Below are 258379 nucleotides of genomic sequence, written 5' to 3'. Positions count from 1 at the left end.
ATTTCTTGGAGTTAGGACACCTAATCTGAGAGGTAAGCTACATAACAATTTAACTGTTCATTAACAGAGTAAATCTCTCTTGCTTTGAGATATGAGAGTAGTATTCTACTAGTTGGGGAAAGGTTTAGTGTTATTTAAGTTAGAAGTGTTTTCTAACTAGTACAAAGAGCCTAGCTACTTTGTTCTTAAGGAGATCATAGATCTTAAGCTAAGCATAAGATAGCATGACTACCCAGTGTTTGTGTTAGTTTATACTATATTAGATATACTCTCCAACCTTTGCTGTTCTTATAATAACCTAACCTGGTTGTTCAGTATGGATCGGGTCTGTGATGAACGATAAAATTCACTAAAAATAGGTATATGCAGTGGTAATCTAGTCCACTTGACCAAATGTCCAGGAATCAGTGTGGATCAAAATCTTCTCTTGCTCATTCTTGAAGGCTATGGGGGGAGCCATCAGTAAACTAGGCAAAATGGCATCCCTTAGAATTGTAAAATTTAGAATTTAATCTCAAATAATAAAAATATTATATTTTATGAAGTTTATTAAAGATCATTAGAAATCAAGGATTAAAGAGGATACAAATTAAAAACCACATGCCCATGGCTGTTTAGTCATTTTTAAAATTCCCACTCACTACCATCACTGCTGATTGCTGAATCATCCCCAAAGAGGGCGTGGGAGGAGTTACCACCAGTTAAATACCAATAACGTGATCCTGCCAATGTGGAGATGCAGGAGAGATTATAGGGAATTTTGGGAAATACTAAGGACTTCTGGAGAATGAAGTCAAAAGTTCAAAATGTCCTTTTATACAGGAGTCAGGTTCATATAAGTGGATGGGAGGCTGGAGGATTGGGCCAGCCAAGGAGGCAATCTTCCAGAGTCTGGGACGGAAGCTTCAGTCACTGATGTAGTCACTAATTATTTAGGGTACTAATACCAGACACCCTAGGAAAAATGATTTTTAATGTACCAATTCTATTTAGTAATAGAAATTTCCTGTGTACTACCTATCATGTTCAAAGGACTGTCTTGCATCATCCAACCCATAATTGGCAACTTTGGACGAAGAGTAATTCTATGACACTGTTCAGCAAATAGAGTCCAGTAAGAGGTAAGCAACAGCTTTTTCAAAAATGATATAGTGAGTGGCTACTTTAGAGAATTTAGAACTTCAGACACTTAACAGATGCTTGGTGTACTGGTGTACATTGGTGTAGGGTATATTTCTTGGTGCCTGTCAGAGGTTCCATTTAGCTCTACTTTTTAGGGACAGCAATCTCCAGAAACATTGGCTGTGCAGAATCACAAGGGGCCCAAGGGGAAAGAGTTCTGATCATCATACTTTAGATTTTCTAAGTCTGTAACCTGTTCCGGTCCCCTTGAAAGAAAAATTCAGGCAATTTGCAAGTTGAGGGCCATTAGTATACCCATGTATGAGTCCAATGAGTCTCTGGGCTTCCTTGTTAGATTGAGGGGCAAGTGAATCCCAAAGCTCACTAAGTCATAGGGGTTCTTATCTTCTCCTAGATGAGACTCTTTATGCCACTGGGTGATCAAGTTGTGTTAAGGGAGTCAGGGGTCAATCAAGCAATAAGTAAGCTTTGTTGTCTTTTAGGAAAAACTAATTTCTGTTGTGAGGAAATGAGAAGGGTGGGGAAACTCCATTTCCATTATCCTAGGGGGGAAAGGAAATAAGGCTAAAACTTCTAAGGATCACAAGAGGATCGAAATTCATTTAACAACTAGAGCAAAAGCAGATGAGTGAATAAAGATAAACACATTAGAAGGGAAGGTGACTACTAAAACATCCAGAAGATTACAAAGTTAAGTAAAAAATGTGAGGTGGGGAAATTAATCAAGCATTTGATAGAAGGCAGAAGCTTATGGATTAGTAAGATATCATGGATCTGCAGCTGGATGTTCCAGAATGGTTCCAAGAGAAATCAGAATTATAAGCAAACAAATTAGAACAATACAAATGAAAGAATTTATAGCCTGTACAGCAGAAATAATTAGCAGAATTTTTACATTTTGAATTTACAATGGGGAGACTCCAAAATATAAGGGGAAAACAACAGATTTGGATCATAAATATCTTGAAAAAGACACAATGGAATAAGGGAAGCAAAAAGCAATAATAATGAAAGAATGTATGATCTATATACAAATAAACAAAAGAAAATGCCATCCAATTCCATTTATAAGAAAATTAACCAGAAATTAATAAGGAATTATCCAATAAAAGAAATAAAAATTCTATGTATAGACTATTTTATATGAAAAAAATAAGAAAAGGAATGATCACTTCTTGGACTCAGCAAAAGCAGATCTCAGAGGAAAAGTTGCATTTCAATGAATACATAGAAAATAATTTAAAAGTGAAAATTAATAAATATCATATGCAATTAAAATCTCCAAATAAAGCAATCCAATAAAAAGACAAAGGAGGAAAATTTGAAAATTAGGGGTGAAATAGATAAATTAGAAACCAAAATGCAAAATTAAAATCTGATTCTTTGAAAAGATTAACAAAATCAACAAACCCTTAGTTAACCTGATTAAAGAAAAGAGAAAATAAAATAAAATTATGAACTTGAAAAATGAAAGAAACAATCATGAGAGAAGAAACAAAAGTGACAGTCAACCAAATACAACTAAAGTTCAGCAAAACTTACTTAAAAGAAATAGAGGGATATTTATGGAAATATAATGCACTCAAAATAGTAGACTGAAATACAAATTTCAACAAAAAGGATGAAACTATCAAAGATGGAGAAATAAAAAGTGATCCAAATGAATTACAAGTAAATTCCATCAATATTTAAAGAACAATCAATACCTATGCTACATAAGTTAATATCAAAAGTTGAGATGGAAAACACTACCAAATTTCATAACTATAATATTAATACCTAATTGAAAGAAGAGGAAAACACATATAGAAAACAACATAATGATATAATCAATGAATTTAGATTAAAACACTTTTAAAAGTAGTTAAAAGACAGTGTAAATATATCAAAACATTAGCTATAATTAACTTGGACTTATTAATATTACAAAAATAATTCGTATAAACATAGTGATACCCAAAACATTTGTTTCTTTCTTTGCTACCATGAGAAATGAAAGGCAGAAATGTAGGAAAAGAGGAGAAAAGCATTGTAAGTTGCCAATGACACAATAATCAAAGAAAATCAAAGAAGAAACTAATTGAGAAAATTATTACTCTAGCAAATTACCAGGGTACAAAATAAACACACAAAATCACCAAATTTCTAAGGAGAAATGAACAAAAATAAGGAAAGAATAATAGAATGGGAAGTAGTATTTAAAATAACTACAAAATTCTAAAAAAATTCAGGAAACAATGTATACTCAATACTTTTAAGGCTATAACCCCAAAATACCTTTTAAAGAAACAAAGTATGATTTCAATACCTGAATAAATATTCAGTGCTCATTCTAGGGAAGAATCAATATAATTTTAAAAGATAATACTACCTAAATTCTTTCATAGAATAAAACTATCAGTAAAAACACTAAATAATCACATGATAATTTTCTAGACAAAAATGACTTCAAAATTCACCTCTAGAATCTCAAGGGAAATAACTTTTTTAAAAGACATAAAGGAGGGGAGGCCAACCTCTAGACATAAAACTATGTTGTAATAATTAACAAAATTATTTGGTACTGACTTCTGTGTAAGAATGGCTACAGAGTAGATGTGGCTGGCTTCCTCTCCTCAGACCCAAAGAAACAGACTACCTCAAAAGACCCCCCCCCCAAACAAAAACAACCATCCTCATAAGAACGGAGAGACCCCACACTAAGGCATAGCACTGAAGATAGGTGGGACTCCAGCATTTCCACAATATAAGGGAACAAAAAGCTGACCCACCCTCCCCCACCCACCATGCCGACAGAGCCAGAGTTTAAGTTGGCACTGGCCAGAATCAATAAGTGAGGGAGAGGCACCCCAGGACTAAACAACAGGCAGCCCCACCATGCTATTCCACTGAACGTCCTTTCTGTCTCTTAGCCAGTACCAAATTGTTTTGATGACCACTGCTTTATAATAGAGTTTAAGATCTGGGACTGCAAGGCCACCTTCCTTTGTATTTTTTTTTTCATTATTTCCCTAGATACCCTTGGTCCTTTGTCTTTACAAATGAACTTTTTATGTTTTTTTCTAATTCAGTAAAAAAGTTTTTTGGAAGTTCAATGGGTATGGCATTAAATATATAGATAAGTTTGGGTATGATGGTCATTTTGATTATATTAGCTCTTCCTACCCATGAGCAGTTAATGTTTTTCCAATTGCTCAAGTCTAGTTTTAGTTGTGTGGACAGTGTTTTGTAATTGTGTTCATTTAGTTCCTTTTTGTCTCGGCAGATAGATTCCTAAGCATTTCATTTTGTCTAAGGTTATTTTGAATGGGATTTCTCTTTCTAAATCTTGCTGCTGAGATGTGTTGGAAATATATAGATAAGCTGATGACTTACGCGGGTTTATTTTGTATCCTGCAACTTTGCTAAAGTTGTTGATTATTTCCGCTAGCTTTTTTGTTGATTCTCTAGGATTTTTTAAGTAGACCCTCATAACATCTGCAAAGAGTGACAGCTTGGTCTCCTCATTGCCTATTTTAATGCCTTCAATTTCTTTTTCTTCTCTAATTGCTACTGCTAGTGTTTCTAATACAATGTTAAATAATAGAGGTGATAATGGGCATCCTTGTTTCACTCCTGATCTTATTGGGAATGCATCTATTTTATCCCCATTGCAGATGATGTTTGCTGATGGTTTTAGATATATACTGTTTATTATTTTTAGGAAAGACCCTTCTATTCCTATGCTTCCTTGTGTTTTTAATAGGAATGGATGTTGTATTTTATCAAAGGCTTTTTCTGCGTCTATTGAGATAATCCTGTGATTTTTGTTGGTTTGCTTGTTGATATGGTCAATTATGTGGATGGTTTTCCTAATATTGAACCAGCCCTGCGATCCTGGTATAAATCCTAATTGATCATAGTGAATGACCCTCCTGATCACTTCCTGGAGTCTTTTTGCTAGTATCCTGTTTAAGATTTTTGCATCTATGTTCATTAGGGAGATTGGTCTGTAGTTTTCTTTCTCCGTTTTTGACTTGCCTGGCTTTGGAATCAGTACCATATTTGTGTCATAAAAGGAATTTGGTAGCGTTCCCTCTTTGCTTATTATGTCAAATAGTTTGTATAGTATTTGGATTAGCTGTTCTTTGAATGTTTGATAGAATTCACTTGTGATTCCATCAGGCCCTGGGGATTTTTTCTTAGGGAGTTCTTTGATGGCCTGTTGGATTTCTTTTTCTGATATGGGATTATTTAAGAATTCTATTTATTGGGGGCAGCTGGGTAACTCAGTGGATTGAGAGTCAGGCCTAGAGATGGGAGGTGCTAGGTTCAAATCTGGCCTCAGACACTTCCCAGCTGTGTGACCCTGGGAAAGTCACTTGATCCCCATTGCCTAGCCCTTTCCACTCTTCTGCCTTGGAGCCAATACACAGTATTGACTCCAAGATGGAAGGTAAGGTTTTTTTAAAAAAAAAAAGAATTCTATTTCTTCTTCTGTTAGTCTAGGCAATTTATATTTTTGTAAATATTCGTCCATATCACCTAGACTGGCATATTTATTGCCATATAATTGGGCAAAGAAGTTTTTAATGATTGCCTTAATTTCCTCTTCATTGGAAGTAAGGTCCCCCTTTTCATCTTTGATGCTGTTAATTTGCTTTTCTCCTTTCCTTTTTCAATTAGTTTGACCAGTATTTTGTCTGTTTTGTTTGTTTTTTCAAAGTACCAGCTTCTAGTCTTATTTATTAGTTCAATAGTTCTATCACTTTCAATTTTATTAATATCTCCCTTAATTTTTAGGATTTCTAATTTGGTTTTCTTCTGGGAGGTTTTATTTTGTTTGCTTTCAAGTTTTTTGATTTGCACGTCCAATTCGTTGACCTCTGCCCTCCCTAATTTGTTAATATATGCACTGAGGGATATGAATTTTCCTCTGAGTACTGCTTTGGCTGCATCCCATAAGGTTTGAAAGGATGTCCCACCATTGTCATTTTCTTCAATGAAATTATTAATTGTTTCTATGATTTGTTCTCTAATTAATAGATTTTGGAGCATCATATTATTTAATTTCCAATTGATTTTTTATTTTGTTCTCCATGTACCCATACTGATCATTATTTTTATTGCCTTATGATCTGAAAAGGTTGCATTTATTATTTCTGCTTTTCTGCATTTGTATGCCATGTTTTTATGACTTAGTGTATGGTCAATATTTGTGAATGTGCTATGTGCTGCTAAAAAGAAGGTGTATTCCTTTTTTGTCCCTATTTATTTTTCTCCATATATCTATTATCTCTCATTTTTCTAAGATTTCATTCATCTCTTTTACCTCTTTCTTATTTATTTTTTGGTTTGATTTATCTTGAAGAAACATACCGATATCATGGGAACTTGCACCCCAGATGATACCCTAATTGGCCCCTTGTCTCAAGTACTAATGTTGACATGTCCTTAGTTATGTGGTTTCACAAGGCTATGTTATCCTAGGTTTTCACAAGGATATATTATCCCAAGTTTTCACAAGGATATTTTATCCCAGGTTTCACAAAGATATATTATCTTTCAGTGACCTAACCTAGGTCACCATGACCCTATGTTAAATATCTGGGTACCAAAGACTAAGACTTATGTGTCTTCCCTTTTGGTGTCTGGGTTTCAGGACCCTAGCCCCAGGAGTTCTTATTCACTCCCCTACCCCAATAATTCCTTTGGACTCCCTCTACCCTAAAAGTATATAAAAAGTCTGCAAACCCTAGAGTCAGGGTTAGAATTTTTAGTGCTGAGCCCCAAGCTATAGTTTGGTTAATAAATGTACCTTTTGTGGATTGCATTACCCTGTGTGTGTGTGTCCTCCATGGAATCAGAACCAGAACTGGACATTACATTTGGGGGCTCGTCTGTAGAAGAGGTCCCGGGATTCCAAAGGTTTGGACCACATAGTGGTAAAGGTACTTGAATCTCTGAAAGGAAATATGAGTGTGTCTGGGTGTGCTTGTCTGTGTGACTGTGTATGGGGAAGGTAGAGTCTGTATCAGGACATATGGCTAAGTGGCTGCAGAGTCCATGCTTCCCAGATTATAGGAGACAGCCTAATGCTAAATTCAATCTATTAAGACCCTCTTTCACTTGTTTCTAAGTGAGGACCTGCCAAGTACATGGTTCCCAAGTCCTGAGAGGGGCTGGGCCGGAAAGGCTGGGAAAGGCAAGTGTTGTTTTGAGAGATCAAGAGATTTCCCTTCTAGACAGTTTGTTAAGAGTGTTCAATAGGAACTTTGGGATGGTTAGAGGCTCCCCTGCCCAAGTTGAACTTGGGATAGGAACTTCAGGGTGGTTGGAGGTCCCCCACCCAAGTTGTACTTGGGAAAACAGAGGTTTGAGTCCTCTGAGGTCCCCATGCATCCTAAGGAACACTGTTGGACAGTGAGTGTGTAAAATTTCCATGCTAGCTGACTTGCTGAGGAATAAGATTACTAAAATAAGCCCATAGGGTCAGGGGAGTGTACTCTTGCCTGCCCCAAAACCTAGTGAAAGTCTGTGTCTCTGTTGTTTGTCTTCTGACTTTTACTGTTTGCCTCGTGTGTCTTTCTATATTTGGACAAAGTTGTATGAATGTGTAAGAGAGTGTGTCCTATAGGTTCTGTTTAGTCTTTGTGGTGGCTGGATTAAACAAAGAAGCAAAAAAGGATTTAGGATACAGTGTAACAAAGGGGAATTAATTTTGCAGTGGCTCTTCCTTGCTCTCTCCACCTTCATTCCAGCCAGGCAGGCTATGAAGGAGAAACACTGTGCCTGTTCCTACAGCAGGGAGAGGGAGTCTGAATGGGAGGGGATTTAGAAATTTCTTCCTTGAGAACATGAACAGCTCACCTCCAACTCCAGTTGGGAGCAGATAGTGATTTTCTAATAGATTTTTTCCCTGCAAATATTTCTTCTTAAGAATGGATCCTTAAACACTGATTTTTTTCCTTTCAAAGCATGCTTGCCACAAAGTTATACATTTCTGTCACAGTCTCGTCTCTATGTAAAAATGGGGGAGATTTAAGATTAAACTTCTAAAAATCCTCAACAGAGGACAAAAGCAATTACCTGTTCAATGATTTTTTCCCTCTTTCTTCCTTTGGATGGGCCCCCAAGGGAATGAAAAAGAGAAAAATCCAGAACATAAAGGAGATTTTTACTCCACAGTTAGCAATTTTCACTTAAAATTAATTCTAAGGGTTGATGCAGGCAACTTTGGAGGATTGCTAATGATTTTGATATGGTACAATTGTAATGTCTTATGGTATCTGTTTGTCAGTTAAATGTGAAATGTTAGCCAGATTTTTAGTGAGCACAAAAACTCATGGTTAGAGGTTTGTTTTGTTATATCTTGCAATGTATAATGGTTTCAGTGAATTTGAGAATTGTCTAAATGTGATTGATAGCCAGCCTGACCGAGAGAGGAAATGTTTATTCTATAAGGACAGAAATTGTGCTGGCTACTTTATAGATGTAAATGTCATCCAGAAAAAGTTGTTATGTTGTTGGTTCTAGAATTTAAAGTTTGAGATTTTTCACACCAGATGTTATTTTAATATGTGCTGTCAGAACTAGAAATGATATGACACACAAGAAGTTTTTTAAGTGGTTAATCTGTGCATGGGATTTAATGATATAAGTGCTAAGAATTTGATATATTGCAAAGGAGGGTATTTTTAAATGGTGTTGTCTTTGATCAAGGTTATATGAATTGTTTTTTTTTAATGTGCAAAAGGCATAGAAAGGAATTTGTGATGTAGAGATGAACATGTATTCAGATACAAATTCCTGGAGAGTAATGGAGTGAATACAAATTATGTGTGCATTTGTACTATAGAGAGAATTACGTTTTCCACCTAAATAGGTTAAGGGTTTATGATATGCAAACTGTATGTCCTTAACAAGACAAATTTAACCAGCCCTGAAATCAAGAAGGGCTTGTCATGAAGATTGAATACAATTCCATATAGTGCCTTTCCTCTACTTACAATAATGGTAAAGAGGGGAAGCCAGAAGAAATAATGAAGTAGTCCCAATAAGAGAAAATAATTAAATTGAAGTAGATAAAGCAGATCTATCCCTTCCTACATTTTTTTAGGAAACAGACCCAGCCCCCTCCCATTCAGGAGGTCAAGCAGTTTAGGCAGGCTGCATAATAGACTCTAATTAGCCAAAGGATGAAAATTAGGAAGGTTGGGAAACAAAAAGAGCGTCAGATATATCAAAGAGGTCAGGCTGGAATGTCAGGTAACATGTAGCTAACTAGGAATAAGTGATTAAAGTACATGTGAAAGTAACCAATCCCTGAATAGCCTGAGGACTGTCCACTCATCACTGACCTCACATAACTATGCTTGTGATAAGGTTTGTTTGATTGCCAAATAAGAACCTGTATGTGAAAGGAAATGACTTTATATCTTATCACCTATCTATATAAGTTAATAATTGAATTTTGGGGTGTCTGGATTTGTTTTATGAAGTGCTCCACTTTAATAAGAGTAATGAATAGAGATACTATCTGATACTATGAATTCTAGTATGAGATAGATATAATTGGAATATTGGTGGAATTTAATTAGGAATGGAGCAATGTTTTGAGCTAAAAGAAAACTAAATTGGAGGTTCTATTCTACTTTAGACAGGTTTGAGGAGTACAGGTAAATGCTTTGCACTTCAGTTTGGTTACACTGAAACATTACTAAAGGACTTAGTCAAACTTATTTGGAAGTGTGGAGTTCAATCTGAAATCCACTGAGAGTAAATTATTATGAAAAGGGTTTGATGCATTCAAACTTTTAAATTATAGTAAGCTCACTGGTTAAAGAAGGATGGGACATAAATAAATAAAACCCAGAAGCCTTAGGATCAATTGCTCAGAAGTTATTAACCCCTTCCTTGCACACAGGAAGGAGAAAGATGTGTTTATAATTGTTTCACACTGATACTTAGGGACTGAAATAGGGACATCACACATTTGACAACCATTGTGTGATAGAACTTAAAGATGAGTATATTTTAATTGCATATTTCGGGGGTTTAAAGATGCTCAAGTTTGGAGCTGTGGAATTTTAATGTAAACATTCCATGCCTAGAATGATAAAAATGAGTTGAGTGATATGTAATTGATAAGTTACCTCACATGAACTTTGGGAATATGTTGGTTGATATTTTCATTACATTTTTGATCTGTATAAAGATATTTGTAGCACATAGTAGCCAAAGAGTGGCTAGGATGTTAAAAATGGCATATATGTGAAATATGCTTGCTCAGAATTTTATGTGAGGTGCTGCTAAAATATGTGTTTAAGTATTGTTTGGATGTAAACATAAGCTCATTGTAAACCTGTACCATAGATTTTGTTCAAAACTCAGTGGTTACCTCAGTTTACCAATTTGTACTATGAGCTGAAATTTTTAACTGATGTAATCCTTTAAATCTGAATTAATTTGGGTTATTGATTAGCAATTGAAGTGATACCAACAGTATGTTTCTTTGAATTAAGCAAGTCAGAGAAGGTGGGAAGGTGTGTTGGATTTGAATTTGGAAGAAAGGGACTTTGATCTAAAGTCCATAAAGCTTGAGTATGCAGGTTTGTAAAGGAAGAATGAAGTTGTGTTCTACTTTTTAAGCAGAGGGGTTTTGAAGGGAGAGAAACAGAGAGATAGACACACACACACACACACACACACAGAGAGAGAGAGAGAGAGAGAGAGAGAGAGAGAGAGAGAGAGAGAGAGAGAGAGAGAGAGAGAGAGAGATGGAGAAGGAGACACATAGGGAGGTAAAAGAAAACAGATAGATGTTCTACTCTTATAATTGGAACCCTGACCTAGGGATAATCTCTAGAATTGATGTATGTGTTGAGGGAAAATCACATAATGATTCTTTAATTTCTCTGGACAATTACCCTGAAGTAATTCCTCTATGGCCTTGTCTTAGTCTTTCAGATGGCCTAGGTCCAAGAGATGATACAGCCCTGATTTATATTACTATGGAGCTACTCAATTCAGCAATCATGTTCTTTATTCCAGGTTTTGTGACTAAAGTGTGATGTGTAAATTATTTCCAAAATACATAAGAATAATTAAATAATCAGCCTTGTAGGGGAAAAAAGGCTTGTTTGAGGGTATGGAGATTTGTTTCTGAACTGCTGATAAGCAGAATTTCTCTCAGCTGAAATGGGTGAGAATTGTCTTTTAAAGCAAAAGAAGGCTTCTGGGATTTAATGGTGACAAAGTACACCAAGGACAGAGAATGTCCTGGAATGGTTATAGAGGCATGTTCTGGGCTCACCTAGGAATGGACCTTTTCTGACCATCTAGGCTATTAATTACCTGCATGTGAAGCCACTCACTGTGTCCTTTGGACCTGAGGAAATATTTTCCTTGGTGACAAATTCCCATAATCAGCATATAATGCAAATTGTAAAATTAAAGTTTCCATTTCCCCAAATAACCTTAATAATTGAAAATTCCTAAATTGTTAGGAACATACTTTGAAAAGCAGGTGAAGTTTATTCATAGATGGCTTCTATTTGTAGCCTTAATTTACCACAGTCAAAGTTTGAATCTTGAGCTTGGAAATATAACTCAAAGCTTTCTTGAATTTTCCCCAGAACCTGGGGTAAAAGAAATTCATCATCAAGATATTGTTACTCAAATGTTTATAGATGTTTATAGTTAATGTGTACTTTGCAAAAGGATATTCTTTAACAGAGACATCACATACCAGCTCTGCAAACAACTCAGGAATCCGATTTCCTAAAGGGATCTATTCCTGTCAGAAGATGATTTCTGAAGATGAAGTCTATTGGCTAAGATACCCAAATGCAAATGTGTAATGCCAATTTCTGTTGTTCTAATTTTCTGTTTCTATCTGGTGTTCTAGTGTTTGCCCCAGTTCTGGTTTCTACACTTCTATATTAGGGGCTGACTCTCCCCCTTGTGACCTGTCTGCCGATCAGGGGAAGCAGTTGCTGGACATCCTTCAGATCTCCAAGCAGGTCCCCACTTACCTAGGACCCAGGCATTCACTGAGGAAATGCCCCTGAAGCCCTGGACATTGCCTATAGTCAATACCTCCCTCTCCTAACAGTAAGCAGGGACAACTCTACACCCATTCTCAGCTCTGAAGAAGCTACAGAAGACTAAGACCATCACCCCTTTCCCTTAGATATTTGGAGAGAGGGGAGATGACATGGGCATTGTACCCCCAGAGACTCAGGGAAACTGTTATCAGTGAAATTCTTCTGCTCCCTTACATCCTCATAACACCTAGCAACAGTAAATACCTTCTCCCACCCAAAGGTGCCCAATGGTTGTGTGCTTCCTCAGGTTTGACCCCCTGTGTAGCTAAAGGCTCCGTAGACTCCAAACAAGCTATAGCAGTAAAGGTCTTAATTGGAGAGGGCTAGATCTTCTATTCCTCCAGCAGGGTGGACTCTGGGCTGCTCTAGGAGAAGGTTGCTGTTCTTATGCAGACCACACAGGTCTAGTTAGGGATTCAGCTCTTTCACAAAGCCCCTTGGACTTGTGGCTTTATAAAGGAGCACACTAAAACAGTCCAACTCATGGTCCTAAGGTAGCAATACCTGCCCCTAAATGACATCCATGCCCCTAGAGAACAATGTACCCATGAGTAAGATTACTCATTGTCCTAAAAGAAGTGGGGAATGAAGAAACATAATGATATCATGGGAATTTTCCCCCTAGATGATACCCTAACGGGCCCCTTGTCCCAAGAACTAAGGTTGACATATCCTTAGTTATGTGGTTCCACAAGGATATGTTATCCCAAGTTTTCACAAGGATATGTTATCCCAGATTTCACAAAGATATATCTTTCACTGACCTAACTTAGGTCATCATGACAATATGTTAAACATCTGGGTACCAAAGACTAAGACTGATGTGTCTTCCCTTTTGGTGCCTGGGTTTCAGGACCCCAGGCCCAGGAGTTCTTGTTCATTCCCCCCCCCCCCGAATTCCTTTGGACTCCCCCTACCCTAAAGGTGTATAAAAAGTCTGCAAACCTTAGACTCAGGGCCAGCACTTTTGATACTGAGCCCCAAGCTATAGTTTGGTTAATAAATGTACCTTTTGTGGATTGCATTACCGTGTGTGTGTGTGTGTCCTTCATGGAATCAGAGCCAGAACCAGATTTACAATCTAAATTTGATAGTGGTTGTTTCAGATCTCCCACTAGTATAGTTTTACTATCTATTTCCTCCTTCAATTCTCCTAGTTTCTCCATTAGAAATTTGGGTGCTATACCATTTGGTGCATACATGTTGATTAGTGACATTTCCTCATTGTCTATCCTCCCTTTTATCAAGATGTATTTACCTTCCCTATCCCTTTTAATCAGGTCTATTTTTACCTTGGCTTTGTCAAATATCATGATTGCTACTCCTGCCTTCTTTCTGTCAGTTGAGGCCCAATAGGTCTTACTCCAATCTTTAATTCTGACCTTGTGAGTATCTATCCACCTCATGTGTGTTTCTTCAAGACAACATATGGTAGGGTTTGGGATTCTAATCCATTCTGCTATTCATCTACATTTTATAGGTGAGTTCATCCCATTCACATTCAAAGTTATGATTGTCGTTTGTGAATTCCCCAGCATTTTGATATCCTCCCCTAATTCTGACCTTTCTTCTTTTGCTATAACTTTTTTAACCAGTGGTTTACTTTAAATCAGTCCCCCTAGTCCCCTTTCTGGTCCCTCCCTTTTGGCTCCCTTCTTTTGGGGGGTGGGGAGTCTGCTATTTTCCCTTCCCCCTCTCCTTCCCTCCCTTTTTGAACTTCCTTTCCCCTGCCCCCCCTTAGTTTTCCCCTCTCCCTTACCCTGTTGGATAAGATATAATTCAAGATCCCAATGCATCTAGATGCTCTTCCCTCTCAGAGTTGATTTCAATGAGAGTAAGGTTTAAGTAGTACCAATTAGCATTCTTTTCCTCTCCTTCTTTAAGAGAATTCTGCCCCTCCCCTACCCGTGTGTATCTTTGTGTGACAGAGATTATTCTATTTAATTTATTTCTATTTCTTTAAGTATATCTTGGTACCATCATTGATCCCCTCCTCCCCTTTTCTTTCTTTTTGTTTTTTTTCCTCCAAATCATGTTAATGCCCCAATCATTTCCAATGAGTGATTCTTATGATTACTCTATTAATGCATACAATTTTTGAGAGTTTTATATATAACATTTCCCCCATATATATATATGTATATATATATATATATATAATTTGATCTAATTGTAGCCCTTATAGAAGAGAATTTGAATAAAAGGAAAAAACATTTTTCTCCTTTTCCCTTTCTTTCATATTTACCTTTTCATGTTTCTCTTGCTCTTTGTGTTTGGATGTCAAACTTTCCACTGAGTTCTGGTCTTTTCTTTACAAATACTTGGAAATCAATTTTGTTGAATACCCATACTTTTCCCTGGAAGTATATAGTCAGTTTTGATGGGCAACTGATTCTTGGTTGAAGACCCAGTTCTCTTGCCTTTCTGAATATCATGTTCCAGGCTTTGTGGTCTTTTAGCATGTTTGCTGCTAGGTCTTGTGTGATTCTTATTGACGAGCCTTTGTATCTGAAGTTTATCTTCCTAGCTTCTTGTAATATTTTCTCCTTAACTTGGAAGCTCTTGAATTTGGTGATTACATTCCTGGGGGTTGCCTTTTGGAGATTTAGAATAGAGGGTGTTCTATGAAGTCTTTCAATTTCTATTTTGCCACCTTGTTTGAGAACATCAGGGCAATTCTCTTTGATTATTTCTTTTAATATGACATAGAGATTTTTGTTTATCTCTGGTTTTTCAGGTAGACCAATGATTCTCAAATTGTCTCTCCTTCCTCTGTTTTCCTGGTCTGTCACCTTGTCAGTGAGATATTTTATGTTTTCTTCTAATTCATTAATTTTTTTTACTTTACTTTATTAATTCTTGCTGTTTTGCAAGATCATTGTCTTCCAGTTGCTTAATCCTGGTTTTTAAGGGCTGGTTTTGCTTTTCAGTTTGGTCTGCCCTGCTGTTTGAGGCTTCCAGATGTTTCTCCAATCAGGAGTTCTTGTCTATCAGACTGTTGCCCTCTCTCTGAATTTTTCCCATTTTTCTTGTCAGAAGGTTTCCATCTTTTGGATAAGTTCCAATTTGAGTTATTCCAGAGCTTGTGGATAATTTTCCTTTTTTTTTTGGTAAGGTTTTGATTTTGTTTGAATTTCATTCTCTTTTTTGCTCTGAAGCCTGAGTTTTCCCTCCATAAAAGTTTTCAGTAGTCACTTTTTCCACTTTCTTCTTGGAGGGTTGATCTTGGGCACTATGAGCCATCCCTTGGGTGGTTTTCCCTTTCCTTTTTAGTCAGAAGTCTGAGTGAGATGGGCGGGTTTTCTGTGGAGTTACCTTCTGGTGCCTTTGCCTCAGGCAGGTTCTTCACAGCCTCTGCAGTTTGTTAGTGTGCCCAGTGGTCTGTGGTCTGTGCTCTCCCGTGCACAGGAGCCTCCTGTGAAACTGCTTTGATGGGTAGTTCCCTGGTAGACCTTGTCAGTTCCCAAGGATCCTGGTGTTCCCCCCCCCCCCCACTACAGTGAGGAGTGGAGCTTTTGCCTCGGGCAATCTCTAGAGTCTCTGCAGCATTCGCAGTTTGCAAGAGCTTCCACGGTCTGTGCGCTCTCCAGTGCACAGGGGTCTCCTGTGAAACTGCTCTGTGGGGTAGTTCCCTGGCAGTCCTAGTTAGATCCCAAGGACCCTGGTATGCCTCTCAGTCACTACAGAGATGCTCCTCACTCACTCGCTGTCTCCAGTGAGCTTACTGGTCCCTACTCTGGTTCCATAGGTGAGATGGGGGAAGGTAGTTCAGATCACATTTGTGTGCAAACTTTTTCTCCTTCTTATAGTGTGGAAATGCTCAAACCCCATGTACCTTCGTTGCTGTGCCCTACTGTAGAGTCCCTCCATTCTTCCAAAGATGATTTTTATGCTTTTTTGAGGTAGTCTATTCTGTTGGGTGTTGGGGAAGGGAAGCAATTTGTATCTAGATTGCAGTCATGTTTACCCAGAAGTCCTCAAGTACATTTATTGCAGATAGCCTGTTGGTTTATCTTCTAATCCATCTGTTATCCTCTCTGTTTCATAGGTGAATTTGTGTAATTTATTTTATTTTTACTTGTCTATTTGTCAATTCTATGTAATAACAAATTTCCACATAAGTTTTCTGAAGTTATATCATCCAAATTGTCTCCTTCCCTCTTTTCTTCCCCCTTGCTGGAGCTGACAAGCAATTTGATCTGGGTTATACATTTATTAAGTGTGATTTACTTTAGTTAATTTTGTATTTCCTTAGTAACATGTGCTCATGTGTTTTTTTTTTCCTTCTTTGTGGTTACCTGCCTGCTATAAAAGAGAGGGTAGAAGAGAGAAAATGTGCCTGATATTTGTGACTTTTAAGTAAAATACTTATTAAAGCCCTTCCCCTTTCCTTACCTTAACCCTGATGCCACAATTTTATTCTTTCTTTCCTTTGATACTTCTTTAATTAGGCTTTGTTTTGTATTTTCTCATATCATCCAACATGGAGGCACCCACATGGGAGATTTGCTTCTGAAGGAGAACATTCTGACTATACTGCATGGTTGAGACCAGCCTCTCTTCATTCACTAAATATCTAGAACAGTTTATGACTTTCAAATGAACTAAGCAGGGTAGTCTTCCCTTTGACTTGCAATTTAAGTCCTATTCATACACAATTGAGTTTGGTGAAAAGGAAAATTACTTTCCCTTGTGACTTTCTTAGGGTGCTGAGAAATAGACTTGGGTTTTTGGACATTTTAAGACAGTTTTAGGCAGTTAATAAATGCTTATTGAATGATAAACTTTAGTAGATGCAAGTAGTAGAATCCCCCACACCCAGAATTAAACCATGGTCATCTTGGATCCATGATGCCTAACTAATTGCAAAGATAGGCAGATGGGGGAGGGAGACAGAGAGAGAGAGAGAGAGAGAGAGAGAGAGAGAGAGAGAGAGAGAGAGAGAGAGAGAGAGAGAGAGAGAGAGAGAGAGAGAGAGAGAGAGATGAGTATTCCAGATCTCTCACAATTCCCCAGTCCCTGGAGGTATAATAAATTAGCTGAAGATAAGGACATGATTGAACTGCTAGGTGCTCTACATATCAAGTTCTTCCCGGAGTCTTTCTCTCCCTTCAAAGACCTGAAGAGAATTGGAAACATGTCTTTTTTTTCTCAAAGCTATAATTCAGGAGATCATATCAATTTTTAAAAATGATTATTTCAATATATTAAGAAAAAGATTTTGACGAAATATAAATCTCATCCCTATTTTTTAAAAACCACTAGAAAGAATAGGAATAAATGGAGCTTTCATCCAGAGAAAGAATTGTGGGATTATAAACACAGAAGAAAAACAACTTTTTTGGTCACATGGGTCAATGGGGATATGATTGGGGATGTAGACTTTAAGTGATCACTCTAGTGAAGATTATCAATAATATGGAAATAGGTCTTGATCAATGACACATGTAAAACCCAGTGGAATTGTGTGTTGGCTATGGGAGGGGTGGGAAAGAACATGAATCATGTAACCATGGAAAATTTTTCTAAATCAATAAAATTAAATTTAAAAAATAAAAAAATAAATGGAGCTTTCCTTTAAATTATGAATATTATCTATCTAAAACCATTATCAAGCATTATCTATAATAAGAATAAACTAGAAGCCTTTAGAATAAGAACAAGGGTGAAGTAAGGACACCTGTTATCAACATAATTATTCTATATTATTTCAGAAATGCTAGGTATAGCAATAAAATAAAAAGAAATTGAAGGAATCAGAATAGGCAATGAAGAAACAAAAGTATCACTCTTTGTAGATAATATGATGATTTACTTAGAGATAAAAATAAACCCATATAAATCATCAGCTTTTCTATATATTATCAACAAAGTCATCAGCAAAAGATAAAAGGAGAAATTCCATTTAAAATACCTGTAGACAATATAAAATCTTAGGAGACTACCTATCAAAACAAACTCAGGAATTTTTGTTCAGTTGTGTCCAACTCTTCATGGGTCCACTTGGGGTTTTCTTGGCAATGACACTAGAGTGGTTTGCCAGTTCCTTCTCCAGTTCATTTTACAGATGAGGAAACTGAGGCAGATTTAAGTGACTTGTATAAGTTCATAGCTAATAAGTGTCTGAACTCAAGAATATGTCTTCTTGATTTCTGGCCCAGAATTCTATCTACTGTGCCACTTAGTTGCCCCTAAACCCAGGAACTATATAAAGACCATTACAAAACATTCCACACAAATAAAGTTAGATCTAAACAATCAGAGAAATATTAATTGATCATGCATAGGCCAAGCCAATATAATAAAATGACATTTCTACCTAAATTAATTTACCAATTCAGCACCATACCAATCAAATTACCCAAAACATTTTATTGAACAAGAAAAAGAATAACAAAAGTTATCTAGAGAACAAAGGGTCAGGTGTAGGGGCAATCAAGTTAGCAGGTCCCAAGAGAGCCTGAACTGTTCAATGCAGGAGTAAGATTAGCATGATGTTATATAGGAAACTGGAGAAATTGTTATGCTTGTTTTCAAACATATTACATGATTGACCATGTACCTATATTGCATATATTCGTTCATAGTTTGAGTATGCTTCTATTTTATTATTTCATTTTTCACGTTTATTCATTTCTGTGTTAGTATCATGCATACAGTACAGATAAATTTGTTAACTATAATTTTGCTGTTTATTTGCATAGATGCTGGTGTTTATGCTTGCTTTGTTATGTAGATCTTTTGACATTTTTATCATTTTGCCATTATGCTTCTTTGCTAATGATCTACATGTACTATTCTCACATTTTGGCCTGTAGTCACTGAAGCAGTCTTTCAAATGATGTTTTCCATTGTGCTGTAGGTTGTATACAACAGATTTCTGTGAGTGGTCCCCAAAATGATTTCAAGGAATGCTGGGCTCGTCATCCTTTTCCTAAGTGATGATGTTTGTTTTGATACTTGTGATATATATTTTCAGATCTTGTGCATAGTTTAGGAAATTTTTCAAGAGGCTAAAATATTCTGATGCCTGGGGGAAAAATGTAGCATTGACTTGACTCCTACTGAAGGCATCTACAAAGAAATCAAGATGCAAGATAAATAGAAACTTACTTTTCAGACAGGAGTTTTACAGGGTTTTCTTCCTCACCCACCCTCAATGGGGTTTTCCTTTACATTGGGATTAGTGAAAAATCTGACTTACTCTCATAAATTCACCTTGCTGCTCTTCTAGAGAAAGGAAGAAGCTATGGAAAGAGGGAATTGACATAAAGGATGCCACAATAAAATCATTGAGCTTGATGTCATTGAGTGGGGTGACTAAAACTTTTGGTAGGGGATGTGGAGACACAGGGGGGTATTTCTCTCTGGGAGCTTAGAGTTATTAACAGAAAAAAAATTAGCTAATGTTTACAACTATCCCAGGCAAGAGACTATAGTTACTGAGTTTCTATGGATGAATGAGTTAGAAGAAGGAACTGAGCAGTGAAATGCCTGGGCTTACATAGAAGAAAGAATGTGCCAGTAGTTCACCCGAGTTAGAAAGGAAAGCAACTCTCTCAGAGGGAAAGGTATTGAGGCTAAAAAGAGAAAAGTAATCTGGTCCACAAAGAATTGTGTGTGGGAAGTAGAGGAGTGTCTGAAACTGAAAGCTCTTACTGCTCATTGATAAAGTGTTTATTCATTTATCCCTGATACTGAAATTTGAAAATTCTCTACTGGGAAAATTCCATCCTTGTTTGGTATCACCATAAAACCAAAGATAGAGAATGACTTTCAAATTCATGATTTCAATATAAAGGTTTAAAAAATGTACAGAAGGAAAACTTGTTCCAACTGCCTAGTAAATAACATTTTTTAAAGGTGGCTGTCAAAGTAATAGATAACAAGTACATAGTTCTATTATGCATGTTAAATTCATCATGTTGCAAGCTTAAAAGCAGAATAATACAAAGAGATTAAAAGTCATAAAGACAAAAAGCAGCACCAACATTATTTGACAAGAAATTGTTTTAGCCTGATGAATGATTTTTCTGAAGATTATGGAATAATCATTTATTGAATTAAATTATAGGGTAATTGGAATTTCCTGTTTCTAAAATTTCTGCCTTTAGTAGATTATTTCAATATACTGTTGTGAAACTTAGGTTTCATCAGATTCCTGGAATGAACACACACAAAGGTCCCACAGTCATTTATGGGGATTTATTTATTCACTTTCAAAAGAAAAATAAAAAAGACAGGAAATGTTACTTTGTTTCTTTCAGCATCTCTCTCTCTCTCTCTCTCTCTCTCTCTCTCTCTCTCTCTGTCTCTCTCTGTCTGTCTGTCTGTCTCTCTCTCTCCCTCCCATCTCTCTCCTGCAAAATCTTTTATTGCATGACTTTTTTTAAGGAATTCATTATTTCAGAATTATCATCTGTTTTCCAATTTTCACAAACAGGAGCTATGTTTACACTAGGTTTTACAGATGTGGTGCCCTGTACAACTGAATCTTTTTCCCTTGGCACCACAGAATTACACTTAAGTGATGAGACTATACCAAGTAGCAATTTATCTTTCATTATCAAAGACAAAATTAGGTATTATCATCTAATTATGATGAATCAATGAATGAATGGAGAAAGTCATATTCTCATAAGAATTGACCTATATTGGATTAATTTTTTATTGTTTTTTATATCCATGTTTTGTTTGGCAGTCTGCCAATAAAAATTGAAATCAACATGCCTCTCTGAAGTTCAAATATCAAAGCTACCTACTGTGTAAAGTAGGCAACAAAGATATCCAATGAAACAATATTACCCCAGAAACTATTATTGTGGCATTGACTATATTAGTTTCCCGAATAGATCTCCAATGTTAGCCAAAACAATTTAATTAAAGAAAAAATAGAACTGATCTATACTTCATTGGATATCCCAAATTAAATGTCCCACCCACATTTAAAATGTAATATATCCAAAAATGAATTCAGTGTAGTCTTCCTCTGCTTCTCTCCTCTTCACAACTTTCCTACTATAGCAGAGACCACCATCATCCTCTCATCCCTCAGGCTCAAAATTTAGATATGATCTTGACTCTTCATTCATTTCTACTTCTCATATCTGATCTGTTACCAAGTAATATCAATTAATTCTACCTTCACCACATCTCTCAAATACACCCCTTCCTTCTTTCTAATGAACACTACTCTGCCTTGAATTTTCTCCCCACTCCAGTCCATTCCTCCACCTAGCTATCAAACTGATCTTTCTAAAGAACGTGCGACCATATCACTCCCAGTCAACAAACTCCAATGGAACCTTTTTGACTCCAAGGTCAAGAATAAAATTCTCTATTTGGCATTCAAAACCAAATCTAGCTCCCTTTCTTTTCTATTTCTTGTACAGAACCTTCAGTTTCACCTGGATCCAAGCATTTTCACTGGCTATTCCCCATCCCTGGAATTATCTCCCTCACTTCTATCTCCTGACATTTCTGGTTTCCTTCAAGTCCCAGCTAATATTCTGCCTTTGTCAAGGAGCCTTTCTTGACCCCTTTTAATCCTTTGTTCATCATTTTATTTATCCTGTATAATTGTACATAGTTGTTTGCATGTTGTCTCCCACATTAAACTGTGAGTTCCTTGAAAGCAAGACGGTTTTTCCCTTTTCTTTGCATCTCTAGTGCTTAGCCCAGTGCCTGGAACATAGTAGGCACTTAATGTATGCTTGTTGACTTACTGACAGTTAGAAACAGTTTGATGTCTCAAGGCACCACTATGGTAGAACGTTATACCTTTGAATAATCATCTAGTAGTTCACTACTCTGTAAAGTCAACATGGCAATAATTAGCTTGTGCAATTGTGAGAAGCAATCTCTAGAGGACTGTTGGATACACAGGAGGCACATGTATCATAATACAAATAGAAAATAATGAGTTCTAGAAAGAGCATGTTGAGCACCGTTGTGGCCTACATTATATTTTTCCATCTAATGCTACATAAAACTTATGTACAAAAAGACATAAGTATACCTTAAAGGTATACTCTTGTGTGCATTTCTTTGTCTTTGGGGGAAGAGGGCATCACATTATTGGATGGAATTTATGGGTGTCATCACAGGTGCTGGGTCTGGTTCTGTTGTGCCACAGGCTTCACTCAAGTGCAAGTTCAAGTTTTCTGAGGTCACGTGGGAAGAATTGTAGACAATTTCATTGAAATCTGACTTAATGTAGACTAAAGGAGAATTATTCAAGGGATCCTCAACTGAGACTTGGGTGTTTTCTCGAGTCATTCCCATATCTTTGCTGTGTTCTGAAGGTGATTTCCTTTTCATTCGTGTGTAACTTTTATCTTGGTTCTCCATGCCTTGTTCATTTTTCAAAAATCTTCCAAAGAACCAGATGAAAAAGCCAAACCATACAAAAGCTATCAAGCTTGGAACAAAAGCCAGACATTTGACATCAAGACTCGCTCCTATGTATCTGCTATGCAAGAACATATCTCCCTCTGCATAGGTTCTGTTAGTCTGGGGGTTAGTGTTATTAGATCTCCATTCCCAGGACAGTTTGGTTCTGTTCAAATCCTTTAAGCTTTCTGCATCCTCCACAGTATAAATCTTTTGTCCTGGACCAATATATTGCCCATATTCATGTGGTTTATAAAATATTTGGTTCTTCCACATATTAAGATCCAAAATCAGGACGAGGAAGATGATGCCATAGTTAAACCATTTACCTATTTGGAAGAAAAATATGAATTAATAAAAGAATCATAAAATATATTTTAGAATCACAGAGTTAAAAGGAAATTCAGAGGTCACCTAATTCATATTGTACCAGAAAAGATAGTCATTCAAAGTCTGCTTAATGATATCCAGTGATGTAAAACTAACTTTATCTCCTATCACACCCCACTCCATTCTGCTGAGAAATGTTGAGCATCATGGGATGAACAAGTTAGAAGAATGAGAGAAGTCACTTCATACTCAATAATGGAAAAATCTAGGCATCATTCCTCTAAATCAAATAGTTCCAAAGCATAGTGGAACTGTTACAAAGGCAATCTACTATAATCATTTTGAGAGTGAGTGAATTATCCAGACTTTCTAGTGAATAAGCTATTAGGCAGCAGTTGACACAATGATTATATTTCTGAACCTGGACCCTGAAAGACTCAAATTCTAATTTAGCCTCAGACATTTACTAGCTATACCACACTATGCAAGTCACTTAAACCCTGCTCACCTCAGCTCCCTCAACTATAAAATTGGGATAATAAAAGCATCTTTTTTGTAGAGTTGCTATGAGGATCAGATAAGATATTTTTGTTTTCTCAGCTGTAAAATAGGGATAATAAAAGCACCTATCTCGCAGAATTGTTATAAGGAAGAAATGAGATAATATTTGTAAAAGCACACTGCATGGCACATAATAGGTATCATGTAAACCTGTATTTCCTTCTCTTATGCTCTCAACCTTCTACTAGTCAGTACCACAAGGTCTGCTTGTTTCAAGCAACCATTTCAAAAGAAGACTTTGTATGCTTTAACTTAATGACAAATCACATTACATTGGACCCTTTACAAATTCAAGTTTAGAAAGGCAGGACTATAATTCTGATCAGGATTATAATCCACTGATATCATCAACTAGAAATGGCATGGGGAACTAAGGAGTCTTTTTCTTCTCTCTTGTTGATAAAAGTGTTTAGATATACATTTTCCACTTAGAATTTCTGTCTGCTTTGAAGTTTTTCTAGTTCCTAAGTGGTATAATTTTCTAATTAATTATCTTTTCTTTTTATGACTTGTTCTTCAATGCACTCATTCTTTAGGATGTAAGGCTCTTTAGGATCATTTTTAGGATGATAATTTACACTTAAATTTCAATCTAGAATTCTTTAAAATTCTATTTACTAATTATAATTTTTATTATATTGCAGGCAATAAGGGTATTTTAAAATATCTCTTTTCTATAATTATTTATCAAGTTTTAAATGAACTAATACAGGATCAATTTTCATAAAAGTTCCATGCAACAGTAAGAAATACATATACTTATGGTTCCATTCAACAAATGGAAGAAGTTCAAGAAGTTTATCCTAATAAGGAAAAAGACTTGTACAAGAATATTCATAGCAGCGCTCTTTGTGGTGACAAAAAATTGGAAAATGAGGGGATGCCCTTCAATTGGGGAATGGCTGAACAAATTGTGGTATATGCTGGTGATGGAATACTATTGTGCTCAAAGGAATAATAAAGTGGAGGAATTCCATGGGGACTGGAATGATCTCCAGGAATTGATGAAGAGCAAAAGGAGCAGAACCAGGAGAACATTGTACACAGAGACCAATACACTGTGGTACAATGAAATGTAATGGACTTCTCCTTTAGTGGCAATGCAGTGATCCTGAACAACTTGGAGGGATCTATGAGAAAAACCACTATCCACATTCAGAGGAAAAACTGTGGGAGTAGAAACACAGAAGAAAAACAACTGCTTGAATACATGGGTTGAGGGGTTATGGCTGGGGATATAGACTCTAAATCCTAATGTAAACACTAACAACATGGAAATAGGTTCTGATCAATGACACATGTAATACCCAATGAAATTATAATTCAGCTGTGGGAAAGATGGGAGGAAGGGAGGAAGGGAAATAATGATTCTTGTAATCAAGGAATAATGTTCTAAATTGACTAAATAAATTAATTTTAAAAAATAAAATAAAAGAGTGAACAAAAAAAAAGTTTATCCCTATGGTTTCTAAAATTCTATTCATCTTCTTAACTTTTTTTTTGTTTATATGTGTTAAAATTTCCTAGGACTTAAAGAGGCATATTGAGGTCTCCCAAAATTATTCTTTTGCTATCTATTTTTCACACTCCAGTTATCTTTTTCTTATTTACTAATGCAATCCATTCAGTGCATGATTATATATGTATATGTCTATATAAATATGTGTATATACACACATATATATATACTTTCTTTACATAATGTATATATATATATATATATAACTAGTGATTTTATTATACCTTTTGTATTGTTATTATCAAGGATGTCTTTAAGCATAATGTAGTTTTCCCACTTATCTCTTTTAACCAAGTCTATTTTTATCATAGCTTTATTTGATTACTAATCCTGCATTTAAAAAAAACACATCTCAAGCATAATAGATTCTACTCTCATTCTTCTATAATACTTTATGTGTATCTTTTATGTTTTTTGTGTTTATTGTACACAATATTTTTGCATTCTATTTTCTAATACCCAGCTACTCTTCTCCATTTTATGGGTGAGTTCATGTCATACACATTTAAAGTTATGTTTATTAATTGTATTTTTATTTTTTCCTATTGTAATGAATAAAACAAAGCCTCTTTACTACTACACATATGCAAAATGCACACACACACATGACCTATTCCCTGGGGAATGAAAGAGAATGCAACAATATTAATAATATAAAATTTCAATATTTTGATCTGATTCAAATTACCCTTTATAATCAACCCTCTATAATGAAAGTGTGTTTTGCTTGTCACTACTTCCTCCCTACCCTACTGTATTCTTTCCCTTAAATCATGTTTTCCATTATTTTTCTAGTCTTATTTCCATGCTAAAATTAATTTATGTCTACACCAAACTCTTTATCTGTGGCTGTGGCTGTGACAGTGTGTAAATCACCTTTCATTTTCCTACTTCACATAAGTGAGATTTTTGGAATGTATAATCTTACCACCCCACCATCACATAAGGCATGGTGACTAATATCCTTGAGTACTTTGGAGGAAACCCCTAATAATGTTCCCTGAGGAAGAAGAACCAAAAGAAATGTTCTTCCCAGAATGTATAAGAAAAAAAAAGAAAAAGAAAACATATCCATGAACTGCATTATTTCCTAGAAGAATAAAACATGAAAAAAAACTTAACATCATAATGTAGGAAATAAAATAAGCTCAAAATCTGTAAATATAAAAAATGAAATACCAAATGAAAGAATTCATACTTTGCTTCCAGAAGAAACCAAAGTTGAAAACTCCAAGATCTGCAGTAATTAAATTAACCTAAAAAATATTCTACAAGTGATCAAGAGAAAGAAAATATAAAGGAAAGAAAATTTTCATAATTTAAGACTATTTTGTACCCATTAGAAAATGTAGAAGAGAATGAAAAAATATGTTTCAAAGAACAATGGATCTCAGGATTAAGCACAGGATGATTTGCCCTGCAAACATGAACTGAACCATAAATGAAAAGAGATGAATGTACAAAAATAAAGAGGTGTTTGAAACATTTTTAGAAGGAAAAACAGAGCTGAAGAAAGTATTTTCTTCTTGAATGTCCCAAACAACCAGAGACAACAAATCAATTTCTGTAATAAATACTCCAAAAGCTTAGACTTTCACTTCTAAGAGCTAATATGGTGTATAAAGGAAGGCTCCAAACTCATCCAAACCCACCTCTAAACAACTACATTCAAAAAAAAATCTCCAAGAAAATTCTAGAGTGGCAGAACCAACAAAAGAAAAAGTGAAGCAGTATTTCAGCCCAAGAAAACATAGAGGGATAGCAGAAAGGAACCATCTAGCAAAGATAAAAGATTAATGCAGCAGAACCAGCAGGGTAAGGATTAGCCCAATGCACACTGAGAAGCAACCCAAAGCATGTAGAAAAGTAGACAAGAGCATGCTGAGGATAAGCCCAAAGTCCCTCAGCACCAGGGGAACCCTTGAGGAAACCCAGGGACTCCCTTCATTCAGGAGTGGAGCTGAACTTCAATATATAGGTACAGAAATATTTTTTTAAAGCCTTCCAAAATGAGCAAAAGAAAAAGAAAAAAGCCTGATCCTGGAAAACTATTTTAGCAACAGGGAAAACAAAAATACATGCTCAGAAGAGGACAGCAATGCCAAGACAGAAATTTGTGAAGCCTCAAAGGAAAATTTGAAAGGATGTCAGGCCCAAAATGAACTCCTGAAAGAGATCCAAAAGATGATAAAAATAAGTAATAAGAGAGACTGTAGAAAAATTGGGAAGGGAAAAAAGAGAAATCACTAACAGCATGGAACAAAAATTCACTAAAGAAAATAGCACTCTAAAATAGAAAGCAAAAAACCTTAAGGAAGAAAATAACTTCCTAAAAATGAAGTAAAATGCTCAAGGAAGAAAAAGATTCCCTAAAAATTAAGACTGGACAAATAGAAGCCAAGAACTCCACAAAACATCAGGAAACAAAAAACAAATTCAAAAAAATGAAAAACAATGAAATAGCCATTATATAGAAACCTATTTTTCACTATAGGAAAGTAAGAAAAAAAGGGAAATTAGAGAAGGGTAGGAACAGATAAAAAGGAGGATGAACTGGAGTTGACAGTAGTCCAAAGCAAAACATTTGTGAATAGAGAATGGCTGAGAGAAAGAAAAGGTTAAATGGGGGGAAAATAAGATGGAGGAAAACACACAGTAATCATAATTGTGAATATGAATGGGATGAACTCACCCATGAAATGAAAGAGGATAGCAGAGTGAATTAAAAGTCAGAATTCTACAGTATGTTAAAGTAGGGAGACATACACAGGCATGCTTTTTTTAAACTTTAACCAAAGCATAATAGTTTCTGCTCCAGCCCTTTATCTTGACTCTGTTTATGTCATGAAAAGTACCTAATATATAATTTAAAAGGATTTTTATCATAACAGACAGGAAATGCCTGGTTACTTATATGGGAGTTATTTATGAATCAAGTGAGAATAGTCACATTACCAATATCTTGTAAAGACTTCATTTCAAGTCCCATTCCTAAGTATAAACTGGCTAGGTAAACCTGGATGAGTCACTTCTCTGGTTCTGAGTTTCTTCACATGAAAATGAAAGCATTAAACTGGAAGGCTTCTGAGGTATGGCTTCTATGATCCATGCTTTCTTCTTTTCCTTTTCCCTAAAGGTTTCATGCTAAGGACTTTCATCTCTTAGTTCCTTCCTTTCTTCTATGAAAACAGCATGCATCTTTTTCCTTTATTATCTTTTACTGAGGACTCTCCTTGGGGCTATTGGTAGGAGAAAAGAGGACTGAAAACTTTTCAGCAGTTCTGTTCTCTCCTAGCCTGCTGTTTATTGCTGCAATGTACTGCAAATCCAGGAAGGGCTATATTTTTAAATCTTTTTCTTTTCTTGTTTCTGCACTCCTCTATTTTTGAAGTAATTTACTTCAGAGCATGATTTCTCTTTTGATTTTCTCTTAATTTTTATTAATTTATAGCTGGAGGTTTGGAGCTCTTAGTTTGGAGGCTTCCTGCTAAAGTAATTCACCAGGGCGAGCAAAGATTAAAACTCTACTTGGATTCTTCTTGTAGAAATTTGTGTCTTCATTTATGACATTAAAGTTAACCATAAAACCTGTGGTATGTATCAAATTTTAGAAGCTATATAGCATAAAGCAGTGTGTCATGGTGGAAAGAATAATGATCAATTATCAGAAAGGCTGGGGTTTGAATTCTAGCTCTGCCACTTAACTATATGACGTGGCACAAGATACTTTACCTTTCTGAGACTCAATTTGTTCCCATGTAAAACAAAGGCAATAGATAAGATGTTCCCTAGGGTTTTTTCTAGCTCTAAATATTATCATTTTTTTGGACCCAATATAAGGTAGGATTTAAACCCCAGTCAGAGCAAATCTGAATACTGATAGAATCCTTGCTTCCCAAAGAAGCTGGGTTTTTTTTTAATTTTGTGTAAGGCAATATTTCTAAAATGGAGAATAAGCACATGGATACATATGATGCATCTGGTTTCTATTTAAAACCAAAGTTAATAAAGCCCATCATTACATATACACATAAATTTTTGTATATATTATATTATATACACAATGCATATTACAAGAAATATATACACATTAGGAAAAAGCAACCAGTTTCATATAGGTCATAGTTTATGAGTACCCATTTGATTATTATAATGATTAAGTGAATCTTTCTAATAACTATAATACATATGGGTGTAAGTACCTCCCCTTGGGTGACTTTTGCACAGGCTATCTGTTCTTGCCAATCAGCTTCTTTGGGAAGCAAAAATTCTATCAGTATTCAGATTTTCTCTGTTTTGGTTATTTTAAGCCACAGAACATATGGTTAAGCATAAGCACAGATTGCTTAAGTTCCCTTGATTAAAGGATGGGAGAGGATACTGAGTAGTCACTGTCTTTAAAACATATACATACACACATGCATCATATACACACAAAGCTTATATGTGAAAAGGAACAAACATGGCTTGTTCTTTATTTTTGATAATTAATCTCTGTGTTAAAAACTGATATAAAACTTAATTTCAGGCAGTCTTTTAAAGGCTAGAATGACTTGGGTGTTGTGGAAGTCTATTATCATAAATTATTCAAAACCACACTAAATAGAACAATATGAACCGAAAAATGATACAACTCATGAATCTATAAAAGAATCTTTTAAACAAAGGTGATTTTTTCTCTTTAGCAACAACAAATATGACTTAAGGTAATTATGTGAAAGGGAATTCTTTTTTCTTTTTTCTGAGTTTATACTTGTAAAAGGGAATTCTTGGTTAAACAATAACTTGTTAAACAATAACTACTTCACTAGATTGTGAAGACAGGATTAATTCTCCTTTGTCCACTTTTGTATTGAACCAACAAAAGCTTGAACTAGATGGGAGTTTGCAGGTCGCTTACTACAATGTGTGACAACCCCAGAAACTTGTGAATCCTTTGCTAAGAGCTTACACTTTCAAAGGGTGAGATGTATGGATTCCAAACTTGTGAATCTTATGATAAGAGTTGACACCTTCAGAGGCTTTCAATAAGAGTTCTCCCCTCCAGAGGATGAGAACTGGTTCCCACAAACACTGCCTGCTGGGCAGTGCTAGCACCATAAAAGCCATGAATCATTCAGTTTGAGATGGTCTTTGAGAAAATAGTCTGAAGAGCATCTTCTAGAAATAGTCTTCAAAGGAGCTTTGCTGGAGACTTTGGCTTGGATCAGGGGCTTGGAGTTCGGCTTCAACTTGGACTCTGACTCTTGGACTACTTTGTGGTATGAGTGAAAGGGTGACTCCTTTCCTAGTTTCTGGAGAGACTAGCTTTCATCTTGGAGGAGGCCAAGTGGTTACTCACTACCAGCCTTTCTGGTTGAGAGCTAATTAATCTCTGCCTGGAATAAAATAGATAACTTCTCTAAACTCTTCACATTTCTCTATTGTTTCTTCTCCATTTTATAAATATTTATAAATAAATTTCTGACTCAAGATATAATAAATATTGGTGACCATATAATTTCATAAAATTATTGTCCAACCATTAAATTTAACCCTTACAATTAGGAATTGTTAATTGTTTCAGGCAAGTAGATTTCCTTAAACATTAGTACCTTCTTTTAATCTCATCAATAATCAAAGAAGGGACATGAAGAGAATGTTAAAATCTTTTTAAAAGGGTATGCTGAACTATACATTAGGAAATAATTCATCTCTTCAAAATAAACAGGGCAATATATTCTAATAGGTAACCAAAAGTGTTTACTAAGGCTATATACCTGTTATATGTATTCTGTATTCCTCTTTAAAGATCATCTGGAAGAAAGGAATCTGGAACTGCATATGAGGTGTATGTAATCCAGGAAGATTTACATCAACATCCCCCATGAAATGTGGGAATTCCCAATCCTGTTAGAGAGAAATGACAAAAAAAAATGTGACTTTCACAAGAATACAAAAATGCCTAGTTTGAAGAACCTACTTTTAAATCATTTAAAGATAGGAAAATTTATGAAGAAAAAGTTATTTGCAAATTAAGTAACTGATCATCCATTAGAGATTTTTTTGCCCCAAAATAGATTTCCTCCAAAATAATCATATTACTGCCAGTGCAGAAGTTATTTTTGGACAATTGATGTTTACTCCTTACATACTGAAGAAAAATATCTAGGAAAATTAAGTCATCTTGTTTTTAAACTATAGGAGGGAAAGCTGATAATTAGAAAGTTCAAGTGCCTTGTACTAAGTATATCCCTTCACTCTTTCTTCTCTTCTCTTGAAGATAGCATCTCCTACTCTTCTCCTTTCTCTCTTTCCTACCATCTTTTATTCAGAACTCATGAAGGTCTTAGTTGCTAAGGGCACACAGTTGTTCTTTTATGAGTAAGAGAACAGGGAATTTGAAGTTTCTCTGCTCTTTTGTTTTTTCCTTTAAAACTCAGAACTGTGTTGTACTGCTAATCCTGAAAAAGCTAGGGATTTTTTATCTTTTTCTTTTCTTATTTATACTCTTCTTTATATGTGAAATCACTGACTTAAGAATATAGGTGATTTAGTGGTTCAGAGGATAGAGTGCTGGTTCTGAAGTCAGGAATATTTATCTTTCTGAACTCAAATCTGGCCTCAGATACTTACTAGCTGTGTGACCCTGGGCAAGTCACTTAACACTGTGAACTGTAGAAGGAAATGGCCAGCTACTCCAGACACTTTGCCAAAAACACCCCAAATGGGATCACATAGAGTAAAAAGCAACACCAGAGCATAATTTCTCTTTCTGTTTTCTTACTCTTTTTTTAACTGCTCCTTTAAAAAAATACACTTCATAGTTGGGGGTTTGGGTTATTAGTTTGGAGGCCCCCTGCTAACACATTTATTTTTATATCTGACAAAGTAAGCATAGGTATACTAGTGTCTTCTTTGTTATCTTCATTTTTTTATGTAACAAAAATCTGCTTTCTCTCTCTCTCTCACTTACACACACATATATTGAGAAAGAAAAACTAAGCCTCTGTTTCAAAATGTGTACAATCAAACAAAATTAATTCTTCTATTGGTCAGGTCAAAAAAAAAGGAAAAAAAATCTCAGTTTGAAATCTGAGCCCATCATTTCAACACTGTCAGGAGGTAGATGACAGGTTTTCTCATAAATCTTTAGAAATATGGTTGATCAGATAGCTAAAGTCTTTCAGAATTTTTTTGTCTTTACACTAGTGTTATCACTCTTTCCTCTTTTTTGTCATCGTTCCTCTATTCTTTGACATCTTGCAAAATGTATCTCTAAAGAATTTTAAACTTGTGTTACTTTCAAACATGAATTTCCTATCTATGTATTTTGTCAAGTGTGTCTCTCTACCCAATTTCAACTTCAAGTATCACTGCTGCTCTTTCATATAGTATACACGGGGGGGGGGGGGAAGAAGGGGGGAAAGGGAAGAGATTTTCTGTTAATTTAGAAATTCCACAAATTCTCCTGTTCCTAAGTGACATTGTAATGATTGCTTCAGAACTCAGAACAATGATTGATATATATACATGGCTTCTCAAAAAGGTTGGTCAAGCTATCCACAATCGAAAGTCAAAATGGAAGAACACACAATGCTCAGATTATGATGTGAACTGAATTAATAATTGAATCAGTCTATCATTCTTTTTACATTTTGAACAGATTTGTGAGCTGGATAATGAGGTAGTTTTGGGATTAACAAAGAGGATACTAGATCATGTCTGGGAAACTGCACAGAAATTTCAATGTTCTCAAGCTACAAAAACTCATTTTAAAAAACACTAATATTTTCCTATTAATGTTCATGGAACAAGAGGGGGAAATTAAAACCAGAGAAGAGAAACCACTTGCCTAAGAGTGGATGAAAACCTTTTGAGGATGACATTTGTACCTTGAAACTAACTCAGAGAAAAACTGACTCAGTTATAAAATAAACACACCATAGAATCAGTTAAACTAAAACAGTACAAGCAAGGTATTATCATTTTTGAAAGTTTCACCTTTTTATTGACATCATCAGAATTTTGCACAAAGTAATCACTTAATATTTTTCTTCATTCATCTATCCATCCATCCACTCAAAAAGCTATATATATGCAGACTCACTAGTAGGGGCTAAAGTTTGTCAGGCAAGGACAACTGAAGTTGGCTGATATCCTCTTTGAGCTGAAAGTCGGATACTAATGATGCTTTGTTGTGCAGAATGTCACGGTAGCAAATATTAGAGAGAAAATAAAAGAATTTTAAAGTCAAATATTACTATGTAAAAATAAGGTCCATCTTTGGATATTTATGTCATTTTACATTTACAGAATCTGTGAATAATAACTATAAAATAATGAGGTTCATTCATAAATAATGTTGTAGTATAGCTAGCATTTGACAATGAATTTTTACTGGAATGGAGAAGAGTTTCTGTGTGCCTATTCCACCATCCCTTCTTCCTTTCTACTTTCTACAAACACACACACACACACACACACACACACACACACACACACACACACACACACCCTGGAAATATAATACAATATATTCCTTAGTTCCACTCTCTTTACAACTAAGGAACAGGCAGTAAATACCATAGTTTCTTCTAGATAGCCTCCTCAGGTACTGTTAATCTCCACCAGGATAAAATGGAGGAAATGAATGATCTTAATATTTCAGAATGCTAGACAGAGAGCACAATACACCTTTCTGTTTTCGCAGGATAACAAAGACTAGAAGCCCTTTTTTGTGACTGAATCATTTTGGAAATATTTTGAGTTAGCAGTTGAAATATTTATATTTAAGAGCATGAAAAAAGTGGTGGGAAAGGGAAGGATTATATCCTTATCAGGAAGCTTAAGAAAAATACTTTTATTTCCCATTATTCTTTTGAAGAGTATAAGGTTGTATTATAGCTTGCCAGTGACACTACTTCCAATATAGCAATTAAAAAACAACTTCTTTAAACCATTTACATTACACACACAAACACACACATATGTACATGCCTCTATGTTTGCACATATAGGATATATAAATAAAAATCACAGATACACATTATGTGTCTATTCCCATCTAGTCAAATCCCAATGGCTTTCATTTATTTGAACATGATATAGTTTTATTACTTTGTTCTATCCTGTAAAAGGCCTGGCATTTTTTTTTAACAACTATCACCTTTGAATAAACAACCTTACTAAATCATGTTAAATGTCTGTTGTTTTTTTAAAATTGTAAAGCATAAAATAGTCTTAAAACTATAATGGACCTTTAACTTTAGATCTGCACTTTACGTTTAGGTTCTTAAATTTTATATCCACTTCACTTTACTGATGACAAAACTGAAACCCAAAGAGAAAGGTTGTAACTTATCAATGTATACAGAGGTTATAAGCAACTCTGGCTCCAAATCTAGCAATTTTTTTCTCCTCTACCATATTGTAACAAACTTTGATTCTTTTTCTAAGTACCTTACAGTAGAAATCAGTGTAAAAATAAGTTAAAACACAAATTTCATATTTGCTTCATACTTGGAGGAGACAATTTTCATGATAACTTTTTAAACAATTTCAATTAAGCATTTATTTTCTCTTTCTTTAACCTCCTCTTCCCCAAGGAGGAGAACGAAGAAAAACAAATCCCTAGAGACAAATTACAAAGTCAAGCAAAACAAATTCCCACAACGACTGCCATGATTACTTTACAATGCTTTAGAACCACTTTTTACAAATACCACCTCTCTGAATGTCTTTCAATAATACCAGACTGCCTTCCATTGAACCAGGAATTCACTCAGATTTTCATTTTTGTATTCAATTACTGCTAAATCATACTATATTAAATGACCTAAAATAACTCATTCTTTCTCCAGGTCTTAGTAAAGTTTTTTTCACAAATCTTTTCCCTTCTTAGTTCCAGTGACGTAAACACTTTGTTTCTTCTCTTACATATTCAACAATTTGCTTGTTATCTGTGTTTTTTGAAAGCTTCTCTTCCTCTCCCTTTCATCTAATTGTATATTCCCTTAGGATCAATTTTATTATTAAAGCTGTTTTTCCTTCTCTCTGTTCTCTCTCATGTTGATGGGAATTCTTTCTCATGGCTTCAAATACTACCTCAATGAAAATGACTCAATCTTACATATCCTGTTCTGATTTCTTACCCAACTTAGTTTCTCCAAACTGGATACCTCATATTTCCCGAATCCAACTTCTCCAAATTCCCTGTCTAACACTGTCTTATAAGGCATAATAATCCCATAATTCATAAAACCAGATGTTTTGATTATGTTTTATGTAAGTGATTAGAATTGGTTCCTGGAATATTCTGAGAAGAGGGAGGCAGAAAACAGCTAGGTGATGCATAGTGACCCAAGTGCTGGACTTAGAGTCTGAAAGACTTAAGTTCAAAATCCATATCAGGATTCCTGCTGGGATTTGGTGGCAATATAAAAAAATGCTCATGACTTTTGTAGTTTGGTTTATATCTCACATACTTGGTAAAGTGTTTTTTTTAATTAATTTTAATTGACACTCTAGGGTTCTCTAAATAAGGGATTATATCACCTAAAAAGTCATTCTGTTTCTTCTTTGCCTATGTTTATTCCTTTAATTTCTGTTTTATTGCTAGAGCTAATATTTCTAGCCCTATGTCAAACAAAAGTGGTGTTATTGAACAACTTTGCTTTACCCAATATCTTATTATATACATGCCTCTAGTTTTGTTCTCATGACATAGTTCTGGTCATTAGTTTTCAATTTTATTGAATAAAGGGTTATTGGGGAATTCGCATTATGATGCAGAGACATGTAAACAACTATATGTATGCAAGATAAATACAGAATAGATGGAAAGTATTCCCTAGGGGAAGGAAACAGCAGGAGAGAAGCCTCCTGCGAAAGAGAGAAGGTGATTCATGTCGGAAACCAGAGGAAGGTAAGAGGTGAAGGTGAGGAAGGAAGACGATGCAGTGAAAAGTACAGAGTCAGGAAGTTTTGGATCATAAAAACATAAGAAGTATAAAAAAGAAGAGAAAGGACAAGGGGGGCAGGTTGTTATGGGCTTTACATGTCTAGGAGAGAATTTTATAGTTTATCCTTGAAGTAACAGAAAGGGACTAGTCTACTGAATAGGGAGATGACATAGTCAAACTTGTACTTTAGGAAAAATAGCTTTGTGGAGAATGGATCCGTGTGTAGAGAAACACAAAGCTAATTTGGGAACAACCATAATAGAGATGGTGATGGGTGATTCAGTCTCAAACTAGGTTGGGAGTCATGAGATTGAAGAGAATGAGACAGCATGGTAGTAGATAAAGATTTGGAAACTGGTTAAATTTGTGTGATGAGGAAAGTGAAGAATTGTGAAACTGAATAACTGGAAGGATAGTGGTATTGCTTTGCTTAGTTTACATTATGTTCCCTTCTGCATCATATTTGCTAAATAGTTGGGTTCCCCCCTCCAACTGTAGTTCTGACAGAAAAAAAAAACAAAAGAGACAATTTTGAGATGCCTATTTGCAATGAAAATAAAATTAGTGGACATTATTTTCAAAAGAAAAAGCCAAGTGACTTTCATTTTAACCTCCAGCCCTACTTCAAGAAATATGGTCAGAAAAGTCCCCTGCCAATAGGAATAGGGTCTTTAATCTAACATTTCAAGACTACAAGATTTTCTTGTACAGAGATGCTTAGAGAATTGAGAGATTAAATGACTTGCCCACATTCACAAAATCATTATATATCAAAAGCATGATTTGAACTAGGTAGTATTGGTTTTAAGGCAGGATCTCTAACCACTATGTCACACTGTCTTATTCTTCAGCTAATAATCATTGCATATGAAGCATTTGATATCTCTTGTGAAATCTATATTGGAAAAGAAAAATGTATGATTGCTTAAATGAGTGGAGTGAAAGATCAGAGAATCCAATGTACCTGCATGACAATAAGAAGATCAAAGACGAGGATGAAGGAAGCCAAGAAAGCTCTAGAGACTTCATCACTGGGCAGAAATCCACGATTCAACTTGTCCCAGCTGATCCAATCCGTAGTGATGACAAGCACAACAACAGAGGTTAAAGTAAAAAGAACTGACCTATAAAAAACAAAACACTTCTTTAAGAATACTGTAAAATTTATTGTGAGAGATATGATTCGGTCTATGATTTGTTATTAAGTTCCTCATTAATCATATCTTCTATCCAAAATATGGCCAACTTAGAAAATACAAAATTAAATGTAATAATTTCTTTTAAAAGTCAACATTTAAAAATGTTTGCTATTCCCACAGAAGACTATCTTTGACAAGATTTTCTCTTACAAAGATGAAAATATTTAAATAAATATTTAAAAACTATAAAGAAATTATTATGCACAAATATTATGAATGAGCTTAGCTTTCAACATGAGTTCAAAAAGTGTCAGCTTAATATCTTCCATCACACATTATATATTTTTCAGTTATTACAGTGATTGTAGTTGCACCTGTGGGCACATAAAGTAGATGGCAACAGTATGGAGGAGTCATTTGCTTTCCTTATCCATTCTCTGCTAAGGGTTTCATTAAACATAAGTCCCATTGCTTTCACCGAGACTTACTTTCAATGAGCTATTCTCTATCTGGTTGCCTCTTCATCCAATTACTATCACATTATCTCACCTTTAATCATCTATTTCTGCAAAAAAAAGTTGTACTTTAAAACTTCAAGGATCGAGGATTTTATAGGTATATCACAAATACAGACTGCAGAGTCTCTGTCTTAGGAGATAGTTTGTACAACAAAATAATTGATAATAATAATTTTATTAATAATATATTATCCTCTTGCCACACCAGTGATGAACATCTTTCAATTTAGACAAAAGGCAGTTTATTTCTTACCCCATTATGAACCCTTTCAAATATGGAAGAAATTGACAGAGTTTGCACCAAAGGGGCATCATCTTTAGGAATCTAAGATTACCTACACATCAATCAACAATAATTTTTTAAGTATCTAATATGTTAAAAAAAATGGGCTAGGTACAGAGATTGAAGTAATCTTAACTTAAAAGGAGTTTGCATTCAAATGAGGTAGATATCAAGTTATACATAAATAAATATAATAAATATAAGTGAATAAATATAAATGTAAACATTAATTTCCAAGGGAGTGGACAAAGAGCTGAGGAAATCAGAAAAATCATGCGGAAGATGGTACTCAAGCTGCATATTAAAAGAAGAGAGCATTTCTATGAGGGAGAGGTAGGAGAGTGTTGCAGGAATGGGGCTGGGGATAGCCAATGCAGAATAGACAGGAGAGGTAGTGTCATGAGTGAGGAATAGAGAGAAAGCCAGTTTGGCTTATTCCAGAAAGCTGGAATAAAGCTGAAGAGTCAGGGTGGGGGCAGGTTGTACAGGGTTTTTAAATCTAGACGGAGTTCAGATTTTATCCTAGAGCATAAAAGAAACCTCTGAGGTTTACCTAGTAAAGGGTCAGTTTTATTCTTTTTTTTAACATAATTTTTATTGATGTATATTCTGTATCTTACTTTGCTATAGTATTTCATGTATCCCCTTTCCCTCGCTGAGCGCAATTACATGAGTGTTGTTATTGTTGTTTTGAGAGATTGATACATTGAGAAAGTCTGAAAACATATGCAATATGTAACAACTGTGGACTTCCCCATTCCATCAAGGGGTAGTTTGGGTGTGCCTTCTCATCTCTCTTAATTTAAGTCCCATTTGATATTTTATTATTTTATTACTTTTTCTTTTGATTTTTTTTTGTCATTCTTTCCATTTGTGGTAGTCACTGTGTAGTTTTTTTGGCTCTGCTTAATTCACTATGCATTAGCTCATATAGATCTTTTCATGCTTCTGTATTCATCTATGATCATTTTTTATAGTAGTACATTCATGTGCCACTGTTTGTTGAGCAAATCCCCAATTGATGGGCATATACTTTGTTTCCAATTCTCAAGTATAACAAAAAGTACTTCTATATATATTTTGGAGTATATAGAGATTTATTTTTCTTACTAATGGCTTACTTAAGATAAAGAGTCTGGTTCAAAGCATATGGACATTTTAGTGATTTCATTTGCATCATTCCAAATTACTAGCCAAAATGGTTGTTCAATTTCACAGATCCACCAGAAATATATTAGTGTGCTTATCTTCCCATAACTCCTCCAATATTGACCGTTTTTCAATTTACAGGGTGTGAAGGGAAGCCTCTGAGTTATTTTGATTTCTATCTCTATCATTATTAGTGACTTGGATCATTCTGTAATGTGATTGAATATTTTGCAATGCTTTTGAGAACTTTTCACATCATTTGACCATTTATCTATTGGGAAATGGCTATTAGTCACAAATATAAATACACATATATTTGTTTTATATATATATATCTTTTAATATCAAATTTCTATCAGAGAAAAATTAATGCAAAATGTGTTTTTTCCCCCATTCAACCACTTCCCCTCATACTAGATGTCTTAATGTTGTCTGTGCAGAAGTTATTCAGTCTCAAGTAATCAGCTATCTATTTATCTTTTGTAATTGTCTCCATGTCTTGATTGTATAAGAAATATATTTCTTACTCATAGCTATGAAGATCTATTTCTCATCTAAATTTTTTATAGTATGATTTGTTGTTGTTTAGCTATTCAGTCGTTTTCAACTTCTTGCGACAATATTAAATTTGTCTTGGCAGAATCATTGGCGTGGTTTTGCTATTCTCCTCTCCAGCTGATTTTATAGATGCAAACTGAGGTAAATAGGGTTAAATGATTTCAGCCCTGGATCTCCCAGCTATTAAGTTCATAAGGCTAGTTATAAACTCAGAAAACATGTATCTTCCTGACTTTAGACCCCAAACTATATCTATTGCAACATCTAAATCCTCTTTAAACTATGATAACATGTTATGGCATATGGTGGAAGATATTGGTTTAAGCTTATTCTTTACCAGAATGCTTTCCAGTTTCTTAACAATTTTTATCAAATAGGGAATTTCTCTATAGGTAATATGTTTTCTTTTGAGTTCTATTATTTCTGAATCTCCTTGTCTACTGTGCTTCATTGATTTATTTCACGATTTTTTTAACCCAGATCAGAAAGGTATGATGACTGTTGCTTATAATATAATATAATACAATATAATAAAATATGATATGATATGATATAATATATAAATAATATAATAACAAAATAAAATATACTATAATATGATATTATATATGATGTGATGTGATATATTGTATAATATATGTTATGACATGACATAATATAATATGATGTGATATGATATGACATGAGACAATATATGATATAATATAACATAATATAACAATATAATATATAATATCTGAAGGTGCTATTCCCATATCATCTTTATTTATACTTATATTTTCCCTTGATATTCTAGATTTTGTTTTTCCAAATGCATTTTTCAAACTCTATAAAGTATCATCTTAGTAATTTGATTAGCATAGCATAAAATGTGAATTAATTTTGGTAGTACTGTAATTTTTATTATATTAGCAAGGCCTGATTATGAGCACTGATCACTTTTTTAAACCCTTAACTTCCATCTTAGAATTAATACTAAGCATTAATTTCAAGGCAGAACACTGGTAAGGGCTAGGCAATGAGGGTTAAGTGGGTCACACCCAGGGTCACACCCTAAGAAGTGTCTGAGGCTAAATTTGAACCTAGGATCCCCCATCTCTAGACCTCACACTCTATCCACTGAGCCACCAGGCTGCCTCCATGTACTAATTATTCCTACATCTATTTAGGTTGTCCTTTAATTCATTAAGAAGTGTTTTATATTTATATTTATTATATTTATATTTATGGGTGCTTTGAGAGGTTGATCTCTAAATATCTTATGCATTTTATAGTTATTTGGAATAGGATTTCACTATTATTGCTTCTCATATTTTGTCATTAATACATAATCAACATTTATTAGGTACATATTCTGTTAAGCACTGTGATAAGATATGAATAGAAATAGTATTGATTTTTTTAAATTTTATTTTATGGCATGCAACTTTGCTGAAATTACCAATTTTCTAAATTGATATCATTAATGATTGCCTAAAGTTTCCCATGTAAATCATTGCACCATCAGCAAACAGGAATAGATTTATCTTCTCTTTACTGATTTTTATTCCTTTAATTCCTTTATCTCATCTTATTGCAATTGATAATATTTTCAAAACTAATCAAATAATAGTGGAGAGCTGTGGGTATCCTTACTCCACTTTTATATTTATTAGAAAAGATTCTAGTGTATCTCCATTATATAGAATGCCTTCTTTTGGTTTTAGATAGATGCTTTTTATGATATTAAAAATAGGTCCCACCATTATTATATTTTGTAAGGTTTTTAGCCTGAATGTTGTATTTGGCCAAAGGCTTTTTCTATATCTATTGATAGGTTTGATTAAATATGTTGATTATTTTCCTAATGTTTAATCATCCTTGCATCTCTGGTATAAATTCCATGTAATTGTAATAAATTGTTTTTTCCTAATTCAATTAATTTTTAAAAATTTACATGTTTTTATTTTATTTCATTGTTATTCCAAATTACATGTAAAATTTTTTCAATAATTATTGAAAAAGTTTTGAGTTCCAAACTTTTTTCCTACCAACATTTCCCCCTCCTTCAGGAGACAAGCAATTTAATATCAGAAATATATGTGCATCCAAAACATTTCCATAATAATCATTTTAGATGTTGTTACTTCCCAGGATTCTCTCTATCTCTTGTTTGGTTCCCTTATCTACAGATCTGACAGGTATATCTTCCCATGTTCTCCAAATTTGTTTACAATATCACCTTTTAAGTCCAAATCATTTTTCCATTTTGATCTTATCTTGGTATATCGTATAAAATGTTAGTTTATCTAGTTCCTGTCAAACTGCTATCCAGTTTTCCTAGCAAATTTTTTCAAATGGTGAATTCTTACCCCCAAAGCTTGCATCTTTGGATTTATCAAACACTAGAATATCATGATCATTTAGACTGTGTTTAGAGAACATCATCACATCTTTTGCCAAAAGTGATATATTTGTTTCCTTGTGGCCTATTTTTATTACATTAACTTCTTTTTCTTGTCTTAGTTCTAGAATATAATACAGAATAATAGTGATGATGATGGACATTCTTGCTTTATTCCTAATATTACTGGAAAGGCTTCAAATTATCCCTATTGCAGGTATTGCTTGTTCTTGGTTTTAAATATATAATACCTATCATTTTAAGATACACTCCATTGATTCCTATGTTCCTCAGTGGGTTGTTTTTGTTGTTGTTATTTTGTTTTGTTTTATTTTTACCCTAACTTTCTGTCTTAGAATCAGTACAAGGGTCACATAGCTAGGAAATGTCTGAGGCCAGATTTAAACCCAGGACCTCCTATCTCTAGCCTGGTTCTCAGAATATTAACCCACCTAGTTACTCCTTCTAGTGTTTTGTTTTTTTTAATAGGAATAGGTGTTGTATTTTTTCAAAAGATTTTTCTGCATTTATTGACACAATCCTGTGTTTTTTGTTGTTTTTGTTATTGATATGGTCATGGTCAATTATTTTGATAATTTTCCTAATATTGAATGAATCCTGCATTTTTGCTACAAATCCTCTCTGGTCATAGTTCATAATCTTTGTGACATATTCTTACAACCTCTTGGCTAGTATTTTACTTAAAATGTTTGGATTGATATTCATTAAGGAAATTGTTCTCTACTTTCTTTTGTTATTGCTCTTCCTGGTTTAGGTATCAAAATCAAATTTGTGCCATTAAAGGAATTTGGTGGGACTCCTACTTTACATACTTTTTTCAAATAGTTTACATAGATTTGGGATTAATTGTTCCTTAAATGTTTGGTATTGCAAATACATTTGGTCATGGGGATTTTCATAGTTCAATTTACTTTTCTAAGATGGGGTTATTTAAGCATTCTATTTCCTCTTCTGTTAAATCTGGGCAGTTTATAGTTTTGTAAATATTCACCCTTTTCAATTATATTGTGAGTTTTACTGGCATATCTTTAGGCAATATGGGTTATCCTCACTAGTGATTCATTCAGTGTTTTCATTTTTGATACTAATAATTTAATTTTCTAGTTTCATATTTTAATCACAATAACCAATCATTTCTGTTGTATTGTTTTTTTTTAAATAAATAAACTCCTAACTGTAGTTTTATAGTTTATTATTTTACTTTTAACTTTGTTAGTCTCTTTTGATTTTCAGGATTTCCATTCTGATATTTAATTGGGGATTTTTAATTTGTTCACTTTCTAGGTTTTTTTAAATTGCATGTCCAATTCATTGATCTGCTCTTTTTCTATTTTATCAATGTATGCATTCAGAAATATAATTTTCCCCCTAAACTTTGCTGTGGTTACATCATATAAATTCTGAAATATGTCCCATTGTCATCTTTCTCTTTAATGAAATTATTGACTGTTTCTATGTCCAGCCTTTCACTTTCAAAGTAGGCAAATAAAAATTAAAATACTATTTTTTCTAGTTGTATGTCCAATTCATTGATCTGCTCTTTCTCTCTTTTATTGGTGTTAGTATTTAGAGATACAAATTTTCCCTTAAGTATTATTGCTTTGGCTGTATCCCCAAATTTTTTATATATTATCTAATTATCATTATCTTTACTGAAATTGTCACGTCTAACTTTTCAAAAATTCCATTCCTCCCTTTATTTCTTATTTATTTTATGGTTAAATTTATCTATGTACAAAAGTTATAAATGCAGGTCCCCCACTAGTATTGTTTCACTGTTTATTTACTCCTATAATTGATTTAATCTTTCCTTCAGGAATTTGGATCTATGTCATTTAGCGCATATATGTTCTGGATTGACATTAATTGTCTATAGCATTTTTTATCAAAATGTAGTTTCTCTGATAGTCTCTATTAATTCAGTCTATTTATAGTGGCTACTAGTAACTTTTTTTACTTCAGCTAACACATAATAGGTTCTATTCAAGTCCCTTATTTTTACTCTCTGTGTTATGTCTTTCTGTTTCAAGTGTGTCTCTCATAAACAACAAATTGCTGATTTCTGGTTTCTAATCAATTCTGCTCTCTTCTTGAATTTTATAGGTGAATTCATCTTATTCACAAGCATAGTATATCTCCCTCAATCCTATTCTCTTTTGTCCTTCTCTTTTTTTACTCTGCCCCCTCCTCAAAAGTCTTTTTAGTTCTGACCATTGCCTTTCTCTCCCTTATCACTCCCTCCTTTCTCGTAGCCCCTAATTTTCCTACTTCCTTTTTGGGAAAGATCACTTTTATACAGAACTGTATGTGTATGTATATATGTATATGCACACATACCCATACATATATATTCTTCCCTCTTTGAACCAGTTTAAATGAGAATGAGGTTCAAACATTGCTCAGTCCTCCCTCTTTTTTTCACCCTTTAAATACTTCCCAACAATAAAGTATAAATCATCTAAACCTGCACACCTAACAAAATGTATAGGCAGAATAAATAATTTCCTACCAGAATAAAATTATTCTGATATTTCCTTTTTTCCAAAAAGCTCTAGCTGCTTTCCCCCAATCAGGATATGGTTTGTCTTGAAGCATCATATCAGTGACCTAAAGAAACAAAATAAAATTATTCTGCTAAAAAATGTTAAAAATCAGGTTGCATACAATTTACAATACTGTGGATCAAATATATTTTAAACATCTAGCACATTTTCAAGGATATAATTACTATGACACATCATTTCAACTAAAATTTATATTTATTTACATATGGATATATGTATAGAATTATAGTATAAAATATTATCCTGGCCTAATATGTCTCCAGTGTATGGAAATGATTATTTTTATCATTAATCAACTTCTCCTTTGAAACAATTTTCCTATTTCCCATAAAATACACATAACTTATACAAGAGATGAGATCAACAGATATAGCTGCTGTGCCAGCAAACTACGCATAGCTAAATAATTAAATGATTATTAGATTCTAGAATAACAACAATACCTAATATTTGTATATCATTTAAAAGTTATAGGATCTTGAGAAAACAGATTCAAAATTTGATGGGGAATTAGAGGTAATCTAGTTCAAGTATCTCATTTTACAGATGAGGAACTAAGGCCAAGAGGGATTAAGTGACTTGCCCAAAGTCACATGGGTACTAGTGGTAGAGCCGGAATTTCTTGTAATGTGTCTTCCCTGACCCCATTCTCTCAGGGCTATAACATAGGCACTTGGGGTTCCAGAGAGGTCCTAACATAATTAATTATTTTCTCTGCTACAACTGGATTAAAACTGAAGTGGGTTTCTGTGGGTTTTCTTTTTGTCTAAAACTTATTTTATTTAAAGATGAAGAAATTCCTAGTTTTTTAAAAGTTTTTTTTAACTTTTCTTTCCAAATGTATACATACATACATACATATATATATGTGTATATATATATATATATATATATATACACACACACACACACACACAGAGAATAAACCCACCTTCAGTCTATTAGTCAAAACAGGAAATTCTTTTGTTTTCTAAATTTGCATAGTAATTATCCATTGGAATTCTTGATTTTTTTGGCAATTCAAGATGTATAGGATTCAAGATGTATAGGATTGCTTCTTTTATTAATGGCCTTTTCAGTCAATGTGTATGAAATCACTTTCTTTTGTCAAATGCAAAATGTGTTAATACTTTATTTTAAAAACTTTTAGTTTATTGAGAAATAAAGATACATTAAAAAAAAAAAACAAATGTACTGACTTTGTTTGTTTCCCTCACTGTTGAGGGTCAGTAGCCCAGTTCCATTTAACCATTTTATGTGATAGAATTTACAAAAGGATATTTAGTTCAAAGATGTAATAGCAAATGTGAATTTTCTCCAATACCTCTGAGTTATATTCTCCTCTATACCACCTTGATCTCTAAGGGAATAAATTCAAAACTTAGCTAAGTTCCTCCTTAGCATTGTTCCCATAAAGTTACTGTACAAATGCAGTATGATTGTCAGATAATTTTGGCTGGGATACTCAAAGTCACTTTTAATGATCCCTCTTTGTTTCTTAGGACATTAATGCTGGGCTGGCAGCAATATTCAGTCCAGATTCCAATTCCCAGATTCCTATAGCTTGCTTTCTGACCAAATTAGAGACCCTGCACCAAGAATGAAAAAGAACAAACTTCAAAGAGGGAAAAGATTCTAAGGCTCTTCCCATTAATCCATGGTCTCTCACTGGATCCCATGAGAAAAAAGTATTGCCAAACTTCCCAAGACACAAATGTAGAAAAGAGAAAACTAGAGCTGAATTAAGTCCATTAAAAAAGAGGTAGCTAACAACCATGTAATAAGTCAACTTAAACCAATTCCAGAAGTCTTTGTCTTTCAGTTTTTTCCAGGTACTTTCCTCTTATGTCATCAAGATTCTCTCAGAAGCCATCCTCTATGTAGAAAGGTTGCATCTGCCAGGTAAACTGAAGGGGATTGTGCATGCACCAGACCCCCATTACATTTGTAAAGGAACTTTAGAACCTTTACTCCTTAGATGAAAAGAACCAGACTTCTATTGTTGATTCATTAAAGGTAATGTTAAACTCTCCCTGAACTCCCTTGATACTGGAGATGGTTAAGGTAAGGGGAGAGAGGAAGAAAGGCAGAAGGAGGGGTGATTAGAGAGGAAGTTCTGTCTGTGAGCCCATCCAGCAGGCATAGTCTGTACAATTTCAACTCAAGCCCTTTCTGGTTGGGAGAAGAAAGTGAGGATAGTACAGACATTAAGGTTCCACAGCTGTATCTAGCCACTTGGTAGTTTTAAGTTGGAATCTCATTTAGAGACTTTAAAAAAATCATATATTTATGTTACATCTGTATACATATTCACATATAAATATACATACATACTTTCCTCTGAATTATAAACATATAATTGTATACCATTCCTCTGTTTACCATTATAATTCTTTTTTCTATTTTAAAATTATTTTTATTTTTAAAAATATTTTTTCTCGTTTACATGATTCATTTTCTTTTCCTTCCCCTTCCCAAGCCAACAAGCAATTCCATTGGGTTGTACAAATGTACAAAAGCACTTGATACCTATTTTCCACATTATTCATTTTTACCACAGAGCAATCTTTTAAAGCCAAAACTCTCAATAATATGCCCATATAAATAAGTGATAAATAACACGTTTTTCTTTTGCATTTCTACTCCCATAGTTCATTCTTTCAATGTGGACAGCATTCTTTCTCATAAGTCCCTCAGGAATGTCTTGGATTATTATATTACTACCATTATAATTCTTGAGAGTGTTTTTTGCTATATGGCTCAGGCATTATTTTAATAATACTAAAGGTTTTTTATTTTAAATTTGAATATTTTTCTTCTTAAATTTTTCTTTTAAAATTTTCTTCATATGCTTTGAGTTAAATTTACTCCAATGTTTGTTAATATGAGAAATATTATGTATATAAAAGTTGTAATAAAAGTTGTTCATTTTATTTCATTTTTCTTTTCAAGTGTAATTTCCTTTTTTTGTACAATTTTATTTCAAGGTATATTTTATTTTCTTCTCTTTCAGTGAAATTCTAATTTAAGTTTTCTTTCATTATTAATGTAAGGATAATTTGGCTTTCCTGTTTCTTGTATTGTGATTTTGGGTGCTTATTTTTGGTATTAATTTGTTTTCAAATGTTATCTGAGCTAATTCTATTAAACTGATACCAAAATGGTAATAGCATATGAATATCAATACTTGTCATATGATGCCAATGTGAATATTATCTGTAACATAATATTTGCATTGTCATGCAATGCTAAATTGTTTGGTCAGTATACTGACTTGGAAGAGTCAGATATTGTCAATGACAAATAATAAGATACCTGCAGAGTAGTACATAGAAATTATTGCCACCTTCTGATACTTAAGGAAGAAAAAGTGTGTAAGAATAAAGATGTTATAAAAGTTTTGAGGAAAATATAACAGAATTGGGAGATTGAGGCAGTCTTTTAAAGAATTGAGTCAGAATAACCCAAGAAGGAAAGGCCTTTGATTCCAAAGGAATCAAATGTATGTATATAAAATATATAAAATGTATGTTAAAAACTTGACTTCAAACAAACAAAAAGAACCAAAATATCCTAATTCCCCATTTTAAGGGGTTGAGATGCCCTTGTTGATTGATTAAGCAGGCAGTTTTCTGTACTGAACTTGAACCATGACTTTTACCAAACTCTTATAATGGAGAAAGATTTTTTTAATGGCTTTTACCTTCTGTCTTAGAATTGATACATAGAAAGGATCATTTCTAAGGCAGAAAAGTGATGAGCTAGACAATTGGGGTAAGTGATTTGCCTAGGGGAGAAGAGCTAGGAAGTGTCTCAGAATCAATTCAAACCTGGGACCTCTCATCTCCAGACCTAGTTCTTTATCCACTAAGTCACCTAGCTGCCCTAGGAAGATTTTTTTAAAAGACCACTTTCATTGATCCAGTAGGATTTTACCTAATTGAGCATATGTCCTAATAAATGTCAAGATCATCTGCCACCTACCAAATGGCTAAAAAAGTAATTGGAAATTTTATCTTCTAGCGTTGATATGTACATTGATGGTATTATTGCATTTGGAAATGTAGGAATCTGAAGAAAAACTGATGAGAATTTTAGATGCTAGAAGAAAATAGCATAAAACTTTCCATTAAGAAGGGCCAATTTGAAAAGAGCCTCTGTCAATTATATTGATCACATTAAAACATAAGGTATGGGAGCACCAGCCCAGGGAAGACAAAAGAATTCCTGATTTGGCTACATTCAAAAAACCTAAAGGATTCTAAGAACTAAGATTTTGTTATTATCAAAAATTTGTAGTTTTTAAAAAAAACTGTTATTGCTAAGCCACTGACTCATTTGACTAAAGCAAATGTAATTGAAGAAGCAAAAAAAAAAAGAAAAAAAGAAACAGTTGTTTTGATACCAAAAATAAAAAAAACAACGTTTTGGGAGGCCACTGAATAGACAGATGTAAACAAACTTTCTCTCTCTGTCTCCATCAGACAATATGCCAGCACTTCACCTCCTTGAACTAATAATCAACCTTGGATGTCTGTATGTTACTGAAAAAGGGAGCAGATGATTGAGAAATGACTGCATGAAATGATACAAGCAAAGGAATGAGGAGGCTATAAAATAGAGTATTCTACTATGCTATCATGCATACAGGGCAACAGGAAGCAGTTATTGCTACCCAGTGCGCTTTACTGTCAGGAAAGCTTTTTGAACATAGAATTCAAGCAAGGAACCAAAAGCTAATCAAAAATAGATTTTCCAGGTGCAGTAAAGAAAAGTACCATGAAGTAGTACTATATATTTAGATCATATAAATGATAGCAAAACTTTGGAATTTGTTTGCTCTGAGATAAGAATAACATAAGACATGAAGACAACTGAAAATGCTCTGATGAATGAATGAAGACAACTGATAAATGGTAAGAGAATATGAACAAGCAATTTTCAGATTAAGAAAATAAAGCTATCAATAATTCTATGAAAAAATGTCCTACATTACTCGTTATTAGAAAAATGCAAATTAAAACATGCTGAGATGCCATTTCAAACCTATCAGATTGGCCAATATGGCAGTAAAGGAAAGTGATAAATGTTGGAGGGGATATGGCAAAATTGGGGCACTAATGCATTGTTGGTGGAGTTGTAAACTGATCTAATCATTCTAGAAGGCAATTTGAAACTATGAGGACTACAAAACTGAGTATATATACTCTTTGATCCTATAATACCACTACTGGGTCTATATCCCAAAGAGATAGTAAAAAAGGGGGAAAGACCTATTCATACAAAAATATTTGTAGCAGCTCTTGTGGTGGCAAAGAATTGGAAATCATAGGGATTCCCATCAGTTGGAGAATGGCTGAACAAATTGTAGTATATATTGGTGATGGTATACTATTATGCTATAAGGAATGATAAGACAATTTCAGAAAAAATCAGAAATATCTACATAAACTGATGCAGAGAGAAATAAGCAGAACCAGAAGAACATTATACACAGTAACACAGTAACAACAACGTCCTATGATAATCAACTGTGAAATTTTGTCTATTTTCTCAGCAATGCAATGATTGGGACAATTCTGAAGGGCTCATAATGGAGAATGCTATCCACCCCCATATAAAGAACTGCTGGAGTCTGATGGATGTGGATCAAAGTATACTATCATTTACATCAGTATACTTATGGTTTTATTTTAAGGTTTTAATTTTGCATGAATATTCTCTTTCAACATGGAAGTATATTTTGTATGATAGTACATATATGGCCCAGAATAGATTGCCTACCATCTCTGTGTGGAGGGAGGGAAGAATAAAAAGGTTTAGATCTTATAATTTTGGGAAACATATGTTAAGAATTATTTCTACATGCAATTGGGAAAATAAAATAACTGAATTAATTTTTAATTTGTATTTTATATTTGCATTTATTCTAAATATATTCATATTGTTGAATCAATTATGATAGACTTAGTACTATCAGAAATACAATGATCCAGGACAGTTCTGAGGGATTTAAGACAAAGAATGCTATCTACCTCCAGAGAAAGAACTGTTGGAGTCAGAATGCAGATCAAAGCATTCCATTTTTCACTTGTTTATTTGGGTTTATATTTTGGGGGTTTGATTTCATATGATTACTCACTTTAAAAAATGAACAACATGGATGGAAATATATTTTGCATGATAATACATGTATAACACAGATCAAATCACTTGCCAGCTTCAGGAGGGGAAAGGGAAGGGAGGGAGGGAGACAAGTTCAATCATAAAATTTCAGAAACATTATGTGGAAATTTGTTATTACATGTAATTGATTAAAAATTTTTTAAATATATATATGTATATATATATATATGTATATATATATATATATACATATATATATATATGTGTGTGTGTATATCCTTGATGTCTCCACCATTAGAATGGAAGTCCTTAGCTTTCGAAGCATGAGTAATAAGATGACAGACTAGACATTTCTTCAAATTGCCACAATGTTTCAAATCTCCTCAAAACAGATTCAAAACAGCTTCTGCTAATTCCACAGTCTAGGAAGATCAAGAATCCAAAACAATTTCTTTTTAATCAAGGAACTGGCATTCACTGACCCTGAGTTCATTCAGCAACCATACTCTACCTCTCACACTTCCAGGCATGAGACTATACTACTAGACCCAAGAACAATGCAAAGACTTACCATTAAAACATCCCCCCTACATCCTGATCTCCTCTCCCTCTTTCTAGTGCCATAGAGACTCTAAGTTCAGGCAGAGGTAGTTTCCTCAGGGCTAAATGGCCAGGTAGGCCATAGTCCTTCAGGAACAAAAGCTTGCTAGAGTTTGCAACCCAGAAGCACCCAGTGCTGCAAAGCTCTGAATTGCCAGTAGCTTTGAACTACTGGTGCCAGGAAAAGCAGACTCTGGACTGTCAGTTTCAGGAGGTTCTGAATTGCTGGTGCTAAAGCAAAGAACTAAGGAGTAAAAAAGTGGGATGAGTCACCTAGACAGAACACTATGCTTGTGGGGACCTGTGTAGAACTCTACCAAGTTTGAGGAAAGAGCACACTATCCAAATGGGGACTACCCAAAAGTTAATTAGGACAGAGACCTAGGATGCTGAACTATAAAGTGTGGGAAAAGGCTGAGCTGCATGGATATCCAAAGGAAATCACAATCAGAAGTGAAAGGAGTTAGAAGTAAACTATAAGGAAGAGATGAGGGAGTAAAAATATAGAAAATACCAAAGATTCCAAGGAGAAGAAATCTCTAAGAAATCAACATGAAAAACAGCAACAACAGAAGGCAATATGGATTCCAAATCTAATAAACAAATTTGGGCATTTATGAATAAATCCTGCAAAAAAAAAAACCCAGTGACACCATAAACAAATTAGTGGAACATGGAAAGTTTCTTTGTGAGACTAATGGATAAGGAAAGAATTATGACCAAACAAAACATAAAGAACATTACAAAAAACAAAATAGATTATTTTGATTGCATTATAAAAGAACTGTACAAATAAAACCAATACAACAAAGATTAGACGGGAAACAATAAATTTGGAGGAGGAAGAAATTTATAACAAGTGTCTCAGACAAAAGCCTCATTTCTCAAATACATAGAAAACTGAGTAAAATTTGTAAGAATATAAGGCATTCTCCAATTGAAAAATGGTCAAAGGATGTGAATGGGCAGTTCTCAGAGGAAAAAATTAAAACTATCCATGGTCATTAGAAAAAAAATGTTCTAAATCACTGTTGATTAGAGAAATGCAAATTAAAACAACACTGAGATGCCACCTCACACCTACAAGAGTGGCTAACATGACCAAAAAGGAACATAAATGTTGGAAGGGATATGGGAAAATTGGGACACTATACACTGTTGGTGGAACTGTGAACTGGTACAATTATTCTGGAGGGCAATGTAGAACAATATGTTTAAAGGGACATAAAACAAAAATATCCTTTGACTCAGTAATACCACTACTGTGCCTGCCAAAGGAAAAGGACCTAACTTCCCCACCTTCAAAAATATCAGCTCTTTTTGTAGTGGCAAGAATGGATGAATATGGTTATTATAATGGAGAATACTATCTCACCATAGAAAATAATATATCTATATATAAGGAACAGGATGAATTCAGAAAAACCTTAAAGGATTTATATGAAATGATGCAAAGTAAAGTGAGCAGAACCAGGAGAATAATGTTTATGGTAATAGAAATATATGATAATGACCAACTTGAAGGACTAAACCCTCATCAACAAAGAAAGTTTACCAGATAATTACAAAGGAAGTGTTGGAATCTGAGTGCAGATAGAAGCATGTCATCTTCCACTGTATTACCTCCATGAGTTTCTATCATGATATAAGCAATATGGAAATATGTAGTACATGAAATATGGATATAATCTATATCAGACTATTCACCCCCTTGGGGAGGTAGAGAGGGGAGAGAGGGAGAAAAATGTAAAAAAAAAAATGTTTCTACATCTAATTGAAGAAAAAAGTTGGGGGAAAAAGGGATACTCGTACCCTGACCAAATGTTGGCTGATGTCCCTTGAGAGAAAAAAATTATTAAGTTAATTAATTTTCTATTGACCCTTCAAACAGATATTTGTTTATAAGTAATTGCCTTGTTTCAAGACAAGATAATAACTATCAATATTTAAATAAAAATAAAAATTTAAAATAAATTTAAATAAGTTAAATCAAAGTTAATGTTATCCATAGTTCAAAGCCTATTTGCATAAGACTCTCTTCATTGGTAGATATTGATTATTCAAATGATTCATGCCTATGTGAGTGGCAGGGGTAAGATCTTGAGAGAGATCCTTGACTTTGGGCATCTAGCTTTGCAAGAGAAGGCATCCACTTTAGATTTTCTACAAGATAAGGTCTTTGAAGGGGGAAAAAGACTAGGAAGAAACCAACATGTAGAAAAGTTAGCATATCAATCATGTCAGCTTCTTCCCAATGTTTCTCTCTCCTCTAAGGGATTTTTATCCTGAAAAGTTCTGGAACTATATGACCTCTCTCAAAGCTGGTGCCCAAACAGCAAAATCTTTCTTCTCTCTCCAGATCTTACTAACTCCACCCCTCATGGAGCATATATTTCCACCAGTTAAGAGAGTCCTATACAAATTTTTTAAAAAATCAATTTAAAATAAATAAAATAATTAAAATTAAACTTTTCATTTTCTTGACTACGTTTGAATTTTATAACTTATATAGTTCAGACCAGGGAATATAGACAATTTAATATTTTCACATGAAAAACTGATCAAGGCAGGAAATATGATTTAATGTAATATTTAGCATTTTTTCTCCTCAAAGGACAATAGCCAATATATGTTTTGTCCATAAACTCATCCTGCCTCATTTTTGTAGCGTTATGGAATACCACCAAACACTACACCTTAAATATCTTTACTTCTCTACCTCATTCCTTTGCCTATGTTGGTCTCCATGCTTGAACCCTCTCTTTTCACTTGTGAAATGTTTTTAATTCCTTATAAATCCCAAATGCTCAAAAATATCAACTGCTACCTCTTTTACACATACACTCCAGTCAGTAATGATTTTCCTTCCTCCTACCTGGACCTCACATAATTATTTAAATCATTCTTACTCTCCATTGTTTCTCTCTGCTTTATTAAGACAATGCTTTGTAAGTCAGATATTTTTTGACTAAGTTGCTTTCTGAGCTTTTTGGTCTCCTTTTTGTAAAGCAGGCAAAACAAGGATGCTATCTCTTTTCACCAGGTGAATGGTTCCCAAGAGGACAAACTTGTGACCATGGCGAATTGCAATGTTTGTAAGACAATTCTGAGACAGAACTCTTACACTGTGTATCTGCATAAGAAAGGAAGGAATTTCTTCAGATGGTTATAAACCTTCAAGACAGTTGTAAAAAGCAAGCATCAACTTTTGAATGGCTGTTCAGAGCCTTCCGAGATACAGCATGGAGTGCTACCCCCCAGCATCTTCCCCCACTTTCAGTGCTTACATCAAAGACTTTTGAGAGCAGTCTTTTCTTCAGTGAGATTATCCTCTACCTGGATTGAGACAAGATCTCTCACTTCCAGCCAAAAATTTCCTTTGCCCTCCTGTATATACTAATTATTGATGACAGTCTTTTGTGTAAACAGCTTTTCATGTGAGCTAAGTTCACCACAGTAACCTCCTTTCTGAGAGAGATGAGTGAAAATATAATGGATACTCAACCTTCCAAAAAAGCATACCTCTAAAGTAACAATTATAAAGGTGTGGCGAATAAATATAATTCTAGTGAAAGATGACACTTGGGGAAAGGTGAGGAAAGGAGTAAACATTTAGCCATGAACTTTCTCTCTACAAAGGTATTATGCTAAAAGGCAGAAATCTATCTCCTTGGGTAAGAGATCCCAGAGAACAAATGCTTATCCATGCCCTCTGAGAGCCAGCTACCCTTAAATCCATGAGGTTTTCATCCTAACATATAATCAATTCTTTATGATGTACCATACATAGTTGAGAAAGGTATATTCCTCTTTATCCCCATTCAATATTCTCAAGAGGCTTATCATATCTTACTTTTCTCTATCAAGTCCTTCATTTCTTTTTTGTTTCTTTTGTTGTTGTTGCATTTATCTATATCTAAAAGGGCAAACTGTGGTCCCCTATTATTATAGTTTTATTTTATATTTCTCTCTGTAACTCATTTAATATTTTAAGAATTTAGATGTCACTTAATACATATAAATCTAGTATTGATACTATTTTAAATTCAATTTTATTTTTCTTTCAGTTCTGAATTCTCTCTTTCTCCTCTCCCTCCTCCACTCATTGAGAAAGCAAGAAAATAAAGTCCATCTTAAATACAAATAGTCATGAAAAACAAATTCCTGCATTATATATGTCAAACAAAAAGGGAAAGAAAGAAAGGAAGAAAAACATGCTTTAAGCTGAATTTATCAGTTCTTTCTGGAGATGGAAAATATGTTTTATCATGATTCCTTTGGATGTATCTTTTTTGCTATGTTGATCAGATTTACTAAGTTCTTCAAAGTTGTTTATCTTTATATTATTATCATTATTATTATTGTATAAATTGTTCTCCTGCTTCTGTTCATTTAACTTTGATTCAGTTCATATGTATTCCCAGATTTTTCTGAAACAATTCCCTTTAATATTTCTTTTAGAACATTAGTATTCTATCACATTCATATGCCAGATTTGTTCAGCCATTCTGTAATTCATAAGCATCCTATCAGTTTCCAATTTCCTCTAGAAAAAGCCTGTTCAGATCCTTTAAATATTTAGGAATCTATAACTATCTAATTAGACTATAACTATCTAATTAGACTTACTCCATAAATGTTGATGATAATAGAATTTCAAGGAACTACATGTATTATCTTCCCATACACAGTTTAATCTTTTTAGTCCCATGTGATTGCTTGTTCATATTTACCTTTTTAAAGTTCTCTTAAATTCTGTGTCTGTATGTCATGTTTCAGCTCTGGTATTCTCATTGGGACTACTTGAAAGTCCTATATTTCACTGAAACTCCATTTTCCCTTCTATATCATCATACTTAGTGTTTCTTGGTGTTCCTTTGCTTCCATAGGATGACATATCCCAAGATTTCTAATAAAACTTGTGTGACATTAACTATGGCTATTTGGTCTTTCTTTCTGGTTGCTTTCAATATTTTTGTCATTTGCTCTGAATTCTGGCTATCATATTATGGGAAGTTTTCACTTTACAAAGGTTTCAAGACAAGTCTGCTGCATGTCAAGTGTATATGACTTTAAATTCCTGAAGAGAATGTTGATCATAAAGATATGAAATTGATATTTGGAAAGTTTAGAGTCAGGAGACAATCTTCTTTTTCTTTGTTTGACAATGGACATATATGGTGCCATACTCCCTTGGGGATTGACTCCAAACACAAAGAAAGAAACTTTGTAAACTGTAGAAATATAGGGGAAGCCAATTATTTAATATGTTCTTTATTTTTTTTTGTGCCTTAAAAAGAAATTTGGAGTATTTTTGCTTGTGTGGGAATAAGGACTCTTACTTTACTTTTAAGCTGAAATTTCTCACTCCCAGTAAGACAGTGCATTCATTCTGTGTGTTTTCTGATGTATGCTAATCTGTATAATTTCTATAATTTCTATTCACTAAATGCCTGAATAAATGAGTTTGCAAGCTATCCCCTTTTTTATGATGGCTTTTTATATAACAGGCATCTAGCAGGAAAAGACTAAGCCTGTGGGTGTAAGCTTAGGGTAACCTTAACCAAGTATAATCTAGGAAGTAGTATTTTTAATCCTATAATTCCCCATAGAATGGCAACAATTAAGGGAGCAAACAGATATATAATATTCCAGCAGATTCGGGAGGAAGGAGCACCTAATTTGGTAGTGTTCTTTCTCACCCCAGCTGTTATAGTTTGTAAACCTTAAAATTTCTTAGACTTATGAATGTTGGAAATTTCACCATTGGGAAATTTCATACTTGGAAAAAATTTCCTACTGATAGTAAGAACTCTATTGGAATGTGAAACCCCTTGGCATGGGAGGATCCTTCTCCTCCCTACTTAAGACTACTTTAGGGCAGAAACCTTTTGCTAAACAATGGAAAGGGCTTTGACCTATGCTTAAGCATAGAACAGGAAGTCCTTTGAGTCATGATTGATTTTAGAATTGATACAATAGAGATACTTGGAATGACAGAACCAGGTCTTGGAACTTCCAATCTCCACCCTACTCAGAGTAACAGGATTTAGGAAGGGCTGCAGCAAAGATCAAGATTTAATTATTTGAGAATATGACCTTTAACAGACATGTGCAAAGGAAACAGACCTCTGGGCAGTCCTGGGTTAAGCTAGAGCCACCATTGGCACAGGGGAGACATGGACAGTGATTGGTAGATGTGAGAACTGAGGGGAGGGGACTTAGATGGTTTCCTTAAAGATAGCGGGGTCTGAGGACAGAGAGGGTTCCAGAGGTTTGCTCTGAGAGGTTTTGCTCTGAGAAGTTTTGCTCTGAAGGAATCTGAGAGGAGAGAGGTCCTGGAGGGAGAGCTCCTGGAGAGGTCTAAGAGGAGGGCTTGCTCTGAAGGAGGCTGGAGGTGGAGGCCCCTGAGACTGTTTCTCCATTTTGGTCACGTGAGTGATAGGGACTGATCTCTTTTCTTTGCCTCAGCTATCTAAGGGCTTGGGCCTTTGGCCCAGCCTAAACAGAGGGGGTATTTAAGCCCTATTCCCTTCTCTCCCCTTTCTCTCTCTCTCTCTCTCTCTCTCTCTCTCTCTCTCTCTCTCTCTCTCTCTCTCTCTCTCTCTCTCATACCTTTCTTCCTCCTGTTTGTAATTAAAAACTCCATAAAAGGTTGACTGCTGACTTGAGTTTTCATTTAGGAATTACATAGCTGAATTCCTTGGCGACCTTAAATTAATATATATCAGTCGTTTAAAGTGATTTCCATGTCACAAGTTACAGTTCTTCTCCTCTCTTCCTGGAAGGTCCAAACTGCAAATCGGACCTATAAATATCTTCCATGGGCCACTTTTAGAAATCCTACGAGATATGTTTGTCTTAAACAGCAGCACACATGATGTTAAGATCATATTAGTTACCTATGGTGTTTCTAGCATAACGCAGAAACTATACAAAATCATAAAATCACAGAATTTGAGAGATGACACAGAAAATACCATCAATGGATATCTCATCCACCTTGTACATGAAAACAATCCCAACTCTGGTTACAATATTATTATATCCTTAAATGTTAAGCCTCAAAGTTCCATTATTATTTTTGCTTTCAATAAAGAGCAGACATCTACTTGACATCATAGAATAGTTCTTCCCCTGATAGAAAGTTTAAAATTTTCTTACCATCCAAGCTGTAACGAAGTCTCCCATCCAGGTTCCTACAGCTGCTACTTTCATGAAACTTTCATTTCTTATGCCCATGAAGTCTGTAATAATGTATGCTCTATGAGAAAAAACACATGAGAAAACATATAAACTTAGTGAAAAAAGATTAAATCTTATTTCATTCAGCAGCAGCCCAAATAGATTTTCTCCTCAAGTTATCTTGCTTTGGTATAATCATTTATGCTTTGAGATATCAAAAACTACACTGAGTTTTGAGGGTGTTTGGAGCAATTCAATCAGAATCAAAAACAAGCTATTGCTATACCATTTACCATTTTAAGTGACAAGACTGATAAAAGAATTTTAAAAATCAAAACCAAAATCCAGAAAAAGCCTATAATTCATGCTCAAATATAAGCCATATTGAAGTAATTCTTGAGTCAGTTTCTTTTTTATTTTAATTTTTAAATATTTTTCCATGTTTGCACAATTCATTTTCTTTCCCTCCTCTCTTTCCTCCCCACTTCCAGAGCTGATGAGCAATTCCACTGGGTTGCACAATTATTATCACTTGATACCTATTTCCATATTATTCATTGTTGCCTAAGAACCATCTTTTAAAACTAAAACCCCAAATCACATACCCATATTATACATGTGATAAATGATGTCATGTGTTTATCTTCTGCATTTCTTCTCCTATGGTTCTTCCTCTCAATGTTGATAGCCTTCTTTCCCATAAGCACTTCAGGAGTGTCTTGGTTTACATTGCTACTTGTAACAAAGTCCATTACATTGGATTGTTCCAAATGTTTTACTTTCTGTGTACTATGTTCTCTGGATTCTGTTTATTTCACTCTGCATCAGTTCATTTAGATTCTACCAGTTCACATAGAAATCATCCAGATCATCAATTCTTATAAAACAATAGTATTCCATCACTATCATATACCACAATTTGTTCAGTCATTCCCCAGTTGAGGGATGACTCTTTATTTTCCTTTTTTTTGCCACCACAAAAATGTGGCTATGAATATTTTTGAACAATTATTTTTCCTTATTATCTCTTGGGTGTACAAATGAGTCACAATTTCTCAAAGTGTCTAAACATTTTCAGTTCTGTCAACCAGTCCTTTTAAGGCATGAACTAAAGGTCTTTTGACATTATATATTAATGTTCTTCATAATACTATTTTTCCCAGAATTAAATACAGTACTCTAGATGATGCCAGATGAAGACAGAGTACAATATCTATTATCTTTCTATTCCTTTCCATACACTAATTTGCTTTTTTACTTATATATATCTTACTACAATTACTATATTATAATGTCCTTGATGTTCACTTCAGGAAAAGGATTATTCCATGGGATAACAAAAATACAAAAATAGAATCAAAAGTTTGAAAAATAAAACAAAGGAAAATGTAAACAATTGAACTAGAAAATAGATTAGACAGAAATAATTAAAGAATCACCAGCCTATCTGAAAAAAATGACAAAAAAATCTGGATTTTTAAAGAAATCATAAATGGAAAATGCCTATATTTAGTAGAATCAGAAGGCAGAATAAAAAAAATTCTACTTGTTACCTCCTGAAAGAAATCAAAGAAGGAAAACTCCTAAGAATGTCATAGCTAAAATCCAAAGTTTCTAAACCATGGGGAAGCAAGGAAAGGAAGGAAGGAAGGAAGGAAGGAAGGAAGGAAGGAAGGAAGGAAGGAAGGAAGGAAGGAAGGAAGGAAGGAAGGAAGGAAGGAAGGAAGGAAGGAAGGAAGGAAGGAAGGAAGGAAGGAAGGAAGGAAAGAAAATAAATCCATAATTATTGTGTGGAAAAGCTAAAGGAAAAACCTCTGTCTATAAGCTAATAAGGCTTCTTTAAGTCATCTGTGTAGGTGAGGTCATCAGTCCTGTGAAGAGAGTTTGCTTGGGTATATGGAATTACTAAACAATGAGATCAAATTATTGAGAATGTGCAAGTCTGTTTATAATATAGGAATTATTTCTAATGATTGAATTTTATGCCAAGATGAGTTGATAATTTAAGAAGAAATGAAGAGAAACTCATGTGTGTGAGCCCTGGCAAACTTTTATACTACAACCATACTGCGCCATACCCATCACGCGTGACAGAAACGACACACGCGGCAGAAATGTCACGTCTGTCGAGAACAACACGTGTGTCAGAAACTGCACGCGTGAAGACTCTGTGCCTTTTTACTTTTCTATTAGGGATCATGCCTCATGACATATAACATGGGCGATGCCATGTAACATGGGGCCATATCATGTCATGTGACCCAACCCTGACATGTGTGCCGTTTCTGGCTCGTGTGTCCTTTCTGACACGCTTGCCACTCTTGACACGTGTGGCCATTCTGACATGTGTGTCCTTTGTGGCAGTGTGACATTCTTGACACGCGTGGCCATTTCTGTCACGCGTGACGGGGATGGCGCGGACAACACACTTGGCAGGACATGTCCCACGTGACACAACATGAGACATGATGAGCCAATTCCACCTTAGATATCTTCAGACATAGAAACTGTTCCCTACCTTCTTTAAGGTTTGTTGAATTAATGTAACATATTACTGTAGGGTGGAATGCAAGGCATAGCCAGGTCATGGTTTTAAAAGATATTTGCTTCTAAGTGCCTTTTTACTTTTCTATTAGGGATCATGTCTCATGACATGATCACGTGGGCCATGTCATGTAACATGGGGCCATGTCATGTCACGTGACCCAACCACGACACGTGTACCGTTTCTGGCTCACGCGTCCTTCTGACACGCGTGTCACTCTTGGCCTTTTGCCTCACTATATCAATATATTATGTTCTTCTATTTCTCAATGTTTTCATGGGTTTGTATGCTGAGATTCAACAGATCCAACAGAAGAAAAATTACATCCTACCAAAATTTTCCTCTTTGGCCATCAGGTGTTCTTTTTGGAACCCTTGGCAAAGAGAGAGTGAGTGAGAGAGAGAGAAAGAGAGAGAGAGGGAGGGAGAGAGAGAGGGAGGGAAGGAGGGAGGGAGGGAGGGAGAGAGAGAGAGAGAGAGAGAGAGGGAGAGAGAGAGAGAGAGAAATGCCAAGTGTTAACAGGTTTCTGATTACTTTTGTGTTGTTTATAATTGCTCCAGACATCAGGACTAATTTGATAAAAACAATGACATGTGTTGGAAGTCCTGCACAAGAGCCTTTAAAGGCTAGCAGATCCCTACAGATAACAGAAAGATACAAATTATCAAAGTTCCATTCTAGTTTTTACATTCCAAGGCCCTGACAAACATCTCCTATTACTGGGCACAATTTTTCCCATTTTGCATAGTCCTAGGAGATCTCCTTCCCTTTTCCTTAAAACACTATAAAAGCTATCTATAGTTTTATCCTGCTTCCCAGGCTTGGGGCTAGCCACGCCCCAATCCCTATATGTGTGTGTGACTTCTCTATGAATGGAAATAAACATCTTTCCTGAAAAGCAGTTGGCCTGATTGGTTTAGTAGAATAATGTAATTGTTGCTTGTTTGGTTCTAAGATGGACACCTATTATTTGTGCACTTATGTATGTGTGTGTGTCCCTGGGTAAAGCAAGATGTTTTTCTTCTTCTCTGTCTCATGCAAGAATCAGGGGGTCAGGGCAAGGGTGTGGTAATAACTGCATTTGCTTTTGGTCCTGGAAGCTATTGAAATTGACAGGTTTAAACCTAGGCTACCTCTAAAGATTTTTCAGAGTTAGAGGTGACTATATCAAATTTGATTTTTAAATTAGCAAATGATCCTGAACTTTATAAATTCAGGTTTAATTTTCCTGGTCAAATTGATGGCATTCTGTTCCCTACCATTGCTCAAGCAATACCTTACATCCAGGCAATGTGTTTAAACCTGCAATATATTTTTTATTTTTAAGATGTATTTTGAATTGAGATTTCATGATAGAGGTTTTAAATGCAACTAATTTAGAATGCGAAATGTGCCTTAAACCTAAATTAAAATGTGGTTTAGAGTCTAAGAATAAGGTATTGTCTGTTTAAAGAGATGAAAATTGTATGCCTTAAGAAGTACTTGACATAATTGGACCTACTAAAGAACAATGATGAATAACTGAAATTCTGTATGATACCATTTGGGAGTACATGGAGTGAGGGCATAGGATCCTCTGAAGACCCTAAATCACTAGAAAGAGCACATGAGGAACTCCTCAGGAATGTGGCCCAGCCAGAAAAATCCATCTCTGATAACCATCAATAAATGGATAAAGAGGGCATTTGTGTTCCATACTCTTGAGATCTGTATTTCTCATTGAGAGACATTTGAGGAGGCAGATGTTTACCTGCAAGCTGCCTCCAGCCATCTGACTCACTGAAAAATCTCTCAATCTTCTTAAGATTTATTGGGGTGCCATGTAATTCCTTAGGAAAGAACTTGCAAATCAGAATCCCTCTTCCCTAACAGAACAGATACTTCTTGGTATCTAAAATACATTGTTTTGAGATATAAAACTATCTTTTTTTCAGTTTACCAATTCATACTGTGGATACAAAAGTCTAACATGAATATGATACTTAGTACTGAAATGGTAAATTCTTTTAAATCTATTCCTTTGTGTTATCGGCCAAAAATTTTTGCTGTAAATTATTTGAAGCTGTTCCTTTGGGACGGTAGAAAATATTTTAACTGCGTAGTCTGTTACAAATGAAATTGCATAGGCATTTTATAGTTGTGCCCACCCTCCATAGCAATATAAATTGGCTATTGTCATTTTTAATATTCTATTTCATTTTAGATATGATCTTAAGTTTTTCCCTATACTGTGCAAATTGGGAATCATTATATTAACTCTCTTTGTATTCAAGGAAAATTCCCAAGGAAAAAACCCAGAGAAAAGGAAAAGAAAGGAAGGTCATACACCCTGTGGAGCTTAGACCAATTTTTGGGAGCCTATTTTCCTTAGAAATGTTAAGATAATCTTCATTGTTTGATGAGGTATTTTGGACTTGCTATTTGAGTTCAATTACAGGTTTGCATTGATTCTGTTTCTAATGTGTTCTAGTTCAGGATTCAGAAATCTGGAAGGCAAGTTCATACGCAACTAGAATGGCAAAGTTTGAGCTGCATTAAAGTCACATCTTAACTTTATTCTCTCAGCCAAATGCTCTTCTGCAGGTTCAGAGTGCAACCATTATGTGTGGGTGGTCCCAGGAACTTTGAAAATTATACCAGTCTTGGGAGTATTTTTGCTTTAAAGGGGTTAGTACTTAATTAAATGGTGAGGACTGCCTTGTTATGTTGGAATAGATTGAAGTTATTTTTTTTTTATATTTGAGGAAAAAATATTGGCAGAAAGGAATGTTAAAAGAAATCTTTTGTGACTTGGAGGCTTGAGAAATTTTATTTGCTAGCTAATTTATTTCAATAACTTTAGAATGATGAGTCACTGGAGCCCTGACAAACTGTCTAGTTTGGCCCATCAATATTAGTGGAGAAAGATGAGACAAGCAATATTATTCAATGATCAATTGTAAATGATTTAGCTATTCTCAGCAATACAATGATCCAAGTCATTTCCAAAGGGCTTACAATGAAAAATGCTATCCATCTCAGAAAAAGAGCTGATAGAGTCTGAATGCAAATCGAAGCATACTTTTTTAAAAGTTATTTTTCTTGTTTGTTTGGGATTTTTTGCTCTTTTTTTCTTTCACAACATAACTAATATGGAAACAAATTTTGCAAGGCCGCACATGTATAATCTAATTCAAACTGATTATCATCTCAGGGAGAGGGGAGGGAAGGGAGAGATTTGAAACTCAACATTTTGAAAAACATATGCTAAATTTTTTTCCATGTAATTGGAAGAAAATATTAAAATAAAAAAAATATTTTTTAAAAAAGTGGCCTGACAGACTGACTGACTCACAGGCAGAATTAGAGGTTTCTATTTAACATATCTATATAATATATATTATATTTGCATATGTTATATAAGTATAATTATTTGATGTAGGTAAAATGCAAAAGAAATAATATTTTATATAATAAATCAAATCAGAATTTGTAAATATTAAAATATGCTGCAGTACATAAGCCCAGCTTATATTCTCCCATGAATGTATTCAATAGCTGGATTGAGAAGTGGCCACAGACATAAGGAACCCAGCATAGAAATTCTTGAAAGCGGAAAACTCATATGCTTAAAGAAACCTCCCAATTCTAGATTGAAGACTTCAGCATTACTGCTCTACTCAGGAATGATTTTGCCACATAAAATTGTTTCTCTGCTTACTATTTAACCATAGATCATCAGCATTCTTCTCCTGGGGAAACTGTCTTCTCTTTTTGACTTATACACATATTTTACAAGTTCTTTCAACTATTGTCCTTAAGAGGGTGTTTAGAAAACATAATGTGTTGGTTGTTCTCTTTTATCCAGGAAATTGTAAAGCTCATAAGACAGCATTGGTAGACCAGAACAGCTAATTATTAACTTAACGTGGATGCTGAGCTATCCATCCAATCAGAATGGAGTTCAAGGCAACACATTCAGTTTCATTCTTATGGTCAGTTCAAGAGGAAACCACAGCATTTGCAAAATCCTCTCTGATTTTCCTTTGCAAGCCAGAGGTAGCAACAAAGAACAGCAGAGAACAGCAAGGCACCAAAAGTTTCACCTGTGTCCAACTCTAACAAGGACCTGATAGTGCCTTTGCTAGAATTTTTGGCTGATGATCATGTGGATGAAATCTGTTCTTTTCCCAAACAAATAAGGAATTAGTCACCTGAAGCCTTCTCTTAGCTGACTGTTTCTAATTACCACAACACTAAGCAGCTTTTTAGCTTCTGTAATGTATGGCCAACAAGAGGGTCACACACACATACACTGGGGAACTGGAGAGAGGGAGAGAAAGAGTTGAGAGAATGGAGAGAGGGAAGGCATTAATTTTCCCCTCTGTTCCCCTTGGGGAAAGTAACCGGGCTTTGTCTCCCTGAAGAACAGAGTATGTCTCCTCAGAAAGTGGTTCTGGGAAGTGGAGGTTAAAACTAAAGGCAAGAGCTTTAGTGAAATGGCACATAGCTTCCCTTCTTGGTCTCAGCTATAGTTGAGAGACCAGATGGTTCCTCTTGTCTCTGGGTCCTTCAAGTACACGAACTGCCACTTCTCTTCCCCACCCCAAAAACCTGGAGTTACTCCTCTGCCCAGAGGAGAGGTTTCCTCCTTTGGATCTAGTTATTTGGATCCTTAGGATCCTGAGTTAACCTTCCCTTTTGGGGAGAGGTATGGTTCTCCCCAAATCTTCAGCCCCCTTCCTTAGTGTCAGGAACTAGGCAGACCTGATCTAAGTAGTAACACTTTATTTGGGATCACTCAGGGAAGGGAAAGATGAAGATATTAGGTGAGGAAAGTGGGTAGCAGGAATCCCTATTGATTGGCAGACTGACCCTCCCAAATCTTAGGGGTTGGGGATTTTGGCCTTGACCCCTCTTCTAGACAGCTGCTGACTTGGTCCCTACTCCTGAGCTAATCTAGTTAGAGTAATGGAGTTCAGGACAAGTTGGGGAGAGAGGTGGAGAAGAATCTTTGGAGAGGAGTTTCTCAGTAGATGGCTTCCTCAAAGTCCCAGTCTGCAAAGTCTTAAGCTGAGTTAGAGACTTCAGGGAAGTCTATTTCACTAGGAAATAGTTGATATCCAGAGGGACCCCCCAGACTCAGAGACTCTCTTCTCAGGCTCTCAGCTGGAGGAGTAAGGTGAGCTGGCAGTTTTTGAGTTCTTTCAGCTTCTGTTCTCTCACTGGAAACTTGAGGGGTTTGTTCTTTGCCCTTCCCCCCTGCTTTCTTTTTGCCACTGATTTCTACTGAATGTTTCTCTTTCAACTTCCTCTCTTACAAATTCTCCTTTTCGTATTGTGTGGAATTGTCACCCTGACAATGCATTGAGTTAAGACAGGTTACTGTTTCCTTAGTGCTATATTTCTATCTATATTCTATATCCCAATCCCCGAATAAGAAATCTGTATTCCCTTTACTATATCTACACTTATACTTACTTTAGCTACCTAAGTCTATGCTAAGAAGAGGAAGAGGCTTTGGTAAAATATTTGGGGTAGGTATGTTTTTGTTACAAGGGGTTGATACAATTGACTAATATATTTTTGAAATAACAATGTCCTATAACAATATGCAACAATATTGATTTAACTATTTGGTAACAATATCTCAATGATCTCTAAACTATGGCAAACATTTTTCTAACTCCTTATGTTATGTTATGTTTTCTTAATTTCTCTATTACAAATTCTTTAATTTTTAGTTTTCCTACTTTATGTTATCCTGGCTTTCCTTATTACTAGCTCCCTAAAACTTGAACTTCCCTTGTCAGCCCTGACTATCCTCCTTCCCTGATCCAAGTTTTGTTAAGAGTGTTAATCTGATTTCTAACCTATGTTAGTATGTTAATGCTCAAAGATTTACATTATGAACATGTATGTTTTCTGTATATCCATTACACATGGTATATACATATATACAGTACATATATACAAGAGTTCTGCTTTGGAGTCAATCAGGAAGGTTTTTTCCAGTTCTTTTCTATCTGTTTGAGTACTGCAAGAACTTTATTTACAAGTTTTTAAATTTTTCATTATTATGGGTCTTGCTGATCCATGACAAGACCCCTAAATCATTGTGTTTTATGGTTTTGTACTAAATATGTTGTGTGGCATGTACATACTTACTCTTTATTGACAGGTATCCTCTTCACATATTGACTGATGTGGTCTATCTTCTTTTGTTCCAGATTTATGTACATGTTGGATGCATTTCCCTTAATGTGATGTTAATATGCTAACAGCACACCATCTTATGTGACATGTTCCTTGAAGTTCTTTGTTCTACATAGTTCATGGGTTAATGATCTTTTTCTCTGTCCCTTATAGTTCATTTGAGTTGTTATGTTGGACTTGGAAGGTTTCTGTCTGGTCCTGATGTCTTCCTATGTGCAGGAAACATAGTCGTCTCACCTTGATTGTTGCTTTCTTTCTCCTTGAACCGGAACATGCATGTGTGTAAGATTTGTGTCTGATTTGGTAAGTAGGGGTGTGTAAGAATGGTTAAGATTATGTGATTGTGGGTAAGACTATGTGTAGAGGTTTTTTTTTTCTTTGTTGCTTTAGGATTTTTGAATGTATGTAATATTCTTCTTGTCATATCAATATATTTGTCTGATTTTTAAAAATTTTAAGTCTCTGTACAAAGGGAACCAAAAGATGACCTGGGATGCAGTGAATGGATGACAGTGGCATCTTCCATGCCTGATCAAACTCTAAGGACTCCACAACACCTGCTTCAGCTGCCAGGAATGCCTTCATGGGCACTAAAACAAATCAGTCTCATCCACCCATTCTGTGGGGGAGAAGTCTTCACATGCTTGAGGTAGACATTGCCTTAACTCACCCAGTGGGTTCAAGGCCTATCAGCTACCCTTTACCTGATTTAACAAATCTGTCAAGAAGTCTTCAGCAGAGTATGGTTGCTGCACATGCTATAGCATCTTGGAACCACAAGCAAGAGTTGGTTGAAAGGTAGACACCAAAGGACCAGCTTTAAAAGGGCCCCAAAGATGGTAGTTTTCCTAGAACACTCCATTAAACCGTACATGTGCTGTTTATAACACCAAAACAATCAGCATCATAAGGCTGGAAATTATCTCTTTCCTAAGTGCCCTCAAGTAGAAAGACAATTACCCTATTTCCCCATATCTATCAGGAAGCATTTTCCAAAAACTTCCTTGAAAAGTATTTTTGATGTTTGACAAACATCTAAATTCTTTATTTTTAACTAACTTGAACTTTTAATGGCACTAGTTAAGTATATTTCTTTCAGTTCTGTTCTTCAAACCTAATGAGAATATAAGAAGAAATGGAATTGGAGGGAAAACAGACTGTTATATAATTGTATAATGAAATAAATGTACAAAGCCAATGCTGTAGTGATTTGATTAGTGATCTGATAACTGTAGAAAACAACCACTAGTGAGTGTTAAGTGGCCCACTTAAAAATGACCCATTTAAAACAAAGATGCCTCTATAATGAGTATCAAGGGGAAGAAAAGAGCCCTAAAAACCAAAACACCTGTAGTCAAGCAGAATACCAAGTTGTATGCAAACTAAGAAACTTTCACATAAATTCCCCACTTCTAATAACCAAACATGCCTGGGAAATATCAATCAAGCTCTTTGGGTCTTAGGCTTCCATCTATCACAGCTATGCCTAATCTACCTGAAAGGGGAGCCAAGCTTCACAGTAGGGAAAAGTGATAATTATGAACAGACTATGTTTGTTTAAAAGGATTCACTTGAGAACTTTAGACACTGTATAATTATTTGTGCATACAAAATAATTCCCAAAAGAACAATGATCACAGTAGCAAAAAGAGCAATGACTTACCCCATGTTTCCTTCCATGAGGAGAATCATGTTGTATATGTGGGAAAATATGAAGAGGAAGAGAATGGTACTGAAGAACATAGTCATCCAAGAACCGTGATCTTCTCGAAACATTTTCAACCGAAGTAATTGACCTAAAATATGATTAATAAAATACTCGGTTACACATTACCTTGAAAACACAAATGCTTATTTTGTTGGAAGACAAACAAAATCCTCACTGTCTTAATCGTGACTCTTGCTCATGAAATCACCTTATACTGCCATTGATCATTCTTTCTATTGCTTAAATAAACACATTCACTTGACAGAAGTCTAAAACAGACTTACTTTGGAGAATATTTCATCCTGTATATGGTCATGTTATAAATGTGATCTGGCATACAACTGATATCTAACAATTGGTATCTCCATTGACAAGTCTAATGTCTTTTACTCAATTCTCTTCTTTCTTGACCTCTGAGCATTTGACAATGTTGATCATTTCCTCTATATTTTCTCCTCTAGCTTTCATGGAATTGATCTCTCCTGGTTCTCCTAAACTGTGTAACCACTTCCTCTTAATCTCCTTTGTGGAAACTTCAGACATACCATGCTCACTAACTATGGATAACTTCCAAGGGTCTACTCTGGGCCCTCTTCATTTTATACCATCTCACCTGGTAATCTCATCAGCTCCCATAGGTTCAATTATTATCTCTAGGAACATAATTCCTACATCTATATTTCAAGTACTAACCAATCTCCTAAACTGCATGCATCAAAAACTACCTTCTAGACATTTTGAATTGAAAATCCCACAGGTATGTCAAGCACAACTCTTAGTTGTCCAAAAAAGAATCCACTATATTTGTTATGTCAGGCACATACTGAAGTGCTTAGTAAATGCTCATTAACTATTGACTGACTATCAAATGTGCATCCAGAAGGCAACCAAGATCAGTGGCAAGTGATAAGATGGCCACTTACAAGGATTCAGAGGAGCCCAAATTCCCCACAAATGCTCTAATAAGATTTAGCTAATGTACTATTCTAGAAAAAAGTAAAAAGAGTCTTCTCTAAGACTTCGATCCAATGCAGGAATCCACAGTTGAACTTCTAGAATCCTGCAAAAATCCTGGGATATTTAAGCTATGGTAAGCCCAAGGCTTAATCCAGAAGGCAGGTCCTGGACAGTCCCATGTAGCATGTACAGCAGTTTGGGGCAAGAACAGTGAGGCACTCACCCACGAATGCCACAAGAAGAGAGAAAGGATAGTAGTTTAAATTCCACGAGGGGCAAGACGGAGCCGGGAGATGGCAGAATTGAGTCAGAAACCAAGCCGGATTGATTTTAATGGAGCCCACAGCACAACTCCGACCACTGGAAATCTCAAAGGAAAGAACCATCCAGTAGCCCAAAATTAACACCACTCAGGTCAGAGAAATGATAAAGCTTAGCTGAGAAATTAGCCTGGGTTCCTTAGGCTAGTTGCCCAAGCACAAACCCTATGGCTGAGAGAATAGGGTATAGATAATAGGATGATTTAGAAAGAGCTAGGTAATAGCATTGGAAAAGGAAAGTGCCTGGCCAAAGGCCAGGTCCCAGGTGAGAGAGAGGAGAGAAGAAGAGGGAGAGACATTGTTAGGGAAGGATTGAGATCCAAGAGGAGGAGGTGTCTGTGGGCTGCTCCTTTTAATGTTTTTGATATGCAAAGATGCATAATACATAATCATTAATACAGAGTATATTGCGATTGGTTCAGGTGTAGATTCAAACAAGGTAAAGGTGGAGTTTATCCCAGCGTAGATAAGACAAAGGGATCTGAGTTTCGCGCCTTAACCTTAGCAATGCTGGGATCAGAGTTCATTGCCATGCGCAAGAATGGCCATGTGTCCATACACAATCCTTACATCTTAATTATACATATGGACTGGACTGCTACAAACAGATCTCCCTGAAGTCAGTAGCACTCTGACCCAGATCAGGCCTTCTTCAAAACCTATAGTTACAGCAACCTCATCAGAGAGGGCAGTCATGGCCATTCATAGTCATTCTAAGTGGATACAGAGAGATACTAGTGGCCTGAGATCAGCTGTAGGAAAAAGTCCCTAGGTAATATTCAGTTCACATAGTCCCTAACACCTATGTTGAGAAGTCAACATGGGAATAGCCTCAGGACTTCAGCAACAGAAGGGAAGTATCCCAGACAGAGCTTACAAGGAGAGATATGGGCACCCAAGGGGAAAAAAGGGTCTAATAGGAAGTCAATTCAGAACCCAACAGGTTCTTCTAGTGTAATTCAGTTTCCTTACCCAAATGCAGTGTCTTCCACCCTCAACTTAGATAATAAAGTGGATTAGATGAGCTAACCAAGGAAAGCTGAATAATATAACGAAATATCTTGGTTTAAAGGTTATATAGGAGAAAAAATAATAGCAACAGTAAAACAAATAAATGTAAAGCCTTGGAGCAAACAATTATGCCTTGCTATCAAGATTACAGAAGTAGCTAGAAGAAATGAAATGAGATATAGAATGGAAAAGATAGGAATGAAAGAATGGCAAGGAAAATAGATACTTTCAAAGAGACAGTAAAAAACCTCACTCAAAAACTAAAGCCTTTGGGGGCAGCTAGATGGCTCAGTGGAAAGAGAAACAGATATTGAGAGAAGAGATCCTGGATTCAAATGTGACCTCAGACACTCCCCAGATGTGTGATTCTAATTGAGATTGTCTTAGATCATTGTAATGTTGAGAAAAGCTATCCAGTTGTTTATCACATATTATTACTGTTGTATATATTGTTCTCCTAATGCTGCCCACACCACTCTGCATCAGTTTACATAGGTCTTTTGAGTTTTTTCTGGAATTCTTCTGCTCATCATTTCTTAAAGCACAATTGTATTTCATAACAATCAAACATACCACAACTTGTTTAGCCATTCCCTAATTGATGGGCACGTCCCTATACTTTCCAATTCTTTGTGACTACAAAAAGAGCTGCTATAAAAATTTTTGTGCACATAAATCCTTTTTTAAAACCTTTTTAAAATCTCTTTGGGACACAGCTCTAGTAGGTATAGTTTTATAGCCCTTTGGGCATAATTCTAAATTGGTCTTGCAATAGTGGGATTTGGTAGGAGAATGAACAATAAGGAAACATATAAAAAATCGTTGACTTCCAGTCAAGATGGCGGCTTAGAGAAAGCTAAAGTCCAGATCTCCTGAAACCCTTCCTTACCGATCTCAAACCAAATGCTCCTAGGGCACCGAAATTCAAAACGATCAACAGCATAGACCCCAGGAGTCCTCCTCCTGGACCTGGACCTGGATCAAAAGGTACAGCCCCCCCCAAAAGCCAGAACCCAAGACCACTCGGACATAAGGGGTAGGCAGAAGGAAGGTCCTAGGACCCATCCCCCCCAACCCAGAGTGCCGAGTCCGAGTCCAAGGCAGCAGAGGCAACCTCAGAGCCCCACGGCCTGCTATTCTGAAGGCTGCTTCCTGAAAACAACCTGACCCAGTCGAGGGGGCACCCAAACAGCAGGGAAACAGAGAGAGACGGGGGAGCTTGTAACCCCCTGGCTGGATCCTTCCATCAGAGTCTCACGAAAAAAGTCCTTGCCTCAAGGCATACTAAATTCAACCCAGGGAAAGCTAATCTCATTAGGAGCCCTCTGAGCTCCAGGAAGCCGTGGCCCCTCCCCCCTCAGAGTGCTGCCTCTGGCCAGCTAAGGCACAGGAACAAGGGCCAAGCCAGGCTTAGAGCGTGGAAGTAAGGCAAGGGAGAAGCATCAGGAGGGTGCCGAGGAGAGGAGGGCAGTAACAGGGACACACCAGCAATTCCTGGCTTCCTGGGAAGACAGAACAACAACTGCATAGAACAGACAATCTGCCTAGGGCTAAAACCTCTGAACGCCAGACAGAGATAAGAAAAGCTAGTCCCCCCCACTCAGATAGAGATGGCAAACTCCACAGAAGCACAAAAGTCCCAAAATTAAAAAAAAAAAGAAGGGGGCGACTTTGGACGCATTTTATGGCGCAAAAATACAAAACACAGAGGAGATAGAAGAGGAAACACAAACAAATGCTTCGAAACCTTCCAAAGGAAATGGAAACTCTCCACAAACCCATGAAGAATTTGAATCTGAAATGATCAAAAAGATGGAAGCCTTCTGGGAGGAAAAGTGGGAAATAATGCAAAAGAAATTAACGCATCTACAAAACCAGTTTGACCAAACTGTAAAAGAAAACCAGGCTTTAAAGCAAGAACTAATAAAGCAAAGCCAAAAGACCAAGAAATTAGAAGAGAACATAAAATATCTCACTGACAAAGTGACAGATTTGGAAAATAGAGGGAGAAGAGATAATTTAAGAATAATTGGATTTCCAGAAAAGCCAGAAATAAACAGCAAACTCGACATCATAATACAAGAGATAATCAAAGAAAATTGCCCAAAGATTCTAGAACAAGGGGGCAATACAGCCACTGACAGAGCTCACAGAACACCCTCTACACTAAACCCCCAAAAGACAACTCCCAGGAATGTAATTGCCAAATTCCAAAACTCTCAAACAAAAGAAAAAATCCTACAAGAAGCCAGAAAAAGACAATTTAGATATAAAGGAATGCCAATCAGGGTCACACAAGACCTTGCAAGTTCTACTCTAAATGATAGTAAGGCATGGACCATGATCTTCAGAAAGGCAAGAGAGCTGAGTCTTCAACCAAGAATCAGCTATCCAGCAAAACTGACTATATACTTCCAAGGGAAAGTATGGGCATTCAACAAAATAGAAGATTTCCAACTTTTTGCAATGAAAAAACCAGAGCTCTATGGAAAGTTCGATATCAAAAATCAAAGAGCATGGAATACCTGAAAAGGTAAATATGAAGGAAAGGGAAAAGGAGAAAAATGTTATCTTCTTCTTTTATTCAAACTCTCTTCTATAAGGACTACATTTATATCAATCTATGTATACTAACATGTGGGGGAAATGTAATGTGTAAATAGGGGGAAAAGAAAGACCAAATAGAATAATCGTTCTCACACAAAGATTCACATGGGAAGGGGAGGGGAAGAAAACTCCTATAAGAAGGAGAGGAAGAGAATTTTTACTTAAACCTTACTCACAGGGAAATCAACTCTGAGAGGGAAAAACATCCAGATCCATTGGGATCTTGAATTCTATCTTACCCAACAAGGGTAGGGAGAAGGGAAAACCGGGGGGGGGGGGGGGAGGGAAAACAAAAGGGGAGGGAAAGAGAGGGGGGGAGGGGAGGGAATAAAAAGGGAGGGACTAAAAAGGGAAACATCAAGGGAGGGGACAAGGGGGACTGATTCAAAGTAAATCACTGGACTAAAAGGTAGAGCCGAAGAAGAAAAGGTTAGAACCAGGGAAGGATATCAAAATGCCAGGGAGTCAACAAATGACAGTCATAACTTTGAATGTGAATGGGATGAACTCACCCATAAAAAGTAGACAAATAGCAGAATGGATTAGAATCCAAAACCCTACCATATGTTGTCTTCAAGAAACACACATGAGGCGGGTTGTCAGAATTAAAGGATGGAGTAAGACCTTCTGGGCCTCAACTGACAGAAAGAAGGCAGGAGTGGTAATCATGATATCTGATAAAGCCAAAGCAAAAATAGACCTCATCAAAAGGGATAGGGAAGGTAATTATATTTTGTTAAAAGGAACTTTAGATAATGAGGAAATATCACTAATCAACATTTATGCACCAAATAATATAGCACCCAAATTTCTAATGGAGAAACTAGGAGAATTGAAGGAATAAATAGATAGTAAAACCATATTAGTGGGAGACTTAAACCAACCATTATCAAATTTAGATAAATCAAACCAAAAAATAAATACAAAAGAAGTGAAAGAAGTAAATGAAATCTTAGAAAAATTAGAATTAATAGACATATGGAGAAAAATAAATAGGGATAAAAAGGAACACACCTTCTTCTCAGCACCACATGGCACATTCACAAAAATTGACCATACATTAGGTCACAGAAACATAGCACACAAATGCAGAAAAGCAGAAATAATAAATGCAACCTTCTCAGATCACAAGGCAATAAAAATAATGATCAGTAAAGGTACATGGAAAACCAAATCAAAAACTAATTGGAAATTAAACAATATGATACTCCAAAATCGTTTAGTTAGAGAAGAAATCATAGAAACAATTGATAATTTTATCGAGGAAAATGACAATGGTGAGACATCCTTTCAAACCTTTTGGGATGCAGCCAAACCTGTAATTAGAGGTAAATTCATATCCCTCAACAAACTAGGGAGAGCAGAGATCAATCAATTGGAAATGCAAATAAAAAACTCAAAAGCGATCAAATTAAAACCCCCCAGCAGAAAACCAAACTAGAGATCCTAAAAATTAAGGGAGAAATTAATAAAATCGAAAGTGATAGAACTATTGATTTAATAAATAAGACAAAAAGCTGGTACTTTGAAAAAACAAACAAAATAGGCAAAGTACTGGTCAATCTAATTTAAAAAAGGAAGGAAGAAAAGCAAATTAACAGCATCAAAGATGAAAAGGGGGACAGCACCTCTGATGAAGAGGAAATTAAGGCAATCATTAGAAATTACTTTGCCCAATTACATGGCAATAAATACACCAATTTAGGTGATATGGATGAATGTATACAAAAATACAAACTGCCGAGACTAACAGAAGAGGAAATAGAATTCTTAAATAATCCCATATCAGAAAATGAAATCCAACAAGCCATCAAAGAACTTCCTTAGAAAAAATCCCCAGGGCCTGATGGATTCACCAGTGAATTCTATCAAACATTCAGAGAACAGTTAATCCCAATACTATACAAATTATTTGACATAATAAGCAAGGAGGGAGTTCTAACAAACTCCTTTTATGACACAAATATGGTACTGATTCCAAAACCAGGCAGGTCAAAAACAGAGAAAGAAAACTATAGACCAATCTCTCTAATGAATATAGATGCAAAAATCTTAAATAGGATACTAGCAAAAAGACTCCAGCAAGTGATCAGAAGGATCATCCACCATGATCAAGTAGGATTTATACCAGGGATACAGGGCTGGTTCAATATTAGGAAAACCATCCACATAATTGACCACATCAACAAACAAACCAACAAGAATCACATGATTATCTCAATAGATGCAGAAAAAGCCTTTGATAAAATACAACACCCATTCCTATTAAAAACACTAGAAAGCATAGGAATAGAAGGGTCATTCCTAAAAATAATAAACAGTATATATCTAAAACCATCAGCTAATATCATCTGCAATGGGGATAAACTAGATGCATTCCCAATAAGATCAGGAGTGAAACAAGGATGCCCATTATCACCTCTACTATTTGACATTGTACTAGAAACACTAGCAGTAGCAATTAGAGAAGAAAAAGAAATTGAAGGCATCAAAATAGGCAAGGAGGAGACCAAGTTATCACTCTTTGCAGATGACATGATGGTCTACTTAAAGAATCCTAGAGATTCAACCAAAAAGCTAATTGAAATATCAACTTTAGCAAAGTTGCAGAATACAAAATAAACCCACATAAGTCATCAGCTTTTCTATATATCTCCAACACAGCTCAACAGCAAAAACTAGAAAGAGAAATCCCATTCAAAATCACCTTAGACAAAATAAAATACTAGGAATCTATCTCCTGAGACAAACACAGGAACTATATGAACACAACTACATATATCTCCAACACAGCTCAACAGCAAAAACTAGAAAGAGAAATCCCATTCAAAATCACCTTAGACAAAATAAAATACCTAGGAATCTATCTCCCGAGACAAACACAGGAACTATATGAACACAACTACAAAACGCTCTCTACACAACTAAAACTAGACTTGAACAATTGGAAAAACATTAACTGCTCATGGATAGGACGAGCCAATATAATAAAAATGACCATCCTACCCAAACTTATTTATCTATTTAGTGCCATACCCATTGAATTCCCAAAATATTTCTTTACTGATTTAGAAAAAACCATAACAAAATTCATTTGGAATAACAAAAGATCAAGTATATCCAGGGAAATAATGAAAAAAAAAACACATATGATGGGGGCCTTGCAGTTCCAGACCTTAAACTATATTACAAAGCAGCAGTCATCAAAACAATTTGGTACTGGCTAAGAAACAGAAAGGAAGATCAGTGGAAAGACTGGGGGAAAGCGACCTCAGCAAGACAGTATACGATAAACCCAAAGATCCCAGCTTTTGGGACAAAAATCCACTATTCAATAAAAACTGCTGGGAAAATTGGAAGACAGTATGGGAGATATTAGGAATAGATCAACACCTTACACCCTACACCAAGATAAATTCAAAATGGGTGAGTGACTTAAACATAAAGAAGGAAACTATAAGTAAATTGGGTAAACACAGAATAGTATACATGTCACACCTTTGGGAGGGGAAAGACTTTAAAACCAAGCAAGACATAGAAAGAATCACAAAATGTAAAATAAATAATTTTGACTACATCAAATTAAAAGCTTTTGTACAAACAAAACCAATGTAACTAAAATCAGAAGGGAAACAACAAATTGGGGGAAAATCTTCATAGAAACTTCTGACAAAGGTTTAATTACTCAAATTTATAAAGAGCTAAATCACTTGTACAAAAAATCAAGCCATTCTCCAATTGATAAATGGGCAAGGGACATGGATAGGCAGTTCTCAGATAAAGAAATCAAAACTATTAATAAGCACATGAAGAAGTGTTCTAAATCTCTTATAATCAGAGAGATGCAAATCAAAACAACTCTGAGGTATCACCTCACACCAAGCAGACTGGCTAGCATGTTAGCAAAGGAAAGTAATCAATGCTGGAGGGGCTGTGGCAAAGTAGGGACATTAATTCATTGCTGGTGGAGTTGTGAACTGATCCAACCATTCTGGAGGGCAATTTGGAACTATGCCCAAAGGGCAACAAAAGAATGTCTACCCTTTGATCCAGCCATAGCACTGCTGGGTCTGTACCCCAAAGAGATAATGGACAAAAAGACTTGTACAAAAATATTCATAACTGTGCTCTTTGTGGTGGCCAAAAACTGGAAAATGAGGGGATGCCCATCAATTGGGGAATGGCTGAGCAAATTGTGGTATATGTTGGTGATGGAATACTATTGTGCTAAAAGGAATAATAAAGTGGAGGAATTCCATGGAGACTGGAACAACCTCCAGGAAGTGATGCAGAGCGAGAGGAGCAGAACCAGGAGAACATTGTGCACAGAGACTAATACACTGTGGTATAATCGAATGTAATGGACTTCTCCATTAGTAGTGTTGTAATATCCCTGAACAATCTGCAGGGATCTAGGAGAAAAAAACACTATCCATAAGCAAAGGACAAACTGTGGGAGTAGAAACACCGAGGAAAAGCAACTGCCTGACTACAGAAGTTGAGGGGACATGACAGAGGATAGACTCTAAACGAAACTCTAATGCAAATATTAACAACATGGAAATGGGTTCGAATCAAGAACACATGTGACACCCAGTGGAATCCAATGTCGGTTATGGGGGGTGGCATTGTCTTTAATGAATAATGCTTGGAAATGATCAAATAAAATATTATTTTTAAAAAATAGTTTATTTTATGGGAAAGGGAGGAAGGAAAAGGGGTTAGAAGAATTATTACAATTAATCTTAAACCCTAATTTCTATAAAGCTATCTTAAACTATCTTATCTAAGCTAAAACAATAAGTTTCCCCAATAACCAAATCTCATAAGTAGAGTCCAAATCAAATGGGCCAGGATCTTCAGATGAAAACTGTCCAAAGCAGGTCCAGTGGAGAAGTGAGTCTTCAGTCCTCTATTCAAGCCGCCAGCAGCCAGTTCAAAAGATCCCTCTCTTCAGCTGGTATCACCAAAAGCCAGAACCCTGTTTTCAAACCTCCAACCCAAGGTTCTTCAGGAGAGAAGTGCCAAGACTGTTGGGACCTTAGAATCTTTGCTCAGATTTTGACCCTTAGGCTCCCATGTGACTCTCTGTCACATGCTCCTGTCAATCACTCTAAGGTTTGCATTACACAATCTTGCAAATGTCCTCTCCCTATTACAGTCTCCAGATTAATTGATTCAGTTTACAATGCCTCAACACTACATTAGTGTCTCAGTTTTCCCTCATTCCCTCCATGTTTGTCATTTTATTTTTCTAAAATAAAAACCAATCTGATAGGTTGTACCTCAGAGTTGTTTTAATTTGCATTTCTCTACTAATAGTTATTTAGAATATTTTTATATAACTATGACTAATTTATCTGAAAACTGCCTTTTCACATCCTTTAAACACTTAACACTTGGGGAATGATGTATTCTTGCACATTTGATTCATTTCTCAATGTATTTAAGAAATTAAGCTTTCATTATAGAAACACAATTTTTTTCATCATTATGTTATTGTATAGTAACTTCCATCCTATTTTCCAAGTTTTTGCTACTCTCTCCCTCATTTTACACCTTCCATCCTCAAAAATGTTTTGCTTCTGACCACCATGTCCCCAAATTTGCTCTCCCTTCTATTGGCCATTCTTACACCCTTCCCTTCCCATTTTCCCATGAGGTAAGATAGATTTCTATACCAAATTGAGTGGATATGTTCTTCCCTCTTCAAGTTTTTCTTTCCTGGCAATAATCAAAGGAATACATGCTGTAGACCTCTTGGTAAAATGAGGCCTCAAGCCTCTGTTTTTTACCTCTTTGTAACTGTTTTTTCCCTGGTTTTAGGCAGAATATTTGTCTAGCTACAAGCTGGGTTGAGAGAAACACCAGAAGCCCCAAGGATTGGGAGCTTGTTCAAGTAAGTCACTACTATGATCTACAGGGAGAAACTCCGCACAAATCCCCAAGGAAATTTGGTGAGATAAAAATTTTTAAACCCTTGCCTTCCATCTTAGAATCAATATTAAAGAAAGGTTCCAAGGCAGAAAAGTGATAAAATCTAGGCAAATAGGGTTAAGTGACTTACCTAGGGTTACACAGATAGGAAGTCTCTGAAGTCAAATTTGAACCCAGGACCTCACATATTCAGGCTTGGTCCTATATCCATTGAGCCACCTAGCTGCCCCAGGATAAATGATTTGAAGCCATCACTTTATGTCTGAGCTAATTCTCCCCCAAAGGAATGAGATAGTATAGGTGAGAATTGCCCCCAGTTCTGGGGATGTATTTTCTACTTCTGTTCTTCCTATATCTTCTCAGAAAATATACCTTTTGCAAAAGCTAATAGGTATTAATTGGTTCAATAATTCTGGGTTTTTAAAAAATAGGTTAATAAATAAAATAAGATGATAGTAACTATAAATAATAGTAACTATAGTATAGTAACTATAGTAGTAACTATAAATAATCATTGATATTTAGAAATCCACACCAAAAGATGGCATTTGCCCCGATAGTATTATAGGAGAACCTGACTGCTATTCAGGGTTACTCCTACAATCTTGTAAGGGAGATATAACAAGCCCTCTAAGGAAATGACTTGCTAGTGCAAGAGAAAGGTAGGATAAAGATTCCCAGAGATTTGGGATACAATACAAAACCTTTTGAGAAGCAGTCAAAATAGCCATTATGGAAAAGTATAAATTTCTGATCATTTATCAGCAAAAGAAAGCAAAGCTAGATCAATCAATGAATTGGGCATACAACAAAAACAGAAAAGAAGCAAATCAGAAAGCACAACTAAATCCATAGAGAGGAATTCTGAAATCAGAGCTAAAACAGAAAACAGAAAAAGAAATTAAATTCATAAACAATAATAGCTTTTAAAATACTATATAAACAAAATGGACATTTATTTATTTATATTATTTATAATATATACTAAAATAAGAAATATTATTTATCAAATAAGCTTCCATTTTGTTTATATAGTTAAAAGAACCCTAGAGGTATAACAAAAATTAACTGAAATAATACCATCAGGACAATAGCAGTAGATAAAAGTAAATTGATATAAATCATTGGCTATTCTGTATAATACCAAAAAACTCAAAAGGAAAAGATTTTTTAAAAAGACATTCCTAAAAGTCTAGCTAATAAATACTCTAGAATTATATGAAAACACCTTTAAAACCTTCATAGAAATAAGTGCAGATTTAAAAAATTGAAGACATATTCATTGCTCATGATTTAGCCATGCCAATATAAAAAGAAAAACAATAATTTCCAAATTAATCTGGTAAAATAATTGTTTGTCCATACCAGACTACCAAACATTACTAGTTCTATAAAGAACTAGACAAAATAATAACAATTGACTTGGAAGACTAAAAGTTAAGAATCTCAAGGGAAACAATGAAAAAAGAGGGAAGGAAAAAAGCCTAGCAATTCCAGATTTCAAACAATACTACAAACAATAATCATCAGAGCATTTAATATCAGTTTTAAAGAAAAGTTAGAGATGTTGATAATTGAACTATCTTAGGTTCCTAAGAATCAGAGGTAACCAAAAATAGTAGCCTATTATTCAATTAACTCAATGACAACTACTAATATAAGGACAACCTATTCTAGAACAACTGTTGGGAAAATCTGGGAGAAATTAGGTTCAGAGCAGCATTTCATCAATTTGAGGAGGAACAAATGATATATTTTATATTACCATGGATTTAGAGAGTTCTTAACCAAACAAGAGATAGAAAAGATTACAGAAGATAAAATTGATGATTTTGTATATAAAAAATTAAAAAGTTTTGCAGAAACAAAATCAATACACTTGGAATTAGTGTATGTTATCAGGGAAGGTGATTAGTCTTTGCAGAAAATTTGTTTGATAAAGGTTTGATATCTGAAAAACATGCTAGGGATTGATTCAAATATATAGGAAGAATCATTCCCCAAAAAAGCAAATGGTCAGATTAAGTGACTTAACTATAATCATACAGTCAATATATGTTGGACACTGGATTTGAAATTAGTTATCCTTAACTATAATCATACAGTCAATATATGTTGGACACTGGATTTGAAAGTAGTTATCCTTAATTATCCTTAACATCAAAACAAGTCATGTCTCCACTATACTATACTGACTCTCACAAATACCTTTAATTAACAATTTCCTTAATTCCTCCATCGAGTAAACCAAAAGTATCAAACATGCAATCTGCAACATTTCCAAGTACAGCCTATCCCAGATTAAAATATAAGTGGGAAATATTTAATAAAATTAATAAAAATACAATAGTACATAAATAATATTTATACATGGTCTTCCAAGTCAAAAAACAGCTGAGAAAGATTCATAGATTGAGTTTAGCTGACTCCATTTTTATTTGACTTTGACACCACTGATGTAAACTTTTCCTGATAACATGCATGGCGTTTTTATTTACCACCTGCATATTCAACTTTATAATGCTACTTTGCACAAGGTAGTATGTTGCTCTTTAAGCAGTCTTCCATTATCTTAATAAGGAAAGCTTCTGAAAGTCTTCAGTCACATCGACTATCTTCTGGCAGTCCCCCATAGAGTTAATATGACCTGTCATAATAAGTGTAATTATAATTTTAATAAATACAAATGTTTTGTTTGACCTTTCTAACTGATATTGATCCAGATTAACTAAAAAAATCTAACCCTTATTATATAGAATTGATTTTTATGAAAATGCTTGTCAATTTTGGAGTGAAACAAAACTGAGAGAGATGGCAAACTCATTTGTATAACATAAAATATCTTGACAAGATAGAACATTGGAACAATTCTGATAGAATGATATTTAATTGAAAAAAATTTAAGTTCAATAAGTTTTTGCAAAAGTATATGATGATGACTTTTGGGTAAATATGGCGGCAGTGTAGACACAGGACTCTTCCTCTCCTCACCACCTACCAATATATACTACCTCAAAGGCCAAAAAAATCCCCCAAATTCTGGCAGGGATTGAATGAAGGGACTCTACAGGAGGGCACAGGATTGAAGTTTTGTGGGATTGGGGCAAGCTTCTACAAAAATGAGAGGTGATCAACCCTCCCCTACCCCACCTATGGAGTCAGAGTCAGAGCCAGTGCTCTAGAATCAGTGAGTGAACGAGGGATACTTCTAGGGTGAGTGAGGGGCACCTCTAGGTCCTTGGCAGCTGAATAAGACCAACAAAGACCTACCCTAAGAGCAGCTAGACCTGAGACCCCAGGAGGCTGAAGAATGCAGACACTGGTCTCCCTCATGGATAAAGTGCAGAGAAAGGCAGTAAACAGTAGAGGCAGCAAAGACTCAAGAGGTGGACTCAGGCAAAAACCACACTCCTTAGCTCCATACACAGAGAGCCTGCCCTCCTTACACAGACTTCTGGCTGGAAAGGGCAGGGAAAAAATTACAAAGTGGTGGCAAACAACACCTAGGAAAAACAACTTTCCAACACCAGGAAAAACAAGAAGAAGGCTTTGACCCTGGATAATTTTATGGAGGAAAAATCCAGACTATAGAGGAAATAGAAGAGGACATACAAATAAATGCATCCAAACCTTCCAACAAATGGAAATTGGCCACAAGCTCTTGAAGAATTTAAATTGGAGATTATCAAAAAGATGGAATGATTTTGGTAAGAAAAGTGGGAAATAGTTCAAAAAGAAAATAATAGTTTAAAACACAGGAACTCCCAACTGGAGAAACAGCTGCAAGCCACAAAAAGTAGGATAGATGAAACCAAAAAGGAAAATCAAAAGATTAAAGTGGAACACCAGGCCATAAAGACCAGAATTAAGCAACTGGAAGCCAATGATCTTGCAAAACAGCAAAAATTAATAAAGCAAAGTCAAAAGACTGACAAAATAGAAAAAAACAAAATATCTCACTGACAAGATGATAGATCAGAAAAACCGGGTTCAAAGAGGCAATTTGAAAATCATTGGTCTACCTGAAAACTCAGAAATAAACAGAAATCTTGACATCATACTACAAGAAATTATCTAAGAAACCCACACTGAAATTGTCCTTGAAAAAGGGGGGAAAATAGACACTGAAAGAGTTCATAGAATACCCTCTACACTAAATCCTCAAAAGACAACTCCCAGGAATGTAATTGCCAAATTCCAGAGTTTCCAAGCTAAGGAGAAAATTTTACAAGAAGCCAAAAAGAGACAATCCAGATGTCAAGGAGCACCAATCAGGATTACACAAGATCTGCCAGCTTCCACACTAAAGAATCCACAAGGCTTGGAATATGATATTCAGAAAGGCAAGAGAATGGAGTCTTCAACCAAGAATCACCTACCCTCAAAACAACATATTTCCAGGGGAAAGTATGGGCATTCAACAAAATAGAAGATTTCCAAGTATTTTTAAAGAAAAGACCAGGACTAAGTGGAAAGTTTGATATCCAAACACAAAAAATCAAAAGAAACATAAAAGGTAAATAAGAAAGAGAGGGGAAAGGGGGGAAATTTTTTTTAATTTAAATTTTCTTCTTTAAGGGCTTCAACAAGATTGAATTATTTATATTAATATTTGGAAAAAATGTTATTTGTAACTCTCAAAAATCATATTCATTATTGTAGTAATTAGAAGAATCATTCACAGGTAGAAATTGGGGTAGTAAGTGGTTTAAAATGATATGCAAAAAAAGAAAAAAGGAGGGGGGAATCAATGATGGCAAAGAAACTTGAAGGAATAGGATAAATAGGATGATCTATATCACAAAAAGAGGCACATGGGAAGGAGAGGGGAAGATTACTATTATAAGAAGAAGAGGAAGAGAATGCTAATAGATAATACTTAAACCTTACTCTCAGTGAAATCAATTCTGAGAGAGAAGAGCATCTAGATCCATTGGAGTATCAAATTCTATGTTACCCTACAGGGAAAGTGAGAAGGGAAGACCAAGGGGGGAGTGGGGTAGGAAGTACAAAAAGGAGAGGGTCAGAGAGGGGGGAAGGAACTTAACAGACCCTAAAAAAATAAGAAGGGAACAAAAAGAGAGGGGGTAGAAAGGGAAGCATAATTAAGGCAGGGATTAGAGGGACTGATTAAAAACAAACCACTGTTTTAAAAGGATAGTGAAAGAAGAAAGGTCAGGACTAGGAGAGGATATCAAAATGTTGGGGAAGACATAAGTGGCTATCATAACTTTGAACATAAATGGGATGAACTTATCCACAAAATGAAAGCAAATAACAGAGTGGATTAGAATCCAAAACACTACCATATGTTGTCTACAAGAAACATACACAAGACAAGTAGACACTCACAGGGTTGGAATTAAAGGCTGGAGCAAAATCTATTGGGCCTCAACTGAGAAAAAGAAGGAAGGAGTTGCAATCATGATATCTGACAAAGCCAAAGTGAAAATAGATCTGATTAAAAGAGATAGGGAAGGTAATTATATCCTGATAAAGGCAGTATAGACGATGAGGAAATATCAGTACTCAACATGTATGCACCAAATGGTATAGCATCCAAATTTCTAAAGGAGAAACCAATGGAGTTGAAGAAGGAAATAGATAGTAAAACTATTCTATGGGAGACCTGAACTTTTCTCTATCAAATCTAGATAAATCAAAACAAAAGATAAATAAGAAAGAGGTAAGAGATGTGAATGAAATCTTAGAAAAATCAATGTTAATAGATATATGGAGAAAAATAAAGCAGTACATGGTACATTTACAAAGATTGACCATGTACTATGGCATAAAAACATGGCAAACAAGTGCAAAAAACAGAAATGATAAATGCAACCTTTACAGATCATAATGCAACAAAAATAATAATTAGCAAGGCTATATGGAGAGCCAAATAAAAAATTAATTGGAAATTAAATATGATTCTCCTAAATCAGTTAGAGAACAAATCATAGAAACACTTAATAATTTCATTGAAGATAATGACAATGATAAGACATCCTTTCAAAATCTATGGGATGCAGCCAAAGCAGTACTCAGGGGGAAATTTATATCCTTGAGTTTATATATTAACAAATTAAAGAGGGAAGAGGTCAATGATTTGGACATACAAATCAAAAAACTTGAAAGTGAACAAATTAAAAATCCCCAGGTGAAAACCAAATTAGAGAGCCTAAAAATTAAAGAAGAAACTAATAAAATCGAACGTGAAGGAACTATTGAATTAATAAATAAGACTAGAAGGCTGGTATTAAAAAAAAAAACAAATAAAATAGACAAAGAACTGGTCAAATCTAATTTTTTAAAAAAGGAAAGAAGAAAACCAAATTGACAGTATCCAAGATGAAAAGAGAGACCTCACCTCTAATGAAGAGGAAAATAAAGCAATCATTAAAAACTATTTTGACCAATTATATGGCAATAAATATGGCAATCTAGGTGATATGGATTAATATTTACGAATATATAAATGGCCTAGATTAACAGATATGGAAGTGAGAAATTAAGAAAGATTTGTAGCAGGAGCTTGGAGTAGCTGAGACTGATGACCTGTCATTCAAACGAGAGCATTCTGATTTGGAATGTGACTGGGAGAGGCAGTTGGAGGCAGACCAACTGAGGTTTGGACCTTTTGCCTTGGAAAGACAGAAGAGGGCTGATGGCTCTTGACTTTTAGAGACTGAAGCCTGAAGGTTGTCTTTGGCTTAGAAGACAGAAGAAAGAAGGACAAAATCCATCTCTCTCTGATTTGCTCTGCTGTGATAGTGACTGAACTTCCAGACCTATCAGTCCATTTCTCCAAATTGAAGTATATGCCACTATCCTTCAACCTAAGACTCATCCTACTATTAGGGAAACACCAAAATCCCTCTTTCCTTTGCTTTCCATATCCTTCCCTATCTTCCCTAATTCCCTTACTTAAAATAGAGAAGAGTATTTAATTTGAGACATCATAAACTCACCCTGAGTAGATTTAAAAGACCAACAGAAGAAGAAAGGTGAAGAGAGAAAGGGAAGAAGAGGGAGGAAGGGAAAAGAAGATTAACAGCCTGATCTTTAATTATCAATCACTATTCAAAATGGTCCCTTATTACAGTTAAGAAGAAACAGAATACTTAAATAACCTGATATCAGAAAAAGAAATTGAACAAGCCATCAAAGAACTACCTAAGAAAAAATCCCCAGGGCCTGATGGATTCACAAGTGAATTCTATCAAACATTCAAAGAACAACTAATCCCGATACAATACAAACTATTTGACATAATAACCAAACAAGGAATTCTACCAAATTCCTTTTATGACACAAATATGGTACTGATTCCAAAGCCAGGGAGGTGAAAAACAGAGAAAGAAAACTATAGACCAATATCCTTAATAAACTTAGATACAAAAATCTTAAATAGACTACGAGCAAAAAGACTCTAGCAAGTGATCACAAGGTTTATTCATTATGATCAGGTGGGATTTATACTAGGAATGCAAGGATGGTTCAATATTAGGAAAAACATCCACATAATTGACCATATCAACAAGAAAACAAACAAAAATCACATGATTATCTCAATAGATACAGAAAAAGCCTTTGACAAAATACAACACTCATTCCTATTGAAAACACTAGAAAGTATGGGAATTGAAGGGCCTTTCCTAAAAATAATAAACAGTATTTATAAAACCATCAGCAAACATCACTGTATTGCAGAAAAATTAGAAGACTTCCCATAAGATCATTACTGAAACAAGGATGCCCATTATTACCTCTATTATTTAACATTGTACTAGAAACATTAGCTGTAACAATTAGAGAAGAAAAAGAAATTGAAAGTATTAAAATAGGCAATGAGGAGACCAAGCTATCACTCTTTACAGATGATATGATGGTCTACTTAAAGAATCCTAGAGAATCAACTAAAAAGCTAGTAGAAATAATCAACAGCTTTAGCAAAGTTGCAGGATACAAAATAAACCCACATAAGTCATCAGCATTTCTATAAATTTCCAACACATCTCAGCAGCAAGAATTAGAAATAGAAATTCAATTTAAAATTATCCTAGACAATACAAAATACTTAGGAATCTATCTGCCAAGACAAACAGGAACTATATGAATACAACTACAAAATACTCTCCACACAATTAAAACTAGATCTAAATAATTGGAAAAACATTAATTGCTCATGGGTAGGATAAGCTAACATAATGAAAATGACAATCCTACCCAAATTAATTTACTTATTTAGTGCCATACCCATCAAACTATCAAATTTTTTTTTACTGAAATAGAAAAAATATAACAAAGTTCATTTGGAAGAACAAAAGATCAAGGATATCCAGGGAAATAATGGAAAAAAAATTGCTAAGGAAGGCAGCCTCTCAGTACCAGATCCCAAACTATACTAGAAAGCAGTCGTCATCAAAACAATTTGGTACTAGCTAACAGAAAGAAAGGAGGATCAGTGGAATAGACTTGGGGTAAGTAACCTCAGCAAGACAGTCTATGATATGCCCAAAGATCCCAGCTTTTGGGACCAAAATCCACTATTTGATAAAAATTGCTAGGAAAATTGGAAGACAATATGGGAGAGATTAGGTTTAGCTCAACATCTCACACCCTACACCAAGATAAACTCAGAATGGGTGAATGACTTGAATATAAAGAAGGAAACTATAAGTAAATTAGGTGAACACAGAATACCATACATGTCAGATCTTTGGGAAAGGAAAGATTTTAAGACCAAGCAAGAGTTAGAAAAAAATCACAAAATGTAAAATAAATCATTTTGATTATATTAAATTTAAAAGATTTTGTATGAATAAAACCAATGCAACAAAAATCAGAAGGGAAGTAACAAATTGGGGGGGGTAATCTTCATAACAAAAACCTCTGACAAAGGTATAATTATTCAAATTCATAAAGAGGTAAATCAATTGTACAAAAAAAAATCAATCCATTCCCCAATTGATAAATGGGCAAGGGACATAAATAGATAATTTTCAGAAAAAGAAATCAAAACTATTAATAAGCACATGAAAAAGTGTTCTAAATCTCTTATAATCAGAGAAATTCGAAACAAACCAACTCTGAGGTACCACCTCACTGAACCCAGCAGATTGGCTAACATGAGAGCAAAGGAAAGTAATGAATGTTGGAGAGGATATGGCAAAATTGGGACATTAATGTATTCCTGGTGGAGTTGTGAATTGATCCAACCCTTCTGGAGGGCAATTTGGAACTATGCCCAAAGGGCGCTAAAAGACTGTCTCCCCTTTGATCCAGCCTTAGCACTGCTGAGTTTGTACCCCAAAGAGATAATAAGGGAAAAGACTTGTACAAGAATATTCATGGCTGCGCTCTTTGTGGTGGCAAAAAACTGGAAAATTATGTCCTCTGATTGGGGAATGGCTGAACAAATTTTGGTACATGTTGTTGATGGAATACTATTGTGTTCAAAGGAATAACAAACTGGAGGAATTCCACGTGAACAGGAGTGACCTCCAGGAATTGATGCAGAGTGAAAAGAGCAGAACCAGCAGAACATTGTACACAGAGACTGATACACTTTGGCACAATTGAATGTAATGGACCTCTCCATTAGTGACAATGCAGTGATCCTGAACAACTTGGAGGGATTTATGAGAAAGAACACTATCCACATTCAGAGGAAAAAATGTGAGAGCAGAAACACAGAAGAAAAACAACTGTGTGATTACATGGGTTGATGGGGATATGATTGGGGATATAGACTTTAAATGATCACCCTAGTGCAAATATCAACATGGAAATGGATTTTGATCAAGAACACATGTAAAACCCAGTGTAATTGCATGTCAGCTATGGAAGAGGATGGGGGGAGGGGAGGGAAAGAACATTAATCTTGTAACCAGGGAAAAATATTCTAAATTGACTAATTAAATAATTTTTAAAAGTATAGGATGATAAAGGCTTTTCTACATATTTGTTTATGTGAAAACAATCTTGAGTTATTAATGGATTGCAACTTCAATATGAGTAAATACCAATTTAATAGGTCAGGCAAATAAAAACTAATAGAAATAGGATTAATAAAGGAATATAGAAAAAGAAAAAATATAATAGTACCACTATACTCTGCCTTGGTACAGCTACATCTTCAGCATTAATAAGTGATTGGTTCAGTCAGGTAGAAGACAAATCATATACTATCATGCTACCTTGTTGGTAAAAGGTCAGATTTATCATTTATCATTTGACCACAGTGGTCAGAATGAGGAGCAATGGAGTCCAAAAGAAGATTTCTACTTGATATAATGAAAAACTTCGATTATTGAACTGGTGGCTAATAATGAAATTGTCTCCTTGAGACAATGATAGGTTTTCTATAATAGATCACATGAACATAGATTTAGAATATAAAGGGACCTTGACAGCCATCTAGTCCAAACTCATTACTAAAGATAAAACAAAATAATTATAAAATGATCAAATCATGATTTTTCCAAGGAAGAGGATTAACAAACATGAGATAGATATCCGTCTTTATTTCCACCTCCATGGGAACAGCAAAGAATATTTTTATTGAAGTCTAAAAAGAAATGTAAGGAACATTGAGCACATTTCTCAAATACATGAGACAAAGTATATTAGTAAAAACACAAAGAGGGTAGAAAACTGGTACAATAAGAATAAGAGAATAAGGATCTCAAGAGGAGACTGATGTTCCAGTGTAGCTACTATTTTTACATCTTCCCCAAGTAGTACAATTTTTTTTTGTTTGGAGATCTGGGTGAGTGAGGGCAAATTTTCCACAAGAGCTAATGGAGATAATTCCAGGCAGATAGCAATGGCCCATTATACCAGGGTTCCAACATTTTTCTGTCATTTTCCTGTCATAATAAAGAACTTGAGTCAACAATTAGATGATGATACATAGAAAGAAAAAATTTTCCATGAAGGACATAATAGTGCCCAAGTAAAAAACCAGGGCAAAAGAAGGTCTCATAATCAAACTAAGGTACATAATAGCAATAATTGTCATCTGATGGTTTTATCACCCATTATCATATTCCAGGTCACAGGTCCAGGGTTTATTAAGGATAGTACCCACACAAGGGATAGTATTTCAGACAAGCTCTAAGCTATACCAAGTGAGGAGAAAAATTCAGAAGCATGGAACAGTGAGTGATGTGGCTAATAGCCCAGGAGCAGAGCAAGTTCTCAGTTCCAGTTCCTAAGCCAGTCTGAAGCCTACAGAAGAATAACCTACATTCACAAGAAAAAAATCTTGGGCAAAAAATGTAATGTAAAGTTTTGTCACTCTGAATAATAAGAGTTTCCTGGCTGGTTCATGGTGGCTGAGTCCAGCAATAGTTTATTATATCTCAAACCCAAAATCAGATCAGGAACTGGGAAAGCTCAGGGGGGACATTGATTTGACTTTTTTGAGGACTAAACTATTTTGTGAGCACTGACTATATTCTTACAGTGGAAAGTATGATCATTTAATAAAATAGAAGAATTCCAAGCATTGGTAAAGAAAAGACCATACCTGAACAGAAAATGTGATGCCCAAACACAGAACTCAAGAGAATCATCAAAAGGTAATTAAGAAAATTGGGGGGGGGAGAACTATTTTACTATTAGAACAGTTGGAAGGAGTATATGTAGAGAGAGGGCACAAATATGAGTTGAATACAATGGGATGATATTTGTAAAAAATGAAATGAAGGAGGAAGGAAGAAGAATATATGTGGAGAAGAGGGAAGGAGAGACATGATAAATAACCTCACATGAGGAGGTATGAAAGAGTTAATACAGTGGAAGGGAAGATAGGCAGGGCAATGCTTGAATTTTATTCTCAACAAGATTGACTCAAAGAGGAAAAGACATACACAGTTAGCTGGGTATAGGAATTAATCTTACCCTATACAAAAGTAGGAGACAATGGGGAATAAAAGAAGTGGGGTGAACTGATAATATGGAGGGTGAATGAGAGAGGCAGTGGTCAGAAAAAATGTTTGTGAGCAAGAAAAGGCTGAGAGAAAGAGAGAAATGGATGAAAAGTGATATGGAAGGAAACACAAAGTTGAGAATCAAAACAGTAATTGTGAACGGGATAAACTTATTCATAAATAGGAAGAGGATGACAGAGTTGATTAAAAACCAGAATTGCAGGATATATTGTCTTTAAGAAACACATTTAGGAGAGAGACACATGCAGTATAGAAGTAAAAGGCTGAATTAGAATCTATCATGTTTCAACTAAAGTGAAAAAGCAGGGATAGCAATCATGAAAAAGATGAAGTAAAAGAAAAATAGATCAAATTAAAATAGATAAGGAAGGAAACTACATCTTAATAAAAGGTATCATAAACAATGAAGTAATATCAACATAATAATACATGTACCAAAAGGCATACCATTCAGATTTCTAAAGAAGTTAAGTGAATTATAGGAGGGAATGGATAGTAAAACTATATAATGAAGACCCTCAACTTTTCCCTCTCATACCTAGATAAATCCAACCAAAAAATAAACAAGAAAGAATGTAAAGAAGATAAATAGACTGTCAGAAAAGTTAGATATGCTAGATCTCTGGAGAAAAATGAATGAGAATGGAAAGAAATATACCTGTTTCACATGGTACAAGGCATCTACATATAAATTGACCACTTATTAATGTATAAAAGTCTCACAAACAAATGCTTAAAGGCAGAAATGTTTAAAAAGAATTCTTTTCATGTCATAGCATAGTAAAAATTATATTTGATAAAGGACTGCAGGAAAATTTTAAATTAATTGGAAACTAAACAATCTAATCCTAAAGAATGAGTGGGTCAAAGAACAAATAATAAAAAAAAAATCAACATCATTAAAGAAAATGACAACAGTGATACAACATATCAAAATTTATATGATATAGCCAAAGCAATACTTAGGGAGGAAATGTATATGTGTAAAGGCTTACATAAATAAAATAGAGAAAGAACACATCAATAAATTGGGAATGCAACAACAACAACAACAAAAACAAATTTTTAAAATCCCAACTAAATGCCAAATTAGAAATCCTGAAAAGTAAAGAAGAAATTAATGGAATTGACAGAAAAGAATTTAATTCATAAATAAGATTAGGACCTGGTTTTATGGGGGAAATAAAATAGATAAAACATTAGTTAATTTTATTTTTTAAAAGAAGAAAACCAAATTACCAGAATCAAAAAGAAAAGGGTGAACTCACCAATCAATGAAGAGGAAATTAAAGCAATTAGTAAGGGCTATTTTGCCCAATAATATGCCAACAAATCTAGCAATCTAAATGAAGTAGAAGAATCTTTGCAAAATTAAAAATTGCCCAAATTAACAGAAGATGAATACTTAAATGAACAAGCCATTAATGACCAATGGCCAATATCAAAGGGAATTAATTTTCCATTCTCAAATAAACAGAGAATTGAATGAAATTTATAAGAATGCAAATAATTTCCCAATTAATAAATGGTTGGAGAATATGAACAATTTTCAGGTGAAGAAATTAAAACCACTTAGTCATATGAAAAAGGACTCTAATTCATTATTGAATCTATAAATGAAATTTTAAATATTAAAACAAGTTGAAAGGACTCAAACATATAGAGGAAAATATTAAGGATGCTCATAGAAAAAAAAGTGACATGCAAAACAGATTGATGAGGGAAAAAACTAAGAATCATTATATTGCTTCAATTTCTTAACCAAAAGAGGGTCCCTTCACATTCTTTTTCAAGAAATCTTAAAAAAAAAAAGCAAAATGACCACTTGGAACTCTTAGAACCAGAGGGCAAAGTAGAAACAGGAAGAATGCTGAAAGAAACCCCCAAATGAAAACTTCCAGGAACATTATTGCTAAATTTCAGATATTTCATGTCAAAGAAAGTATAGTTAAAACAGACAGAAAAGAAAATTTCAAGTACCAAGGAGATATAGTTAGAATCATATAAGATTTAGGAGTCACCACTATCAATGACTGCTAAGATTAGAACATGATATTCTGAAAGGAAAAATATATTTGTTTACAACCAAGAATCACTTGCCCAGAAAAACTGGATACATAACCTTATGGGAAGAAAAACTGACCTTTAATGAAATAGACCTTTGATGACATGATCAGAGTAATGTAAAAACTTTGAAATACAAACATTGGAGCCAAAAATATAGTAAGTGAAATAAGTGAGTGATCAAAGCGAACTATAAATATTTGCATTCTAATATGGAGAGATAGATGTGAATCATACCATCATCAGAAGTCATATAGAAGGCTGATAAGACAAAAGGTCTGAGAGTAGTTATACTAAAATATGTTAAAATAAGAATGGAAAAGGTACAGAAAAGGAATACATTGGTGGAGAGAGGGTTAGGAAAGGAAAGGATAAGGCTATTTACCACATACAATGAAGGAGTGAAAGTAGAAACCAATATAAACAAAGAGGAGCAGAAGGTGACACTGGAACCTTGTTCTTATCTAAACTGATCAAAGGAGGCCAGAATACATGTGTATGTTTTATACACACACACACACATAATATATATATACATATATATATATATATATATATATATATATATATATATATATATATATATATATATATATATATATATATATACACCCCCACAGATGTGGAACAAAAAAAATTTTTTTTCACTCAACAGAGCAACAGGAAAGAAAAAGGAGAGGGGCAAATTAAAGGAAAGATTATTTCTAAGCAAACCAAATTCTAACTAATTAGGGGAAGGGGGTGGATTTTTAAAGGGAGTTTAAAAAAAGATAATTTATAATCAGGCTATATAGGTGGCTTGGAAGCAGAATCAATTGTAATTGTGCAAATTACACTAGAGAATATGATAACCACATTCCTTCTTTCTCTTCTCCTTTATGGAGGGGAACAAGAAATAAAGAAAAGGAAAAGTATAAGAATATCTTGGAGAGAAATATACAACCATTGACAATAATTATGAATGTTTGAACTCCAGAGCAACCAAAATTAGAAGAGAAACAGAAAATAGTTTATTCTTATTTAGTTCCTTAATATTACTTTCTTATGTATATAATTTCCTGTTTCTCTGGATTTCTGCATCTCAAATAAAGTCTAATTTGTAAAATATATGGGGAAATTATTCAAATTTTTAAGAATATAAACCATTCTCCAATTAAAAATTGGTCAATGTTTATGAACAAGCCATTTTCAAAGCACAGCATCCAAGTTATCAATAGCTGCATTTTTAATGCTCTATATCACTAATAATTAGAAAAATTAAAACTAAAAGAATTCTGAGGTTTCACATTATACCCATCAGATTAGCCAAGTTAAAAAAGGAAAATGACAAAGATTGAAGGACTTTGGGAAAACAAGTGTATTAATGCACTACTGATGTGGTTGCAAACTGGTAGTCATTCTGGAAAGTAATTTTCAACTCCATTCTGAAAAGCTATTTGGAATAGCTAAAAATAGCTCTCATAGTGATATAGCACTTTTAGCTTACCAAAGTGCTTTATTAATATAATCTCGTTATAATCTCATAACCCTGGAAAGAGAATATACTAATATCTATTTTATAGATAAGGAAACTGATGCAGACTGGGGTTATCTGGGGTTATCAAATATCTAAAAGGTATCTGAGGGACTGAGATAGCAAAATAGGGAAGGAGCACTCTGATCTCATCCAAACCCACCTCCAAACAACCACACACACACATACACAAATAGAGGCTCAAAATGAATTATGGAGAGGCAAAAACAACAAAAGACAGAGTGAAACAGAATTCCATCCCAAGACAACGTAAAAGGACAGTAAGAAAGACCCGTCTCACAACCCAGTGCATATGGCACCCAAGAGAACTGGCAAAAGGGGGAGTGGAATTTATCTCAATCCAGCAAGCCTTTGGCACCTGGAGGAAGCAGTGCAGAGATCAAAATCCAGCTCAATTCAGCAAGCACTCAGGATCAAGGATAAAGGATGCCCATTATCACCACTACTATTCTACATTGTATTAGAATGCTAGTTATAGCAATAAGAGAAGAAAAAGAAATCGAAGGAATTAGAATAGACAATGGGGAAACAAAGTTATCACTCCTTGAAGGCAATATTATGGTATCCTTAGAGAATTCTAGAGAATCAACCAAAAAACTAGTTGAACTAATTAACAACATTGGCAAAGTTGCAGGATATAAAATAAACCCATACCAATCAATAGCATTACACAATATGCTACCAACAAAGTCCAACGGTAAGAGATAGAAAGAGAAATCCCATTTAAAATAACTATAGACAACATAAAATACCTGAGGGACAGGGGCAACACAATTATAAAACATTTTTATACAAATTAAGTCAGACCTAAACAACTAGAAAAATAGTAATTGCTCATAAGTAAGCTAAACCAATATAATAAAAATGACAATTCTGCCTAAATTATTTTATTTAGTGCTATATCAATCCAACTACCAGAAATTATTTCATAGAGCTAGAAAAAATAATAACAAAGTTCATTTGGAGAAAAAAATGTCAAGAATATCAAGGGAATTAATGAAAAATGAAAAAAATATGAAAGAAGGTATACCAATAGCTCGAAGCAATAATCATCAAAAAACAAAAAAAAACAAAAAAAACAACCTGGTACTTGCTAAGAAACAGAGAAGGAGATCAATGGAATAGATTAGAAATATTCAACACAGTAATAAATGATGATAGTAACCTAGTGTTTCTCCCAAAGATCCAAGATTTGGGTAGAAAACTTCTAGAAAAATATGGCAGAAACTAGGCATAGACCTCATACCACAAACCAAGATAAAGTTAAAATGGATTCATGATCTAGAAATAAAGAGTGATACCATAAGCAAATTAGGTAAATATGGAATAGTCTACCTGGCAGACTTATGGATAACAAAAGAATTTATGACCAAACAAGACAGAGAGAACATTGCAAGGTGTAAAATGAATAATTTTGAATACATTAAACTAAAAGAGCTTTTTGTACAAAAAAAAAATAGGAGGGAAACAACAAACTGGGAAACAATACATAGCAAGTTTCTCTGAAAAAGACCTCATTCTTATCCATATAGAGTCACATTTATGATAATACCAGTCATTCCCCAAATGGCAAAAGAACATGAAAAGGCAGTTTTCAGATCAAGAAATTAAAACTACCTATATTTGTAAAAAATGGTCCAAATCACTATTGATTAGAGAAATAAAAATTAAAACAACTATGAAGTATTGCTTCACACCTATCACATTGGCTAATGACTATAAAGGAAAATGATAAATGTTGGAGTAATATGGGGAAATTGAGACACGAAGACACTGATAGAACTGCAAACTGACACAACCATTCTGGAGAGCAATTTGTGACTATGCCCAAACGCTATAAAATGATACATACCTTTGACCCACCAATATTTCTACTAGGTCTATATACCAGAAATCAAAGAAAGGGGAAAAGTACCTATTAGTACAAAAAATATTTATAGCAGTTCTTTTTGTGCTGGCAAAGTATTGGATATTCAGGGGATATCCATCAATTGGGGAATGACTAAACAAAGGATGGGATATGATTTTAATGAATACTGTTGTATCATAAGAAATGAGGAGCAGGACAATTTCAAAAAAACCTGGAAAGAAATATAAGCTGATTCAAAGTGAAAGAAGCAAAACCAGGAGAACATTGTACACAGCAACAGCAATATTGTATGAAGATATAACTATGAATGACTTGAGTATTAATAGTAATGCAAGGATTCAAGCCAAATTCCAAGGAAGTCATGATGAAAAATTCTATGCACTGCCAAAGAAGGAATAAGTGGAGCCTAAATGCAGACCAAAATGTACCATTTCTCACTTTATTTCCTTCATGAGGCTTTTTTGTATATGTGATGTGTCTTCTTTTACAACATGATGAAAAAAGAAATATATATTGCATGATAGTATATATATAACATATCAGATTACTAGCCATCTCAGGGACAGTGTAGGGGAGGAATGGTTCTGTTTTCTCTTTCTTTGATCCTTTTGGGGTATAGACATATTGAGTAGTGCTATCACTGGCTTGCACTTAAAATAACTTTTTAGAAGCTAGATTGACCAGTGAATAGAGCACTTGACCTGCATTCAGTAAGATTCGAACTTCAACTTTTCCTCAGATATTTCTTTTTTTGTCCATTGTCACTAAACATTTACTAAGCATCTACTCTGTGACAGATACAGTCCTAGACTCTGGGGATGTTATTGTTGTTCAGTACTATCTGATTCTTCAAAATCCCATAGGCCATGACCCATGGCCATGCCAGGCCCTTCTATCTGTCATTATCTCATTTTAAAAAAACATTTTTTCTCAGTAATATTTTATTGTATTTATTATAATACTATTGTATCCCCCAATTAAATGTAAAAACATTATTTTTACTGTGACCCAATGATAGCACTACTCAATTTGTTTATATGCCAAAAAGATCAAAGAAAAAGAAAATGGGCTTATATGTACAAAAAATATTTTCAGCAGGTTTGTTTGGGTTTTTTTGCAGTGTCAAAGATTTGGAAACTGGGGGAATGCTCTTCATTTGGGAAATGACTGAAGATAATGTGGTATATTCATGTGATGAGATTTTATTCTGCTATGAGAAATGATGAAGGTTAACAGCTTCGAAGAAACTTGAGAAGACAAATGAACTGAAATGAAGAAAGTATAATGAAGAGAAAAATTTATACAATAACAACTAAATTGTAAAGACAAACAACCTTAAACAATTTATGAACTTTGATGAACACAATGACCACCCATGATTCCAGAAACACGTCTTATTTGACTACTTAAGGCAAAATTATTTTATGTTCTTTTAAAAGGAAAAAATGAGTATCCAAGATGAATAAAAGCCATACAAAGTAAACAAGGCAATGGGCATACATAAGAAAGAATTACCACATCTTGACTTCTATGGCCCCTGTAGGGGGCAGGTTGTTAAGATGTTCTGAGAAAAAAAAACAAAAATGATTATAGTAAGTAGCACAAGCACTTCCAGTAACCTAAAGAAAGCATGATCTTTTCCAGTGGTCCTTCAGGATCACAATTTACTCATATAATCTTAGTACTAATGCTAATCTTCTAAAATCATAATAAAAAAGTAAGCCTCAAATTAGGTCCAGAATTTTGATTCCACAGTACAAAAGAACTGGGACTGGAATCAAGAAAACCTAGGTTCAAATCTAGCTTCATACCCTTCCTAGATGTATGACCTTGGGCAAGTCATTTAACTCCATTTACCTGGTTTTTGCCTTTCTGTCTTAGAGTTGTTACTAAAACAGAAAATAATGGTTAAAAAATAAAAGAACTGGAAACAATAATGGAATGGTGGGGAAAAAATCTGTGGCACATTAATGTAATGCTGAATATGCAGAATTTAGAGAAACGATGGGACAACTATAAATTGATCCAGAATGAAGTAAGACCGGAAACAATATACATATATTATAAGTAGAATGAACACAATACACACATTAAGAAACATGAATGTATATGATTATAATGACCAAGCTTGGCTCAAGAGAAGGTATATAAAATGCAACTCTCTTCCTGTGTTTAGGTTTGCTGAACTGTCTTTCCCCTCATCCCCCATTACCCCCAGGCTGTTGTAAAGATTAAATTGAACTCTCCTCTGATTGTGAAAATGAAATTAATTAACTCTCCTCTGTTTTGTGAAGATTAAATTAACTTCCCTTACCATTTTTACATTTAATCACCAAAAGTGTAAACATCCCACTTAATCATTAAGTGGGAGAGCTCTGTGACCCAGGTACAATAGTGGGTGATGAATAAGAATCAAACTGAATGCCCCCTGGGCAGTCCTAAACAATGCTTCAACTATGACTTGTCCATGTAAAGTAGAGGAAGGCACAGGAAGTGATGCAAAGAAGCATCTTTAAAAGGGAGTTACAACTTCCTGTGAGGGAATTCTTCAGAGATCTTCAGAGGACTCATTGGAGAGTTCTGGAATTCTTTGTGCTTGGGACTTCAACTTCAGCTTCTTCTGGAGTTCTGAGTTCAAGTTGGAGGTTGGTGAATAATCTGCTTTCCTGGTGATACCATCCTTGAATCTCTCCCTTTGGACTGACACATGGTGAGTGAAAAGAGCTGACTCCTTTCCTGGATTTTCTGAAGAGACTAGCCTCAGGAGAGACCTATCCTCTCTCTGGTTTTCTTACATCACTCTTTCTATATTTTGTAAATAAATCTCTTGGAATTAATTAAAATTCCTGGTGACCCTATTCAGTCCAATCATACACTGTTTTTATTTTTTGTGACAAGGGATGACTCACTGGGTAGGAAAAGGGAGTAGTCATATACTTAGAAATAAGGAAGAGGTAAAAATGAAATTTTTTAAATTATCTTTTAAAAATATTGAACAATGGCTTTTCAAATCGAAACTTCAAAAAACCCACAACATCAAAATTCCAAATAAGATCATTAATTATCAAAGGACACAATCAGCTACATGCTATTCCTTCAGTGCTAGCTATTTCTGTCCTTTTAGTTCCTATTTTTAAAAAAAATTGTCCTTTTATATATAGAAAATTGCATATTATTTCTAAATAAAATATTTTAGTCAATAAGCTGATCCTCGATCAGCTCTTCTGAAAAGCTCATAAATTAGATGTCAATCAGTTCAGAATTCTAACTGGCTATAGTTTCTGCAGACTTTCCAAAAAGCACTTATCCTTTTGGATATCAATACCTGGACTAATTCCAATAATATAGATGCTACTTTGTGTAAAACAATGTACCAACCATAGACATAATTTGACTTTGACATACTTATAAATATCTTACAGTTCTCTAAGGGGAATCAGGAAGTACTATAATTAAAAAGGCATAGCTTGCAATGTTTAAGTGTTTGTGTCTTACTTTTTTTCTCCATGGTTCTTCTGATATCAATTTAACTTGACTTTTTTCCATTTCTGATAAGCTCATATTAGCACCTAAGTGGCATAATGAATAGAGTCAAGAATCTGGAAGACCTGAGTTCAACTAAAGCCTCAGAAACTTATTAATGATCTTAGGCAAGTCAATTAACCACTGTCTGCTTCAATTTCCTCAGCTGTAAAATAGGCAGTGAGGTTTGGTCTTCAGAGGATCTGTAATCAAAGGGGAAGGAATCAGAAAGTAAGCAAGATGGGAATACAAGGAAAAAAGACTAAAATTACCAAAGATTTCAGGAAGAAGAAAACACACTTTAAAATATGGAGCATAAGCTAGTTACCAAGGAAGATAGCAACAAAAGAAAGGAAGATTAATTTCAAATCAATCTAAATGAATTCAAATATCTCTGAATATTATAAGACAAAGGAAAATGAATCAACACCTGATGAAATACAAGATCCTGGGAATTCTCAATGGTGTATGGAAGCAAGCAGAATGTTTCTTAATGATTTGAAAAAGGAAAAAGAATTATGAAAGCACTAATATAAAGCCTGCACAAAAGAAATAATTGGCAGAAGAGAAAAACATAAGTTCACAGTGGTGAGTCTCTGCAAAGAAAAAGAGAGAGGAAGGAGAATTTATTAGGAATATAAATACACAAAACTAAAGGACAGTCTAGAAAAAAAAGCAATTATAATAATGGTAAAAGAACAGATGATTTTTATATACACAAAACATACTAATCTCAAAGAGATTGATAGAGAAAAGAGACAACATAAGGACCATAGATTTCCTAGAACATGATAAGACAAAAAATCTGAAAACCATAATGCAAGAAATAATGCAAGAATATAATCCATAACTTATGAAAACAAAAAGTAAGTAACAATCAAAAGAATCCACAAATCATCAAAAAACAAAAAAGAAAACCTAAGCTCTAAACTCCCAAGACTCATAGTGGTTAAATTGAACAATTTTAGTAGATAGGAATTGTGCAAGTGAGGAGTAGAAAAAATATCATATTTAAAGGAAAGGACATCCAAATAATGTATGTAGGTAAGGATATAATTTTTCCACTGAGAATTGATTTAACTGCATCCCAGAAATTTTAGGAGTTTTATGACTATAATTTTCATTCACATAATTATTCATTATTTTTATTATTTATTTTTCACCCAGTCGTTATGTAAGAATTCAATGATAAATTTCCATTTGAGTTTGTATCTTGTCCCTAAACTGATTATTATTACTGTCTTATGGTCTATAAAAATGCATTTGCTATTTTTACATTTTTACATTTTATTTGTAGTAGCACCTAACATGTGGTTCTGAGAAATATGCATGCTCTTTTGCAGTTCCATTTAGAAGATGAAATTAATATTTTAGCTTTAGCTTCTCCAGAAATTTGTTCAGTTGTCTTTTCTCTTTAGTTTATCTTTTTATTGGATTTAGACAAAATGAAGAGAACATGGATATTTCTCACTATTGGGTCTATGCATTCTTGCAATTCAATATTTCCTTTATTAATTTGAATGACAATGTATTTAAAGTATATGTTTAATATTGACATTGTTTTTCTGTCTATATGTCTATTTTCAGCATAATGTAGTTTCCTTGTTTGATTCTTTTAATGTTTTAACATGTTTTTGTCTTGTCAGATAGCATGATTGTAACTCTGTTTAATAGCAACTTTATTATGATACAGTTATTCCTATGTCCCTGATTATGCAGTTGACTTTTTACTTTTGACCTCCACTTGGTTTTTTCCCCTTATTTACCTTGAAATCTCTTCCCTGGCTCCACATCCTCACACTTTTCTGAGGATTAGTTGTTACTAAGAGTTCTGATTCTCCTTTTCCCTGAGCAGGTTGAGTGGTCTAAGCCCCAAATCCTTTCAGATAATACCTACCATAAGCTTGTCATCTCCCTTTATAAAATATTTCTCCTCAGTCATAGGAGCATTCATCACTGATACCCTCTCCCATTACTGAAACAAGGTTTCCCCTTTTCTTTCTCCCTTTTACAATCCTCCTGGCCCTTGAGTCCTTGCCCATTCTTGTGTTGGCTCTCTTCTATCCGAGAGACTACAATGAGTTAATTTCCCTCCTTTCTGTCTTCTTTCCCTCTCACCTTTTATGAGTTCTCTCATTTGATAAGTTAGTCTCATAAAAACCAGTAATTAATCTTTCAACACTACTATAAAATTTAGTCTATGTTGCTTCTGGCCTGTTTCTCCCTCATCACTTCCATTAGACTTCTGCTTTTGTCCTCAAGGTTGTTATCCTTGGTTGCTATACCTGTTAATGCCTATATTTTTGTAGTCTGAGATGTTTAAGAAGTAAATTGTTTCATCAGGTCTTATTTTCTTTCTAAAAACATTTCAAAAAAACTCTTTATTCTTCAAAAAGTATTCTTTTTCATCTGTATTTAGGCTCAGGTTATTAAAGCAAATCACATTGGACTGCATCTTAAGGTCCATTGCTCTTTAGCATACATTATTGCAATCTAGTCCACATTTTTCCAGTAGGTGAAGAAGTGTCATTTATTATTATTTGAATTACCTGTCCTTTATATTTGAATGTCTTTTTCCTAGTCACTTGCAGAAATTGTTGTTTCTCAATGGAATTATAAAACTTAACCACTATGTGTCTTGTAATCTTGATTTTTTTTTTTGTAGGTAATGTATGGATTCTCTGATTGACATTTTATGTTCATAAAATCTGAGCAGTTTTTCATTTCTTGCATTTTATTGTTCAGGTTTTTTACTTGTATTTTCCTGGGAGACCTATAATCCTAAAATTTTCTCTATAAATCCTATCTTTGAGATAATTATGTTTTACTTATATGGAGAGCTTGTTTCCAGGCTGTACTTCATTTTCAGGTTGTTGTTGCCTGTCTTCCATTTTCAAAAAGGACCAGTGACATCATAAGATGATGTCTTGACTTGCTCATGTTAAGTGAGGCAGAGTTGCATAAAGTCATCAGCTTCACTTTCTCTTCTAAAGTTAACAAAGTCCAATGGCCAAGACAAAAATTAGGATAACTGTCAATGTCTGGGATGCAGTGGATGGATGACCGTGGCACCTTCCATCTCTGACCAAGCTCAAGGCATGGTACACTTGCTACTTCTGCCATCTTCATATCTGTTGGAACAAATTGTTCTCATCTGCCCATTCTGTTTGGAGAGGTCTTCACATGGTTGGGGTAGGCATCTCTCTAAATTAGTTATCTGCTTTAGCCCTGTCAATTACCCTCCCTGGTTTAGCCTGTCTATCAAGCCAGTTTTACCAGGATATGAACACTGCATTTGCTACAGCTTATTGGAGCTACAGGTGATAGGTAGACACCAAAGGTAGATGAAAAGCCCTAAAAAGGGCTCAGCAAACCTTCACACCAGAGGGGCTAGCTCTCCCTGAACACCTCATACATCCCATACTTTCAAGTATGTGTTATCCTCTCTTTTATTTCTTTCATGAGACTTGCTATATAGATTCAAGTTTTTGTTCTCTGGAAATTACTTATTTCTACTTTACAGGTCATAAATTTTGCTCACACAATTCTTATTTTTCTTCTAAACCATTCAGAAACAGTGTTTTGGGGGTCCATGTTCTCTTTCCTTTCTCCCTTCACAAAGTCCTCTGCCTTATCAAATGTTGAATAATTTTCCTTTGTTTTTCAGCATTTACTCATGAATGCCTGTCAAAGATCTGGAGACCATAGTTTCTTCCATTGTTAATGTCCTCCTTGATTTACCTTCTTAGGTTCAAGATTTTTGAGTTTTCTTCCTCCTAAGATCTTTGGTAGTTTTGGTCTTTTTTCCCCATTATTTTCCCCGATTGCTCACTTTCTGATCCCCTCTCTTTGGATTGCAGTTTCCCCAGGGATTCATCTTTAAAAGCCTCTGCATCCTCCTATGCTAGATAAATCATGGCACACCAGTCTAGAACTCTTTCCCAACTGACTTCTGAGGGAACAGACCTGGCCCTAGCTAGATTCTCTTTTCCTCAATCTTAGTGGTGAACTACACAGGCCTCCATACCTATGTCCTTTTCTCTGTTCTTCCACCGAGAGCTCTACTATAGCATAGAATACAACTACCACATGGCTATCACAGCCTGAATAAAGTTCTGCTCATACTCTTTGGAGTATGGATCACCACAGCAGTGGGTGGTAGAGGTGGGGAAGATGAGGGTTCCAGGTAGAGTTGAGCTTTAGAATTCCAGATAAGCATCCTGCTCTGTTCCCTTTATACTTCTGCTTGGACCCAGCCCTATTGCGACACAGAATGCTACCACATAGCTACTGCAGCCTGATCAAATTTCTGCCACTTGGAATTTTTATCTCCTGGCACTGGGATAAGGGAGTGGTTAGAGTGAAGAGTTGAATTCTTTTGCAAGCCAGTGGATCAGTTTGTACAGTTTTGCCACTAGGAGCTTGATAGAAGTTTGGGAGAGGGTACTGAGTAGGTGTACATTAAAGGTTAGGGGTTATTGGCTTTCTCTGTTACTAAATTATCAAGTTTTTACATTGTTTGGGTTCTTAGTGTCCTAATCCTAGAGAAAGCTGAAATTGCTTTCTCTCTAGTGCATAATTTCTATTTTGGAGAGGTCTGAGAGATCTTCTTGATCACGCGATCCAGAAGTTGCTAATAATTTCTTAATTGCTAAATCCAATGGCACTTTCTCAGTCCCCTGCCTTTATGATTCCTCTGCAGCAGGCACTGTATTGATCAAAGCCTCTTTCTTAATTGTTGTATCTTAAAAAAAAAAAAAACAACTTCTTGCTCTTGGTTGATCTTTGTGTTTCATTACTCTAAGAATCCTTTTTTGAATCATTACTTACGTAACCATGGGTATATAGAAAAAGAGACATCTCTTTTCTCTCTGTATTCTCTTGAGGATGTCATCAGCTCTCGTGGGTTCAACTATCATTTCTATGGAGATGACTCCCAAATATATATAAAATCTCCAGCCCTCACATTTCTAACTTCTCTGTTTCTTGCAAGGACATCATCACAAAATGCAACCTCGGAGTAATCTCTAATTGACTTCCCTCTCTTTCACTTGACATAATCAATCAGTTGCCACATCTTGTCAATTCTAACTATACATTTCATGCTTGCATTTTCTTCTCTCCACTGAATCTATGTGTGGGGCTGGGATCATTAAGGGGGAGGCAAAAAAAAAGAGGAGGGAATTGGATTCAGGACAAAGCTTTAGGGCACACTTATGCTTAGGGGAAAGGACATGGATAATGATGATCCAGCCACAATAACAAAACTAAGAGAGGAATTAGAGATAACCATCAGTAAAAGCTAGGGAGAGAGTAAACAGATGGAGGGGGTACTCAAGAGTATTCAAAGCAGCAGAGACATCACAAACAATAAGGACTGAGGGGAAAGTCATTGTGTTTATCCAGTAATAGAGTATTGGAAACCTTGGAGAAACAGATTGCAAAGAGTTGAAGAGTGGCAGGAAAAGAAATTAAGGAAACAAAGGCAAACCGCTTTGAGTCTCAGTATCAAAACTGAATAGAGAGATAGATGTATGTTTATGTATATACAGGAGTTTAAGAGCATTTATGTAAAATGTTTGGCTCTTCCCTCATACCAGAGAAAAAGTCTGAATTTTTTCTTTTTCCTTTTGTGGGGTGTTTACAATATTTTATTATAAATTTGGATTAAGTATTTGCTCACAGACTATATATAGTTTCTAAACTTTTTCTGTGTCATCTGCTGGCCTTCAAAATTCCCATTTAATTTCTTATGCTGACCCAAGGTATGCCAAAACCATGAAGGGGAAAGTCTCAATATGGGAAGGATACGTGCATATGAATAGATGTTATTCTATATATAATTTTCATGTATTTATATGTCATTTATGTACATATATACACATACACATACATGATAGTAATTTGAAAAGATATGTTTTTAGGGATAGGAATGACATAGACTATGGGTATAAACCCAAGGCTTTTTCTTAGGCCTTCTAATCTTTTTTATGTCTACTCTTTCACTTGAATCCTTCAGTTCCCATAAGTTTAATTATCTCCATACAGATAACTCCTAGATCTATATATCCAATCCTAGTCCCTTTGCAGCTCCAAACCCCTATTGCTTACTGAATATTTCAAACCATATGTTCAATGAACATTGAGGACTTAAAATATTCAAAACACAACTCATCTTTTCCTAAAATAGACCCCTCTCCTGAACTTCTCTTTTTCTGTAAAGGGTACCAACCATCCTATCACCTATGCTTACAGTCTTTATGTCATTCTTGACTCCTCATTCAGTCTATACATCAAATCAGTTGCTAAATCTTATTTACACAAAATCACTCATATACATCCCCTTCTCTGCACTCACATAGCCACCATCCTAGTTCTGGTCTCCCATGGATTATTGTAAATTCCTCATAATTGATCTCCCTACCACAAGTCGAACACCATTTACATCCTTCACACATTTATAAAATGAATTTCTTAAAATTTTAAGTCTGGTCATGTCATACATCTCTTTAAAAAACTCAATGGCCTCATAGATTAAATATAAACTTCATTTTCTGGCATTTAAAGCCTTTCACAATCTGTTCCCTTACTACTTTTCCATTTTTTCTTATACATTACTCCTTTCCATGCACTCTGTGGTTCTACTATATTAGCCTATTTATAACTAGGTGACACTCTATCTTCTATCCCTGTGCTATCCCTTATGCCCAGAATCTTCTTTGTAATCTACACCCAGAATCCCTGGTTCAACCACACCAGCTGTGATGAGATATTTTTAAAAAAAGACAAAAACAGTTCCAACTTTTGACAAGTTTATATACTAACTGAGAAGACTATATAGAAATAAACAGGTATATACATAATAGAGAGAGAGAGAGAGAGAGAGAGAGAGAGAGAGAGAGAGAGAGAGAGAGGAAAAAAGAGAGAGAAGGAAAGTTACCTTTCAGGGAAAGGCTCAAGGGCCTAGGGATTAGGAATGCTACTGAAGAAAATGGTATTTGAGCTGAGTCTTGAGGGGGCATCAAAAGGTGTAGGTAAAGAGGAAGCACATGCTAGTCACAGGGAAAAGTCAGTACAAAAATATGGAGACAGAAGATGAAGTGTCCTGTTCTAGAAACAGCAATTAGGGCAGTCTCGCTGGATTATAGCATGCAGGAAGAAAAGTAAAGTGTGAGAAGGCTGGAAAAGTAGCAAGGTGGTAGGTGGTAAAGAGCCTTAAATTTCAGGAGTGGCTTTAAGGGGAATACAATGATTTATATTTTAGACATATTGGGTTTGAAATGCATATTGGAATCCAGTTCAAAATATTTAATATATAGCTGGAGATGCACAATTAGAGATCAGAACAAAAGATTAGGGCTAGAAATATAGTTCTGGAAGTCATCTGCCAAAAGATCATAATTGAACCAGAGAGGGGCTTCCAGGTAACCATGGCGGCAGTCTAAACGTGGTTTACATACTCTTCCCAGAACACACCAACAAGGACTACTCCAAAAGACCTTAAGAATCATTTTCAGAGGAGTGGAGGAGCTGTAAAGTGGGGTGCAGCATTGAAGGTACATGGGATTGGGGCTTTATACCACTCTATAAGAGGGTGAAAGGGCTTCCACACAAACACGGGATGATCCACCCTCCCCCACCCCCACCTACAGAGCCAGAACTAGGGCCAGCGCATGCCAAGACGATCGAGCAAGGGGCGCCTCTAGAGTGAGTAGGGGGAACATCTGTGTCCTTGGGAGCTGACTAGGACAACAGGGGACCCACCCCTGAAAGCAGCTAGGCAGAAAACCCCAACGTGCGAGAGAGCGCAGACCTCAGGTACCCAGAGCCAGTGTGCCCACGGGAGCCAGGGAGTAAGCGAGGAGGACCTCAGGAACGAGCAGGGGGCACTTCTGGGTCCTTGGGACTTGACTCAGACAACAGGGGACCCACTTCCAAAAGCAGCTAGACCAGAAAACCAGGCAGGCAAGAGAGCACAGACCTTGAGAGCCCCTGGGAAGGAGACACTGAGAAAAGCCACAAAGGACTGTGGAGAATTGAGAGCCTGCCTCTGCTCTTTAACTCCATACACAAAGAACTTGCCCAGATGACTCAGATTTCTGACTAAAGAGGGAACTGAGAACATCTGGGAAAATGGCTAATTGTGCACAGGAGCCTCGAAATCCCTCCAAAAAACTGAAAAAGAAAGCAGTGACCCTTGAAAATTTTTGTGGAGGAAAAACCCAGGCTACAGAAGAAATACTGGGTGAAACTCAAACAAAGGCAAAAAAAAAAGAATTTGTCCACAAGCCCTGGAAGAGTCTCAAATGGAGCTTATCATCAAAAAGATGGAAGCCCTCTGGAAAGAAAAAAACCTGAAGAAATCTTAGCTGAATGCCAATAGATTAAAGCAGACAATCAAAAGTTTATAACAGAAAACCAGGCCTTAAGGACCAGAATTGAGCAACAGGAAACCAATGATCTTGCAAAACAGCAAGAATTAATAAAGCAAAATCAAAAGACTGATACAATAGAAGAAAGTATAAAATATCTCACTGACAAGGTTACAGATCAGGAAAACAGAGGAAGGAGAGGAAATTTGAGAACCATTGGTCTACCTAAAAAGCCAGAAATAAGCAGGAACCTTGACACCATACTATAAGAGATCATCCAAGAACACTGACCTAAAGTTCTGGAACAAGGGAACAAAATTGACATTGAAAGAGTTCATAGAACACCCTTTACACTAAACCCCCCCTCAAAAAATAACTCCCAGAAATGTAATTGCCAAATTCAAGAGCTTTCAAGCTAAGGAGAGAATCCTGCAAGAAGTCAAAAAGAAACAATTCAGATACAAAGGAGCACCAATCAAGATCACACAAGACCTGGCAGCTTCAACACTAAAAGACCGCAAGGCCTGGAACACGATATTCAGAAAGGCAAGAGAACTGGGTCTTCAACCAAGAATGACCTATCCATCAAAACTGACTATATACTTCCAAGGGAAAGTATGGACATTCAACAAAATAGAAAATTTCCAAGTATTTGTAACCAAAAGATCAGAACTAACTGGAAAGTTTGAAATCCAAACACAAAGATAAAGAGAAACATGAAAAGGTAAATACGAAAGAGAGGGAAAAGGAGAAAACTACTTTTTTCTTTTTTTTATTCAAACTCTCTTCTTTAAGGGCTATAATTAGATCAAATTATATATATATATATAAATATGTGGGGAAAATGTTATTTGTAAGTCTCAAAAATGTTTTCATTATTATAGTTAATAAAAGAATCATTCATAGGAAAAGATTGGGACATTAAAGGCTATAAAATAATATGGGGGGGGAAGGTGAGGGGGAATCCATGATGGTACTAAGAGATACTTGAAGAAATAAAATAAAAAGAATAATCTTTGTCACACAAAGATACACATGGGAAGGGGAGGGGAAGAATACTCTTATAAGAGGGAAAGGAAGAGAGTGCTAATAGGTGATACCTGAATATTACTCTCAGTGAAATCAATTCTGAGAGGGAAGAACTTCTAGCCCCATTGGGATCTTGAAGTCTATCTTACATTACAGGGTAAGGAAGAAGGGAAAACTAAGGGGGAAAATGGGGGAGGGAGCTCAAAAAAAAAAGGGGAGGGAAGGAGAGGTAGGAGGGTACTTATAAAACCCTAAATAACAAGAAAGGAATAAAAAGAGAGGGGCCAGAAAGGGAAGCATATCAAGAGAGGGGAATAGGAGGACTGACTAAAAGTAAACCAAGGGGTAAAAAGGATATAGCACAAGAAGAAAGGTCAGAACTAGGAGAGGATATAAAAATGCTAGGGAATTCACAAGTGACAATCATAACTTTGAATGTGAATGGGATGAACTCACCCATAAAACATAGACAAATAGGAGAGTGGATTAGAATCCAGGATCCTACCATATATTGCCTACAAAAAACACCCATGAGGTGAGGAGATACTCACAAAGTCAGAATTAAAGGGTGGAGCAAGAGCTATTGGGCCTCAACTGACAGAAAGAAGGCAGGAGTTGCAATCATGATATCTGACAAAGCCAAAGTAAAAATATACCTGATTAAAAGGGGTATGGAAGGTAAATGCATCCTGATAAAAGGGAGTATAGATAATGAGGAAATATCACTAATCAACATCTATGCACCAAATGGTATAGCACCCAAATTTCTAAAGGAGAAACTAGTAGAATGGAGAGAGGAAATAGATAATAATAAAACTATACTAGTGGGAGACTGGAACATACCACTATCAAATTTAGATAAATCAAATGAAAAAATAAATAAGAAAGAGGTAAAAAAGGTGAACTAAATCTTAGAAAAATTAGAGTTAATAAATATATGGGGAAAAATAAATATGGACAAAAAGGAATACACCCTCTTTTCAGCAGCACATGGCGCATTCACAAAGACTGACCATATACTAGGTCATAAAAACATGGCATGCAACTGCAGAAAAGCAGAAATAATAAATGAAACCATTTCAGATCATAAGGCAATAAAAATAATAATCAGTAAAGGCACATTGAAAACTAATTGGAAATTAAACAATATGATACTCCAAAATCAACTAGTCAGAGAACAAATCATAGAAACAATTAATAATTTCATTGAAGAAAATGACAATGGTGATACATCCTTTCAAACTCTATGGGATGCAGCCAAAGCAGTACTCAGGGTAAATTTTATATCCTTGAGTTCATATATTAACAAATTAGGGAGGGCAGAGATCAATGAATTGGATATGCAAATCAAAAAACTTGAAAGCAAACAAATTAAAAATCCCCAGAAGAAAACCAAATTAGACGTCCTAAAAATTAAGGGAGAATTTAATAAAATTGAAAGTGATAAAACTGTTAAACTAATAAATAAGTCTAGAAGCTGGTATTTTGAGGAAAAAAACAAACAAAATAGACAAAATACTGGTCAATCTAATAAAAAAGAAGAAAGAAGAAAATCAAATTAACAGTATTAGGGATGGAAAAAGAGAAATTACCTCCAATGAAGAGGAAATTAAGGTAATCATTAAAAACTATTTTGCCCAACTATATGGCAATAAATATGCCAATCTAGGTGATATGGATGAATATTTACAAAAATATAAATTGCCTAGATTAACAGAAGACAAAATAGAATTTTTAATAATCCCATATCAGAAAAAGAAATCCAACAGGCCATCAAAGAACTCCCCAAGAAAAAATCCCCAGGGCCTGATGGATTCACAAGTGAATTCTATCAAACATTCAAAGAACAGCTAATCCCAATACTATACAAACTATTTGGCATAATAAGCAAAGAGGGAGTTCTACCAAATTCATTTTACAACACAAATATGGTACTGATCCCAAAGCCAGACAGGTCAAAAATGGAGAAAGAAAACGACAAATCAATCTCCTTAATGAACATAGATGCAAAAATCTTAAATAGGATACTGGCAAAAAGACTCCAGCAAATCATCACGAGGGTTATTCACTTTGATCAGGTGGGATTTATACCAGGAATGCAAGGAGGGTTCAACATCAGGAAAACCATCCACATAATTGACCATATCAACAAGCAAACCAACAAAAATCACATGATTATCTCAATAGACACAGAAAAAGCCTTTGACAGAATACAACACCCATTCCTATTGAAAACACTAGAAAGTATAGGAATAGAAGGATCTTTCCTAAAAATAATAAGCAGTATCTATCTAAAACCATCAGCCAACATCATCGGCAATGGGGATAAACTAGATGCATTCCCAATAAGATCAGGAATGAAACAAGGATACCCCTTATCACCTTTATTATTCAACATTATACTAGAAACACAAGCAGTAGCAATTAGAGAAGAAAAAGAAATCTAGGGTATTAAAATTGGCAATTAGGAGACCAAATTATCACTCTTTGCAGATGACATGATGGTCTACTTAACAAATCCTAGACAATCAACTAAAAAGCTAGTGGAAATAATCAACAACTTCAGCAAAGTTGCAGGATACAAAATAGGCCCACATAAGTCATCAGCATTTCTATATATCTCTAACACATCTGAGCAGCAGGAATTAGAAATAGAAATTCCATTTAAAATCACCTTAGACAATATAAAATATTTAGGAATCTATTTTCCAAGACAAAAACAGGAACTATATGAACACAATTACAAAACACTTTTCACACAACTAAAACTAGATTTGAGCAATTGGAAAAACATTAACTGCTCATGGGTAGGATGAGCCAATATAATAAAAATGACCATCCTACCCAAAGTTATCTACCTATTTAGTGCCACACCCATTGAACTTCCAAAAAACTTTTTTTACTGAACTAGAAAAAACTATAACAAAGTTCATTTGGAAGAACAAAAGATCAAGGATATCCAGGGTAATAATGAAAAAAAAAGTAAAGGAAGGCAGCCTTGCAGTCCCAGATCTCAAACTATATTATAAAGCAGTGGTCATCAAAACAATTTGGTACTGGCTAAGAGACAGAAAGGAGGATCAGTGGAATAGACTTGGAGTTAGTGACCTTAGCAAGACAGTCTATGATAAGCCCAGAGATCCCAGCTTTTAGGACCAAAATCCACTATTTAATAAAAACTACTGGGAAAACTGGAAGATGGTGTGGGAGAGATTAGGTTTGGATCAACATTTCATACCCTACACCAAGATAAACTCAGAATGGGTGAACGACTTGAATGTAAAGAAGGAAACAATAAGTAAATTATGTGAGCACAGAAGAGTACACATAACAGATCTTTGGCAAGGGGAAGATTTTAAAACCAAGCAAGATGTAGAAAGAGTCACAAAATGTAAAATAAATAATTTTGACTACATCAAATTAAAAAGGTTTTGTACAAACATAGCCAATGTAACTAAAATCAGTTGGGAAGCAACAAATTGGAAAATAATCTTCATAACAAAAGCCTTTGACAAAGTTTTAATTCCTCAAATTTACAAAGAGCTAAATCAATTGTACAAAACATCAAGCCATTCTCCAATTGAAAAATGGGCAAGGGACATGAATAGGCAGTTTTTAGTTAAAGAAATCAAAACTATTAATAAGCACATGAAGAAGTGTTCTAAATCTCTGATAATCAGAGAGATGCAAATCAAAACAACTCTGAGGTATCACCTTACACCTAGCAGATTGGCTAACATGACAGCTATGAAAAGTAATGAATGTTGGAGGGGATGTGGCAAAGTCGGGAAATTAATTCATTGCTGGTGGAGTTGTGAACTGATCCAACCATTCTGGGAGGGCAATTTGGAACTATGCCCAAAGGACGATAAAAGACTGTCTGCCCTTTGATCCAGCCATAGCACTGCTGGGTTTGTACCCCAAAGAGATAATAAGGAAAAAGACTTGTACAAGAATATTCATAGCTGTGCTCATTTGTGGTGACAAAAAACTGGAAAATGAGTGGATGCCCTTCAATTGGGGAATGGCTGAACAAATTATGGTATATGTTGGTGATGGAATACTGTTGTGCTCAAAGGAATAATAAAGTGGAGGGATTCCATGGGGACTGGAATAACCTCCAGGAAGTGATGCAGAGCGAGAGGAGCAGAACCAGGAAAACATTGTACACAGAGACTGATACACTGTGGTACAATCTAATGTAATGGACTTCTCCATTAGTGTCAATGCAATACCCCTGAACAACCTGCAGGGATCTAAGAGAAAAAACACTATCCACAAGCAGAGGACAAACTGTGGGAACAAACACACTGAAGAAAGGCAACTGCTTAAATACAGGGGCTGATGGGGATATGATTGGGGATGGAGACTCTAAATAAACATCCTAGCGCAAATACCAACAACATGGAAATGGGTTCAGAACAAGGACACATGTGATACCCAGTGGAATTGCATGTCAGTTATCATCAGCTATGGGAGGAGTGGCGGGAGGGGAGGGAGGAAAAGAAAATGATTTTTGTATTCAATGAATAATGTGTGAAACTGACCAAATAAAATAATGTTTAAATTTCAAAAAAAAAGAAAGGAAAAAAAATAGTTGAACCAGAGACCTAATGAGATCACCAAAAGGGATAATATTTAGGGAGAAGAGAGCCTAAGAGAGAACTGTGGGGATAATCACAGTTAGATGAAGCGATAAAGATGAAGATGCAATAAAGGGAACTGATAAGGAATGGTCAGACAGGTAGAAGTAAAACCAGCTGCCCTCCAGGCCTCTCCATTATGCCCCATGCTTCTTTATCCTGGAAGGTTTATTTGAATATTGGTGTTCACATCTGTGAAGTACCTTCTGGCCCATTAGTCCATCCCTCTGAGTAGATAGCTTTCTAATACTTCCATTAAAGGAGGGCATTTAGAACATCCACCTCTTCATTTCTCACCAGGCTAATTAGATTTCTACATTATGCTCCCCTACCAAGTACCTTCTTCTCCCAATACAATCTTTTTTAGGCTCCTTGTTAGAAGTAAGCTCCTCAAGAGCAAGGACTCTTGATTTACAGTTAGTTGTATTCTCAGAACTTACCACAGTACCTGGCACACAGGCCTTAATGTTTGTTGACTGACTCTGTTAACAGAAATTCAGAAAGAAAAGATTATTCAGTAAAGGGTGATTAACAATATAAAATGCTGCAGGGGATAAAGAAAGGTCACTATTGAGACAAGTTCATTAGACTTTACAATTTAGAAAATAATTTTGAAGAAAGCAGGTTCAGTTGAATGGATGAACCTGGAAACCAGATTGAAGTGGATTTGGAAAAGAGTAAGAGAACAGATAAAGTGGAGGAACAGGGTAGGACCCACTTTTTCAATGTCTATAGCAAAGAACAGAATGAGAGATGTAGGATAATAAGCTATTGAAATGATAGCATGAAGGAGGATTTTTTTTTGAGGATGAGAGATATATAGGAGTTAGAGGAGACACATCCTTAGATAAGGATAGATTGAAGATTTGGGTAAATGTGAGTATGACAATAGGGACAATCTGCTGAAGGTGGAAAAAAGAGTACTTGTATTAGAGTTGGCAAGAAAAAGGGCCTTCAACAGAGACTGAAGTGAAGGAGAAATAGTGGGAGATGATATCAGAAAGATGTGAGATGAAAAGGGAATAAGAAGAAAGTCTTCAAAGATGGCCTCAATATTTATAGTGTATGAGGTGGGAGAGGTAGTGGCTTGGAAGGCTTGGGGAGAAATGAAGTTTGGATCAGCTGCCATGATGAGTGGGACAGAGGATCAATTCATAAGTTGCCATCATTCATCATATATCTCCAAAAGATAAATGTTAAAAAGAAAAACCAAAATATCTTTTATATGATACCAAAGAACTAGAAACAAAGTAGATGCCCATCAGTAGGATATAGGCTAAACAAATTGTGGTACATGAATGCAATAAGATATTGCTGTATTGTAGTAATAGATAAAATACAACAAGTATGGTAAAGCATGGAAAGACTCACATTAACTGATTGACAGCGCTCTGAACAAAACCAGGAAAGCAATGACTACAATGTCAATGAAAAGAGCAAAAAAAATAGAATTTATGTACTTAATCAGTGCCATACCAATCAAACGTCCCATAAGCAATAAGAAAACAGAACTATCATCATTGCAGATGACATGATGGTTTACCCAGAGAACTCTGGAGAGCCATAAATAACAAACTAGTCATCACAATGAACAACTTTAGCAAAGCTGCTAAAATAAATACACACATATAATCTATAAAATATAGATAAAAAATAAACACACAAAATATCCATACACACACATATAATCTACAATATTCAGTAGGGAGAGATGGGAGGAATTCCATTAAAATAATTACATAAAGAATAAATACTTAGGAATCTCCCTGCCAAGTTATATACAGAAACTATATGAAAACAATTACAAAACACTCCATGCAAATAAATATAGATCTAAATACCTGAGAAAATATTGTTTATTGGTAGGATGAGCCAAATAACAATGCTATCTAAATTAATTTGCTTATTTAGTGCCATACCAACCAAACTACCAAAGAGTTACTTTACAGAGCTAGAAAAAATAATAATAAAATTAATCTGGAGGAACAAATGGTCAAGAATATAAAGGAAAATTATGAAAAATGGGAAGGAAGGATGCCTAGTAGTACCAGATCTCAAGTCATATTGCAAAGCTATAATCATAAAAATAATTTGGTTCTTGATAAAGCATTAAAGAAGCTAATCAGAGGAACAGATTAGGTATACAATATACAGAAAGAAATGACCACAGTAAACTACTATTTGATAAGACCACAGATCTCAGCTATTGGGGCAAGAATTCCCTCTTTTACAGAAATTACTAGGGAAAAGTAGCCTCACAGAAACTAGGTAATCCTTCTTCCTTCAAGACACAGCTCAAGGAACACCTTCTATATGTAACCTTTCCTAATCCTCACAAACCTCCTTAACTATCTTCTATTTAACTACCTTGTATTTACTTCCATTTATTCTATTAATATTATATGTATACACACACATACATACACACATATGTCTGTTTTGTCTCCCAACTAGAATTCAAGCTTCTTGAAAATAGTAATTATTTCATTCTTAGTACTTAGTACATACTTAGTACTTACTTAGTACATTCCAGCACCAGGGGGTTAGTAAATGCCCTTTGACTGGCAGATGGATACAGAATAAAATACAAACTACTTAGATGTGACACTGGCATGGTGTGATACTGTATCAGGAGTCAGGAAGACCTTAATGTAAATCTTGCTTAATATACTTACTAAATATGTAACCCTGGACAAATTACTTGACCTTGGTCTGTCTCAGTTTCCTCATATGTAAAATGAATGTAATGATAGTACTTATTTCCTAGGATTATTAGTAAGGATAAAATGAGATAATAATACTTGTAAAGTGCTTTGTAAATCTAAGAGCTCAGTAAATGCTACCAATTACTATCATTGTTATTATTTTTTTATTAAACTATCTTCCCAGTTTTATTTTCTAACACATTCCTACACAAATATTCCAGTCTGTCCAAACTAATTTACTCACTAAGCCTAGGAATATAACCCTACCTTTTCACAATTTAAAGCTTGCTATATACTCTTCTTGGAGTCTCCAGCTACTAAAATCCTTCAAGACCCATTTCAAATTCTACTCCTTATGTGAAGCTTTCTCTGACCAAGCCAAACAAAAATGATCTCTCCCTCCTCTTAACTCCTGTAACGACACTAATTCTGGATCCACAGCGTTGGAAGCAACTCAAAGATCACCTCATCAGCTTTAAGTAGAAAACACCCTTTACAGTTGAAATATAACATTATATCCTAAAAACTGGTAAATCAGGAAAAGAGATGTCATATAAGCAAGTGGTAACACAAAAAGTTTAACAGGGAACAAATTATCTTGAAGAAGGCTGCTACATACAAATCTTCCCAGCATATTTTGTTTATCAAACCCAGCTTGTCAACTATTAACTGATTTGTCTGTCTCAGAATTCATCATCAAAAATACACATGAAAAGTTATACCAAGTCTTGAGCACCCTAGGAAAATGTTGGTGCATCATCATATTATTCCTATATTATAAAAAGATATTACATTTAAATATACGTGTACACATACATATTTATATGTATATCATTATATATACATGTATATATGGTATGTGTACATATGCATATACATGTGTGTGTATACAGCAAGAAGTGATAGATCTTTTATGGCTGGAAGGACCATATACTTTACTCTTAGTTTTTCTAGGTTCAGCAGCAATTATAGACAATGTCTTGCCTTGTTCCCTGGGAACACAAGAACCTCTTTCATAGTCAACAATGAAACCTACTTGATTTTATGTTCCCTAGAGGAAGGGCCTGTTTAGGAAGTTCAAACAGGTCCTCAAATAAAGGATAATGCAGAGCAAATATGAAAGAGATTATTCTCCAATCATGTGCATGTGCAAACACACATACATGCATACACGCACACATACAATCATTTCCCAGGGCAGTGAGACTTATAGGCTGCAAACTCACCATCTGAGATGTCTGAAAACGTACTTGTCTGAGCATCAAGAGATCACTTGGTCCTTGTTACAACTCAGCTATTGGCCACTGGCGTAACCTTCTAACATGCCATTTCAACTCTATGTTTCTCTTTCCCCATCAATGAATTCTTCAGAGTCACTAAGATGTCAGGAAGATAAATAAGAGGCAAACCTTAATGCACCTTCAAAACATAGTCTGAGAGTTAACAGATAAAACTGAAGACGCTGAAATTTACTTTTAGAGTTTCTCTTTGTAGCCTCTGAGTTTTAAGCACCCACTTTTCCCTGGTGACCAGAACTCCCCACTATGGTATCCTAACAAGTAAAGAGCATTCTACCCTCTGGATCTTTCTCTATTCTCATCCCCCAACCAACTTCCTCCCTACCATCAGTTTTACTGATCCTGTGTCCTATAGTGAAGCTGCTACTCACATTTCTATAGTACTTTGTTATTTGCACAACATTGTATTTAAATTAGGTAGGTAGTACACAGATATACTTATCCAAGAACACACTTTAATGGGAGCAAGGAACTAAACTGAGGTTTCTTGATTCTTTTTACTATACTGAAATACTTTTCTTCTGATGACAATAGGTGACCTTAGTTTGAACCCTCTCACATATTTATTGACTGTCAAATCCTTCCCAATGCCTTGTGTCAGTCAGACTTCAATCTTTACTCCAAGACCTTCCCCAGAACCTTGTACCAGCACTGGATCTAGGCAGCCCATTTACCATAGCCACTGTCTTCATCATAGTGCCTTGCCAACACCTTGTGTGGATTTGCTCTCCTTCTGACTACCATCTTAGTCCCAGGTCTTCCTTTTACCCTACTCTAGCACCCAGCACCAATTCCAGATCCTACCTACCTGCTCCTTGTGTCGTTATCCTAAAGCCTTTTCAAGTGAATTCCAGAGGTCTTCCCTTGATCACAACATCCTCAATTACACTTCTTTGGCATTACATTGCCATCTCTTAACAAGACTATCCCTCACCATACCTACATTTGCTCCTGTCTACTATGAGAGAAGAGACCAGGAGCTTCTCAGCCTCACAGAACACATCACCACAACGTTGGACCTCAATGGAAGACATTGAACAACTTAATCACCAGCTTACCTTCTATGACTCTATTCAATCACTGATAATCTACCTAGACTTATTCTTCAATAGTTAACATTCTTTATACTTATATTCTATACTCTCTTCTTTCTTTTTAAACTCCCTTTATATTTTCTTCATTCCACTGATTCTGAACTCCTGGCTGCCAATGTATAAAATCTATTTCTCGTTTCCAACTGATCATTTCCTCAATTCTACCTCTTCAATCCTACTTTTTTCTATAATGTAATACTGCCCCCCCCTTCCACTATAAACCCTGGAATGTCTTGTCCTACGAAATGCATTTTCTCAATATTAATCTTCATCTTAATCTTCTTAATCTTAAATCTTTCCCTTTCTCACTCCTTCCATCTTCTGGTACACAATGAAATCTGATTATATGCAGTAATATTGGACTTTCACTCCCATTCCTGGCTCTGTTCCTGAATCTTGGATTTCCAAACCTGGCTCATCATGAAACTTCTGCCAATGCTTAAGGACTCCTTACCCTGGAACATCCAACAACCCCTGTGTCTTCTTCCTCATCCTGGAATATCCCTTGGTAAGGTCTACCCTTTCTATAATTGGTGAGTTCCCTCATGGAGCCTCCATTTTGTGAAGAGGCCCAAGCCAGTCTTTATTCCCCTCCTGGCCCAGTTTCTAGGATCTGGACTCAGAGTACCCTCCCCTCCCACACAAACCCCAATGATTTTCAGCTCCCTTTTGTGTATTGTCTTTCACTTTTAGTATGTAAGTTCCTTGAGGGGCTTGGACCATAATTTTTGCTTATGTTTGTATCCCCAGGGCTTGGCACATGTTATTGTTTAGTCCTATCCAAATCTGGGTGACTCCCATGGAATTCATATGGTAAGTACTTTATAAATCTTTATTTCTTTCTTCTCTACTTCCCCACACTCTAACTGCTCAGACTCCCTGGTTATGGTGGGAGAGTTGGAATACTTCTTGCTCCCAACTGCTACTTTCAGTCTCTACCTTAATCTCAACAACTTCTGTTCCTTTGATGTTCACACTGTCCATATGTGTCACCCAATCCAATCCTGGTGGACATTTTCAACCCTAAGTAAACTTCATTCCTCAATAAATTCAGTACCTGGTTCACAGTCTTTCACTTCATACTTTATATTGGTATATAGTTAGAGACCTCAATATATATATATTGATACTTCCTCTAATACCCTAACTTCTCAGTTCCTCAATCTATGCATTTTCAATGATTTCGTTTACTTTTCCTAGTTACACACAGAAATGGCTATACTCTTTATATTGCCAATGCTCACAAATATCATACTTCTCTATTTAAATACTCTGTAGTTACCTTATATGATCATAATCTTTTCATCTTTCATTATTCCTTTTTGTCCCTAACACTATTCCTCATCCTTACATCCAAACTTTCCTTTCATCCCTCTTTCATTCCAAGATCATTACTCCTTTACTGAGTGAGTGAGTTCAAGTCTACATTCAAATACCTTCTCCCCTTGACATTATTGCACAACCCCAGCCTTGGATTACTCCTATTATCTACCTTATTTACTTCTAAACATGTACTACTTAACAGAGATGGAGAAAAAAATCATGCTTGATTGGGTCCTCTAGAAATTTGTGTTACACAATATATGTGACCCACCTTTTGAAGCATAGAAATCCCAGTATGCACAGCAATGGATGTTCAGGAAAAACTCCAGAGGCTGTGCGTGCAGGAGATGATTGGTTGGGAATGGTGTGCAGAAAATTCTGGGAAGAAGACAAAGGAAGAGAAAGGCATGGAGTTTGAGAGGAACTAGCATGTTTTCCTTCCTGAGTGAGAGAAATTTGGGAGAGAAGATTTTTTTCTTCCACAGTACTTTCATCTGAAGTGCCTCTAAAGGTTGTGAAAACCAATGGCTTAAAAAGACACTACCATGGAATCATGGTTTATATGCACATGGGTGGGTCAACTTATCACTAACAACACAAATATGCACACCTGTTGCCACTTGGAGGGGAGTGTACCAATGAATTGTCCTTTCTAGTATCTAAACTGGGAAGCTTTTCCTGCTCCCTAGAGTCAGAAAGTCCCTATTGTACTTTCACTGACTATTTTGTTCATTCTTCCATACTTTCTATTCTAATTCATGCTTGTTGAGACACTGTAACTATTTTTAGCATGCTAGCTTTACTCACATGGTTGTTTAAGGAGCATTCAAAGTGGAAGGTTGGAGAAAACTACCAGACCAATGAAAAAATATTAGACGCTGCTAAAAAGAAGTCATTCAGATACCATGGAACTATAGTTAGGATGACACAGGATCTGGCTACATATAAACTGAAGGACCAAAAGGCATGGAATATGATATTCCAGAAAGCAAGGGAAGTATGCTTACAACCAAGAATCAACTACCCAGCAAAACTATTCTTATAGGGGAAAGTATGGTCATTTAATAAAATAGAAAACTTCCCAGCATTCATGAAGAAAAGACCAGACACGAATAGAAAATTTAATGCCCAAACACAGAACTCAAGAGAATAACCAAAAGGTAATTAAGAAAGGGGAAAAAACAAAAAGCAAAAACACCTTTTTTTAAAGAGACCCAATGAGTTAAAATGATATGTATCTCTACAAGAAAATAGGATATTAGTAACTCTTAAAATTATTATTATAACCTGGGTAGCTAGAAGTATTATACTTAGAGGGAAGTGATAAAGTATATAGGATAAAATGCCAAGACATAAATATGTGTATATATATATATAAAATTAGAGGTAAAAAAGAAAAGAGGTTAATACTAAGAGAAATGGGAAAAGAAACAAAAAGGGTAACTTTATATGTCATAAAGAAGCGCATGGCGGGAGTGGGGGAGAACACCAGTACACTGGAAAGGTAAGAAGTTAGAGACAGGAAATACTTAATTCTTTTGTGCATTGAAATTGACTCAAAGAGGGAAGAACAATCAAATCCATTGAGGCTGAGAATTGATTCATGACCTATAGAGAATTAGAAAGGAAACAAATGAACTGGTGGGGAGGAAAGCAATACAAGGGAGGAAGAGGGTGAGAGGGTAGTTTAAAAAGATTGTAAAGAAACAAGAGAGGAATAAGAAGGGGGAGAAAGGGAAGTAAAATAAGGGTGAAAATTAGAGGGACTAATTAAAAACAAAAATTTCCTTCTACTGGTGTAGAAGGAAATAGTGAAAGAAGAAAGGGCAGGACTAGGAGTAGAAATCATAATGTTGGGAAATACACAGCTGGTAATCATAACTCTGAATGTGAATGGAATGAACTCACCCAAAAAATGCAAGCAAATAGCAGAGAGGATTAGAAACCAAAACCCTACCATATGTTGTCTACAAGAAACATACATGAGGGAGGTAGACACACATGGAATAAAGGTAAGTAGACAGAGCAAAATCTATTGGGCATCAACTGAGAAAAAGAAGGCAGGAGTCACAATCATGATAGCTGACAAAGCCAAAGTAAAAATAGATCTAGTTAAAAGAGATAGGGAAAGTAATTAAATCCTGATAAAAGGCAGTATAGACAATGAAGAAATATCAGTACTCAACATGTATGCATCAAATGGCATAGCATCCAGATTTCTAAAGGAGAAACCATTAGAGATCAAGGATGAAATAGGTAGAGAAACCATACTAGTGGGAGACCTGAACCTTCTTCTATCCGAACTAGCTAAATCAAACCAAAAAATGAATAAGAAAGAGGTAAGAGTACTGAATAAAATCTTGGAAAAATTAGAGTTAGTAGATATGTGGAGAAAAAATTAATAGCAACAAAACGGAATATATCTTCTTTTCAGTAGCACATGGTACATACACAAAGATTGACCATGAACTAAGGCATAAAAACATTGCAAACAAGTTCAAAAAAGCAGAAATAATAAATGCAACCTTTTCAGATCACAATGCAATAAAAATAATAATTAGTAAAGGTACATAGAGAAGAAAATCAAAAATTAATTGGAAATTGAATAACATGATTCTCCAAAATCAGTTAGTTAGAGAACAATTCATAGAAACAATTACTTCACTGAAGAAAATAACAATGATGAGACATCCATTCAAAATCTATGGGATACAGCCAAAGCAGTACTTGGGGGGAAATTTATATCCTTGAGATCATATATTAACAAATTAGGGAGGGCAGGGGTCAATGAATTGGGCATACAAATTTAAAAAAACTAGAAAGTGAACAAATTAAAAATCATCAGATGAAGACTAAATTAGAGATCCTAAAATTAGAGGAGAAATTAATAAAATTGAAATAAAAAACTATTAATTTAATAAATAAGACAAGAAGCTGGTACTGTGAAAAAACAAATAAAATAGATAAAGTACTGGTCAATCTAATTTTAAAAAGGAAAGAAGAAAACTAAGTTAGCAGTATCAAAGATGAAAAGGGAGACCACCTCTAATGAAGAGGAAATTAAGGCTATCATTAAAATGTGTTATGCCCAATTGTATGGCAATAAATATGGCAATCTAGGTGAGAGGGATGAATAACTACAAAAATATAAATTGCCTAGATTAACAGAAGAAGAAATAGAATACCTAAATAACCCCATATCAGAAAAAGAAATTGAACAAGCTATCAAAGAACTCCTTAAGAAAAAATCCCCAGGACCAGATGGATTCACAAATGAACTCTATCAAACATTAAAAGAACAACTAATCCCAATATTATACAAAGTATTTGACAAAATAAGCAAAGAAGGAGTTCTACCAAATTCCTTTTATGACACAAATATGGTACTGATTCCAAAGCCAGGCAGGTCAAAAACAGAGAAAGAAAACTTTAGTCCAGTCTCCTTAATGAATATAGACACAAATATCTTAAATAGAATACTTTCAAAAAGGCTCCAACAAATGATCACGAGGGTTATTCATTATGATCAGTTGGGATTTATACCAGGAATCCAAAGATGGTTCAATATTAGGAAAATCATTCACATAATTGACCACATCAACAAGCAAACCAACAAAAATCACATGATTATCTCAATAAATGCAGAAAAAACCTTTGACAAAATACAACACTCATTCCTATTGAAAACATTAGAAAGTACAGGAATAGATGGGCCTTTCCTAAGATAATAAACAGTATCTATCTAAAACCATCAGCAAACATCATCTGCAATGGGGATAAACTAGAAGGTTTCCCAATAAGATCAGGAGTGAAACAAGGATGGCCATTATCACCTCTATTATTTAACATTGTACTAGAAACATTAGCTGTAGCAATTAGAGAAGAAAAAGAAATTGAAGGTATTAAAATAGACACTCTGTGGATGATATAATGGTCTACTTAAAGAATCCTAGAGAATCAACTAAAAAGCTAGTAGAAATAATCAACAACTTTAGCAAAGATGCAGGATACAAAATAAATCCATATAAGTCATCAGCATTTCTATATATTTCCAACACAACTGAGCAGCAAGAATTAGAAAGAGAAATTCCATTTAAAATTATCCTAGACAATATAAAATACTTAGGATATCTATCTGCCAAGATAAACACAGGAACTATATGAACACAACTACAAAACACTCTCCACACAATTAAAACTAGATCTAAATAATTGGAAAAACATTAATTGCTCATCTGTAGGATGAGCTAACATAATAAAAATTACAATCCTACACAAACTAATTTACTTATTTAGTGACGTACTCATCAAACTTACAAAAAACTTTTTTTACTGAATTTTTTTCAGAATTTACTGAATTAGAAAAATTAGAAAATTTTTATCATTAGATCATTAGATCTAAATCATTATAAGAATTAGAAAAAACTATAACAAAGTTCATTTGGAAGAACAAAAGATCAAGGATATCCAGGGTAATAATGAAAAAAAAGTGAAGGAAGGCGGCCTTGCAGTACTAGATCTCAAAATATACTATTAAGCAATGGGCATCAAAACAATATAGTACTGGCTAACAGAAAGAAAGTAGGATCAGTGGAATAGACTTGGGGTAAGTGATCTCAGCAAGACAGTCTATGATAAGCCCAAAGATCCCAGCTTTTGGGACCAAAATCCACTATTTGATAAAAACTACTGGGAAAATTGGAAGACAGTATGGGAGAGATTGGGTTTGGATCAACATCTCAGATCCTACACCAAGATAAACTCACAATGGGTGAATGACTTGTATATAAAGAAGGAAACTATAAGTAAATTGAGTGAACACAGAATAGTATACATGTCAGATATTTGGGAAAGGAAAGATTTTAAGACCAAGCAAGAGTAAGAAAAAAATTGTAAAATGTAAAATAAAATAATTTTGATTACATTAAATTAAAAAGGTTTTGTACAAACAAAATCAATGCAACCGAAATCAGAAGGGAAGCAACAAACTGGTGAAAAAATCTTCATAACAAAAAACTCTGACAAAGATCTAATTACTCAATTTTATAAAGAGCTAAATCAATTGTACAAAAATCAAGCCATTCTCCACTTCATAAATGGGCTAGGGACATGAATAGGCAATTTTCATTAAAAGAAATCAAAACTACTAGTAAGCACATGAAAAAGTGTTCTAAGTCTCTGATAATCAGAGAGATGCAAATCAAAACAACTCTGAGGTATCACCTCACACGTAGCAGACTGGCTAACAGGACAGCTATGGAAAGTAATGAATGCTGGAGGGGATGTGGCAAAGTTGGAATATTAATGCATTGCTGGTGGAGTTGTGAATTGATCAAAACATTCTAGAAGGCAATTTGGAACTATGCCCAAAGGGCAATAAAAGACTGCCTGCCCTTTGATCCAGCCATTGCACTGCTGGGTTTGTACCTCAACGAGATAATAAGGAAAAAAGACTTGTACAAGAATATTCATAGTTGCGTTCTTTGTGGTGGCAAAAAATTGGAAAATGAGGGGATGCCCTCCAATTGGGGAATGCTGAACAAATTGTGGTATATGTTGGTGATGGAATATTATTGTGCTCAAAGGAATAATAAATTGAAGGAATTCCATGTGAACTAGAATGACCTCCAAGAATTGATGCAGAGTGAGAGGAGCAGAACCAGAACATTATGTATGGACTTCTCCATTAGTGGGAATGCAGTGATTCTGAACAACCTGGAGGGATCTATGAAAAAGAACACTCTCCACAGTTGAAAAAATGTGGGAGTAGAAACACAGAAGAAAAACAACAGCTTGATCACATGGTTTGATGGAGATATGATTGGGGATGTAGACTCTAAATGATCATTCTAGTGCAAACATCAACAACATAGAAATAGCTTTTGATCAAGGACACATGTAAAACCCAGTGGAATTGTGCATCAGCTACAGGATGGGGCGGGGAGATGGGAGGGAAAGAATATAATTCTTGTAACCAAGGGAAAATGTTCTAAATTGATTAATTAAATAAAATTTTCAAAAAAAAATAAAAGTCAACTAACTGCTTAATTATAACACCTTTATATTACTTGGCTTGATTAAATACTTGAAGCATTCTTTTAAGGATTTGGAGCTTCTATCCTATGGGAAATACAGGTGGTAGATGATCTTTAAAAAAAAAAACAAAAACCCTTAACTTCCATCTTAGAATCAATACTATGTAAGGCATTTGCTGAGAAGGGGTAGTCAGAATTTTCACTTTTCATTTTATTTAATTTCTACAGAAATAATGAAGAAATTATACACCAATAAGGTTTTTATTCATAAAGGAAAGTTTATGCACTAATTCTACCTATATATGAGGGATGTTTTCTTTGTTGTCTATAAATGCAAACAAATAATTTTCCAACTTCTATAAATCTCCAATTTCATATCTCCACCTCTCAGACACCTCAAACTGGATGTCCAGTAAACATTTTCAATAAATATGTCTAAAACAGAATTAGTTATCTTTTACCTTAAACCTCCTCATCTCCTCCCTTCTTTATCACTGTAGAGAATAATACCATTCTTCTAAGTCCTCAGGCTCATGACTTATGAGGCATTCTTGACTTCACACTATTACTCCTCACATCCAATTTGATGTTGATTTCACCCTTGCCACATCTCTCAAATATGCACCCTTTTCTTCTCTGACACTACCATCACTCCAATCCTCATCATCTCATGCCTGGACTATTGCAATAGCATGCTAGTGAGTCTGACTGACTCAGATCTCTGTTCACTCCAAACCATTTTCCATTCAGTCACTAAAATGATTATTAAAAAACTCAGTTCTAATCATATCACCCCACCCCACTCAACAACCTTCAGTCCTCACTAAAATTCACCTTTTTCCAGAAGCCTTCTCCAAACCTTCTAAATTCTAATATCTTCTCTCTATTAATTATGTCCCATTTATCACATATATAGCTTGCTTTGTATATATTTGTGCATTGCCTCCCTAGTTTGACTGCAAGTTCCTTGAGGACAATGACTATTTCTTGTCTTTTTTTTTTATCCCCAACACATAGCACAGTTCTTGGCATATTCTATTCCAGCCCTCTGTTTTAACTATGTATATCATTCTCCTTTAAATATATTTCTTATAATCTTGTTGGATTCTGGATTCAAATCCATTTTATCTTCTATTTTATCAGTGAGTTCATCCCTTTCACATTCACAGTTATGATTATTAATGCATATTTCCTTCCATCCTATTCTTTTACATTTATCCTTCTTTTTTACTTTATGCCCTCCTCAAGAATCTGTTTTGCTTCTAAATGCTATCTCCCTCATTCTACACCCCTGCTTATCTCTCACCCTTTCTCTTAGCCCCTTTCCTTCCTACTTCCCTATTGGGGTAAAAATAAATTTCTATATCCATCTGTTTGTATTTTTAATTTTTCCTTCCTTGAACAAGTTCAGATGAGATTGAGGTTCAAGTATTCCTCACCACCTTCTTTCTCCCTTCCATTGTATAAACTCTTCCTTGCTTGCCTCTTCTATGTGAGATAATTTTCCCCATTCATCCTCTGCCTTAAACCCTTCTCCCAGTACATCCCTCTTTATCATCCTTCAGTTCTTTGCTTGAGATCATCCCAATATACCAGACTCACACTCATGCCCTATATCTAAGTAGATTCCCTCTAACAACCATAATGAAATAAAATTCTAAAGGATTACATGTACCATCTTCCCAAATCAGAACAAAAACAATGTAACCTTGTTAAATCCTTTATGATTTCTCACTAATATTTACATTTTTATGTTTATCTTGAGTCTTGTGTTTGAATGTCAAATTTTTCTATTCACCTCTGGTCTTTGCATTGGGAATTCTTGAAAGTTCTCTCTTTTATTAAATATGATTTTTTCTCTTTTTGGATTATTCTCATATTGCTGGGTAGATTTTTAAATTAAAAAATATAGTTAGTAACCACCAACCCCCCCAAAAAACATTTAAATAAACAAATGCAAAAAATTCCACATTGTTTACAATTGTTTAAAAATATGTAAATTATATATGTGTGCTAATAGAAACATGCTCTGGTTTTGAGTTGCCTTTGGAATGAGTCCAGGAGTCCAACTATCCTTATATTACCTCACCTTGTTCTATTTTCCAAGTCAGTTGTTTTTGTGATAAGATATTCCATATTCTCCTCTATTATTTCATTCTTTTGATTTTATTTTATTATCTCTTGTTATTTTAAAAAAGCATTAGCTTCCTCTTGTCTAATTCTAGTTCTTAATAAATAATTTTCTTCAGCAAGTTTCTGGATCTCTTTTTCCATTTGGGTGATCTTTCTTACATTATTCTTGATTTCCTGCATTGTTCTTATTTTTTTCTAATTTTTCCTCTACTTCTTTCATTTCATTTTTGAGGTCTTTTTAAAGCTCTTCCAAAAGCTCTTTTTTGAGCTTGTGACCATTTATTGTATTTCTTTGATATTTTTGAAGTAGGAGTTTTTACTTCATTGTTCTCTTAATTTGAGGCAAGGTCTTCTCTGTTCCATAATAGTTATCAGTAGTTGGATTCTTTCTCCTTTATTGACACAACTGCTCCCAGGGCCCACCACCTGCAGATTTCTAGTGGTATTCTTATGGGCACAGGCTCTGGGGTAAGCAAACAAGGCGAGGTTATCAATCATGCCCCAAGGAGCTGCCTTGTTAATTCCACTCTTTTTGCTCTATTTCTGACCTTAGGACCTGTGGTGGTGAGACTGAAGCCAGGCAAGCCAGAATCCTTCCTCCCTAGTTGTCCCTGGCTGTTCAGTTTCATTACTCTCTTTTGTATGTTTTTGCCACTTTTTCATTGATTCTAGGGAGTTATTTTTAGTTGTTTGTGGGAGATATTAGGAGACCAAAGAAATTTCATGCCCTCCTCTACCATATTCTCACAATATGAGTAGATTATTCTTGGTTGTAATCACCACTCCTTTACTTTCTAGAATATCATATTCCAACCCACCACTACTTCAATAAGGTACCTGCTAAATCTTGTGTGATACTGACTGTGGCTCATTAGTAACTAAATCATGCTTTTCTGGTTGTTTGAAGCATTATCTCCTCAACCTGGAAGCCCTGAATTTGTCTATATTTCTGAGAGTTTTCATTTGGGGATCTCTTTTAGGAGATGATGAGTCGAATCTTTCAGTTTCTACTCTGCTCTCTAGTTCTAGGGTATCTATTATTTCTTTAAATATGATGTCTACACTTTTGTTGTTGTTGTTCATGGCTTTCAGATAACCCAATGGTTCATAAATTATATCTTCTTGATCTATTTTCCTTGTCTCTTATAAGTTATTTCACAAGGACTATACTTTAGATTAGATTAAATAACTTATGGTAGAAGGTATCTCTAACCTCAAAAACTACCCTTTAGTTTGATTCCTGATCTTCTATAATTCTATGGAAAGAGTTCACAATGCATTTATTAAAATGTTAAGAAATTGTCAAGTACTAAGTACTCAAACACTCACTAAATAAATGATCATGAAGATGATGAGGGTGGGTTAACATTAAAATAATTTCTCATCTGACTCTGAATTACTAAGAGGCCAGCTTTAATGATTATAGATAACATAATAATGTAGTCCTTGGCTGAAAATATTAGCATTTTTATGCTTTCCTTTTCTCTAAGAAGCCTTCATTTCCTCTAAAATTATAGACATTATCAGTCTGATAAGAACAAAATAACTACTACTCAAGTAATTATCAATATTTGAACTACTACAAATGCATCATCATAATTACAAGTTTATTCTATTTACAAATTAAGATCTTAAAGTTTAAGAGACAAATATTTTGTCCTTAACAGTTTACTAAAATTACAGTGTTTTTAGTGTTCCAAATTATTTCCTCCTTTTTCTTGCCATTCTTCCTTTTATATCACCACACCACAATGGCAGATTTTCAATTCTAAATGCCTAGCAAAATATAAACATGCAAAAGAACAAACTGAGACAAGGCAATCTAAGAAAAATCCCTAGCACTGAATTTTACTGAATACCAGTAAGAGACAAAAGAAACACTATAGTTATTCAGTACTTGGTAGGAAGCAATCTTTTGTTAAAATGATACAGGGAAAATGAGTTGGTTGAATGGAATTTTGTTTCCCTTTCTCAGAACCCTGGAAATATTGTAGATGTCTCTCTTCAACATTATTTAGTACAACATCAGACTTGCAAGATTCCAAGTACTGAAATACAAATATCATCCTACTCAATAGATACCAGTTAAGTATTTATTAGATAATAATTTAAAGATCATACAATGAGAAGAAGAATCCTCAGCCTTGCTTCTTCCTTAGTATGACTCTAGAAACTTACTAAGAATGTCCAAAACTCCATTTTTTTCTAACATTGGATATAGAAAATCTAGCCCTTATGTCACCACTATCTTATTGTGGGTGCTAGGGAAAAGGTTGAACCTAGGACATGAGTGCTATTCTGACCAGATAACATCAATATTGGTAACTAGAAATATTTATAGCAACAGTGACCCTCCCAAAGAGAAAGCATTACTTCTAGAGAAGAATTGTATTTCCCCCTAAATATCAGCACTTTGGGGAAAATCCTGTTCTTGATATACAACTCTGAACTTACTTTCTAGCAGGAAAATAATATATACCAATAAGAATACACAAGATAATTTGAAGAGAAAGAAAGCATTAACTAGAGGGATCAGGAAAAAGTTTAAATGGAAAGTGGGACCTGAGCAGAGGCATGGAGACAACTAGGGATTTTAATAGGTGATGAAGAAGTACATTTTAGGGATAGGAGATAACTTGTACAAAAACAGAGTTGGGAGTCAGAATGTTCAGAAAATGCATATGTGCCTATCCAAATTCTTCCCTAATTATTATAGGATAATTACAAGTACACCTAATAAAGGTGATAGGGATAAGTAAATTACTGAATTAAGTTCTTCTAATGATTGTTAATATGAGGCAGCTGATGGCTCAGTGGATAGAACATTGGGTCTGGGGTCAGGAAGACCTGAGTACAAATCCAGTATCAGATACTTTCTAGCTGTGTGACACTGGCTAAGCCATTTAACATCTGATTTCCTAACAAAAAGATCAACTGGAGAAGGAAACAGCAAACCATTCCAGTATCTATGCCAAGAAAACCCTATAAACAAACTATAGACCAGGGGTTACAAAGAGTTAGACATAACTGAATGATTGAACAACATTGGTAATATGTGCTAAGTTTGTATGAAAAAAAAATTGTGACAAGCAAGCAGCTATGAGGCTTGGACTCCAGGAGAAAAGTAGGGTCTTGGTTCCAACCTCCAGCCCAGTCTGAAGCTTCATGGGAATAACCAGAGCAAAAATTCCAGGTGAGAGGGAAAACTATAATTTTTGTCACTCTGGACCAGCAGAACTTTGCAGTGGGTTGATAGTGGCTGAGTCCAGCAGCAATCTTCCAAAATTCCAAAGGAGGCAAGCATAAAAGTCAATTGCTCAGATTTAAACACAGGTCAGAAACTTGCAGAGCTCAGATCAAAGGACAAATAATCAAGTGTGCCCAAGATGAAATGACTTTGACAGCACTGAAAGCTTGAAAGTACCCAGCCTGAACTTGAAATCTCAGAATGATATCATACTCAACACTCCAGAAAGCAGTAACAGGACTAGCCTAGATCTTCCCTCCAGAAAAGCCCAGAGTATGGCCATAGCATTAAATCTAAAGTCAAGAAGTAGACTAGAAGTATGAGAGGCAAGGAGGAAAAGGAGGAAATAGTTGACTCTCGGACTCAACTGGTCAAAGAAGGAAAGAATACATACATGTACCCAGCTGAGTATAGAAATACATTTCATTCAATAGTGGAAAAGGAGGGAAACAAGAGAAGGAAGAAAGGGGAATTAGAGGGAGAGTAGATTAAAGAAAAGATTTAATTCTTAGCAAAACAAATTAACTAAAGATAAATATTTGTAGCTCTTTTTGCGATGGCAAATTGTAGAACTGGGAAAGTAATGATCAATTAAGTGATGACTGAACAAATTATGGTAAATAGATGTGACAAAATATTATATTGTTTTATAAGAAAGGATGAGAGGCATGGCTTCTGAGAAACAAGGAAATACTTCTATATTAAATGGTGTAGAATGAAATGGAAAGAACCACTCTGCATTCAAAATACATCAGTTTTCTCTCTAGAGTCAGACCTTTGGAACTGTTTTGATCATAGTACCTAATTCTTTCATAGTTGATCATTCTTACAATAGTGCTGCTTCTGTGTACAGTCTTCTGGTTCTGCTCACTTCACTCTTCATAAGTTCATCTAAGTCTTTCAAGGTTTTTCCAAAACCATTCTGCTTTCATTTCTTATGTCACATTAGTACTCCATCACAATCATATAAAATAGCTTGTTCAATCATTCTCCAATTGATGAGCATCTCTTCAATTGCAATTCTTTGCCATCACAAAAAGAGCCACTATAAATATTTTGTACATATATATATAATTTTCCCTTTTCTTTGATTTCTTTGGAAATATCTAGTAGTGGTACTTCTGGGTCAAAAGGTATGCAATTTTATAGCTCTTTGAGCATAATTTCAAATTGTTATCCAGAATGGCTGAACTACCTCACAACTCTACCAGCAGTGAATTAATATCCCAATTTTCCACATTCCCTCCAAAATTTGTTATTTACCTTTTGTGTCATGTAAGCCAATCTTATAGGTGTGAGGTGGTATCTCGGAGTTATTTTAATTTGCATTTCTCTAATCAAAAATTATTTTGAGCATTTTTATGTAATGGTTAATAGCTCTGAATTCTTTTTCTGAAAAAAAAATATCTTTATATTCTTTGACAATTTATCAAAGGTAAATGCCAGAATTTGTTTTGTCTGACTATATATAATTGTTATGGTGTTTTTACTTTCATCTCTTTTTATGTTTTGGGGAAGACTAAGAGGAAGGTGGGAGGAAAGGAAGGATTCTCATTATTTGAAAAAATGTTAAATTGACAAAAATATATCTAGAGTTTAAAAAAGATGTTTGTCTCAGAGAAGACACCAGAAGCTCAGAAAATTGGGAAAGGCCTCCTGTAGGAGGTAGGATTTGAGCTAAGTCCTAAAAGAAGTCAAAGAAACAAGAAGGGAGTGGGGAGAAGGGGAAACATTTACAGGTAAGAGGGATAGTGAAGAGAGACAGAATCAAGATATGGAATGTTGTGTGTAATAAAAAGCAAGAAGGCCAGTATCACCAGATCATAAAGTACTCAAGGACAGTAAAACTAAAGAGCCTTTGTTATAAAGAGTCTTAAATGCAAAGAGAAGACATCTAGGACATAATAAGGTACCATTGCAGTTCACTGACTAGAAATGGGAATAGGGTTTCTTGGGCTTTAGGAAAATTCCTTTGGCAATTGAGTGAAAAATAGATTGGAATAGGGAATTAAATAAGGCAGAAAGAGCAATCACAACGCTACTGCAATAAATCAGGCAAAAAGTAATGGGAAACGGAATAGGGGTAACTGAGTAGCTCAGTGGATTGAGAGCCAGGCCTAGAAATGGAAGATCCTAGGTTCAAACCTGGCCTCAGACACTTCCTAGCTCTGTGACCCTGGGCAAGTCACTTAATCTCCATTGCCTAATGTTTACCATTCTTCTGCCTAAAAACCAATGCTATTGATTCTAAGGCAGAAAGTAAGGGTTTAAAAAAGAAAAGAAAAAAAAAGCAATGAGGGCTTGCATCAGGTTGGTGACCATGTGAATGAAAAAAAAAACAGCCTGTGCTTGAGAGGTGATATCATAAAGGGGGGACAAGAATAAAGTTGAGTGAGATGAAGGAGTCAAGGATGACAGCCTAAGTGACTTGGAAGATACCTCTAAGTACCTTTAACAGTTACCAAAAACTCAAGAAGGTGAAAGAGTTTGGGAGAAAAAAATAATAAGCTCTGTTTTAAACTTGTTGATTTTGAGATTTCAAAATGAAGCTAGGTAGGCCAGTGGAAAGAGTTCTTGGCCTGCAGTTTAGAAAACATGAGTTCAAATCTAGCCTCAGACACTAGTTATATAAGGCAAGTCATTTATTCCTCAATTCCTCAAGGCAAGCCTCAATTCCTCAACTGTAAAATAGAAATAAGAACACCTACCTCTCAACAATGTGAAGATGATATAAGATAATATTTATAAAGCACTTAGTACAGTGTTTATAGGGCACAAAGCAAGCACTATAAATGAAGGAAACGTAAAATTTCTCATTGGAAAAATAACTGACTTGGAAAATAGATCCAGGAAAGATAACTAAGAATTGTTGCACTCCCTAAAAGTCATAACAAAAAAAAAAAGAGTCTAGACATCATAATACAAGAAACTATCAAGGAAAAGTGCCCTGATGTTCTTGAAAAAGAAGGTAAAATAGAAATTAAAAGAATCCACTGATCACCTCCAATAAGAGATTCCAAAACGAAAACTCCCAGGAACAGCTAATATCCAGAGACAGAAGAACTATACATAAACAAAAAACTTCAGGAATAAGTTGGCTGATGACATATCAAAAAGCAAGAGGGGAAAAAGAGGCTTGCTCTAAGAGAAAAGGGAAGGGAGAAGTAAAATGGGATAAATTATTTCATATAAAGAGGCTCAAAAAAACTATTACAGTGGAGAGGAGGAGAAGGCCAAGTGAGAAAAGGGAAGGCCAAGTGAAGGAGGCACTGGTTAGAAGCAAAACATGTAAAGAGGGACAGAGTGAAAGGAAAGAGAAAGAACAAAATAAATATAAAAACAGGATGAAGGATAATACATATAGTTAGAAATCATAAATGTTGATGTGAATGGGATGAACTCACCCATAAAACAGAAATAAAGTGCAGAGTGAATTAAAAACCAGAATCTAGAATATACAATGAAATTCATTTGAAGCAGGGAGACACACAAAGTAAAAGTAAAGGGCTGGAGCAGAATATATTATGCTTCAGCCAAAATAGAAAAAGCAGGAGTAGCAGTCATAATCCCAGAGAAAGCAAAAGCAAAAATAAATCTAATTAAAACAGATGAGGAAGGAAATTACAACCTGATAAAAGGTACCATAAACAATGAAGTAATATTAGTACTAAATACATATACACCAAATGGTATATAAGATCCAATTTTTTAAAGAAGTTAAATGCGCTATAGAAAGAAATAGTAAAGCTATATTAGTGGGGGACCTCAACTTTCTCCTTTCAGAAGTAGATAAATCTAAAAAAAAAACAAGAAAGAAGTTAAGACATGAATGGAATTTTTTAAAAGTCAGGCTTAATAGGTGTCAGGAGAAAATTGAATGGAAATAGAAAGGAATATACCTTCTCACCACTATTACTCAGTATTATGCTATAAATGCTAGCTATAGTAATAAGAGAAGAAAAACTGAAAAAATTAGAAGAGACAATGAAAAAATGAAACTGTCACTCTTTGCAGATGATGCAGATGATACCCCAATATACGTAAAGAATTCACTAAAAACTTAGTTGAAATAATTAGCAACGTTAGCAAACTTGCAGGATACAAAAGAAACCCACATATATCATGAGCATTTCTATATGTTTCCAACAAAGTCCAGCATGAAGAGAAAGAGAAATTCCAAATAAATAACTTTAGACAATATGAATTACCTTGAGTCTACTTGCCAAGACAAGACACTTACAAAGCACTTTTCACCCAAATAAAGTTAGATCTAAACAACTGGAAAAATGTTAATTGCTCACAGACAGGCTAAGACAACATAATAAAAATGATAATTCTACCTCAATTAATTTACTTATTCATTGCTATACCAATCAAACTACCAAAAATTAATTTACATAGCTAAAAAATAATATTCATCTGGAAGAACAAAAGGTCAAAAATATCAAGGGAATTAATGGAACAAATGGTAAGGAACAACATCTAGTTTATACCAGACTTCAAAATGTACTATAAAGCAGAAATTATCAAAATATCTGGTACTGACTGAAAAATTGAGTGGTGGATTAATGGAATAGATTGAGTAAATAATACTCAGTAGTAAATGGCCATAGTGATCTGGTGTTTGATAAATCCAAAGATCTCAGCTTTGGGGACAAGAACTCACTATTTGACAAAAGTATTTGACTAGAAAAACTGGAAAACAGTTTGGAAGAAACTAGATATAAATCATTATCTCCCACCCTATACCAAGATATGGTCAAAATGAGTATATGATTGAGACATAAACAATAAAACTATAAGCAAATTGAAGAGAGAATAGAATACTTTACCTATCATATCTATAAATAAGGAAATAATTTATAACCAAACAAGAGATAGAGAACATTATGAGCTATAAAGTGGATAATTTTGATTATATTAAATTTTTAAAATGTTGTGCAAATAAAACCAAAGCAGCCAGGAGAAGCAGTAAGCTAAGGGGAAATTTTTATAGCAGGTTCCTCTGATCAAGACCTCATTTCTCAAATATATAGAGAACTAAGTCACATTTATAAGAATACAAGTCATTCCTCAGTTGATAAATGGTCAAAGGATATAGGCAGGCAATTTTCAGATAAAGAGATCAAAGCAATCTATACTCATATGAAAGGAAGATCTAAATCAGTATTGATTAGAGAAATGAAAATTACAACTTGTAGGTACTACTTCACACCTATTGGACTGGCTAATATGACAGAGAAGGAAAATGATAAATGTTGGAAGGGATATGAGAAAATTGGGACACTAATGTACTGCTGGTGGAGTTGTTAACTGATCCAACCACTCTGGAGAGCAATTTGGAACTATGTTCAACTATACATACCCTTTAATCAGTGATATCACTTCTAGGTCTATATCCCAAAGATATCACATGCAAAAAAAAAAACCACAAAAGTATCTATTTGTACAAAACTATTTATATCAGCTCTTTTTTGGTGACAAAGAACTGAACAATGGGGATGGGGGAAACCCATCAATTGGGGAATGGATGAACAGGTATGGTATATAATTGTAGTGGAATACTACTGTGCTACAAGAAATGATGAGCAGGATGATTTCAAAAAAACCTGGAAAAACACCTAAATGAACTGATAGAATAAAATGAACAGCACCAGAACAGCACAGTAACAACAATGTCATATGATGATCAATTGTGAAAGACTTAACTATTCTCAAATAAAATTATTCAAGAAAATTCTGAAGCACTTATGATGAAAAATGCTATCGCTAGAGAAAGAATTGCTAGATTCTGATTACAGATTGAAGCACACTTTATGTGTGTGTGTTTATTGTGATTGGATTTTTGTTTTTGTTTTGTTTTATGTGAATCTTCTTTCACAACATGAACAAAATGGAATAACCTATATTAAATTGCTTACCATATCAGGGAGAGGGGAGGGAAAGTAGGGATAGTGAGAAGTTAGATCTTAAAATTCTCAAAAATGCATTTTAAGGGGGCAGCTGGGTATCTCAGTGGATTGAGAACCAGGCCTAGAGATGGGAGGTCCTAGGTTCAAATCTGGCCTCAGACACTTCCCAGTTGTGTGACCCTGGGCAAGTCACTTAACCCCATTGCCTAGCCCTTACCATTTTTCTGCCTTGGAGCCAATACACAGTACTGACTCCAAGATGGAAAGTAAGGGTTTAAAAAAAATGTTTTAATGCATTTTAAAAATTATTACTACATGTAATTGGGGAAAACATAAAATATTAAAAAAATTTAAATGTTAGTTATTTTATTATTGGATCTGTATATGATAACTTCTGCAACAACTAGCCATTGTTCTAAATGTAAGGGGGGGATGTTCAGGTATATAAGGGATATTGGTCAGGGAAGCTCCTGATCAATTGGTGTTCCCCAAATCAATTTATAGGCATGGACTTTTGTCATAGCAGTAGTATTGCATTGTAGAATCTTGCTGAGAGGACACAGGGGACTCCTCTGTAATTGAGTGACCCAGTAACTGAGGCTGCATCCAAGACTACAAGAAGAGAAAAGTTCTCCTCCTCTATGCAAGCTGTGAAATATTTCTGATTGCTTCCCCCTTTTTTCCTGGATCAATTTCTCTCCCTTTTAGTTATAGACCAGACTTCAGCAAGATAGGGGAAGGGAAGTTTGGAGACTTTTCTCCTGCTCCCCCACATCCACAAGTGAAGTGCAGAAAATAAGTTGCAGGAGAACCCTCAGAGTACAGGAGAAGACCTCTTTCTTTATCTTCCTGGTTCCTTTACTGAGCATGTTAGAAACTAGTTAATGGAAGTAAAATGTTCCTGGCTCTATTCTTATCAGTGCTGGAAGAAAGCTACTATTCTATGTGCAATATGATCCTAAAAATTACAGTACAGCTTGGGGGGATAGGGCTATGAATTGAGTAATAAACATCAGACTAAATAGGATAAAGTAAGTCAAAGTACTAATTTTTCCCTGCCATAAACAAATAACAAAAAGTAAGCTGACGTTACTCCTTTAAAGTAAGTTCTTAAATACATTTTAATTGAAATCTAGATTGAATTTTCGAGAGCTAAAATTAGTTGTGACAGTAGAAGAGTTAAGATGGAAGTGATGACTGAAATATGCCTTTAACAATACAGACTCATTACACATAAATGACTCATCAGAATATAGTCATTAATAAGGCAAATGACTCATCATTATGCACGAAAATTATATCTGAGATTAATGGCCCTTCCATTTAGTTTAAATAGAAAAGTAATCCATGCCAAATAGTTTTTAGTTTTGCTCTTTATAAAAAGGCTTTGAAAATAAAGGGCTTAGATTCAAATTCTGATGAGATGGTGTGAACTCAGGGAACTTAATTAATATCTCCGCCCATTTCCTCATAAGTAAAATGAGATTTATATGGTCTAGACACTCTTTTCTAGCTAAAATCTATGATCTGGTCCTCTGAATCTATAAACTGGACCATTGCCAAACAATTATTCTAATGAGGGCAAACATAAAGACCCTTAAAAATGAATGAGTGAAAAAAACAAATAAGATTTCTACTTTTAGGTCCCTTGGAACCAACAACATGTTTGGTTGATATAGGAGACAGATAGCCAATGAGTTAATTTAATGAGAATGTGGCTTGGGGAGAAGTGTTGCTCTTAAAACTTCAAGGGAAGTTTTGAGTGAAGTAAAAATAGAATCAGCAAAATCACATTTATTTTTCATTCTTTTCCAGTATTTTTTTTTTGTTTCTGTAACAGCAGTGTACAACTTTTCCTGTATATTGCTTTTTTACTGGAAAATGTTGTATGTTGAATAAAATTTTCTATTAAAAAAACTTCAAGGGAAAAATAACCTTTTTTTTTTCTAAAAATAAGATTACCAACCCAAACCAAAAAAAAAGACATTTTTAGTTCTACGGTCACTTTTTTAAAGTAAAAAATTAAGAATGAGATATAAACACTAATCTGAAAACATCTAAAGAACCTTGAAGCAACAGTGCAGAACAATTGAGAGTGTGAGGACAATGGACTCTACACAACTACAATGCACTTAATTTGGCACTAAGTTTTAACAATGCTGTTTTAGAAGTCAGACATTAGTACAGTTACATTTCATGAATCATTGTACTTACCAAACAAACGTTGATGAAATAGAAATTTCCCAGCTATTAGTCCTATGAGAATTGCAAGTAGCCATAGAAGCACTTTCAAGAGCTTCCAGCCTCCTCCTCTGGGGTATTTATTGGTTACAAATGAAAAACAGTTTCCAACAACAATAACATTGGCCTCTGTTTGGCTGTGAGAGACAGGATCCTCCGCAAATATTAAGAAGTTAAAGAAGATCACCAGATAAGCCACAATCAATCGAGACCATGGGTGCTGGAAATAATAGCGGAAGTCTTTGCCCATCCTTCAAAAGCTCAGTTCAGTAGCTTTCCTGTGTGAGGAAGGATACATGCGGTTAGAAGAAAACTCAAGGCCTTTGTACCTCAAATTATGTCCACTTAAATCTAACACGGGGGTTGGACCAGATAGTCTCTAAGACTCCTTTCATCTCTTAATCGATGGTCTTCCGTCAAGAGAACTGTTTCCTTGTCTGCAGTAACACCTGCCTATCCTTACATTAGGAGGGCAGAACTGGAGGTCAAAATGAAACTGCTGATGCTCCTTGGCCACACACAGACAGAGGGGAGTCATGGTGCTCACTTGCCATAAGCTAAATCGGAAAGCACATCTGCCTTACTCTTCATCCCTACCGTTTACAAGGTTCCCTTCTGGTTTCTTTTAGAAGATTACCCACTTACAAAAATGAACAACATGGAAACACGTTTTGCATGATAATAGATGTCTAACCCACATGGAATTGCCTGCCAGCACCGGGAGGGGGAGGAGAAGGGTGAGAGGGAGAGAAGTTGGATCCTATAACCTAGGAAAATTTGTGTGGAAATTTATTACATTTAATTGGTAACAACTACTAAGGCAAAAATAAAACACAATGTCTCCTCAACATACTCTTCAAAGACGTTGAACCTTCACTCTCCTGCGTGAAAAGTAGCTAATTCCCCAAAAGTCCCTACGTGCAAAGGAATAGTGATTTGGGGCCCTGGACTAAGTAGCATAAAAGAAGTCTTGAAGTCAATTTTGTCATTCATGACATTAAAAAATAATTAAGACAAGTTCAGTAGAGCACTGAGTGAGGGAAGGGGCAGTGTGCTACTATAATGGCTTTTAAGCTGCTAAAATAGTATAAGTGTTACATTTCTGTGCCCTGAGTAAAGCTACAGTTGCTCTGTTCTAGTTATAGTGTTGTTTACATGTCAGGGGGGAATAAGGCGGTCTAGCATTTTTAATTATATATTTATTTTAAAGATATTTTTAAATTCTTCTTAATACTCCTTCTTTCCTTTCTTGTTCCCTAAGTTGTTGCCTGACTAGTTGTAGATGGATCTGGCTATTTTTTTTTTATCATTTAGTTTTTGCTATATGAAATGCACAAAACTTTAATTTCAGTTGAAAGAACTATTCCTGAAAATGTGTGTAATGCTACTGCTTTCTAGCTTTGAGCAGTGATTATTCCAGTCATTTTTTTCAACTGTTTCATTTTGACTAACCATCCAATAACTTGCATTGTCAGCCTTACTACTCTGCTGCAAAAGCTGCTCATTCTTGCATTTAAATAATCTTTTCTAATTATGAAACGCTATCAGTTCATTATGTCATTTGATCTTCATAAACTGAAGTAGGTGGTACAAGTATTTTAACAATGAAGAAATTGATGACCAGAGAGAGTATGACTAATTTACTCTCAATAAAATAAGTGGCAAAGCTCAGACTCAAACCTAAGGCTTCTGACTCTTCTAGATCCTCTTTCCAGTGTAATACACCAGCTTCATGACTTTAGTAATATTTTGATACTCTTCTTTTCACTTAAGTAGCATAACAGGTAGAGTACTGGACTTGGGAATTGTGAAAAGAAGAGTTTAAATCCCACCTCAGATATTTACTAGTTCTATGACCCTGGACAAGACCCTTAACTTCTCCATCTCAATTTTACAATTTATAAAATGGGATCAATCACACCTATCTCCCAGAGTTATTTTGAGAGTCAAATGAGATAACAGAATATGCTTTGTAAGCCTTTAAACACTATATAAATATTAGCTATTATTATTATATAATACAGAATTATGTATAATATGCTATTTAGATATTATATATCACTGATGACAGGAAAAAGAAGCAAAGTTCATATTAAAAATAGATTATTTGTATAAGGTGTTACATGGAATCAACATTTAAACCAATCTTAGTCTATCAGGTGAGCAAAGGATTACTTAGTCATTCTAACATTGCTTTCTGCATTTATTCAACATATTCCTAAGGAAACAAAACTTATTGATGGAATCTATCTTCACAATTTATAAAAGACTTTGGCACTCCTCTCCAAGTTGATTATTAATACATAATATCTTTCTAAAACTTCAAAGAAAGTCCACAAAAACATACAAGGTGGAATAAATAAGAATAGAAAGCATACTGAGAGTAACCCAGCACACATTTACGTGAATCAAGAAGATGTCAGCCACCACAAGAGCACAAGAGCTATTTGGCTATTCTGCTCATATGGAGAAAAGCAAAGTCAGAAACGTACAGAAAATCTGACAAGACAAATCCAAAATAATGTGATTTTTGAAAAGTTTTGCAGATGTGCCAAAGTTTAAGTATTGAGCTGTTTCCTTCACATGCTAGTGATATTCTTGCCTTTTGGGAATTTTTTTATTGTAGAACTAGTGCTGATGAGAACACTTTATAGTGATACTTTCACCTACTACTCACTAGTTACCATGGCAGCAAGGTCAAAGAGCACTATAGTCATGTGATCACAAAGTTGCCTACATATGGTCTTGTTTTCTGGTCTTCCCTTTCTCCCACCCCCACCAATTGCCCAGTATCAAATTGAGCAGCCAGATTAATTTTTGTCTCCTTAAAATACAGCACTGATAATACTTTGGTGTTGAGGCGGGAAGGGGGATTATATTTTACCTCTTAAAATTACTGTTCATTCTTGGCCAATGGAAGATTTCTCAAGCTGCTACTATTAGTATCTTAATGGTTCCATAATGGTTTTTTCACCTACAGTCTAGAATGTTGTGTAATGGAAAGAGCCCCCTGGATTTGGAGTCAGAGAAACTGATTTTGAATACTGACCAGGCCAATTACTGTCTGAATGACTTTGGCCAAGTCACTTACTTTCTCTGAGCCTCAGTCTCCTCATATGTAAAATGTGTATAATTAGCTGTGGCATTCACTTCACAATGTACATAAAGAACTCTGTAAGCCTATAAGTGTAATATAAATATGAGCATTATTCTGCTTGAGTTCTTTGCTGTGTAATTTCCAGTTTTGTAGATTTTAATAACTTATTTCCAATATGGAAAAAGACCACAGAATATGGACTTTACAAGTTATGGAGTTGTGTCATGTTTGAAGCAGGAGTGAAATAGCGAATTCATTCATTTTGGTCATGATTCTATTTCTGTTGTTGATATAATAACCTACTTGCGGTAGCTAGATGTCAGAGTAGATAGAACGCTAGGCCTGGAGTCAGGAAGATCTGAATTCAAATCCAGCTTCAGACATTTACTATCTGTTGACTCTGAGCAAGTCATCTAATATTCGTTGCCTCAGTTTCCTCATCTGTAAAAGGAACCGGAAAAGGAAATAGCAAACCTCACCAATATCGTTGCCAAAAAAACTCAAAATGGGATTACAAAGAGTAGACACAAATGAAATGACTGAACAACAACACAAAATACCCTGTTGGATTGAACTAAAATCCCCTTCCTTTACTAGTCTCATTAAGATATAGTAATAAATGACTTCATTTGCACCCTTCCTGTTTCTCAGCAGGAAGTCAATATTTTACCTAAGATTTAGTGTTGAAGAGGAAGAGGCCTTAGAAACCACCTCATTAAATCCTTTCACTTTATTAATTTACTTGAGGTCACACAAGCACTTAAGATCAGAATCAGGATTTGTCATTCTAGTTCAATTTCATGCTCTTCTCACAAACACAATGCTCTTTTTGAAGAGCATTTGGTGTCATTTAAGTTTTAGGATTTTTTTAAGGATTACTGAGAAAATGTAGAGGTCTGAACATGAAATGTAGAGGACTGAACAAATTATGTAATCTTAGAGACTGTACCTATGATTTCATTCATTCCCAAGTGAGAAAACTCACTTGACTAATGCAGTTTTCTCTGTAACTTAGTCTTAGAGAGTTTCCTAGAATACTGACATGATTAAGTGGCTTGCCCAGAGTCAAATAGGCAATGCATATCATAGACAAGGACTTGAACCCATATTATCCTGGCTTTGAAGCTAGTTCCCCATCTATTATGCCATCTTGCCTCTCACACAGTATCATATATTGTTATTATAAGGGCAAAAAAGGATCATAATTCATTCCTTTGCTAGTGCTGTCTTTAGTTATGATAGTACCTAGCTAAATAGAACCAAAAATATTTTCTAAGAACTTTCTGTGTGTATAGCTCTAGAAAACAGAAGATCTCACTCCAGTTTCTCTGATTCTCTTAGCTATCTGTGCTTCACATGTTGCCTGGGACTATAATTAATGGTTCTGACTTAGAAGTTTTTATGACATGATGGATGTAGTTAAGCATATTTTAGTACTGTATGTGTTTTTTGCCATACATTTTGTGAAACACACTGCTATATTTTATATGTTACCTAATTTAGTTAGAATCAAATAAAATAAAAATTCTTAAACTGGAAGATTTTATACAATAATACTTAAAATTATTGCTACTGGCATATTATGAAGACAGACCTTCAAATTATTCCTGATCTTAAAGTGAACGATAACAAAGTAGGTACTTATATTATATCTTGCTTTTTAGAGTATTTTAGGACCAAAATTACATTTATCCTCAAATGCCAAGTAAAAGGTAAGCATAATCTAACCATGTTCTCCCTTCTTGGCTTAAAATTCTTACCATTAGTGAGCATGATGTAGTAAAAATCACATTCAAATAGGAATCAGAAAACTTCAGGTCTAGTCCTAACTCTACCACTAACTTGCTATGTGACCTTGAATGTCACTTTACATCTAAATCTTGGTTTCCTAATCTTAAAAAAAGAAGAAGAAGAGAAAGGGGCAGGGAGAGAGAGTTTAGCCTGTATTACCTCCAAAGCCCTTTCCCAGATCAGGAGCATTAACTCTGATTATATACACCAATGTATGTTCCCAGTGAAATATGTACATAGGACTGCCAATTTATGGCCTTAAAGAGGCATCAGAGGCCATTAAATCCAATCTCCTCACTTTTCAGTGATTGACCCAATATCACACAAGCATTAGAGGTCAGAGGTAGAATCTAAACGGGGTCTTCTTGGTATCTGAAAACAAAAGCCTTAGTTTCCTTTGGCATAAATGTATTCTTTAAGGGGAATGAGAAAGGATCAATAAAAGTTTCAATGAGCAACAAAAGGTAAAGAGAGAAAGACAGAGTCAGAACACCTGGGTGAAAATTGTCACTTATTCTATGATTTGGGGTTCATCACATAGTCTCTTTGGTCCTCAGGTTCCATAGTTGCAAAGTGAGAGGGATGATATATAAAGTTCCTTCCAGATATATCTCTATGATTCTATGACAATGATGGCGAAACTTTTAGAGATGGAATGTCAGGCCCTGCCCCATCCCCTAGTGCTGTGCCCCTCCCCCACACCAAGTGCAGGGCATACTCCCCATCCCCTCTTACCCCACACAGTGGAGAGAGGAAGCGCTCCCAGTGGGATGCTGGGCAAAGGGGCTGGTGAAGTGAGGAATGTCCTGAGCAAGTGTAGAGAGGAGGAGGAGGAGAGTGGCCCAAGCACTCTGTGGAGAGGGGGAGGGGAAGCAGTTCTGTCTGAGTCCCTCAGTCTTTCTAATAATGAACTTTGGGGTGGGGTGAGGTTGGCCGTGTGCCCACAGAGAGTGCTCTGCATGCCATCTTTGGCACTTGTGCCATAGGTTCACTATCACTGTTCTATAACATGTTAATGGCAAGTCTTTGGTGTTGTCTGAGAAAAGAATCAGGGAAAGTACCAGCATGAAGATGCTAGGTCACAAAGGCAAGCAGAAAATTATGTGATACGCAGGCAACCAGTTATAGTGTAGAAATAGGTTTTGAATTAGGTCTAGGGTGCAGAAGAACAAAAAAATATTTTTTTTTATCAAAATGAGCCATGATGATGAGGGTAGATTTTAGCATATTATTCTCATTCTATACTTGAGTGAACAGAAATGTCTAGGTTGTGTATAAAATCTTAAATACTAAGTGCTTAACAAAGATTAAATAATGCCACAACATTCTGCCTTAGTTTTAGCATAGCTCAAGAGGCCACACAGTCTTTAAAATTAATTGTTGAAATGAGAAGCTGGGTTGCTCAGTAGATGGAGAACCAGGCCTAGAGATGGAAAGTCCTGGGTTCAAATTTGGCCTCAAACACATCCTAGCTGTGTGGTCCTGGGCAAGTCACTTAACTCCCATTGCCTAGCCCTTACCACTCTTCTGCCTTGGAACCAATGCACAGTATGGATTCTAAGACAGAAGGTAAGGGTTTAAAAAAATAATCAGTGAAAGGCAAATATAAGCAATTTTTAACAAATACCATACTCCTACCTCTAGGATTTCCCTGATCATTGATTCATAATCTAAATGGGGTTTTTGTTTATATTTTGTTTTTCAGGACACAGAAACCCAAAACAAAGAAGTACTAAAGGTCTCCAAATAGCATTATTAATAAATCTTTTGTAGCTATATAAAAATACTTATTAATACTTTAATAGGGCCTGAAACAGAGAAAACAAAGCCAAAAATCAATATCATGACATTTTTAAAGTGCTTATAACCATTCCTTGAAGTGATTTTTAATGCTATCAAGAAACATCATAGGGAAAGATAGATGGCTCAGTGGATTGAGAATCAAGCCGAGAGATGAGAGAGGTCCTGGGTTCCAATCTGACCTCAGACACTTCCTAACTGGGTGACCCTGGGCAAGTCACTTAACCACTGCCCATTGCCCAGCCCTTACTGCTCTTCTGTCTTAGAACCAATATGGGCAAGTCACTTAGCCCCTATTGTTCTTCTGTCTTGGAATCAATCAATAGTTAGTATTGATTCTAAGATAGAAGGTAAGGATTTTTTTTTTTTTAAGAATAAGAAAAAACAGCAGCATTTTAGCAGTGGACAAGGTTGAGCCCAGGAAGACACAGTTTCAGATTCTGCAACTAAGACTCACTAGCTATCTGATTACTGACAAATAGGTTAGTCTTTTAGCCTCAGTTTCCTTATCTACAAAATGTATGGTAAATTGCTCCCCCAAAATGACAGTATAAGAATAAAACAAGGTTTCCTGAAACTAGTTTTTATCTAACAGTAAACATGTTAGAAAAGTCTGACAGTTTAAAATGCACCAACTGGCTGTGCAGAAATGTCTTTACAAATTGATGGAGCTGTAATTTCACCCCTGTGGATACTCTTTCCAAGGATGCAAATTGAAATCATCCACTGCATATCTATCCTCTGGGGTTTCTATCCATATCTTTCTATAAATCCTCCAAAAATAATTTATCATTGTGTCCTGGAGGTCTTCCTCTGATTCTTTGAATATCTTTATGGTACCAATGTACCATTCTGGCTATATCTGTTATCTCTAATTATTAATGAATGAATGTCCAGGTCAAGCTCTTTTCCAGTTGCACTTGTCCCAATTGTCTTTTATAGTACTTTTTATGTGCAAGTCTGCATTAACTTGCTGCAGCCTGTTTATGTCCACCATGCAACTTCCCATTGTGCTTAGGGTTACTTGAAATTTGGTTTTACTGAAATTACAGATATTCTACATTGTGCAAAAATGTCCATTAGAGCTAAAGCATGAAACTTTATTAGATGCTAGTAAATAAGGCATAGGGGGGAATGGGGAGAAGTTAAAATAAAATAAACATCACCATTACAAAAGGTCTGCATTTGAGAATAAAAATTAATTCCTGAAAAAATGTGTTATTAGTCACCAAGATTTGTTACCAAAAGAACTTTCTAAAACATCCCATAGCTACCATAGCCCTTTCCAGGCTTGGTTCAATATAGTGAGATTAACTTTTAGTTGCTATTTTTAAATAACAAAGATGCTTATAGAGTAATCTTAATACTCATGTGCTTTCAAACCTAAACATGGATAAAAAAAAAGTTATTTTCCAAAATTATCAAAATGCAACTGCACAAGTCAGGCACCCTTGTGGTTTTTTTTTGTTTGTTTGTTTTTTGTTTGTTTTGTTTTTTAATAGAAATTAAATTGGCTTTAGGTAATTCACAATAAAGTTAAGGAACCTCTCAAGTTCCAGTAGGTTTACATACTTGAAAGAAATTTAAGAAGAATTTTCAAGAGACACGCATGTGAACCTTCTAAATTTAATGAACAAGAAAGGAACACCTTCGATTAACTGAGGTTGTTTGGGGTTTGGGGTTTTTGTTTTGATTTTTTCCTTTGCTTGGCTCAATTTTTCAGCAAAGCTCAAGGTCTTTCAAGCACACCAAGTTTTCCTAAGCAGAGTCAACTGCCTATATGGAGTGTAAGCTGCAACCCAAAAGGTTTTCGGAGACCCTACATTGCTTCTCCTACTACTAGAGAACTATGAAGAAAAAGTATCTGAATTTGGCGATTAAGGTTATGCAATTATATCTACATTCGCCAGCAGGAGGGAGAGGAAAACCAAGAGACCGACAAAGAGACACAGACAAATCATACTGCAGTTTGACAACAGTTGAATATAAGAAGCTAACCCGGCTTGCCTTATGAGTGGACAGGCGGAGGAGGCAGGAGAGACAGTACTTACCCAGTTCCGGTTCCAAACACACTTTGGGTGTGGGGAGGTGTGTGTGTGTGTGTGTGTAAGAGACAGAGAGACAAAGACGGAGACAGAAACGGATAAAGCGACTGAAAAACTAAAAAATAAATAAATCGAAATTCCTCCGAGATGCTGGGTGGTCTACCTTGCTAGCCAGAAGAGAGGAGAGGAGCCCCTGGAGGATTTTACTGAAGCTACTGCATCAGCAGCAGCAGCAGCAGTGGCGGTGGCGGTGGCGGCAGCGGCGGCGGCGGCAGCAGCAGCTGCCACCTAGGTCACAGAGCTATAAATACCTGCTCGGCCCACCCACCACCTCCTCCATCTACGCCCCAGGCCTCTTACGGTAGAAGGGCCGACCTTAAAAATCTCTCTCTCCTTCGGCGATCTTGGCACAGCTTGTTTTCCGGTAAAGGGGAGGAAGGGGGAAGGCTACGACAAGGGCAACCACTGCAGCTTGGGTGACCTAGGCTCCCTCCAATTCTGCCCGCTGTATCGCCAGCTGGAAACATGTCTCTTCCTCCTCTCCGCCCCCTGCCCTCCCCCAGCCCCGTCACTCTCCCTTCTTCCCAGTGGAGGCGCCGCTGGACACTTCCAACCCTTTGGGAAACCGCTAGGGCTGCGGAGCCCGCCCGCCAGTCTTCTCTCCTTCAAGTACCGCCTCTGCAGAACTAAATAGATACAGAAGCCACTGAAGGATTTAGGAAGGGGGGGAAAGAAGCATCCTAACAAGGGCTTTCAGGAGTAACCTTACCTCTTTGTAGGAATCATCAAAAGGATTGGCAGCTCCATCCTCTAGGGTGAATCTCGGATGCTCTGGGGTTGACAGGTGGGCTGGTAGCCCACCAAGTTAGCAAGACCGCTAGAAGCCGTCAACTTTTAAAGAGCCTCCAAGCAAAAAGGATCTTCCCCTAATTGTTTCCGGGCAAAAAGGCATAGACTGATTTAATAAGGTTTGGGCTGCTGTTTTGTGTCAAATTTGTAGTATGGAAAGTGGGATTTATTTTCAAATATTTTTACTTTTCTTCTCATCCAGTGTGTGGCAGACTTGGTTCTGCCCTTCTTCTCGACCTCCCTCACTCCCCCGCTTCCCCATTCCTTTTTTAAGACCTTTGTCTTCAGTTTAGGCTTCTTTCGGTAGGATATACACACTCCTGCCACAACGTCCAATGTCCAAGGTCCTTATTAGAGCTATTTTAATGAGAACAGAATGTATGTTAGTAGACTTGAAGCACAGGTTTAATGATTCCTTTTTTCCTACCAGCTTCTGTAGGTGTGCATATATAATATAGTTATATTTTCATACTATTCTTTATTATAACACAGCTGGCTACTATTTTAAAAAGTAACATGAAAACCCTTTATCCATATATATGTGAATTATACAGAGAAATGAAAGCTATTCTCTGTCTACTTCCTGTAGACTGTGTGGGAATTGGGAGTGGAGGAGAGAAGCTTCTGGGATCCTATGACTCATTGCTGTGAGTCTCCCAATTGGCTGCTGAACCAAAAGAACTGATGACTCAGGATCTCTTAGAAAAAAAGGAGACAGCTTTTGTCCCTGGGCTTGCTGGTATTTGCAGCTATCTACCTGACAAAATATGATTCCATCATCATGTCTATAAATCAGCTTTAGAAACTCAACGTCTTACTAATTCCTTCAGCCTCCTCTCTCCTCTCCCCTCTGACTGGAAGACTGGAGGGTGGACCTCTATACTCCTTCCAGAGTTTTCCTTTATACAGGGCAGGGATTTTTGCAGCTAACTTTTCTTTTAGAGGTTATCTTTTGACCACCACTTCTCAACAGATTATAAATTCTTTGAGGGTAGGGACTGTCTTTCCTTTTCTTAATTGTCTCCCCAGCACTTAGCACAGTGCCTGGCACATGTTCAGTTGTTTCAGTTGTGTTCAATTCTTTGTGACCCACATAGTTTTCTTGACAAAGACTCTGAAGTAGTTTGCCATTTCCTTCTCCATATAATTTTACAGGTGAGGAAACTGAGGCAAAGAGAGTTAAGTGACTTACCTAGGGTCACTCAGCTAGTAAATGTCTCAGTCTAGATTTGAACTTGGATCTTCCTGACTCCAGGCCCAGTGTACTACCTAGTGCCTGGGACATAGCAGGCAATTAATAAATGTTAATTAGCTTTTTAAATTAAATTAATTAAACATTGATTTATTTAATTGAATTAGAAAAAGAGGGCCCTTCTCTACCCCCAACATAATGGTGACCCCATGTGGATTATGAATTTACTCAGATGGATTTGTATATTCCCAATCCAAAAGCAGGAGACTAGAGGAGGGAGACAAAAGAAGATGATCAAATATTTTTACAATTGTGAAAGAAGTCCTATTAGGCAAAACTGCAAAGCTGAGGTAACTATTTAGATAATTCTGCAGGTGTCTCTTATCTAAGTGTTGTTGGGGGTTTGAGATGAACCCCTGGGTTCAGGATCGGTACCCTTTGCAAGAATGCAAGATTCCAAAACTTAGCTTAAAAATAAAAAAGAGAAATGTATTAATTTGGTAGTAATGTTGAAGGGTTGGGAGATAGGTTCAAGAATGGACACTGCCTGGGGGGGGGGGTGGATTCAGTTTTTTATACTCTATTGACAACAGGTGCTACATGACTGGAGAAGAGACTGTGATGATGTGAGTTTAGGCAGAAGTAGGGGGGTGTTTGTCACCTGATTGGGGCTAGAGTGGTGTTTTGTGTCCTGAAGACACAGGGTTTGGCTGGACATAATTTAGGGGACCAGTAGATGTCCTAGATTACAACCTGATGGTATCAGGGCATAGCTAGAAAATGTATATCTGTGTCCATCTTGAAATCTATGAGAGAATCAAAGGGGAATATTTCTCTTAGGGGTCTTTTCTTATTGTGAGCCTCTGATGTTCAGAATCACCTTTTCCTCAGCATTACAAGAATGTAAGGAAGGGAAGGAATTTTCCTGCTCTCTGTTTGACCTGAAAGCTACTGGAATGTGGGTTGTCTGGAAAGAGAAACCCCAAGTCCCATGTTATAAGGACAAAAAATAGTTGTTTTAATAGTGGATAAGACCATCTGCTTTAAATAGTTTGTAGTGTTCGTCTACCAAAATATCACAAAATGATTATGGTTCTGATTTTTCCCTTCACCTTACTAAATTTGAATTTTTTCTGTTAACATGTACTATAATTCTTTTGTTGATTATTGCTTGTCCTATACTATGTCATACTATGCATTGGATATCTCTTTTATTTTCCCCTTCTACAAGATCCAGAGAGGTACTATAACCTTATTGTTGTAGCCTATATATCCCCACATCTCTTACCTCAACCCCCAACTCCCAGTGATGTTTTCTAATCTATCCTCAAGGTTCTGGGCCCTCGAATCTAGGGGTAATTTTCTAATCCCATTAAGTAAAGCCCTACCTGTGTGCTTCCTCCCAAACACCAGTTTTATCAATTTATATAATTCTCTGACTCCTACTAATATGGTGCTTTTTTTTATAAGATCCAAAAGGCATAACGAAATCCTATGGCTAATTGGAAAAAAAACTTCTGGCTGATGTTATTTCAATTCGTCAAATGGCTTTGGAAGATTTTTCACTCTCTTAATCCTATGACAACTAATTATTTAAGCACTTACTTTAAGTGGGCTGGAGTATAGTAAATCAATCAACTCTACTCTCCTGCTGTAATTAGCACTGAGAAAGATACTCTGATAATCTGTAACATAGATTAAGCATACATAAAATTACTGGGCATATACCCTAAGGAACCCATTGAGAAGGAAGTTTCTATGTACATCAAATATTTATGGCAGCAAAGATTTGAAAACAAAATAGATGTCTATCAATTGAGTCTCTGCAAAACAAGTTATGGGATATGAATATAATGTGATAGTGCTATGTTATAAGAAATGACGTATAGAATGAATACAGAGAAACAGGGAAATAGCTACATGAACTGATGCATAGTGAAGTAAGCAGAATCAAAAAAACAATATAAATAACTACCATAACATTAGTGGAAAAAACAACCACACACACAAAAATCAAGAGTGAATGTGAGAAAATTATAAAAATCAAGCAATATAATATAATAATAAAAACAATAAAACCTTTACCTCATAAACTTTGGGCACTCTCCTACATATCATCAATGGGGAAAGTATACATATTTGGTTAACTCACATGAAGGAACATACACATATGGTCAGATAAGATCTGTGAAGGATACATACAAAGGGAATACGTGTCATTATCCCACATGCACAGAATGGTAAAATAATGTCTATTTTATCAGGATCACAAGGATTTGAACCCAGGTCTCCTGGATCTAAGTATCAAATTCTCTTTCCACTTGCTATGGTTAGCCACACCCAGATAACCTATATTGGCAGAAGGGCTAAACCAGGTTGACAGGCTTTTGACCAAACTGTAGATCTATATTTGGATAGATGCAACCTTGAAAGAATTGACTGGTTTAATACAAACAAAAAAGTTCAAAAGAAGGGTACACACTTCAATTTTGCTATTGTTTTCACAGATCTTTAAAAAAAAACCTGGTTATTGTGTTAAAAAGACTGGCAGTACTATTTCTGGCAAAAAGGGAACTGATTACTCCATGACCCTACAGCCTCAGAAGTTCCAAGTAGGAGATTATTTGGATATAGCAATCACTCCTCCAAATCAAGCACCACATCCTTCAGGGTGTATGAGATCATATTAAACTTTATTTACTATTTCTTGCATTTGTTTGGGGAAAAAAATATCTAGGGATCTGCCCCAGGCATATTAAAACTACCTTCAGTAGAAGGGAGCAAATGAGAAAAATTTGTTCCAACATCCATGAGTCCAAGTTATCTAAGTGGCAAAAGACATAACTAATGATATCATTTTGGTTTTCTTCAAGTATAAAGGACAATATCCAACCAACCTGGATCACCAGTGCCTTCATTTATTTTTCATCCTTTTCAAAGAGGATTCATTCAAGACAATGACATCAGAAGATGTTCTGACTTGCCCATAAATTGGATTTAAATGAGGCAGAGTTGCACAAAATGGCCAGTCTCACTCTCATTCAAAGTCACTGAAAACTGATAAGTCAAAAATCAGGACTGTAAAAATGGAGATTTGAACCTCAGACTTCAATCCCCAGAAGTCCTTGCTCCAGTTCCTGAGATGCCCTCTAATCTCACTGAGATTTCCACCTGGGCGAGGTCAAAATTTCTATTTAACTGGCTGTAAAAGCCTACTGAGTTCTCTTGCTACTTCTGCTTCCAAGCAGACGTGTCTCTCATGATGTAAGTGAAATTGAATGGGCCTCTCAGTCCTCCTAGGCATGTGCTTTGTTACTTGTATTTTCTTAAATTCTTAACCTTTAATAAACCTCTAAAAATATAATACTTCTAGCAGAGAAACTAATTTTTACCTGCCACAGTTTGGCGTAATCACTTGGGAAAACAAAATACCCTCAATCTTCTGTAACTTAGTTCAGCCTTTAATAGCTAGTGCCTAGTTTGTTTTTTAAGCCACGTTTCTCCAAGATGCTTTTTTAGAAAACTCTTGATCAGCTCTGGACTGCAGCCATCAGATTTGGACTTTCTTGAGCCCTTCCCACCGGCCTGGCTCCCGGCACGTATTTAGGGATCCTGCCTGCCTACCTGCGTTCTTGCCTGCAGCCATCCACTCAAGACCTGTTTGCTGTTTGACCCAGATTGCCGCTCACCTTGCCTGCATTCCTGTCCCAGACCTGTCTACCCTGGTGGTCTCTCTCTTGCTCACCTGGCCCAGCTGATCACCCAGGATCAAAAACCAGCTGGTAACAAAAAAACGGGGGTGGATCACAGAAGGGGAGAAAGAAAGGGAAAGAAGGAAGAGACTTCCAAACAGGAACTTACAAGCAATGGGCTATGTAAAAGGATATCTTTTAACTATATTGGTTCTTTCATTAATCTCACTTGAGATTCAGGAGAGAAATTCATCTCTCTGCAACTCTTTGCCATTTGTTGAGATTCCAAAAACTCACTATGGGAGGGCAGCTGGGTGGCTCAGTGGACTGAGAGCCAGGCCTAGAGACGGGAGGTCCTGGGTTGGAATCTGGCCTCAGACATTTGCTGGCGCTGTGGCACTGAGCAGGTCACTTAAACACCATTGCCTAGCCCATACCAATCTTCTGCCTTCTGACAATAGGCATCTAAATGGATAAAAAACAAAGGAACTTTAAAGAGACTTGAGGTTATATTTTAAGGCATTTCAGACTCCAATGTTTTATAAAAATCTATGTATTCTATTGCATTTTACTGATTGCTTTAAGATTTAACTTTGTGATTTTAAGTTCATATATTACTGCATTCAATATTATTCTGTTATACTGTTCATTTTAAAGTACTGAGTTTTAACTACTGTTAAATTCAGTTGCTTTTCCCGTATAACTATTCTGAACAAACATTGAGTAGGCCCATATAAAAAACAGCTTTTCTATATTTGACTTTGTAAATTGTCACATAGAGGATAGATGGACTCCATCAGAAAAATTGCTATAACAACCTTTGGAAAATTTAATGTGCTAAATATATCAATTGAGTTTAAGGGTTTTTTATACATGATTTTTAGAATTTTCTTAACAATCTCTGGTCATTTTTGCCTGCCCCTACCATGAGGTAAGGCCCATTCTAGTGAAGTGAAATGCAATTATAACCCCCAACCTTCCTGCATTTCTAAATATGTGAATGGAAGTTGGATAGTTAATCTCAGGGCATTTGTACCCCTAAAAAGCCTCCAAAAAAGGCACATCTCACATTTATACTTTTCAGCTCAATACTTTACTTCCACCAGAATGATATATAGATTTCTTGATGATATTCTTAATCCAAAATAAGTTTTACTTTGTTTAAATACCAAGGTTGAAAGATTTGCTATGTTTGTAAAAACTTGTGACATATATCCACCGGTTCATAGTCTTTTTAAAAAAATGCCATACATCAACTTATGTGAAATAGGATAGTGTGTTTGTTTGCTAATTTGGGGGATACTGATTTCACATATTTGTACTACTGTTCTTTAGAAATGAAAAATGTTACCTTGTTCAATTCATTTGCTTGCACTCACAGTGGATCATGGCCAGATATGAAGAGGAAATGGATCTCGTTTTTGGTGAGAAAGCCTTGTATTCTATATTTTCTTAGCTGACACAGTGTGTCAATGATGATAAGCTATATTTTTGAATTTTTAAAAAACTCTTTTATTATATTTTTCTTGCATGCACAATATACTATTTCAGTTTTTTTTATTTTTTCTCTCCTTTTTATATTTGAAGCACATCACCAGCATTAAGATTTTCTTTGACTTTTTGATTTTGCAGTAATATAAGTTTAAAATACATTTGCTATAATGTCAATGTATGCCCCAAAAGCTTGAGACTCTAAAAATGATGCCACTAATTGTTTAAAAACTTATGGAACTTTACTTAATGATTCTTTCTGACTCCAGGACAAGATATACACAAAAGAGCCATTACACAGGGCCAAAGATAAGCCAATCCAGGATGGATTGATGCACTTCCAAGCCAATGCAAAGATCTTGAACCTAGTGTGAAGACTCGAGGTTACTATGTTTAACATTTGTTACAACATAGGCCTTCCTTGTGTATCCACACTCTTTATGAAAATACTTACAGATGAGTATCCCAAACCTTGGCTCCTACCTGGCTCCTATAATCTGGTCCCTTTTCTGTCTTTCATAGAGTGGTAACTTTCTGTAGTCCTGGCTACTGACTGGGTAAATGCATCATTGTTTAGAACATTTTAATTGGACCCTGATTCAAGGACCTGTTATAGACTTATTTTTCCTTTACTTGTAATTTTTGCACATAAGAATTTGATAGGAAGGTGGAGTCAAGATGGCGGCCTAGAAAGAGCAGAAATTCAGACCTCTGAAAACCCTTCCTTACCAATCACAAACTGAATGCTCCCAGGGGACTAAAAACCAAACTTAACAACATGACAGAGCCAAGGAACCCTCCTACTGGACTTAATTCAAAAGGTACACCCCCCAAAAAGCCAGAATCCGAGAACACTTGGATTTAAGGGGAAGATAGAAGGAAGGTCCCAGGACCCATCCTCCATCCCACCCAGAGCGCTGAGATTCCAGCAGCAGCGGGAAATTCTGGGCAGGCAAAGGTGCTGGTCTGAAGGGCAAAACTTGAGAGCAGGGCTGGCCAAGGTCAAAGCATCCAACACAGAGAGTAGGGAAGGAGCTAGAGAGGGAGCATAGACCTGGCAGCCTGGCAAGAGCTTTGGAGATCCTCCATATTTCCTCCAGCCTTCCAGGGAGTTTAGGACTCAGAGCACACCCAGCCCAACTAAGTTGAACTTAATCCCATCAAAAGTCTCCAAAACTCAGGGAAGCCCAGGCTCCTCACCCATCCTCATTGACTGCTGGACTTTAAGTCAATCAAAAGCCTCCAGATAACAGGGAAGCTCAAACCTCCAATAACCCTACCCCAGAGACTACACCAAGAGATCTTCTGTTAAAGCTCCAAGAGGGGAGACTGATAGAAGCCCCCCAAAAACAAAAAATGAGAGCAACAAGAGCACAGACAAATACAGGGAGTAAAGAAGGGGTGAATTTGAGCAAACAACAGAAAAAGAAGAAAGAAACTACAATAGACAGCTTCTACTCAGCAAATGGAACAGAGGGGGAGAGATCAGCCAATGATAAACCAGAAATCCCAGCGAATTGGATACAGGCTGTGGAAGAACTCAAAACACAACTAAGAGAGGCTGAAGACAATTGGGAAAATAACTTAAAATTAAGATAAGTCATCTGGAAACAGAGGCACTTGAACTAAAACGAGAAAATAGTGTCTTGAAAGCCAAAATCAACCAGCTGGAAAATGAGGCAAAGGAGAGGAAAGATGAGGCAAAGGAGATGAAAGACAAGGTAAAGAGGATGAAAGACAATCTTCAAAGAAAATCAGACCAGAAGGAAAAGGATGACCAAAAAGCCAGAGATAAAATCCAATCTTTAACAACCAGAATACAACAACTGGAATTAAGTTACCTCACAAGGCAGCAGGACACAATAAAACAAAACAAAAAGAATGAAAAAATTGAGAAAAATATGAAGCATCTCATTCACAAAACAGATGATTTAGAAAAATGTTCAAGAAGAGACAATTTAAGAATCATTGGACTACCAGAAGACCATGACAAGAGAAAAATCCTGGACATAATACTAGAGGAAATTATTCAGGAAAACTGTCCCGCTATCCTAGAACAAGAGGGGAAAGTGGTGGAGATTGAAAGAATCCACAGATCACCCCCTGTATTTAATCCCCAACCGACAACACCAAGAAATGTTATAGCCAAATTCAAAAACTATCAGACCAAAGAAAAGATATTACAAGCTGCAAAGAAGAAGCCATTCAGATACCATGGAAACATGGTGAGGATAAAATAGGATCTGGCTGCATCCACACTGAAGGACCGAAAGGCATGGAATATGATATTCTGGAAAGCAAGGGAACTAGGTCTACAACCAAGAATAAAATACCCATCAAAACTGACTATATTCTTACAGGAGAAAGTATGGTCATTCAACACAATAGAAGAATCCCAAGCATTCATAAAGAAAAGACCAGACCTGAACAGAAAATTTGATGTCCAAGCACAGAACTCAAGAGAATCATCAAAAGGTAATTAAAAAAGAGGGGGGAAAAAACAAGAAAAATTTTTAAGAGACTCAATAAGTTAAAATGATATGTATCCCTGTAAGAAAAGAGGTCATTGGTAACTCTTAAAAACTGTTGCTATCACCTGGGCAGCTAGAATAATTACACTTAGAGGGAACAGTGACAAACTGTATAGGATGAAAGGATAAGACATAAATAGGTATATAGATATATGCATGCATAAATACATATACGTGTGTGTGTATATATATATATATATATACACATACAACCAGAGCTAAAAAAAAGAGGTTAATACTAAAAGAAATGGGAAAAGAAACAAATGGGGGTAAATTTATATCTCACAAAGAAGCTCATGGCGGGAGGGGGAGAACATCAATACACTGGAAGGGTAAAGAGGTTGGAGATAGGAAATACTCAACTCTTAGGTGCTTTGAAACTGACCCAAAGAGGGAAGAACAATCCAATCAATTGGGGAAGAGAATAGATTTGTGCCCTATAGGGGAGTAGAAGGGTAAAAAGCAGAGTAGTGGGGAGGGAAGCAGTACAAGGGAGGGAGAATTGGGGGGCCATTTTAAAAAGACTACAGGGGAAAATAAGGGGGGAATAAGAAGGGAGGGGGTAGAAAGGGAAGTAAAATAAGGGGGAAAGTAGGGACTGACTATAAATAAACATTGGTGTAGAAGGAAATAGCGAAAGAAGAAAAGGCAGGACCAGGAGTAGAAATCAAAATGCTGGGAAATACACAGCTAGTAATCATAATTCTGAATGTGAATGGAATGAACTCACCCATAAAACGCAAGTGAATAGCAGAGTGGATTAGAATCCAAAACCCTACCATATGCTGTCTGCAAGAAACACACATGAGGAAGGTAGATAAGCATAGGGTGAAAATAAGAGGATGGAGTCAAACCTATTGGGCATCAAATGATAAAAAGATGGCAGGAATAGCAATCATGATATTGGACAAAGCCAAAGTAAAAATAAATCTAGTTAAAAGAGATAGGGAAGGTAATTACATCCTGATAAAAGGCAGTATAGACAACAAGGAAATATCTGTACTCAATATGTATGCACCAAATGGCAGAGCATCCAGATTTTTAAAGGAGAAACTAGAGGAGCTCAAGGATGAAATAGATAGAAAAACTATACTAGCGGGAGATCGGAACCTTCCCCTATCTGAACTAGATAAATCAAATAAAAAAATAAATAAGAGGTGAGACAAGCAAATGAAATCTTAGAAAAATTAGAGTTAGTAGAAATATGGAGAAAAATAAATAGGGACAAAAAGGAATACACCTTCTTCTCAGCAGCACATGGTACATTCACAAAAATTGACCATGTACTAGGGCACAAAATCACTGCAAACAAGTGCAAAAGGGCAGAAATAATAAATGCAACCTTCTCAGACCACAGTGCAATAAAAATAATAATTAATAAGGGTACATGGAGAGATAAATCAAAAATTAATTGGAAATTACACAACATGATTCTCCAAAACCAGCTAGTTAAAGAACAAATCGTAGAAACTATTAATAACTTCATTGAAGAAAATGACAATGGTGAGACATCCTTTCAAAACCTATGGGATGCAGCCAAAGCAGTACTCATGGGGAAATGTATATCCTTGAGTTCATATATAAACAAATTAAGAAGGGCAGAGGTCAATGAATTGGGCATGCAAATTAAAAAACTAGAAAGTAAACAAATTAAAAATCCTCAGATAAAGACTAAATTAGAAATCCTAAAAATCAAAGGAGAAATTAGTAAAATTGAAAGTCAAAGAACTATTGATTTAATAAATAAGACTAGAAGCTGATACTTTGAAAAAACAAATAAAATAGACAAAGTACTAGTCAGTCTAATTAAAAAAAAAGGAAAGAAAAAAACCAAATTGACAGTATCCAAGATGAAAAGGGAGACCTCACCTCTAATGAAAAGGAAATCAAGGCAATCATTAAAAACTACTATGCCCAATTATATGGCAACAAATATTGCAATCTAAGTGTTATGTATGAATACTTACAAAAATATAAATTGCCTAGACTAAAAGAAGAAGAAATAAATTACCTAAACAACCCTATATCAGAAAAAGAAATTGAACAAGCCTTCAAAGAACTCCCTAAGAAAAAATCCCCAGGTCCAGACAGATTCACAAATGAATTCTATCAAACATTCAAAGAACAGCTAATTCCAATATTATACAAACCATTTGACAGAATAAGCCAAGAAGGGGTTCTACGAAATTCTTTTTACGACACACATGGTACTGATCCCAAAGCCAGGCAGGTTAAAAACAGAGAAAGAAAACTACAAGCCAATCTCCCTAATGAATATAGATGCAAAAATCTTAAATAGGATGCTAGCAAAAAGACTCCAGCAAGTCATCACAAGGGTTATCCACTATGATCAGGTAGGATTCATACCAGATATGCAAGGATGGTTCAATATTAGGAAAACTATCCACATAATTGACCATATAAACAAGCAAACCAGCAAAAATCACATGATTATCTCAATAGATGCAGAAAAAGCCTTTGACAAAATACAACAGCCATTCCTATTGAAAACACTAGAAAGGATAGGAATAGAAGGACCTTTCCTAAAAATAATAAACAGTATCTATCTGAAACCATCAGCAAACATCATCTGCAATGGGGATAAACTTGAAGCCTTCCCAATAAGATCAGGAGTCAAATAAGGATGCCCATTATCACCTTTAATATTTAATATTGTATTAGAAACACTAGCAGTAGCAATTAGAGAAGAAAAAGAAACTGAAGGTGTTAAAATTGTCAATGAGGAGACCAAGCTGTCACTCTTTGTGGATGATATGATGATTTACTTAAGGAATCCTAGGGAATCAACTAAAAAGCTAATCGAAATAATCAACAACTTTAACAAAGTTGCAGGATACAAAATAAACCCGCATAAGTCATCAGCATTTCTATATATCTGCAACCCAGTCCATCAGCAAGAATTAGAAAGAGAAATTCCATTTAAAATCACCCTAGACAATATAAAATACTTAGGAATCTATCTGCCGAGACAAACACAGAAACTATATGAACACAACTACAAAACACTCTCCACACAATTAAAACTAGATCTAAACAATTGGAAAAACATTGATTGCTCATGAGTGGGACAAGCTAACATAATAAAAATGACCATCCTACCCAAACTTATCTATTTAGTGCCACACCCATTGAACTACCAAAAAATTTTTTTACTGAATTAGAGAAAACCATAACAAAGTTCATTTGGAAGAACAAAGGATCAAGAATATCCAGGGAAATAATGAAAAAAAAATATGAAGGAAGGTGGCCTTGCAGTCCCAGATCTCAAACTATATTACAAAGCAGTGGTCATCAAAACAATTTAGTACTGGCTAAGAGACAGAAAGGAGGATCAGTGGAATAGACTTGGGGTAAGTGACCTCAGCAAGACAGTGTATGACAAACCCAAAGACCCCAGCTTTTGGGACAAAAATCCACTATTTGATAAAAACTGCTGGGAAAATTGGAAGACAGTGTGGGAGAGATTAGGTTTGGATCAACACCTCACACCCTACACCAAGATAAACTCAGAATGGGTGAATGACTTGAATATAAAGAAGGAAACTATAAGTAAATTAGGTGAACACAGAATAGTATACATGTCAGACCTTTAGGAAGGGAAAGATTTTAAAACCAAGCAAGACTTAGAAAGAGTCACAAAATGTAAAATAAATAATTTTGACTACTTAAAGTAAATTAAAAAGTTTTTGTACAAACAAAACTATTGTAACTAAAATTAGAAGGGAAGCAACAAATTGGAAAACAATCTTCAAAACAAAAACCTCTGACAAAGGTCTAATTACTCAAATTTATAAAGAGCTAAGCCAGTTTTACAAAAAATCAAGCCATTCTCCAATTGAAAAATGGGCAGGGGACATGAATAGGCAATTTTCAGTTAAATCAATCAAAACAATAAGCACATGAAAAAGTGTTCTAAAGCTCTGATAATCAGAGAGATGGAAATCAAAAGAATTCTGAGGTATCACCTCACACCTAGCAGATTGGCCAACATGACAGCAAAGGAAAGTAATGAATGTTGGAGGGGATGTGGCAAAGTAGGGACATTAATGCATTGCTGGTGGAGTTGTGAATTGATCCACCCATTCTGGAGGGCAATTTGGAACTATGCCCAAAGGGCGATAAAAGATTGTCTGCCCTTTGATCCAGCCATAGCACTGCTGGGTTTGTACCCCAAAGAGATAATAAGGAAAAAGACTTATACAAGAATATTCATGGCTGTGCTCTTTGTGGTGGCCAAAAATTGGAAAATGAGGGGAAGCCCTTCAATTGTGGAATGGCTGAACAAATTGTGGTATATGTTGGTGATGGAATACTATTGTGCTAAAAGGAATAATAAAGTGGAGGAATTCCAAGGTGACAGGAACAACCTTCAGGAAGTGATGCAAAGTGAGAGGAGCAAAACCAGGAGAACATTGTACACAGAGACTGATACACTGTGGTATAATCAAACGTAATGGACTTCTCCATTAATGGCTTTACAATGTCCCTGAACAATCTGCAGGGATCTTTAAGAAAAGAAAAAAGTATCCTCAATCAGAGGACAAACTGAGGGAGTAAAAACACTAAGGAAAAGCAACTGCTTGACTACAGAGGTTGAGGGGACATGATCGAGGAGAGATGCTAAATGAGCACCCTAATACAAATGCCAAAAAAGAAATGGGTTCGGAGCAAGGACACATGTGATACCCAGAGGAATAGCGAGTTGGCTAGTGGAAGGGTGACAGGGGGAGGGGGGAAGAAAAAGAAAATTATCTCTGTTTCCAATGAATAATGTATGAAAATGACCAAATAAAATAATGTTTTTTTAAAAAAGACTTTGATAGTCTATATTTTCATCCAGAAATTTTCTTTTTATTTGGATTTTCTGATGTCTTTTTAATTTCTCTTGTCAATTGATTTATATACCTCATAACTCAGCCATGCATCCCTAAGTGACCCCTGTGTTTTTCAATCACCCTCAAGATGGGGATATGTAAAAATATTATTATTTTAAAATTGAAAAGTTTAAATTCCTTTTACGAAGAATTTTAGGTAAAGAAAGATGTTACCTCTCTGAATCCAGAAACTGAACTGTTTGGAGAAGACACCATGAAGAAGCTTCCAGACCATAAGCTGCATAAGAAGATCAAAAATGAACTTTGGGTGTGGTTGATTGAACATTTATTTATTTTTATGTATACTTTCATGCCAAAGGGGACTGCCCCCTAACTGGCTTTTTGTCAATGTGTCTAACAATTATTGGTTTTGTTCTTTTTTTCCCTTTTATCCTCAAATTATTGTAATCTTTAAATTGATTATGTTTTCATGATCCTTTGGGGAAGTTCTTCCCAAATGCTCAAATGGCGAAATGTAAAAATGGAGATTTGAAACCCGGACTTCAATCCCCAGAAGTCCTTGCTCTAGTTCCCGAGATGCCCTCTAATCTCATTGAGATTTCCACCTAGGTGAGGTGAAAATTTCTATTTAACTGGCTGTAAAAGCCTACTGAGTTCTTTTGCTACTTCTGCTTCCAAGCTGACACGTCTCTCACGATGTAAGTGGAATTGAATGCGTCTCTCGGCCCTCCTAGGCATGTGCTTTGTTACTTATATTTTCTTAAATTCTTAATCTTTAATAAACCTCTAAAAAATATAATACTTCTAGCAGAGAAACTAATTTTTACCTGCCACAGGACAACTGTCAATGGCCTGGGAGGCAGGGGATAACCTAAGTTCTAAGGGTTCCAGATAGCCTGCTTTAGCTTCCTTCATGACTGTTGGAACAAATTGTTCTTATTCACCCAATCTCTGGGGGAAATTTTATATGGTCATGGTAGTAGTAAACATTCCCTTAACTCACCACTACAGACAGATTCTTGGATGTTAGTACTAGAAGTAACCATCCCCCTAAATTATCGCTACAGATTCTTGGAGCCACAGATGGGAGTTAGGAGATAGATGGACACTAAAGGTGGATGAGATGAGCAGCCTTGGAAAGGATCAGCAAATCCCTTCCTTCAGTGTTCTTCAACCATCCCATCTCATGTGGCATGTAGTCTGTACCAAATGGTATACTGCTGACCTTTGTCATTTCTAGGTATTATTCCACTGAACTTGTGTTTGTCAAGCTTTTCTCTTTCCAGCTTTTGCCTTTAGCTGGAGTCTTCAACTAACATGCTCATCTTCTCCAATTTCCTATCTATATTATATATGTTTCCAAAAGTAAAAATCCTGAATTCTGAGTTGACCATGAATTCAGTTTAAGTTAGAGAATAAAGCAGGGAACACAGAGAATAAGAGCAATGCTGCACCAAATGACTCATAGCATTGCTTCTAACATTATTTTAGGACCAAGTATGAATGGAATAATTCCCTTGTAGAACCATTCTTATAGTTTCTGCTAAAAACTACTCAGCCTGAGGCTGCCCAATGCAGCTACAATGGTCTCCAGCCCCTGTTCTGATGGATGTTACTCCTCTGTAAACCTAACTACTTCTAACTCCTCAGAAATTCTTAGCTACTTCCTCCTCAGGGAAAAATATGTGATGCCATATTTCCTTAGCTTAACCCATACATTCTCTAGCTCTTCTAGGAAAAGGGAGACATTTTTTTAACCAGGGAATCAGCAAACAGCCTTGCTTCCTCAGAAGTTTGGCCACTGAAGATTCTCTTCTCCACTGCTGGAAACTCTCAGCCCCCTTAGAAGAAAGAGCAAGGTCATTACAGCTAATGTCCTTCCTTTTCTGTGGACTCCTCTCATCAGGATTTTGATAGACATTCCATATTTTTCCCAAATTTTAACCTCAGGAGGCTTTACTATAAACAAGATAATGATCAATCACCTAATGATCATTGAGGAGCTCTGAGATTTAGGGTTCCCCACTATTCAAAGAGTAAATTTCTTCTAGTCTCTCATTTCATCTGCATGACATTCATCTAATAGGCAGAGAGAAGAACACACAGAGACAAAGCCAATCAGAAGAAAAAGATATTTCTCTTTCTCCATTAGATTGCAAGCTCATTGAAATTAGGTAACTTGGTTTGCTTCTTTTTGTATCCTCAGATTTAAGCACAATGCCTAGAAAATAATAGATGTTTAACAAATATTTATTGATTGACTGACTGGCTTTGTCTCTGTTACTAGCTCAGTAGTATTCATAAACCATTCACAAACAAATGAAGCTGATTAAGTAGTGAAAGAGGCTTTCCCCAGTCCTTAAATCTTAATTTGTGAAGGTAAAGCCCATTAATATTCATTTAAAAACTCAGATTGGTAAACCCACAGATCCAGTAAATAATCAGAGGAACAAGATGAGGAGGGGAAAAGAAGGAAAAAATATGAGTAAACAACAGAAAAAGAAAAAAGAAACTACAATTGACAAATTCTGTCCAGGTAATGAATAAAGAGCAAATGGAACAGAAGAGGAACAAGGAACACCAAGCAAAAATGCAGAAACTCCAGCAAATTGGACTCAGGCTTTGGAAGAACTCAAAACACAATTCAAAAAACAATTAAGAGAGGCTGAAGGCATTTGGGAAAAGAATTTAAAAAGCAAAATGAGTCATCTGGAAACAGAGGTAAATGTAGTTCTTGAAAACCAGAATTGACCAGCTTGAAAATGAGGCAAAGAAAGTGAAAGATGACCTACAAAAAAAGAGAGAACATCAGTGGATTGAGAGCCAAGCCTAGAGACGTGAGGTCCTAGGTTCAAATCTGGCCTCAGACACTTCCCAGCTGTGTGACCCTGGCAAGTCACTTGACCCCCATTGCCTAGCCCTTACCACTCTTCTGCCTTGGAGCTAATACACAGTATTGACTCCAAGATGGAAGGTAAGGGTTTAAAAAAAAAAGAACAGAAAGAGAAGGATGACAAAAAAGGCAGGGATGAAATTCAGTCTTTAAAAATTAGAATCCATGAAATGACTTCACAAGGCAGCAAAACTATAAAACAAAATCAAAAGAATGAAAAAATTGAGGAAAATATGAAACATCTCATTGATAAAACTACAGACCTGGAAAATAGATCCAGAAGAGACAATTTAAGAAGATCATGACCAAAGAAAAAGCCTGGACATCATTCTACAGGAAATTATCCAATAAAACTGTCCCAACATTCTCTAACAAGAGGGAAAAGTGGAGATTGAAAGAATTCAAAGATTACTCCTACACTTAATTCCCAATTGACAACACCTAGAAATGGTATAGCCAATTCAAAAACTACCAGACCCAGAAAAGACACTACAAGCTGCTAAGAAGAAACCATTCAGATATCATGAAACCATAGTTAGGATAACACAGGACCTGGCTGCATCCACACCAAAGAACCAGAAGGCATGGAATATGATATTCTGGAAAGCAAGGGAACCAAAAATAAACTACCCAGCAAAATTGACTACATTCTTGCAGGGGAAAGTATGGTCATTTAATAAAAAAGAAGACTTCCAAGCATTCATAAAGAAAAGACCAGACTTAAACAGAAAATGTGGTTCCCAAACACAGAACTCAAGAGAATCACCAAAAGGTAATTAAGAAAGGGAAAAAACAAAACAAAAAAATTTAAGGGACCCAATAACTTCAAATGATTTGTATTCCTATGAGAAAAGATGATATTGGCAACTCTTAGAAATTGTTATAATCATCAGGGTAGCTTGAAGAAGAATACTTATAGGGAACAGTGACAAACTGAAATGCCATATATATATACATATATATATATATGTGTGTGTATGTGTGTGTGTGTGTGTGTGTGTGTGTGTGTGTGTGTATAAAAAGAGGATAATACTAAGAGAAATGGGAAAAGAAATAAAATGGAGTAATTTTATGTTTCATAAAGAAGTGGGGAGGGGTGAGGATGGAGAAAAGACCAATGGAAGGGTGAAAAAGTTTGGAGACAATCTCCAAGAAAATTTTAATGACTATAGTGGGAAGGGTCAGAAAGGTTCAAATGAAAGGAAAACCTCCAACTCCAAATTCAATCATCCTCAACATCATCATCATCATCACCATCATCATTAACACCAATATCAACATCTAACTACCCATCTTTTCCTGGCCTGGGAAAGATTTTTGCTGGGTGGCCTAACCTAATAGTATACTATGCAGAATACTGAATGAGAGCCAAAAGACCTAAAGTCTAGACTTGAGTGCTACTATGTGTCATTTGAGGATAAAAAGAAAGCCTTCTCCTGGACTCAAATTCCTCATTTATGTATGAATGAAGCTTACCTGGACTCTGCATTAAGTTAATCAATTAAATCAAAAAATAAACCAGGTGTAAAAAAGAAAAAAAAACATAACTTTTTTGATGAAAAAAATAAAAGAAGCACAGTAATCTAGTAGGTGAAAGGAGAGAAAATTATTTTCAGAGTCTTGAAGATGGGGTAGTCTTTTGGGTGAAAATGCAGCTTAATATATGGCTGTGCTGCTACCAAGATGAAATAAGGGAAGGGAAGAGAAATGAAGAACCATGAAGTTAGGGGCATTATTAAAGTCATCAATATAATATAAACATATTTCAAAAATAAATAAATAAATAATGAAAAATTAAAAACTCAGACATGAGAAAGAATACTATCCACATCTGGAAGAAAAACTGTGGAAGTCTAAATGCAGAAGAAAAACAACTGCTTGATCACATGGGTTGATGGGGATATGATTGGGGACATAGATTCTAAATGATCACCCTAGTACATATACTAATAATATGGAAATGTCTTGATCAATAACACATGTAAAATCCAGTGGAATTGCTCATTGGGTATGGGAGGGGGGTGAGAGGAGGGGAGGAAAAGAACATGATTCATGTAACTATGGAAAAATATTCTAAATTAATTAATTAAATAAACAAACATTTAAAAAACTCAGATAGGATAACTACAGAGCATTATGCTGGGTGATGTAAGAGACAGAATGTATAAAATGTTGTCCGTTCCCTCAACAAGCTTATAATTTTGCATAAAGCAAGTATCCAGACCCCACTACAGTCACTGAGTCGCCGCCTAGGACTCAGCAGTCTCTCCCTCGAGCCCCCTCGCTTCCCGACGCTCCGGTTCCCCCACCCCACCCCACCCCGCGCCTGCCTTCTCCCGACACCGGGAGGCCGCAGGCCATTTCCACCGAGGAAAAGGAATCCCATCGTATGTCCGCTATCCAGAACCTCCACTCTTTTGACCCCTTTGCTTATGCAAGTAAGGGTGATGACCTGCATATAAGAATTCAATAGAGAAACGGGAGGAAGACCCAGGAGATCGCTGATGATTACGGTAAAAAGAAACTAGTGAAGGCATTCAAGAAGAAATTTGCCTGCAATGATACTGTAAATGAGCATCCAGAATATGGAGAAGTAATTCAGCTACAGGGTGACCAGCCCAAGAACATATGCCAGTTCCTCATCAAGATTGGACTGGCTAAGGACGACCAGCTGAAGGTTCATGGGTTTTAAGTGCTTGTGGCTCACTGAAACTTAAGTGAGGATTTCCTTGCAATGAGTAGAAAAATTCCCTTCTGTCCCTTGTCACAAGTTTAAAAACCTCACAGCTTGTATAATGTAACCATTTGGGGTCCGCTGTTTAATTTGGACTAGTGTAACTCATTCATGTAATAAGCAGGAAAGAAAGAAAGAAAGAAAGAAAGAAAGAAAGAAAGAAAGAAAGAAAGAAAGAAAGAAAGAAAGAAAGAAAGAAAGAAAGAAAGAAAGAAAGAAAGAAAGAAAGAAAGAAAGAAAGAAAGAAAGAAAGAAAGAAAGAAAGAAAGAAAGAAAGAAAGAAAGAAAGAAAGGAAGGAAGGAAGAAAGGAAGAAAGAAAGGAAGGAAGAAAGGAAGAGAGAGAGAGAGAGAAAGAGAGAAAGAAAGAAAGAAAGAAAGAAAGAAAGAAAGAAAGAAAGAAAGAAAGAAAGAAAGAAAGAAAGAAAGAAAGAAAGAAAGAAAGAAAGAAAGAAAGAAAGAAAGAAAGAAAGAAAGAAAGAAAGAAAGAAAGAAAGAAAGAAAGAAAGAAAGAAAGAAAGAAAGAACCCAACCATTACCACAAAACAAGGTAGAGATGATGAATTCTACGAGAAATATGAAGTGCTAGGAGTACTTAGTGGAGGAAGAAATATCATTGATTTTTTTTTTAAATTGGGTTTAAAAAAAGAGGTAGATTTGAGGTCAGTGGGCCTTAAAGGAGGACAGTGGATAAAGGAAGGAATTCCAGAGTAAACATGATGTACTAAGATGATGAGTCAGGAAAATAGGTGGTACCCTTAAGGAATGTTGAAATAATCTCATATGACTAGAGCATAATGGTTATATCGAAAAGGATAAAGACTTGATACACAGATGGGACCAGATTGTAAGAATCTTTAATACTAACTCTTTAGCTTACATTAGTAACAAATGCCCAGGGCCCCTGCCCCATAATTTCCAACATTTCTCTCCCTAAAATATTCCCCATTCACACCAGAAGATTCATTATAAATCACCCAATGGGCTAATACCACTTTGGTTATGTCAGCATAATCAGCTACTCCCTTTAGAGTTTAAGCAGAGTAATAGAAGAGAAATTGCATTATCTGCTTATATACCTAACTTTCCCACTGTGTCCCAAGCTCCTGGAATAAGCTAAAGTTTGAATTTTATTTGGTAAATAAAAGGGATTAAAATTTTTTATGGAGTAACATAGAATCATAGAATTTAGATAGAGAATTAGACAGTCAATTGCCAATTCTAATTTTTAAGGAATTATTTTCTACCTTGATCTCTTGTACCTCCTTTTTCATTCTACTTTTGAAGGGGTGTTTTTCTTCAGTGGAATTTTGTACATCTTTTTCCATTTCTTGTGCTTCTTTTACCAAGTAGTTGACTCTTTTTTCATGATCCTCTGGCATCACACTCATTTCTTTTCCCAATTTTTCCTCTCCTATTATTTGAGGTATAAAATCCTTTTTGAGATTCTTCTAAGAATACTTTTTGAGTCTAAGACCAATTCACATTTTTCTTTAAGCTTTATCTGTATTTGTTTTGACCTAATTGTCCTTATCTGTTTTGTTTTGATTTTCCCTGTCATCACAATAACTTTCTATGGTCAGGTTCTTTTTTGTTGTTGTTTGCTCATTTTTCCAATCTATTTCTTGACTTTTAACTTTATGTTAAAGCTGGTCTCTGTCCCAAGCTTTAGGGTTTTTGCACTGATATTTGCAAAACTAATTCTAGAGACCTGTAAGTTTTTGGTTCCTCCAAGTTGGTATGATCTAAGGAGAGGTGTGGTTCCTGACCTTACCCCTGACCTATAAGTGACCTCAAATACTTTTGACCACAAGTACCTATTTTCTCTTCTGGAACTGTGACCAGGACCTCCAATCCACTGTGTCCATACATTTTAGTATGGTCCTCCTCACTCTGAGATTGTGACCCAGGCCTGTGATTTGGATCCCATATAGGCAATGCCACAAAATGTTGCGCCCAGTGCCAGCAAAGTATCTCTTTAAATCTCCTTCTGACCAATTGTCAGGCCCCTTCACTGCCTGTGGGCTGAGAGTCCAGAAGTTACTGCTGCTGATTAAAAAAAAAAAGCCTGCTGCTGCCTTCCCTAGACTGTAGACTGTATGCCACTCTCATCCCAGGGAGACAGATCTTTCTTGCCAACCTTCTAAGTGGTCTTAGATTGGAAATTTGTTTTACCTTGTCCTTCAGAATTCATTTTGAAATATTATTTTAAAGTTGTTCAGAGACAAATTTGAGAGAGCTCAGGCAAACTCTTGCATTTTCTCTGCCATCTTCCAAAATGATCTTGAAATGCAGGTCATGTCATCTCTACCACCTCTCTCCTATTTAATAAACTCCATTGACTTTCTGTCACTGCTAAAATCAAATAAAAATGTCTCTGGTGATCAAATCATAACCTGGTTACTTCCCACCTTTCCAGGATTCTTATACTTTACTGCCCCCATCCATGTACTCTGAGTTCCAGTGACATTGCTCTCTTTATTGTTCCTCAGACAAAACTGCAGTGATTTTCACTGGCTATTCCTCATGCCTGGAATTCTCTCCTTCCTCATCTCCATTTCTTAATTCCCTAACTTTGGTCAAGCCCTAGCTAAACTCAAAGCTTTTATAAGAACCCTTTCCTGATCTCTCTTTAGTTATTGCTTTGCTTTCCCTCTGAACTCAATTTTAACTTATCCTTTATATACATTGCATATAATTCTTTTCAAATTGTCTCCCCTATTAGATTGAAGGCTCCCTGTGTGCAATTACTATTTTGCCTTTCTCTGTATTCCAAATGCACGTAGCAGGTGCTTAAAATATGCTTGTAGATCGACTAAATTGGTGTATCAGATGGATTAGAAGTAAGAGAGACTAGAGGAAATTAATATTGAGCCATATACGCTGAGTGTTGGTGGTATGTGTGACCAGTAGAATGGACTAGAACAAAAAATGTTTTCTATAAATTCTACACCTGCCAATTTCATGCTTTAAGATGATTAACATATGAAATATGTTTATTTTTCTTGTAGATACTACCAATATCATAAATTTAATGAAGTAAGAAAAGTATAGCAATATTCACCCCACCTAGATTAAATTTGAGCATATTTGTTCTTTCAGACATTTCTAATTCCTTCTTTCAAAGTAGAGTTAAATAGTTAGTCATAGAATATTAGAGTTAAATCAGACCTTGTATATCATTTAGTTTAACCCCTTTCTCTTATAGATAAAGAAACTAAGATCAAGAGAACCCAGAGGACATTTGTTTCATGACAATAATAGAAACCTACAAATAATCCATTATAAGGTTTAGGAAATTCTAACAATTGTAATTGAAATGAAGAGTTCTTGCTTGGTTTGTCTGTGGGCTTGCTCACTATATCTTGTCAAACTTAATCAAGCAAATTAATGTCTTGGAAGATGTCACTTAGATAATGCTAAAAGCTGAATATATTTTAAATAATTTATCTTCCTAATCAATGACCATAGCATAGGATCATGGATTTAGAGCTGAAAGGACCTTAGGAAGGCATTTAGTCCAACTCCCTTATTTTACATGTAGTCCAAATAAAGACTCTAGGGGTCCTTATCTCAACTCACTTATACTGGCAAATTGGATTGAGGGCGGCCAGCTACACCTATCCCTCAAGGTTTTCAGGGTACTCTTGAGGAGTCAAAGAGTCAATCTAGTGCACTTAGCTCATCTTTCCATTCCAGCGTATTCTCCAAAATATCAATCACCAGTTATTCTTTTTAATATTGTTGAATGCACAAATGTCAATCTGACCCACTAATAGTTATTGGTATTTTACAAAGAGATATTTACTGAGAAGACTTAGCAAGAATAGAAATACAAACCAGGGATACACTTTGCCTTTGCCATCTTGGCTCCAGGGGAAAGAGGGACCAAATTTAAAGCAATCTCTATGAAGCTTTCACATCATCAAGCTTACTTCTAAATGTTTCATAGCCAAAGGACAAGTTATTCCTTTGCATCTAGGGCATGGTTTTTAGGTTGCCATTGGCTGGGTCAAGCAAGTCAGCTCTCAAGGCTCCACTGGCACCTCACCTACCTCAACTGGCAGCATACTCTGTTATGGACTATAGTTACTAAACCACCCTCTGTTTCTTCAAGCTTTCAAGGCACACATTGTCATCTCCAATTATAATACTCTTTTACCTTAGCACAGGAAGAAATAGACACAGTAGAGACAGAAAATGACCACAGTGGGCACACATGATTTCATGGTAAGCAAGTATGATGGCGCCTAACTCCCCTTTTCCATCTAGAGGTCCACAGCAATTTCTATTTCTCAATCAAAGACAGCCAGAGAGTGAATTGGATTTGGTCAATGAGTGCCCTTTTTAAGGGCACACCTAATTCTGGTTCAGCAGCTGATCAATGGTCTCCTCTGCAAGGTAAGGAGACAGGAATCAGTTATAGAATATTGCTCATGCTCTCAAGTGGAGAATAGGTCCTTCCATTACACACACCTGAAAACAGGACAACCAAACAACCAAACTGGGGATTGTATCAAACTGAGCCAGTTGAACATCCTCCTAAGGCTTAGATTCAAGTCCCAGTTACATAAAAATGGGAAAACTGAAGAGTTTTCTCAGAAAAAAAAACTGAAAAGTTGAATGGCTTGTCAATTAGAACATACTTTTTGAGAAAGAAAATTATAGACCAATCTCCCTAATGAATATAGATGCAAAAATCTTAAATAGGATACTAGCAAAAAGATTCCAGCAAGTGATCAGAAGGGTCATCCACCATGATCAAGTAGGATTTATACCAGGGATGCAGGGCTGGTTCAACATTAGGAAAACTATCCACAAAATTGACCACATCAACAAGCAAACCAACAAGAACCACATGATTATCTCAATAGATGCAGAAAAAGCCTTTGATAAAATACAACACCCATTCCTACTAAAAACACTAGAAAGCATAGGAATAGAAGGGTCATTCCTAAAAATAATAAACAGTATATATCTAAAACCATCAGCTAATATCATCTGCAATGGGGATAAACTAAATCCATTCCCATTAAGATCAGGAGTGAAACAAGGATGCCCATTATCACCTCTATTATTTGACATTGTATTAGAAACACTAGCAGTAGCAATTAGAGAAGAAAAAGAAATTGAATGCATTAAAATAGGCAAGGAGGAGACCAAATTATCGCTCTTTGCAGATGACATGATGGTCTACTTAAAGAATCCTAGAGATTCAACCAAAAAGCTAATTGAAATAATCAACAACTTTAGCAAAGTTGCAGGATACAAAATAAACCCACATAAGTCATCAGCATTTCTACATAATTCCAACACAGCTCAGCAGCAAGAACTAGAAAGAGAAATCCCATTCAAAATTACCTTAGACAAAATAAAATACTTGGGAATCTATCTCCCGAGACAAACACAGGATCTATATGAACACAATTACAAAACACTTTCCACACAACTAAAAATAGACTTGAACAATTGGAAGAACATTAACTGCTCATGGGTAGGACGAGCCAATATAATAAAATGACTATCCTACCCAAACTCATCTATCTATTTAGTGCCATACCCATGGAACTTCCAAAAATTTTTTTTACTGATTTAGAAAAAACCATAACAAAGTTCATTTGGAAGAACAAAAGATCAAAGATATCCAGGGAAATAATGAAAAAAAATACAAAGGAAGGGGGTCTTGCAGTCCCAGATTTCAGACTATATTACAAAGCAGCGGTCATCAAAACAATTTGGTACTGGCTAAGAGACAGAAAGGAGGATCAGTGGAATAGACTGGGGGAAAGCGACCTCAGCAAGACAGTATATGACAAACCCAAAGATCCCAGCTTTTAGGACAAAAATCCACTATTTCATAAAAACTGCTGGGAAAATTGGAGGACAGTGTGGGAAAGATTAGGCTTAGATCAACACCTCACACCCTACACCAAGATAAATTCAAAATGGGTGAAATCCTTAAACATAAAGAAGGAAACTATAAGAAAATTAGGCGAACACAGAATAGTATACATGTCAGACCTTTGGGAAGGGAAATACTTCAAAACTAAGCAAGAATTAGAAAGAGTTACAAAATGCAAAATAAATAATCTGGATTACATCAAATTAAAAAGTTTTTGTACAAACAAAACCAATATAACTAAAATCAGAAGGGAAGCAACAAATTGGGAAACAATCTTCATAAAAACCTCTGACAAAGGTTTAATTACTAAAATGTATAAAGAACTAAATCAATTGTACAAAAAATCAAGCCATTCTCCAATTGACAAATGGGCAAGGGACATGAACAGGCAGTGCGCAGCCAAAGAAATCAAAACTATTAATAAGCACATGAAAAAGTGCTCTACATCTCTTATAATCAGAGAGATGCAAATCAAAACAACTCTGAGGTATCACCTCACACCTAGCAGATTGGCTAACATGACAGCTATGGAAAGTAATGAATGCTGGAGGGGATGTGGCAAAGTGGGGACATTAATTCATTGCTGGTGGAGTTGTGAATTGATCCAACCATTCTGGAGGGCAATTTGGAACTATGCCCAAAGGGCAATAAAAGAATGTCTGCCCTTTGATCCAGCCATAGCACTGCTGGGTCTGAACCCCAAAGAGATAATGGACAAAAAGACTTGTACAAAAATATTCATAGCTGCGCTCTTTGTGGTGGCCAAAAATTGGAAAATGAGGGGATGCCCTTCAATTGGGGAATGGCTGAACAAATTGTGGTATATGTTGGTGATGGAATACTATTGTGCAAAAAGGAATAATAAAGTGGAGGAATTCCATGGAGACTGGTACAACCTCCAGGAAGTGATGCAGAGTGAAAGGAGCAGAACCAGGAAAACATTGTACACAGAGACTGATACACTGTGGTACAATCGAAGGTGATGGACGTCTCCATTAGTATCAATGCAATGTCCCTGAACAATCTGCAGGGATCTAAAAAATACTATCCACAAGCAGAGGATAAACTGTGGGAGTAAAAACACCGATGAAAAGCAACTGCTTGACTACAGGGTTGGAGGAGATAAGACTGAGGAGAGACTCTAAATGAACACTATAATGCAAATTCCAACAACAGGGAAATGGGTTCGAGTCAAGAACACATGTGATAACCAGTGGAATCATGCGTCGGCTATGGGAGAGGGAAAGGCGGGGGGGGGGGGGGGGAGGGAGGAAAAGAAAATGATCTTTGTTTCCAGTGAATAATGTATGAAAATGACCAAATAAAATAATGTTTAAAAATTAAAAAAAAAAAGAACATACTTTTTGTCAGAGGCAAATAGAAACCAAGGTATTCCCAACTACGAGTCCAGCACTCTCTCTACTACATTATTAATAAATTCATTCCTAATAAATCTCTAACATAGTAGAAATCCAATTTTCATAATGATTTTTTAATTGTAGGTGTCCAACTTTAGAGCTGACCTGCAATATCACAGAATGTCAGATTATTGTTTTGTCTAAATCGGGAGTTTTTTAACCTAGGTTCTACAGGCTTAAAAAAATATTTTTTGGGGCAACTAGGTGACTCAGAAATAGAGAGCCAGGCCGGGAGATGGGAGATTCAAATATGACCTCTGATACTTCCTAGCTGTGTGACCCTGGAAAAGTCACAACTTCAATTGCCTAGCCCCTACTGCTTTTCTGCCTTAGAACTGAAACTTAGTACCAGTTCTAAAACAGAAGATAAGCATTTAAATATATTTTTTTAAATTTATGTATGTATGTATGTATACACACATATACATAGGCAATCATTTCAATATCATTTCTTTTTTTCAAATCTAATAAATTTTATTTTATGCATTTAAGGCATTCTGAGAAGGGGTCCATACGCTTCAGTAGACTGTAAACTGTCAAAAATGTCCCCTCTCAACCCCAAAAAGGTTGAGAAGTTTTGTTTTAATTACAAAAGATATATGGGATATCCTTCAAATACTATATAGAAAGCCAGTCTAGAATTTTAAACCCTCATATTCAGCTAGATATTTTTTAAACCTAATTGAAATTTCTCTGTTTGTCTTTCTGTTTTACTGTTTCTCTCTTCTTTCTCTTTCTCTATAGACATAGATTCAAATATGTATGAATAAATTTCCTTGTGCAGATAAAAAACAAACTTTCTATTTAGCAACTTAGCATAACCTTTTCTATACAGTAAACCTAAATAACTACTTTTAAGTTCATTTTATTCATTATTCATTTATTCATTTAATATTAATCACTTTATTCATTCTAGTTTATCCATTAGTTTATTCATAAAGAAACCAGGAGTCAGGAGGACCTAAGATGGAACCTTGTCTCGGGAATTTACTTGACTTGAGGTCTTTGATAAGCCACAACCTTCATTGGCCTCAGGTTCCTCATTTGGAAAACCAAGTTAATAATACCACTGATCCCTTAGGGTTCTTATGAAGATCAAGTGGGCTAGTATACATATAGTGCCTTGTAAACTTTAAATGCTAGCTATTGTTATAAAAAGAACTCTTTTAAACTATTTCCTACCCACTTTCTTGCCTCTAACACTCTCACAACCCTGCTATAGGTCTTTATCACTAACAACATTTCTCACATTGTACATCCTTTCTCTCCATTCTCATAATACCCATCCTTGTGCAGGTCCTCATCACCTCCTATCACAACAGCCTTCTAGTTGGTCTCCCTGTTAAGTAGCCACCTATTTGTCTGGGGTGCTCTAGAAGGGCTAGCACTTCTCAGGCAAGAGCTTGGCTTGCTGAGTCCTTTTTCAGGGTTGCACATCTATCTTTGGTGTCCATCTTTCACCCAACTTCTACTCCAAGAAGCTGTAGCATGTGAAGCAGCACACCTTGGTTTAAAAAAACCATCTTGGAAGACAGCCTAAAGCAGGATAATGATAATTGAATGGCCTCAAACCCATCAGGTGAATTGGGAGATGTAAAGCATGTCAAGCATGTGAAGACATCTTCCCCAGCAGCTATGAAGATGGCAGAAGTTGCTATGGTGTACTTAGAGCTTCTTCAGACATGGAAGACACCAAAGTCATCCACTGACTCCTAGGCCATCAACAATTGTCTTGACTTTTGTCATGACACTAGACTTTGATGACTCTGGAAGAGAAATGCTGGCCACTTTGTGCAACTCTGCTTGACTTAAATTCAATTCATGTGCATTACCATCACCATCACCACTGTGACATCACTGGTCCTCTTCATCCTCTAACAATAAAGGATGAAAAACTATACCTACCTACTATAAACCCATCTTCCACTCAGCTGCCAGATTTTCCTTAAAAACCATTCTGACCACTCATATTATCTTTGTGAAGCTGATTTTTGTACTCTCTGGATTCTGCCTTTTCAAGGTTTCTCAGTTTTGGTTCACTCATCCTCATTTAGTTCCTTCAGAATATGCTGGTGGACCAGATACTTACTTTCCACCTCTCTAGCCTTTTGCTATATGCTCTCCTCATGTGCATAACTATCGCCTTTTCCAAAAAATGTCATATTACTCTACCCTTCTTACTTTTCCCATATCCGTATCATCTGTAATCAAAGGCAGGGATCGTCTTTTGCATTTCTTTGTTTCATCAGCACTTAGCATAGTGCCTTAAAGTAGGCTATTTTAAAAAGCCATAAAGTAGGCTATTCATAAATACTTATTGATCAACTGTCTGGAATTCTGGGATTGTTTTTGATCATCCTGTAGAAGCTCAATTGTTAGCATATGAAAGCCATATTTTGTGTATGTGCCCAGCATATTCAGCAATTAGAGGTCTTGGTTTTTTAATGACTGTTCAATTAAAACTAAGGAATTGCTAATGGAAGGAATAAATAGAGGCTATGCTAACAGGGGCAGGGAACAGCTTAACATAGAAAACAGGGTTAGAAATAATGTTTCCTAACCAAGGGTTTTGATGTACCTTGTTGAGATCAGAGGTTCAAGACAAGATATTGTGAACAGAAATGTAGAGAAAACTTGGAAACCTTCATTGGTGATAAAAATGGCCAGATTTATCCTCTTACTTTTACCCACTGATGGAACAGAGGGTGGGCAGTATTTCATGATTAAAAAATTGGGAAAGTTGTAAATGAAGTGCAGTGGCTGCAGATGATGCAATCCATCAGAGCCAAATGAACAGCATTCTCTGCATTAGAGCTCTGCTGATTTGGGGAACTTTCCACATACTTAATTTTGAAGAGCTATTTGAATCAGTTGTCTGTACCACATGAAGACTGCCTTTTTGTCTGTTTCTTTGGCTAAGATGAGAACTTAGGTGTACTTGATCTATAAAGGTGATCCTAATGGGAATTTTCAAGGAAGGAGAGATGAAGTTTCTAAAAGAAATGGGTTTGGATTAGAAGCTTACACAATACAGCTGAAGGACCTGAAAGGCAGTTGAATACAATTATCTTTAAGGTACATTTCTTAAAGACACAGAGCCCAATTACATAGTTCTCTCCTTTCCAATGGCCAGAGGCAGCTTACTCTCTAATCTATCAGGGATGGGGAAGGGAGGCACCACTAAAACATTACCAAAACATCATCAGAAAACATGCAGACTAAGTCAGGCTCACCTTCTGAACTGCCCAACCCTCACTTTAATAAGCTTGTTATGTTCCAATGCTGCATGACTATGCCAATTATTCTGGGCTGGCCCTGACTCAGAACATTCTCAGTCATTTAGGTTTGATATTGGGATTAAATGAAACACTTGTACGAAATTCAGCAGTTAACAAAATGCAATTTATTTAGCCTAGACAAGTATTCAACAAGTATAGCCATTTTGTCTATTGAGCTAAATGAAGCTTCCTTTCCTGAGCTGCCCACTGTGATCCACCAGATAAACATTATAGACGATACCTGGAGTTCCTCATTCTTGTTTTTTACTTTTTGATCCAGAAATACTATTACTAGGTCTTTATTCCAAAGAAATCAAAAACAGGGATAAGTAACAGTAAAAAGAATATTATATGATGATCAGCTATGCATGACTTAGCTATTCTCAGCAATACAAAGATCCAAGAGAATTCTGAAGGACTTCTGATAAAAATTGCTCTCTACTCCAGAGAAATAACGGATGGAGTTTGAATGCAGATTGAAGCATACTTTTAAAAATTCATTATTAAATATTGCCTATGTTCTCTCTTGCAGCATAGCTAATATAGAAATGTTTTACATGATACTACATGTGTAATCTATCAGAGGTAGAGAATTTGGGATTCCATTTTTTAAAAATAAATGTTTTAAAATTTTGTTTATATGTAAATTTTAAAAATTAATTAATTGAAAAAAGAAATGGATGATCATTAAGTGAAAAAGTGAAAAAAAGAAGAGTACACAGTACAGTTATGGAGCATGATATGGATGACAAACCAACAGATAAAAATGTGGTCAAAAGACAATTCCAGAGACTCATGATGAAAAATGCCATCTCTCTTCAGAGAAAGAACTAATGGAGTCTGAATGCAGACCAAAACATATTATATTCACTTTCTTTTTCTTTTTTTTTGTTTCTCTTTTACAAAATGACTAATATGAAAAAATGTTTCATATGATTGTTCATGTAAGATCTATATCAGATTGCTTACTGCCTCAGAGAATGGAGAGATGTGTGAGGGATGGAAGGAAGGAAGGAACAAGAATGAGAAGGAGAGAGAGAATTTGGAACTCAAATTTTTAAAAATGAATGTTAAAAATTGGTTTTGTATGTAATTGGGGAAGACAGAATATTATTAAAAATAAAAATTAACTTGCTCATCATTTTTGTAAAGGTAATTTATTTTGCTAACTACATCTAGTAACAATTTTCCACATAAGTCCTTGCATTTTAATTTTTCTTCTTCCCTTTTGCTTTTTCCAGATTCATTTCAGAGTCAATCACTTTAGAGCCACTGAGTTCCAAAGCCTTTTCTATATTTTTAGCTGATTCGAATGCCACATAGCCAAACTTTGTCATGGTTCCAATGTGGATGTCTATAATTAAAAGACCCTTTTGTGCAAAGAAGCCTATGATGTCAGGTTTTAGCTTGAAAGTGGTTTTGTTGAAGTTCAGCTTACCAAGGAAGAAGTTAAAATTGATACACTTCAGATTCCAGTTTATGTTTCTTATCTTTAGGGGCCTTCTGTTTGCCCATTTCTTTTTTTCTCTTTCCTGAGGCTTCTTTGATGGGCGCTTTCTCCTCCTGTTTTCTTCCTTCTCCTCTTCTTCATTGTTATCTTCTTTCTTCTTCTCTTCCTCAGGATTCTTAGCTTTCCAAACTTTACCAGGGACAGCTTTCACAGAAGTAGCCTTCCTTTGGCACAGGTGGCATCTATAACTCCTTTCTCCTAATCACTATCTTCTTCATCCTCATCCTCAGAATCTAAAAACAAGTAACTCACATATCTTGGAGCCACAGTTATAATAACCACAAGATGTATTAGATTCTTCATTAAAGGATCAGAAGGCTTGGAATATTATATTCCAGAGGGCAGAGAAGCTAGGACTTCAACCAAGAATCACTTACCCAGAAAACTGAACATAATCCTTCAGAGGAAAAAATGGGTATTCAGTGAAATAGAGGACTTTAAAACTTTCCTGATGAAAAAACCAGAGTTGAATGAAAAATTTGACTTTCCAAAACACGACTCAAGAGAAGCATAAAAAAATAAACAGGAAAGAAAAATCAAAAGATATTCTAGAAGGTTAAACTATTTACCTACCTATATGGGAAGACTATTCTTAAAACTTCTAAGGACTTTATCATTTATTAGAGCAGTTAGATATAGTATACAAAGATATAGGGCAAGGACACGAGTTGAATAAGGTAGGATGAGTTCTAAACAATAAAATTAAGTAGCGAGAAAGATGGATACATTGAGAGAAGGGGGAAAGGAGAAATAGAATGGGGTAAATTTTGTCACATAAAAGAGGCATGAAAGTCCTTTTACAATAGAGGGTAAGATGGGGAAGGTTGGGAGGGGAGTATACAAACTTTACTCTCATTGGAATTGGCTCAATGAGAAAAGAGCATACACAATCAATTGGGTATAGAAATCTATCTGACCCTACAGGAAAGTAGGAAAGGAAGGCGATAAGAGAAGGGGGTGGGGCACTGATAGAAAAGAGGCCAAACTGGGGATTGTGGTGGTCAGAAGCTAAACACTTTTGAGGATGGACAGAATGAAAGAAGAGAGAAAAAGATAAACATGGGAGGGAACAAGATACAGAGTAATACGTAATAATCATGATGGTGAATAAACATTTTTACAAGTCTCTCCAATAAAGGCCTCTTTTCTCAAATACATAGATGAATCAGTTGAACGTATAAGAATATAAGTAATTACCCAATTGATAAATAGTCAAAGAATAAGAACAAATAGTTGTCAAAGTAATCAAAGCTCTCTATGGTCACACAAAACAAATGCTCTAAATCACTATTTATTAGATAAATGCAAATTAAAACAACTCTGATATATCACCTTATACCTATCAGACTGGCTACTATGACAGAAAAGGGAAATGACAAACCTTGGAGGGGAGAGGGAAATTAAGACACTAATGTGCAATTAGGGGAATTGTGAACTGATCCAACCATTCTGGAGTGCAATTTGGACCTAAACTGTGCATACCCTTTGACCCAACAATACCATTTCTAGGTTTGTATTCCAAAGAGATAAAAAAGAAGGATCTATATGTTAAAAAACAAAACAAAACAAAACTTAAAGTAGCTCTTTTTGCAGGGGCAGAGAATTAGAAAGTGAGAGGATATCTATAAAATTAAGAAATGGTTGAGTAGGTTATAGTGAATGAGTAGGAGAGACTATTGTGTAAGAAATGACAAGCAGGAGGAGCTCAGAAAAACCTGGAAAGACTTAAGACTGAAAGAGTAAACAGGACCAGAAGAATATTGTACATAGTGACAGTAATACACGTATGATGAACAACTGTGATATTTTCAGCAGGAAATAAAAAAATGCCATCTACTTCCATAGTGATAGAATCTGAATTCAGACCAAAGCAAAAAAAAAAATTAACTTTCTTAATTTTTTTCCTTGAGTTTCCTTCCACAAAAGGATTATATTGGGGAAATGTTTTACATGATTGCACATGTAAAATCTATATAAGATTTCTTACCTTCTCCATGGGGAAAGGGAGAGAAGGAAAAAACTCAAGACTCAAAATTCTTTTAAAAAATATTAGACCCTGTTTTTACATGTAAAGTAAATTAAATTGAAATAAAAAACAACTCTTTTACAAAAAAATTTTTTTAAGATGAAAATTGGTAAAAATTTGAAATACAAAATGTTTGGACCATAGAATTAACTAGAAACAAAATCATCATAAATCTTTAATTCCAAATTTTCTTAACATTGCCTCACTCTCTTGCATAGTCTCATCTGTCAGATGTGAGTTTGTATATGTATATATTTGTCCTCCATGTATCAAATGATACTGCCACCCTCTGATGTTAACCATGTTTGCAAGTATTCTTTATGTCTTCTATAAATTTGCGTGTGGGGTTGCAATCTGCACAACTATTTAAAGCTCTCTCTTTATTTTTATATAAACATATATATATATATACACATATATATGTATATATATATGTGTATATATATATATAATACATATGGTAGAGAGAACAACAAGCTTAGAGTCAAGAAAACCCCAGCTCAAATCCCACTTTTATCACAAAAGCTTTGGGAGTATGCATGCCATTGAATTTAAGCTTAATTTTTCCTCCTTTGTAAAATGAGGGTAGTTTCTATCTAGAGCATCTACCTCTCTGGGCTATTTTGATGGTCATATGAAATAATGCATAGAAAGCATTTTGCTAACTTCAAGGTTGTAGGAATGGCCATTATTATGCTGATATGGTAAGAGAACTTCTGGCTCAGTCTTCTTGCTGGCCTTGAGAAAAACTATGATCTGGGGGAAAAAATCTGGTGACGACTTCCTGCCACGACCCTGATAAGAAGATTTCGCCAGGCTATTTTTGAGCTTTTAAACAATATTTCTGAATGCTAGAATTTCACAATACCAGCAAAATCAAGGCTGGGGGGAAAAAGCCACAGCTCCTGTTTTGACCAGATGGCAGGTGTTCTTAGCTTTTTTGTTACTTTTTTCCAGGTGCGTATACCATTCTCTTCCCTTTCCTTCTTTCTGTAAAATTCCATTTTTCTATGCTGTTTATGTATACACATTTTATATAAAGTTGCCAACTCTGATGCTCTCAGCTCTCTCATTTTATATAAGATGAACTTATATATTGAGCAAAGTAAAACACCTCAAATAATTATTTCTGTGTTGTGTCCCTCACCCCATCTGAATCTCAGCCTCCTTATCTAAAAAATGAAGGGAATTAAACTAGATGACTTCAAAGAGTCTTTACAGTTATAATGATTCTCTGTGTGAGATTCTGGAGGTGAGTCAATCAATAGACTGTTTCTGTAAAAGGCAGCTAGGATAGAGTTGACAGAGCAATGGACTTGCTAGTCAGGAAGACCTGAATTCAAATCCAGCCTCAGACACTTACTAGGTTTGTGAACCTAGGCAAGTCATTTAACTCTGCTTGCCTCAGTTTCCTCATATGTAAAATGAGCTGGAGAAGGAAATGACAAACCACTTTAGTATATTCAATGATTGATGACAATGCCAAATCAATGGAGTTTAGATAATTTTTCATTTCATTTATTGGCACCCCAGAAGGAAACAAGTTATCCAGCCAATTGACCTTCAAGTCTTTCTTTTTTTTACATAGGGAGAGGACCAACTGGTAATATTGCAGTCCTATCTAGAAAAATTACAAAGACATACTAATGGTTCATGTATGTATCTGATTATCCTTTGTAATTATCCTACTGTCTTAGCTACTCACTCTGTCTGAAAGCCTGCGTAGACCTAGTCTGGTCTGAAAGGATCCCTGTCACTAATGACTTTAAATTATGACATAAATCCCAATTCTTTGTTGAATGGTCAATAAGCATTATGGGATCCTCTCAGGTTTTGGTATTTCTGGACTGGTTCTGATACAAAAACTTGATTCTGTTGAGTAATTAGAAATCATTTTAGGGATCCCTCAATTTCCAGTAACTCTAGTTTGGTTAAATTCTAATTCTATTTTGCAGCAATTGCCTATAGACTCAGAAGTTAAATTATTCCTTGCTGAATCTATTCCCAATATGGAAACTCTGATATAGTTAATCTTTGAAAAGAAATATATAGGCTATAGTAATGGCCAAAATATAACATCATTGACATTGAGAATATTTTGAAATGGAAACATTATTTATAATTGTTAAGTATGTTATATTATCTATGATTGTTTTTTTAAACCCTCACTTTCCATCTTAGAATCAATACTCTGTATTAGTTCTAAAGCAGAAGAGGGCTAAAGACTAGGTCATGGGGATTAAGTAATTTGTCCAGGGTCACACAGCTAGATAGGGTCTGAGGCCAGATTTGAACCCAGGATCTCCTGTCTCTAGGCCAAGCTCTCAATCCACTGAGCCACCCAGCTGCCCCCTTAGTTATTAATTATGAAGTTCTATATCTAAATAAGCTCTTCCTAATGTCAACAATTACTGAAATTATGATGCTAGGCCCTACTTAATCATAGAAAGGGATTTCCATTAATCCTTTAATAAAACTTTCAGTAGGAAATAAGTTTTAGAATAGGCAGGAAGAATTATCTAGTTTCAAAGTTTTTGAAAGAGTTCACTTCCTTTACCTTTTCCCAGGTTGCGAAGTTAAAGAGAGAATAAGGAAGATATTTTCCTGGTTTGCAGACATTTATAGTATTTATAAACTAATTAAAGACTGAATTTTTGAACTGAAAGAAAATCTGCCACTATACATTTCCAAAATTATAATGGAAAAGTGATTTGGTTTTTAAAAAAATAAATACTTAGTGTATTTTGGGAATTAGAACCTCCTAGAACTAATGTACATACAGATAACACACTCCTCTACTACTTCTCTCTCTTCCCTGGGAAGTGACAGGTTTATTGTTTTTGTGTAAGATAATTTAATCAACAAGCCTTGATGGTGAACCTATGATATGTGTACCAAAGATGGCATGGAGAGACCTCTCTGTGGGCACACACAAGCTCCTAGTAAGAAAGGCACATGTCTAGGCCCAAAGAGCGTATTCACGACCACTTGCATTTTGCCTGCTAGGTGGAGAGCCACGTGTGCTCCAAAGTGGAAGTAGGGAAGAGACCCAGTAGCCTTTACAGCCACGTTAAATAGAAATTCTTGACCTCGCCCAAGTGGAAATCTCAGTGAGATTAGAGGACATTCTGGGAGCTAGCAAGGACTCCTGGGGATTGAAGTCCTGGATTCAAATCTCCATTTTTACACCCCAAAGAGTGAGGCCAGCCCAGGGCTGGTAGCCTAGTCCTGCCCCCTAAACACAAGGGAGGGTATAGGGCACTGGAACCTCCCTGTGAGCTCAGCCCCCTCCCAGGCCCCATACTTGAACTCAGGGGTGAGTGGAACACTGCATCTAATCAGGGGGTAGGGCATGCAGTCTGGGGGGATGGATGGAGCATGGCATGAAGTCCCTAAAAAGTTTCAAAAGGTTTGTCATCACTGAACTAGAAAATAAACAGAACTGAAGCTAGTTGGAAGTCTTATCGATGAAGTCCAAAAGTGGACTTAGAAAAATTGTTTTCCAGCTTTTAAGCCTTATGTGGAAAGTCTTAAAGAAGGCGTAAGAACCACCTGTTATTAACTCTTTTCTCCAACTTGGAAAGAAAGAAGCTTGTTTAAAGTGAAGGAATAAATTACTTAAAATAAGCAAAATTAAACTTTAGGAAAATGTTTTACCCTGATGTTGTATTTCTTCTATGACTGATTTAGAAAATTTAATTGCCTAGGTAAATTAAAAGCAAACTACCTAAAAGGAGTTAGGATATAGTATCCATTTTAAAGAATTTAAGAAACCAAATAGGAAATTTTTTTCTAAAAATATAAGAAACAATCTGTAAACCTCTAAGTTTTGAGCAGGGAAAAAGACATGTTTTGCAATTAGTTGGCATTACATAATACAATCTGTCACAAGTTTCAAAAAAAGATGAGAATTTAGTAAAGTAAACAGTATAGAAAAATTTGTTTTCTATTTCATTTATATAGGAAAAAAATAGGAAGATTATAATCCCAGTAAAATTATTATTCTATTAGGGAAAGTATTTATTTACTCCTCAAAGTTAATTTCAAGATTTCTCATGATCTCCAAGCTTTATTTTGCCATTAATGTATTTTTGTTGTAGAAATACCTGGGATCATGTACCCAATTTAAAATTGAATAGTTTAAGTTCTGGATTTATATTAAGTTTTGATGAATTGATTAGAGAAAATTATTATTTACAATATGATTTTTGTTCTGAATGTCAATAGTTAATACCAGTCTTTTAACTATAAGAGTAATTTGATGTTAATTACTCTTCTGGTCTCTGAATGCAACTGGTATAAAATGCCAAAACTGGTAGATAAATAGAATGATTTTCTGTGGTAAGATAATTTAAAAACGCATGCAAATAAACTTGTATCATCTGTCTGACAATAAGGTTTGTTTCATGGTTTAAGTCAGTAATATTTATTTATGCTATTATGTTCCTAATTATTTCTTATAGTATGAATTTTAGGAAACTAAATATGAGAAATGCTATTAATAGGATGATACAATTGTATCATTAGAAGATTAAATCCTGAATAGTAAGGTGGTCAGACAACTGATCAGAAAGAGAATTTAGGCATTTGGTTTAACTGGTGTTGATTAGAAACTCTATTGTCCATATAATATTTTGGGTCAAAGATCCAGTGTGAAGAGGAGAATTTGTGCTCAATTACAAAGATGTAGAAACTTTAATAATGATCACAAGATCCAAAGGCGTGCTAATACTTGTGACTGCAAGGGAATATGAAGAAAGAATTATTTTTCTTTGTCTATTTTTAATGAAATCAATCAGAGACCTTAACTCAATCAATCAAGAGCTCAAAGCACCCCTACTCAACACTTAAGTAAGAGAGTTCACAAGTCAAAAACTCTCACCTCCAATGGGGACTGCCCAGCCGTGGGTAGGACTAAGCAAATTGAAAAACTGCAATTGGTTTCTGTGAAGAAGAGGGAGAAACAGGAAATGAAGTGGAAAAGGAGCATAAAAGAAGAAAAAAGCATGGTCGAATCCTGGCATTTGGGGAGAGTTGGCTTTGGACGAGACTCTTTCCTTGGATTCTGTGTGGGTGAGTGGAGCATCTTTCTTTTCCTTGGAGTAATTCTGTGTTGGTGGAACTCTGACTGAAGACACCACCGGGACTTCTGGTTGAGGATTACCAGAAAATCCAAGTGGAGATCAGGACTTGGGGAACCCCCTGCTGGGGGCTGAGCCAGACTTCACCAGAGAAGAACTGGTAGGTTTGTTAAGAATTTGTCTCTTTATCTACATTTCTCACTTTTATTCTTTCCACCTCATTGTAAATAAAAGCTGCTAAAAGTCATTTTGACTTAAGCTATAATATATTAAAATTGGCTACCACAATATTACTTTATATCTCTTTTGACTTATTGTGTCAAAAACCCCAATTTTAATACTTATAGGAGTAGGGCCCCTTTCTGGGTAAAGACCAACACACAGATTGAGAGAGTATTGACCACACCTCTCCCAGGATAACACCACTTTGAAAGCACCCAAAACTTGCAGATCTCCCCCCCTCAGAAATAGCTCTGAAAATAAGCAGCATGATAAAGCCTAAAGCTTGAGAAATGCTTTCCCTTTCTCAGGTGACCAGACTTCAACTTTAAAATGAAGATCAAAACCAATAGGCTGGAAAAATGAGCAAGCAACAGCAACAAAAATAACTATAAAAAGCATAGTGGAAGAGAAGCCAAGGACATAAACTCTAAAAACAATAACATGAAAGTAGCTACAACCAAAGCCTCAACATGCTAATTGGACACAAGTCCAACAAGATTTACCTGAAAGAGTTAAAGAAAGCACTAAGAATAGTAGAGGAGAAATTGGGAAAAGAAAGGAGAGTAATGGAAGAAAATTATAAAAAGAGAATTAACCACTTGGTAAGAAGCACAAAATATACTGGAGAAAATAACATTAAAAAAAAAACAGAATTGACATAACAGGAAAAGAGATATAAAAATTCACTGAAGAAAAGAACTTAAAAAGCAGGACAGTCAAATGAGGGGGGAAAGGTACCAAAGTTCACTGAAGAAAATAATTCCTTAAAAATCAGAAGTGGGTAACTGAAAGATAATAACTCCATAAGCTATGGAGTTATTCCATAAGAAACAAACAAACAAAAAAAGAATGAAAAAATAGAAGCAAGTATAAAATATCTCACTGGCAAAACAATTATCTGGAAAATAGATCAAGGAGAAATAATCTAAGAATTATTGAACTACCAGAAAGCCATTATAAAAAAAAAAGAGCCTAGCCACATTTTAAGAAATTATCATGGAAAATTGCCCCATATCTTAGATTCAGGTAATAAAATAATATAAATTGAAAGAAACTACCAATCACCTACTAAAAGAGATCCCAAATTGAAAAGTCATGGGAATATTAAAACCAAATTCCAGAGTTCTGTGAAGATTGGATTTAGCTATCTCCTGATTGTAACAATGAAGGTACTTAGCTCTTTCTTTATTGTGAAGATAAAATTGTAATCTCCTGATTGTGTAGCAGTTAAAATTGGTTTATCTGCTAGAAGTATTATATTTTTATGAGTTTTATTAAAGATTAAGAATTAAAGAAAATTCAAAATAAGAAAACACGTGTCTAGGTCCAGAGAGCCCATTCACAATCACTCACTCTACATCCTGCCTGGTAGAGCCGCATGTGCCCATAAGCCCAAGAGAGAGACATGTGCTTGGAAGCGCAAGCAGGAAGAGAGAGAAGAAAGCAGAGTCCATTTAAAAAACCCCACTCTCCTCACAGCCCAGGTGATGACCTCACCTGAGATTATGGGGAACTCTGGGAGCTACTAAGGACTCCTGGGGATTGAAGTCCGGGGTTCAAATCTCCATTTTTACAATTGTAACAATGAAGGTACTTAGCTCTTCCTTTATAGTGAAGCTAGAATTGTAAGCTACAATCTATTTTTAGATTTTAACTACAAAAAGGTATTAAGTAACTACAAAAGGTAAACTTAACAAAAGAGGATTTAAGTAATCCAAAAAGATAAAATCTAACCAAAGAAGGTGAGAACTAAAGAATAGGCAATCCTGGAAAAAAGCCTATGCTGTGATTGGTAAATGTGAAAATTTAGAGGAGGTGACACAAGAGGAAAAGGGTTTTTAAATAGAGGGAAAAAAGATTGAAGAGGACAGTCAGTCACCTAGGCTTGGAGTGAAGGATCAGTCACTTAGAGCTGAAGGGAAGATGGATATTCGTTCAGAGATTTTGGGCACTGACTCAGGGGAGCGACTGGAAGACCAACACCCAGACTTCTTTTAGACTGTTACCATTGGTGAGTGAAAAGCTGACTTAGTGACCCCACCTTTCTGGAGGCGTGAATCCTCCAGGTAAGGCCCATAGTTCTTGAGACTCTCTTCCCTTGGCTGGGACTTAGAAATTCTAACTGGTATAAGAAGAAGCCAGAGTTTTTTTTCTCTCTCTCTCATTCCTTAATATCTTCCTTCTATTGTAAATATTATAAATAAACTACCTTAAATTCCATTTACTTTAGTAATTCATTTTGGGATTTAGAAATTAAATCCCTGGCGACCACCTATATAAATATTCAGAATCCAACCCACAATTTAATTTTAACAGCTCTGAAATGGAGGACAAAATATTGCAGGCAGCCAGAAATGGGAAGGGAAAGGTAGGATGAAGAAATTTTTCTTACAAAAAGAGGCAGACAAGTAAGAGCTTTTACAATGTGGGAAATGGAAGAGGACAATCATTGAACCTCACTCTCATTGGAATTGGTTCAAAGAGGGAAGAATTCATATGCTCAATTATTTATAGAAATTCATATTTCCCACTAAGGCCTTAAGAGGAAAAGGGGATAAGAGAAAGGGTGGTTAGTGATAAATGAAAATGTGGATTAAGGGAAGCAATGTTTAGAAGCAAATAGACTATTGAGGAGGGATAGGATTGAAAAATGAGTGAGAAAAAGAAACAGAAGAAAATAAGATAAAGGGAAATACAGAGTTAGTAATCATAAATGGGAATGGTAATGAAACAGAAACAGATAGCAGAATTTGAAACCAGAATCCAACAATATGTTGTTTACAAAAGACACAACTAAAATAGAAAGATACACAAAGGGTTAAAATGAATATAATATGCAAAATCCAATATGCTTCAGCTGAAGTAAAAAAGGCTGGATACGTCATAAGGTCTCAGACAATGCAAAGCAAAAAAATAGAATGAATTAAAAGAAATAATCAGGAAAACAACATGAAAGGTATCCTAGACAATGAAGTAATATCAAATATTTTTACAGCAAATTTCTCTGATAAAAGTCTCATTTCTCAGATTCTCAAAAGAGAATTGAGTGAAATTTATAAAATCAAGAGCCTTTCTTCAATTGATCAAATGGTCAAAGGATATTAACAGAATTTTCAGAGGTAATCGATAGCTATCTATAGTCATATAAAATGCTCTAAATCACTTTTAATTAGAGAAAGGAAAATTAAAATAATTCTGAGGCACCTCATACCTATCATAAATGACATATGCTGGAGGGAGGGAGGGAAAATAGAACTTTTAATGGAGTAATGAACTGGTCCAGATACTCCAGAGAACAATCTGGAAGTATGCCCAAATGGCTATTAAACTATGCACAACCAGAAATAAGACTACTAGATTTGCATCTCAAAACGATCAAAGAAAGATGAGAAATACCTATTTATACAAAAATACTTATAACAGCTCTCTTTTTGGGGGGTGACAAAGAATTGGAATTTGAGGGGATTCTCATTCAATTGAGGAAAGCTGCTGTAAGAAATGATAAGAGGGGCTGGTTTCTGAAAAACATGGCAAGATCTATGTGGATGGATGCAAAATAAAGTGAGAAGAACCAGAACATCATTTTGCATTGTAACAATAAAGTTATAATAATGATCAGCTGTGATTGACTTGGCTACTTCGGTCAATATAATGATAAAAGGCAATTCCAAAGGATTCACAATGGAAAAAAAATACTATCCACCTCCAGAGAGAGAACTGATGAACTGTAAGTATGAATTGCTATGATTATAAGGTGGATAGGGAGGAGCAAGGATGGAGGTAAAGGGATAAGAGAGTTGGTGAGGAAGAGAGAGAAAGTCTGTATAGTTCTCCCTCTCCCTCACACCTTAAACATACAAGAGGGATATCCCTGTGAAGATGTAATGACAGGGATGGACAGGGACAGTGTCCCAGTAAGTAGGTTTCTATGGGTTATGGTGTAGAATTTTCCTCAGGACTTTGCTGGTGCCTGAGATTCTAGAAGCCTATTCTGAACACACAGTCAGAGGGCATTGCAGAGTATGCAATGAAGTTCAGTTTAGAATATTTTTTCTTTTTGCATTAGAACAAAAGCTACTATTTGAATTTCTGAATAAATGATCATGCATCTTCTTTCTGTATAAATTTCCAAAATGTAATTGTTTACTTAATTATTGCTAATTGATTATGGCATCAGGATATTTTAAATATTTGTATATAATGTTTATATAATTATATGACATTATATACTTACATATGAACTTTCATCCATATATAGATATTTTTCCTTTTTATCTATTTTTAATATTTTATCTTTATTTTAAAAACAAATTTTCACATAAGTTTTCCAAAATTATATGATTCATGTTGTCTCCCTTCCTTTTCCCCTCCCCCTTCCCAGAATTGATAAACAGTTCAATCTAGGTTATACACATATTATCACACAACATATACTTCCATATTATTCATTTTTGTAAGTGAATAATCTTGTAAAACCAAAACCCCAAAGTCATATACCCAAATTAACAAGTGACAAATAATATTTTTTTTTTATCTACATTTATCTCCAACGGGTTTTTTTTTCTAGAGGTAGATAACATTCTTTTTAATAAATCCCTCAGAATTGGCTTGGATCATTGTATTGCTGTTAGTAGCAAAGTCTATTACATTTGATTCTCCCACAATATTTTAGTTACTGTATATAATGTTCTCCTGGTTCTGCTTATTTCACTCTGCATCAGTTCATGTAGGTCTTCCCAGTTCTTTCTTAAATCATCCTGTCCATCATTCCTTATAGCATAATAGTATTCTGTCACCATCATATACCACAACTTGTTCAGATATTCCCCAATTGGGGGATAGCTCTTTAGTTTCCAATTCTTTGCCACAACAAAAAGTGCAGCTAAAAATATTTTTGTGCCAACAGATTTTTTCCCCATGTTTTTTAATCTCTTTGGAATAAAGACCTAGTAGTGGTATTGCTGGATCAAAAAGTATACATTCTTTTATAGACCTTAGGGCAAAATTCTAAATTGCCCTCCAGAATGGTCCAATCAATTCACAACTCCACCAGCAATGCATTAGTGTCCCAATTTTGCCACATTGCCTCCACCATTATTATTTTTCTTTACTGTCATATTGGCCAAACTGCTAGGTATGAGATGGTACTTCAGAGTTGTTTTATTGCATTTCTCTAATCATGAGGGATTTAGAACATTTTTTTTATATGATGATTGACAGCTCTGATTTCTTCATCTGAAAACTGCCTCTTCATATTCTTTGACCATTTATCAGTTGGGGAATGACTTGGATTCTTATAAATTTGACTTAGTTCTTTATATATTTGCGAAATGAGACCTTTATCAAATAAATTTGTTATAAAAATTTTCCCCATTTTGTTGCTTCTAATCTCTGTTGTATTGGTTTTGTTTATACAAAACCTTTTAAATTTAATATAATCAAAATAATTCATTTTATATCTTATAATATTCTCTGTCTCTGGTTTGGTAAAAAATTCCTCACTTCTCCATAGATCTGACAGGTAAACTATTCTACATTCCCCTAATTTACTTATAATATCACTCTTTGTGTTTAAATCATGTACCCATTTTGACCTTATCTTGGTATAAGATATGAGATAGTGATCTAAACCTAATTTTTCCCATACTGTTTTCCAATTTTCTCAGCAGTTTTTGTCAAATAGTGAGTTCTTATCCCCAAAACTGGGATCTTTGGGTTTATCGAACACTAGATGGCTGAGGTCATTTATCCCAGTCTATTCCACTGATCCACCCTTCTATTTCTTAGCCAGCACCAGATTGTTTTGATGATTACTGCTTTGTAGTAATAATTTAAGATCTGGTACTGCTAGACCACTAACCTTCATTTTTTTCATTACTTCCCTTGATATTCTTGATCTTTTGTTCTTCCAGATGAATTTTACTGTAATTTTTTCTAGTTCGATAAAACAGTTTTTTGATAGGTATAGCACTGAATAAGTGAATTTACTTTAGGTAGGATTATTGTTTATATTATATTAGCTTGGTCTATCCATGAGCAATTAATGTATTTCTAATTGTTTAGATCTAATTTTATTTTTGTGAAAAATGTTTTATAATTTTGCTCATATTTCTGTATTTGTTTGGGCAGATAGATTCCCAAGTATTTTATATTACCTAGAGTGATTTTAAATAGTTTCTCTAATTCTTTTTTTTTTTAAAACCCTTACCTTCCATCTTAGAGTCAATACTGTGAATTGGCTTAAAGGCAGAAGAGTGGTAAAGGGTTAGGCAATGGGGGTCAAGTGACTTGCCCAGGGTCACACAGCTGGGAAGTGTCTGAGGCCAGATTTGAACCTAGAACCTCACGTCTCTAGGCCTGGCTCTCAATCCACTGAGCCACCCAGCTGTCCCCCCCCCTCCCCCCCCGTTTCTCTAACTCTTGCTGCTGATTTTTGTTAGAAATATAGAAATGCTGATGATTTGATTTTTGTGGATTTATTTTGTATTCTACAACTATGCAAAAATTAATTATTTCAACTAGTTTTTTAGTTGATTTTATAGGATTCTCTAAGTATACCATCATATTATCTGCAAAGAGTAATAGTTTAGCTTCCTTATTGCCTTCTTTAATTCCTTCAATTTCTTTTTCTTCTATAACTGCTAAAGCTAGTATTTCTAGTACAATATTAAATAATAGTAATGATAATGGGCATCCCTACTTCACTACTGATCTTACTGAGGTTTCTAATTAATCCTCATTGCAGATGATACTTCCTGATGATTTTATTTTATTTTTAATTTAATTTTATTATTTTTTTATTTGGTTAATTTCAAACATTATTCCTTGGTTTCAAAAATCATATTCAATTCCTCCCTCCGCTCCCTTTCCCCCCACCCCCCGCCATTCCCATAGCCGACACGCAATTCTACTGGGTAATACATGTGACCTTGATCAGAACCTATTTCCATGTTGTTGATATTTACACTAGGATGATCATTTAGAGTCTATTTCCCCAATCATATCCCCCACGACCCATGTAATCAAGTAGTTGTTTTTCTTCAGTGTTTCTACTCCCATAGTTTTTCCTCTGAATGTGGATAGTGTTCTTTCTCATAGATTCCCTCCAAGTTGTTCAGGATCACTGAATTGCTACTAATGGAGAAGTCCATTACATTTCATTGGACCACTGTGTATCTGTCTCTGTGTACAATGTTCTCCTGGTTCTGCTCCTTTCATGCTGCATCAATTCCTAGAGATCATTCCAGTTCCCATGGAATTCCTCCACTTTATTATTCTTTGAGCACAATAGTATTCCATCACCAACATATACCACAATTTGTTCAGCCATTCCCCAATTGGAGGGCATCCCCTCATTTTCCAATTTTTTTTTGCCACCACAAAGAACACAGCTATGAATATTCTTGTACATATCTTTTTTCCTTATTATCTCTTTGGGGTACAAACCCAGCAGTACTATGGCTGGATCAAAGGGCAGACAGTCTTTTAGTGCCCTTTGGGCAGAGTTCCAAATTGCCCTCCAGAATGGTTGGATCAATTCACAACTCCACCAGCAATGCATTAATGTCCTGACTTTGCCACATCCCTTCCAGCATTCATTACTTTCCTTTGCTGTCATGTTAGCCAATCAGCTAGATGTGAGGTGATACCTCAGAGTTGTTTTGATTTGCATCTGTCTGATTATAAGAGATTTAGAACACTTTTTCATGTGCTTATTAATAATTTTGATTTCTTTGATTTAAAATTGCCTATTCATGTCCCCTGCCCATTTATCAATTGGAGAATGGCTTGATTTTTTTGTACCATTGATTTAGCTCTTTGTAAATTTGAGTAATTAGAACTTTGTTAGAGGTTTTTGTTATAAAGATTGTTTCCCAGTTTATTCCTTCCCTTCTAATTTTTGTTACATTGGTTTTGTTTGTACAATACCTTTTAAATTTGATATAATCAAAATTATTTATTATACATTTTGTGATTTTTTTCTAAGCCTTGCTTGGTTATAAAATCTTTTCTTTCCCAAAGGTCTGACATGTATACTATTCTGTGTTCACCTAATTTACTTATAGTTTCCTTCTTTATGTTCAAGACATTCACCCATTCTAAGTTTATATTGGTGTAGGGTGTGGGATGTTGATCCAAATCTGATCTCTCCCACACTGTCTTCCAATTTTCCCAACAGTTTTTAAAAAATAGTGAATTTTGGTCCCAAAAGCTGGAATCTTTGGGCTTATGATAGACTGTCTTGCTGAGGTCACTTACCCCAAGTCTATTCCACTGATCCTCCTTTTTGTCTCTTAGCCAATACCATATTGTTTTGATGACCATGCTTTATGGTATAATTTGAAATCTGGTACTGTAAGGCCACCTTCCTTTGCATTTTTAAAAATTATTTCCCTGGTTATCCTTGATCTTTTGTTCTTCCAAATGAACTTTATATATTTTTTCTAATTCAGTAAAAAAGTTTAATGGTAGTTTGATGGGTATGGCACTAAATAAGTAAATTAGTTTGGGTAGGATGGTCATTTTTACTATGTTAGCTCGTCCTACCCATGAGCAATCAATGTTTCTCCAATTGTTTAGAACTAGTTTTAATTGTGTGGAGAGTGTTTTGTAGTTGTGTTCATATAGTTCCTGTGTTTGTCTTGGCAGATAGATTCCTAAGTATTTTATATTGTCTAGGGTGATTTTAAATGGAATTTCTCTTTCTAATTCTTGCTGCTGAGGTGGGTTGCAGATATGTAGAAATGCTGATGACTTATGTGGGTTTATTTTGTATCCTGAAACTTGGATAAAGTTGTTGATTATTTTGACTAGCTTTTTAGTTGATTATCTAGTATTCTTTAAATAGACCATCATATCATCTGTAAAGAGTGATAGCTTGGTCTCCTCATTGCCAACTTTAATACTTTCAATTTCTTTTTCTTCTCTGATTGCTACTGCTAGTGTTTCTGGTACAAGGTTAAATAATAGCCATGATAACAGGCATCCTTGTTTTCCACTCCTGGTCTTATTGGGAATGCATTTAGTTTATCCCCATTGCAGATGATGTTGGCTAATGGTTTTAGATAGATGCTGTTAATTATTTTTAGGAATGACCCTTCTATTCCTATATTTTCTAGTGTTTTCAATAGGAATGGGTGTTGTGTTTTGTCAAAGGCTTTTTCTGCATCTATTGAGATAATCATGTGATTTTTGTTGGTTTACTTGTTGATATGGTCAATTTTCCTAATATTTTATGTTATATTTACTTGTTGATCTGGTCAATTTTCCTAATATTGAACCATCCTTGCATTCCTGGTATAAATCGCACCTGATCATAGTGAATAACCTTTGTGATGACTTGCTAGCGTCTTTTTGCTAGTATCCTATTTAAGATTTTTGCATCTCTGTTCATTAAGAAGATTGGTGTATAGTTTTCTTTCTCTGTTTTTGACTTGTCTGGCTTTGGAATCAGTACCATATTTGTGTCATAAAAGGAATTTGGTACAACTCCCTCTTTGCTTAGTCTGTCAAATAGGTTGTATAGTATTGGGATTAGCTGTTCTTTGAATGTTTGATAAAATTTACTTGTGAATCCATCAGGCCCTGGGGATTTTTTCTTAGGGAGTTCTTTGATGGCTTATTCAATTTCTTTTTCTAATATGGGATTATTTAATAATTCTATTTCTTCTTCTGTTAATCTAGGCAATTTATATTTTTGTAAATATTCATCCATATCACCTAGATTGGCTTATTTATTGCCATATGATTGGGCAAAATAGTTTTTAATGATTGACTTAATTTCCTCTTCATTGGAGGTGAGGTCTCCTTTTTAATTTATGGTTTTCTTCTTTCCTTTTTTTAAAAATTAGATTGACCAGTACTTTTTCTATTCTGTTTTTTTTCAAAATACCAGCTTCTAGTCTTATTTATTAGTTCAATAATTCTTTTGCTTTTGATTTTATTAATTTCTCCCTTAATTTTTGGAATCTCTAATTTAGTTTTCTTCTGGAGATTTTTAATTTGTTCAACTTCAAGTTTCTTGATTTGCATGTCCAATTCATTGACCTCTGCGCTCCCTAATTTGTTAATATATGAACTCAAGGATATAAATTTTCCCCTGAATACTGCTTTGGCTGTATCCCATAGATTTTGAAAGGATGATTCATCATTGTCATTTTCTTCAATGAAATTATTAATTGTTTCTATGATTTGTTCTCTAACTAACTGATTTTGGAGAATCATATTATTTAATTTCCAATTAATTTTTGATTTGGCTCTCCATTGTAAAAATGACTCGAATCCAGGACTTCAATCCCCAGAAATCCTTGCTCCACTTCCCCAGAATGCCCTCTAATCTCACTGAATTCTCACCTGGGCTGAGAGCAAGATGGGGTATTTAAACCTGGTTGTGAATAGGCTCAGCCACTTTTCAACTTCCGTTTTGGAGCAGACGCGTCTCGTTCATGACGTGAGGTTATCTTGTCTAGGCGTCTCTGGCCTAGACATGTGCTTTCTTATTCTGTATTTTCTTTAATCCTTAACCTTTAATAAACCTCATAAAAATATAATACTCCTTGCAGAGAGAAACTAATTTCTACCAGCCTCAGCTTCCCCAAAATTTTAATCTTTACACCATGTATCCTTACCATTATTTTTATTGCATTATGATCTGAAAATATTGCATTTATTATTTCTGCTTTTCTGCATTTGTTTGCCATGTTTTTTATGACCTAGTACATTGTCAATCTTTGTGAATATACCATATGCTGCTGAAGAGGTGTATTCCTTTTTGTCCCTATTTATTTTTCTCCATATATCTATTAACTCTAATTTTTCTTTTACCTCTTTCTTAGTTATTTTTTATTTGATTTATCTAAATTTGATAGTGGTCAGTTTAGGTCTCCCACTGGTATAATTTTACTATCTATTTCCTCCTTTAATTTCACTGGTTTCTCCTTTAGAAATTTGGATGCTATACCATTTAGTGCATACATGTGGATTACTGCTATTTCCTCATTGTCTATACTCCCTTTTATCAGGATGTATTTACCTTCCATATCCCTTTTAATCAGGTCTATTTTTACTTTGGTTTTATCAGATATCATGATTGCAACTCTTGCCTTCTTTCTATCAATTGAGACCCAATGGGTTTTGCTCCAACCTTTAATTCTAACCTTGTGAGTGCCTACCCGCCTCAGGTGTGTTTCTTGTAGTTACCACATGGTAGGATTTTGGATTCTAATCCACTCTCCTATTTGTTTTCATTTTATGGGTGAGTTCATCCCATTCATGTTCAAAGTTATGATTGTCACTTCTATATTCCCCAGAATTTTGATATCCTCTCCACGCTCTGTCCTTTCTTCTTTTGCTATATCTTTTTAAAGCAGTGGTTTGCTTTTAATCAATCCCCCTAATCCCCTCCCTTGATATGTTTCCCTTTCTGGCCTCTCTCTTTTTGTTCCCTTCTTATTTAAGGAGTGTCTTTGCAGTTCCCTCCTCCCTCTTTTTCTCTCCCTTTTTGTACTCCCTACTCTCCTTCCCCCCTTAGTTTTCCCTTCTCACTTCCCTGTAGGATAAGATAGAATTCAAGACCCGAATAGATCTAGATGCTCTTCCTTCTCAGAATTGATTTCACTGAGAGTAAGGTTTAAGTATTACCTATCCACACTCTCTTCTTCTCCTTTTTATGAGAGTATTCTTCCTCTCCCCTTTCCATGCATATCTTTGTGTGATTATCCTATTTATTTTATTTCTTCAAGCATCTCTTGTTGCCATCTTTGATTCCCCCATCCTTTTTTCTTTTCCTACATATCATCTTATCGCACTTATTACCCTAATATCTTCTTATGAATGATTCTTCTAATTACTATAATAGTGAATATAATTTTTGAGAGTTACAAATAATATTTTCCCCATATATTAATATATAGAATTTGATCTAATTGTAGCCCTTAAAGAAGAAAGTTTGAATAAAAAACATTTTCCCCTTTTCTCTCTCTTTCTTATTTACCTTTCTATGTTTCTCTTGATCTTTGTGTTTGAATATCAAACTTTCCACTTAGTTCTGGTATTTTTTTTTTACAAATACTTGGAAATCTTCTATTTTGTTGAATGCCCATACTTTCTCCTGGAAGTATATAGTAAGTTTTGATGGATTGGTGATCCTTGGTTGAAGACCCAATTCTCTTGCCTTTCTGAATATCATATTCCAAGTCTTGTGGTCCTTTAGTGTGGAAGCTGCCAGGTCGTGTGTGATCCTGATTGGTGCTCTTTGGTGTCTGAATTGTCTCTTTTTGTTTTTTTATAGAATTTTCTCCTTAGCCTGAAGGCTCTGGAATTTGGCAATTACATTCTTGGGAGTTGTCTTTTGAGGATTTAATGTAGAGGGTGTTCTATGAACTCTTTCAGTGTCTATTTTGCCCCCTTGTTCAAGAACATCAGGGCAGTTTTCTTGGATGATTTCTTGTAGTATGATGTCAAGATTTCTGTTAGTTTCTGGCTTTTCAGGTAGACCAACGATTCTCAAATTGTCTCTCCTTGCTTTTTTTTCCTGATCTATCATCTTATCAGGAAGATATTTTGTGTTTTCTTCTATTTTGTCAGTCTTTTGACATTGCTTTATTAATTCTTGGGTTTTTTTTTTTTGCAAGATCATTGTCTTCTAATTGCCTAATTCTAAATCTTCTGCTGTTTTCTGCCCGTCTCTATGCTATCTTCCCACGAGCACCCACGGTCTGCACTCTTCAGCCTGCTGAGGTTTCAAGTGTAGCTGCTCTCAGAGGTAGGTCTTTGCTGGTCTTAGTGAGATCCCAAGGTCCTAGAGGTGCCCCTTACTCACTCTAGAGGTGTCCCTTGCTCACTCACTGATTCTGGTATACACTGGCTCTGACTCTGGCTTGATAGGTGGGGTGGAGGAGGGTAGATCAGCTCGAGATATGGTGGAAGCTTTTTCACCCCCTTATAGTGTAGAAATGCCCAAACCCATGTACCTTCAATGCTGTGGCCTACTCTAGAGTTCCTTCATTCTCATGAATGTTTTTTTCATCTTTTGTGGTAGTCTATATCGGTGGTAGTCTATATTCTGCTGAGGAGCGGAAGACTCCTGTGTCTAGACTGCCGCTATGTTTACCCGGAAGTCCTTGCTAATGATTTTAAATAAATACTAATTATTTTAAGAAAAGGCCCTTTTATTCCTATTCTTTCTAGTGTTTTCAACAGGAATGGGTTTTGTGTTTTGTCAAAGGCATTTTCTGCCTATTGAGATAATCATTTGATTTCTCTTAGTTTGACTATTGATACAATCAGTTATGCTGATGGTTATTTTTCCTCTTTAGAAAGACTTTTAAAATCTTTTAAACACAGTTTTGTGAATTTTAAATATATTCCACCCTAATCAGACCATACTTTAGAAGATCTGATTTAGGTATTTCCTGATCAATAACAATAGAGATACTTGGACTAACAGAATCAGGTCTTGGGAACTCTACATTTCTCTACCCTCCTTAGTTTAACAAGATTAGGATGGTCTGCACTAAACTGAAGGATTAAGTATCTGAGAAAAATGGCCTTCAACAGACATGTGCAGAAAAAATCGGACAGACCCCTGGGCTGTCCTAAGTCAAGCTGAGCTATGATTGGTACAGATGAGATGCAGGAAAGTGACATAAAACCATCTTATATAATGCCCATCACTGGCTCTCTTCACCCTCTTTTTCCCTGGAGAGGCAACTCTGGCTGGCAGAGTGCTAGGCATTCTGATTTCTTGGAATGGTGGCAGTTATTTGTCTGGGTTTGGTGGTGAGTTTGCCCTTGAGCTGATTCAGGTTCAGGCATCTTGGCTGAGCCCCTTTTGGAGTTCAAGCTGACTCCTTCCTCCTTCATACTCCAAAACCTTAATTTCTAGATCTTCTAATCTTCCTGCCCGGTACTAGCCAGGTGGGAGAAAATCTTATTCCTTTTCCTTCTTCCTTCTCCTTAATCACCTCCACTATCAATTAAATCACCATAAAATTTCCAGCTGACTTAGGTATTTTATTATTTGGGATTTTCCCTCGCGGCCATTTAAATTTAGATTTAAGTCACAATGCTAAAATTATCTTTAAAGTTTAAAAATTGTGCTAGATACTTGAGATAAAAAGACAAAATTTAAATAACTCTACTATCAGTGAGTTTACAGACTAGTTGGGGATAGAGCAGGAGAGCAGTTTATAATGTATAAAGCCAATAAGTATAGCACATGGAAAACTAGATGCAAACCCTAATCACTGCTAAACTAATCTATTTCACATCTTCTATGGATGACTTGCCTGTGCACTACAAAATCACTTAATATGAGGGTACTTTGTTTTCTGGTGTCCCTCTCCTTTGAATGGCTTCCTAGCTGGATCAGGTTGAGCCTTTAAAATTGACCAGACTGAAATAGTCATGATCTTTCCTACCCACCTTTTCTTGTCACATACAAAAGGTGAAGACCACAGTTCACACACAGTGTAGGCTCCATGAACTTAACCAGGAAGGAAGATACCCCCTTTCCCTTTTTGTCTGGTCACCAAAAACCTTAGGACATTGGCAAAATATGAAGGGCTTCAATTCCTGGTGGGTGGACTTTTTCTGACCAGAAGAAAACAGAAAGTCACTCCAGATGTATGTGGGCAGAAATGGAATATTCATGTCAGGAAATAGTAGTCCTATTTGCCTAGAATGTAGACTTTGTGAAGTGCAGAAATTTAAAAATAAAGTTAGAAAAGTAAGCATAAATGAGGATAAATAAATAAATAAATAAATAAATAAAGGATTCAAAGTCAGTTTATATTTTATCCTATAGACCAGGAATGCTATATAATAACTTACTGGTACCTAGAAGAAGACCTGTTTGTGGCTTGAATTAATAGCATTAGGGAAGAGGCAGCTAGCTCACATTTAGAACATAAACCAGAATCCTGGAGAGAAAATGTGACAGGTGTTGCTTTGAGAGAATGACCTAAAACATACAAATGTAAAGATTAAAATTAATATACAATAGCTAAATATATTTTATAAAGTTTTATTAATAATAACTAAAGCAAAAGGACAGCCCAAACCTAGCCTGGTCACAGGTCAAAGAGAGTAGGAAGAGTTACAACCATTTAAATACAATCATGTGATCACACAAATGTGGAGAAGCAGGGGAGAGAAAAGGATTCTAGGTAATATATGTGAGATTTAAAATGGTTGACGTCTTAAACTGTAGTGATTAAAATAGTGAAAGATATAAATTGTGATAGATATAAGAGAGGGTGAGTAAATTTGACCGCAGAAATATGTTTCACCAAAGTGTCTTGGGTTTTAAAATCAAATATAAGGTGGTCACCAGGGAAATATTCCCAATTATTCAAATACCCAAGTCAATTGGGTTTTATAGAGATTTTAATTAACAATACAATGAGTAATCAAAGAAAGAGAGAGAGAGTAAAAAAGGAATAAGTATGAAGAGCCTCAAGCCAATATGGCCTAGACCTGAGTCTTAAAAGAGAAATCAGTCAGTTTTTTATAACTCACCATATAATGACACCAGGCCAGCAGCATCTCAGCTGCTTTCACCAGCTCCCTCCTCCATCTGAATGTTTCAGAATCAGTCTCCTCAGAATGAGTCTCTCCAATCTGAATGTTTCAGAATGACTTCCCAGCTCTTCCCTGAGCTCTTATTTTTAAGGGCAAAATCTTCTCTGTCACCTCCCCTAAGTCCTTACATCTACCAATCACTGTAGATGTTTCTAAAGGACCGTCCGTTCTTAGTCCACACCTAAGAAGGTGTGGATTTTTGAGTAATTCACACCAGGAAAGCTCTGAGTAAGTTTCCCAGTTCTTTGTTCCTTGTAAATTCACAAGTTGCTTGACCTTTATAGGTACTTAGCTTAAGAAAAGTATGGGTTTTAGTACTTTTCATTGTTCAGAAAAGAGTTTACAACTTTATCTTCCCCTAGGGCAGACCCAAGTAGGTAAAGCAGAATTCTCATATTCCTGATTTAAGTAGAGTTCACTGCCCAAATGGGGAATGGTCTTAATCCAATCTTATAAAGTAGGGTCTGGGAAATTTTACGGTTTACATATAGAAATGAATTTTGGGTCAACTGGTAGTTTTTTTAGGGGTTCAAGAATTTCGAACTGCACACTAGGTACGTATATATACTAAGTATGTATATCAGACATAACAAAATAGAAAATTTTAAAGGTTTAAAGATGAAATAATTGTCTATCTTAGAGTCAATAGCCAAATACCAGAGATATCCAGTAAAGGAATAATATGGTCATCTTTAAGAAAATCACTTTGGCTGTTATCTGGAGAAGTGGATTGAAAGGCTATTGCAGTAATCTCATGTTGGCGAACCTATGGCACACATGCCAGAGGGGGCTGCTCCCTTCTCCCTCTGCACCCCACCCGAGGACATCTCTCACCCCTTTGCTCAACAGCCTAATGGAAGTACTTCTATTTAGAGTAAGGCAGGGAGCTCAGCTCACTTAGTTTCTAAAAGGTTTGCCATCACCGCAATCGTCCAAAGAGGAATAATAAGATTCTTTGTGAGTAAGGAGGAGAGGATAGAAACAGGAGATGTTTTTGAGGGAGATATAACAAGATTTAATAGCCAGTTGGATATGTGAGATGGGAGAGAGTAAAGAGTAAAAGATAACACTGAATCTAATGAGAACCTTAACAGTAATAGGGACATTTGGAAAAGGAAGAAATTTTGGACGAAAGATAATAGAAAGAAGTCTGAAATGCAAAATACATCATATCCATGCCTTCTCTTCTCTACCAAAATGAAAAGGCAGGTAGTGGTACTCTTACTCATTGGACTCTGTCTCCTAGTAGGGGAGTATTTACTGTAGCTCCAAGATGATATGGTGGCAGAGATGAGTTGCAGGTAGGGTGGGATTTTCTCAATGGCACCTGTACAACTACTGTTGTGAATGTCTGTCTACCTCAGAAAGGGGGATACTGACAACTTGCTGATTAGGAAGATGGGGTAAGTGAGAAAGTATGGTTTGCTTGTTTTAGAAACAAACCCTACGATTAACTCTCATGGAGAAGGTGTTATCTTGACACACTCCCTTGGATGGCTCCCTACTTTGGAGATCACTATACTAAGGGGCTGCCAATGATTCTTGAAGAATTACCAAATACAGTCATGTTTTAATTAAAGATATTAATATTATTTATTTTTGTGAATTATCCACAGCTATTTTTTCATTCTAGTTTGACTTACCTCTGTCACTTGGCAACCTAAAGATTTCATCCATTCAATAATTCATGGGGGGGTGGGGGGCAGCTGGGTAGCTCAGTGGATTGAGAGCCAGGCCTAGAGACAGGAGGTTCTAGGTTCAAATCTGGCCTCAGACACTTAATAACTGTGTGACCCTGGGCAAGTCACTTGACCCTCATTGCCTAGCCCTTACCACTCTTCTACCTTGGAACCAATACACAGTATTGATTCCAAGATGGAAGGTAAGGGTTTTAAATTTAAAAAAAAAAATAGTTCATTGGTATATAGCTTTGAAATGTAAATTAAGTTTAATTTTAGTTTAGGTTCAATAGAATTGGATTGTGTAGATAAAATTAACATTTTTAAAATTGGATAATATACCATAAAATCAAATCTTAATGATTTTTAGATAATCTACTCTTTGGGATTAATTACATTGCTGTTCCATTTTATTAACATAAAAAAATCTGAAGTAAACTCTATACTGCTATCAGACACATAATGATTAAACCCTCAATATTTCTAGGTATCTATCCTAAGGAAAAATAGAATGAATACCTTTTACTTCACTATTAAAGTAATATTTTACTTAATTATTTGTTTTAGAACAAAATTCCATATAGTAGTACAACTGGAAGACCACCCATGAGATAATTACAACTACTTAAAGATCCTATAAAATAGTCCAATTGTGTGATTTTAGCATTATAGAATTCTTTGGTGTATATGCTATTTAAATAATATTTACATAGCATCTTAAGTTTACAAAAAGCATTTTACAAACTTAGTCTGATGCAGTGGGAAAACTACTAGATGTGAAATCAATAGGCTCAATACACAAATGTATTTGTAATACCATATATTCAGGAATCCCCTGAAAATTGCCATATATCCATGACTGCCCATTCTTAGGTATTCTCATTGAGGAGTAGGCACTCTAGAGCCAGCTGGAACTGCCTCTCCAAAGCCAAATCCAAAGTTAGATTTTCAGGATGATTATTTACATTTTGGAAATTACCAAATAGTAACATCAGAGATTGATATATTTTTTGTTGGTTGTCTAGATGATAACATGATAGAGAAAAAGTATAATGACTAAACTTAAAAGTGTATTGTGAAGGTTTTTTTAGTTAGTTATTAAATATTTACTACAACATCTTTGCTCTCATGTATGCCCCAAAACTCAGAGCAGAGCTTCCACCCACCATAGTGCAAGACTTTCTTGAATTTTCCAGATACCAATAAATATCATTCCTTGCTTACCTTCTCTTTCTCTCATGCAATTATTTGATGATCTCCTTTACTCCCATTCTTCTTATTGATTCCTCATTGGTTATATATTTGACTCTGCTCTCACCTACCACGTGTCTTTCTGTTTCCTACTGTAAGATGCTCATCTTTAGTTCTTTGGAGGCAATAAGTGTTCCATGTCTGGCTATCATACAACAAACAATAGCAGTTAAATGTACTGAAAATATACCATTTTGTTGTCATGAGTTGTTATAAGAAGCTTAAAATTGGCAATTTTCCCAAAGCAATCCATCCCTTTCTTCTCCTCCCTTTCAGTTCTGGGTCTAGTTCATTGCCCATCTATATTATCTATCTTTATTGATGTTGTTTAGTTATTTCAGTCATGCCCAACTCTTCATGATCTCATTTGGAGCTTTCTTGGCAAAGATACTGGATTAACTTGCCACTTTCTTCTCCAGCTAATTTTAGATGATAAAGCAAACAGGATTAAGTGACTTGTCTAGGGTTACACAGCTAGTGTAAACCTTAAAATTTCCCAGACCCTACTTTATAAGATTGGATTAAGACCATTCCCCATTTGGGCAGTGAACTCTACTTAAATCAGGAATGTGAGAATTCTACTTTACCTACTTGGGTCTGCCCTAGGGGAAGATAAAGTTGTAAACTCTTTTCTGAACAATGAAAAGTACTTAAACCCATACTTTTCTTAAGCTAAGTACCTATAAAGGTCAAGCAACTTGTGAATTTACAAGGAACAAAGAACTGGAAAACTTACTCAGAGCTTTCCTGGTGTGAATTACTCAAAAATCCACACCTTCTGAGGTGTGGACTAAGAATGGGTGGTCCTTTAGAAACATCTACAGTGATTGGTAGATGTAAGGACTTAGGGGAGGTGACAGAGGAGATTTTGCCCTTAAAAATAAGAGCTCAGGGAAGAGCTGGGAGGTCATTCTGAAACATTCAGATTGGAGAGACTCATTCTGAGGAGACTGATTCTGAAACATTCAGATGGAGGAGGGAGCTGGTGAAAGCAACTGAGATGCTGCTGGCCTGGTGTCATTAGAAATCCTTACTTAGACAGATCTTATGGTGAGTTATAAAAAACTGACTGATTTCTCTTTTAAGACTCAGGTCTAGGCCATATTGGCTTGAGGCCCTTCATACTTATTCCTTTTTTACTCTCTCTCTCTTTCTTTGATTACTCATTGTATTGTTAATTAAAATCTCTATAAAACCCAATTGACTTGGGTATTTGAATAATTGGGAATATTTCCCTGGTGACCACCTTATATTTGATTTTAAAACCCAAGACACTGTAGTGAAACATATTTCTGCGGTCAAATTTACTCACTCTCTCTTATATCTATCACAATTTATATCTTCCACTATTTTAATCACTACAGTTTAAGATCTCAACCATTTTAAATCTCACACTAGGAAGTATCTGAGATCAGATATGAATTCAGGAAGATGAAGGTCCTTCACTACTGTGCCATCTGGCTGCAACACATAATGTTAGATACCCATTGCAAAATTGTTTAACTGAGGTCCACAGATTCTCAAAGGGTCCATAGATAGATTTCAAGGAGTCTATGAAACTGGGCAGGGGGAAAAATAATTACATTTTTATTTTACTAACCTCTAACTGAAATTTAGCATTTCCTTCAATTATGAATATAGGAAATTAGTTAAAGTAGTGTAACATCTACTCAAGTCTATAGACTAGATGTATCAAATATGACCTGAATTCATAGTATAACACTGACTATCCTGGCTTTTATTGCCTGGAAGGTCAAATAGTTACATTTCATCCCTTTCCCAAGGTTCTCTGGTACCTTCAATAAGGGACTGGGAGGGAGGGGAAGCTGGGTAGCTCAGTGGATAGAGAGTCAGGCCTAGAGATGGGAGGTCCTGGGTTCAAATTTAAGCTCAGATATTTCCTAGCTGTGTGACCCTGGGCAAGTCACTTAAACCCCATTGTTTCACCTTCATTACAGTCTCATTTTCCAGCTTAAAACCCTCTTGGGCATCTTGGTTTCCCAGGACTTCCTTGGCCAGCTGCAACATCCTGCTTGGAATTCTGACTCCAATGTCATCATGGCTTGAATTCCCAGTCCAGGTGTGGATCACCACTGGCAACTAAAACTCAGAAGAAACATCCCAGAAGTAAATAACCCCAGACTAAATTCTAGAGCAGCAGCGGGGTGGGGGTGGGAAGAGGGAACAGGAGATGGAAGCCTCTTCCCCTCTCACTGGGTTTAATTCATTCCACACAGGGGATGAACAGATGATCTTTACCCTCTGGATACAGAAGGAAAGAACACAGCAGAAAAAGCAGGAAACAGAAAGCATAGACAAAAAGATTAAGTCTTGGTCTTAAAAGCTCAAGCCTTTCTAGTTACACAGTCAAAGAAGGTTATCCCCAACACACAAGATAGGGAATGGAGAACGCTTCCATTTTAGGAGATCTGAGCATGCCCAGGCCTGTGTCCTTAGGAGTGGTTCTATGTTAGGAGAACTGAGCATGCTCCAAAGGTCCTGTAATAATTGTAGTTCTCCCCTTTTAAGTATAGTTAGGAAATAGCTCATGCTTATTCCTACTTTTAGAGAGCAAAACTCTAAACTCTGGAGGTGGAGCTTCCCATTTCCTAATTCCAAGAATTAGAAAAAGTCCCACTCTTGGTTGGCTCTCATTGTATCATTTGGCTTTTTCTTTAAAATCTTTTTTCCCCATTTGACAGAAAAAAAATATTGTTATTTTCTGACATTTTTGGAAGACCAAGTTGACTTTACACCAGAGGAACAAGGACGGTTCTAAATTAGGGAATTAAGCAATACAGTGACGTGCCATGTATGAGGAATAGACCCCAGAAGTCCTGCCGGGTAGGCAGCCGGGCACAGAGCTAGCCCTCGGGGACCTCGGTGAAGGCTCCCCATAGAGGGAAAAGGGCTTACCAGGGTCCGGTTCTGTGAGAGGTGCGGTGCTCCTTTGCCCCAAATGCCCTCTCTCGGTTTGTCTCATTTCCTTTGCCCTTTCAGTTGGAATCCCACTCTCTCCCGGGGCACTGACCGTCTAAGGGAATAGTGCACTCCAGTTTTAGGGGATGGGTTTGCACCAATGTATTGGTTTTTGTCGGGGCAGCTAGATTATGATGGGGCCACACCAGCCACTCGCTGCACTGCGCAGGCCTAGGGCTCTCGGGCTGGCCAATCTGCCCGCGCGGGGCGGGGGCGCGAGGCGGTGACGCACCGGCCGACGGAGGAGCGGCTACTTCCTGGAGTCGCCAGCCGAGGCCGCTAGTTATCCCCAAGACAGCACGAAAGGGTGGGCGCCAGGGGCTGACCTCGCCACTATGTCCCACCAGACTGGCATCCAAGGTAAAGACTCTTACGGCCTGTGGGAAGAAAAAGATGGGGGGGGGGCGAGGGGGGGGAAGGGATATGGGTATCCCTGGGCACTGGAGCTTCTTCAGCCGCAAAGATCAGCAACGGCCAAGGCGGGGGGGTTGGGGGGAGCGGGTCCTTCGGGAAGCCAGGCCTTTCTCCTGCCTCGCCTCCCTTTCCCAACCCTGCCCGCCCCCGCTGTCGGGGCTGGGGGCTGGAGACTGGAAGCTGAACAGCTGTTAACCTGCCGGACCTTCCCCAGGCAGGGTGGAATAAGCCCAGGGAGACACTGCTGCTGCCATTCCAAAGTGATTCATTCCTTCTAAGGGCTTTTAGGCTGCACACACCAAATAAAGAAAGGTGTCGGGACCTTCCCTGTCAATGGAGAGTACTTCCAGAATTTCTGTACTCGCCCCTTTCCTTCTACAGTTAACGAATGAGAGGATTCCATGCTCTCTGAGCACTTGGACTCCTGATCCCAACTAAAGAGTTTGCTCTGAACTTGTGTTTCTCTCTCTTCCGTAATGGCAACTAGGTAGATGTAATCCTATCCCACCTCCTGTAGTTCCTGGTTTGAATAACAGGCAAGCTGGAAGCACTCACCTGAGCAGAATAAAATTCTGAACTGCGACAGTGATCTCTTTTTATAAATTCAGAATGCACACCGAAGTTTGCCATGTAGAAAGAAACAAATTGTCTTACTGGTTGAAATCCTTTTCCATTGCTCTTTCTTTTTAAACAACTGATATACAAAGATTTTAGAAAATCGTAGCCAGTTAACCTCCACCCTTACTTTTTTTATAATTTCTCCATCAAAAAATAACACTTAAAGCTAAACCTATGAAATTTTTTCATTGATTTTCTTGGATACTTAAAATTTTGATGACTTGTTTGTACACAGCTCAAGTGATTTATAATGTAATTAGTAGTAGCCTAAAAATTGGGCTGATTCCATTAATATGGGTATTTTAGATTTTTGAGATATATCAAATCTGGTAAGCATACTGTATAACGATGGAGAGTTTTAATTGAAATTTTCATTGGTTTCATTTCATAGTTGTAGATTTAGAAATAAAAAGTTCTTAGAGACTGTCCCCCTCACAGGTCAGGAGACTGAGGTCAAGAGAGCTTAAATAACTTGTCCTGTGTCTGTATCTGAACTCTAGTTTTCTGGATTCCAAAACCGTGTTCTTCACACTATCTTAATTTTGTTGAATCCATTTTTAATTTAGATAAGACAATGTTTACTGTTGTTCTTATGCAGGAAAAAAACTTAACTTAGTAACTACTACTAATAATATCTTTAATGCCAACCCCTTGTAATGCAGGTTTTTTAAATCTTTTTTATAAATAAGGAAATGGAGTCTCTCTGAGGCTAAGTTAAGTTAGCAGGATCTCAAGAAATAACTCAAAACTTGGTTGTCTCAATTTATCTTTTTCTTTTCAAAATGAAAATCTCTTAGAGATTCTTCTTAGTTCATTGTGTATCAGAAAATTGTAATTAGACCAAAGACATTGTCTTTTTTTTTTTGAAACAAATATTTCAGCCTAAATCACCAAATATACAAATAACGTGTTAGTTTCTCCTTTGTTTCTTTTCTGTCATTCATACAAACTTGGCTTATGGTAACCTCTGCTACAGCATTTTAAAGAATAGGACAGATTAGTGTTATTTAAAACTTTAATTACTTAACTATTTTTTTTAATAAAACCAAACATAACATTACTAATTTGAGTCCTTATCTCTATTTTTTTTTTTGTTAATCTTGGCATGTCTAACTCTTCATGATCCCATTTGGGCTTTCTTGGCAAATATACTAAAATGGATTGCCATTCCCTTCTCCTTTACAGATAAGACAAATAGGGTCAAGTGAATTTCCCAGAGTCATAAAGCTAGTAACTATCTGATAAGTATCTGAGTTTGGATTTGAACTCAGGAAGATGAGGATTTCTGACTCCATCCCAGACTCTATCCACTGAGCTACCTTCCTACCCTTTACAGTGTAACAGAAACTGTTAAATGCAGTATCTTTCCTACAATGCTTTAATATTTTTACCTTGTTTAAATTATAAAAGTAAAGAATAAGTTTAATGTATAAGCTTGCAAAGCATACTAACTTTTTCTTTTTTTTTTCTTTCAGCAAGTGATGAAGTCAAAGGTATCTTTGCCAAAGCAAGAAACGGGAAATACAGACTTCTAAAGATTTCAATTGAGGATGGTTAGTTTAAAATTTTTTAAACATTGTTTGGCAAGAGGTAGAATTTTTGGGGATCTTTCATATTAGTGATTTGAGTTACTCATGCAAAATTAATAAATTTTGTACTTTTTCATTTCCATTTATTAGGGTGTTAAATAACAGTTCCTACTGATTCTGTAGAAGTGCCTATCTATGAGCAAACTTATTGATTTTAAGACCCTGGTATTTTTACTTCTGTATGCTGTAATGACCTATGAGTGAGAGAGGAATATGACCCAAAATCTGTATAACTTTTTTTTCTACTTTGTATTTATGTTTCTATATTTTGCCACACAAGCCATTTTTTATTTCTGTGCTTCCACATCAGGAATTAAAATAGGTAAACAATTAATTTAAAATTGAAAGAGACCTCAGAGGCTTTTTAGAGCACATTATGGAGGTTGTGATTTTCTTCCCATCAAAGCACTTATTTAGTAACTTATAGTAATTCTTGTTGAGTGATCAAATGATAAATATTATGGAATTCTTTCTTAATTATTTAGGCATTGAACAGAATAGAAAATAGGTACAATTTCTGTCTTCTGCATACCTGTGAAAGATACACATTTTCCAAATGAAGACAGTCAGATATAAGAATAATAATTGCCAACATTTAAATATTTGCTTACTGTGTGCCAGGTACAGGCTAAGTAGAAGTTAACAGACTCACTTAGGGTCACAGAGCTAGAAAGTAGCTGAGCTCTCTATCCATTTAGCTACCCAGCTATCCAGTATGAGTGGTTATGTTAAATGTTATTCAGCAGAGCCCAGGCACATGGTGCAGTCAAGTACAGAAAGTATGATAGATGCTTTGAGGACCCTTTAAAAATACTACTTTCTCTAAAATACATTTTTTTTAATGCCAGAAAATTCTATTCTCTGTTCCTTAAATCGTAATCAAATTAACCAAAAGGTATTTATTATTTGCTGGCCAAGCACAGGCTTTGAGGATACAAATACAATGAACAAATCAATCCCTACTTGAAAAGAGTTTATAATTTAATGAATATTAATAAATCTACATGTATAGTATAAATAGGTAAATAAGTATAAATATAAGTAAGAAGTAAATAAATATAAATCAGTTAAATGCAATTAGTTATGAGGAGAGCAACCTCAGTAGTTTTAAATTTAGAGTTTTGCATTGCCTGTAAAATTTTGAAAATGCAGTAGAGTTGAATGATACAAAATAATCAAATAGCCAAGAGAACTACATGGGAATTAGTTTATTGAAATCATTAGATTTCAATGAAATTTTATTAATTTCAGCTTCTTAATTTTGAGTGTTTTTAAATATTTCCATTTGCTTAATCGATTTCAAAGTGGTAATTGAAATGTTTTGTCATGAGGAGAAATTCTAATTTGCACTACTGCTTGTTTTTACTTTTTAGCTATTATTCAGTTTATTGGTAGCAGTATACAGTGCAGAATGCTAAATTTAGAGTCAGAGCACCCAGGTTTGAATCCTGGTTCTTCCTCTCTCTGCACTTGGTCAATAAATCACGTCAGCATTTATTATATACCTACAATATTCCAGGCACAGTGCTAAGCACTTGGATTTACAAAGAAAGGCAAAAATAGTTCCTGCTCTCAAGGACCTTATGGTCTAAAGGGAGAAGCAGACTAAATATATACAGTATAAATCTGAGATAATCCTGGAGGGAAGGCACTAGCAATAAGAAGGAACAAGAAAGGATTCTCATAGGAGGTGAAACTAGCTGAGACTTGAGACAAGTCAGGGGAGATAGGAGTTGAATTTGAGAAATGAGAGAGTTCAAAGTATGGGGCATAACCAGTGAACATACCCAGAGTTGAGAGATGAAGAGTCATATACATATCCAAGAAAACAAGGAGACTCCTATCAATGGATAATGGAGTATGTGGAAAGGATCCCACTGTGGTGAAAGTGTCAGAGGAAAGAAGGAGAAATATAGGAGAAATATTACAAGGATAGAAATATCAAGACTTGGCAACTGATTGAATGGGGTGAAGGGTTAAGAGAGATTGAGAAGTTAAGGTTCTGAATGTGAGGGACTGGCAAAGAGTTTCCATCTCAAAATTAGGAACAGGGTGTCATACTAAAGTCTACTAATTAGCATTGGATTGGGGGGAGTGGATGAAGAGTTAAAAGATGATTTTTTTGATAAATTGGAACAAAAAGTATGTTTTGATGTCACCTTTATTAATATATACCCTTCTCTCTTCAAGCTTCCTATAATGCCCCATTCTTTTACTCTCTTAAACAAGTACATACTTGAGAACACTTGCCAAAGGTCCCTTTTCTCTCAACTCTCTTTATTTCCAAACACATTGATACCTTCCTTCATTTTCTCCTCCCCTACTCTAGTCCCTAATAGTATAGTAACTGTTCTCCCCATGGTCAGTCCACCTTCATATATTCTATATAGCCTTGATCTCATTTATTCCCAGCACCTCCAGTAGATTTTCCATAAAATCCTCTCAATCTCCCTACAATCCTTTAGCCTCTCCTCATCTCCTGGCTCTTTTGCTAATGCCTACACTCTTACATTTTGGTTAAAATGAAAGAAAACCAAAAAACTCTAAACCTTACTGTTTCAAGCTGTCTTCCAGTCTCTTCTCCCTTTCAAAGCCATAGCCAACAAAAAGCTTTCAGTACTTTAAGTCTTGCCCTTCCCTGTTCATTTGCCTTTTTGTCCTCTCTAGTCTGGCTTCTGACTTTATCATTCAATTGTAAATACTCTCTCCAAAGTTACCAATGATCTCTTAATTGCCACATTTGGTAGACTTTTCTCTGTTCATTCTTGACCTCTTTGCATCAGGACACAGTGACCAGCCTCTTTTTCTAGATACTTTCTCCTCCCTGTGTTTTAATGGTATTGTTCTTTCTTGCTTCTTTTATCTGCTTATGAGTTTTCTTTGCTGGTTGTCTTGAGTGCTGTTCTATATGGTAGACTCTTTTCTCTTATCTTATGAATTCTCACTTGGTGCCTTCATCAATTTCCATATAGTTTTAATTATCCCTATACATGATTCCCAGGGGAATGTATATAGCACTAGTCCCTAGAATAGGGAGCTAGGTGGCACAGGGGATAGAAAGCTGACCCTAAGGTCAGGAAGAACCTCAGTTAAAAATCCAGCCTCAGACACTTAAGCCAGCTAAATAACCTTGGGTAAATCATTTAACTCTGTTTGCTTCAGTTTCCTCATCTGTACAATGATCTAGAGAAGGAAATGGCTAACCATTCTAGTAGCTTTGCCAAGAAAGCTCTAAATGGTATCAAAGAGTCTGACATAGCTAAAAGACAAAAAAGGGAAGTGAGGGAACAGCTAGGTCGTCTAGAGGATAGAAGAGTGGGCCTGGGGTTGGGAAGACTTCCTTGTGAGTTCAAATCTGGCCTCAGCTACTCATTGTTCTTCCTTTATCTTTGAAGAGTACCAATAACATCATGAGAGTGATTTCTTTTTTTGTTTTTTTTTTAAACCCTTACCTTCCATCTTGGAATCAATACTGTGTATTGGCTCCAAGGCAGAAGAGTGGTAAGGGCTAGGCAATGGGGGTCAAGTGACTTGCCTAGGGTCACCCAGCTTGGAAGTGTCTGAGGTCAGATTTGAACCTAGGACCTCCCATCTCTAGGCCTGGCTCTCAATTCACTGAGCTACCCAGCTGCCCCCTGAGAGTGATTTCTTAACTTGCTCATGAGTTGGATCAAAGTGAGGCAGAGTTGAACAAAGTCATTGACTTCACTCTCTTTCAGAGTCATCAAAGTCTAGTGGTAGGACGAAAGTCAAGACTACCTTCTCACACACCTACTAGCTGTGTGACCCTGGGCAAAATTGTTTGCCTCAGTGTTCTCATCTGTAAAATGAGCTGGAGAAGGAAATTACAAACCTCTCCAGTATCTTTGTTACGAAAATCCCAAATGGGTTCATGCAGAGTCAGGACACTACTGAAATGACTGAACAAGTCACTGCTGGGTTCTGGTCATGTGTCATCAACTCCCTATTGGGCATTTCAAAGTGGATGTCCAAAATGAGCACTGGCAGTGCTTTCAAAAGATCTACCTTTTAAGTTCCACCTCTGATCCTTAACTGTGAGTTAAATTCTGTGGCCTCAGTTCCATTTTATGTAAATGAAAGGGTTGGATTAACTGACCTGAAGTCCATTCTTAACCTATATCTATCTTATGATAGTATGTCCAAAACAGAATTCATTATTCAAACAAAACTTCTCACTTTCAACTTCCCTCTTTCTGCTGAGGTCTTAACAGTCCTCAGAATCCTCCAAGGTACTTTCTAGTCTTCTTCCTTACCTCACATATCTGGTTACTTCTTAAATCTTGCCATTACTACCTATTTGTCATCTTTATCTGTCCACTTTTCACAATGTGCTTGGCCATTACTCATCACCTTTCCCTCAAGCTTTCATAGGAATTTTTCTGTAGTGTTCTTAATCTTAGTCTTTGCAATTGTCTCCTTAATCCAGGCCTTTCACCTCTAATCCGTCCCCAAAGTATTAGTCAGATCATGTTATTCTTTTATTTGGTAAACTCTGCTGGCTCCATATTACCTTTAAGAAAGACCATAAATACCTCTGTTTGACTTTTGAAGCCAAAAAACTTTCCAATCCTTTCTAGCACTATGTATTTCAGGGCTCTCCTTTCTCTTCTCTCTCTGTCTTTGCACTGGCCATCCCTATGTTGTAATGAAATTCTTTATCTCTTCCTCTTACAATCTTGTTTCCTCCAAAACTCAACTTAAACACTGCCTTCTAATCCCCAGCCTGCAACTAGTGCTCCCACCCATTTTCAACATTTATTTTTTTTTTATATATTTATACAGTACATCTTATCTCCTTGGATAGATAAGCTCCTTGAGGCAGGGGACATCTTGTTTTTCTTTTTGTTCCCAGTGCCTCTCACTTTATAGTTGCTGCCCTTCCTATTCAAAGAGGGACAAAATGTTTGAAATCACTGGATTTCAGTGAGACAGAGTTGCACAAAATTGTCAACCTCACTTTCCCAGGGTCATCAAAGTCCCATGGCAAGACAAAAGTCAAAGATAACTGGTGGTGGCTCAGGATGAAGTGGGTGACCTTGACTTCTTTGTGTTTAACCAAGCTCTTAGTGCTCCGCAGCACTTGCTTCAGCTGCCTTCATAGCTGTTGGAACAAATTGGTGTCATTTGCCCCATCTGCCAGGATAGATACCCTCCTAACTCACTGATGGGTCTGAAGCCTGTTGGTTACTCGCAGCCTGATTTAGCCTGTCTGCTGAGACAGTTTATTGGGTTGTGGTTGCTGCACGTGCTATAGCTTTTTGGAGCCAGGTGAGAGCTGGGGGGGGAAGGTAGACACCTGTCATATTTTATAGGCAGGCACTTAGTAAATGCTTGCTGGTTGATTGATTAATATGTGCTATATACAAAGAAGCCCTGCTGAAAGGATTGTTAGAGAAGTAGTTTGTTTCATTTCTAATAGCTTATTCACTATGGGAAGATTTTTTTCCCCTTAAGAATACTTTATTTTATTTGTATAACCACATTATGCAGATGGTGCCTTGTATTCTCATCCTCTGCAATTCTTTCCATTTTCTCTGATAAAATCTTCCATTAAGGGTTTATCCAGTGCAGTAAAGGCCATCTAGGAAAACTTTCAGTGGCTTCCACTGCATAATTATAAAATTTTCTAACCTGGTTTTCCTTTTTTTTTTTTAAGCCTATACTTTCCATCTTGAAATCTTGATTTTCAGGCAAAAGAATGATAAGAGCTAAGCAGTGGGGGTTAAGTAACTTGCCCAAAGTTCACAGCTAGGAAGTATCTGGGGTTATATTTGAACCCAAGACCTCCTGTCTTTAGGCCTGATTCTCAGTCTACTGAGGTATCAGGCTGCCTCCTCTAGCCTAGTTTTTCACAGTATTATTCCAACTTACTTTTCTAGTCTTATTTCACTTTACTACTGCTTATACTCTAAATGTAGAACCAGTAGTTTCCCAAATGTAATCTTTTCTCTTCAAAGCCTTGCTCTCAGACACATAAATACTTTAAATGCTCTCCTCCATAAATACTTTCCTTATACACTTTTTTATTTCTTATTTCTTATACCACTTTTCACCACACCTTTTGGTTTATAACATTCCACCTTGGATCATGCTAAATAGACATGTCATTTCCCCATCATTAGATTGTAAGCACTTCTAGGACAGAGAGACAGTAATTTTTTGGCTGTGTAGTTCAAAAATATAACAAATGTTTCTTGAATTAGTGTTGCAGAAGTATTAGTGTACTACCTGGGCTGACAATCTTGTCATTCATTCTCACTTCAGTGTAATCTACTTTTTTTTTACAATTGTCAAAATAAATTTTTTTAATTTTAAAAAATTATTTAATATTTTCCAATTACATGAAAAATATTTTTTACACTCATGTTTTTAATTTTGAGTTCCTTATTTTCTCCCTCTTTTCTGTTCTAGAGATAGCAAGCAATTTGATACTAGTTATATATACATTACAGTTGTGTAAAATATTTCTATATTCATCATAGGATGGAGGAAAACAAAGATAAAAGCCCTCAAAAATAAAGAAAGTAAAAAAATTATATGCTTTAATTTGTATTTGGACTTCACTAGTTCCTTCTTTGGAGGTGGATAACATTTTCCATAAATCTTTTAGAATTACCTTGAACTTTGTTATTGCTGAGAACAACAAAGTCATGATTGTTGTACAATATTGCTGTTGCTGTCTACAGTGTTCTGATTATTCTGCTCACTTCATGTTGCATCAGTTCTTTAAGTCTTTCTGGTTTTTTTCTGAAAGCGTCCTACTCATCATTTTTTTTAGAGTTAAATGGTATTCCATCACAATCATATACCAAAATTTGTTTAGCCATTCCCCAACATTTAATTCTTTGCCACCACAAAAAATAGCTGCTATAAATATTTTTTGTACAAATAAGTTCTCCCCCTTCCTTTTAAAAAATATCTTTTGAGATACAGACTTAGTTGTGACCATGCTGGGTTAAAAGGTACGTACAGTTTTAAGTTGCTTTGCAGAATAGTTGTATCAGCTCACAACTCCACCAGCAATGTTTTGGGTGTCCCAATTTTGCCACATTCTCTCCAACACTTGTAATTTTTCTTTTGTGTCAGATTAGCAAATCTGATAGGTACCTGAGTTATTTTAATTTTCATTTCTCTCAGTACTGATTTGGAGCATTTTTCCATGACTATAGATAGCTTTGATTTTTTGGTATGAAAATTGTTTTTCATATCTTTTGACTATCAATTGGTGAATGATATTATATTCATAGATTTACTCTATTCTATATATATTTGAGAAATGAGGCCTTTATCAAGCTGTACAATCCCCCACCCCCAGTTTTCTGCTTTCCTTCCAATCTTGATTTATTGATTTTGTTTGTGCAAAACTTTAAATTTGATGTAATAAAAATTATTCATTTTGCATCCTGTAGTGCTCTCTGTTCTGTTTGGTCATAAGTTCTTTTATCAATAGATCTGACAGGTAAACTATTCTGTGCTCTCCTTATTTACTTATAACACCTTTCATGTCTAAGTCATATCCCATTTTGGCCCTTCTTGGTGTATTCAGTGTTAGATATTGATCTATATCTAGTTTTTGCCAAACTGCTTTCCAGTTTTCTCAGCAGTTTTTGTCATATTGTGAGTTCATGTCCCAAAGGCTTAAATCTTTGGATTTTTCAAACACTAGATTACTATGGTTATTACCACTACCTGATCTAGTCCACTGAGCCACTACTCTGTCTTTTAGCCAGTACCAGACAGAAGATTGTTTTGATAATGACTGCTTTGCAATGCAATTTGAGATCTTGTGCTGCTAGGCCACTTTCCTTGAAATTTTTTTATTGATTCTCCTGATATTCTTGACTTTTTATTCTTCCAAATGAATTTTAATTATTTTTTTCCCTAACTCCATAAAATGATTTTTTGGTAGTTTTATTGGTATGGCACTGAATAAATTAAGGAGAATGGTCATTCTTATTAGTTTGGCTCATGCTATTTATGAGCAATTAATATTTTTCCAGTTCAGGGGGCAGCCGGGTGGCTCAATGGATTGAGAGCCAGATCTAGAGTTGGGAGATCCTAGGTTCAAATCTGGCCTCAGACATTTCCTAGCTTTATTTCCTTGGGCAAGTCTCATAACTCCACTGCCTAGCCCTTACCACTCTTCTGCCTTAGAACCAAAACACAGTATTGATTCTAAGATGGAAAATAAGAATTTTAAAATATATATATATTTTTCCAGTTCAGATCTTTGTATAAAAAATGTTTTGTAATTATATTCTTATATTTCCTAGCTTTGTTTTGGCAGTTAGATTCCCAAGCATTTCATATTACTTAGATGGAATTTCTCTTTCTATAGCTTGCTATTGGACTTTGTATGATAATTTACTTTTCCTTATCTATATCCTCAATAAGTTTTTATCCTTTTTCTTGTGAACACATTATCATTAACTTGCTATATCTTACTTCTCCCACCATGTGAATTTTCCTTGGTTTATTTGTCAAATAATTTAACATTCTAAAAATATCTATGTGCTAGACACTGTGCTAGACCTTGAAGATTATAAAGACAATAATGAAATATAGTATGTGTCCTCAAGGAACTTGAGGGTGTTGAATCTGGAATCAGGAAGAGTCTTCTTCCTGAATTTGAATCTGGCCTTAGATACTTACTAGCTATGTGACCATGGACCCATTACTTTGCTTTGTTTGCCTCAGTTTTCTCATATATAAAAAAAAAGAGCTAGAGAAAGAAGTGGCAAACTGCTCTAGTGTCTTTGCCAAGAAAAGCCAAATGTGGTCACAAGTTGGACATGACTGAAACAACTGAACAATCATTAAGGAGCTTACCGTCTTCTACAGAGAAAACAAATTACATACATGTAAGTACTTAGAAAATAAAAGGTATTTGGGGGGAGAGGGTTTAGTAAGTTCAAGGGAATGTGTAGTGCTAGTACTATGGATAGTGCTATTTCCAAAATAGATCCACTAGATCTGGAGTCAGGAAAACCCAAGTGCAAATCCAGCCTCAGGACACTTAATAGCTATGATCTTTGTTAAGTCAGTCCCTTATTCTAAGTTTCTTAGTTTCCTCATCTGCAAAATAAAGCTAGTATACCTGCCTCTTAGGGTTGTTGTGAGGGTAAAAATGAGTTTATATTTTTAAAGCACTTGGCTAACTTTTAAAGCACTATAAAAATGCTTATTATCATTATCAAATAGAAAAGCAGAGGCAATGCCTGTTCCTGAAAAACACATTTTAATGAGGGAGAGAATATATATATATATATACACATACATATAAATACACACACATGTACACACACATACACACATATGTTTTAAACCAAATGGAAAGGCCCTATGGTCCTCAGAGTATGGGGCCAGGCAAGGTGTAATGCATCAAGAAAGAAAGATAAATAAAGAGCTTTCAGATTTGGTAATTAGGTCATTATTGATAATGTTGCTATTTCTAAAAGCTAGTTTGCAAATGATTGAGAAGAGATAAAGTAGAAGGGTTAATAGTAGATAGCCTTTTCTAAGAGTTTATCAAGCAGTGCAAAGACAAAGGGCACAGAGATATAGCTGAGGATGTGATAGTTTAGTGAAGATTTTTCATGTCTGACATGAAGAGATTGAATTTTCTGTATAGAGACGGAATAATTATGGGGGCACTGTACCAGAAGAGAGGATCCAGAGTACACAAGATTATCATATTTCAGGATTTGTAGCTGTTAAAAAAAAAAGTGATAGTCTGAATTTTATGGCAAAATCTTTTACATTTAAATTTTTATTTAGTTTAACATTATTTCTAAATTCAAGCCATTTTTATTCTAGAGTGAGAAATGTACAAATTGGCACAGTCCATCTGCACCCTCTGACATTTCTCTCTCAAGATGATTTGAGATGGTATTAATTGGAATCTTGACCAAGAAAAAGGTTATAATACATTAAAATACAGTTTGGATTAACAGTCCAGAATTGCCTTGATTCTTCTTCTTCTTTAGGATTGAAATCTCTCTGTGATCAATATTATAATTCTTTTTGAATGGACAAAGGTAGATCCATACTTAGGTAACTCAATCACTTCAGGAGGTAGTAAAGGCAGTATTTTTAACAAGATAACAGGTATTTGTTTGAGAATTGGGTTTCTACTCAGTCTATTTCCTTATGAAAGGCCTTTTGTCCTTAACCCACCTTAAGGGAGTCTGGAAATGATATTTAGACCATAGAAACTGTGTTTCTTTATAGAGAAATTGAAAAACAAATTTTAAATATGCTTCTACACAGCCAAAAAGTATCCCAGAGATAATTTTGATATTAAAGAAATGGACTTTTACAATGGTAGGAAATTCAAGATCATTGTAAAAGTGCTATTCCCAAAATGCAAGCCACTGATCTCTTCTTTCTGTTCAATTTTGGGTCAAGCTCATTTTTCATCTTAAAATGGCATCACATTTCCAATGTTTTGCTTTTCCACATCTTTCAGTTAGTATGAAGATAAAGACAAAATTCACTGTGGAACCTGAGGAAAATTAATTTTAATGCTGTAGCATTTAATTACTAATATTGATTTGTAAATATTCCTTTTTCTGTCAAAAGACCTTCTCTTACTTGTCCCCTCCCCTTACCCCTTCCCTCCTGACAATTCTAGGAATGTCATTACATTCCTGCTCTTAAAATATCTATTCATTAACTAGATTGTGCCCCACCCAACTGGGAACCTGAGTTCTGTTTACTCTGGGAGTATGAGTTTCTGTCCTTTTGTCCCCCTCATTAAGATTTACTGTAACTTGAATTATAAAGGAAAAACCTAACCACAGTGAAGTGGTTTTCTTTGCCTAAATTTCTAGCAGCTGTTGAAATCTTAAGACCAGACCACACTCTCAGCTGACCTTCCCTGACCCCTCCACAATGTCCACCTTTTCATTAAGTGTCTTGCAGTTAGAGTTGCCTTTTTCTGTTCAGGGGTGGGCCTAATAATATGTTGTCAAGAAGACAAGGTAATTAAGATGACTCTAGACTCTGTGTTTTGGTTTTTGATTACTGAACCACTGACCATTAATTTATTGATTATTGGCTGGTCTAATTTTTTTTAAACCCTTACCTTCCATCTTGGAACCAACCAATGTATTGGTTCCAAGGCAGAAGGGTGGTAAGGGCTAGGCAATGGGGGTCAAGTGACTTGCCCAGGGTCACCAAACTAGGAAGTGTCAGAGGCCAGATTTGAACCTAGGATCTACCATCTCTAGGCCTGACTCAATCCACTGAGCCACCCAGCTGCCCCCAAAATGATTTTTTTAATACCCTGAACTTGTTGGGATTTTTATCACAAATTACTTATTAGACTCTTCTAGTCCACTATTAATATCTTATTCATATACATGATAATGATTCTTATAAAAATTTTACATCAGTGAGAAAGAAGGGATATTGGTTGAGTTGGCATCATTTCATTAATGTATGTACATATACGTCTGGAAAAGATAAAGCAAATGAATGGTGAGGCTCAGAATTAAATCAGATGAGAAGAATAAGCCAGATTGCCTTCAGGAAATTATAGTGGTAGTCTCTCCGTGATGGAGAATGACAATTGTCTTTGTGCATTATCATCTATTGATGTACCCTCATGTGGCTTGGGAGTCCAAAGCTTCTTTAATGAGTCCAAGTCTTTCCCAGAATTCAGCTCACAGCTTAGAAATTCTTCTGATGCTAGCTAGGAAACATGGAATTAGGAATAAAATACTAGATTAAACTTATAATTATCTATGTCAGAATTAACTACATTGTAAATTCTCTTAATTTTTCATTCTAGAATAGCTTCTGGTTACCCTCAAATAAATGGCTGCCTCTTTCCATTGTCCATGAAAAGCTTAATTAGAGAGGTCATTATTTAGGGGAAAAATTGATATATCCCAAACCAAAATAAAGTAAAAATTATGTTGGATAACATGCTGTTGGGGATTTTGGTTATTACTATTTCCCTTTATTAGAAAAGATTAATTGGTTCTACTATAGTATTACCTTTTTACAAAGCTCATTTTTCTAGAAATTTTCAAAGTAAAACATTAATTAGATTAAGCTAGAAGCATATTCCCATTTGTCAAACAATCATATGAAATTTGAGGTGCTGAGTAGTTTTAACTAAAATACTTTAGTGAATGAGTAACTTATCAGATATTCTGAGTGCTAATTTAACGTCACTGGATTTTTATTTTTCAGTTTACTTTTTAATATTTTGACAAAAATTTTCCTAATGCTTTTGTATATTTTATGTGTTCTATATAACTAGTCAAAGGATTATTTGTATATATTGTCAGTCTAACAAAAGTTTGTTTTCTTAAAAATTACTATTCTAAATTTAAAAGAAACCCAGTTGTTAACAAGTTTATTTGGCCTTAGTTTTTTAAACTTTCTTAAAATATTTTATGAGCTTTGTGTAGAACCACTATCAGAAAAGATTTGTATTTGTTAATTCCATTTAGGAAAAAAATGTTATTAATTTAGAAATATATTATGGTCATCATTGTATTAAATGACCATGATTCTTTCCATGTAGAAAAAACTTTTTTGATTAAAAATTAAAACAGTTTCATGACATTCCATCTTTACCTTTTCTTAAGTTGTTGCTTGTGTGACATTGAGTGTCCAAGATGAGTGGTAAAGATTATTTTAATTAAGTAATATCTTGACTTTCTTGTTGTATGACTCCATAAAAGATAATTTCAAGAAATGTACTTTTAATTGACAATACTTTTCTAATTAGAATGTCTGTAACTTTTTCTCTCCCATTTCTCAGCATATAGAATTGAATGTTAGCTATTATAAGCATATGTTAGCATGTAATAAAACTCTTGCTAGTACTGTTATTTAGAACTTCAAATCCATTAAATGCATTTATTATTCTTCATAGAACAACTTGTAGTTGGATCTTCTAGTCAGCCTGCAGAGACTTGGGATAAAGATTATGATACTTTCATTCTACCACTATTAGAAGAGAAGCAACCATGCTACATATTGTACAGGTTAGATTCTCAGAATGCACAAGGATATGAGTGGATCTTCATTGCATGGTCACCAGACTATTCTCACGTAAGTAATTTTTATTAATACTGAAAAGAACTAGATATTCCTTGTTGCTCGTATCTGTGTCAAAAAAAAAAAGCTGGAAAGAAATGTTGATGCTTATTAAAGGGAAAGAGAGAGAGACAAAAAACCTTTGACTCTCATAGTGCTGATTTAGGAGTATTGTAAAATCTCATTTAAAATTTTAAAGTTTGTGGAGATTAGAAATAAAGTCACAGGATCTATTATAAAATAAAAGAATGCTTTTAATATTTTGAAATGTTAGGAACATTTAAATGTAATAATTGTATTATTATAATGTAAATATGTAATTTTTTTCAATCAAATCAAAAAAATCAGTGTAATTGAAGATATTATAAATCTTTTTACTGGTGTTAGTTTTCTCTTCGAAGAAGTTGGTTTCTTAATTACCTAAACAGAATTTAAAATAAAATCACTATGAAATGAAAACATTTTAGACCCATTCTCTCATAAAGAGCACACAGGAGGGCTTTTGATAATGTGAAGAACATTTAAGTGGAATGATTGTAAAAACTGTGAATATATTGAAAATTTGTTTTTTGTTAGTGTTAGCTCTATTTTTGAAGAAGCTAGTTTCTCTTTATTACCTAAATAGAACTTAAAGTAAAATCATTATGAAATTCAATTTATTTAGACCCATTCTTACATAAGGAGCATAGAAGTATTTTTCTTTCTGAGATTCAGAAAGAGATCTTTTTCAAAGGGGTATTAATTTCTAATTCCCCAACATCAAAATCAGAAAGGAAAATTTGATTTGAGGTTGTAGATTTATGAATACTTATGAATTTACTTTCATGGCAAATGGTTAAGCTTAGTAATGTAGGGTAGACTGTAAGAGGTTTCTTGCTTAAATGCTCTGTACATTTTTAAGTGAAAGATACCCTTTAAAATAATTTTTTTCATTTTGAATTCATCATTTTAGTTCATTAAGAGATTACATATAGATTGAGAACTGTATAATACTTAAAATTACATTTATAATGTAATTAGCACTTTCTGTTGACAATTGAAATTCATTTTTAATTATTTTCTGAACTGTGGTTGTATAAAAATAGTTTCAGATATTACCATGTTAGTTATAATTTTAATATGAATTTTAATAACTTTAGAGAGTAAACATTTATAATTTGATGTCATTTATAAAATTCTTAATAAATTCTCAAAATTGTAATAGGTTCGTCAAAAAATGTTGTATGCAGCAACCAGAGCAACTCTGAAAAAGGAGTTTGGAGGTGGTCATATTAAAGATGAAATATTTGGGACAGTGAAGGTACCAATTTTTTTAATTGAATATGGTCTGTTGTCATTTTAAAGAATTATACACATATCCTTAGGTTATGGTAAGTAATTGCATGAATTTAGATTCATAAATCTTGGCTCTTCACTAAATTCTAAAATGAGATCATGAACACAAAATAGGACTATTTAAGAACATGGTATTTCTTTTCATGACCAACTGTATTTGAAATTATATTCTAAATCAAGTAAGGAGAAAATGTATTTTTTTGTTTAGATCTATTTTAGAGTCATAAAATTTGTTTCTAACATATCTAGTGACTGCAGATACATACTTGATTATTTAAAGTCAGGGGAAATTGGAAAAGATGAATTATTCTTTTAAGGATCTATTGAAATTTTCTCCTTTTGTTGCTTTGTAGATGAGGGATTTCTAGAAAGTTAAATAAGTGTAAAATGTGAAAGGTAAAAAAGTGGTCTTTTGTTTTATCTCATTTTATTTCATTTTATTTTTTTTTAAACCCTGACCTTCCATCTTGGAATCAATACTGTGTATTGGTTCCAAGGCAGAAGAGTGGGAAGGGCTAGGCAATGGGGGTTAAATGACTTGCCCAGGGTCACACAACTGGGAAGTGTCTGAGGCCAGATTTGAAGTTAGGACCTCCTGTCTCTAGGCCTGGCTCTCAACCCACTGAACCACCTAGCTACCTGCCAGTCTTTTGTTTTAGAAGATAAACCATTTGGGTTTTTTAAGCCAATACAACTGAGAATAGAGAATTTCTACTGACACAAAGACTTTAAAATAAAGTCACTATGAATTTTAACATCAACAAACATGAATATTTCAGTATATAAACAGAAAAGAGGACCATGTTTTTTAAAGAATATTAAATTTGACATGAGAGTTACAAAACTGCCCTGTTTGTTACTCATTCTGAACTTCCCTCTGCTCTCTTCTGTTTATTTTAAAATGCTTCATCGATATTCTTTTCTTAATATTTTTTATCCTTCTCCTCCTCTCCCTTAATGCCCCCTCCAAGTGTAGTCCAATAGACGCTTTTCTTTGTGGGCAGCTGGGTGGCTTGCTGAATTGAGAGCCAGGCGTAGAGATGGGAGGTCCTAGGTTCAAATCTGGCCTCAGACACTTCCTAGCTAGGTAACCCTGGGCAAGTCACTTGACCCCCATTGCCTAGCCCTTGGAACCAATATACAGTATTGATTCTAAGACAGAAGGTAAGGGTTAAAAAAAAAAAGAAGCAGCAGCCTTTCCTTGTAAAAATAACTACTCAAGAAAAAAAGTCATGTTGGATATATCTAAAGATCTATATCTCATTCTGTATTTCTAGTCTGTCCCTCTTCACTAAAAGAGGAAAAATATACTTTATTAGTTTTCTGAATTCATGGTGGATCATAATTCTTAAATCTTTTGAAGTTATTTTTTATTGTCATATTTTTATAGATTACCATATTCTCATTTTTGTCATTTTTTGCAAGTCTGATGGATATAAAGTAGAAGTTGTTTTAATCTGTATATTTCTTATTAGTAATGCAAAGTGTTAAATGTTCATAGCAGGACAGCTGGGTGACTCAGTGGATTGAGAGCCAGGCCTGGAGATCAAAGGTGCTGGGTTCAAATTTGACTCAGTTTTGTGACCCTGGGCAGTTGTCTCATTAACCTTCATTGCCTAGCCCTTTCTCCTCTTCTACCTTGAAACCAGTATACCTATACAATTGATTCTAAGTTGGAGAGTAAAAGTTTTTTTAAAAAGAAATGTTCACAGCAGCTTGAAGAAGAGGCAAACAATTTAGCATTTCTATGTCTGGTGATAGGGAAGTTTTTGGAGATTTTTTAAAATTTACATTCTGTATATTAAAAAATTCATAGTCACTTTCAAGAAGTAGCATGAGCCAGTATAGAAAACACTTGATTGATTTGGAATCTAATCCTGTAAGTCAAGTGATGCCTCCACTTTTCTTACTATCAACCCTTTCTTTATTCCTTTGTAATCTGGCTTTTGTCCCAGGTAGTCTGCTGAAATTACTTTCCCAAAGACAAACTTGTCAGTTCTAATAACCTCTTTTTCAGCCTTCTTGACCTTCAGCTTTTGATAATATTCACTATTCCTTACTTTAGCTATTCTTTGTTTTTGAGAAACAACACTGCCCTGATTCTTTTTTTGTAGTTTCTTCAGTGACTTTTCTTTTTGACTCATTAAAGTGAGTGCATTCCACAAAATTATTTTTTTCTATACTCTTGACAATTTCATCTATTCCTACATCTTAAGCCATCAACTCTGCAGGTGATTCTCAATTGTGGGAATTTAGCCCCCCCCCCCCTCCTTAATCAAACTACAGACCTACATCTTCATCTACCTTATCTGCACATGAATATTCCACAGGCACTTAAAACTTAACACATGAGTTTGTTCTCTTTCCTCTAAAACATACTTCTTTTGAAAACTGTCATTATTATCACCATTTATCCAGTTATTTTGGTTTTAAAACTGGCATAACAGGGATAGTTCTGGGCTTGGAATCAAAAAGTCTTGGGTTCAAATCTGGCTTCAGAAATCTAACAGCTCTCTACCTCTGGGCAAGTCACCTAACTTCTGTCTGCTTCTTGTTTCCTCATCTGTAAAATGGGAATAATAATAGTACCTACTTCTCAGGGTTATAGATTAAATAAGATAATATTTGTAAAGCTCTTGCCCAGTGCTAAGCACATAGTAAACACTTAACACATGCTTTTAAAATCTAAAACTTGAAACTTTTTTATCTTTAATTTTTCTCTCTTCCCACCCTTCCATATCTAAAAGTTAGCAAACCCTAATGAGTCTACCTTTGCACTACTTATAATCTCCTGTTTCCTTCATACCTTCTGCACTTCACCCTTGTCCTATCTGACTGGGCTTTTTTGCAGTTATCTCAAGGCATCATTTCTGATCTGTTCTGTGTTAATTTTTATTGCATAATGATCCATAATGGCAGCATTTTCATATTTCTGCTTTTTTGTATTTATAATTTTTCTGTGCCTTAGCACATAACTAATGACATTTCAATATTCAAAGGAGATTGTTTATGACTGTAACCGTAAAAATGTGGGTTGCCAAGACTGTGAATTGCCAAAACTTAAAAAGTTTTGGCCAACTGTAAAGATCTTTTTTTTTTTAATTTAAAATCTAAAATTAAGTTGTCGCCATGGGAAAATTCCCAAATATGAAAATACTCAAGGTCAGCTGGGTTTTATGGAGATTTTAATTAATACAAATGAAGGAATTAAGGGAAGGGGGGAGAGAGACAGAGACAGAGACAGTCACAGTAGACACTATAAGTATGAATTAGGGACTTTTCTTTGTTCAATCAAGAATTTGCAACTTTATCTTCCCCTAAGACACTGTCTGAGCAGGGTGGAGTAATTTTAAAGTTCTCAATACATTCCTGACCAAGTACCTCCATTGTTACAATAGGGGAATAGCTTAACCAAATCTTCTAAGGTATAATCTGAGCAATTTTAAGATTCACATGACACTGAACTTATGTACGATTTTTCCTTATTATGAATTATCATATTTAACATAGTAATTCCACCCTGCTTGTCAGGGTCCCTTACTCAATTTTTCTTCTCCTCTTCTAGTCTAGTGAGAAGGATATGTTGACTTTAATAGAAGGGGAACATCCATAATATTTGAAAGACTGATTCCTTATGGAAGGAAGGAAAGAAGCATTTTTTTTTATAGGCAGAAGGGTTTAAATGACTTGCCCAGGGTCACTATAGCTAGACGGTGTCTGAGGCCAGATTTGAGCCTATTCCTGTAAGCCTGGCTCTCAATACACTGAGCCACCCAGCTGCCCTGAAAGAAGCATTTATTAAGCTTACTGTGTGCAAGACATTGTGTGAAGCTCTACAAATATTTCATTTCTCAACAACCCTGGGAAACTATAATTGTCACCATTAAGTAAATTGAGATAGATGGGTTAAATGACTTGTCCCAGGGTCACACAGTTAGTATTGGAGGCCATATTTGAACTCAGGTCTTCCTGATTCCAGGACTAGTACCATATTTTCTGTGCCACCTAGTGCTTTATGGGCTAGCATTTTGTGTAACTAGGAAGCCACCTCAACAACTAAAGCCATAATGCCCTGAATAGTGCCTTGAACCTATATAGTCTAAAGCAGCTTTGGCAAAGGTTTTTGAGTTTGTGTGCCCAAACTACAACTTCCAACTGCCTGTGAGCCCCCGAATTATCCCAGAGAGTGGATGGAGGACTTGCTGGATAGAGGGGTGGGGCATGCAAAAAATGTCCTGATGGAGCTGTGTATATTTTGTTTCAACTATATTCCACCCTTTGGAGGTAAGGTCCTAAGGGACTTAAAGAGAACCTTGTACTGCTTGAATTGTTAAAGGCCATTGCAAAAGCTTAGTGCAGATACAAGAAAAACAGAAAAAAAAAAGAATTATGACCTCGTAAAGTAGTACAGGACAAGGATGACTGAATATGGAAGAGAAGGAAGACTAGAAATTCCAGGCATTTACTTCTCCAGTTGAAAAGAACAAGATTCAGATTGAACATGTGATGGATGGTGTTGGATATAATTCACAGTGATCTGCTGATATAAAGCAGTAGCAATGAGTAGCACTAGAAATATCAGGGGCCCTGAACAGATAACACCATCTCCAGCAAATTCACTAATAATTGTCCTGAAGCAAACTCATCAGGTAAGTCTTTCAGCAAAAGGGATCTGAGGAGCTACTAGACTGGAGAGTCCTCCTCCTTCCTAAAGTGACACTGATTCATCAATATGAAGGTATAACATCCAAATCCATTAGTCAAGGACATGATAACAGCTGTGTTTATTTATATATATATATATATTTTTTTCCCAATCATATGTAAAAACAATTTTCAACATTCATTTTTTTTTTAAACCCATACCTTTCGTCTTGGAGTCAATACTGTGTATTGGCTCCAAGGCAGAAGAGTGGTAAGGGCTAGGCAATGGGGGTCAAGTGACTTGCCCAGGGTCACACAGCTAGGAAGTGGCTGAGGCCAGATTTGAACCTAGGACCTCTCGTCTCTAGGCCTGGCTCTCAATCCACTGAGCTCCCAGCTGCCCCCTCAACATTCATTTTTTAAAATTTAAAATTCTAAATTCTCTACATCCCCTCCTCTTCTCTCCCATTATTGAAAAGGTAAGCAATTCAATATAGGCTATATAAGTGAATCATACAAAATATATTTCTGTATTTTTCATGTTGTAAAAGAAAACAAACCAAAATAAACAAAATAAAGTTGAAAATGACATGCTTCAGTCTGCATTCAGACTTCATCAGTTCTTTCTCTTGAGGTGGATAGCATTTTTCATCATAAGTCCTTCAGAACTGTCTTAGAATCTTTGTACTGATGAGAATACCCAAGTCATTTACAGTTGATCGTTATACAACATTGCTATGGCTGTGTACAGTGCTCTCCTGGTTCTGCAGAGCTGTTGTTTAGCAAGGGTAAATCTCTTGCCCTGACATAGGGGCAGATCAGTTTGCCATTTGGGAGCAATATGATAATCATGAGAGAGAGAGAGATGTGTATTTTGAAATGAAGAACCCAGATGAATCGGAGGATCCCGACGGGAATCTTATTGCTCCCTGGCATGGCAATACAAGGTAATCATACCCCCTCTCCTATGTTTGTATTGACAGTGAGTCTACTTTCCAACATCTGACATTCTCATAGTATTAATCCCATTGTTCAGTTCAGCAGAGTACAGATGATGTCTCCAGTGGATACTAACATGCCCATATAACTGTTTGCATTATTGGAAGCCATAGGCAAAATTCTTTCATTAGGCCTGACCCTAAAGGGGAGACCATCTCATTATCCAGTCCTATTCCCTTAGTCACAACCCAGGAACTACTATGGATGAAGATCTTACGTAACCAGTCTCTTAAGGCTCTCATACACTTGCTGTGTATAGTTTGCAGTGTATAGTTTACATCTCAGCCTTCTGTTGATCTCCTGCTTCAGTTTCATCAGGTGATATGTTTATACTCGTATTAGAAAGGTGGTAGAAGAAGCCCAATAGATAAAACATGGTGTTTAGTTTCACCTAGAAGACAGGAAATTAATGTCACTCAAGCTGATCATGAAGCATGGAATGCTTGAGGTTGGGGGAAGTAGGAAGTCAGGCATAGATCTGATCTACCAAGATTATCTCACCTGCCTTCAGACCCTATCAGAAAGCAAACTGCAAAGGGAATTATTTTCATGGATCCAGATTTGCTCAACCATCTTCACCTCAAAAAGATGATTAAAAGGGGGCACAGGACAATCTGCATGTGGGGTTTTTAACTGGCTTTGCAAAAGTAAGTCTTTTTTAAATTCCTCAATTTGTTAAATTTCTACTTTAAGAGATTTCTCCATTAGAGCTTCTTTCTCTTCAACCACCATTGTTCAATTTTAAACTTCTACAACCTTCCAAGTTCTTTGTTGGTGAAATTCTTCACATCTTCCCATTTCTCTGTTGAGAAAATCATGTTTTGGGGAGGGAGAGAAGCCCGAGGTTTTTTTACTCTCAGGTTTGGTGAATAATTCTCAACTTAACATCAACTTCCATTCTCTTGTATCTGTGATCTTAATGGGAATTAACACATTTTTCAGGGAAACTTGAGTTTCTCAATATCCTGTCCTTTCTCTCATCAGCATTTCCCCTTTTACTTAGGCTTTTATATTAGTCACCTTTCTTGTCTTCAGAGCATAGTCCTTAAAAAGCAAGAGCTCTGTTTCTAGTTATTAGCTTTGCTAAGAGGATTTTCATTTTCTCAATGACAGCAATTTAGCTTTGTAAGATAGTTAACAATAACCAGGTAATGCTCCCTTTCATATATATTCTATTTTAAACTCTAGTACCCATCACATTAATCTCATTTGATCTGTGGAGTACCCTTCATTGAGAGGGCTCATCTGTGGCAGCTTCGAGGGTCATGCTGCAATTGATTTTGCCCAGAAGATTCCACTTTCTCTGTATTACCATTCAAACACAAGAAACACAGGCTCATTTAAGTTTGAAATTGGAATAAATAAAATAATAAATAAATCTCATCTCACTTACCTGTCAACCATCTGACAGTTAACAAAAGGGCATTTTCTTAACTATAAAATAGAAAGAATATTTAGGAAGTATAGCGATGGTTCAGTTAGATAGACACAGCCTGCTTTGTCTACATTTCTGGCCTGAAAATGTGCTGAATTCCTTGGAACTTCTAGCAAGTCTAAAGGGCACTGACCTAGGTGTATACCATCTTGCTTTAGGCACCTCCTTCCTAGCCTTCATCCTCCAGAAGGAAGAGGGCCATTTCCAGCCTGGTCTCTCTTGCCTTGGGAAAAGGAGAGTATTGTTAAATTTTTATGTCGTTGGTTGGACTTGATATTTTAATTGGTGGTCGCCAGGGATTTAATTTCTAAATCCCAAATTAAATTACTAAAATCTAATTTATGGTATTTTGTTTATAATAGAGGGAAGATATTAAGGAAGAGAGAAAGGGGGATAGAGAGCTCTGGCTTCCTCAGAGACAGGTAGAAATTCTAAGCCCCAGCCAGGGGAAAAGAGTCTCAAGGAGGCTCAAGGAGGTTCCTCCAGAAAGGGCAAGGAAACTATGCCTTTTCACTCACCTTGGTGACTAGAAGGAAGGCAGTCTGAAGTCTCCTGTATAAGTTCCTCCAGGGGTCCAGTTCCACAGCCAAGTGTCTTCACTCCAAGTCTGAGTATCTGTCTTCCAGTCTCTCCTGAGTGATTCTTCTTCATTCTTGATTCTGTATCCATACAGTGTGCCTCTGTTTCCTCTATTTAAAGATCTTTTTCTCTTGTGTCACCTCCCCTAAATTTTACGTCTACCAATCACAATAGACAGTCCTTTCCAGGACTGCCCATTCTTTCACATGTGGGTCACAGACCTCCCACTCAATGTATGAAATGGGTGTTCATACCTTTTTGTGGTTAGTTCACACCTTTTTTTGTGGTTAAAATGGGTAAATCTCCTTTAAATACTGTATTAACACTTTGGGTATTAAAATCTAAAAATAGACAGGGGATTATAATTTTATCTTAACTATCAAGGAAGAGCCAAGTAAGTACCTTCATTGTTACAATCAGGAGATAGCCAAATCCAATCTTCACAGCATCACCTCTCCTGCTCTAAGCTCTTGCTCCCTCACCTGAACTTCCTGCAGCTCTGAAGGGCTCCCCCAGATTTCATATTATTTACTTTGGAAATCTTTCTACGTTTTTAATTTAACAATTAACAAATTCCTTCCTGCTCAAATTTTTTCCCATTCCTATACTTCTGAACCTTTGTAGGTCATCATCAAAACCCCATTCCACATTCCACATTCCCCCTGCCTGATTGCAGTTCCTTATTTCCATTCTCTTAAAATATTCTTCCCTCCACTGGGCCTTCTGGAATGCCAGTTTCATAGGGAACAAACTTTATTTCATCTTAAATCTTTTTTTCCCCATTCCTTCCATCTTCTAGCTCCCACTAAGACCTAGCTCTTTACTGATGACACAGACTTCCTGGACACCTTTTCTACTACTTGCTACACTCTAACTCATTGCATTTGCACCCCCCAATTGGTCATGATAGGGGAGTTGGAATAATCTTTGCTCTTCATTACTACTTCCAGGTTCTCTTCCTGCCACCATCATACAGTAACCTTTCCTTTCAAATTCACACAACCCACATCTGCTATTGAAATATAATTCTGGAAACTGTTGTCAGCATCTTCAAACGTTCTACTTCTTCCTCAATGAGTATAATACCTGATTTATAGTCTCTATTCCCTGAAATCCTGCTGTTATATGAGAGAAAGAGAGAGAGAAGGCGGGAAAAAGGGAAATGGAGAGTGTGAGAGTGTGTCTGTGTGTGTGTACACATTCCCTCAAATTACCTAACCAGCCAGTACATCTACTTAACCATTTCCCTAAGCTACACACAAAGATGATCATACTCTTGATCTTGCCATCAAATAAATGCAGGCCTTCCATGTTCATCCCTTTTCTGATCACCATCTATTGGATTTCCACCACTCTCTCTGCCTTCTAATACCATACCCTGTTCTTTGTCTGAAGTGTGATCTCTCATCTATTGACCCTTAAGTTGTCTTTAAAACCATCAACCCTGCACTAGCCATGCTTTCCTCTTTTCCCATTGTGAGTCCCTGGTGAACCAGTTCTGCTCTATACTGACATCTTCTCATGAGTTCCTAGTCTTCTTGTTATTGCATCTATTGTATCCAGCTAGATCTCAGCCTTGAATCACTTATCATCTACTGCCTTTGTGCAGACCTATGCTTCTGAAAGAAGATAGGAAAAAATCACCCAATGGTTTTGATCGTGTCTGCCACAGATTTGTTACACCTCAACTGGGCTCTGACTACTGCTAGGCAATCCTACACCTCCCTCACGAACTCATCATCCCATTCTCCATAGGGGCATTTCTAAACCTTTTTCATACCTTCACAAACTTTCCTTTACTTCCTCTCCCTTCACCCTCTTAAATGAGATCCTTGCTTATATTTTATTGAAAAAATTGAGGCCATTCACCCAGAGCTCCCACTTCTCTCTTGTGTTACAGAGATAACTTCTGCTGCTATCTCCTCCTTCACTCTTGTCTCACAATGATGTGATAAGGTAAACCCCTCTCCCTGCCCAAATAATTCCATTCTGTCTTGTCTCTGCTAGCTTAATGTCCCCAGTCATCTTTGCTCTCTTACTTCAGTCTCTCTCCATCTGTTTCCTTATTGCTTATAAACATACTCATATGTCTTCTATCCTTCAAAAAAAACCCACCTCACTTGATCTGTCCGTGCCCTCTATCATCCCATATTTCTCCTGCTTTTTGTAGCTGTACTTGAAAAACTGTTACCTCTACTTTCTCTTTCAGTTTCTCTTTTTTCCCTCTTACTCTCTTCTAAACTTTTTGTCTTTTGATCTCATTATACAACTAAAACTGGTCTTTCAAGTTATTAATGACCTCTCATAGCCTTTTCTCAGTCTTCATGCTTCTTGATTTCTTTTCAGCTTTTGACACAGTAGATTACCTTCTTCTCCTTGAGATAGGCTATTCTCTAGGTTTTCAGGACATCACTCTACATTCTGTTTCTCCTCTAGCCTAGCTGACTGCTCTGCAGTCTCCTTTTCTAGATCTTCATTCACTAACTTTGGGTATCCCACAGGGCTCTGTCCTGAGCCCCATTCTCCTTCTATTATATATTATTTCATTTGATAATCTCAGCAGCTCCTCTGTATTCAAGGATCATTTCTTTGCTGATGATTTTCAATTCTACTTATGCAGACCTAACCTTCCTTTTGGCTTCAAGTTTCACATCTACAGCTGCTTATCAGAAATCTTGAACTAGGTATCCTTCAGGGGACATCTCCAATCTCCATCTGTAGCTCTACTAGTCTCTACTTCAGGGAACAAGATGCCTTTCCTAGGATAAGCAGATTACTTCTAATCTTATCCCAGCGCTGCTAAATCATCCAGGAATACCTTCCCCACCTCCCTGAGCCTCTTCTCCAGGCTGACAGTAGAATTGGAGTTTAGAATACTAAACCCCTCCCAAAGCTCTCCTTTATAAAAGGCAGAAAATGATTTTCCAGCTATAACTGTTTGGTTTCAGCTCCACAAAACAAGGTGCTCCCCTCACCCCAGGTCAGTTACTTTTCAGCTTTCCAGTGTGCTATTAGACTTTAATTCCAGGAAGACAAAGACTATCTTTTCCTTGTTTGTATCCCCAGGGCTTAGCACAATTACTTGGCACACCTATTGTGCTTAAGAAATGTCTGGGCAGCTAGGTGACACAGTGATAGAGCTCCAGATCTGGAGTTAGGAAGACACATCGTCCTAAGTTCAAATCTGTCTTCAGACACTTACTAGCTGTGTGAAGATAGGCAGGTCACTTAACCCTGGTCGCCTCAGTTTCCTCTTATGTAAAAGCCAGAGAAGGAAATGGCGAACCACTCCAGTATCTTTGCCAAGAGAACCCCAAATGAGGTCATGAAGAATTGGATATGACTGAACACAACATCTATTGAACTTAAGTAAGTTGAAATGCCCTATGAAGCATCTTAAATTCAGCATGTTTAAAACAGAAATCATATCTTCCCTCCAAACCCTCCTCCCATCTAAACTTCCCTATTATAGAAGGTATCACTATCCTCCTACTCCTTCAGACTTGCAATCTAGGTGTCATCTGTGACATCTCCCCATTTCTTTAGTCAAGGCCTGTTGATTTCATTTTTCTGACATCTTTTGAGTATGTAACATTCTCTCTTCTGAAACTGCTACCTTCATCTCATCACATCTTTTAACTACTGCAGAAAATCTATTGATTGGTCATCTTGCCACAAGTTTCTCCTCAATGTAGTCCACTCTCCACTTAAAAAACCCAATACCTTCCATGGCCCTGTCCTCTTCAATGCAGTGACATGGGCCTCTTCCTACAAGAGACTCTATCTCCTGAATCTAGGCATTTTCATTGGCTTTCCCCCAAGCCTGGGATGCTGCCCCCACCCCCACCCCTCCCCAGTCCCTTCCTGGCTTCTGTGACTACCTTCAAATCTCAGCTAAAATCTCAGGCTTCTACAAGAAGTCTTTCCTAATCTCTCTTCATTCTAATGCCTTCCCTCTATTGATTATTTCCTACTTAACCTGTATATATTTGTTTATAGGTAGTTGTTTTCATGTTATTTCCCCTTATCCCCCCATTAATTATGAGCTCCTTGAGGATAGGCCTTTTGTCTTATATCTTTATATCCTCATAAAAGTGACTAGCCTGTGGTAACTGCTTAATAAATATTTATTGACCTGTTGACTACTTATTTGCAGTTCTTTAGTGAATGATTTATTTAATATCCTTTGACCATCAATTGTGTTTATTATAAATAGCAAGGTTGTATTCAGCTAATTGGTTTTTATGGTGAATTCAAGTCATTTATGTGCACTGTTGATCATTGTTTATTTCTGGAGAGACTCTTAGCTTTCTTTTCCTTATGGCCCCCCTTTATAAGAAGAAGAGAGTGATTCTAGAAGGAATCTGATTCCCACTTGTAATTCTATAAATAAAGTGTTCTTTTCCTACTTCCCTGGCTCTCCAATGTTAACCAAGTCCCTACTGTGACCTCAACTTCTATCTTTTTTTCTTTAATCATCCTTTAATGATTGGCCCTTGAACATTGATATTTTCTTTGTTTGTAAATTATTTCCTCCAGTTCACCTATCTTCTCTTTTATTCACTTTTTATTTACTTTTCTGTCTCTACCTCTTTCTTGTTTAAATTCATGGATCGTTACCCCCAGACTTTGTGTTCAGTAGTCTTTTATTCTCCCACTCCTTTCTACATGTTGGCATATTCATTTCTTGCCCACCCCATTTATGTGACATACTAGTTTCCTTTCCCTTCCTTATTTAGTTCCTAGTCTGTTCCTTTTTCTCTCCCTTTTCTTTCCTTTATTAAAACCAAACCAGCAAAATAAGTCTACACCTATGATTTCTAGAACCTGGCAGTTGGTTGGTGTACTGGACAGAGCACTAGGCATGGAATCAGGAAGACTTGAGTTCACATAGGGTCTTGAATACTAATTAGTTTTGTGACCCTGAGCAAGTCATTTAGCCTCTCTCTGCCATATTTGTCTTATTGAACTCCCTCTGTCATACTCAAAGACATTAGTATTCTGTTTTTCATTCTTTTTACTTTATTTTGTTTCTTGATGTTTCATGGGGCCATTAGCTTCCACTTGCCTAATTTAATTTTTAGGAAATTATTTTCTTCATTGAGTTTTTGTACCTCTTTTTCTACTTGGCTAATTCTGTTTTTTAAGGTGATATTTTCTTCAGGGTTTGTGTGTGTGTGTGTGTTTGGTGCCTTTTTTTACCAAGCTGTTAATTGTGTTTTCATAATTTTCTTCCTTCATTTCTTTATCTAATTTTTCCTTTTATTCCTCTTAGTTTTTAAAATTACTTATCTCTTCTATTTCATTATTTTCTTCTGAGTTTATGTCTTAAACTTCCCTATCTCCATAGTAACTTTTAATGGTCAGAGTCTTGTTTTGTTGTTTGCTTATTTTTCCACCTCATTTCTTGATTTTGAACTTTATGTTAAAGTCGGTGCATTTTTAGTGGGATGCAGGGAGTGGGTGACACTCACAAGTTTCAGGTTTTTTTGCACTGGTATTTTCAGAGCTAATTCGGGGGACAGGGGGAGGGTTTCAATGAGTCCAAGGTGATGTGGTCTGGGTGGTGTAATTACTCCTCTCCTAATCTGCAACCTCGTCCTTACCCAGGCAGGGCTTCCTGTTTCTTAGAGATTGAAATTGGTAATGTTCCTCAAGGCTCTTGCTCCCTTTGTTATTTATTTTAAAAAAAATTTTTTTAAGACCTTACCTTTCATCTTAGAATAAATACTGTATTGGTTCCAAGGCAGAAGAGTGGTAAGGGCTAGACAGTGTGGGTTAAGTGACTTGCCCAGGGTCACACAGCTAGGAAGTGGCTGAGGCCAGAGTGAACCTAGCACCTCCTGTATCTAGGCCTGGCTCTCCATCTACTGAGTCACCCATTTGTCTCCTCCTGCTCTCTTTAGATAGATACTGTTCTTCAGGGATCCTACTTCCCTCTTGACTGGAAGTGCTCCTTTCTACCCTTGAATTGTGACCCAAAAATGGGTATAGACAGTGGAGTTGCCAAACTGTCTTAATACTGTGTCCAGTTCTAGCACAGGGATCCCTTTTAATCTCTTTCTGACCAGTTGCCAGGTTCCTTTACTGTCTCTGGATGCCATGTCTGTCACCACTACCTAACTCTATCACTGGTGTATATTATCCCTGTACTCTGGGTCAGCTTCCACTCCTCTGACAGAGATCTCCCCTTCTGGGGATGGAACAAGTTTCATCCTTGAAATTATTCTGATAGATGGACTTTTGTTGCAGAATTATGGTTCTAGAACTGGAAGGAAACTCAAAAAGTCACCCAATTCAAGCTCCTCATTTTACAATTGTCTTTTAAATTTACAATAAAGCTAAATTGAGTATTTGTGTTTTCTGGGGTAGGCTTTGTGGTAGCTTCTCTTTATTTGTGAGTCATATGAAATATTTTAGAATAAATTTTATTTAAGTAATGACAACAATTCTGCTCTCTCTTTGCAGGAAGATGTTTCATTGAATGGATATAGAAAATATTTGATATCTCAGTCCTCCCCAGCTCCACTGACTGCAGCTGAGGAAGAATTACGGCAAATTAAAATTAATGAGGTATGATAGCTACTTCAAAGGCCTTAATGTTTGGAAATTTAATTGTCAGTGAAAGTTGATAGATTTGATATCAATAACAGAAAAAAGGGAGTAGTTTGTTGTCTAATATATACTTGCTATACTTTGGGTCTCACAATTATATTTATTGTTCATTAGGCATTACTTGAGAAGAAAGTTGAAGGTGATTATGAAATCCTGACTTAACATGTAATGCTCATGAACTATTTTTATAATTTGTTTTTAGCATTTTTCTTTGTGTGCTAAGAAATGGTCAGAAATGACTTCTTATATTTATTCTATAAATATTTATATATGTTGTTTCTTATTTTAGAATGTAAGCTCCTTATAAATAGGGATTATTTCATTCATTTTTTTGTTATCGCTAACATAGTACCTGGCACATGTTAGGTGCTTAATACTTTTTAAGAATTTTAGGGAATAGTAATGATTACCTATTGGGAATAAAATGCAGTTCAAGTAGACTCTTATAATGATATTTTGAGAAATTATTGGAAGATTAAATCTTTGAAAATCAACTTTGGTGTTAATTCCATTAGCAATCCTTATTAATAGACTACTGGATATCTTCTGAGATTTTTTTTACATAAAAGATCCATTAGTTTAAGTGCCATTGGTAGAATAATAACCAGAAAGGTGGTTAATTAGTGTTATTTATCCCTGGTGTCAAAGATTTATGTTTATATTAGACTGTAATTCTTTTGTACAGTGTTTCTGTTATTATGCTAACTTGGTCAAGTGTGACAGTATTTTATTTTTTGCAATCAGAACTCAACATGTACCAAGTTTACACTTGAATATGTTCTATGATATGTTTCTATTATCCAGTATCATTTATGATGTAGATTTACATTTTTTAATTAAAATTTTCTTTTGTATTTTTTCTGTTGTTGCACTGCAAATGAGAATCTTGTTAGTTGTGTATAGTTTTGATTCACTTATCAAAATGTTAAAATGGGCTCCTGTAGAATTAGCAAAGAACTTCTTAAATTTTCTGAAGTTTTTTTTTTTTTAAATACCTGAACTACTCACTTCTTTTTATTAGAAACGAAAACACTAAGTTTGGAACTTCTGCAGTGGTGATAACTGTTCAACTGTTGTGGGTATCTGTATACTGTGTTGTATTTCCTTGAGTGCATGGTGTTTGTACTACATTTTGTGTCTGCCAGAATAAAGTGAAGCTTTATATTTAGTGTTTTATATAAAACTGTACTGTTGAAACTCAAATTGTTAGTCCTTGTACTCTTAAGGGAGTAGTCAGATAGTAATGGATCAAAGGGCTTAAATAGTCTGATTTTTCAGTTCTGGTTATGTTGAGATCTGGCTCAAAAAAACAAATTCTTTTCCCTCACTTGTTTTTCATAAACATGTCTTACTTTGCATGACAACAGAGTAGTAGGATTTACAGTAAAAATGGTAAATTTAATAGGTTTATAGGATTAATTTTCAAAATCCAGGTGTTGCAGAGAAAAAAGATAGTGCTACTTACTTTATGTAAGTTAGGTTTCTTTAACCTGTACTATTTGAACACATGGTGCTAGACATTTCATTTGTAATTTGGATCATTATATTGTCAATTTAATTAATATAGTTATTTCACCTTTCAGGTCCAAACTGATGTTGGTGTGGACACTAAGCATCAAACACTACAAGGAGTAGCATTCCCTATTGCTGGAGAAGCTCTTCAAGCTTTGGAAAAATTGAATAATAGACAGCTCAACTATGTACAGTTGGTGAGAAAAATTATGCCAATTATATATAAATAAGTCAACAAATTGGTTATTAAAAAAAGGAAGCAAAAGTTTATTTTTCAGCTGTTACCCTTTCTGTGGTTATAAATAACAATGGCTGACAACTGTTTGGAGTTTCACATATCATTAATTCTTTTAAGCTTTGTGACAATTCTGAGATAATACTACAAATTCTATTATTTCCATTTTATAGATGAGGCAGCTGATACTTTTGCCTGTGATTTAGGACTATCTACTAGAGCATACTTAGTGCCCCTTAGAAACTTATGTTTAAGTTTTTTTTGTAAAATGTATAAATGAGTTTTTGAACTGAGGCTCTGTTTCACGTGTTTTAACAAGTATGTGCTGTCTCTTATTGACAGGAAATAGATATAAAAAATGAAGTTATTATTTTGGCCAACACAACAAATACAGAGCTAAAAGACTTGCCAAAAAGGATTCCAAAGGACTCGGCACGTTATCATTTCTTTCTGTATAAACATTCCCATGAAGGAGACTATTTGGAGTCTATAGGTATACGTTATATCTCTTCTCTTGGAATTTACATTAGGATTTTTCTGCTTAGTACTATTTCAGTAAGGTATCCTTGCCATTTTCTTATTCCTTGAGCTTTGTTGTTATTTTGGTTTGCTTTTGATGACATGCTGTTAATTTTCATAAAATTATTTTATCTTGCAGTTTTTATTTACTCAATGCCTGGGTACACATGCAGCATAAAGGAACGGATGCTTTATTCTAGCTGCAAAAGTACTCTGCTAGAAATTGTAGAAAGAAAACTACAGATGGATATAATTAGAAAGGTGAGTATACTTGGTTTTTTCTAGGGCCTTCTATTTTGTTCTAGTTTCAACTAATCACAATTTGTAAAATTCTTGATTTGCATAATTTGAGAAATCACATTTACTTCATAGCTCCTCATAGACCCCAAGGGAGATCATTGTCAATGTAAGGTACTTGAAAAAACTCATGGTATACATTAACCCAGAAACAAACTGGGGGCTTACCTAGATGCTTAGCACATAATAGACATTTTTTTTAAAAAGATAGTTGACTAGTAGTATTAACAAGGAACGTAAAGCTCCCTAAATGACTTCTGGAGTGAAAGAATATAGCAGAAATTTTAAGTGAAGTCACCTTGTCACTGCCAACTCTGGTACGGTAAAAAAGATAATTTCTTTAATACCCCCTGCGTATAAACATACTCAAGGCCCTCTCTTCCTTTAATAAAAATCCCTATTATGCCCTTCCATCCTCTCACTTTATCTTATCTATTCTGTCTTCTTTTTTCTAGCTCAGCTTCTAGAGAAAGCCATTTCCTCTCCTCATTTATCAATCCCTTGCAATTTGGCTTTTGACTTTATCATTCACCTGAAGCTGTTCCCTTCAAATTTTTTTCTTAATTCCTAAATCTATAGTACCTTTCTCAATCCTCATCTTTCTTATATCTGTACCAAATTTGACACTATTGGTCCTCCTCTCTTCCCAGATAATTCCTGTATTCTCCCCTTAGGCTTTTGTGACATATGGCTCTTGGATATCTTCCTACATGTCCAGTTACTCATCAGACTCCTTGTTGAATCATCATCACCCATAATTCTACCTCCTAACTGTTGAATATGACACAAGGCTCTACCCTGGGCCCTTTTCTCATTATATGCTCTTTTGGTAACTTCATCTGCTCACATGAGTAAGGTTACTGCTATGCAGGTGACTCCCAGATATATAGAGCCAATCCTGGTCTCTTTCCTGTATATCAGTGCTATGTTATTGCTAGCTTTTCCCACATTTTGAAACATCATCCTATAACAGTGAAATAGAATTAATTATTTTTCCTACTTTCAGTTGTGTCCCATTCTTCATGGCTTTTTATGGTAGTTTACTTACAAAAGGAGAAAGAGTGAAAGTAAGGAAATGAGAGAGTAGATAATTATTACTCTGGCCTGGTCTGAACCAGGCAGGACTTCAGAGACCTCAGCAAAGGTGGCCCAGAGGTAAATTAAACAAGGGTTCTAGCCACAAGGTCTCCTCCAAGACAAGAGACCTCTCCAGAGGAGTCAACCTTTTTCACTCACCCATGTAGTAGTTCTAAGGGGAAAATCCAAGAGCAGTCCAAGATCCCAAGCCAGAGCTGCTCCTTCTAGGTCAAGTTTTGAAGGTGAAAGAGCTGGTCACAGGAAGTTCTTCCCACTTTTAAAGACTATTCCTTTCATAACTTCCTGTGCCTTCCAGTCTATGTGAACCAATTGCAGCTATAGCTTTGCTTTAAGACTGCCCAGGGGGCAGTCAGTCGATTTTGATTTGTCACCCGTTATAGCATAAATGGGTCACAGACCTCCCCATACTTAAGGATAAGTGGACATATATGGCTTTCAGGGATTAATTCTAAAAGTGGACGAGGGGAGAGTTAATCCCATTTTCATATACTGAGACCTTTTCAGGCCCACTTGCCTCCTTTAGTGTCCACCTGCCACTCAGCTCTCACCTGCAGCATGTGCAGGAGCCACACCTTGGTAAAACCATCTCAGCAAGTGGACTAAACCAGGCTGCAGGCCACCAAGGCCTCAGACCCATCAGTGAGTTAGGAGGGCATGACTTCCCCTGGCAGAAGGGACAAGTGACCCCAATTTGTTCCAACAGCCATGAATGTGGCTGAAGCAGAGGCCATAGAGGACTCTGAGCTTGGTTAGAGAAACTGAGGTCATCCATTGCACCCTGGGCCATTGACAGCAGCCCTGACTTCTCTCTTGTCCCTGGAAGATGAGGGTGAGGCTGGTAGCTCTGCTGCACTTCAATCCAATTTATGCATGAATCAAAAGCCATCACCCATATCATTAGTGATATCATTTTGGTCCTTTTTAAGTATAAAGGAAAACAACTAATCAAATATTTACTGGATGTTTCTAACTGAATGTCCACAGCAGAGCACATTATCTTTTTCTAAAACTCTCTGTATTCTAAACTTTATTGTTTCTCTTATGAATGCTGTCAAACTCCCAGTCATTGAGGCTCATAACTTAAGTCATTTTTACTACTTCAGTGATCTTCACCTCCTCCTTACCCCATATATTCATTTACATCTTATTTTTGCCATCACAGCATCTTGTATCTCTCCCCTTCTCTCTCCATTCTTGGAGTCAACACTTTAATTCAGGTCTTGCTCACCCCTCATTTGGACTCTTGCAATAGCTTAATTATTTTCCTATCTGTGTTTGTCTTTTTGTTCTTCACTTAGTCCTCTAGAGCAGTAGTGTCAAATTCAAATGGAAATGAATCCTTAAGGACCAAGTACTGGTTTAGAAAAACACATATTAACGTCATTATATTTTTGTTTTGTTAAATATTGCTGTATGCAGAATTTGAATTTTAACAAAAGGGAGATCTCCACACACAAGATAACATTTATTACCAGGGACATGCTACCTATCTATAAATATGTCAGTGACTTGCTTCCATTTATGCCAAAGACCCTGAGCAAGAGGATAATTCCCCTTGTAGAGGATTTGGGAAGTACAGAACAAAGAACAGAACAGCTTCAATGATGTCCTTAGATTAAGGACAGAGTGATACTTTACAGAGCTGAGGTGTATGACTGGTTGGAACAACATGATTGGTTGGAAGTTTGGTAAAGAGCATTAGCAGTGACACCCCTTTCTACTTAAAAGAGTTTATTGTTGGATTCCAGGTGTAAAATAGCAGCCCAGAATATTAGACAACAAACTAGATATCCTTGTAGGATAGTGTGGTGATATAAATATATAGACCCAAACTCCCTTTGCATTATGTGCATTCTCCAGGGTCAATTAAATTCCTTGAGGCAGGAGAGCTGGATTTTTCAACTTAATCCATTACTAGCCAGCTGAACACTGAACTAAGTTTAGAGGCAAAGAAGCATGACTTAAAAAGGGACGACCATATCAGTTATTTGTAAATAAGATCAATAAGAAAATGATAGAGGATCATTCTTATATACTGCCACTGTACACAACTTCTAAGGCACTATTCTTACAGCACATTGACTTCTATCACTCAGTACCTTTGCCGGCTTCTCTTACTATCCTCCCCTTTCTGTATTCTACAGTGCAGTCAAACTGGCTTTCTTTCTATTTTTCAGACATGTCACTTCATCTCCCATCTCTGTTCTTTTGCAGTTTGTCCATCTGTGCTTGGAGTGCAGTTCCTCTTAAAAACCCTTGACAGTTCACTTTAAGTATTTTATCCTGAGTGAGGCCAAATGTTGATCACTTTATCATCTTGGTTTCATTCCACTTAACCCAGTTCTCATCCTGTTTCTTTTCAGGCTTCTTCTTCCTCTGTGCCATGCCCACTTAAGTGTGTGCCCTAAGATTCTGTCTTGGGTCTTCTCACTAAAGTGGGTATGTGTAAATACTATCTTTCCTGATGCTCTCATTAGCTTAATTGATTTTGTTATTGTCTCTATGCAGATGATTTTCAGATCTATACATTTCACTATAAATTAATTATTCCCCTGAGTTCCAGTCCTATATCACCAACTCCTTTTCAACGTTTCAATCTGGACAATTGCATAGACATCCCAAACTCAACTTGTTGAAAACAATTTAACTTTCTTCTCAGACCCTTTATCTTTCCAAAGCCTACTTTTTTGAGGCATCACCATATTTCTGGTTGCTCATGCCCTCCAGTTCAGTGTCATCCTTGATTCTGTCCTCACTCCATATCACCAGTCCATTGTTAAATCATGTTTACATTCACAGGATCTTCCAAATACATCTCCCTCTCGCCACAGTAGCTTAGTGTGGGCCTTTATCACCTCATGCCTGGTTCTCCCTCCCCCAGGTCTCTTCCCCCTTCAGGCCATCCCAGCTGCCAAAGTGTAGGTATCATCTTGTCATCCTCAATAAATTTCAGTAGCTCCCTATTATCTCTAAGATCAAACATTAGACTTCATTTTTAGTGTTTAAATTTATTCATAACCTGATCCATTCCTGCCTGTCCAGTCTATTTATACTTTGCTGTCTTCCATTTACTCTGTGATCTACTGGTCAACTTAATGTTTCTAGAACATGACCAACTTCTTTCTGCGCCTTATCTTAGCACTGGCTGTCCATCTCTAGAATGTGTTTCTCATCTCAGCCACTTCTGTGCCTTGGCTTCCTTCAAGAGGCAGTTTAGGGGGCAGCTGGGTAGCTCAGTGGATTAAGAGCCAGGCCTAGAGACGGGAGGTCCTAGGTTCAAATCTGGCCTCAGACACTTCCCAGCTGTGTGACCCTGGGCAAGTCACTTGACCCCCACTGCCTAGCCCTTACCACTCTTCTGCCTTGGAGCCAATACACAGTATTGACTTCAAGACAGAAGGTAAGGGTTTTATTTAAAAAAAAAAAAAGAGGCAGTTTAAATCCTTCCTTCTTCCAAAAGCCTTTCCTAGTTCCTCCAACTGCTAGAGTCTTCTATTCTGAGATTACCTCACCTTTACTCTGTGTATATCCTATATATCCCTAATTATTTACATGTTGTCTCCCCCATTCGAATGTGAGTTATTTGAGGAAAGTACTAATTTTTGCATTTTCTTGTATCTCCAGCACTTAGCACATTACCTGGCACATAGTAAACACTTGATACATACTTATTGACTGGCTGACTGAAAATCCTAGTATGCTAGCCTATAGGTTACAATTTTTCAGATAATTTCATTATTACTTGAGACACTGGGAGAACAAAGTACAAAACTATTTTCCAAACAGAATACTTATTCATATACACTCAGCTACTTATATTAACTGTTTTTTTTGGGGGGGGGGGGTTATACATAATACATTTTTGTTATATTCATGTGTTTTTATATTACAAAAATTCATTTCAGAAAACTGATATGCTAAGTATTGGCACAGTTATTTGGGTTTCTAGTTTTAAATATCTTAGATTTAAATGCTGTTTGATTCTAAATTTTCAGTATTACTAATCCTTTTTTACTTTGTAGATTGAAATAGATAATGGAGATGAATTAACTGCAGACTTCCTTTATGAAGAAGTACATCCAAAACAACATGCCCATAAGCAGAGTTTTGCTAAACCAAAAGGTCCTGCAGGAAAAAGAGGAATTAGAAGACTAATTAGGGGTCCAGCTGAAACTGAAGCTACTACTGAGTGAAATACATTCCTGGTAATACTAAGTATTACAAGACCAGCTTTTTAAAAATCCAGTTTTTAGTACCAGAGAACTGAAATCATTGCATACTAATGTGAAATGTTCAGAAAAAAATTATTAAAAAAATAACAGTACCTCTTACTTGTTAATTTTCAGCAAGACAAACTAAAAGAATTATTTCTATTCTTTTCAACCTAAATCTAAAAAACATGGTAGCATTTCAGTTTTAGAACATTGAATTTCCAATCAGCACTTAATTAGCATCACCCAATTTAGTCTTTCCATTTTCTATAATGCTTGAAATTTCATACAAGTAGGTTAAATCTGTGTATTCTTATTAGTGACATATAAAGAAAATCAACTTCCAACCTCTCCTAACATTCCCTCCAAAATAGCCTATACTCCCTTCTCCCACCCCAATTTGAACATCCATATGAGTCATTTTTTAAAAACAAAAACAAAGAAGACAGAGAAGATGTCTATTAATGAATTTGTTAAGTAAAAAGTTATTTACTCTTTTGGAAACATTGGTTTGTGCCTGATAGGTAGAAATATATCCACTTTGGGGAATAATATTAGCTCTTATAGAAATCTAGGATACATTCATGATCCTTTGAAATTTGTAACAGTTTACATTTCTACTTGACTTGTACTTTGTTAATACTATTCTTGCACCAGATTGATTGACTGAAAAATTTAAATCATTTAGTAAATTTCAGCAGTGAATGATTTCTCCTTATGTTTTGAAATGTTAAGTTTAAACCATTTTGGTACATTAAAAAAAATTTTTTTCCCCCAAGCTGATCAAGTTATTCTATGCTACAGGAAGGAGCCAAATGATTAAAATCCATATTGAATTTAAAGTTAATGTGATTAAATCAAAGAAGATAGCAAATTTTAAGCCCAAACTTTGGGGAAAAAAACACTAATACTGAGTTTATCTATAGAAAAGCTTTAAATTTAACATAGTATTTGATTATTTTAAAATTATTGAACAAATTGTTTTCTAATTTATTATCTACAGTACTTGCACACTCCAATATGTCAGCTTTTTAAAAGTTTGATTTGAGCATATTTGCTTGGTCCTCTATCTTGTTTAAAACAGACACACAATTATCAGCTAATGATTTTGCAGTTTATTTCCAACTCTAGAACTTTGGAGCTTAATTTGAAAGGAATTAGAACATTGTTTTGAATTTGATATGTTTAAAAAATTGCTGCAAGAGCCATAATTTTCAGTTGGATTCAGTTATTTTCTAACTGAAGTGAGCCAGGATTTTCAATCAGTAGGCATACACATTTCATATATAATGCAAAGCATTCCATTTCTAGGGATCTAAATTTTATTGCACATAGTTAAACCCTTTTTTGCACACATTTTTTTCAGCAGTGAGACCCAGTAGAGAAAGGTGTCTTAGAGACAATTTATAGGCTGGCCAGTTGAGTACTTAAAAACTAAAAGGGCAGTCTGTGGAGTTTTGTTTGTTTACAGGTAATAGTTCAGTTTATAATACTTAAATATGCTAAATAATTTACATTCATGCTACACTGGTTTATACACAGTAAAGATGAATTTTAAATTTGATTTGCAAATTTAAAAATGTCATTAATAAGACTTCCACTGAATTAAAAAAAATAAATTCCACTTACCCTACATGAAAGTAAATGAATATTCTTGAATATGATATAAATTTGTCTTAAGGTAATTTTTTCTAGTTGTCATTGTTGAAAATTTTTAAATGCATATATCCTAGAGCATAATGATGGCTTCTAGTATGTTTAAGGTAGAAGTTTACCAAAAATACAAATTTTTTAAAAAAAACTAATGAATTTATACAGCAGCAGAGAATTATATTCCTCTTGTGAAATTTTTATAAGTACTTTTTATATCAATAAAAACGTTTCCTCTCTCATATATTTTTAAGACCATTCTCTGTGGTACAATTTATTTATTTATTTTAATTTAGTCAATTTAGGACATTATTCCTTGGTTACAAGAATCATATTCTTTCCCTCCCCTCCACTAACCCCATCCCATAGCTGACATGCAGTTACACTGGGTTTTACATGTGTCCTTGATCAAAACCTATTTCCATGTTGTTAATGTTTGCACTAGGGTGATCATTTAGAGTCTACATTTCCAATCATATACCCCTCGACCCATGTGATCAAGCAGTTGTTTTTCTTCTGTGTTTCTACTCCCACAGTTTTTCCTCTGAATGTGGATAGTGTTCTTTCTCATAAATCCCTCAGAATTGTCCTGGGTCATTGCATTGCTGCTAGTAGAGAAGTCCATTACATTCGATTGTCCAATTTTTTACTACCACAAAGAGTGCATCTATGAATATTCTTGTACAAGTCTTTTTCTTTATTATCTCTTTGGGGTACCAACCCAGCAGTGCTATGGCTGGATCAAAGGGCAGTCAGTCTTTTAGCGCTCTTTGGGCATAGTTCCAAATTGCCCTCCAGAATGGTTGGATCAATTCACAACTCCACCAGCCATTCACAACTGCACCAGCAATGTCCCAAATTTGCCACATCCCCTCCAGCATTCATTACTTTCCTTTGCTGTCATGTTAGCCAATCTGCTAGGTGTAAGGTGATACCTCAGAGTTGTTTTGATTTGCATTTCTCTGATTATAAGAGATTTAGAACACTTTTTCATGTGCTTATTAATTGTTTTGATTTCTTTATCTGAAAATTGCCTATTCTTGTCCCTTGGCCATTTATCTTTTGGGGAATGGCTTGATTTTTTGTACAATTGATTTACCTCATTATAAATTTGAGTAATTAAATCTTGGTTAGAAGTTGTTATGAAGATTTTTTTCTCAGTTTGTTGCTTTCCTTCTAATTTTGGTTACATTGGTTTTGTTTGTTCAAAAACTTTTTAATTTAATGTAATCAAAATTATTTATTTTACATTTTGTGATTTTTTTCTAATTCTTGCTTGGTCTTAAAATCTTTCCTTTCCCAATTATCTGACATGTATACTATTTTGTGTTCACCTAATTTACTTATAGTTTCCTTCTTTATATTCAAGTCATTCACCCATTCTGAGTTTATCTTGGTTTGGGTTGTGAGATGTTGATCCAAACCCAATCTCTTCCACACTGTGTTCCAATTTTCCCAGCAGTTTTTATCAAGTAATGGATTTTTGTCCCCAAAGCTGGGATCTTTGGGCTTATCATAGACTATCTTGCTGAGGTCACTTACCCCAAGTCTATTCCACTGATCCTCCTTTCTGTCTCTTAGCCAGTACCAAATTGTTCATGATGACCACTGCTTTATAATATAGTTTGAGATCTGGTTCTGCAAGGCCACCTTCCTTCACTTTTTTTCATTATTTCCCTGGATAACCGTGATCTTTTGTTCTTCCAAATTAAACTTGGTTATGTTTTGTTCCTAATTCAGTAAAAAAGTTTTTTGGTAGTTCGATGGGTATGGCACTAAATAAGTAAATTAGTTTGAGTAGGATTGTCATTTTTATTATGTTAGCTCATCCTACAGATGAGCAATCAATGTTTTTCCAATTGTTTAGTTCTAGTTTTAATTGTGTGGAGAGTGTTTTGTAGTTGTGTTCATATAGTTCCTGTGTTCGTCTCAGCAGATAGATTCCTAAGTATTTTATATTGTCTAGGGTTATTTTACATGGAATTTCTCTAATTCTTGCTGCTGAGATGTGTTGGAAATATATAGAAATGCTGATGACTTATGTGGGTTTATTTTGTATCCTGCTTCTTTGCTAAAGTTGTTAATTATTTCTACTAGCTTTTTAGTTGATTCTCTAGGATTCTTTAAGTAGACTCATATTATCTGCAAAGAGTGACAGCTTCGTCTCCTCATTGCCTATTTTAATACCTTCAATTTCTTTTTCTTCTGTAATTGCTACAGCTAGTGTTTCTAGTACAATGTCAAATAATAGAGGTGATAATGGGCATCTTTGTTTCACTCCTGATCTTATTGGGAAGGCTTCTAATTTATTCCCATTGCAGATGATTTTGTCTGATGGTTTTAGATAGATACTGTTTATTATTTTTAGGAAAGGCCCTTCTATTCCTATACTTTCTAATGTTTTCAATAGGAATGAGTGTTGCATTTTGTCAAAGATTTTTTCTCCATCTATTGAGATAATCATGTGATTTTTGTCGGTTTACTTGTTAATATGGTCAATTATGTGGATTGTTTTCCTAATATTGAACCATCCTTGCATTCCTGGTATAAATCCTATCTGGTCATAATGAATAATGCTCGTGATGACTTGCTGGAGCCTTTTTGCTAGTATTCTATTTAAGATTTTTGTATCTCTGTTCATTAAGGAGATTGGTCTGTAGTTTTCTTTCTCTGTTTTTGACCTGCCTGGCTTCTCAATCTGTACCATATTTGTGTCATAAAAGGAATGTGGTAAGATTCCTTCTTTGCTTATTCTGTCAAATAGTTTGTATAATATTGGGATTAGTTGTTCTTTGAATGTTTGATAGAATTCATTTGTGAATCCATCTGGCCCTGGGGATTTTTTAAAAATCTTTTTTTAAATTACCCCTCACCCTCTCCCTCCCTTGTATTGCTTCCCTTCCCACCAGTCTGTTTATTACCCTTCTAATTCTCTGTAGGGTATGAATCAATTCTCTGCCCCAATGAATTTGGTTGTTCTTCCGTCTTTAAGTCAGTTTCAAACCATGTAAGAATTAAGTATTTTCTTTACCCTATTTTGTTTCTTTTCACATTTCTTAGTATTAATATATATTATACATATATCTGTATACATATTTATGTCTTGGCATTTCATCCTATACAGTTTGTCACTGTTCACTCTTAGTATAATCTTTCAACCCGGTAATGATAACAATCTTTTCAGAGTTACCAATATCCTCTTTTCTCATAGGGATACATATCATTTTAACTTATTGGATCCCTTAAAAAAAGGTGTTTTTTTGTTTGTTTGTTTGTTTTTCCCCTTTATTACATTTTGGTGATTCTCTTGATTTGTGTGTTTGGGCAACAAATTTTCTGTTCAGGTCCTGTCTTTTCTTCATGAATACTTGGAAGTCTTCTATTTTATTAAATGACCATACTTTCCCCTGCAAGAATATAGTCAGTTTTGCTGAGTAGTTGATTATTAGTTGTAGACTTAGTTCCCTTGCTTTCTGGAATATCATATTCCATGCCTTTTGGTCCTTCAATGTGGATGCAACCAGATCCTGTGTTATCCTAATTGTAGTTCCATGGTATCTGAATGACTTCTTTTTAGCAGCTTGTAATATTTTTTCCTTGGTCTGGTAGTTCTTGAATTTGGCTATAACATTTCTGGTTGTTGTCAGTTGGGGATTAAGTACAGAAGGTGATCTGTGGAGTCTTTCAGTCTCCACTTTTCCAATTTTCCACTCTTGTTGGGGCATTTTTCTTGGATAATTTCTTGTAGAATGATGTCCAGACTTTTTCTTTTGTCATGATCTTCTGGTAGACCAATGATTCTTAAGATGTCTCTCTTAGAACTGTTTTCTAAATCTTCTGTTTTGTGGCTGAGGTGTTTCATATTTTCTTCAAATTTTTCATTCTTTTGATTTTGTTTTATAGTTTCTTGCTGTCTTGTGCAGTCGTTTGCTTCTAATTGTTGTATTATAGTTTTATCCCTGAATTTTTGGTCATCTTTCTCCTTCTGATCTTTCATCTACTTTGCCTCATTTTCAAGCTGATTAACTTTGGCTTTCAAGAAACTATTTTCTGTTTCCAGATAATTTATTCTGCTTTTTAAGTTCTTTTCCCAGTTGTCTTCAGCCTCTCTTAATTGTTTTTTGATTTGTATTTTGAGTCCTTCAAAAGCCTGTGTCCAATTTGCTGGAATTTCTGTGTTTTTGTTTGGTGTTCCTTGATCATCCTCTGGTTCATTTGCTCCTTTGTTCATTGCCTGGATAGAAGCTGCAGGTTGTAATTTCTTTTTTTTTCCCTGTTGTTTACTCATATTTCCCCCTTCTTTATCCCCTGTAGTTGCCTGTAGTCTTGCCTCCTCTCTTTATGTGCTGGATCTGTGGGTTTGGGCTGTTCTGTTCTGAAGGGGCTTCTTCTCTGTTCTGCTGATTGATCAGATTTTCAGATCTTCCTAGGCTAACAACAGAAGCTGAAAAGGAGCTGGGCTTCCTGCCCTGTTGTTAGGGTTGTTGCCTGTAGTTTGTTGTAGCCTTTGCCATTTAAGCTCAGTCAGCAAGTCTCTCAGATCAGTCTGTGGGGAAGGGGTGTTGGAACTTGAGCTTCCCTGTCCCCTGAAGGCTTCTTATCTGCCCTTATTGATGACATTAAGCCAGGGTGCCGTTGAATTGCAATGCTGGCTATGTCCAGATGCCAAAACTTCCAGAAAAGGGAGGAGGTGGAAGAGGCAAGATGGAGCCTTTTGGCCAAGACTGGGCTGCTTGCTCTGAGCTTCCCCTTCAGCTGCCTCTACGCTGCCTATATTCTAAGCCCTGAGCCTGGCACAGCTTTGCTGGCAAGGTTCTCCCTCTGGACTAGCACCCTTGCCCACCCAGAGATTCCAGCCTCATGCTGTAGGTGGGGAGGGGTCCTGGGATGTTCTTTCTTCCTTCTTTTTAAACCCCTGTGGTCTAGAGTTCAGGCATTTGGGGGGGGGGGGCGTGCCTTTTAAGTTGGATCCATGAGGAGGTTCCCTAGCTCTGTCCCGTTAGATTTGGTTTTCAGTCCCCTTGATGTTTTTGATGGGTGTGGAGAGGGTTTATGGAGGTCTGAACTTTTGCTGCCTCTAAGCTGCTATCTTTACTCTGCCTCTCTGTGCTACTGTTAAAAAAAAATCTTTCCTCTCTTTTTTCCATCTGGTATATTTATTCTTTTATGCATCAGGTTTTTGGAGTTATTGCAAGTCTTTGCACATAATTAGATTTTGAATTTTAGAAAACTGTCTCAGACCTTCATTTTGATTGCATTTTAATTTTTTTTAACTCTTATTTTCTGTCTTTATAACACTAAATTCAGAAGGACAAGGGTGAGGCAAAGGGGGTGAAATAACTTACCTGGAGTCACACAAGTAGGAAGTGTCTGAGACTAGATTTGAACCCAACTCTTCCTTCTAGGCCTGGTGCTCTATCCACACTATAGCATCTAGCTGTCCACAATTTGCTTTTGTAATTAAGAATTTGAAGCAAAAAAGAGAGCATAACAGAATTTCTGTGTTAGCAGTCTTTTGGGGGGAAAAGGTTAGTTAACTGGTAAAGTATGCCAGCTCTATATATGCAGTCTTGGCAAATTAAATTCAAAACTATTGCTTAGAATTACATTTGAATACAGTAAACTCTTAATTATCCAGTGGTAGATAACAGGTCATTTCCTATTTCCCTTTCTTAATGTAGATGCTCTCATGGCTGTTCTAGTACCATGATTTTCTTTTGTTCCTTCAGCCATTTCACCTAGCTGCTCATTTTTGCTTCTTTTCCAGGGATTTTACAAATTTATTTCAGATATAATTTTTAAAAATTTTATATTCATACCATTACATTACTATTTCGGGACCCTTTAAATGAACCGTTGGAGCAGCAACATAATGATTAATGTATTTTAAATTTTTCTGAGCTTTCTTGAATTTGCATTTTCTATTTATTATTTGTTTTAGGTAATTTAAGACTTCCCCTAGTAATTCAAAGGTTTTTCTACTGAACCAAGCATCATATATGGGGCATATTTTACATCATTTATCCATAAGCAAAGCTTGTACTCTAAATTTCTCTGCCCCGCACACCCCCCCCCTTTCCCACCCTGTTCTACAAATTGTGAGGGTTGTATTTTTTACTGTTTCCCTTTTTAGTTCATATAAAAAGATCAGTTTGAATGCATCCAATAAAAAATAGTTCTTAACTAATCTTTTTTAAAAGTCTTTTCTGGTTGACTTCTATAATGTTTTTGTGTAAATAATATGACCATTTAACATAGAGTGTAGCTTGACTCTTAAATATGTATAGTAAAGTTTATGGTAAGTGATTATATTTTTAGTAGTCAAGTTAAAAGTATAGTATTTTTTTGTACTTTTCAGGTTCCTTTTGATTGACTTGATAAAATTTGAATCAGGTCATTTCCAAATTGTACTGCCTAAGCAGTATTTGAAAATTTTCCAACGCTTTGTAAAGAAAAGTTACAATTCTTGAGTAAAGCTCCTCGTTCTTAAGTTTATACATTTTATAAGATACCTGCTTCAATATAGTAGTGCTTAAAAAGTGCTTATCCACTGATAAAATAGTAAAGGAAAAATGACAAGAAGGAAGGGAATAGCTTGACGTGAATACGACAAATTAAATAACCTAATAATTCAGTTGTCAAGTTCCATATAAGGCGTACTAATTAAACCAACTCAAAGAGGGCAAAAACCTCATTTTATAGTGAAATTTGTCCCATAACAAATATTATTAGTTCAGTTTGTTAGTTTAGGAAACCCTCGTTCCTCTAACTAGGACAATATAGTTAGTCAAAAAGGACCAAAAAGCACTCACAAGTACTATCTAGAATTAAGGACTCCTAATATTATATGTGGTGGATGAACTAGAGTTCTTTCCAATAAAGATCCAATCTAGAGGTC

At 35.6% G+C, this 258379-nt stretch overlaps 2 protein-coding genes and 1 pseudogene across 9 annotated transcripts; 2 read left to right on the top strand and 1 right to left on the bottom strand.

Annotated features, from left to right (window-relative positions):
• Nucleotides 1–18582: 18582 nt before the first annotated feature.
• Nucleotides 18583–210851, bottom strand: TMEM117 (transmembrane protein 117). Of its 8 annotated transcripts, XM_056799012.1 has the most exons (12): nucleotides 210592–210851; nucleotides 155521–155688; nucleotides 153617–153716; nucleotides 150260–150696; nucleotides 144158–144295; nucleotides 140731–141035; nucleotides 68905–69037; nucleotides 58481–58580; nucleotides 44536–44633; nucleotides 36940–37099; nucleotides 30792–30921; nucleotides 18583–22951 (listed from the first exon to the last, which is right to left on the bottom strand). In XM_056799012.1, exons 6-12 carry the CDS (start codon nucleotides 141005–141007, stop codon nucleotides 22305–22307), a joined length of 1545 nt encoding a protein of 514 aa, XP_056654990.1. In that variant the 5' UTR covers nucleotides 141008–141035; nucleotides 144158–144295; nucleotides 150260–150696; nucleotides 153617–153716; nucleotides 155521–155688; nucleotides 210592–210851; the 3' UTR covers nucleotides 18583–22304. The 8 variants fall into 8 exon arrangements, with proteins under 8 accessions (XP_056654990.1, XP_007503949.1, XP_056654989.1 ...); XM_007503887.2 differs by lacking the exons at nucleotides 144158–144295; nucleotides 150260–150696; nucleotides 153617–153716; nucleotides 155521–155688; nucleotides 210592–210851 and adding exons at nucleotides 118701–118850; nucleotides 121461–121567 and having other exon boundaries at nucleotides 140731–140856; XM_056799011.1 differs by lacking the exons at nucleotides 144158–144295; nucleotides 153617–153716; nucleotides 155521–155688; nucleotides 210592–210851 and having other exon boundaries at nucleotides 150260–153604.
• On the top strand, nucleotides 169384–169850 carry LOC100019134 (eukaryotic translation initiation factor 1-like; annotated as a pseudogene).
• A 17-nt stretch (nucleotides 210852–210868) lies between the features above and the next one.
• On the top strand, nucleotides 210869–251734 carry TWF1 (twinfilin actin binding protein 1). The gene is made up of 9 exons (XM_001367169.4): nucleotides 210869–211014; nucleotides 213162–213239; nucleotides 226189–226367; nucleotides 227557–227652; nucleotides 241813–241917; nucleotides 243543–243668; nucleotides 244049–244199; nucleotides 244365–244486; nucleotides 249643–251734. The coding sequence occupies exons 1-9, from the start codon at nucleotides 210990–210992 to the stop codon at nucleotides 249811–249813; spliced, it is 1053 nt and encodes a 350-aa protein (XP_001367206.1). The 5' UTR covers nucleotides 210869–210989; the 3' UTR covers nucleotides 249814–251734.
• The last annotated feature ends 6645 nt before the right edge of the window (nucleotides 251735–258379 follow it).

Source organism: Monodelphis domestica, chromosome 5 (genome assembly GCF_027887165.1).
Source record: "Monodelphis domestica isolate mMonDom1 chromosome 5, mMonDom1.pri, whole genome shotgun sequence".
Taxonomy (NCBI): Eukaryota; Metazoa; Chordata; class Mammalia; order Didelphimorphia; family Didelphidae; genus Monodelphis; species Monodelphis domestica.
This window is presented reverse-complemented; position numbering and strand designations above follow the sequence as displayed.

Coding starts and splice junctions, on each gene's coding strand:
- TMEM117 (XM_056799012.1), bottom strand. CDS start 141,007: ATGGGCAAAGACTTCCGCTATTATTTCCAGCACCCATGGTCTCGATTG. Junction 58,581..68,904: donor CTCATGGAAGGAAACATGGG/GTAAGTCATTGC, acceptor TTTTTCTCATAG/AGCATACATTATTACAGACT. Junction 30,922..36,939: donor ATCTTCTTATTGTCATGCAG/GTACATTGGATT, acceptor TCTCTCTAACAG/GATTGGGAATTCCCACATTT.
- TWF1 (XM_001367169.4), top strand. CDS start 210,990: ATGTCCCACCAGACTGGCATCCAAG. Junction 243,669..244,048: donor AGCTCAACTATGTACAGTTG/GTGAGAAAAATT, acceptor TCTTATTGACAG/GAAATAGATATAAAAAATGA. Junction 244,200..244,364: donor AGACTATTTGGAGTCTATAG/GTATACGTTATA, acceptor TTTATCTTGCAG/TTTTTATTTACTCAATGCCT.